The sequence below is a fragment of the Scophthalmus maximus genome, chromosome 7 (genome assembly GCF_022379125.1).
Source record: "Scophthalmus maximus strain ysfricsl-2021 chromosome 7, ASM2237912v1, whole genome shotgun sequence".
Taxonomy (NCBI): domain Eukaryota; kingdom Metazoa; phylum Chordata; class Actinopteri; order Pleuronectiformes; family Scophthalmidae; genus Scophthalmus; species Scophthalmus maximus.
Window position 1 is genome coordinate 4,015,382 of NC_061521.1, and position 288,358 is coordinate 4,303,739.

General features: G+C 41.6%; 4 protein-coding genes, 1 long non-coding RNA gene and 1 pseudogene across 10 annotated transcripts in view; 4 read left to right on the forward strand and 2 right to left on the reverse strand.

Moving 5' to 3' along the window:
• The first annotated feature begins 1,526 nt into the window (after positions 1 to 1,526).
• On the forward strand, positions 1,527 to 9,438 carry LOC118315388 (annotated as a pseudogene).
• A 17,567-nt stretch (positions 9,439 to 27,005) lies between these two features.
• Positions 27,006 to 147,569, forward strand: LOC118315856 (metabotropic glutamate receptor 8). The gene is made up of 11 exons (XM_035643487.2): positions 27,006 to 27,584; positions 31,968 to 32,799; positions 78,955 to 79,171; positions 102,224 to 102,359; positions 103,672 to 103,826; positions 103,922 to 104,059; positions 115,119 to 115,319; positions 127,426 to 127,565; positions 128,278 to 129,213; positions 143,660 to 143,906; positions 146,994 to 147,569. The coding sequence occupies exons 2-11, from the start codon at positions 32,257 to 32,259 to the stop codon at positions 147,041 to 147,043; spliced, it is 2,763 nt and encodes a 920-aa protein (XP_035499380.1). The 5' UTR covers positions 27,006 to 27,584; positions 31,968 to 32,256; the 3' UTR covers positions 147,044 to 147,569.
• Positions 147,570 to 169,799: 22,230 nt separating this feature from the next.
• Positions 169,800 to 173,494, reverse strand: LOC124850138. Its single transcript, XR_007031016.1, has 3 exons — positions 173,357 to 173,494; positions 170,260 to 170,332; positions 169,800 to 169,968 (listed from the first exon to the last, which is right to left on the reverse strand). It is a non-coding gene; the product is annotated as an uncharacterized LOC124850138 (long non-coding RNA).
• A 12,185-nt stretch (positions 173,495 to 185,679) lies between these two features.
• pot1 (protection of telomeres 1 homolog) lies at positions 185,680 to 262,278 on the forward strand. 4 transcript variants are annotated; one of them, XM_035643107.2, is made up of 20 exons: positions 185,680 to 185,757; positions 204,672 to 204,805; positions 208,019 to 208,091; positions 210,441 to 210,541; positions 212,809 to 212,916; positions 214,684 to 214,758; positions 217,816 to 217,942; positions 220,980 to 221,110; positions 221,244 to 221,537; positions 223,890 to 224,045; positions 252,743 to 252,927; positions 253,224 to 253,312; positions 255,803 to 255,829; positions 257,400 to 257,556; positions 257,878 to 258,086; positions 258,534 to 258,669; positions 259,930 to 260,012; positions 260,697 to 260,791; positions 261,113 to 261,218; positions 261,933 to 262,278. In XM_035643107.2, the coding sequence occupies exons 2-20, from the start codon at positions 204,686 to 204,688 to the stop codon at positions 262,076 to 262,078; spliced, it is 2,418 nt and encodes an 805-aa protein (XP_035499000.1). In that variant the 5' UTR covers positions 185,680 to 185,757; positions 204,672 to 204,685; the 3' UTR covers positions 262,079 to 262,278. The 4 variants fall into 4 exon arrangements, with proteins under 4 accessions (XP_035499000.1, XP_035499004.1, XP_035499001.1 ...); XM_035643111.2 differs by lacking the exon at positions 185,680 to 185,757 and adding an exon at positions 186,013 to 186,125; XM_035643108.2 differs by lacking the exon at positions 185,680 to 185,757 and adding an exon at positions 190,647 to 190,858.
• Positions 262,279 to 264,431: 2,153 nt separating this feature from the next.
• gpr37a (G protein-coupled receptor 37a) lies at positions 264,432 to 270,745 on the forward strand. The gene is made up of 2 exons (XM_035643512.2): positions 264,432 to 265,782; positions 268,980 to 270,745. The coding sequence occupies exons 1-2, from the start codon at positions 264,844 to 264,846 to the stop codon at positions 269,805 to 269,807; spliced, it is 1,767 nt and encodes a 588-aa protein (XP_035499405.1). The 5' UTR covers positions 264,432 to 264,843; the 3' UTR covers positions 269,808 to 270,745.
• Positions 270,746 to 283,752: 13,007 nt separating this feature from the next.
• LOC118315859 (hyaluronidase-5) overlaps positions 283,753 to 288,358 on the reverse strand; it is a 7,831-nt gene continuing 3,225 nt past the window's right edge. For all 3 annotated transcript variants that reach the window (XM_035643490.2, XM_035643491.2, XM_035643492.2), the window contains 3 exons: positions 287,650 to 288,358; positions 286,239 to 286,328; positions 283,753 to 286,128 (listed from right to left, as the gene is read on the reverse strand). The exon at positions 287,650 to 288,358 is cut by the window's right edge and continues 252 nt beyond it. In XM_035643490.2, the coding sequence (XP_035499383.2) occupies positions 285,715 to 286,128; positions 286,239 to 286,328; positions 287,650 to 288,358 (1,213 nt within the window). In that variant the 3' untranslated portion in view covers positions 283,753 to 285,714. The remainder of the gene's footprint in view (positions 286,129 to 286,238; positions 286,329 to 287,649) is intronic.

The window sequence follows — 288,358 nt, forward strand, 5'->3', positions numbered from 1 at the left end:
TACATAGTAGCACTAAGCACTTTATTAAACACTCAGTTTAATAATAATTTTCACTTCAGCACTTCAACTACTCACACTACACCAACCTCACCCCTGACATCCACTCACATTGACTTGTTTTACATGAATATATTTTATTTCCCCATTTACTTTTTTTCTTTAAAAGCCACACAGGAGATGCAAAATATTTGGACCTCAAAATTTGCACCACATAAAACAAGGAGACACTCAATAAAAGGAAAAAGTCAACACCCATCACAAAAACAGCTCCATCCCCTCAAACCTGAAAAGCACCAACCAATAGACCACAACAGGACCAAACCAGCATAGGAACAACTACAAAGCAGCCAGCAGAAAACTAGTCAGCCCCAACCACCACCTACATAACCCCCTAAAGACCTACGCCAGCCCTTCCGCGAACAGCTAACCATCCAAAACCGATCCTCCTCGGTGGACAGTTTCATCAAAGAAACCCTCAAGGAACTGGATTCACTACCACCCAGCACACTACCAGAGGGAAGCACCGCACCACCAAAGAACAGTCACAAACCACAAGGGACCAAAGCACAAAGAACAAAAGCCCTGGTCTATCCTCCAAGCCCAAGACTACTTCTACTTCTACTACTGTAGACACTTCTGTCTCCAGACTTCTTGGCAAGTTTATCAGCTGACAGACGACAAACCTGAAGACTACAGCTTTGAGGGTCTAATCTGTGTCTGTTTGTACAGTAATACTCCATACACATGATGTAAGGAACAAGAATTTTGCCTTTATGTGGACTGTAAGTTTCCATTCAGATGTGTGTGGAGAGAGCTCACCTTGTCAAACAACCTGAGGTGTATGAGAAGATGTTAATGATGGTCTTGAAGCTGATTCACTCTCTCTGACTGTTACTCACACTGAAAACAATGATGCTTCACTTATTAACAAGGCTACGAACTTTGATAATTAAAAGTATTGTCCATCAAAAACAGTTTATTCAGCCAAGAGTAATAACTTACTTATTTTGCAAGTAATGTGAAATTTCCAAATCGTGTTTGGAAAAAATTTAATTCTAGGCAGTGTGAGGGGTTCCCACCACAATAAGATGACCCTGAAAATTCAAAAAAAAAATGTAGCATGGTTTCTGACCCTCAAGTTATTAATATTTATTGAGGAAGACTGAAGCTAAATGCCAGGAAGGTCAACATGTCAAGTCAACATAATTACAATTTGCCTCAGAGGGCTCTCTGTCTGTCTGTACAAAAAATAGCATGCAGTCATTGATTGGCAGTTGAAGCAGGATTTTAAAAAGTAACATCATCAATACTGGAAAAAGTCATACAGATCTATTTAACCGTGCATAAATATTCACTGATAACTGGAACCTTTACATTAATTACTTGTCCAATTGCATGCATTCCTGCATACATCTTTTACACCTGCTGTCCAAAGACAATGAGACTATCATGGTTACACTTGCAATTTATTGAATTTAAATTGGAAGTGTAGTACATGGTTATTTTATTGGTCTGCTTAGTTCAGGATGGACGGGAAACAATGTTGCGTGAATCTGACGGTCCAGCCGTCCAGAGGACTAATTGATGAGGAGTTCATAGTCCTGGTCCAGAAGGTCTCACCTGGTTCAAGCTGACTGTCCACATTCTCCACCACTCTGAACAAGTGGGAGGCGTTCAGGCACTACACTGCCAATGCCACCGGGACTGTGAATGGTATATTGTTCAAGATCTACACTCAGATAATTAAGGAAAATAAATTCAGAAATGCTTGAATGATACTGAAACATACCAAAATAAACCGAATCATATAATAACATTTGGGAATTGCATACAAAGAATGAACATTAAATCAAGATCAACACCTTTTAATTGACAGTTTCAGAGGATCTCAGTCTGGGCGGGACATATTCTGGGGTTGAACCGATGGGACTGCTGTGGAGCCTCAGACCAGTTCCAGGCAGCAAACCTGGACTCAGGTACACCAACCAGGCCAGAAGTACTCAGCTGATACAAATTAGTACTGAATCAGTTACAGTGTTTCCCAATAATAATTCAGTTAAAAAGCGCTGTGTGATTCCAACTTTCATGACATTTCATAAAGTTGTGAAGCAGCGATGGCAATAATATGTAAATAGCAGAAACCCAGAAACCCTGAGTTATCAGTATAAAATCTGACTCTGCCATCATCATCTTTCAGGTTGAGTAAGATGAACGTCCAGACTCCAATGGAGGTCACAGTTTCAGTCTACCAGGGTCACAAGACTGACAGTTTTGTGGATCAAGTTCCGCTATTGCATTGGTGGAGTGCTGGTACATGGCGCCTAGCATACAAAGGATCCCGATCACAGAGGGTGGACTCACTGCAACCCTTTTCCTGCCACCAGGTAGGACCAGGAGGAAGTCTGGAGGGAGTTGTTCTGTAGGTGTAGCTCAGACTCACACATCAGGTTCAGGTTTATTGTCAGTTCTACACCTATTTTAGTCCATTAAAGGCCTTTTAGATGATTTTTTTTAGATGATTGAGTTCAAGTAGCAGGGTGCTGACACATAAGTGGCTCTGTAGGCAAGCATTTGTGACTTGAATTTGATTCTAGTGTTCATGGAATAACATGTACCCATAAAGGATTATTGAAGAACAGAAGCGAACCCCTCCAAAAGGGCATTTAAGTAGAAAATGTGAAAGATAACCATAGACTGTACCAAGAGCTGGCTGACTTAGATAAGCCCCTATTCCCAAAGCCGCACAAAGAGAAGGGGTACCTCAGGGTATCCCTGTGAGGAGATTGGATAATAATTTTTATCCCTGCCATGACACATGAAAGAAAAATACAACAATATGATTTCACTAACAAGGACCACACCTGCAAAGTTATGAATATTAAAGTTTATTGCATATAATGCATAATGAGATGATGAGAATATTGGGGAGGGTAGAGGGATGAGGCTTGTAGGATGAGGGATTAAAGGTAAGGGATGGGGGGATCGAAGGGTAAGCGATGAGGGGTCTAGGCCAGCGATGAAAGGTGGATGGGTGTTGTGTCTCTGCAACTACAAAATATTAAATAAACACCCTATACACTAGAAGTAAGGTTAACCCGTGTCTGAACGACTGTTTACTTTTCTTTATAGAGAGCGTCATCCATGTGCACCACAAACTACCAATCAGCATTTGATAAAAAGGGGAGTGACTCCGCTTTAAGTAATAGTTCCATTCAAAACACCACTCCTCCCCCTTTAGATTTATGCCACACATCTGAACATACAGTTAAACATTCAATTTGCAATGCAACTGGTTACATAAACAACATTCAACATTAAATGCTTTCCTATGTAGCAGATATTTTTCGGAACAATAGATTTGAACGGAAGTATAAAACTAAATACTGGAGTCACGACTGCAGAAGTCAAGTCAGTCCATTATAATTCACAAGTCAAATCTTGTGGTTGGTGCCCTCTTGCTTTTGGGATAACGCCTCGGGTGGTTCTGTGTCTCTCTTTCCTATCTCACAACATTTGTTACTGGCTGCTGGTCCACCAGTGCCATTTGGAACACTTTTGCTGGATCCATATGTTGTAGACTCTTCTTCTTCAGTTTTCAAGAGTGGAAGATGTGACAACCCGTCAGCGTTACAAAGTTGCTTGGGAAGTTCTTTAAAGAGTGGGCTCCTAGGAACAGTGCCCAATGCTGTAACAGAGTAGTTGACATCACTGGAATTCCCTTCCTTCTATCACTCAATTAAACTTTTGGCCATAAAGGTAGTGATGGAACTCTTTCATGCCCCACACAAGACTGGGGGCCTCTCGATCAATTTGTGCATAATTGAGTTCTGCGATTGTCAGTGCTCTTGAAGATCCATCAGCCATAACATGTGACAACACTGCACCGATGCCATAGGGGGACGCATCACATGCCAGACGGATGGGCCGTGATGGATCATAATATGTAAGTAGTTCATCTAAGGTAATCAGTCTTTTAGTCTCTTTGAATGCTTTCTCACATTTTTCTGACAACTCAAATTTAGTCCCTGTCTGTAGTAGTGCATTCTGTGCAGTACAGTACAGTAGCGAGATACATTTGCAGGTCTTGGTGCCTGTAGCACTACTTCAATTTTGTCTTGTAATTTGTGTAAGCCATGTTTATCCACAATATGAGATTTCAGTCTTGAAAAACTCAAATTCTTCCTTTTTGCCTGCAGATCATATTCTTTAAGCCTGGTAAACACCTAACTGATGTTCTGAAGATGTTCTTCATCATTCTTGCCTGTGATTAGAATGTTGTCAAGATGGCATTGCGTTCCTGGTATATCCTGAAGAACTTGATCCATTGCTCTTTGCCAGATAGCTGGAACATCTGAACAACAGATGCAAGACGGTTATACTGGTACAGTCCCGTATGTGTGTTGATGGTAAGGAATTTGACTCCTCCACTTCCATTTGTAGATACGCCTGTGATAAGTCAATCTATGAAAACTTTTCTCCACCTGCCAGAGATGAGAAAATGTTTTCTATCCGTTGCAAGGGATACTGCATTGTACACAGCACCAGCGTTATCCATATTATTTTACGGTCTATAATAAATACTTATGCATAAGACAGCTACGGTCTCCGTCTTCCTGATTGTACTGCATACATTTTTCCATTACAGCCTTGTCTGTTTCACTTCCTGCAGACCTTTTCTTTAAACAAACAATTATTTGCATCATGGGAGGATTTATCACGTCAATAACATTTTTGCCATTTCATTTTCCATGCTCTTAGCTGCTGTCTCGAATGAAATGGTAATAGCCAATGCTTTTTTGTAGGTCAGATCTTTTTCTGCCAGTAGCCTTTTCTGAGTGCCTGAAAATTGAATGACACATACAAGTCTGTCCCTTAATGCATCAGAAAATCAATCTTTGAAATCACAATAGTAGTAGTTCTGCCATGTAATCACAAAAGCTCTCATCCATTGACTGATTTCTCTTGTGGAATCTGAATCTTTCAGCTATAAGGGGTTTGGGGTTCAAGTGTTTTTTCAATGTGGTAACAATCAGATTGAATGTTTTCCTAGACGATTTATCAGCACTCACTGGATTGCGTAGAAGATTGTATGTTTTAGCTCCCATTAAACCTAGGAGAACAGAATTTTTTTTAAATATCCCACTTAGTTTGCATCACTCTTTCAATGTACGCTTCCCAGTCTTCATTGGCACTATCAGATTCATACATTTTCCTGACAAAAGCCATTATCACATTACTTCACTTTAGCTTTGTGCCGTCTTTACTGTGTGTTTTGTTTCAAAGACACAATTTGTTGTGTCTTTGCAACTACATATTAAGTTGCTTTTCTGTATATGTAGTGTGCAGTCTTTGGGTTGAACCACTCTTTTCTTAATGTCTGACTGGGTTGGAAAAGGATACTTGTTAAAGATCCTCCTGCGTTTTTTAGACACTCTTTTCAGGGTCTTTCTTTGAAGGTCTTGGGGAGACCAAACTGCATGGAAAGTCATCTCCAGGATACAGGTGATGGTATTGGAGTTGGTCTATGGTTCCCTCTTTGTTATTGTTGTGATTTTACTCCTCTGGCTTGGCCGCGAACCTGGGACTTTGGCTATGGGAGTCCGACGCACTAACCACTTAGCCAAAAATGCGTGTTGCAGCGCCACCCACTAGCACGTCTCTTAGGGTGTTGACGAATGATCTTACAAACTGCAGTCGCATTGTGGTATGGTGCGGTCAGTACTATTTTTGGGGTTTTTCAATTTACAGAGCCAGTGCTGAGCCGAAAACCCTAATGGACTTTGAGTAAATATTTGCAAATTTTTACAAAACGTGTATTGCTTTAGAAGCGCATACTGCCCCTTTTAAGGACCGATTTGAACCACCCCCTCGGTAGCATTAAAAAAGAAGAGAAGAAACACAACCCTTTGATAGTACTTGGACGGCTTCAACTGAATGTTTTTTGAGCAGAGTTGTTTCCTGAGCCTGTTTGAATGCAGTTGTAAATGCCCCCAAAGCCATTGAAGTATTCATCACATGTGATTGCTGGCACAATGGTGGGGGATATCGCTTGGATGAGGTTGGTGGGAAAGGGGTCAAGCACTAATGTAGTAGGTAAGCTATCTTTCAGGAGTTTTCATACCTCGTTCTCCATGAAAGGGGTCAACGAGAGAGATAAACCATTGACCAGGGGGAGACAGAGAGGTTCATGCCTTGGGACTAATACATATGCTTTGTTATAAAGATGGAAATAATTTCAGTGTCTGCTGATCTGGTCATTGTAAAAAGCAGTTTTGGCAACACTGATGCTGGTTTGAAAAGGAGTGTCTGAGTGACCTTATGAACTGCAGGGTCAATTCTTTTTTTCTCTCTGATAATTTCTGGTGCCACTTAGATATGGGGGCAGTACAACCATCCTATATATCGGTGGTCTCGACGAACTAGAGTCAGATCCCAGATCTCATTCTACATTGCATGCTCTGCTTGTATTCAAAGGTTGTTTGTCGTACGATGAATAAATCCAGCCACTAGTGAAGAGTCAAACTTGTTGTTCAAAAGATCAAAGAAGCACAGCCTGTGGTTGAGCCACCATTTTGTAGTTTCTTTGTTTACCGCCATCTTTTTTGTAGTAGTTCTCAGACCTTTGACCTCCACGGCCATCTTGGTCTGTGTACTCTCACTCACACTCTCAGACCTGTATATATTTACATTTGTTAGATTAGATATTGTTGTTTCAACTTGTTATATTTTAAATGAATGTTATTAAATATACAGTCTGGTCTATATAATATTGCCAACCGCTGACCAGTAGAACTCAAAATCCTTCAACCTTAGCTAAGTACAAAGTTAGCCATAACTGATCAACTATATTGCTCAGACAAATGGTGCCAAATGGTAGTATTACCTATGTCAAAGCCAACATTTATGTGTTTTGACTCTTTTGAAGGCCCCGGATGTTTCCCTGGCCTGTTGGACTTGTGGGGGGCTACAGTGAACTTAGTGGAGTACCGTTCAGCGCTGTTTGCCTGAGGCAAACAGCCTGAACGGTACCTGGCTTCGCCTCCCTGGCCCTGGACTACCTGACGCCTAAAATCACTAAGGAAACTGGAAAAGTGGTGGACAAAGAGTACTTTGAGGTAAATCTGATTGTGTCCCAAAAAACGCAAAAAAATTCATGAAACCTGAATGTTTTGGTCACATGATTGCAGCAGAACTCAACAACAAGGTGACACAACCAACTCTGACATATTTACTCTGAAATAATTGTGGCTAACATGATAGCAGACCTACTTAAATCATCCAGCAGACACACACAGCAACGTGATCATCTTATTTGACTTGTGTGCATCCACACAACAACCTTTGCTGGTCCTCTGATAAATCTGTTATTCTGAAGCCCAAGGTAACATGTTCAAATGTCCTGTCTTGTTCAAACGACAGTCCAAACAACGACTACTTGGTTAATTTACTTATCTTTCTTTCAAGGTCATTAATGTTGTCCTTATTATCAACAGTCTCCACCAGTGTGAGAAAGCATAAACATCAAGGTTTCGTTTTAGTTGTCTCCATATGGTAATTGCTTTGCCACGGCCCCATTAGTTACATTTTTGAGGAGGTGCACATCATACAAACTTATTCACAGATAAACTGCAGCCTGCTTACTGGTTACCATTTGCCCTAGGCCAAATTATGACTGGGAGCCCCCCGTGCATGTCCTAGTGCCGCTCCCCCGTTGGACTACGGTCAAAGGAGGAGCGCACACTGGTCTTGCTCTCGCTCGCTGCTGTGCACTTATGAAAAAAAAGGGGGACACGTCGCCTCTGCCAAGAATCGGCCTTGCTGGTTACAATCATTTGTTTTGGGTGTGACATGGATAGAGTCACACACTCTAAGTCACATTGTTGTGTCATACTGCTCACATAAAAATAAAAATGGTGGCAGGCACCAGGATGTTTGTCTGTTTTGTGTCATTAAACCCATTAAAAACTGGTTTGCATTTGCCTTTAAACAGACACTGTTTCAGAGAACAGACTGGTAAACTATAACCCAACTAGTGTATGTCCAGTCTGCTGCCACACAGAAGTAGCATAATAAAACTGTAAAAACCTAAAGACACAATCCACTGATGAACAAAACAAGTAGTACAATACTTAGATCCTGTTGTAACTCCTTTTACCCCTACTGTCTGACAAGGATTCATGTCAAATAATATCTATTCTACTGATGCTCAAGGCATATTTCTGATCAGTAAAAGTGATTCAAACACAGAGCCTATTCAAACGTTATTGCTTGAAATTAATTATTGGCATATAAAACAGACTACTCTGTACTACTGTTGCAAATCACCTTTTAGTGAAAATGATTGTTGGTTGACTCTTTTTCTAAAGCTAAACACTATGTTCCTTCACGTATTAAGAATGATATGAAGTTCTGATCCTGATATCAGACATAAGAGATCAGTGCATCAAACAGTTAATTCAGCCAACAGTAATAAATTACTTATCATGCTAATAATGTAACATTTCAAAAGTATGGTAAAAATAATGATTTAACTCATTTAACCACTATTCTCCTTGCTACAAACACCTCAAGCATGATATCAGCTCACTGGAGAACTGGACGTGAACAAAGTTACTTACTAGTTAGTTTTTGTTTATGCTGCATAAAAAACATGAGTTCAGATTAGAGATACTATGGATAAACCATTATAAAAGGAACAAAATACAGAAGCGCTGTAATAGGAATCTCTTTTTCAGAACTAATATTCTAAAAAATAATCCACAAGTTTTCCAGGAGTCTTTTTTTAAGGTAAGGAACATCGTTGCACAAATTAAGTCCTCTAACATTCAGAGGATAGCTCAGTCAAAGATCACGCCCTGCTTCACACCGATTACCAGCTGCCAGACCACGATGACAGCTGTTTTATGGGAATGTGTCATCAGTTAAAAAAAGGATTTTAGATCACCCATCAGATGTTCTGTGACATCATGTAACACAAACTGTCACAAAACTGCTGCTGCTTTAATGGTGTGTTAAGAGAAAGCTTGCAAATTCCCACTGTGTTTTCCTGCTGCAGACAGCCTACAGAGTCCTGCAGCAGCATCCTCAGGTCCTCGGCAGCAGGATCGCCATGCTGGGACTTTCCTTGGGTTCCAGTGTCACCCTCAAGGTGGCTGTTTACTCTGAAATAATAAAGGTAAGACAATAATTTTTTCAAAGCTAAAAAGTTTTGTTTTACACATTCTGTGTAGTTTTTTTGGACTGTCACTAGCTTTTGTGCAATATGTATTAGTGGGAGTCATCTGCAGCAAGGTGGCGTGTCTTTCGAGCAAATAATGGATTTCTTTAAAATGTAAGTCAATCTATTGTAAGTGATTAGAAGGTTTCCAACTCAGTCATACGGTGAATGTCTTTATTCTGGTCCTGCACCCCAGGGGGAGGACCCAGGGGCGACTCTAGGATCAGATCTTTAGGGGTGTTCAGAGCCTAATGAGAATGTGACATGCATACAGTGCCTCACATTGTTCAACCCTCTGCTTAATGAAAATACTATTATAGTTTTACATTAAGAATATGAAACATGAAATACACTGTTGCAAAATTCTTAAACACTGTTTCACACAATGATACTTTCTGAAGCCACCTAATTAGATTGTTGGTGAAGTCTACTGTAGCTTAAGTAATAATGGTTCAGAATGAACAGTCACAGATTTCAATATAATACAACTCTTTTTGAGAGCAACTTCAATTAGTTAATGAAACCTGAGCCAAAGATTCAAGGTTTTTCCCATCAACTACCTAGATTGTGGCGGCCCACAATTGTCTAATTTGTAGCGCCATAGACTCATAACAAACTGAAAATATTTTTACACTTCTCATAACAACATAAAATATCTCTAATATGTGTGTTTTGCACCATTGCTTCAGCAAAGAAGCAGTCAGTCTGTCATTAAGCCCTACACTGCTCCATCACGTTGTACGCGCTCATGTACACACGCACGAATGACAAACTGAGGGGAGGCTAAGAGCTCCGCTGTGTTTTTATCAACGTTACTAGTGTAGTTCCTGTTCTCAGCATGCATTTTGGAGTGGGCTGTTTGCTTGGCCCATGGTGTTGCTGGTTGCAGATTTCTTTTTGAAATGTCGTCGTTGTCGTGAACGTGCTGTTGTCGTGATTGACAAGTCTCCGGGTATGAATCCTTTAGCCAGTATAGGGACGCCTAGACTCAGGGGTTTTGGCCTTGCAGTTAGCGCATCGGTCTTCCATACCCAATGCTTTGGGTTCGCGGCCCGGTCAGTGCAGTAAAATCATCAACAACAACAACAACAACAAAGGGAGAGACAAGTTTTCTGTAAAATCTCTTAATGTCCCTTTACCTGTTAAATGAACATAAAATAGTGAACTTGATACCCGCAGGAATTGTGAGTAGAAGTAGCAATTTGTTGGAAACTATGAACATATAAATATTTCGGATAAACAGTTGATCAGCGCTCTGGAGCAGCGGCAGCTGGGACTCATCAGCGTCAGAGACGTTAGGCCTGTCAGAGACCGTCAGAATCCACCGGGACAAACCAATGATGTTCTTTATGAAAGATTTATTTATTATCTTTGACAACTTTCAGTTCCAGAGGTCTCTGTTGCCCTCCCTGTGTCCTGCGCCGGACACTTTTCTGTTTTCCATTGGTTGATACTGATCATGTGATCAATGATAATGTCTGATGTGAAGTTTTTTCAGGCTGGATGCGTTAGTCGTGTTCCCTGGACACTTAAATGTTCTCACAACATAAACGCTTTTTATACGATCGCAGGATTTGCAGTATAAAAAAAGCATAGCAGACTTAAACACAGAAGATATATTTTTACAGGATTCCTGATAATGATTTGTGCTGTTGACTATTATGTTGCTATTTGTGCTCTGACTGTTGCTCACATATCACCATTAAAGCCCCTATAGGAGAACATGAGGAGGATTATGAATCTGAAATTTTTTCACAGCATCAATGTTCAGGTATTTGATCATATCCTATTTAAACTGACATGACTTTGATATATTCTATGTATTTAAATATTCAGGACAAATAAACATTAGGTGGTGGATTTTGTTTTGTTAAAATGGAAACTGAATTGTACACAAGACATGTGAACTACATCAAATTATTTTAATTAAAACAGGTCATCAAAACAATTGATATGACATCACCATATTACCACCATGATCAGAACTCATTGACCCTCGACCTCCATTATGAGCCTTCATTTATTATTTGCTCTGACCAACTGATCTGTGAACATGTTGCAGGAGGTTTTCTCCTCCAGTTCAGCTGATTTCAGCTTCTTTGAATACATCAAAAGGTTTTTATAGATGTAGATATACACCACATCTGAACTAATGATGAGAACTAATATAGATTTTCTCAGCTGCTTAAACATTTTTGTCCACATCACATTTTTACAACAGTAAACACACAGGCTGACACAGAAGCACACTGTCCAATATGACTTACAAAATATTAAACACATGCAGCAAAAGCAAATATTTCCCTCAAAAATCACAACTTGTGCTCAAATGAATATATTTTCTTAACAAATCGTTACAGTGATCAATAAAATACAGCCTCAATCTGAACTGTCATTTGTAGCTCACCACAGCTCATCACAGCAGTTTCTTTTCTTCCACATTGATTCTATAAAACTCTGCAGCTCTGGACCTGCACTTTTTACACTCATTTATAATACTCAGATGAAATTCAGTAAAAAAAAGAGACATTTTTTCATTGATTTGATTCTAATCTGGTGGTCTTTATGTGACATGTAAAACCTACAGTAACATCTAACTAGAAATGTGGACGTTCAATGTAGTTCAGACTCTGTGCACTGTATTGTGATGATTTGTTCTTCTACTTTCCTTTAGCTTTTTGATCCATTTTTTCAAGTATCCTAATTGTTTTCATATATTGTAGCTTGCGTGTCCTGACATCTCAATCCTATTAGCTATTAATTAAGATTCTAGATTAAATATGATTAAAAAAACACTTTTCTCGTGAATTTACTCGGATGACAATGTGTTGTTAACAAGCCACTCAGACTCTGCAGCTGCCACGGGTCACATTTCACCATTAAAGCTTATTTACTCCAGGTCAGTCAACGCCGACTTGACAGACGAACATCAGAACCACCTTCATAGTACCGTTTACCTCAAAGTCGGGCAGCCCGATTTTGTCAACCTCGAGGTTTGTTTAACCTTGCTTCGTAGTATAGGCCTGTTGTCAATCACGACAAAATCACGTTCACGACAGCGGCGACGTTACAAAAAGGGGTATTGTGTCATGATTGTGTCCCTTGAACTCTGTCGGTGCTTGAAAGGGCTTTTCTTTGGACTGTTATTCATGATTTAATTTCTTCTTGTGGACTTTGATTTATTCATTCAACATTCCTCGTGTACCTCTGTTAAGTTCCTTTTGTTATTCGTTGTGTTTCTTGTATTTAGTTATCTATTTCCTCTTTTACTTTGTAGCTCCTTTCCTTGTGTTGCTTCCCTTTCTTTTCCTGTCTTGTTTCTGTTCACTTTACTTTTTCCTGTGTCTCCTGCCTCCCAAGCACCCCTCCAAGCACCTGATCCTAATGTGTTCCACCTTGTTCAATTTGCCCTGTCCACCTTGTGCGTATTTAGCAAGGGGCCAACTCCAAGGCTGAGATATGAAGCCAATGCGGAAGTGCAAAAACCTTCAGTTCACTAAAGGGCCGCTTGACGCTGACTGCAAAAGCGAGTCAATCCCCACACCCCTTCATGTTAAAATGCCCAACTTTACAGCAGAATTAAACATGTTTACAGCCTGGTACATAAAATAGTTTGGTCCCAATGGCCAATCCCCCTTTTTTCGTGACAACTGTACGGGGGTGATTTACTTTTCATAACTCGCCCACTAAAATGATATTAAGGTTTAAAACTGTGCATAATTAGGCATGTGGATACATTAGTGACAGATCACCACTGTTTGCTATTCGCTAGGTGGTGGCTGGCCGTGCTAGGTGTCACCTGAGCTAATCCCCTGTCATTGAACGTGATTTGTCGAATGTGTGTCATGAGGCGGCGCCTTGTGGAGACCATTTCAAGCAAACAACTGTATAATATGAATAATATGGCCTGCTCTGTGGTCAGTTGTCCTGACAAAAGAGTCCCAAGAAGCTCCTGTTTTTCAATAAAATAAATGAAAAATAATAGGAGGAAAACAAAAATGAGTGCACTCAGAAAGTCCCACCATCCCTTTTCCCCAATGAATGTCAAATGAGGCAGTCCGAGGAGAGTATCGCAGGATGAAATGGCGATGTGGATGATGATCCCTTGGCAGAAAATGGAAAGCAACCAGGATGAAGATATGGACAGATGACGTTCCACTGAAGAGCTCCACAAAATCAATTAAATAAATATCAATTAACAGCTTCTAAGGAGTCCTACGGTGTTCTACACGACCTCAACAGCCTCTCAGTCGTCTCTTGTTTGTCAATCTTTAATGTCAATTATCAACCCTTTGACTTAGGTTTATCGGGCTCAAAGCTACGGTATTTCACTTACATCCACATGGACCGGGCAGCAGGCGAGGGAAAAAAGAAAGAAAGATGGTATATGCAGTGCGATGACGTCTCGCACCTTTTTTCCCACCTAAACAGAGTGCACTGATGCACCTCTGCTGCCACCTTGTGACCAAATTAGAAATAGGTTATTTCTTTGAAGAAACCACAATTTAACCAAACAAAACATGATGAGTTAAAAGCCTGGAGGATTTCCTACCCGTGTTACACTTGGATGGTAGAATCATCTGTAATAAGTTATTAATAAGTTAATCACTGCACTCAACCTCTGCAGCTCTCCTTCCCTGAGTCCCACTCTGATATGATCTGGTTTTCCAAGCACCACAACATCATGGGTTATCCTTGGCTCACCACACACAATCCCCATATTGATTGGTCAAATCCTCTCCTGGGGAAGAGACGGTCTTCATCATTGCCTTCCTCCAGTTCGGTTCCGGGGCGCACACTACCTGACGTCACCTCGAGTCCTCTGGAGTCCACTCCCATGTTTTCTCTGGATACACCTGCTGCGGACCCTTAGTTTCTGAATCTCCCCCTCTTGTCCCTCTTGCTACCATGATGTCATGGAAGTTTTTACCAAGAACCAAGCTACCTCCTTACCTCCTCATCTGCCCTACGATTGTGCCATCGAACTGCTGCCCCCCCTGAGAAAGTAAGTGACTGGTTGGCCTATCCCTATCACCCGTAAGGAACTGCAAAGGTTTTTAGGGGTTTGCTAATTTTTACCACAAGTTTATTTGAAATTTCAGTACTGTTGCTGCTCCTCTTCATGCCTTAACCCCTCCCAAGTCCACCTTCCAGCGGAACCGCCAGGCTGAGGCCGCCTTCCAACACCTGAGGAGAATTTTCACATCAGCCCCGCTCCTCACTGTCCCTAATCCTTGTCTCCAGTGTGTGGTGGAGGTCGACGCTTGTGATGTGGGGATCAGAATAACAGGTTACACCCTTGTGCCTTTCTCTCTCGTAAATTATCTTCAGCAGAGAGGAACTACGATGTGGGGAACCGGGATCAAGGTGGCTCTGGAGGAGGCCAATCTGCCTTTTCTCGTCTGGACCGACCATAAGAAGTTTGAGTATCTAAGGACGGCAAAGTGGCTCAACTCCGGGCAGGCAAGATTGGCTCCCTTTTTCAACCATTTCAATTTCACAGTGTCTTATTGGCCTAGGTCCAAGAATGTCTAGCCAGATACCCTGTCCCGAATATTCTCACCGGAGATAGAAAAGACTGATCTTGTCACAATTTTGCCCTTCTGCCACATCTGTGCCTCTTTCTTGGGACATTGAGAAACAAGATGAAAATTCCCCCAAACCGGTTGTCCGGCCTGTCTCTCTTCGCTCCAAGGTCATCCACTGGGGGCACACTTCCACTTTCGCCTGCCGTCCGGGTGGGAGAAGAACCATTTTGGTCCTCATTCAATGGTTCTAGTGATCTTCTTTGGAGAAAGAAGTGGCGGGTACATGGCAGCCTGTCCAGTCATCCAGGCTCCTGGTTTGCTCCGTCTTCTTCCTGTGCCTCCTCGACCCTGGTCTGACATCTCAGTTCACCATTCTCATGGTGGTGGATCGTTTTTCTGAGATGGTTCACTTTATTCCCATGTCTAAGTTGCCGTCGGCCAATGCTGCATCATGTTTTCCCCAGAGAAGTGGTGTCTGACAGGAGCCCCCAGTTTGTGGCGCAGTTATGGCGAGCCTTCTGTACTCTCATTGGAGCATCCATCAGCCTGTCATCTGGAAATCATACTCAGTCTAATGGACAGAGTGGCTGATTTAGGAACTGGAGTCAAGTCTTCGTTGTATGGCATCCCAGAGTCCTTCTTCATGGAGCAAACACCAAAGGTGGTCCAGTTTACACATTTCGCCATCGTAATAGTGGGTTCCAGTACCTGGTGGACTGAGAGGGTTATGGCCCAGAGGAGCGCTCCTGGGTGTCAGCCAGTAAAATTGTGGACCCTTCACTCATTAAGGGCTTTCATCAAGATCATCCTGACGATCCTAGGCCATCTGGAGTCGGCCATAGAGGGGGGTTGTACTGTCACGCTCCGTCCTGGTGTTTAAGTTTTGTCTATGTTCCCTAGTGTTTCAAGTCTTGTGTTTCCTGTTTTAGTTTGATACTCAAGTCAACTTTATTGTAAATTCCTGCAATATTGTTCCAGACATACAGAGGAATTGAAAAAGTGTTTTATCTCTGACTCACAGTGCAATAGTACAAAACAAAAAACAAAACAAAAAATAGGATAAGTAATATATACAATAAATGAATTCTAAAAAGTGCAAAAGTGAGAGTAAGAAAAACCACACAGGATAGAAAAGCTAAATGTTGTCCCGTTCCAGGTCTCCCTACTTCCTGCCCTCCTGTGCTCTTCAACTGTGTGATAACCTGACCTGTCTGTGTATTCTCTTCCTCTTGTTGCCTGTTGATCTTGTCCTCTGTGTCCAGAGGACAGGGGTGTTCCAGCAAGCCCCTCGTTTTTGTGAGTGTTAAATAGGTTTTGACCAGTTTTGTATGTTGGCCTTGCCTTTGCCCATCTGTACTTTTGCCAGAGTGGACTAATTTTCCGTGTACCAACCATTACCTGATTAAAAACAGTTTTTACTGATATCTCCTCTGAGTCGTGCCTGCATTCCCTTCCTTCTTAACTGCCTTACCTGGGTTTGTCACAAATTCAGCAAAATATATAATAAAGGTCCAGTAATAATAGTACTAAAAAAAAATGCCTGTTGCCTACAATGACCACACCCCCTGATCACCAAGGCTCACCAAGGTCATCACTTCTGTATCAATTGCTGTATTATTTTTGTTACAACCATCCTTTTCATAAAGGGGATATATCAAAATTATCATTGCGTTTTGTTCTACCTCGGGTAAGGGCATCTGAAAAACTAAACCCCTAGTACTGTAACTGTGCACCCCCACACCTTTAAAATCAAAATTTCGCCCCTGATAACAACCAACGATGAACCCACATTCTCTGTTTGCACATTCAGCTATTTCATTTGCCAAATTTCTAATTTATATTTGCAAATGACATTCACTATCCACCTCCTCCTGGCTTACTAGAGTGGTGGATATGCCTCCACAGCATCATCTATTGTACCAGAATGTATAACATGACTGTTATTCATAGTGATATTCATTAATGACTGTAATCTCTCCTCTACGGCCACCATGAGGAAAAACATTTCAAGGACTGTTTATCTGAAGTAATGCACAGATTTCATACAAAATATATGTGAAATCTGGCAACATTTTTTGGCCACGTCTGAATTTAGTCAAAATTGGGGACGGTTAAGTCTTTTTTTTGTGGAAGGGGGGGGCGACAATCAAAAAAGAGAGCAAGACTCACGTCAACAAGGAGAATCAGGTGATCATTCGAGACATGCTGCTGCCCATCCCCACCGACCCTTCATTCAAAGTGGATGTGAGTACACCAAGTCAGTGTCTGTGTCATACTCCTATACAAGTTATTTGCTGTTTTTGTTCTCAAAAATGACCAAAAAAAAGTTTGTTAAGAAATCATTACTGTCTTGAAAATTATAAATACGATTTTATTTCCATAGTAAGTGTTTCATTGAAATGTATTTTGACTGAGATAATCAGCCTTTTCCCAATATATGTATGAGATGTCATACTTTCAATCCACAACACCGCGTCTATTCGATTCGTAAGCTCATAAAAGTGCTCAGTAAAATGCACATCTTTGTTTGTTTGTTTTCAAAAAACTCAAGCAATTCTCAGAAGTTTTCCTGATAAAAAACAGTTTTTAATGTTTATTAAATGTTTAAGCTAAACAAATAAAATTGAATTGAATGCGTCTCACGGTTGAAGCCCTTGTACTTTCTTGACTGAATCATCAGGACAATGGATGATGAACTGTAAGAAAACGCATTAATCAAGCACTTGTACACCTGCTTTGTCATGCAATTATCCCATCATCCAATCATGTGGCAGCTTAATGAATAAAATCATCCACATAGAGGTCGGAAGTTTCAGTTGATGTTCACATCACATTTCAATGTATTGAAAACACAACACAGGTTGATGTTTTTCACAGCACACTCAGACATTTTCAAGACGGAAAGTGTAGCATGCTCACTGAGGATATGAGCTCCATGTCCTGGTGTCATCCTTCACATGCGTGCGAATGATCATACTGTGCACCATACTAAAGCACACTGATGACACAAGACTGTCGTGAAGGGATTTAAACTGCAATTTTCTCAGTCTCCTATAACAATCTGACAATGTAACAGCTTGGTAGCAGTTTGGCTGTTTTCCAAACTTTTTTTTGACTTGCCAGGTGTCATTAGCAAGAAGGGTTAAAGCTTCATGCATCCACATGTAAGTCGATAGATTGTCAAATGTGTAGACTGTGAAAGACATTATTAATAGATCCCTTTCTTGAATCCATATTTTATCATGCAAATGAAGATAGATTTGAATCAGACCCAACCCAGAATCGTTTCTCTCCAGGGCATCAGAGAACTCCCAATGTAAAAATAACCTTTTTTTTCATATTTGCTGAAACTGTTGCTATATCCTGGTAGTAATATGTGAGACATCTGTGAAAGAATCTAGGTAATTTAGCTCCCCTTACTGCCTTTAATGCCATTTGCAAGAATCCACCACGCCTGAAGAAAAATCACCAATCACAGCCAGGGGGCATCTCTCTCCTCTGTCAATCATCCGGGTACGGTCAAGAACAACCTCATATGACCTCACGTCTTCTCAACGAGGAGCTTGCAGCAGAAGCTGATTTAGTTATAAAACACCGCGGCAGAGAAGCGCCAAGCATGGAAAAAACTGCCCACCTCCTTTGCCAGGAACTGCATATACAACAATTAGTTAGCGGTGTTTATTGCATAGTGGCTGAAAATATGTTTGTGTCCATCCAGTCTAATCGGTTTTGAGAGTTTTCCAGACATGCATGTGCCGTTGCCTGTGCTCTTGCGGCTAAATGCTCCCCCATCGGTGTCTTACTGTTTAGTTAGAATCACTATTTATCACCAAACGCAGCATCCCGTGCTATGCTAAAAAGTATGTGTCGATATTCCCTGCTGTGGCTACAGTCACGTTCATGTAGGCCTACTGAATTTATAAATGTACTCATCACTTACGCATTTATTTATCACTGTAGAGCAGACTGTCAAATTATTTATTTTTATATGTGTAATCTCCTGTGTGTCTGTCAATAACTCGGCAGTATTTCAAGACGAGGTGAAGTTCCTTTGTGTGTTTTTCCGAAGCAAGACTCCATATTGGCCATGGGGAAAAGTAAAATGCACATCTCCCCTGCGTTGAAACCAAGCAGTAAAAGCATGTAATTAAACATTTTGTTTGACACTTATAATCATTACTACAGGTTATGCACTCAACTGATTTATTCCCCTCATAGTATTTCGACTTGTGATGAATTTGTGAGGAGGAAAATTTTTTCCTGTTTCATAGTTTCACATACTCATGTTGCTTTTCTACACAGATGCTGACTTTGATGGGGGCACAGCTGAGGAATATTTAACACACCTACTGTATTTTATTCATGTGCAAAATAAAGCTTGACAATACTACATCATTGTCTACTTTGTTCATTTGTTATTTTTTTCTTATTATTGCATCGGTAGTACTGAACCAGTGCTGATTACCCCAAATGTATATATTATATAAGTAATCTTCACATTGTTGTATATTTATGCAATGGGAAACAAACCACTTTCAAAAATACACTTTATTGCAAGGCAAATACTGAGGTTGCATGAATATTAAAATATAACTGAAATAAATAAATGAAATGAAGAAAAAAAATATTGTACAGCACACTATTTACATCTACCAAAGGCAACTGAAACTAGGGCCAGCTCTAGCCATTTTGATGCCCCAGGCCATATTATGACTGGGTGTGTCAAACTCTGAATAACCAGGTGAACTGCTGTTAGTTAGTGCAGTAGCAGGGCTTCAGAACTCTAAGGACTGAGTCCTGCACAGGGCGCCTCACCCCCGCGGATCCCGCAACGCCTCCTCTCCCGTCCCTCAGTCTGTCGCCCCCCAAAGCTGTTAATTTACAGGCCTACCATGTAGCACTCTGTAGTAGCTAATGTGCTAGCTAATGCTAGGTACGTAAAAAAGCTAATATAAACTGATTAACGGTAGCCTACGTTCAAAAACACTGACAATGTTGTTTTCACAAAAATTCACGTAAGGATGTGAAGCAACGGTAACTAAAACCTCATGGGACCTGCTATGTCAACAGGTTCAACAGGTTCTGAGTATTGTAGGTTGTACCAGTCCTTATTTTTTTCCTGAAGCCTTTCCAGCTCGTCCCATCACTTTAGCTGTATGAGAAACACCAGTGTCTTTGTCCACATAGCTAATTATTTGTCCTGTTTTTAGTGCTATGGAGCCTCCAACTCTTGTGTCAAGTGGCTGTTGATCATCCTGATGAATGTCACCCTTAGTGTCAGCATCACTGTCTACAGCAGGTACATCAGTATTTCCACCAGTGCCATTTTCTGCAAGGTGCTGTGGACCCTCAGCACCAGCTACTTCACTGGAGTCAGCATTAGCCTTCCTTAGCTTTGAGTGGGGAACCAGACATGGGTCCCACCCTGAAATACAAATATCACCATTCCATCTTGTCCATTCACAACTCCAGGGGCTTTCCATTCAACACAGTCTGTCCTCTTTTAAAAGTCTTGACGAGTTCCTGAATCAACGTGATCATTCAATTATCCTTTTCCAGATCGTCAGCTTGTATTTCCACATCAATATCCCTTGTCTACCTTTCAGCGATAAAGCTAAGTCCGTCACCCATGTCCACATTTCCACTTAATTTCTCCAGTTCTCGAAGGACTTCCCTTCGTCAAAACCCAAAGGTAACCTGTAGTTATTCGAGGCAGCCATCCTCTGCTACCATGTTCAAGTCCAATAATTATTCTGTTTTGACTTTTTCAATTTGTTTATTTCTCGCCCTCAACAGCATGACATTTTAGCAGGACAACAACAGCCGCCGCTCTTGGCACACCAAACACTATGTCATAACAGTGCGCACTCGCGAGAACAGATTGACGGCTACCGTAAATACTGGGATACAAATTTAACTTAACAGGCGTACGAAGTTCAAATGAGTCAGTGACTGTGACTCTGGCATCGGTATTGGTGCCAGAATAGCTGGTTTGAGTATTTTTGAAATACTCGAATAAGCTCCTCAGAGCAGGATTCATTACACTCGCTCCCTGCTTGCATCCTGTTCAAGGTCCAGTGTTTGTTTACAAGGCATTAAAGGCTCCTCCCTACCTCCAAGCCACAGTCAAAACCCAAGATCTGGCTCATCCATTGTGCTTCTCCACTTGTCAATTCCTGGACCCTATGGTCTCTCATCTCTGTCTCAATCAGTTTCTCATTCATGACAGCAGATCCAATGTACCTCCTCCTTTGCAGGCTGAAAACTGCCTTGGAACGTTTCTCAAGTCCAGTGATGGCCGTCACCAGGCAATCTGTGGGGACAATCTGTCAGGCCACAAAGTTTCAACTTTTGTATGTAACACTAGAGCACTTGGCTGAAAGAAACATATGTGACAAAAAAGACATGGATATCTACTCTATACCTTATTTGGGTGACCAAGAGGCATCTGCATTGAAATGGCAGAATATCTTCTATTAGAGCATGACATCACTGATACATGTTGAAGCCTGTTGAAAATAAATTTGAAGCACCCTGCACCTTGTGGGAGAAAACACTCAAATTAGGACCTTTGAGTCTAAAGGCAGCTGTTGTAGTCTTGTAAACACTTCTGTCCCCAGGCCTCTTGGCGAATTTATCAGCTGACAGACGACAAACCTGAAGAAAACAGCTTCGAGGTCTGTTCTGTGGCTGCTTGTACAGTAAGTACTGTGACTGTGAGTTTACACTCAGATGTGTGTGGATAGAGCTCATCTTGTCAAAAAGCCTCAGTTGCATGAGAAGATGACAATAGTCCTGAAGCTGATTCACTCTCTCTGGCTGTTTCTCAAACTGAAAACAAAACTTATTAAAAAGGGTCTGAAGCTCTGATAATTAAAAGTATATTCCATCAAACAGATTATTCAGCCAAGAGTAATAACTTAATTATTTTGCAAGTAATGTGAAATCTCTAAATCGTGAAAAATGTAATTCCCACCTCATTAAGATGACATGAAAACTAAAAAATATTTAGCATGGTGATTGACCCTCTAAGTATTAATATATTGATCAGTAAAATCTTTAAAAAACAATTTTAAGAGAATGGCAATCGCAGCAGTTTTACTTAGCTGGAGGAAGGGGAAAACTGAACGCCAAAAAAGTCAACTTGTCAAGGCAACATAATTTACATTTTACACAATGACATTTTTTCTCAGAGGGCTCTCTGTCTGTCTGGACGACATACAGCATACAGTCATTGATTGGCAGATAAAAAATGCATAAAAAAACATACATGTTCACTGATAACTGGAACCTTTAAACTAATTACATGATATTAGATATATATATATATATATATATATATATATATATATATATATATATATATATATATATATCGCGAAAAGATTCAAGAGCTTCCATCGTTGTCTTGTCAAATTAAAAGCTCTCACAGAGTTGTGTAATTGCAACTTTTTCATTTCATAAAATTCTAAAGTAGTCGCGGCAATAATAAAAATGTACAAAGCAGAAGCCCTGAGTTATCAGTAAAAAATCTGACTCTGCTATCATCTTTCAGGATGAGGACAATCAACGTCCAGACTCAAATGGAGGTCACAGTTTTAGTCTACCAGGGTCACAAGACTGAGAGTTTTGTGAATCCAGTGCTGCTGGCTTCTGTATTGGTGAAGCGCTGGTACAGGGCGCCTGGCATACGAAGGATCCCGATCACAGAGGGTGGACTCACTGCAACCCTTTTCCTGCCACCAGGTAGGACCATGATATATCATATATAGCCTAGCACACAAACTGATCAAAACCATAAAAAGACTATACAAAATCACAGATACCATGTACAACCCTGCTTATTATGTGTACAACATTAATACCGTAGTCCCCACGAGCTAGCTAGCGCCCGTGAGCTAGCTATCTAGTTATCGAGCGCTCACGAACCAGCTAATAAAATTTCAAGGAACAAAATTAATCTTGCCATCTTGCTCTCCATGGCCAATCTATCTTGCCAACTTTAAGAGCAGGGGAAAAGCTGTCCAGTTTTTATAAATGTATATATATATATATAATAAACAGTATAAAGGGGGATGCTGTGTTATATTACTCCCATATGTTGATATCTTAGCTTTTACCTCTTACCATTTTTTATGATATGCTGGAGCAAATGGTGCAGTTGCTGTTGCGGGTTGTCTTTTAAAAAAAATACTGTGCTAGAAAGACTGTAGACTACTGTAAGTTTGGGTGAATCCCCAACCCATTGTGCTGGGTCATTATTTTTGGCAAACCAACCTAAACAATGGCCGACCCCATTGAACTCAGCAGTTGGTCCAGGGTACCAAGCTTAAACAGTCATCTGATGTATGTATCATAGTGTTTTTAGCTGAAGCTAATTCACGACACTCGTCCCTAGTAGGTATTTTGTTTAAAGATAAAAATACAGATTAACATTATTAAAAATAAGATAGAGATGAAATAATAATAATAATAATAATGAAATGAAAAAGGAAAGAATGTATACAGAGAGCACAGTGTAACAACTAAATATGAGAGCAGTATTGTTCATGAATTAGCCACAATTTGGTATTTTTTTTGAAGGTGGCTAATGTTGGGATACATTTCAAGTGGTCTGGCAGAGAGTTCCATAATTTTGCCCCTTTTACTGAAAAGGCAGTGTGGGCAAAGGATGTTCTACGTGAAGGGATACTATAATTGCCTTTTAACAATGCTCGGGGGGTGGATCTGGTACCACTTTGCTGTCTTGTTATTGTTCTGCAAAGGGGTAGGGGAGCAGCGTTATTTAGGCATTTGAAGAGCAATTTAATAAAATGCAGGGAGATAAAATTAGCAAAACTTAAAATCTTATGTTTGCTTAGAATTTGGCAGTGATTGTACCTTATTCTCTTCTTGTCCAGGGCTTTCAAGGCTTGGTTATAAAGAGACTCTATGGTCTTAACTGATGACTGGTGAGCTTGGGACCATGTGGTTGAGCCATACGATATGTGTGAGAGAATCATAGAATTTATAAAAAATAAAAGCACAGTCAAGAGTCAGGCAGTTTCTTATCATCATAAAACAGCCCAAGTTGGCCTTAATGGGTTTACAGATTTTCTTGATATGACTTTTAAAATTCAACTGATAGTCTATCATTATTCCCAGATACTTCACTTCAGGTACTTGTTCAATAAGCTCCCCATTGATTTGTACATTCAAGAGTTGTGTTAGAGGTAGTTTTTTGATGGAAAAGCAGACAGAGGTTTTTTTTTGTGTGTTTAAAGTTAAACAACATGAGGCTAGCCAAGATGATATTTTGTCTAAGTTGGCATTTAGTTTGCAGCCACAGGAGTACAGGTTTTACCAGATGCATATACCACTGTGTCATCTGCATACATCTGTACACCTATATCTGGACATACATCTGGCAAATCATTAATGTTGAGGCTGAAGAGTATGGGTCCCAAGACAGTGCCCTGAGGGATCCCTGTTTCAATTTTGAAAAAGGTGGATCTCACATTATTAATTATAACACACTGTTCACGGCCTTTTAAATATGATTCAACCCAGGACAATGACTGTTTGGATAAATTGAACTTAGCTAATTTTGAAATTAAGGTGTTGTGATTTACTGTATCAAATGCCTATTTTAGATCTAGAAATACTTCACCAACTGATTGTTTGATATTTTCGGTTAATAAACAAGTAGCAGATTCTGTGGAATGACTGTGCCTGAATCCAAATTGCAGAGAACTCAGATAATGGTTTGTCTCAAGGTAGCGCATCAGTTGTTCTGAGACAATCTTCTCCAGGACTTTAGACAAAACTGGAAGAAGACTAATAGGTCTATAATTACAAGACATTGTATCATCTCCTGATTTAAAAAGAGGTATTACCAGAGCATTTTCCCACCCATCTGGGAATTGCCCGGATTTAATGGAAATATTAATAAGATTGGTGAGAGGCTGGACCAGAATGCTTCTATATTTTTTAAGAAGAGCTGTGTCTTTTAATTATAAATATCTTTTGAGAAGGTGGTGTTTAGGTCCTGTATAGCTTTCAGAACAGCTGTCTGACCAACCTCCCTGAGCTGAAATGAGTTGTCTTGATCTTCAAGCAGGTATATTGTTGTTAAGCCTATATCGTTCCTGCTTGGAAAGCGTGATGCAAGGTTGTTAACAGATTGTATGAAGAAGTTATTGAATTGGTCTGCAACTTGTGCACTATCAGTGATGATGTTTTCACCCATTTTCATATTTGTTTTGGGTGGCGTTACCCTTTGGATTTAGTAGGCTGTTTAGTTGCCTCCAAATTATTTTGCCATTCCCTTTGGCTTCTGATAGAGCTTGAATGTAATAATTTGATTTGGACATTCTGAGTTCTTCAACGACTTTGTTACGCAAACCTTTAAATAGTTTCAAATCAATGTCCCTTTGAGGCTTGATAAAAGTTTTCAGCGCATGGTCCCTCCTTTTCATTAATTTTCTAATATTATCATTCATCCATGGTAGCTGAAATTTTCTCTGGGATTTTTTTCGCTTTTTAATGTATTTTATCAACAATACTCCCAATAGTGGACATAAGCTTATTATAGCAGTCGTTAACTTGGTCATATTGTTGGCGCTCATCCCAGTTAACATCCTTTTTTAAGAGGGTTTTCAAGTTTAAATGAATTCTGATTTCGATTTATAAACCTAGTCAGTCTTTTCTTTGTCAGTTTTCTTGCAATTAAAATCATTTTATGGTCAGATAGACCAGTGACTAAATTATATGTTTTTATGATTCTGACAGATTTGTTCGCGAAAATTAAATCTATCAGTGTTTGAGTAATCTTGGTGATACGTGTAGGGTCTTCAATCATTTGACTGAAGTCATGTTTGGATGTGAGATTTTTCAGTTTTTTCCTGCAGTGTTTGTCTAACCAATTTGTATTAAAATCTCCAAAGAGAAGCACCTCGCTGTTGTGCTTAAACTTCTTAAACAGCACATTGAGGTTTTCGCATAGCGTTGCAGTGCACGCTGAGGGAGGATTATATACCACTAAAATATAAAATTGGATGTTTGGCGACTATATTACATTAATACAATTGTCAAAGTGAATAATGATGAAGAGAGGACATTTTATTTCCAAAAGGGTCAAAAGCCATCTTCGCTGTCACATCGTAACTTTACGTGAAAACACGTTTCTGGAAGTTCCTCAACTCAGAGTAAAATGGAGATATTGACCCTATTTTCTGTAACAACCACCAGACAGTAAGTCTTGTTATGTACAGTATTCGATTACTGGTTTCCGTGATTCTTACAAAAGAAAGTGTTTAATTGAGGCTCCTTGTCGCAATTAGGTTAAAGTTGAAAACAGGAATCAATATTTGTCTGATGAATTCATTTCTTTCTCCTTTTCCTCTTTTCAATAAATGATGCCATGACCCTCAGATTTTTCTGGTGGCCTTCTGGAGGTGTTTAACTTGGTTGGGAACCAACCAGCTAACCGAATATGGTTAAAACTAGATCCACCTTGAACAGCTAAAACAGTAAAATGCTGCTGATGCATCAATTCCCTGGCATTAACAATTTATGTTCCCATGATAATGTATTGGCCGGCAGAGCAGTGAGCTTTTTTATTTTTTTTTGATGTAATCTTTATTTAATCAGGTAAAACTCATGAGATTAAAAATCTCTTTTTCAAGAGAGGTCTGAGAACAATCAACAAAGGACACCAAAGTGAAATACAGTAGTTGGTGGATCTTGTTCTGTAGTTACTGGATTTAACAGAAATGAGTGATGTAAGATGATCTGGTAGTTTTAACAGTAAAGGTTTATATATAAATAACATGATGTGGATATTTCTTCTCGATTCTAGTGAAGTCCAACCAACAATTTAATCACTTTAATTAATGATACTGTAAGTATGTCCAGCTGATAACACTAAAGTAGGTTTATTTTGGTAGGACATTGTATGTAGAACAGTAACATGTAATTGAGTATTTTTTTTCTATCTACTTATTTGACACTTTCACTTCAGTCAAGCATCTGAGTTCCTCTTCCATCACTGAATGTACAGTACAGTATTCGATGGTGCAGGTGCAGCAGCTTGTAGTTACTATGTTTGTCCGCTAGGTGGCACCAGCCTCCACGTGTAGCATCTCCTCTCAGTCTCCGAGATGAAGCTCATCAACTTCATCTGTTAACTGCGAACGAACCAAGCATACGTCCGTCCTTCCCTGTGCCGATGCAGCCTGGACGCACTGCCCCCCCCCGTCCCCCCCCGCCCCCCCGCCACCAGGACCGGGACCGCATGCGGGCCCCTGCTCAGCCGTCCTCGAAGACCACTTCTGGGGAACTTGATGAGAGCCTCGGAGTCCCATCGCGCTGAACTTGGCTGTTGTGAAGAGCCCGGGAGCCTCTCGTGTTTCCTGTGACGCAGGGCAGCCGCGCCGCACCGCGCGCTTCGCAGCGCAGCGACCCGCTTAAGACAAAACAACAACAACAAAAAACGCGCGTCCGTCACTTCGGTCTTCTGAAACCAACCGACCCTGGCGTTTCTTAACGCGCCCTCGCCGACACACTAACCCGAGCACTGTCTGCGGGAGGAGAGGGACCCGGGCGCCAGAAGATTGGACCGAGCTTGAGAAAGCTGCTGCATAGAGGAATTGACTGATTCTCTTGAACGACCATTCAAAAAAGAAGAAGGGGGATTTCTGCTTTTGATGAATTTATTTAGCAGAGCTGGACCCGGTCACCAGTGAGGAATTTGGTGAACATGCTCTGGTGATGTGACGAACAGCTGGAGGCAGAAAACATCTGTCTGACCTGTGACTCGGAGGGAGTGAACACCTGCTGCAGCGGAACATATTTCACGGGTAGGCAAAACAAATAAATCTATGCATTTTCAATTAAAAGCTTTGTGTCAAGGTTTTAAACCGTTCCAAAAAAGAAATGAAGTCTGTTTTTTGGAACGGAACCATGTTGGGGATACAAGCCCTCACTGTGGCATCACCCAGTTTCTCAACTTGCCAATCAGTTAAATCAATCAATCAATCAATCAATCAATCAGCGTCGATCGCTAACGAGGCTGTTGGATTGGATGTCAGGATGCGTGTTTCAGTTGGTGTACTCAGACTCAGCATTCCCTGACTGAAGCGGATTCCGCTGGAACGCAGAGTCGCGCCGATTCGCGTGTGCGCGTGTGTCCTCCAGGAGTGTGTTTTCCAAACTACAGTAAAGGTCAGCCTGCAGTCTCAGGGTGTCGGTGTGTGCTGTGGGTGCTTCGGCGATTTGGTCCGCGTGGATGAAGTAATTGAGGGAGTAGCAATTTGTGCCCGTGCGTGAATCCAAAGCCTACACACGCGTGCATATGTTATCATTAATATTATTATTAGCATTGCTGTCGAATGTGTCCCTTCGGGTTTTTTTTGCTTTGTAGAACAAATGTGGGTGCTGAAAACGTGCGGTTCGATGGCGGATGCGTGTGCGCAGGCACTGACTCGGTGCGCGATCAGTGAGTGTGCGCAGGGTCGAAACGGAATATCCACGTGCACGCGCATGTAGGGACGACAGAGAGTTTGGATGGGGTTGGCTCGCGCAAAGATGCGTTTTCCTGTGTGAGTGATGTTGACTGACATTCCTTTGGAGCCACAATGTTGCAGTACTTGTGACATCGTTCCCGAGCGAAGTTCACACATTTAATTATAGAAAATCGACGTAACATCCGTCAGTCGCGGTTGCGCAGGGCTGTGCTGGGTGGGTCGGAGGTGGGGGGGGGGGGGGGGGGGGGGGGGGGGGGGGGGGGGGGGGGGGTGATGTAGAATAAAAATAAAAGAAATAAGGGACAAGAAGAGGACAAAAAATGTAATGCTCCCTCCTGCGATGTTCAATAAGAGCCATGTGACTATTGACTTTGTGCCAGCAGATCGTCCTCCAGCCAGAGACCCTGAAGAATCATCAGAATGAAAGAAACTCAGCAAGTCAGTCCTTCGATTCTTGTCAACCGCTCATCCGATCCGCTTCAGCCATGGCGGCTGTATTTCTGAGAAACCTGGGAAGTGCAGTGTTGACTGTTAAGTGTTTTGGATAGGATTTTTTCTCAAAACCCCAAACTTAACCGGAATCCCCCATACACGTTAAACTGCATACTTTCACTGGCTGTGATGTCACCGATGACTAATGACTTTGGTGATGTAGATTCATGACTTGGTGGTGCTAGAGGAAAGGTAAGAGAGGGTCAAGTTGTGAGTCGGATTCACTGGATATTTCACTGGATATCCCTTATCCAGTGACTTTGACCTGCTGGTGGTGCTCGAGGAAATCACCATAGTCATTAGAATTCCTCCTCTGGGGACCGTGGCTGTCTGTACAGAACGAGATGGCAATCTATCTGATATCTTTTTGAGACAGTTTGAATCAAAAGCAGCGAATGGCCGACATTGACACCTACAGCCATGCTGCTTTTGTGGCTTAAAATGTGACGATGTGGACTAAAAATGATACAGTATATGTATGGGAGCATTCCCACCTGATACCAATAAATAAGCAAATTAACAGTATTGGTTTGATGAAAATTATTTTGCAATCACATTACATTGCCACTCATTTGATTTGGCACATCAATGTCGACTATGAAGTTAAGACACATGAGCCCACAGCTCTCTTGAAATACCCCAGCACATCAATATATAGTCAACAACAATTCTGTTTTCTGTCACATATTGTACAAAATATGGAATAAATGCAGCACTACTGAACAATATGTAATCATTAACACAGTCTCATTGAACTTTTATTTTACTGTGTTAAGTCCTTTTTTATGAATCTTTTTATAGGTTTTTCCATAATATTCTCTCCTGATTACTGATTTTGTTTGTTTCTCACATACGACTCCTTTTCATTTTCAACACTGGACAATGTGAAGCAAAATCACCGTCAAATTAAGTTATTTAGTTTAATTCATATCTGCCAAATTAGTGGAAGAATAAAACATCTACCTATAAAATCATGCTGCTGCTCTTGTATATTTACAATGATAATTGCTGCAGTTTATGAAAAAGCATAAAGAGATGTAAGAATCCTTATGGTATTTAAGAGCAGCACAAACTGCTATAACATGTGAGTTATACTTGAACTACAGCAGTGGCATGAGGCCGCTTATGATTTGGCTGCTCCCAATTATTTTTACCAGCAGGTGTCACTAGTGAACACCATGTTAAAGGAGGCTTTAGTCGTCACTCTATAAGCCACACAATACACCTTTTTCACAGCAGCCATTTTGACATGAAATAGTAGGTAAACAAAAGGTGTCATAATCACATTAATTAAGGCTCCGCACCTAAATAGAACAAAACCTTCACTGATGCGATTTGTGCCAGCAGTGTGTGTTCGAGGTGAAAGAAATAATCACTGTGTATAGGAGTGCTGTATGAATGTGTTTCTGAATGTGACTGTAAAGCTCTTTGCGTCGTCACAAAAGACAAGAAAAGCACTTTACAAATACAGTCCATTTACCCTATTGATCCAAGACAATGGACTACATGCACTAGGCTTTGCGACGTACTTCCGTTTCAAAATAATGCTGCTCGTCTGTTTCCAATCGTTTTACCGTTTACTCACTACTTTATTCAGTTTTGTCATGAGTGTACGCAGGAAAATTTCCAAAACGGGAATTTTTTAAAAAACAAATGAAGAAGTATGTGTCCCACTTTTTTCGGCGTCAGCATTTAATGCCATACTAACTTTTCATGGGTTTCCGACCCATCTCGACCTGATTGGACAATGGCTGGTAAACCTACGTCGGGATAATTTTCTCTGTCACCTCACACACAGGTTTGCAGCAGACCCTTTGTTACCGATCAGCTAATGAAACAATGCCGTTGTGGAACCGGACCGGAAACAGTTGAGCAGTGCTATGTAGAACCAGGATATAGTTGTGCAAGTAGCCCATTAGTCTGTTCCACCTCCTGCTGTAGAGTTTAAATTGCCATCATGAATGGTTGTGCGTCCTGTAATTGGTGTAGGAATCAAACATGAGGCCAGAAAACACAAACAGTTGCAACAGTTAATTCCACTTCCAGTTGTGTTTTTAAAATTTTTACACAGACTAAAGAAATGAGATACATAGTGTAACTCAATGAGCATAAAGTGAAGGAATCTTTGAACTTTGCACAGAGTCAGGCTAGCCGTTTCCCCTGGCTTCAAGTCTTTATACTTTAGGCACTGTACTGAAGAGGCTGTCATGAGACTGATATCCATCCGTCAATGGGAAAATAATCAGCAAATGAATCCTTTATGAAAATGATCAAGACAGGTTCTGCTCAACTGTTTCTGGTCCGGTTCATCAATGGCGTTGTTTCATTAGCAAATGATGCAATTACCAAAGACCTGAGTGCTGTTTGGAGGTTATATATCCCAACAATTTTTGTGGTTAAAACTATTTTTAAAATGACTTTTTTCCTCTTTAAATAGAAACTGTTATGATTCTGCCCCATGAACTCTTTTGACAGCCCCGTGAACTCTTAAAAAGACTTTTGTTTTTTCCATGTGAACGTTATCATTTAGTTTGCTTTGATTCACATATTCTTTGTGTCTCTGTTTTAGTTAAATCACTTTTGTTATCCCTCGTGTTTTAATCTGAGTTCTGTATTTCCTATTTTATTTTGGAAATAACTTTCATTGTGTCTCTGTTTTTAGTTAAGTTGCCTTTCTTATCCCCTGTGTTTTATCTTGAATCTGTTATTTCCTGTATTATTCTGCTGTCCATTTCCTCGTGTCTCTGCACTTCCTGTTCTCCTGTGTGTTTTTGGTGTCTTTACTTTTCTTGTGTCTCTTGGTTATTATACCTGTGCCGTATTTCCTAGTGTTCTTTGGTTCCCAGTTTTTTTCCTATCCTGGATTTCTTTTTGTTTTGTTTTTCAGTTTCTTTTTTGTTACCTGAAGGACTGAAAGTCTCTTTTTTGAAGTTTTTTTATTTGCATTGTGCATTTGGGTCCTGCTCCTTTGCCACAACCCCGACAGAAATGAACCAAAGACTTTAAATGCGAAGAGACTTGACATGGACCGCAGTCTAAACAGATACACCATCAGTGGTGACTGACCTGCTTTGCTTTTGGAAAGACCAAGAGAGGTTCTTGGCTCCCTCACCAGTCTTTTTCTGGCAAACGACTGTGGTGACATCGATGAAGTTAATGACGTATTTGCTCTGGTGTTGGGCATCACATTTATTGATTATCTCCTCTTGTCCGGATCTCCAACAGGTTTGTGGAAGAATGTGAATCTGGAGCTGCTGAGACCTTAATGCTGTGCTGCTTTTGACATTTTAGAGAGGTATGTCCGACACAGGAACCTGTACAACAACAAAACCTTCTGGTCAGTGTTCCTAGGGTGGGAGTGCCCCAGCTGTGGTCGACCAGGCCTTTTGGGTGAATCCATGGTCTGGCTCATCCTGTCCTCGTCATACAATCTGCACTGCTGCTACGGCCACCTGACTGTTGACTGTGCGATCATATCACTGCTCCCTTTCCCTGCTTCTCGACTTGCGGCAACATGGCGAAGGGTTCGAGGCCCCCCATTATCTCCGGCCCCTGCTTCCTCTCTCTGCTGATGCTCAAGAGTTGCTGGCTGCTAGGCTCCAACTCCCAGAAGCCTGCTGTATTGGTGGACTCCCAGCAGCCCCTGCAAGAGTACGCCCACTCCATCCGGCTGGATGGTGACATCATCCTGGGTGGTTTGTTCCCTGTGCACGCTCGCGGGGAGAGGGGTGTACCCTGTGGCGAACTGAAGAAAGAAAAGGGAATCCATAGGCTGGAGGCCATGCTGTTTGCCATTGACCTCATCAACAAGGACCCAGAACTGCTGCCCAACGTAACGCTTGGGGCACGAATTCTGGACACATGTTCACGTGACACCTACGCTCTGGAGCAGTCGCTCACTTTTGTCCAGGCGCTCATCGAGAGGGATGGCTCTGACGTGCGCTGTGCTAACGGTGACCCGCCCATCTTTGCCAAACCGGATAAGGTGGTGGGCGTCATTGGGGCGTCGGCCAGCTCTGTGTCAATCATGGTGGCCAACATCCTGCGACTGTTCAAGGTAAGAGGACACTGTCAGGTGACTTGTCTGTTGTCTGTTAGTGTGCTTGTTGCTGTAGTGTGGCTCGTTATGATGTGTCAGCATGTGGTTTGTAGCCATTGCCATGATGAGTGATCATCGTCTCTCTGCGAGCCTATGAATTTTAAACTCTTATTGGAGCAGATGAGTGTGAAGGCTCATGTTTCTCAGCAGCTGGAAAATGTTTGAAAAAAATTGGCTGTTGCACGGAAGAAGTGTTTAAGAAAGTCGAACCTGTTCTGAAGGTAGAGACAGTGTTTGGTGGTATGATGGTGTCATTGATGATGGATTGATGGGTTGGGAACCGTCGCCGCAGTTGAAATTTTCTGCTTGCTTGTGTCTCTAAGGCTATTGCTTCAGCAAGCTGAAAAGGAGGAGATTTTAGTTTAATTAACATACCTCGGGGGTATTTTTCCTGCTCTCTAATCTCGCCTCATCGTCATGACAACTTCGTTCCTTCTCCTGTGGTGAACAGCAGCTTTAATCCAGAACAACCAGACAGTTGTGATCTACAGACGACAGATTAACCTTTTTTTTCCCTGAGGCATGTGTTAGTTTACCACTGGTTGTTGTCACAGTTTAGATAAATGTGTTCAGCAGAAAATCTGCAGGTTGACTTTAGCTGTGTGACAAGAGGTGAGGTTCAGTTAGGTTTGAGAAACTTGTGTAAATTCTGAATGTGCTGCTTAGTCAAACAGAAGAAAGTTTAATTCAAATTTTCAGACATTAACCTGCAATTAACAAAATTGGTTTGGACATTTTGGGGAGTTTACCGTTGACATATGATGAACGCAGCAGGAGCTTGTCCGGAGTCAGACACATTCACAACAGCAGGAAAATCTCCCGAACGTTCTGTGGCATCTGGGTAGAGCAGCAAGAGGCAGGACATGGCTTTATTCCGATGTGGAAAGCAGTATTTTTTGTTTACAGTCATCAACACGCGAGAGATTTTCCTGCTGTAGTATCACATGGACTCACTTGGACATTCCCTAGGGGGAAATTTCTCAAATTTTACTTGGGGGATGGCAGGAAAAGTTCTGGAGAATGTCCGCCGCAACATTGGCAGACATGTCATTCTCAACTACAGCCCCTCCGGAGAATTTCAGGACAATATCCGGACTTCAGTGCTGAAAGCATCAATATTGTTTTTTTAGCTGTAGACTGTTCTTTTAAAGGTCCCTTAAAGGGGCGATTCTAAAGCAACACATGTTTTGTAAAAATAAGCGATTATTTTCTCACTGTCCATTAGCTGTCGCTTCAGTGTGTGCGCCGAACACAGATCTGGGTTTTCCGCGCAGCCCAGACTCTGAATTGAAAACAAAGAAGTGGTGCGGACCGCACCAGACAACACTGCGAGAGCAGTTTGTAAACTCGTCGACACCTTAAGAGCCATGCTGGCGGGTGTTATTAAAGCTAGGCTTGATATTTCAAAATTTGTCAATATGGTACTGTGGCTAAGTCTCTGTGGCTGCCGTAAATCGTATTAACACGTGGACATACAAAGCATGATGCTACATCAGAACTGGTTTGGAAACCAGTCGTGGTCAATATGCGACCTACTCAAAAATCTTGAAAACCTACACGACTTGAAAGTTGGAGTGCACAAGTTGGAGGTCTCCTCTTTCAAGCACTTAAACATCTGAAAGAATTTTAAGAATTTTTAACCAACAAGCTTAATAATGGAAAATCATAGCAGACACAAGTTATTACTTAAAGCACAGTACGTCGGTGTCTTTAAACAAGTCAGTCAAGCCCTCCCCCCGCTCCTCCAAAATATGGTTACTTCTGGTTCCCCCCAAAAAACAAAATGGTGCAGATCAAAATACTGAACTCGAGGCTTCAAAACGGCAGTTCACAAATCAATGGGTGACCTCACGGTGACTCGTGGAAACCCCAAATCAAACCTCATGTGTAATTTGGACCTGCATAGCCTGAGTTGAGTCCTGGGTCGGTGCTCTATTAGCAGAGCCATGAAAATGTTCAGTTCACAATAGTGTGACTGAGCTTCCTTTTTTTTATCGGTGAAGACATGAAATCACATATGCTGTAGTGGGACAACCATTACATTGTACAGAGCCTGGGGGTATAATTGTGTGTGAAGGATGAATTTGATACACAGAGTCAGTTTTCAGAGGGACCTTGTCAGAAGCAGGTGAAGTGCAGTTGGGGGAAGGGGCACGGAGGTTACAGTGGTTACATCTTCTTCAGTCTCTTTATTTCTCTGTCCGTTTTATATATTTGATTATATCACATCAAAAGCTCAGAATTACATTTTTTGACTAATTTTTTTAATTTGCTGATGAGTTATGATAATCTCCACAGCATTAATTCCATCAGTCCAACAAGAGTCATACTCACCTTTCACTGCTCTTTCAAACACGACATATAATTGAAATAGGGCTGTGCAATATAATGAGGGGCTCATGCCTGAGAGAGGGGCTACTGCTGCATAGTTATGGTTTGGGTATGTAAAGTCTGATATGTACCAGAAAACTCTACATTTCAAATAATGCAGCAGAGCGATCCCCACAACAGATTACGCAAGAGGCTCACATATGTCCTATGTCAAAGAATCCTACAGACGGAAGGAGAAAACAGCTGCTGTTACAACTAAACTTCTGTAAAGACATGGGCTGTCACTTTTTCAACAAAAGAAAATCAATTGAATGAATTTGACATAACAAGCAATTCATGGTTTTTACCGAAACCATTTTATCAGCTGTACTTAATGTGAAAATAGACAACTTTTTGGCTTAAACTTGTTTATAGATGTTAAAACCGACTGCGCAGGTTAATCGTGATAGAAAAACGACACCACACGTGCTCATATTGGTCCCCTATAAGCCCCACTTTCACCAAGATTTACGCCGAACTGCGTCACCCGTCGCTAGGCAAAACAAGGAAGAGAATAGCTTTCTCTTGGTATCCATCCCCAGTTGATGGAAATGGCAGACAGGAACTGCCTAATTGACAAAAAACCAACAACAACAACAACTCCGGGACTCGAGAGGCTTCAATAGCGGCTTCCTCTTTAGAAAAAGTCAACTCACAGACAACAGAAGACAATTTCAAAAAAAAATTTAGCAAAAAATTTAGCAAAAACGTTCAACCGACATGCAAGCTGGACGGTCCGACTTAATTTCTTCATTATACTTACCTGTTGAAGAGAACATCTGTTCAGACGGCACGTGATTGTCCGCTCAGGACAGCATTTTGCTTTGATCGTGTGCTCCATTTTCGTAGCAAAACAACATAACATTACAGATAGGTCAAGAGGACACGCAATGGGTCAGGCCGATAGTGTGCGTCCTCTGCTGGATCACGAGGCAAACTGCTAAAGACTGATCTGATGCACTTCTAGATATATTATATTTTGAATTTGAACAGGTCATTACAGGTTGAATATGAACTTTCCCCCCACGTTCGAATGAATGTTGAAATTTCGAATAGAAAAACGTGGCTGCCCTAACATGGACCCAATTTACACTGTCTAGAAAAGGTAATTATTATGTGGATATGAAATTACCTCTGTCTATAGAAATGTTTTTTTGCGGTCAGCACCAAGTACAACCAATCTGTATAAAGTGAAGAAATATAAATTATGTTTTGTCTTTTTCTCTCTTTGACTTGAGGCAGACCTGAACATCAGCCCCCCCCCCCCCCCCCCCCCCCCCACCCAAAAAACGTAAAGAAAGTGTGAAACCGTCACTTAGTTGCTGAGGAAACATTGCCAGTCTTCAGCTGCAACACGGATGACACGATCAGCCGGATGTTGCCTCATCATCTTCGATGTGTGCACAGCGTACAGACAATGTATCTGGAGGCGGCGCGGCGCTGCGCACAGCGGCAACCAAATTCCACTGCCCTAAATTAGTGATGAGCTGTATGATTCATGTGCATGTGTTAGAGCCTGGCCAGCCTAATGAGGACAGAACGGCCCACAACATCACTTAGCTAAAATTAGCCGGAGATGCCTTTCGGGGGGTGGAGGTAAGCAGATTGGGCTGATGCAGAGGTTTCCTCACCCCTGCTCCTCACCACCAGTGTCAAAACCTTCAGCTGCAGTCAGGACTCTGGCAGACAACAGGGTCTGACTGCAGTTAGTTTTGAGTTCGTAACACGGTCTCAGTTAGGTTGAAAGAACACAGACAGCTCACCGAGTGAACGAACCAAACTAGTTAAAGCCAAGACTCTTGTTTTTGTGAACTGGGCACTTCATCAAATTAGAATATTGTGGACGCAGACCTGCAAACTCAACTGGGATGATAAGGATAACCCATCAGTAAAGCAGAGTTCTGCTTCCTGCTCTGGTTGAAAGTTTTCAAGCCAGTTTAATGGCAGATGTGTGGTAAGAAATGGGCCTCTTTGCATCTGAAACCATAGCGATGTCACCCAGTCGTGGATATGGAACGCACACATCACTGCAGCATGATGAGATGTGAAAAAAGTGGGCATCAGCAAAGACAAGACTTTCAGGGGGTTTTACGTTATGCTTTAAGTAACATTTAACAATAAACAATAAAAAACAAATTTTAAGGTACAGATTGTCCTTATCTCATCCCTACTCTTCAGAGTAAAAGCCCGTCTGTTTTCCTGATCCATGATCACTATCACTATCTGCCCCGTCTTGATTCAGAGTTGCCTCCCTAATAAAACACACTTCTGCCTCTTCCGAAGATTCACTGAGGGTGTCAGAGGTGAGCCCCCCATCTGAAACTGTGATATGCTCTCGGTGCATTTGCATATTTGCACATCCATTTCACTCAGTATCACACAGTTGGAGCCCAGCCTGCTCTTCAGCAGGACACATTTTCCCATCTCTGCTTGGGAGAGGGCGGAACCGCTGAGGCTCTCTTCATGAGCTCGCTGCAGCCTCGGACAAAAAAGCGAATAAATATATGAATAAAAGAGGTGAGAAGGTAACAGAAGGAAGAATGAAAACACATTGTTCCATACAATCCGTCGGAGGCAGGGGGAGAGCTGAGCCTGAAGCAGCACGACAGCCTCAATCCATAGAAGAGGAAAAAGGTCCCTTCTGTAGGTGTGACTGTGCAAAAAGCTGAGCAGAGGCATGTTCGAGCTATGGTTCCCATTCTACCATTTTCAATCACAACATACAAAAAGAATACATGGTGGTGGATTTTTCTTTTTCAGTTGGTCTTTGGATATATTTGTCATTAGAATTTCTTTTTATTTTAATTAAGTTTTGGGCATTTGTGGTCCTTTTTTATAGCATTTTGGTCAGGACATGAAATCCCTTGATTTTTCACCCATAATTTTTGATAATTGGCAAATTGATGATTGGATTAAGATGTTGAAACTTAGAGACAAATATATATATAAAAAGTGGTGAAAAAGATAAATAAATCAATTGATGCTTTCTTTTTGTCCTGCTGATTTATTGTGCAGGAGATGGAGACAAGAAGGAAAATAAAAATGAAAGGCTTGTATCGGGGTTTCAAATTCCTCACTTTATTTTGTTCTAGGACCAAAGTTTCCTTCACCGGCTGTCACACATTTGCTCTTTGTCATCAACAATAGTCAATCAGAGGATCTATGTGATAAATAGGACAAGGATTAAGAACTGCAGTGTGAGTGTGAGAGGCTTCAAATGTCTCTGTGGCTCACTTAACTTTCAGGCAACAGAGCCTTGCACAGTCTGCAGACGTGTGAACGCTGAGATTAGTTTTCACCCTTTGTGAAAGTGTTACCTGCCAATATCACACCACTCGGTGCTAACTCCTGACGCAACACGCCAGCAGATGGTCCATATGTGGGAGCAAATGCATCCTCTCTGGGAAAAGAGTTCGAAACAAAACCCGCCAGGATTTGACATCTAGAGACCATGAATATTTGGACAAACATTGCTGACAAGTGCTAGATATACCTCTTAATGTACACATTTGGAAATGGTACTGCAGTTTGCAGATTTGTCAGTTTGTAAGCGTAAAGACCAGGTGTATCTTCATGAGTATTAAAAAATCTTCAGATCCTGCAGTGCTTCTTTTGATGTTTAATCCCGGAGCTGACTATGAGAAGCGCTTAACAGCTGTTTGCATGCAGTGGCTTTTTAAGTCCGGTGAAATTCAACCACTCGTAGAAACATAGAAAATGCTCTTATGTGCATCTGTGTGCTTTAGACCTGATCTCAAAGGAGTTCAGACTTGACTCCAATGAATTGAGATGTAAATTTGACTTGTCTGATTTGTGTGATGACCCAAGACTTTCATGCTGACCGGTCTCGGATTTCTTGAGAATCATCTCAGTGACGAGAGACTTGTTGAAGATTTACCTCAAATTATCTAAAACAAGCGACTAAGTACTCGACTTGGACTTGGCTTCAGAATATGTGCTGCCTATGAATATATAATAATCTAATGCAACTTTTTAGTTGACGAGACTTTCTCAATATACTTGAGACTTGCCTCAAATTAGTTTTTGACTGAATTTGACTAGTTTTTAAATGACTTGAAACTTGTCCCTCATGACTTGAGACATGACGTGGCTCAAACTTGTCTCAAATGCCATGAGACTTGACTGAGACCTGACTCAAATGACCTGAATCTTGAACTGGACTCGCCTCTAATGATTAAGGACTTTTCTCCAGTGACTTGAGACCTGGCTCAGATAATGTCTGAGTTGATATGAAACAAATGACTGTTAGAAAATGCTCCCCTTTGCTTCATCAGTACTTGCATTGGCTTTTATCAGTAGTTGTTGAGACATCTCTCACTGGACAGATATCCCCACCTTAGTCTAAACATAGTCTGGTAACCTGCTAACCTGGTAACCCGGGGCTAGCGTTGTCACTGCAGGTCTGCATTCAGTCTCCCAGAGCCAATCACAGACAGATCATCAGATCTGTTTGTCTCATTGACCTCCACATCTCCATCTGAGCAGCACCGCATCCAATCAGCAGTTTAATACCATATTAATGTGTGAATGAGAGTGAAACCGCTGCACCTTCAATAAGAATTTATGCAAGCTGGAGGCGTCCGCCAGCGGATCTGTCTCGATTACCTGATTACTCTGTTGTTGGGTAACAAATGTAATTTCTCTCTGAGAGTTAAAGAAAAGATGGAGGAGGGGGTGGATAATGGAATTTAATCGAGGGGAATTTGCTCACTGTAGCGACAATTCATTAGCGCGGCTGATAATAACGACCTCGTTAAGCTGTCTGAAGCCATCCTCCTCGTTGCTTTATTGTCAATATTAATAAAGCTTTTTGTGTCTTGTGGCTCATTTTGACAGCCTACATTTGTAATCACCCAGCTTTCAATTACCTATTGTCTTATTGAAAAGTTTCAGACTATAACCAACAGATGTGTGAGAATGCGTGCAGTGCAAAACCCTAAAATAATTCTTAAAAAATGTGAATGTTTTTGCTCACCGTCCTTTCTCTAAATGACCTGAGCCTCCACCCAGAACTGTCTGAAAACTTCAATTCAGTTTTATTTTGCATAGCGCCAAATCACAACATACATTATCTCAAGGATCTTTCCAAACACTAATACTGACACGAACCGCTGTGCCTTGCTTTAAAGCCACACAGAGGCAGTTACTGCTTCAGAATTAGCCTGAGCATGAGGGAGAACAGTTTTATTTTTCACTCTCTATTTGGAATATTCGTTTTATAAACAGCCCTTTTATTTGCTCCCCGATGTCTTGTGAACTTTCAATAATAACGATGTTTTAATTATTTATAAATGATAGACCTCTTTTTTTTACAAGCGCTGCTACTGTTTCTCTAGTGTGGATGCAGACCAATTGAAGCTGGGGGGTGGGGGGCTGGAGGTTTCAGACCTCTGTCCCTCAGGTCTTTTCATTCCCTCTCATCCAGAGAGCAGCACCAGTCACTTGCTCGTGCCCCTGCCCTCAGCAGCTTGTTTTTGGGTGTTGCAATGTTTTTCCACAGATGAAGGTTGCTCGGTCCAGCCGGCTGCAGCGAATCAAAGTGTCAGTGACGGACAAGAGCCTTGCAGGTGCCCACATACACAACAGGATTACTTCTGACCCCTCCTCTTCCTCCTCACTGTTATTTTGGATTTGGAGAACCCCTCCACTGTGAGTAAGAGCAGCCACGAGCCAAAGTGGTTGAACCTTTGACCTTTGACCTGCTGCGTCACATTCAACCTAAAGGGGTTTTGTTACTGCTCTGAGGTGGTTTAACCCTGTTTGACAGAAGAGCACGCCCTCGCAGACTTTGACGCAATAGGTTTGAAAGATGCTATGGAGCCCCCCGGCTGATTGGTTATTGATTGAAATTTACTTTTTGTCTCACCGGTTTTAATCACAATTTACTAAAAGCTTTTCTTTTTTCTATTCTGAGTTTACGTTGGGTTTAGAACAAGTCAAAACAATCCAAATTGAATAGAATATATTTTTGATATATTATGAAATTATTTCTTTTATCCCACACACAAAGCAGAGGGAGTTGCAGATTCAGGTGATCATTACTGAGCAATCCCTTCCCATCGTCATTTTATACAGTATCATAGAAGCAGAGATTATTTCCATTTTGAAAGTGTAACGGGTGGAGATTAAACCCAATAGCAGTACACCACTGGGAGAGAGTTGGACCTTTATTACACAAGACCAGCAGGTTGGCGAAACAGGACAAAGGCAGCTTGTAGAAAAAAACAAGCGGAAGAGCAGGCACCCAGGAGCAGTACAGACGACAGGGGTGTAACAAAGCTTGGAGTCTTTGAGATGAGGGAACCCACCGGCGTAATGGCTGGAAACTTGACTAAAAGTGGAATCACATATGGATTCTTTGGATCTTCATTGGTCCATCAAACACATTCGAAAACCTCAGAAAAGACACAGTATGAAATTATATATGAAAAAAAACTCAAACAAAACGGCTGAATGTAATATGAATACAACAGTGTGACCCCATCACTCAAACTAAGATGCTGACTGAAATAGGATTCCATGGACTTTTTAAAGCCACAATTTGTAAGTCAAATGAACCTAGCAAGTTTACATGATGATTCTAATTAACAATTATCATTATTGATTTTGAAGTTGTGGTACAGAGGCCAAATGGCATTGTCTAAGGATGCCTAGCAAACACTCAACAATGCATCAGTGTTCTGCAGTCCAATTTTGGGGCATCATGTCCAACACAGAGTCACCAATGTATGCACTACTGTGCGCTGTACTCATGACGTCATTAATGATCTCTCTTGAAGACATCATCTAACACACTCTTACAAGCCAGTACATGAATTCAAACAGGAACATTGCTCTCTGCACAGTCCCTGACGTGAAATTAAAAGACGCCTTCCGAAAGGAAACTTAAAAATGACCTTTGGACATCTTTTGTGCTGCATAATGCCGAACTGTGACTTCTCTTTATCCTCCCATTCCACTTCTCCTCGTCTTCCTCCTAGTCCTCCAATTTCACAGGAGCCTATCTCAATGGACCTAACTCCTCTTCCTCCCCTGCAGGAGCAGATTTGTTTCTTATCCTTGTGAATGTCAGTGCTACTTGCAGCTCATTCATCACCACCAACCGATCCATCTCCCACCGTCTCCCTATTGACAGATCTGCTGTGTGTGTATGTTTAACACCTGTGGAGATGTTCCTACATTGGATTGTGTCAGTCCCCGAGTTTCTGTGCTGCACGATAAAGTGATAGTGACAAAGCTGCATTTGTGTTATCGTTTGATTTGTTGAAGGACAGTCCCAAGGTGTTTCTGATCCAGTTCTTTCTCCATCACCCTCATGTCATCTAGTTTACAGCCGTGGCTATGGGATTTGCTCCTCCAGTTTAGTCCCGACTGTAAATACCTCAACAAAGAGAGAGAGATTCATGAAATTCTAGCGCCACCAAGAACTTTACATTTCTGCCTTTCAGTGATATAGTGAAGTTATTGGATGAATGTTGTCACCTTAACCGCGGGGTTATGGGTGACTGGGAAAACAAATTTTAAGTTTTATTTTTTAATTTAAATTAACGTTTAAAAACAAAAATAAGAAACAAAAACATTATTAAAAGACTAAACATTTCCCTTTATTTACAAAAGTGACACATTATCATGTGTGAAGTCTCTGGACTAACCACAACAGGCATATCACGTATAAGGGTTCCAAAGCAACTTGGTGAAAAAAGCGGATACTAACAACTAAATTAATTAATCGTTATTGAACAACAGGCATCGATGTATAAGTACTTTAAAAGAATCAGAAATGAGTCGCCAGAAAACCTGACTGCCTTTGCTTCATCATCAGAGCCGCCCCCCGTCACTAAATCTAACACACCCATTATCAATTTGCTTACATTATACCAATGTCAGCCTTTAAGCTTCTTTGGTTTTCAATCCTAAAAATAGCCAACACACAATAGTGGTCCAGTGATAATTTGCACTTTAATATTCAAAGTGATACAGTGGAATCTAGCTGTCGTTACATTTTCTAAGCTAATGGTTAGCTGCCTAACATTAGCTGAGCATACCTTGACTGAACCGAAGGCCTGTTTGACGGCTATCTAGCCGGTGAATGTTTATGATAAGAAATCAGTCATGCATGTTCTTTTTTTGTGGCATTGCCTTTATCTTTAACTTTATAACTGTCTGACTGACTATGGCTGTATCGTGCCCTCAGTTACATTGGGCATGGGGGCCCTAAGGAGCCCTGGGCCGGCCCTGCTCATCATTATCACAGGCGTCTCCACCACCATTTCATCATGGTAATAGAAGGAAAAAGCAATCGGCCTTGTGGATACAGTGGAGATGACAGCTGAGGCCATCGCCCCAAAAAATAATCCAAGTTGTGGCCCCTTTCGAGTGGGACCCGAACTTTTGCGTTGGGTTTGGATTTGATGGCCCGTCTGTTTTGGCTGGACATAAGGGGGGTGTGCAAGCCATCCTTAGAAGCACTTTTCAAAATGCAATCTACGTGCACTTCCACAGACTGAATCTAGTCCTTGCAGTTATGGAACGGACATCAGCTGATGCGTCCACGTTTGTCAACTCTGTGTGGTGGTCAACGGCATGGCACGCTCGTTTCCTGGACGCAAAAAGAAAAATGTACCCTGATCGCAGGCCGCTGAAATTGGAGCAAGGTTTGTGATGCAAGGTGGAGTTCCGGATCCACAGAGATGAGTGAAGTGTTCACACTCTATGACGTAATCCTTGAAGCACTGTGGGAGAGGGAGGACAGTCTCAAATTGACATTTGCATTAGTTCCGCAGATGTGAAAAATTCATAGTTCTTTTTTTGGTGTTTAAAGAACTGTTCAACAAATCAACCTTTGCAACTAAAGGCCCACAGTCCAACAGTGTATCAGTGACAGAGTGACAGTGAGTGGACTTAATTGAAAATCTTAAATAAATACAGCTCAAACTGTGAATTCCTGAAGATATTGGAAACAACGACTAAGATGGGGGGAAATTGCTATAGACATTTGGGATATATCTCTTTGCCCTCTCACTCACGAAAACTCACAAGTCGGTTCGAGGAAAGGAGAGTTACTGCCTCACTGGGAGAATCCCCCAGAGTTAGGAGTGACGATGACTTGCGAGCGATATTAAATCAACTGATTGACTGCCAGCTTAATGAACTCTGTGCCAGGTTCCACAATGACGCATGTGGCCCGATGAAATCAGCAGCCACTCTACAGGCAACCTCTTGTGACTGCTTGACCAACATGACAAGAAGTCTGAATGATGCAGGGAAGCTTTTCCACATCAGCGTGACAGAGTCTGAGCTTTCGCTCGTTCTCCAGCGCGCCGCAATAAAGAGAGCAAGACGAGAGCGTTTCAAAAGTCTTAATGATGTGATGGACAACAAGGAAGTCTTCCCCCTCATTGCTTCATGAAAATCCCTCTACCCATGACATCGCGTGAAGTTGAGCGTGTGTTCTTCATCTTTAAAAGAATAAAAACTGGCAGGAGGAGCTATTTGCTCACCATATTATTTTCACACGATTTGAGCCATGCATATACCTGAATGTTCCGCTTGTTATTATACAAACCTCACGGCAAAATAATACGCATTTAAATGTTTTAGAATAAAACGGTGTCATAATATAGCTACAGCATCCATGAAGGACAGCATGCAATATTAGTTTCTGTAATTAAAAGGCCAAATTACCATTGCCCACCCAAAATTAAAATCCTGGCGCCATGCCTGTTGTCACCTCAGGATGAATTTCAATAGCTATGGTGACCCCTTTACATTTTAATTCGGGGTCAAGATTTACATTTGTCCACTGCTTTGGTTTATGACCAATAAAAAACATTCCCATCATCAAAGTTGGCTTTTGAGCTAACTAGCAAATGTTGGACTGCTGAAAAAGAGCAAACTAAGATGCTAAACATGGTTGATATTACACATGCGTAACAGTCTCTGAGTTTACCAACTAACACAAAAGGCAAGAACAGCAACAGCAATCTGAATAGATTTGTGTAAGTGTGGAGCATCAGAGACATAACTACTTTAACTGCAGCTTTTCAAGACTAAAATAGCTGAATATGCAGCCTCAGCACTTCCAGTGGAATGGGGCTAAATGAGTACCAGAGGTTTTGGATACAGATATGTTCTTAACCATACTAGTGGCGTGTAACTAAGGATATTGATGTCTGTCACTTCTCTTTGGTTTGAAATGATTCCTGGCTTCGAGTCACACTTTTTAGTTGAGCACGACTCTGTATTTGACCTGAAGAATCTGCTGAGGGTGTTTCTGCAAAACCCCTGTCGGTGCAAAATTCAGACAAGGAAAATAAACATCTTGAAAGAAGGGATTACGGAGAAAGGGTGAATGTTACGTCACCCTGCATTAATCTCTTCCAAGGTTTTGGTCACATTTCATAGTTGGCACAGGTGTTGTATTTCTATCATGGCAGTTTGTCGGTGAGAGGCCTTGCTCAGAGGCTCCTGGGCAGCAGTGTTTGTGGCGGTTTCGTGGGTTGTCGTGTGTCGTTTTTTTTTTCAGGTCAGCCCGAGGCTTTGTCCTCATCCCGCCCATCCTCCCTGACATGTTGTGAAATGCATCGGTGATGTGCGGCACGTTGACTCACAGAGCGAAGCGACGCTGACAAGTGCAGATGGCAACTTGACATTTATTGGGCTACGGAGGAATTTTTTGCCTGAATGAGTCGGTCGGTGGAGGAGCTGTCGTCTCGGGAGGCTCCCTCATAAGCGGAGGAGCCATCTTCTTCTGCTGTCTCTGTGCACACTTCATTCTTCGTTTGTGTTTCCTCCGCACTCCCACTCATCTCTCCCCGTCGTCTGCTCGGTCGTCACGTCTGAGCGCAGGCTGCCGTGGGAGAGGCCTTTCACTCTGTGATCGGTGCCGCCAGTTGTTGCTGCCTGACAAAGCAGGACCTGGATTAGTCAGGGTTGATTATTTCTGTTTAATCGTTATGTCTTTAAAACGTCAGAAAATAGTGCTGATCCTAGTTCTTAGAGTTTGAGGTGACACCTTCAGATATATTTTGTGAATTCTAAAACGCCGTTCACGGTGAAATGGAACAGGATGAAGCAGAAAATCCTCACATTGCAGAATGTTTGATGTCTTTGACTGGTAAATTACTTAACTCCCCGTCAACTCATTTCTGTACTACTATAAAAGCACAGAAGTATCAGCCAAATATACCTAAGCTATAGGGAAAGTATATGTGCTCATTGCACAGATTTCTTATTCACCCACCCCTAATAAAAACAAGCATAATGATGTTTGAGCTTTAGAGTTTCTCCTGACGGGGGGTGTTCGTAAAAAAGTCACAGGGTCATTGAAATCTGAACGAGCAGCAAGGACCTCAGGACATTTCTTAGGACAAGAAGATGATATTTTGCATCCTTCTAAAATTGACCAGCTTGCTTTTCACAAAGCAATTTCGCGGCATTGATAATCTAATTCAGGCAGAGGTTTCTGACTGAACAGACGGTGACTATCAAGTGTTCAAAAGTTGTTTGAAATCATGTCGTCAACTGCTTGAATTGATTTTTCATTTAGGATGCTTCAGGATTTCCTCAACGTTGTCAGGACCAGATCTGACTTTCCAGATTTATCTTAGATAAAGCATTTTGTATACTTAATTTTCAAGGGTAATCTGGACTTTGTTGGGGGAGATTATTTAACTGATTTCAGAGCTATAGCTGTTATTTGAATTTTAATACTCGATTTAATAGGGTTATTCCACATTTTTAATCGTTTTATTTTATTATTCCTTTTTAATTTCCAGGTTTATTCCTACATTTTTACTGTCATAATTGCTCATCTTTCACCTTATTTCGTGGTCATCAGGCTTCTTTCTGACCATTTTTCAAAGGTTTGTTCTGGACATTTCAGGGCTGTTCATGACTCTTTCAGTGATCAGTGTAGAGGGGACCGAGTGCTCTGTCAGGGTTACCTCCAGTGTTGCATGTTTACCTTGGATTCTTCCTCTGTGAGTCTGAGATTCAAATTTGTGAACGTGAATGCGAAAGTCAGCATCCTGTTGTCTGACAGTGAAATCACCCCAGGATCTGTGACTTTAATATACATGAGGCATCCTGTGACGACAAAAAACATTTGTGCGTCACTCCAGAACAAAACAGGCAGACAGACATTGGATTTTTTGTCACCGGGTTTGACTGCGGCATGTTTTATGTCATGTCTCACCTGCAGTTTGAATATTTGGAATTTTGGTTTGTAGATTAGTCCCATCTTTTACAGAATCTGTGTCTGTTTTCAGGCCAACGACTTAAAATCTGATCTGGATTTCTTCAAACCACGTCACTGTGCTACATGTGCGCCCTGGACTGGGCCGGTGCACACACGCAGCCTGACGTTTCCCGCTGCCGGCTGCAGATGGTCCCAGGATGCCGGGTCAAACTGAAAACGTGCCGTGTCGTTTCTCTCTGAGCCTCGGGAAGATGATGTCACAGCATGTCGTTGCCAATGTTGTTCTTCCACATCATCATCAACGGCTCCTCAGATCGTTGTCTTTGCGTCTCTCCGCAGCAGCGAGCGTTGCCATGACGTTTTGGGGTTAAGCTGTGGGTGGGCGGTGCTCCTTGCATGCCGCAGGAAATAATGCTTGCTGGCAGGCGTCTGCAGACACTCAGTCGGTGTTCAGCTCGCTGCTTGTGAAGCGGCCCACCGCTGCCTTCTGCAAAAATCAAAGTCAGACTGGGAGATAACAGGTCTGCAAATTTTTTTTATTCAAACCATAAATCTGCAGAGTTGTAAATACTCTATAACACCTGACAATAACTCAGTAATAATATACAGAACAACTCAGCCCGTAAACCCTTCAGGAGGCAATAAAACAGCTGAATGATTTGTTGCTCAACAGGGGAAAAAAAAATCTGTAATAATTTTGAAACCTGATTAATCCTTGGAAGTCTTTTTTTTTCAAATGCCAACAGTTCTGCAGGTTCCAGCTCCTCAGCTGTGGGGATTTAGAGTCCTTTTTAGACATTTCTTTAGGAGAAAACCACCAATGATTTGATATGTTCTCAGGCAAATTGCAAATGGTAATTTTCAGCCTTTTCTGACATCTTACACACTAATGGGTAATTGATTCATAATTTTAAAAAAAATATTAATGACCTAGGTTGATTTCTCAGTTTTTAGTTTGACAAAACATTTGGCAGGATTAGATTTTAATTTTTCTTTATTTGGCCTCCCCATTGCTCAGACCTGTAGGCTAAAATGTGTCCAACCCAGACACTTTTAAAGTTAACTTTTATAACTCTGCAAGTGAATATATATTCTGTTGAGCTCCGAGTCGTAGTGTCTAAGTATTTCTTTTGTGCAGAAAACTGCACCCATCAATTTGAATGACTGGGACTATGACTGTGTCCCAGTGAAGTAAGGCATGGCCGAGCGGTGCGTCTTCCTCATGGTCCCCGACCACACCAAACTCTGTTCAGAATTTTCTTGCTGAATACCAGAGATAATATTTTTTAATGTCTTTTGAACACATTCACAGTTCTGGATTACTCTTCAACTGGCTGATTCAAGCGGCTTGAGCTTCTGTTTAACACTCACACACTTTCTCATGGCAGATGGTGCCCACCTGGTTACATATAGCGCAAGAACAGGCATTTGTTTTTTTTTCTTTCTCTATCACAAGTCAGTGTCTGTTGTTTCAAGGTAAAAGAGTTCCATAATTTTGCTTTAACTTCTCAGGCAAGGTTTGGATCTAGAGACAGTGAAAATGTTTCAGTAAATTTTATTTATAACTGTCACAGTATAAATTTGTCCCCACTCTTAGAATATAAAGAGAAATGTTTAAGTGGGTCTTAATTATGTGTTTGAGAATAACTAATTATTCAGTGTATTGTCTGTGAGTTTTCTTCTTTTAGCTCAGGAGCCGATCAAATGTTTGATTTGTGCAGTGACGAGGACATTTTTTGCGAAATGTCTCACTGATTACGACTAACTGCTGATAACACGTCATATCTGTTCGCTGTCCCATCATCCTCTGCTGCTCTCCCTCAGCGCTGATGCTCACTGGCCCTGACAGCCTCCCACTGCTGATTGCACTACTAACCCTGACTCCCCTTCTTCCCCCATCCCCCCCTCCCCCTCTTTGGGGCAATTCTCCCGCCTGACTGCAGGTCAGCTGAAAACCTGCTGCCTGTCATCACACTGTCACTGTCACACAGAGAAACTGAACGTACCAACTGCTCACATTCGCATCGGGACAGTGTAACTTATTTCTTAGAATCCAATTAGTAGAATAAAATGAGAGCAAATGTTCATTCAGCAGTAAATCTGTTCATCAATATACGTTGATCATAGTTTAAAGGAGTCAGTTTTTCCCTTTCCTTTAATGTGTTATAAGTAGTGGGATTGTGACGTCACAACGCATTGCATTGTAGTGGATTAGGACACGGAAGTGCCGTAGAGAACGGAGTTGCGTTGTAGCGACTGGTGTGTAGTGGATAGTGCTTGTTTGATTTACGATCACTACTATAAAAAAAAACGGGGAATAGTGAACACTTGCTGTGTTGTTTACTGCCACAATTGGCTATTTCAACTTCTGAACCTCTTTTTTTGTGTCACAGAATATTGATTTGTGCAATGCTGAGGTAAATCTGTGCAAAACAGGGAAATAACCTTTATGTGCTCTAAAATTGAGATAAAAAATAAGTATACAGGTATATAAACGGGTAAGTAAAGTGACGCTGTAACCTCCAAGTCGTCCAGATCAATTAAGTTAATTTCTTTAATCCTCTCTAGGTAGTGCTACTTTGCTTTCTTATTAAGTTTCTCCCAGTAGGGGATCTTGCACTTAATCTTTTCGCGGTCCATGCGTTTTTTTTTCTCTTTTGATTTGTGGTTTGCTTTTCTCCGTCAGCTCTCAGCTCTGACAGCTGCTCAGTTTCTTACACTGGTCGTCGTCGTCGCCGTAGTCTTTTGTTGCTGTTTTGCGTGTCCTAAAGTATGGTGACCACTACCCAGAATGCAACGCGTCATGACGTATACTCCTGAAACCTATAGTTTTTTTGAGTATGTAGAAGGTCTGCAAAATTTAAAAGCGCAAGTCTGCGGCAAAGGGAACCCCTCTCCCCGACAGAAAACACTGAATCTCCTGAAACGCCTCGTCAGTCGTTTGGCCGATACTTCTGTACAGCTGGGCGTACACTGTGCGATTTTAGAAATGCTGTTTTTTAACTCCAGCTCACACTGTCCGAGTAAATCGTCTGCGATGGGAAGCCAAAGTTCAGGGTTTATGTGCTCACACTGCACGGTCCGACCGTCAGCCACGACTTGATGTGATGCCCGTAGGCTCCTGCAGAAGGCTCTTCCGAAGCAGAGAAGTTTGTGTTTACCATAGAAGAAGAATGCCGACAAGACAAAAGAGGTGCTAATCTGTGTGCCGAAATGCTAGGGATACGCTCCAGCACGCTGACTATTTATTATATTTTGTATACCATTTATTTTGTTATACTCTAAGCCAAATTGACCATGTATGCCACTTCAGAAAAAAAGGCACAGAGTTTGAGGATAACTGCTTGCCTTAACTGTGCGAGCTGGCTGAAGTTGGCCGACCAAAATTTCTGACATGTCGCTCCCCCCTGTACACTGCACGGCGAACGAAGAAGCTGAAAATCGTCCGACTCCAAAAAGAGTCGTACAGCTCTGTACGCAAAAACGGTATATAAATCTCACAGTGTATGCCCAGCTGATGACATCTCCATATTACAGCTCGTCTGGCACGCCCCCGGCAAGGCGGTTTGAGCGAGAGAATTTACTACATGCGCTGGAAGCGGTTGACCAATCACAACAGAGTGGGCCAGCTGGCCAATCAGTGGGGGGCGTTAGAGAGACAGGAGCTAAAACCAAGTGTTTTAGACAGAGGCTGGAAAGAGGAGCTGCAGGAATGGACAGTCTGAGGATGAGGTTGACTGAACATGTAAACTTTTTCAAATAACAACCCAAATTGAAATGATGACCCTGAATATGAGCATAAAGGACTTGTGGCGGAAAATAGATGAGAAGCTGGATATCCACCTCACGTCTGTGTGTGAATGTAAGTGCAGTAAGTGCCTAGATTAGCATAAAGACTGAAAGCGGCCTTGTTACCTCAAAATGGAAAAAAAGTTAATACTCCCAGCTTGACTATGATGTTACAATTTATGTCTGGCTGTCTATGTCAGATTCTTGCTTGTAGCCGAAAGTTAAACCTGTAGTGACAGATTCTCTGGCAACATAGGTGTATCTTCAAAATTGTGTTGACATGGTGAACCTTTCAGCAAACATTTACATGCATACAGCGATGCATTATGGGTCATCATGGAGTGGGTCCTCCTGATGTGTCTAAGTTTCCCTTTCCGTTAGATCTGTTTTTAGCATCGACGCCTGTGGGAAATATGTGGCTCAATAAGCTGCTAATTGTTCTGTTGTCCAGCTGCTCTCCAACGGTCTGTGTGTTGTTTGCTGCTGAGCAGGTAGTAGACAGGCTACTGGCTTTTTACAATTATATTTGATACATTTTTATTCTAAAATATTGCTTATAGCTTGCACTGTTGCAGTATTGATTTTATTTTCCTTACTGCACAAGCTGGTAAAGCCATTGATGGCGCTAGGATAACCGGCATACATACATAGCGGTGTACTGCTGTTAATCCAAAGTTTGCTTTCTCAGAACTGTATACTTTATGCTGAATCCTGCTGAGGTGGCCGGTATTTCTCCCAGTGCAGCTGAGAGATTGTGAACGATAATACAACACAAAATTCTACGGCTGAGACCTTTCATGTTGTGTAGAGAAAATTTCTATCAAATGAAACTGTGGCAGGACAAAATATAGTGCATATCAGTAGTGAACCGTGGGGGCTGGCACTCTGGGCCTTCAACTTCGCAAAGTCGGAATGTTTTTTGGGGTATTTTAAAAAAAAATGTGTTCAGCTCTAACATGCTGCACAACAAGCTCTGACACACAGCTCCAACACACACACTTTCATCACACCACAAGGTAAAAAGCTCTGACACAGCGCACAACAGCACTGACACACACACAGGCACAAAAACACCCATTGCCTCAAACTCCACTAAAATCCCAAAATTGTAAAACATGACACGGCGTTACGGTGTGAGTACACACGCGTTAGATAGCACTTCTAAATGATTCACCAGATGCTTTAGCTTCTGAATGTCATAACTACGGTGGCCCTCACGCTTCGTACTCACAGACCCGTCTGGATGTCAGTGGCCTGTTTATTTTTACCGCCCACTACGATAGCAAAATCTAATTGGTGGATTTACCCGTCACTTACTAAAGTAACACACAAGCTCTGGACTAACCAATGAGTGAGCGAGCTGTAACCTCTTCTCTGCCTACAGACAACAACAAAAACTAAATCTGATTGGATGACTCTATTTTCAAGGTTTAAGGTCACTTATACTGTCATTTTTTAAAGCAAACCTAATTTAAAATCAGCCAAAAATCTGGCTTAAAAGAGATAATTATAATAAATTGAAATATGTTAAATATGACATATAAATTGCTGATATGTTGGGCCTTCTCTGAAGTCTTAGAAGTCCCTAAGGGTTCTCCCCTGGTGCATATAGGCTATAGTGCGGGGTGTGCATCGCTCCTCCGATGCTTTTTTCCCTTTTTTCTGTGACGCAGTATAGCTTGACTCTTGACTCTGCGGTGGGTCTGACTCGATGGCAGAACCACAGTATTGCGTTATCGGTGGCAGCCCCAGCAGCTACTTTGCAACTTGTTTCTTAAAACAACACCAGAAACAAGTCACACCTAAGGTCCTCCACCTGAAGCTCTGATCTGATTTAGGGCCTTTCTACCTGTAGCAGTTAATGGCGAAGACAGGAAACATGGAAAAACATAATTTTTTTAAGAAATAAGAATGACAAATACTTCATTGATCTCTGAGTGGACATGGGGTCATGTAACATTTGTTCTGTTCTTTAAATGAGGAAGTACTACAAGATAAAAAATAAGGAATGTTCCATTATCCTGTACATTCCATACATAATGCTTAAATTAGTTAATTAGCTTTTTCTCTCTGTATTATTTCCTCTATTCCCTGTTTTCTAATCTTCTCTGTAATTCACTCCACTGCAGTAACGCACACGCGGACAAACACACACACACAGTGGACTGTGAAGCAAGTGTAAATTAAGTTTTCTCACTTCGGGTCGAGGACTGTAATGATGGTATACAGAATCTCAGATTTAATCTGTTCCGGACTGCTTCCAGTGGCTTTGACATTTTTACACGATAGCCGGAAGAGCGGTGTCCTTTTAATTCACCAAAGTACTTTTGTTTCCTTAACCTCACACATGATTCAGGGTGTGAATCCCAGTATCTGGGTTCGAAATCCCAAACAATTCCCAAACCTTTGACCTCGTATTACTGTGCAGGTCACACTACACGACTTGCCTTCTTATGATCGAGAGCCTTGAAGTCACTGTGAGTTCATGCTACACTACTGACTGCCAACAGGGAGTCACACACTACTCAATTGATCACCATAGCCCCTGATTGACTGTAGTTGACGCAGATTCGTCTAGATAGGCCGGCTGTGGCTCAGGAGATTGAGAGGTCCTCCACAAGCTTTAAGGTCGGTGGTTCGATCCCCGCTTCCCCAAGTCAGCAACTTAAACCTAAGTTGCCTCTGACAGTTCTTTCGGCAGTGTATGTTGCAGCACTGTATTAATGTGTGTGTGAATGGTGAATGTGAGTGGAGGTGGTTGATGAGACTTTAAAAGCTCTATAAATACAGTACATTTACTATTTACCATATTTAGCACAAACCATGAATTTGAAGAATTCATGCATAGCTGTTGGTGCCTGCCAATTGAATGATGATTTTCAAAATGAAAATGTAGTAGAATGGATGTAGCTTGTGATATGGTGCCAGATGACTCCCAGTTGTTATCACCAGATAATCTGCTCAAACTGTTTTGAGTTACCACAGTCCTTCTCTACTGTCTTGTTTGAATAAATGTGTTGATATAATGAACACATTTACTAAAAAGCTGTAAAGTGCTCTGTAGATGTACTGGATGCAGGTATTAGAAGACCATTTGCCAACATCTGCACTGATCTCTGGTTAGACTTGTTTTTTTTGAGTCACTGCAAACCGCTGAAGCTATTTGGCGGCTTCCTCCCTTAAAATGTTCCACTTCAGCTATGTTGTGTTTGTTGTAAATGAGTTGATGAAATAAAGCTTACATTAAAGCTGTAGAGAGAACCTTTTTCCAACTAAACTGCTGACGAACCTGACTGATCCTGAGAAGCAACCGTTCTGCCAGAATGCAAGACACTTCACCAACAGGGAAACACACACGCAACTTTCTTGCAACTCTTTCATTATCAATGATGATAAAATATATACAAATGAATTTAGAGAACATAGATTAGGAAGCCCCAGATGAAACAAACCTGTCAACAACAGGAAGCAGCAAGTGCTGACATCACAGCAGTGTCTCCTCCATAACCTAATGAATTTCGTTTTGACTTCAAAGGCCGAAACTGACACTTCTGTAGAGCGCCATCCCAATGTACGATGAACAGGGCCGACCTGTTTCCCTTCTGAATCCTCTTCTCTTCCAGTCTGTCTACTTCCATCCAGCTGTATCTACTGCAGGGCAGCATCACTTTCTGTTTGGCCTCAAATGCCTCCTTGATAACTGCAACGTGATGGAGACTAGAGATCCCACTTCAAAGAACCCCTGTGGAGAAGAAGCCCAACTTTATAAAACCATCCAGTCTGCAAAAAAATATCAGCAGAAAGTAACCCATACACCTTGTTAAACTGCTTCCCAGGAGGGGAAGAAGACGGAGGCTTGTCTAACACGGTGTGGCTTCAGTGTGTTAAATATGTGAGAGATGCTAAGAATTTAAAGCCTGTTGTGTTTCACCACCATGTCACTCTGACACCTGAAGGCAATACAATCATAATGGTTATTACTTTGTCATCCGCAGTTACCCTCCTCAAAACTGTAGTGAGTCTTAGTGGTAAAATCATTAAGCTCCAACAACTAACTTGCTCAGGAGATTTAAGATATACCCCCCGAAAACAAAGTCTACATCACACCTGATATCAAACGTTATACATCACAAGGAATAACAAGTCCTCCAGAACAACAATATAATAGAATTTAGAGCAGTTCACAGAGAGCTGAGGGGGAAACTAAGAGAGGCACGCCACAAGAACACCATACTTACTGTGTCAGGGAAGCTTTTCTGCTCAAACAACTGCTGGACTCTGTGAACTAAATCTCCACAGACATTAGATAAAATAAACTAACCTGGGCACCAGCAAGAGAGAAATGCACGAACTGAATCAACAGGGAAAAGCACACCAACTCAACAATTTTGATAAACGTAATTTTGAAGGGAGACAATTGTGTTTGTTACACAGTGACATGTGATCCACCACAGGACAGATTAGTAAAAGATCCAGCCAATTGTTTGATAAAACTGCTTACTAAGGCCAGTTGACTGGAGGCTATTTCAACCCCTTTATCTTCTAACATTTCAATAGTGAAAAGGCCAGGTTAAAGAGAAAAAAGGTCATTGGAGGAGGGTGCTGCCAAATGTGCCAAACTCACAGAAATGTTTTCGACAGGACAGACCCCCAGCTGGTATATATATGTAATTATTAGGCTAAAATTTTAGGCTTGAATATTAGCCTATTTGTATCGCCCATAGTAAACACAGAATTTGCTAATATTATGCAAATATTGATTTAAAAAGACAACAACCTCAAGCTTGATCTCTGTATGAAGTAAACTTACCTCTTAATGGTTTTTCTTGTAGCCTCTGAGCAACAGATAAGCCAGTCCCCTGCTGAAAATGAGGAAGAGGAGCCAGAGGCCATGACTGCAGAAGGGACAGGTAGAGAGGATAACAGAGTAAAGATTCTATATGATATCCAGATATTCAGAATGGTGTTAACATTAGGCTATAGATTTAGTGTTACGCTAGACAGAATTCATTGTGCAAGGGTTCCTATCTGCGGTCATGACATCACAGTGTCTATGCCCTTCTGCGTTTTATAGACAGATGCTAGCGTAGACGAGGATACCGATCATTTTGATTATTTTGCTCATCCTCAACCACAGGATTCAGACCGGTTTTCCATTACCATCCTCAGCAACCCACAAAACATCCTCTGCTAGCTAAAGTTTTTCACAGCAAGCATGGCACCAACCGCAAGTGGCTGACATGCAGTGAAAAAACACATTCACTGTATTGTTCTGTGTGTTTGGGATTTGCACCTGCAGCAAGTGATAGTCCTTTCATAAAGGGAGGTATGAAAACATGGAAACATGTTCATCAGCGGATAGAGGAGCAGGTAGATGTAAAAACCTTCTGGCTGGTGAACAAATGTCTCTTCATCATGGGCAGGTGAAAAGAAGCGTCAGGTGATGGAACGCATCATAAATGTGATAAAAGTCATAGGCAGATGTGGAATTAGTTACAGAGGGGGTCAAGCAGTGGCTGCTTATACTATAGAAAATACTGCAGTCAATCATGGCAACTTTCTAGAGTTGGTCATACTTCTGAGCCGGTATGATCTGTGCCTGTAACAGCACATTACTAGTTGTACTGAGCAAAGCAATAAGCTTCATGGCACTGGTGCAAAAGGTAGAGGTTCTCTTGTGACTCTACTTTCAAAGGACATTGTTGTTAAAGTTGTGGATGTTCTCAGCCAGGTGACAAAGTACACGATTGCAGATGTTTTCAGTTCAAATTGATACAACCCAAGATGTCACACCAAAGGACCAGTGAGCTATCATTGTCAGATATGTCATGAATGCCATTCATGAGCGGTTGGTCGCTGTGGTGGACTGTGAAAAATCCACAGGCAAGTATTTCACAGAGCTGCTGAAACACACATTAGACAAACTCAGCATTGACATCGGCACATGTGTGGGCAACTCCACTGATGGTGCAGCAAATATGCAGGGACAGTACACCCAACCGGTCGAGACAGATGACGCCCACAACTGAGTCCGCTTCTGCCAGACATTTCTTCCTGTTAAAAGGGAGTTTTTTCTCTCCACAGTCGCCAAGTGCCTACTCATTGTGGGATTTGTTGGGTTTACCTTGTAATATTTTTATATTGACCTCACTATGTAAAGTGCCTTGAGACAAAGTATGTTGGGATTTGGTGCTATACAAATTAAATTGAATTGAATTGATGACATTTGTTAGAACATATTATAAATAAAAAATACACTGTAGTAAGAGCTGAACTGTTGCTTTCTTGTATACAATTTCCACCACACCATAGAAAAAGTGGGCCGGTCGGGGGTCTGAAACTCCCGGGCGGAGTCCCACTGTTTCAGAGGGGACCACCGAAAAAGCGCCAACTCGTGCCGGTGCAGAGAATCAGCGTATCACTCCCAAAATCAGCTGTTCCAATCGGAGCTAACGTGGCGAGTTGGCGCAGTAATACATGGCCGAAGTACACTTGAAAAAAAGTGCAAAAAGAAACGGCTGTCTGGTGGCAAAGGTAACACATTAACTATTCATAAGTAACTCATAAAACCACTTCAAATCACTGAACTATCCTTCAGACCCTGTTAAACTAGCTGCAACAGATGAACGTGAACACCCACATTATCAGATGGTACTGTGCATTCGTTATAGAAAGAATCAACTTTCTCTGATGCACAGGTTATAAATATTTGAGCTCCTCAAGGCAGCATTTACCCCCCCCCCCAAAAAAAAGCATGACTGTCGCTCTGATCTCTGGTGGTCAGAGTTGGTTTTTATGAGTAACGGAAAACCTGTGCAGCCATTTGGCAGCTTAATCAAATTTCCCACACTTCAGCTTTGCTGCGTTTTTATACAGGAGATGCGAAGCTGTGAGTCGACCTCAAGTTCAACATCTTTAAGAACCAGTCCAGTGTGAGACTGACTCAGTGGGGATGTAGAACTGCTGGAGAAATAGAGCTTTTAGACATCAAATAAAGCTGTAGAAATTAAATCCTCTGCAGATGATGAACATTTCTCCAATTTCTCCTCAAGACGTGAGTCCACAGCACAAATAATTATTTCAAATAAATTTCTCTGAATTTTAGCTGGATGGAGAAAGATCCCTACCCTGTTTTAAGTCGTTGGAACATTTTCTGTCAGACTCAAACATTTGTTTATGTGGAAATAAATGGGTCAACATGATATCATATCAAGGGATATTTCTACCCATGGGAGGGTGCACTTCAAATACTCGATGCAGACTGAAATTTTAAATATATTGGTTTCAAACAAAATGAACTAAAGCTTTTCTGTAAGGCCCCTTTCCTTTAAAATACTAAACAGTTACAATCAACAGCCCCTTGTTTCTCTTTAAAAGTGTTAACTGTCTTCTTCTTCCATGTCTCTAAATCCCCCAGTCCGGTGCTCACCCACACATAACCCAAAAACCAACAATTAATTCTGCCACCGGTTGGAGCCTATTGTTATCTAAAAAAGGGTCCGTAATTAGCCGCAGTGAGCCGACCGCTCAGAGTAACTGTACGTTTCCTCTGGAGAGGGAGGAGTACCTCCGTGCCGAAGGTTTCGAGCTGAAGGTTGAGTGAAGGTGGAGGTAGAGCACAGGTCTGACGTGTCTCAGTATAATGCAGCACAATTCAACAGCACCCCAAACTGCTGCCTCATAAATGATCTGGCAGCTGCAAAAAAATCCACTCGCTCAAGCTGTTTGAGCAAAGAGCGATCATTTGAACCAGGCCGGAAAAGTGAAGGGGTTGTACAAAAGTGAATCTGACAATTCAAATCATCTGGCATGTAGCTGCACACGCCAGATAAATACATGCGAGGCCACATCCTCGGTGAACAAAAGCTAGAGTGGCTGCCACAGTAACTTATTAAACAGTGCAGTGTTTCAGAGACTGATGAGCCTTGTTACTCAAACTTCATTCATAGGAGAGCTTATACTTGATCTATTAGTTGATCTACACAAACGTAATTGGCAGCTACTACTGTCCATATCTTCCTTCTGACCAACCTCAGTTCCAGTATAGCAGGTGCTAAGAGACTAAAACCTTTTTGTGATTTTATTAAAGTTAAACGGCGAGTACTTAGTGAACACGGAGAAACTACAACTTGCATGATTAAACAAGCAAAACAGACCTGGCACTTAGATCCCTGCAAATGTTTGTTAATATCAATATATCTCACCAATGCTCTCTATAATGTTGTTTTTTTTTGACTTTTTAGTCGTCCTCACTGGTATCTGTGTATGGTCCGATTAGTCCTGCTGTTACGACAGACATATCTGTAACCAAGCACGACCTGGCTTTGAGGTCTTTATTAAAACCCACTTCTAACACAAATATTCAATACAAATGTTGAATAATTTTTGTAAATACTATCATATTTAATTCAAACACATGAAGCCGGCCACTCAGCAAACTGTTGAGAAAAAACTCAGAAGTTTCCAGTTTTACTTCAGCTCCAGATCGTAGTCAGTAACATGTGGTGAAATGTTTGATTCGGGGAGGCAGTAACCTCTCACAAGTTCATATTACACTTAGACAGATAAAATATTGCTAATGGACAGTCCAACTTCATCAATGGACAACCTTACAATGTGTTCACACACTGTAGAGTTAAACCACATAATACATTTTTTTTTGTGTCAGAACACGGGAGAGAGACAGGGCAAGAGAGAGAGAGATATTATTGAATCAGGAGCAACTGGACTTGATTGTAGTAGATGTCTTGACGTCTCATCCAAGAGATGGTTCACCTTCATCTCTTGGATGAAGGTGAAACGTCTTTAAGAAACTAACACCAAGTCCAGTTGTTCCTGATTCAACACGCTTGTGGATGACCTGGATGAATGTGAATCTCCACAGACATTAGATAAAATAAGCAAAGCCAATTAAAACTGTTTAAAAAGCAAAATAAATTATAAAAATACAGAACAAAGATGTTCGTGACTTAATTGTAAAAGTCTTCCTTATTGGGTGTATTATCAATGGACGTAAGAGCCAAGGATGAAGACCTATTCTGTTCCATTCTGTTACAGGTGTAGTATTTATGCACGTTAATGCTGAAAAGCTCATCCCACAGATGCTGTGATCAGGGGTGTAGCACCAAATTCTGTGCCCTATACATAAGCAGTCTTTGTCTTTTGTTTACTATAAATGAGACCTCAATTTACAAAAGGATCATCATGCTGTATTGGAGAAGACTTCAAACAAGCGATTGCACCATAAACTCCTCAGGAAAATGTTTACTGACGTTACAAATCAAGTGAGAAGTAGAGTCATTTTGTCATAGACTTCTATAGAAACTGACATCTTTTTGCAAGCAGTGAGTCGCCCTCTGCTGGTGATTCCGGAGAATACAGGCTTCAGGCAATTCTTGGTGCCCATGACCTTAAACTTGCTGCATTCACGAATGGTATTTTTTCCAAGGGGTAAAGGAGCATTGGCCAACATTACTTTTAATTCTGACTAGTTTTAATTGTTTTAGTGTATTTGTAATCCTGAGACAATCCAGTAATTCTGAACATGTTAAATAAAATAGATGAAAATCATAAAATTATATTTTATGAATACTAATAAATGATGAAAACAAATGAAATCTGATGTAATCCCAACATTTCTTTTAAGTTTAGGTGAGGCACAGTCTACCCTACCCAGACCCGGCCCTTGGCATAGGGCCAGGGTATTCGTATTGCGTTATGATTCAGTGCCATATTGAAGTATGCTGGGTGCCTAACTATCAACAACTGACCGTCAAATCAAATAAAGAAAAAAGGCCTGCAATTCAATAACATTCAACAACAATGTTAAATGCCAGTTTTCATATTGAACTGGAGCAATTATAAATGCCAAGTACACTAATAATGTTCCCTTCTCACTTCAAGTAAAATAAGAAACAAAACATACAGCTTCGAAAATGCGCATCTTAACAGTCTCAGAACACAAAACATGGGAGGAGAAAACAGAACACTGAAATAACAATATTCTCTCACACTCATGCAATCATTTTTTTTTCAGTATTTCTTACATGTTTAAAATCTGAAAGATGAAATGACAATGAAATAGATGCAACCGCATTATATCCAGTACCTTTCTACAGCACTGAGTCCAAAAGTTCATCACAACCACGTTAATACTCACCCCTCTGCTGCTGTGAGTTTTTCTGTTCCCTGTCAATAGATTTCAGTCATTCATTAGTTACGATTCCCTCCACTGTGCCGTGTTTTGATCCCATTCAACTGCTCTCAGTGGAAGTCAACACTGCAGACGTTTCACATTAAAGCTCAGAGGTGCAATAATTACTGTTTCAATTGGCTTTTCATTTGAAATATGTGCCCACAGAGGGTTACTGACAGTAGCTTCTGCAACTGCAAAAAAGAAGGGATTAGAATAAATTATTGAGTAAAAACAGGATTAGTGCTAAATAGAGAGTTTTTATAACTCTGCGTATTAAATGACTCTGTTGTTGATCTGATAGATTCAGCACTGTGGAGATTTACATACAGCAAATTTAATCAGGAGCAGAGCATATAAAACAGGCAGGCTGCTTACAAAAATATGATCGCATATACTGAAATAAACAAATTGCAAATAAAGGACCTTACAGAGCTGAAAAAAAGAGTTTATTAATTGAACAATAACAAGCAACTACTAATTATTGACTCAACAATCCCTCTCTAGTTCCTGGCTCTCAATTATATTCATTTGCTGCTTCCTTTTCAATTGCCATCTGAATATTTCAACGTTTGAAGTGTTGGTCTGGGAAACCAAGCAATCAAATCACAACAGCTTGGGTTTAGAAAATTCTGATAACTGAGGGGGCAGTTACAGTCTGACACCATGGTCAATATTTGATTTAGATTTTGTCAAACTGGCACCATTAGATATATGCCAAATCAACTATTAGCAGGACATGTTTGCAGTATCCATGAATGTATAATGTAGACAAATGTCACTGGATTACTTTAATACTGAAGAAACTTAAAAACATGAGGATCTTAGGCAGGTTCTGGAGTTAAAGGGAGTGCCTTTTTTGCTGTGATTTCCTGCTGGATTTGTGACATTTTTGCATTTGTTTTTTTGGGGTGCACATCAGACAATCTCTGGAAGTGAAAGTCACACCGAAACTCCCGTGAGTTGAGACCAGTCAGTGCTACTTTTAAACAACAGAAGAAAAAAACTGGTGTTAAGGGGTTTAAAGTATCTCCCTCCGTTTGCCGTGCGTCCCAGCCTCTGGTACAACTGCCAAATGACAAACTGGAGGGGTCTGCAGACAGGGACACTCTCACCTGAGCTCTCTGCTCGTGACTTGAAAAGCTCTGTTGTTATCATTATCAACAGCGTTATCAAAAAACTTATCAGCAATGGAAATTATCCTTAGTGGTGGCTCTAAACTGCTATATTAGCCTCTTTCAAATAAAAGCCTTCTCAGTTGTTGAGATAAACTATTGGAACCTTTTTGTGACTGAGGAAAAGTCCAGACTTTGTTAAATGATGTCCTGCAGCCCCAGACAGTCATCAAAGCAGAGAAACGATCTGACGTGACAGAGTGAGGTTTCCCTCTGCCGGATGGATGGATTTGAGAGAGAGAGAGAGAGAGAGAGAGAGAGAGAGAGAGAGGGCAGCTGCTTTTCACACTCATAAATTAAAATTGACGCTAACGCTGGAGCTAATGAGTAGAAACAACAAGATAAATGTTGTAACCATTCCCAGCTCCTGTCAAGGCAAACTGATAGAAAAACCAACAGCGTGTCATTTTAGGGTCACTTTCGAGTGGTGTGTGAGTGTGTGTGTGTGCGTGTCTGTGTGATTGTGTGTGTGTGTGTGTGTGTGTGTGTGGGGGGGGGGGGGGGGGGTTAACCTGTGTGTTCATGGCGATCTCACCTGAGCGCTGAGAGATGATCCTCTCAGATGCTAATGTGTATGTTTCCAATTAGACGTGCTGCTTGTTGCATCAGTCTGGCAACAAGATGAGGTCGAACCAGAGAACACGTCCAGACTGTGTGCAGTTCAACATATGAAATTGAGGTCATATTTGAAAGGCGATTCAGGATCCACTATCAACAACTACTTGCAATTGAAAGAGGCTATTTCCTGCTCAAAGTTTATAGAGGATGCTAGATCACGTAATACACTAGTTAGCATATTAATGACATCATGGCATCACATGTATCCGCTTGCTTCTCTCCTTCACTGTGTGCTCTCACATACAGTGTATTAATACAGAAAAAAATTCACAGCTAAATGTTCCCTTTTTCTGTTTCTTTTCTGCTTTGAATTTATTACCACAATGTGGTCTGACTAAAATCACCCTGACTCATAAGGTGAAGTCAGCCGCTTTTTTAAAAAATGATCACTTAATGTTCACGACTGGTTAGAGAGATGGGCCTCACTCTCCCGGAACAGCAGAGACTGTCCTCCACCAAATAGGTAGTTTCTGAAACTGCGTATTGCGACATATGTGGTCGTTTGAAAGAGTGCAGACCGCTTGAGCACACGGCCTCTAGAGGTCAGCAGTGGACCTGGTAAGTCCGTCAAGTTTGTGTATTTAAATGGCCTGCTTATATTTTAGAGAAGTCATCGTGGTAAAGCAAATAAAACACTACGATGCTCTGAGGTGAAAAGTATTTTTGGCATACCTCCTATCACCAGTAGAGGGGCTAATTTAGGAAAGAGTCCATTTGGTCATTTTTACTATATGTTAAAGATTTGTATCAAGGTGCTGTCTTGAAGAAAAATCATTGAATTAAATGTTTTAAAGTTTCTTGACCGCTGTGATAAATTTGGGGCAGTAAGCGATTCGAAAACAATATGTCTTGTAAAATTCAGCGAATATTTCCTCACGGTCCGCTAGCTGTCGGCCTAGTGGATAGTGCGTCGGCCTCATCGCCCAAGGTCGCGGGTTCGCAGTCCGGCCATCCAACCACAACGACAAGAAAGGGTGAAATAAGCTTCATGCCAAAATCGCCGACTGCCCCTATAAGTTGGCATCACTGCCTGTAAACGCTCCCTGCTGAAAACAGCGTGCATGAGTTCTTTTTGATAGAGAATCGGCCACTGGGGGAACTCCACTACAGCAACTCTAGGCCAAGTGACCAGTGGTGTAACTCGATCACACTCGGTCAGGTCATCAGGAACCTGTGGCTTCTCACCTGCGGGACTCTGGGTCTGTGAACTGTCCGCCCCTCAGCCACTCGTCCGCACAGACTGAGAGACGCTCTTCATTCTCTGCAGAACTTCCCTGTTTGTTTCATCACTATGAATCCAGCTCACTTATTTATGCTGCGTCAGCTTCCATGGGGAAATAAACCTTGCAGAGTCAGCATGAGGAATAATCCTTCCTGTCTACAGGGATAGATACTTATAGTATAATTTCATATACATCATCATAAAATTTGCTGATGAAAAGTATTGTTGTGTTTCTCAACCAATAATAATTAGAATATAGGTCATTTTCAGGGATAAGTGTCCCTGATGTGGATGGAAAATTGTCGTTTTGAGTGAGACATATTTCCATGCGGGCCACTGACTTTTCATTGAGCGCCATCATCAGGTCAAAGTTTTGATTTGCACATCAAACCGCATACCTCCAGAACAAATGGTGGCATGTGAACATGCTAACCTCAGATGGTAAACATTGTTTACATGCTAAATGGAGGTTTGCATCGTCGTTGGAGCAGCACAGAGCGTCCTGTGACTGACAGCTCAGCGGTCTGACGCCACAGCAGCAGACAGTCGTTTGTCTGATCAAATCAAAACCTCTGAATCCGTTTTAGGCTTCTCAGCAGCAAGTGGGTCAGTCAGTGTTGGAGGCCCGGATGTGTTTAAGTGGGACAGCCCGAATGAACGTGTAAAGATATATTTACAATGCAGAAAAGGCTACTGAAGCTCCTTTCTGCTGTCAGCTGCTGACGAGAGAGACGCTCTCTGTTGGTTATTCCCTGACGACTCAACCCACTGTGAGAGAAAACGGAATAAAACAGCAAAGCAATCTACACACTTTTAACCATTTAGTTGATTTACTGTCTAGTCTTTAAGTCACATAATTCACACCCAGAGGGTGAAATTATTTCACGCGTTTGAGGAGTTTTATTTTTGGCAGTGCAATGTCTAATGTTTCCTGCCGGTTCTAGTTGCTTAAAGACTTTTTAAGATTAAAAAACACCAGCATGATAAGACAAGAGAATACTAAAACAGCTTTGACAGTGGGAATGTAAAAAAAACTACTTTTAATTTTACTTTTACTACTGTACTTATCACCTTATTCACCTTATTGTGCTCTCAACCCTGGGCGCTGTAATAGATTAATTAATTTTTTCCTCTCTTGCCACTAGCTGATTATCCATCACTTTTTTATCCAAATGTATCAAATAAATGAGATCAGAGATCCTACAAAAGCTTTTTTCAGGTACTTGGCAGGAAGGTTGAGTATCTTGGAGAACTGAGTGTTTTCTGCCTCTTCACATGATCCCACACTGACTCCATGTTGTTGAGACGAGGCCTCTGTGGGGTCGACACCCCCTGTTGCAGGACTTCTTGTCCGTTGTGTCTCTGAAAGTTCTACATGTCTAAAAATAAATTCAGGGGTCTCAAATCTAATATAGATTTAATCTGAATATGATAAACTTTAAAATTATAAGGTTTAATGTATCCACTTTGTGTGTAAAAGACTTTGTTGTTGCTAAACACCAGCTTGTATGGGTGAGTGACCTTGGAATTTACATTTAGCTAGATTCTCTGGCCCCTCCTCACAAAATGCCCAGGACGCTTGAATATTTGTCCTTTTGCTCTCTACTTCGTTCTGGCATACTATCCACTGAACAACCAACAGAGTTCAACACAGACCCTGAATTATAAGGCATGTTTGTGTTGATAACAATAGCTGATTAGGTCTCTTCTTTTCAAAATGACATACATTGGGTTATTTGTGTCAGCCTGGGCTCATTTAAATTTGCTCTACCAGAAAAAGGGTCTGGATCCCCTCCATTGGGAAGGGATTTCCCCCCTGGCAGAAAACTTGCCAGTCCAATCTCAACGGATTATCTCACAATAGGTGGGATTTATACCGCGACGTGGACGGAAAAGACTTTTGACTGCCGCTTATGAACGAGCATTTTCACTGAAAGTACCCGATATTTTTAAATTTCTTCCACAAAAATGGCAACACTGGTTCACAGACATTGTGGAATCATCTCCTCTCTGATCTAGTCTGTTGACATTTTCGCGTCGCTCAACAGACGTCACATGATTCTTCTGCGTCCGTTGGTAAGGCCTCTTGGAAATGGAAAAATGAACCGAGAGTTCCCAGACTAACACGTATTTGAGTATTGTGTGGCTACGCTAGGCTATAGTTTTGTGTCCTGTTTAAATGGGTTTCCTCTGTAGGGTGGTTTGGATTATCTCTACAGGTAAGGGTAAGGAGCGATGATCGGTTACTACCCCGCTTACCCAACTCCAGCAAAGCGGCAGAACATTGTTTGTCCAAAATTTGCACAAACAACTGTTGCCTGAATTTCGTAAGACCCAAATCTTTCTTTTTTCTTTTAAAACCCAGACAAGCTGAAGGTGAGAACCTACGCAACAGCAGCTCGCATGTGAAAATACACTCTAGTCTGTTGAAACAGCACTTCCACATCCCACACTGTCTGAGGGCGAGAAACTCCCGCACAAACACTTCCGTATCTGACTGTTCATCCATAATGCAGCAGCTCATCTCCATAGTCCACTGAACTGATGTGCTGAACACGAGTGGAAAGTGTTTCTGAACTGAAGGGCCGTTCTTCACGCTGAGCACTTTACATCATCCCCCTCAGGGCGGAGATGACATGAACACTGCGTTCTTTAGCGGGATTGAGAATCTGAACGGTGAATTTAAAAGATGTTAAAGATGTCCAGAGGACAGATTGGCATTGGGCCTCACTGCGTTTTGCTTGCTTCCACAGCGGGCAGGCTGGATGCTGACTGGCTGGTTGAGACATTTGCAGCCTCAAAATGTTTGTTTGTTCTTTGCGGCGGCTCCAGCTCCTCGCCGCTGACACCAGGTGAGATCTGGCATCTTCTGGTTTTCTTAAGGCCTACAAGCCCGCTGCCCACGCCAGGCCCAGCTGGCTGTGACACAGAGCCAGCAGCAGGGAGGACACATCATCGTTCTCAGGCCCAGACAGGTCCGAGACAGGAGTGTCAGCCGGAGGACTGTTGAGCTCATCGATTTTTCGGTGGCCGACTGGTTTCTGTTTCTCAGATTAATAACGTGGCCTCAACAGAATTCGAGTGGGAACAAGTCTGGTTTATTTTTAGGAGATCCGAGATGAAAAATAACAACCATTTTAATGAGGGGCAAAGCAGCAGTGAAAAGCAAAACATAAACCATCTTCACAAAAATTCTGATTGCCCAAACGTTGTTCACGCTCACACATCTTTGTTATATATTCTAGTCTCAAGGATGCTGAATTCAAAATCTGTCTCAATTATGCAGCAAACATCTAGAATATTAACATTTCATGGAATGATTCAGCCATAAAAACTCAGAGTCTTATGAATGAATGAATATTTCAGTGAGAGACGTTCATTCTCATAACTGTGATTTACACTCTGATCAGCTGATGTTCTGGGCTTTTCTCCGAGAAACAGCTCTCATACACCAATTTGTCTTTCCAGGTACATTTTGAGGGAAACAAAAATTCTGCCCGTGCTCTGTTCAGAAGCAAAGTTTTATCTCGTGAAAGACGTGCCACGCTTGTGTGTGTGTGATGTAGGGCTAAGATGGGAGGTCAGGGTGGATGTAATGTAACAGTTCAGGACTTTGACGCTGGGGACTTGGGTTCACATCCCAAGTCTGGTGTGTGGTTTGGTTCTGGAGACAAATCAACTGTGGTCCATGGTCGATGTCGGTGTCAGTTCAGTTCAGAGCCAACATGCCTTGACTTCTTCAATAATAATAATAATAACACCTTTTTCCTGAACCTTTTTTTTTCAGGTTGGTCTAGGGGTAAGAGGAGGGTAGAAGTAACAAAAGCTTTGGTGGAATAAAGGCAATCAGCCATTTATGTGTAAAAACACAGCTAAAACGGTTACCCCAACCGATGGAGGCAGATGTTCCGCCCACAACTGAGCCTGGTTCCGTCAGACATTTCTTCCTGTTAACAGGGAGTTTTTTCTCCTCCACAGTCGCCAAGTGCTGCTCATTGTGGGAACTGTTGTTTTTTTTTGCTGTATTATTGTTAGGTCTCGACCTCACCATGTAAAGTGCCTTGAGACAATGTATGTTTTGATTTGGTGTTATACAAGTAAAAATCAATTGAATTAAAAGAGAAGGAGTCATGGGAGGCAATAAAGCAAAAACATCTAATGGGAGCACAATCTGGAATACTCTATGATTTAAAGAAACCAAAACTCGTTTTTCTATCTGGCCTTATCTTTCTTAATATAACGAAAACACAACAGCGCCATCACCCATAACTCCCGTGTGAAATATGCATTCAAAACTACGGATGACGAAAAAACGAGTTAACAACCATCGCCCCTGACAACAAAGTCAGGGGCGATGGTTTGTACAGAAAAATATAAGCCAACAAGAAAAAGAGAAGACGCAGAGAAGTACAAACCATTGCACACACTAGGACACCTTTTCCTAACAGAATGTGGAGATGACGGGAATACATGCTACAACTTCGCATGGAGACTCCGGTGAAGCCTTGAACGACGCGGTTTCGAAACTTACCTGGTCGCTCTGTCCCCTGCGCTGTCCCCGTTCATGCAACCGTGCAAGCGTTTCGAGGCTTCAGCTGAGTCTCCATGCGATGTTGCAGCATGTACTCCCCGACCCATACACACTTTTCTGCTTCCTGTTTTTGTTCTGGAAAGAGCTCACCTATTGATTGTAGACAATGTTCACGTCACTATCTTTGTGAGCGAAGACTAAAAACCTACGATAATATCAAACGCGGTTGATTGTATCGGAACGTCAAGATAAGAAAACCGACTTCAAACAGCTCAGATCACCACCTTACACCAAACAATGGAGATGACGGGAGCGCGACTCAACTCGAGCAAAACTCTCACGATTTTATACCGACAATGGAAATTTGTCTACGTCGGTGAAATCGCTTGAAAGTCGTTGAATGAATTCTTCATTCAAAACATTACCTTAGCGTGGTTCTCTGATTTCTCTGCCATCTGAGCGACTTTTCCGCTGTCACGAATTACCAGTAGATGAGTCAGTGTTTTTTCTCGGAGACAGAGATTGATGTTTTTATATGAACTCCTGATGTAGTTGATTTTCTGCTCTTTCTTGCTGCACATTAGACAGTTTGTGCAAAAGGGGAATATTTCTGAGACGTGAAATTACCCTAATGAGCATGAAGAGCGAACGTGTTTCTGTTCACAATATATATTTATATGCATTTTTATGAATAGCAAATGCACAGACTTCTGTACAGACACAACAAGATGAATGCGTATCTGACACTGGGATCCCCATGGGCACTCACAGTTACATGGATGCATGAAGTAAACAATGTTCGGTAATTGGTGCTGTTCAGTCCAACCAGGGAAAAGGAGGTTTTCATTGTTCCACAACTGTGAAGGCAGCAAATTTAATTGCCAAACATATACTGTGCGACATGTTGTTGATACGTGTACCTCTCTTCTTTGTAAATCACTTGTGTAAAACTTGATCTCAACACATGGTTTTGCTTCTAAAACTGTTTTAAATGTCAATGTGGGACATTTGTTGTAGACTCTTAATCTTCCTCACATTAAATTTAGAAATCTGTTCGGGTCGGTGGTGCGTTTTGGACCAAGCAGGCAGACACGGATTGAGGCGCAAAAAGGAGTAACCGGTTTATTCAATATTGGGCAGAGGCGGGCAGGGGGATGAGGGCTGCTGTGCCGACATCCTGATGGTTCCTCGGACAGGGAGACGGACGTGGTGTGGAGTGAGGCACCACAGGAGGAAAGCCAGCTGATGGGCGGCGGTCTGTGGCATGAGTTGGTGTCGGCAGAATCCAGTCCTGGATCTCTGCGGGCAGGAGAGATAACGTGGGGTTAGTTCGGAGTTTCACAAAGCACTAGGGATGGGAATCTTTGGGTGTCTCACAATTCGATGCGATTCTGATTCTTGGGGCCAGGATTCGATTCAGAATCGATTTACGATTCAAGATTGAATCTCGGTTCATAACGATTTTTGAATTAGTACATCTACTCCAGTCCTCTATGAGCTAATAAAGGCGGTGTGGCAAATGATGGCACGAAAGCGTAAGATTATATACGTAATTCAGTTTTTGAAAAAGTTATCAACTGATTGCAATAATGTAAACACAAAAAGGCAAATCTATGACCAAATGTAATTCATTCATGCTTCACAAAAACAAAAATTGTCTGGATCATAAATCTAAATCCTTCATTCTCGACTATGCTGTAGGCGCGCAGGTCCTTAAAAGGGTTTTCTATAGTAGTGCAGCGTGGGTTGGTCGGCTGCTGGTGTTGGTCCCCGCTGCTTCTCTTTCAACTCCGGGTGAAGGCGTATGATGGGAGCAAGACTTTCACTATACTATGTCATCAAGCGACGGAGGATGTTATTGACGTGCGTCTACTGTGGTGAAGCTACAAATTTCCAAAGAGGGACTACAAAAAACGCAGCGGCTCCATCAGCATGTTTCAGTGTGTATTACCACCATGTGACATCAGATGTAAATGATTCATATGTAACAGTAACTTACATGTTGACGTGCGTCTCTTCTGGGTCATAGTAATACTGTCCTACTTATTCTTCTTCTACTTCGGATTTAATCGTTTACGTTCGTGCATGGCACGTCACGTTAAATATCGTTGCTGCAATGAATTGTGGGAGGTCTATATCTCCTATACTTTCGCATAGGAAGGTCCAGTCTACCCTATGCTAAAGGAGATGGGAAAGGAAGCACTGAAGCTCCTTTTGCGAAGGAAATTGCGAAGTGCGCACGGTGAGAATCGCAATTTTTACATGAATGGATTTGTTTTGCCCACCCCTACAAACCACAAGAGAAAGATACATTTGTTTAAAGTTTAGTGGCTGTCGATCAACACTACTCGTTACGTGTCCCAGCGAGGTCCATGTCTCTATGCTGTTCGGGTCTGATTACGATGAGTTCAACGGGGAGGAACTACACACGCGCACACACACACACACAACCATACATAACCACAAGACATATACACAGAAAAAAACAGACACAGGGAAAGGGGAGGTGGTGCTGGTGACAAAATCCTGACAAAAACCTCAGTTTATAGATACATTTATCAAAATTCTACCAAGCTTTATCTCCCAAGCTCACAGTTGCTGATCTAAACCTCAACAAGAGATCCTGAACCCACTTTTTTAAAACTCGGCCTTAACCCCCCATCTCGTGTGTGTGTATGTATGTGTGTGTGTGTGTGTGGGGGGGGGGGGGGGGGGGGGGGGGGGGGGGGGGGGTTGCTGCAGACACCGCTGAGCAACAGTGTTGTCTGACACAGTTCAGGGACATGCAGGTCCCTCAGTTCAGCGTGAGATACTTCAGAAGAAAAAAACTCAAACAAACACGAGTTTTTTTTTTCTTCTCTGTTGCTGACAGAGGATCAGTTCTTGTTTCGGCTTCTGTCTAATCACACGCTGAACTTCAGTTCACCTTGTTCCCTCCTCTGAGCTTTCAGAAGAAGACACCGTCAGAGACGTGTGACCCAGGTGAACGTCACGGGTGTGCGTTGTTTTTCTCTTGATGAGTTTCCTGTCAGACTGCTTAGGGATCTTTTACAGAGCTTCAGACATTCTTTTTCAAATCAACAGAAAAGGTTGTAGTCTGTTGTCTCAGCCAATCGGGACAGCTGACAGTGTTGGATTTGGAAAAAACCTCATCATGTCCCGGTCACATGAAGCTGAAGATTTTAAAACGTTGCCATTTCATTCGAGCAGCACACTCGTATGTGACTGCAATGTTCCATTACATAAAGGATTAATGGACCTCCGCTTCTCATGCCTTGCATATAATTATATACCATGGAGTTATTTGTTATGAATGGTGCAGGTTTGTTTTCTTTAGGAGCCCACCACCTGCAAATTCACAGCATGTAAATGTGTTTACAGTCGAGTTTATAATTTGTCTTACTTGTGGGAACCGTCTAATCTTTTAATACTCAAATGAAACTGAATCAGAGTGAAAGGAAGTTGGACTCATTAAACCAGGGTCAATAAATCAATGTATTCCTCCTCTGGTTGGGCTAATTATATATTAATTTGGTCATAAATTCACAAACAGTGCTGCTGACTCAGTTGATGTGTGCATGTAATTTGAGTTAGTATTAAAATCACATCATTACATGTGAGCTAATGTCTGGAGTTCATAAGAAACTGTGTATTCCTAAAGTAATAATTATTATCAAATGTTTTAATGTGTATACGTTACACAGGATATGCAAAAATATTTAAATGTGCATACATTTAATATGGATAGTTGGATCATCTGACTTTGTGATCTGTCCAAATAAAGATTATTTAAATTTCTATTTTCATTATATTTTAATCTGCTGATTATTTTCTTGATTAATAGCTTAATCTGTGAAATGTCAGACAAGTACGAAAAATTATCAGTCTGATTTCCATTTGGCTTTCTTGTTCAACTTTGGGTCCCAGTGAACAAAATAGATGTAAACCATAAAAGTCTCCATTGCAGTGGGCAGAATTGGTTATTTCTGTATTGTCATGTTGGCAAATACACTGTAACAGTGGATCAAATTTTGTCCCTGGCAAGTATGAAATAAAAAAATCAAATGTGTATGAATGCCGCTTGTTTTTTATGAAGCGTTAAAAGTGCAATCCAAGTTAAATTTAATATTTCTAATGTGGCGGGTTGTGACAGAATCAACATGAAGCTACATTTTCTGCAAACCCCCCCCCCCCCCTTTTAAGCTTTTTCATTGATATCAATGAACGTTTTTCAACTCCTATTATTGTGGTGACTTAAGGCAAATTCAAAAGGCAGCACCAATATGACTCTCTTCAGGCCAGTTGGAACTGACTTCTTCCTGTGAGGGGATGATGAATAAGAGTCATGTCTTGTTGATTGACTCTGTGTGGAATATTCCATTTTACACGATGCATGAATTATCGACAGGATACATGATGTTTAGAGAGGAATGATGGAGGGGCTTGAGGGCTTCACAACTCTTCAGAGTCTCTAAAGGGGATCAGTACAAAATAAACTCCTTTTTAAGAGAATTGTTGGAAAAGCAAAAGCGTGAATGCCATGTCTCCTTTAGCTTGAGGTATTTAGGCATTTAATTAAAACCCGAAACGGGCAGGTTGTCGAGGTTTCTTTTCAGCAGAGCAGTGAGTCATTCTGACTTCATCCCAAATTCAAGTTGATCACTGCGAGGCAGACACATTAAGGAGAAACGGAGCAGCAACTGCAGGAGTCGTGTAGGAATCCCCCCCCGAGGCCCAAGCCGTTTGTCGTCCAGGAAAAGAGAGCGGTGACAGTAAATAGAGCCTTTACTTTAAAAAAGAAAATGAGAGCGCAGAGTGAAGGATGATGGACGTGTGCTGTCACCTCAGATGGATTTCTTCTTTCATCGCTCAGTCGGGCAGAAAGCTTGAGGCTGTCGTGGGATGACGAGCATCAATCACTTGCCATAGGAAACACCCAGAGACGGCAGCAAACAGCAAGCGTGTCCTCAGACGTAAATGTCCACACACACACACACACACACACACACAGGTCGCCGAGCAACAGAGTTTCCCCACCTCACTTTATGTTTTTGTCTTCATAGAGATAAAACATGATATACAGCCTCTGTTTGAGTATGTATCACTGATCATTCTACTATTTTTTAAGCAACCGATAAAAAACATGTAGTGAAAATAAAATATTTTTGGAACGCTGAACTGGTTCAGTCAATCACTGATCGATCGGAGCAGTCTGTCAGACTTTTTGGCACGGCTCCAAACAGTCAAATAATCAGCAGTGTAAAGAAATAAATCTCTCTTATGTAAAGCTCTTTGAATTGCCTTGCTGTTTAAACGTGCGGGTTTGCGGAGCTGCAAGAGTTAATTGCTTCATTGATTGGTAATCGACAACCAAAAATAATCGCCAACTTTTTTAATTCATAAAGTAGTTTTTACGGGGGAAAAAAAGCTTCAGCTTCTTAAATGGGAATATTTTCTGTTTTCTTTGCTCCTCTATGACAGAAAACTAAATATGTTTTGCGTGTGGACAAAACAAAACATCATCTTGGGGTTTGGGGAAATACGATCGTCATTTTTCACCACTTTATGACATTTTATGGACCAAACAACTAATCGATTGATCGAGAAAATAATCGGCAGATTAATCCATAATGAAAATAATCGTTAGTTACATCCCTTCTAGTTTGCCTTAGTTAAACCTATACAGACTCACAGGTTTTAGCTTTAGTCAGACTTTAGATGGAATTATTTTCAAATACAAAGATGTATCAAAGGGTAAAAGAGAGGCGTAGGTTCACTGTCAGGTGGATTAACAGTGGGTTCTTGTCCTCGACTGTTAAGTCTTGAAGAACAAAAGAGAACAAAACAGGCCTTGATTTGAGAGAAGTTTAGTAGGTGTAGCTTTAAATTCCTTTTGAAGATTATGATTATTCATTCCTGTATAACAGTACAACCAGCGAATGGAAGAAAAGAAAAAGAGAGAATAAAATCACCCGTCACATGCCCTCACTACTACCTCACGGTGTTTCCGTGGTTTGAGATGGTGATTGCACCGCTGTGCCACGAGCTGATCAGCAGGGTTTCCAATTAGGCTCCTAATTAATATTGCAGTCCTCCAGTCGTGACAGCGACTGACTCCTTCGGAAAACCACCGGCAGAGTATCTGCGATTTCTTTAAAAACACATTTGGAACTCTGTGTGACTACAGCAAGCTGCTCATTTCACAAACCACATCACTTATAATTGTGATTATTATCATTACTGCCATAATTTGATTTCAGTTTTCTCACCCATAAAGCTCGCTCCCAAAGCCAAACAGGAGTCTCGATGTTGTTTGGTCGGTTTTGATGCTTCAATGTGCGATACAAACCCAAAAAGATTTTTAAAGGACTGTACTGGTTATTTTTCTGCTCATGTTTTAGCATTTGTAATGGTAACACTTTCACATCCCTGTTGATCACTGTCCAAATCATCCCAGTCAACTAACTGTCAGCCTGAAGAGAAAATGATGAGTTTTATCTGTCAAAGAATCTCCCCCTCACAAAAACCTTGAGATCGTTTTAACTCCTTCACTTCTTTCAGAAGCTCACTCTACAGTGGACCTGAAGTGCAAATCACAACAACAGATAGGAAAACACAGCAACAAATAAAAAAAAATTTAAAACAGGTCTGAAAAAATTAGTTGTGCATGTAACCTTTCAAAATCCCTAAGGGTTCTAGTTTGCTTCAGAACTAAATGGACTTTATAAAAGTCAAACCTCTTTCTTCCACTGTTTCCACCCAAATGTGCAATTTTTAACCAAATATCCAGAAAATCTTCAAAGAAAATATCTGAAAAGGAAAATGTTAGATGGTGGGGTTGTGTGGAGGTTGTCCAGCTGCGTCCACTTGGGCTGGAGCCCCCAGGAAAAGGTCGGACGAGTTGTACGAGAATGAGCATGACCAACATTAAATATGATAAAACATTTAAAAACAGCGGTATGGTCCTTTAAATGCAGAGGCAGAGTGTGTGAACAGGACGAGCTGATGTGTTTTTAATGGAGCAGCAGCTGACTGAGCATCAATATGTGATGCCGCTGTTTATTCAGCCCACAATGCATCATTAATGCTAATGGACGGTCCTTTTCATATTCTCATGCAGCTGTAGTTATTTCAGCCCTAACTGTTTCTGTGTGTGTGTGTGTGTGTGTGTGTGTGTGTGTGTGTCACACTTCCATCACTCTCCATGATTTCGGTTGTGATCACTCTCAATGGTCACATCAAAACCTAATATCTGACAAGGCGCAGGGTTTGGAATCATGGTGTGGGAGACTTATTTTAATCTGTCTCCAAATAAGATGCGTGATTTCTGTTTCTGCCAAATATGTTGATCCAGGTTTATCTGAAGTGATGTTTGTAAGTAAGAACAATCAAACTAACACATATTGTATTTCCTTTTTTGGGAATAAGTATGTCATTATTAGAGTCCAGAAAAAAACATTGAAACTAAAGTTATTTCGCTATTTACCCCTCTAATTTATCCATTTAAAATCTTCCATATTGGCAAAGTTTCCTAGAAATCTAAAGCTAGATGATTGTCTTTGTTGAAAAGATTGTTTTAGTTTGTGTGTGTGTGTGTGTGTGTGTGTGTGTGTGTTGGCCCCCACGCAAAAACAGTATTTCTTCATGTAGGTGCTGAGGTTTGAAGTATGTGATGTCAAGATATTCTGTTAAAATGTTTTCTTTATTGTTTGGAAGTCATCGTATCCTCGAGCTAAAAATTTGATGTTCTTGACACCACTCTTTTTTTTTCAGCTGAGGAAACATTTAAAGTGTCTTAAGTGTAACAAGTCAGTATAGCATCAGAGGCTCAGGTGTGTTGTTTGTGTTCGGCCCTGGGGTAAATAAGCTTCGGCTCCTCCGTGACGTGTTAAACCCGCAGCGCTCTGAGCGTCGGCCCTCAGACAGGTTTGTATTTACAGTACAGGTCCTTTAATTTGCTGCTTGTCACTGAGCGAGCCAGGCCGAGTGACATTTGTATTGCTGTCAGGCCCCCGGCCCATCCGTCTTCCTCCCTCCTCCTCCTCCTCTGTGAATCCTGATGAGGCATCTGGTGGCACGCGGCCCAACACCTCAGGCCCCGACTGAAGTGAAATCAATCAGCCCTTCAATCCTTCTATAAAGGACCATTATCCGTCCCCGCCGGGCCTGTCGGCCCGTCTGCTGCAGGATCTATGCCCTGATTCGCCTCCTTAATTCACACAGCAGAGCTGCCTAACTCCGCTCCAACAAGAAACTGAAAGACAGGAGGCCGGGGAAGGTCAGGATTTAAGGTTCAAACTTTATTGGTCCAAATCTCAACAAATATGCTGTGGGATACAGAGACATATAAAAGTCCAGCAGAAAACACAGTTTATCGTCTTTCTGTCTCAATATAGTAGTTTGCTTTGTAATTCGGCGAGCTTCGGATAAAATAGATCCGGGAAGGACAAATTGGAATTGAAATAATGCCAAAGAATTCTGAAAAGGATCTTTTAAAGGATGGAATTTTTTTTTCTCTCTCTCTCTCTATAGTCTTTCCTTGCAATCTCAGAGAAATTACTTTTAGTAATGCTGGCCCCGCAGCACAGGATTTTGATTAGAGTCTGATTAGAGGCTGGTCTGAACCGATTATCTGCCCAAATGATCCCTAAGTGTGAACGGTTTACAGACATAATCATAAAGTTATGGACCGGTTCCAACTCTCCCTGATTTTAGGCTTGAAACACCAGGAAGAAGAAGGTCTTTCTCGACCAAAGGTTTCACTCTCCCCGCCACCTGTGCACAAATACCAATTCTGTGAGCTTGTAGCAGTAGCTCGCACCAGCTCTGTTTCAGTCCAACAGCAAAACTATATTTCAAACTCAAAACTATTTTTTAATTAACACAAAATGTAAAAAACGACAGTTTGTTTTCTCTTATTTTTAAGTGCAACCAGCTGACGACGACACTCCGCCTCCATGCTTGCTTTGGTCTGAAGTCACATTTGACCGCGCCAGTTTGCGTGAGCTCCCACGTCCCTGGCAACAGCACTCTGAAGTTGTTTAGTGTAAATGGTTAAGTACAGCGCGTTGCCCTGGGTCGCCTGGTTGGTGCATTCTTACGGTCAAACCTTCATTATGTCTGCGGTCCTCCACATTTTTAGAATTGGCTAAGATTTGAGGATCGTGCACCCATTTGCAACAATACGTAGTGTTCATGACACACTTTCAGACCAATACTCCCCACTCAGTCGGTTCAGTCACAGCTCTACCTTGCCAGTTTTTTCTGTTACTCTTATCTGCTGCCAATGTAACTCGACACTTCTTGCACTGATATTTCAAATCTAATCTAAATCTCTAAATCTATAATTTGACTTGTTCTGGGATTTCTTGTTACATGAAGGCTGACAAGTACAATACTGCTGATAAATCTGCAACGAGGTAGTATCTGGAATCACAGCCTGGAAAATTCGTCATAGCTCCGATGTTGCTGTAGTTACCAATTTTATTGAGAATAAATCAGGTTAGGACTTTGCTGAAGTGTGTTTGAGTAACTTTGTGTTACTTCTGCACTGCCAATTGCCCTGAATGAGACTTAACGGCACCACAGGCTGGTTTAACCCTCCAGAGACAAGTGTAGCAACGCTGCACTACTATCTTTTGAATCATTTATGACAGAGACACGCTTTGAATTGTTAATTCTTTGCTTTCCAGGGCAACGTAGAAGGGGCACTACATGACAGGGCAGGTTCACCGTGCGTGCCGACGTGTTACAGGAACAGAAGCTCGCTGGCTCACCGCAGTGGAAATATTCCGGGACTCTGTGTTGGTTTATTGCTGGGCCTTAAGTGGTGGAACTGAACCTCCTGGTGTCATAACCCCAGAGTCTCTAAGCTGTTATTGGCAGAACTTTATCTATGTAGCCTTTTTAGCTATTGTACATACTGCACGACTGCTGTAGCAGTATATCTGGTATTCAATTTGTTTGAGACTAGTTAACCCCTGCCTCTCTCCACAGATTCCTCAGATCAGCTACGCTTCTACGGCTCCAGAGCTCAGCGACAACACCCGCTACGACTTCTTCTCCCGCGTGGTCCCCCCAGACTCCTACCAGGCTCAGGCCATGCTGGACATCGTGACGGCGATGGGCTGGAACTACGTGTCCACGCTCGCCTCGGAGGGGAACTACGGCGAGAGCGGCGTGGAGGCCTTTGTCCAGATCTCCAGGGAGTCAGGTAGGCAACCTTGAGGTGTGCTCGACCCGAAGTTAAAAATGACATCTGAGCGTTGGTTTGGCCTTGGAACTCTGGGTTTATTTAAGCTGCTGGTTGTTGAGTTTTGGGTCGCTCCAGTTCGCTGTGTGCTGTTCAGAGAACAGAACAAGAAGTTGTGTCACTGACTCTTGATGTAATTACTGAAGAAGTTGATGCCATCTTCCCCTCGGCTGGTCACTGTGAGGTAATCACACCAGCTCTCACTGATCGCGCCCAGACATGCTCCAACATTTATTTGATTGTAAGTGGCATGTTGAAACTCATCAGCCATAATATTTGTTGGAGGTCAGTTTGGCTGATGCACTGTGTGTGTGTGTGTGTGTGTGTGTGTGTGTGTGTGTGTTTGCGTGCGTGTGGTAGATGAATCAGAGGCTGTGATTGGCAGCTGCAGACCCTACCATTCTCTCTAATGTTGATGCACGAAGCAATGATCAACCCAAACCCATGAGCCGAGAAGTGCATGTTGTCAGTTCTTTAACAATATCCAGTTTCCCTCCTTCCGCTCACTGACACTTAATTGTACAAAGTCAACAGCCGAGAAAAGTGTCACATGAATTTACGTTTCAAATTTTACAGCACTTGTTGCATTCCCTCTACAACTGTGGTTCATCGGACAGTGAAACCTCAGTTGTATGGTCAGAGCCAGCTGTTGGAAAAGAAACTGCACTGTAGGCATAAGCGAAGGGTGGTGGTGTCGAAAGCTGAGGTAGGGATGTATGCAAACACTTCTTCTGTGTAATCAATAGATTCTTTTTTGTGCCTGACCTCTCAAAAATCCCCCCAAAAAATTTTTAAGTGGGTTTTGTCACTTGTCAAAGTGATAGACCGTATTGAGTGGAGGTGGGGATGAAAAACAAAATTTAAAGGGCTTATTCAAAATGCCCCTAACCCTCAGCAGCAGGCATTTGTATGAGAATAGGCGCTGATTCATGTTATATACCATGCGAGCGCTGAATGTTCGACGCCCACACCCAAAATATAGCATATGCAAAATTCCTAGGCTACACAAATTTATGCAATATGGATTTGAAAAACAGCATACATTACCATCTTAAAATATTGACAGTGATGACCCACACACACACACACACAACCGCATGGCTCTGGAAGTAAGTAAGCCGTGAAGTAACTTCCTCACAGTTACAGTCTGAGCTAACAGCTGTTTCTTTACCCACAGTGCAGACAACTAACCAGCTTCTGCCCAATAACTCAGTCGGTACCTTCCATGACAATAACAAACTGTACAGGAGCCATCCACAGTAAAAGTCACAGCCAAGTGGTTGTGAAAAAAAAAAAGTTCCACTGTAACCTTCCTGCAGCGACTGTAGACAACGTCTTTTTTCTTTTGCTGCTTTAATGAACTGCCCCCGCTGCTGAAAAAAAAGAGGAAACTAGCAGTGACACAAATCGTGTAGAAGAGTGCAGTGATTCACACAAGCGATGACCAATAAGCCTTTGATAAAAGCTCACATGATTCAGTTGCAAAAAATGACAATTTTATCCTTTATTGCAATAATTCTGGCCTAATATATCGTCTGACAAAAAGTTGCTATCCTGACAGCTCAATATTGAGGGGATTTCTGGTTCGTACGAAAATCAAAAGGTGTCAGTGCATGATGTCCCAAAAACCCTCTTGTTCCTGGTCAGCATGCTCTATTTAACTCTCAGAATCATGTCCCCATTACAGATAGAATGGCTCCTTAGAGCAGTAAAAGATAGCTGCCAAAGATAAGATGGCCTCGCACAGTGCACCAAGAGCCATTTCTCACACAGTGTCAGTGTGTGTATGACGCAATCTTTTAAAAGGTATCATCGGTCAATTGATATTAACAAGGAAAAATGTTCCTCCATCCATTTTCTATACTGCTTTATCCTTTAAGGGCTGGAACCATTCACACTCACATTCACACCTATGGTCAATTTAGAGTCTCAAAATTAACCTAACCCCAACCTGCATATCTTTGGGAGTGTGGGAGGAAGCCGGAGAACCTGGATAGAACCCACGCATACACGGGGAGAACATGCAAACTCCACACAGAAAGACCCAGGTTGGTTGGTTGGTTGATTCCAACCAGGATTAGAGCTCAGCTTTCATCAGCTTCTGTGACCACTGGACAGTCTATGAAAGTATTGGCATTGGTTGGGGTGTAAATCCATAAACCAGAGAACAAGCAAACAGCAATGGAACTAGGTAAGAGAGCCAGAAATCCCAACTGGACAGAACAAGTGTTTGCAACTTTCAGTAAGCTGACGAGCGCAAAACCACTGTAAGAGGAAAAATCCGCCCCAGTGTTAAAGCACAGGGCAAGACGCAGGTGTGGGAGAATACTGCGACGGAGGAACGCCTCATTTCCTTCTGCTTGTGCGTAAAGCAGGCTAAAAGTGAGAGGGGAGGCTACAGCAAACAAACAAACAGATTCTTCATGAGGCTTCTTCAGTTCTGCCGAACCAATTGCTCCTGATTCAACATCCTCATGGATTTCTTGAATGACTTAACAGCGTCCTTTTTGTCTGCTTAAACTTTTAAAAGTCCTCCTCCCTCCTCCTGGCACCTTAGGAGCTCTCTTCAGGGCTAAGATTCCTTTGTGATTAACCAGGATCTAGTCTTAATGGTGAGCGGAAATTCTTGGAAAACATCATTATTCTTTTAATTCTCTTAGAGCCGCAGCACTGGTAGCAATGTTTTGTCGTAGGAAGCTTTATGAATACTGTCCCTCGGTGCTATAACACCTACATGTTTAGCTGGGCGTGTGGCACCGCTGTAGTCTGTGTGTAAACGGCAGCAGCACTAATCATGAAGAATGGCTGCGATCGAGGCGTTTGAAAGCTTCAGATTAATATTGAGACGCTGTGCAGGGAGCAGCTGCGACTCCTGCGGAATCAGTGAACTTTCATGTCTGCTGCCGGTGCTGCTCCACACACACACACACACACACACACACACACACAATGGAGCACATGGGAATGACTTCATTAGCAGACTGAATACTGTACGTAGTTATATCAACAGGATCATCTGATGGCATGAAGTCTCTCAGCTGCTGCAAAGAATCACAGTTCACTGAGCAAACATGATACAGGAAGATGCATTGATTAGAGCTGATCACCGATTAGCTTCTTCTTCACGGATTAAATGATTTTACACTTTATCGCAACCCAACAGAGGAGGACTCAATGGCTGACTGTTAAAAGATAGATATATTTAAACTCTCCTCACTGTCTAATGAATTAGTTCCGACAATATTTTCCCGTCACAGCCGTTTAACTGGTTAAAGTCAGCACAGCTCTGGTGAAGGAGAACAGGTTCATGTAGAGAAGGTGAGAGGGTGACGGAGACCAAAGCGGGTGAGGGGAAAGGAGAGGGTGCAGGGGTAAAGGAGTGGAATGTAAAAAAAAGGGCAGGAGAGGACAGAAATGGAAGGGAAGACAGGAAAGGATGGGAAGGAGGGTGAAAGGAGGATTTACCCCCCTGGCCTGATGATCCAGCTGCTGAGATGTGACCAGATGTTACGGAGGTGCGTAGCCTGAGTTTTACAGAGACCTGCGCTAATGGCTGTAGCACAACACCGAATAACTGCAGCTGCCACCCCGTGAACCGTCCCCATGACAACGGCTGCCGCGCTGAACGGCTCCGGGGACAGACGGTTAAAACCGCTGCGATCTCGCTGCTGAGTCGGTCAGTGCGTGCGCAATTGTGTGTGTGCGTAGTGACAGTTTTAAAGAGACATTTCACATCTCAACAGTTTACTGGTCACAGTAAGTACTACTCATCCGCAATGGACGCTTCATTTGCCTTAAATGTCTCATATCTGACCCTCATGAATTAGTCCTTCCCATGGAAAGATGAGATGATAGAGAAAATGGACAGAGACACCCGTCGTCCAATTAATAACTTATGCCAGTGCAGCAGTTTAAGGGCCTGTTCCCGAGTCAGGATGTTCAGAGTCTCTCATTTGACCTAAAACCATGTGTTTTCATGTCTCTGTTCATCGTCTGCCATGTGAAAACAGCAGATTTGCAGACGGTGAGTGAAAGTAAAGGCTTGCGCCTCGATCATAGCTCCGACCTCACCGTGGAGTGTGCCTCCTGCGGGGCTGCTGACAGCGCTGTAAGTATCTGAGAGTATCAGAGCAGCCAATAGAAAACAGTCACGCCGCCCTCTGATTCCATCGGTGTCTACTTCAACCACACTGCAAAACGGCATTAAATCAGAGATGCTCATAGATATTTAAGTCAATTTTTTTTTTTATGTCTCCATCTAAATGCAGTCATTGTCAGAGCATCAGAGCGTTGCTTCCTTTCTGCATTGCCCTGCTGAGTTGCTGTGACACCTGGACCACAAGGAACCTTACTGGCAGCGAGAAGCAGTCACAGAATAAAGGGGCAATTACATAATATCACTGCAAAATGAGTCGTCGTCCCCCCTTGAAATTCCTAGTCTTAACTGCCCCCCCCCCCCCCCCCCCCCCGTTCGAGCTTAACTAACATTATACAGGAAATATTAGAATGTCTTTAAATAATCATTTCCTCAGATGGCTAATCCTATTAATCATAGATTAAATATATTTTCTTGCCCATTTGCCTATGATGTTTGTGAACTCTATCTGCCATCAGCTGCAGGGTCTTTTTTCTCTGAGGCCTCGACCTCCCGCATGCTCATCTGAGTCACCGTCACCGCCTCAGAGACCAATACTCACACAATCATCTGCTATTCAGTGTATTTAGTTGTAGCTGTCTCTGGTCTAGAGACGAGATATAAAATGAGCATGATGATAATTAAATAGCTGTAGGAGATACTGTACTCTTTACAAAGTTTTTTACGAAAATAATTTAAGTTATGTAAAATTATGTATTAATGTTATTTGATGAAAAGGTTGGGTGTAAAAGCCCCGGAAGTACAATCATGTCCAGGTTTATATTTTTCTAGACAAACCAAGAAACAAACACATGAACATACAAATAAGCAAGGTGAAATAAATCATATCAGTATCAATAAATTAAAAATCCAGTAAAGAAATAAATATCTGTAAATAGGATCTAAGGAATCTAAGGAAAGAATCATGAAATTAAATTACAGGTGTAGGTGAACAGGTAGTTCTTTCACTTTTTACTGCACAAAAAAACTTCACCTTCATCGATAAAGTAGCTGGACCTCAATGAGTGTGGAAAGCACTTGTTACACTGTGCACTACGGTTAGCAGGTAAGCTCATACAGTAATGGTCTAATCAAAATCAAAAAACAGAATACTTTTGATCCATGCATGAGGATTTGACTCTGTAAGACTTTTTGAAGCCGATTTATCAGCAGCCTGCACCTTCTCACCTTATCAGTTTTTGAAGTCAGGAAAATAGTGTGGAGAACAGCAGGAGCTGCACCAGAGGAAAATGGATTTGAGGGTGCCGCTGTAAGCTGAGAATCCTGCTTTTACTGTTTTGTTTTGTGTTCTTGTTTTGTGGCTGAATCACGCTGTGCAGACTCAACACACAGGTTTCTGCTTGGGGAAGTGAACAAACGGTATGAAGGAAAAAGAAGTTGACAGCGAGAGGAATGTGATAAATGACTTGTTGATTGGGGATGATTTTATCTGTCTGAAAAATGAGAATTACAGGCCCACTCTTATTATTCTTAATTATCATCCTCATTATTTGGGTTATCACTTTTGCAGGGCTGATGACCCCACAGTCAAAATGTCTCACACTTGTGAGAAATGTTTTCTTCGGTTGTGACGCTTCGAATGGACGGATGAGTGGATGGATGGCTGGATGGGCAACAGATGGATGGATAGATGGATGGATGGGTGGGTGGACAGATGGATATATGGATGGATGGATGAGCGGACAGATTGATGGATAGATGGGTGGGCAGACAGATATGTGTGGGCAGACAGATGGATATATGGGTGGACAGATGGATGGATAGATGGATGGGTGGGTGGGCGGACAGATGGATATATGGATGGATGGATGGATGGGCAGACAAATGGATGGATAGATGGATGGATGCGTCGGCGGACAGATGGATGGATGGGCAGACAGATGGATGGATAGATGGATGGATGGGCGGACAGAGGGATATATGGATGGATGGATGCGTGGGTGACAGATGGATATATATATGGATGGATGGGCAGACAAATGGATATAGTGATGGATGGATGGATGGGCGGACAGATGGATGGATAGATGGATGGGTGGGTGGGCGGACAGATGGATATATGGATGGATGGATGGATGGGCAGACAAATGGATGGATAGATGGATGGATGCGTCGGCGGACAGATGGATGGATGGGCAGACAGATGGATGGATAGATGGATGGATGGGCCGACAGAGGGATATATGGATGGATGGATGGGTGGGTGACAGATGGATATATATATATGGATGGATGGGCAGACAAATGGATGGATAGATGGATGGATGGGTCGGCGGACAGATGGATGGATGGGCAGACAGATGGATGGATAGATGGATGGATGGGCGGACAGAGGGATATATGGATGGATGGATGGATGGGCAGACAAATGGATGGATAGATGGATGGATGGGTCGGCGGACAGATGGATGGATGGGCAGACAGATGGATGGATAGATGGATGGATGGACGGACAGATTGATGGATAGATGGATGGATGGGTGGGTGACAGATGGATATATATATGGATGGATGGGCAGACAGATGAATATATAGGTGGATGGATGGGCAGACAGATGGATGGATAGATGGATGGATGGGCGGACAGAGGGATATATGGATGGACGGTTGTGCGGACAGATGGATGGATAGATGGATGGATGGGCAGACAGATGGATATATGGATGGATGGGTGGACGGATGGATGGGCGGACAGATGGATGGAGTGGGGAACAGATGGATGGATGGGCGATGGATGTAGGGCTGCAACTAACGATTCTTTTCATAAGCGATGAATCTGTTGATTATTTTCTTGATTAATCGATTAGTTGTTTGGTCGATTAAATGTTATAAACTGGTGAAAAATGTCGATCATGTTTCCCAAAAGTTTTGTTTTGTCCACACACCCAAGATATTTAGTTCACTGTCTTAGAGGAGCAAAGAAACCAGAAAATAGTCACATTTAAATTTAAATTTTGACCTTTACACCGATTAATCGATTATCAAAATAGTTGGCGATTAATTAAGTAATCGATTACTTATCGATTGATCGATTAACTGTTGCAGCTCTAGATGGATGGTTGGATTGAAGGACTGACTGACTGACAAATAAACACCAGCAAAAAGGCCTCAGCCAGCCACACTGTTGCACCTGGGTCTAGTTGTTCTGCTTTCTTTTCACTCTGCTGAACGCAGAGCATCCCCGCCCGGGAGAACAAGGATATTCCAGCTCTTGGGGGGGGGGACTTTTTTCCAACAGCAGGCTGACTCCTGTTTGAACTCCTATCTGTCATCGGCCGTCATCTTCAAAGCTAAATTGGCCTCAGCAGCTGTTAAGTACATTCATCTTCAAAACCTGTATGCAGGCGTGGGTTTGAAAAACTGTGGCAGCACGTGTTATTTTTTGGAGCTCGTTTCAGTTTCCAGAGAGCTGCCTTTTGTTTGTTCAACTTTCGAGTGTCATTTGTTGTCGTCTTGAGGCTGAAAGATTCCTAATAATCACAGCAGCGTTTTTGACAGCACTGTAAGCTCTGTAAGACGTTAAGGGCTGGAAACATAAAACCCACTGAACAATGACAGAATTTAAATAAATATGTCATATGGTTGCATAACCTATAAGAAATCAGAAACATTGATTGAATCTGCAAAACTTTATTTCAATTTCATTTTTCACCCTGGGGATTCCATTTATTGCTCAATGAATACACTGTATAAGTTTTATAAACAGTATCAGTATAACATTTCTTATTATCTAGTAGAGAGTAGTCGTGAGTTTAGATAAGTTTGTCTGGAAATAAACTGTAAATAAAATATTGTATTGAAAACTTTGAAATCTTATCAGTGTCTCGTCATTTTTTTAATATGTTGGGTTTCTGTCAGATTTATGTCATTGTAAATGGACATCTGGATCAGACATCCATGATTATATTTAAAAAAGAACCAGGGATGTTGGTTTAAGACAGTTTGAAAGGTGCTAGAGGGATTGCATACAAGGTTGGCAAACATTGATCAAAGTGGTTAGCACTGTCGCCTCACAGCAAGAAGGTTCCGGGTTTGCATCCCGGTTCGAACTAACCAGGGCCTTTCTGTGTGGAGTTTGCAGGTTCTCCCCTTGTATGCATGGGTTCTCTCCGGGTTCTCCGGCTTCCTCCCACAGTCGAAAGACATGCAGGTTGGGGTTATGTTGATTGAAGACTCTAAATTGACCATAGGTGTAAATGTGAGAGTGAATGGATGTTTGTCTCTGTATGTTGCCCTGTGATGGGTTGGCCACCTTTCCAGGGCGTGCCCCGCCTCTCACCCAATGTCAGCTGGGATTGGCTCCAGCTAATGGAAGGATGGCTATATATTTGTGTGTTTTAATTCCTTTTTCCTATGTTGTATTGTGTATTATAACATAAACACTTGTGTATTGTAATTGACAGATATTCCGCCTTTGTTCAAAACAAACTCTATTACCGCTTTGTTCCGTGACCATACTGTAAAAAACACTGATAATAACACTCTGATCACAACATTCTGTTTCAAAAAATAAATTGTCAAATTGAATTTTTCACTGAAATTTTTTCTAGTCATACCGTTATTTGAATTAATCATCAGATCCAAATAAAGTAACTCAGCAGTCAACAGAAAACTGACAGCTTCAGTTCTCTGTCAAGAAAATTCGGCAGCAGATATTCCTCTCACTCCACTCAGAATTTATTTGCTGTGTGTGTTTGCAGCAGATTAAGTGATGGTGAAAATGATGGTGTTGCATTTTCTGTTAGAGCACTCCCTGTGGGAAAAAAACCCTCCCGTCTTTTCACTTCTTGAGAAGTTTTAAAGCCAGCTTGAGGTAATCTGCTTTTCTTTCTCGTCTTTCTCTCCGCTCCGCATTCTTTCCCATCTTTCCTTCTCTACTTCTTTATCCCTTAAACGGTTTTCCTCTTTCTCCCTCTCACACAAAGACGTAAATACATTTTCTCACATCACATTTGTTTTTCCTTTCACCTTTGACTTTTGTCCATTCAAGGAGGGAAGTGTGATTTTCATGATCGAACTTTTTCCATATTTCCGTGTCATCTGTTACGTACTTCTTTTCATATTTCCTGGAGAGCAGCATCGTCCTGCTCTGCACGCTGTCTGAGGAGTAGATGAATATTTTATGGCCAGGGATTCCTTCACCTTTCCTCCCTCGAGAACAAGCTGGCAGAGCAAAACTCATCTGTAGTCAGCAACTCACCTTTCCTCAAACAACTAGGATATACGCGCTTGTCTGTTAGCGGCAGCCAATCATTGTGAGGAGGGGAGCCGGTTAAGACTACACTCGGGGGAGCTCTAAAAGAAACTGCTCCAACAAAAAGACTGACTTTTACTTTCACGAATTATACTGTGAACTATAGAAAAGAAGGCGAGGAAAAAGAATAACAGAAACAGTTGTAGTATAAACTGTTGCATGTTGCCTACATCACTCATCAGAAGGATACAGAAATAAAATATATTTTAAAATCAACATTAGGAAAACAGTTGGAGTTGTCAGAAGCTGTTTTTTTTCTCTTGATGGATTTAGGCTTGTAATTTCCGTATACTTTCAGTCTTTATGCTAACTTTAGCTAAGCTAAACCCATCCTGGCCCTTTCTCTGTACGGGACACACAACTAGATAATGTTGGCTTATAGCAAACATAATCAATCACTCGGTAACAATAGTTTTCAACTGTCAGAAGACATTAGTCCAAAAACATAAGGCAAGTACTGTTCTAACATTGGAATCTCTTATACCTCATAAGTAATGATGCACTCCTAAGGGCAGTACAAATCAATAGTATACAATGTGCATTTAGAACAATTTCAATAGACAGTATGAGATGCCTGATGTTAAGTAAAAAAAAATATATATATAGATATATATATATATCTCAATGTATGAAGATATCAAAATTATGTAACTGAATTTAATTTGTCTTGTAAAAAGTCTTTAATGTTATAACTGTGGTAGATGACTCCTTGTTTCAAGAAATTTAGAATGAAAGGAATCATTGAGCTCTATCCGCAGTCAGTCTGTCCGTGTGTTTCAATAAAATGGGGATAAGTGATTTTCACATAAACACAGTGAACAACCTTGAAGTATTGCACAGGTCCTTTTTTACTCACAGTGATGTTTCGGCGGATTTCATCACCCACTCACACTATGAGAGGACAGACCCGCCCCATGTCCTGTCGCTTCGTCCAGCAGCAGCAGCTGTAGCAGTTTCTGGAGTGAAGACAAAGGGTAACGAGGGAAATACATGTGATGCTTGCAGGCTTCAAACACAAGGAAAAGCCTCTGAAAACGATGAAAGGTGGAAACACATCAGAGTTATGTTAATTTTCATCTCATATTGGTGCAGACTGTGAAGGAAATTACATGACCTAAACCTGACCCTAAACCTGCCATTAAAGGACCATACCAGAGTTTTACTCCACTAAACAAATTATATCTACTCTACATTACTGCTGAGCACTTAAGATATACCATCACATTCTGCTTTGATTTCCTTCCTTCATGCAGTCATTGGTTCATAACATTTCTGATCTTGTATAATCTTGACAGTTGCTGCTTTTTTAAGGTCATAATTTCTACACAATGAACCAAACATTAAAGGTGACATATTATGCTCATGTTCAGGTTCATACTTTTAACTTGGGTGACCACGTGAAAAGGTTTACTTGCTCTAATGTTCTGAAAAGGCATCAGTGGTTTCACACTGCCCATTCCTGCAGTTTCATCCTCTGTCTAAAACGCTTGGATTTCTTTTAGCCCCCCCCTCCGGTAAACCCCAGTCTGTTCTGATTGGCCAGCTGGCCCAGTGTGTTGTGATTGGTAAACCGTTTTCAAAATTTGTAGCAAATGTCACGCCCCTTCACCAGAGAAGTGGAGATTCTCAGATTACCCCCAAAAGAGTCCAACTGTGACATCACAGTGGGAGAGAAATCTGAACCAGTGGTTCAGAGCCAGGCTGTAGGGTTTATCTAGCTCACAAAAAAACAACAGGGTGGTCCTTTTTCACAGTTTGTGGGCCAGCAAGCTCCACAGATCCAAACATTTACGTGCACAAACACTGAAAAAGTGAATATTGTTGAAGTTTCAAAAGGCACTTTTACACATATCTCTGTGAAAGTTTAAGTGATTAAATGATGGACAATCTAACTGGGCTGTGTGGATTTGAGTTCATTTCATTATTTTGGACAGAAATTAGGGCTGTAGCCCACCAAGTAATTATCAGTTGAATAAGATTTAGCTGTTCAATATGAATATTAAATGATTCGTCTGCCGTTCCCATATGACGAATGCAGCAGGAGATTGTGCGACTCAGATAGAGTTCCCAAAAGCAGGATCATTTCTGGATCATTCTGTGGCGTATGGGTAGAGCATGCAGGAGGCGCTGATGACTGCAGACAGCAGTGTTTTGTTTCCAGTCATCAACACACCCACTCGCTTGTTGTGAATTCTCCAGGAGATTCTCCTCCTGTATTCTCACACTGGCTCACTTGGAGGTTATTCTGACATTTTACGATGTGCTGGCTGGAGAATTTTCTGAGAATGTCCGGAGCAACATCTGTGGACATTTGTGGTCTCACATACAGGCCTTCCAGAAAAGTTCAGGACAATGTCCAGACTTCAGTGTATGTCTGTGAGCAGCTTCAGACTCAGTGTGGGTGCGAGTACAGAACACAGCTGTCTGTACCAGTCACATGATTTGAATCTTTGACCTGGATTTTGAATGTCCCTGAAGTGCAGTGACAGACTACTTGCTATGCCAGAATCTAGCTATGTTTCTAATGGGTTTCTTGTTTGGCTCATCTCTTCTGGTTCGTCAGCAGTTGTAGACAGATGTTGAAGCAGGTTGCGAGACAAAATCTAAGTTTTTAGGTGAAACCGAAACTGGAAGGAGAGAAAAAACCTTGCTGTCTGACTATCTGATTAATGTTTTGGACAGATACAAAGTTAGTTGTTCAGATTTACAGTTAAATGTTTTAGAACCTTACATCATCTTAGACTCTCCTGACTCTAATCAGTCACTCTCTCGTATTAACTTTGACTTGGTTTAAAATGTGAGTTCATGTTTTCTGAAATGTATATGATTAATTAATTCTAACTAACTGACTTAGTCTTGGTCAGACCTGAGAGTGGCACAGCGATGTTTATACACAGATATACTGTAGCAGGGACTACCACTTTGGCTGCTATACGTCTGACTGTGAAAATATTCTGTCACTTCGATAGCAAACCGAGCGAGATGCAGTCATGAAACTTTTAACGTGAGTAGTTGAGATCAAAATGAAGGCCAAGTTCAAAGTTGGGTGTGGACTGTGAGTTCACATGTTATAATAATACATGGTTAACGTCTACAGAATGTCAACATTGTGCGGCAGCCTCTATCTCCTGAAAATGACTTGAGGCGACATTCCTGAAGAATGTAAAAGAAGCAAACACTTTGAAGTTTAAGAGAGATATTTGTTTTAAGGTGAACTCAAAGCTTTGTGGACACACAGCGGGGCTTGTTTCATCTGGCTTTCAAGTCAACGCTGTGCATGTGTTACCCGGGAAACCTTTCATGGTCCATAGTTCAGGGCCTCAAAGGTGAGGAATGAAAGAGGCGAGGTGGCACATGCGTTGAGTTTCTATCCGTCACTTTCACTTGGGATTTAGAGGAATAGTGGGTGGGGGGTTTACACAGCGATAAACACCCACTGCCATGCTGAACTGTTAATTAAAGGTCAGTGTGAAGGCGTTGCCAGAGGCTACCTTTAATGAGATCCGTTATTACTGATAATCCCATTAGACAGTGTGCCTTTGAATGGTCCCAGTCATGTTTATTTAGTCCGCCGTTGAGTTCAGTGGCTCCCGCTGTGAGACAGAAGTGAAATTACATTATTCGTTCTCTTTGGTCCCATGTTCCGTCTGATAGGCTTCATTTTATTCAGCAAAATTAATACTATGCTGCATTAGAGCTCGGGTTTGTGTGTGAATTTGAAACGGCTCTGCTTTTCGTGCTCCCATTTAAAGTTGAAACAAATTACTAATATTGGACTTCCTGCCCAGTCGCACTAACGCAGTAAAGAGACGTTTCTATTTGATATAAATCATCATACATTCATCAGGTCCTTACATAGCCTTTATGTTTTTTTGAGACAGACCCAGTTTATGTGATTATATAATGAATTAAGAGCCTTTGTTTTTTCGTCTATTTTCTTGATTTGATACGAATCTTAGACTTTTTATCAATTCAAAACAAAAAAACAGGAACAAGGTATTTGTCTTCATTTAACTGTGCCAAGCATGTTATGTTTCTGTCCTGTTTTGCTTGTTTGTAAACAGTATTCCTCAAAAAGACGATGCCCACATTTGGTGGATGGTTTGATAATGGCAATGGCATGCAACCATATATTTTCAAAGGAATTTTTTTACATTGCAAAGTGTCATACATATTTTCATTATTTTAAGAAAATATAAGCTAATAAAAGAAAAAAGAGAGACCAAAAAATATTAATTAACGTAAAGCATATTCAACAGACCTTTTGGTTCAATTTCAAACATATTGTGAATGACAAAAAGGATTTTCCATTTTCTTCTTGTAAATTAAGTATATCTGCAGTGTGAAGTGAATCAACTCCTTCGGTTCAGTCGGGCAGTCCAAACCTGAGACATTCCCTGTGGAGCTTAAAGTAAATATTCAGCCATTTATAGGCTGCAGGGATTTCATTTTATGTTTCCCAGGCAACGGAAGCATATTCCTACATTATCACATCTTTGTGTGTGTGTGTGTGTGTGTGTGTGTGTGTGACAACATCTCATTCAGAGTCTGTTAACTGATAACTTCGCACTTTGTCACCCAAAGTTAATTCAGTGGATGTGAGCGGAGCAGGAAAAGCTTCGACAGCTGATGGAGCACATTGCTTTTCCTCTATTGGAAAATTCACATCTGAACCTCATTAAAATCATGTGATGTGTGTCCATCTTTATTGTTTTTCACATTTATCTGCTGTCACTCCATGAGGCTCCAGAGCACTCCTCAGTGGTTTTTCACTCGCTCCTTTGCTTCCTTCAGATAAATGCAACCGTCATACAGATAGTAGTTAAGAATATGAGAAAAAAAAAAATAATAATAATGTATTGCGCGGATATATTTTGACAGTGGCTGTGCAGAATTTTTTTTAACATGAAGTGCAATTATTGCTACATGAGAAGAAAAAAAAGCTAGCACTTAAGACTCTTTGCCATTTGAATTGCCTCCATTGGTGGCGACATACAAACCTCACAAATATTGGTGAGTCTCCCACTGCACCTCTTAATGACCATGTTCTTATTTCTGTGGCAAAAGTGTGACCCCAAAGAGGGATCTATGTGCAGGGAACTCTGCAGTTTTTTTGTTTCTAATCTGCATTATATTCAGTACATGTGAAAAGGGGCAAAAGGGAGCTTGATGTTTGGATAAGAAAAGGTGAAGAGAAAATCAGAGAAGTACAACAATTTTGGAAGAGATTTAAGTCTCAGTGCTAGCTGTGTATTCTGCTTAGCGAGAAGCATGTTATTAGAGTGTGAGTGGAAAGTATGCTTTGCTCTGCTGTGCTGAAAGATAAGATCGGCTCAGAGGCTGATTGAATGAAATGGGATTCAGGAGCGTGAAGGTCAGCAGAGCCCCAAGACTGTTCATCAGCACAGATCTGAAAAGATAAAGTTAATGTAAAATGTCTCAAAATTCTTGCAAATCCAATACTGATAAAAACTTTCAGACTTTTATCTGTTCTGCTATCTATTAATTTACTTATTCTCCTGTTGAGTATATTTTTGTTTCTTTTCCAAAATGCAATTTCACATATATACGTATCTATACATATTTTCTGTCTTCAAATTACTAATTTTTGTAAAGTTTGACATTCAAAACAGATATATTTTTTTTCATTGAAATATAATGGTTAAAACGGCATTAAATGAAATTATTATTATCATCACAGTTTGCCAATGAATTTGACTGGTGTTCTGCAACATGATTTATTTTTTTGACAACTTAACGTCAAACCAATCTATTTCAGACCATTCATTACTGTCACCATACAGCTCTCATGAATACACATTTCCTCGCGAACACGTGCTATTCATCAGGCTGAAACTAACTATTTATGACAAACATGTGCGGCTAAAAGGGTTTTTGCAGATCTTACTTGGAACACACACACAAACAAAGACCTTCAAGGTGTTTGGAACGTGGACTCGCTGGCAGGTTAACCAGTAGCTCTCAATGGATTTCAAACAAATCGCAGATAAAAATGCCTTTTACCCTTCAGCTGTCATAAACACACTGACAACTGCAATCTTTCCTTGTGATTAATTTCAACCTGACTGCAGGTGTCAAGAACACTCACTGAGATGTGAGCTGATACTGCTGCTATCGCTCTCTCAGCAGCCTGACCTTCTGTCCATCAAATGTATAATGTCAAACCTTCGCTAAAAGAAAAGGCCTGTTCAAGGAAGATGCTGCAGCTCCGATCCGATGCCCTGATGAAATGCAAGAAGGAGTTTTGTAATGGAATCATTTTTACTCTGAAAGCCTCTGATTGAAGCCGCGTGTTGAAGGAGCAACTGTAGATGGCCTCAGCTCAGGATGTCATGGTGATGATAATGGCAGCAGGGTCTTCAATGTTTTTAGCTGCGTTGTTCATCTTTCAGCCCTGGAGACCACTCTGAACGGACAGCTCCTCTTTCTTTCACAGAGATAAAACACTATAAGATAATACACTCAATGACATTTCTGTGATATTACACACCACTTTTTCACTACACTACTGCTTTAGCAGTGAAGTTTATTATTGCAAACTTTACCGTCCATATTGCTTTCTTGAGCTTCTGTCCTCTTTGTAGCATATACCAGAAATTAACTGCTATTAATCAAATGGACACGTCTCCATTTCCCCTATTATTAGTTGAATCGTTTGTTGAAGGAAACTTCGTCAAATTATTATCACAAGCCAATAAAATAAAGTGTTGGAAAAAGGTATTTTTTCCACGAAAATCGAATTAATTGATTTTTTCTTAAATGAATTCTTAATTTTGTTCTGGTCCGCTTTAACTGTCCATTCTTTCCCACTGATATTTTCAACTATGTCAGTGGTGTGGATTTATGGATAGGAATGTCAGTCTTTCCTTCTATCACTTTAGTGCACACAGAAATATTTACTCAACAACCACCAACTATCCAACTCAAAGTATGGATCTTGGGTGACTTTTTTTCTCTGGCGCCACCATGAAGGGGAAAGTTGCGGTCGGGAGTGAAAAGTCTCAACAGCTATTGGATGGACCGATGTGAACATTTGTCAGAAACATTCGTGTTCCCCTGGGGATGACTTCCAGTATTTTTAATGGTCACCTCACTTTTTATTTCACAGCATTAAAAATCAAAATTTTGATTTGTCTAATACTTGAATATATGTTTAAAAAAATATCAGCAAAACTACTAACATAACCATCAGCCTCGGATGAACTTTGAGTTTAACATGCTCAACTTAGATAGCATGCTCAGTGTTATATCTTCATGTTAGTATTATTATTATGAGCATGGTAACTAGTTACTATTAGCATTTATAATAGACTGCTGCTAGCATGGCTGTAGACTCTCAGAGCTTCATCCTACACCCAGTGCAAAGCAATGCTAATGTGCTAGTTTTTTGACTAACACAGTTTCCATTTTCCTGTCCAGTGCTCCACTTTGCTGAAAAAGCGAATGCGTGTTGGTCTTAAAATGACACATTTGTGGCACATTGCTATCTTGAAGCACAGGAATCAAGATAGAAACACGAGCCTACATAGGCTGATGCACTCTGCTTGCTAAACACACACACACACACACACGGTCTGCTCACGCACTTTCCATTTGCACATGAGCAGATCAGTTTTGCCTGCAGAGAAGCGTTTGCCCAAGCTACCAGACAAATCCATCCACAATAGCAGTCTGCTAAGGTGCAAACGTGTCTGGTGCAGTGAACATTTTTTCTACTGTGGAACTAGGAAGTGTATTTGAACACAACACGCCCCAACATGCTCATGCTCACACTTTATACCATCAGCTCATACCATTAAGATTAGGGGTCGAACCGGCTTTTTCCGGGCTGACACCGATTATTACTAATCTAAGAAAACCGATATTTGAAACTGATATCTGTCTGCAGTAAAAAAGAGTTTAAAAATTTAGAATAACACAGACTTAAAGGGGTCATATTATGCTCCAGGCACCTTTTCAGCCTGCCTCCACGTATATTTTGTTATCTGGGGTGTCTGCCAGCCCACGAAGAATGAAAAGAAAACAATGAGTCGTTGATTCGTGGTTCGGGTTGATCGTGCAGACGGTCTGTAAACGAGCCATTCACAGCCCGGGCGTCAAGTAACGTAAGTTGACTCCTGCTACTGGGGTGACCACGCCCCCAACCTGAGCAGCACCTCCCCCCTTGAAGTGCGGAAAAACAGATCGCGGCTCCCGGCTTGCGGCTGCCGGCGTTCGGTCGCGGCTGCCGGCAGTCGGTCGCGGCTCCCGGCTCCCGGCTTGCGGCTCCCGGCAGTCGCCGGTCGCGGCTCCCGGCGGTCGGTCGCGGCTCCCGGCTTGCGGCTGCCGGCATTCGACTCCTGGCTTGCGGCTGCCGGCATTCGGCTCCCGGCTTGCGGCGGAGGTCGCGGCTGCCGGCAGTCGGTCACGGCTCCTGGCTTGCGGTGGAGGTCGTGGCTGCCGGCGGTCGGTCGCGGCTCCCGGCGGTCGGTCGCGGCTCCCGGCGGTCGGTCGCGGCTCCCGGCTTGCGGCTGCCGGTCGCGGCTTGCGGCGGAGGTCGCGGCTGCCGGTGAGAATGTGTTCGCTGGGCCTCCCGGGTCTCTACGTCATGTTTGTGCCTTGTTACGTGCGACTGTTGTCATGGCAGCAGACCCGGGGAGGAGCGAGGAGGAGCGAGGAGGAGCTTTCCGGAACACGAAGGGAGGGGGGCGAGGAGTGAGCAGGAAAGTACTGGAATCGACCATAGTCTCACAGGGCTGTTTATACAGAAAGAGGAGGGTGCTGTGTGGCTTGATCCTTGAGGTGTTTTGACATGGACTGGCAAAGACATGTAGTTCAAACACCTGAAAACCAATGTAACTTGAGTAAAAGGGGGCATAATATGGGCCCTTTAACACAAAACTTTGTTGAAATGCCTTAAAGCATGTGTTTATTCACAGAACCTTTCAACGAGACCTTAAAGGGGCAGTAATCGATTCTGGAGAAAGCTTGTCTCTCCCTTGTTGTTGTGAATTTACTGCTCTGGCCGGGCCGCAAATCGCGGAGTTCCAGCGGTACCCGCCAACACGTGTTGGCACACAAGGTGTCGACAAGTGATGTTTACAAACTTGGTGTGGCGAAAACCACAATTTTTTTCAGCGCGCACACAAAAGCCATAGCTAATGGACGGTGAGGAAATATTCGCTGATTTCTACAAAACGTGTATTGCTTTAGAATCCCTTACTGCCCCTTTAACACACAAAGTGGAGGGAGCTATGAGCAGCATTATTATTAAGTTGAACAAATGAATAAACAAACAAATAAATACAATTATTTAAGTTTTATGAAGTTAAAATAAATATAATAAGTGATTGAAATGCCTTAAAGTATATGTTTAATTCACAGAACCTTTCAACATGACCTGAACCCAAAAGGTGAAGGGAACTATCAGCAGCATTATTATGAAGTTGAAACAAACAAATAAGGGTGGGATATTGTTAAAGTTCAGAATAGTGACTGTGGCTGGATCAGAGCCAAAGTATCACATTTTAAAATGAAATGATATTATCGGCAAATCGGCTTAAAAAATGGCCAATACCGATAATCATAAAAATGTTGAATATCAGCTCCAATAATCAGTCAACCCCAAGTTAAGATAGATCCCTTGGTCTTGTTATTTTTGTCTTAAGGATAAACTGTCGCACAGGGAGTCTGACATGATGAATGCTAACTACGCCATCTATTATATTATTTTGACCTTGATGCTCAGCAATGATCCAAGCTCCAACAGTGACCATAATATTTCACTTCTAAAAGAAAAAGCTAAGGCTCAGCCAATCATACCCAAGGAGACGAGAGGATGGAGATGTTTGAGCAGCTGTGTTTGAGATTGGATCATAATGTTCTTGGATCTTTATTGTACATAAATAAAAACAGAAATTCTAATAACTTTTAATTGTTACCATGGTGACCTCTGTCTTTGCTGATGACTCAGATCATTCACTCAATAACACGCAACTGCGTAAGGTGGAGAAATGATGACAAACTTGTGCTGCTGCCTTGATCTCATAATTTCATCAGACACAGATGTCTATGGTCAAACGCTCATTTGTGAGAAATAGCTCATAATATTATATCACTTTACTTTAAGTCTCCTTATTTAGAATAATGTACTAAAACTATACACTATAATTTAGCTGATTAAATGGCATAAAAAATTAAATGTCTTTCGGACAAAGGTTCCCCACCCCTAGTATAGATATATCTTCAATATTATCTCTCTACTGCGGTATTATTAAGCCATCTCACCCCTGTTCTGCCTTGTTAAAAAAACCTCTGAGATGTTCTACTGTTTAAACAATCGAGGTCAGACAAACCAGATGTGATTATTTTAAGCACTCTTTCTTTTTCCCCTCAAGAATTCCTGTGACAGTCAGCCAACGAATTGCTCCGTCTTTCTGGCCAAACTTGAAAAAAATAACAAACCTCTCCAGAGCCAATTAAGCTGGAACAGCTTACAGTGTGAGGGTTGTATTTACTGCGCCTCTACTGTACTTGACCTCATCTCATGCTTTCAGAGGCTCGAAGTTCATTTTAGAAACTCCACCGCTGCTCTCCAGAGGCAAGGCTGCAGGAACAATATCACTAACTTTAAGTGTGGTTTCAGCAGCAGTCTTCAGTGAAGACGAAGCAGAGAGTTAAATGATGTGACGAGGCATGAAGGGGACTAAACAACAACTTAAATTACAACTGAAGAGAGAAGGGAATGAACTAGTCAGAACATTTAAGCACATGGACGAAATTGTAATAAAGAAACATACTATGAGACAAAACCAAAATTGTCCTCATAAAACATTCTCTCATTCTATGCAAGCTTTCTCTACATATGGAAAATGAAAGCTGCTTTTTTTTTTTTTAAACCCCAATGACAATTGAGCAAACTATAAAAGATCCCAGTGAGAAAATCACCAGGAGTCAACATTGTGTCACAAACGCCCTGGTCAAAATTTAATCTTCAAGATTAAGTTGAATTAATTAGTTTCCAACTGTTTAGAAAATGAACAGCCCAGCAGCTTTTTCTAATCCTTATGACACGTTTTGACGATTTACATTTTTTGGAATCTCAGGAACTATAATTGTTATTCCAAAAACAGGAATCTGTCACCCACATTCATAAACTATGAATTGTCCCACAGAAATAAAGCCTGTCAGTACCAACTATTTCATTTAGGCAGAGCATGGACTTGTATTTGTCTCTCCCTGCTCATTCCCAGGTAGCTAACAGTAGCTCTCCAGCTGTGTGCTGATGTCAAACAACACAAAGTGGCAGCAGATATGCCGACTCTCAGTTTTCTAGATGGCTGTCTTTGAACTAAATATTAATATTCAGTCTTCTCCAGTGGGAGGAGTCTGTGGACTTCCACTTTCAGGTCTTTCCACAGATGTTCAATGGGGTTTACATCTGGGCTTTGGCCAGGTCACTGAAGGACAGTTGAGTTGTCTTGACCGTGTGCCTCGGGTCATTGTGGTAAAAGGTGATCCTGTCCCGGGACTGGGGCACGTTTTCTTCGAGGACCTCTGTGTATTTGACTGCATTCATCCTTCCTCCAATTTTTAAGGAAGGATGATGCTGCTCCCACCATGCTTCCCTGTAAGGATGGCATTAGCCTGGTCATGAGCAGTGACTTGTAGATATAGTCTTTGGAGTTCTTCCCAAAGAGTTCAATTATTGTCCTAATCAGACCAGAGAATCATTTTCCTCTTGCTCTCAGAGTCTTTTAAAGTCATATGCCTATTACACAAAGCTGCTTCGGCTTGGCTGCTCTACCATAAAGGCCTGACTGAGATGGCTGACCTTCTAGCAAGTTCTTCCATCTATACATAGGACATCTGAAGCTCTGTTAGAGTGTCCATTGTGTTCTTGGTCACATCCTTGTCTAGTTTGTCTGGGTTGAAAAAGTGGTTGCAAACCTCTTCCAATTTCACAATTAAGGCCCCTGTGCTCCTGGGAGCACTCAAGGCTTTAGAAATGTTTTTATACCCTCGCCCTGATCTATGCCTCGCTATAATTTTATTGCGGTGGTCTACAGAGAGTTCACTTCATTCTTCCCGCACTCTCACACTTTCAATCATTTTAATGGCCTTTCACCTCTTCCTTCTCATCTTTCTTGTCATCATCATGCTGCACCTCATTTTTCCTTCCTAACCCTCTTCCTGCATCTTATTATCATCTTCCTCATCATCTGCCTGTACATCTGACAAGACAGAATAAAGCAGATAAAAGACATTTCTTAGGAAAGGGACAAATTTATTTTGTCTTTGTTTCTAAAGGGGGGGAGTAGTCAGACTTAGGTTGTGGTTAAACAGATTCATGCTGCATGAAGGATTCCCACTGGTACACCCCCTTAGTGAGATGTTAGTGATAATCTGACAGTATTTAGTCTCTGGCAGCATTAATAAACCTCCTGACCTTTGTTTCAGAGACTGCAGATTAAAGTTTAATGGTCCCTGTGGTGAAACGTCACAGCAGCAGAGTGGAGATAAAAACTAGATCAACAGCGAAGTTAATTCAAACATTATAGCAGGGACTAAGTGATGCGCGCAAAGAAAACAATACCACAGTCAATAGATTAACAGGCGTGAAGATGGAGCATGCTCATTGAAACATTTACAGATAAAAGCAGATGCGTTAACGGGTTTGCTACATGTTCACACTACTGAACAAACATACACACAGCAGAGATACCCATGAAAGACGACTGAAAGGAAGTTTACAGTTAACTTGTGCAGAGCAGGAAGCTTTCGAATCAAGATTTTTTTTTTTTGCATGAATACATGCGGAAAAGACATTTGAAGGTCCACAACGTTTCATTAAAATCAGTTTCAGACCATCATGGTCCCTAAAGAAACTAATAACTTTCCCAGTTAAGGATCAATAAAGTACATCCATCCATCCATCCATACTATCTATAGAAAGATATTTATCTATCTCTTAAGGAAAAAAATATTTTATTTGTCCCTCTTCCATTTTTGTGAATGTGGTGAGTTGTGATCGTCTTGCTATTGCCTCAGCCGCGCTTACAGATCAATGTAAAATTTCTAAATATACTGTTGTCATAATCATATTTAGTCCAAGCTGACACATGACTGTCTGATCAGCCTTTGTGGGCAGCTGCAGCTCAGGAGGTAGAGCAGGTGGTCCACTAACTGCACAGTTGGTTTCAATCCATGGCTCCTCCTGTCCATATGTCAATGTGTCTTTGAGCAAGAACGTGGGCAAGTTCTCAAAGCTGTTCTCGCATGGCAGCAGTGCTTTTAAATTGGTGAAACTTTGTCTATTTTCAAAGCACTTTTTAGAAAAGTGTTATGATTTGTTTTTGCACTCCATTAACCATTTAAAAGCATTATTACGTTTCTCCCTCTAGACTTCCTGGATCAGATTTGAGGTCTCTCTGTTACGATACACACACCCCCACCAATGCCTCCTAATATGCTTTTGGTCTGAATGCGGATCTACCAGTCACATCTGTGCTGCAGGCTCTGATTGGTTGATGTCCAACTTGTAGTATGTCTCATCATGTCTATATATTGATCATTTTGCTCTATATTTTTGCCCCTTTCTCAGGTGGGGTCTGCATCGCTCAGTCACTGAAGGTTCCTCGGGAGCCGAGACCTGGCGAGTTCGACAAGATCGTCCTTCGTCTGCTGGAGACATCCAACGCCCGTGCTGTCATCATGTTTGCCAATGAAGACGACATCCGGTAAACACACACACACATACACACACACACACACACACACACTCACAAAACGACAAAAAATGTAGCTTCAATGCAATTTGGTGGGTGGAGTGGTAATGGCAGCCTTTTCAATGATGCAGTGAAGAGAGAGCTGATTCGTTTCACACATCAACCCTCGACAAATCATGATTACAATGGATGGAAGATGGATGGAAATTCAGGGTCATTTCATCGATTCATTCTGCTCCTGAAGATTTATCCTGAAATGACTTCTAAACAATTTTCACATTCAGAGGCTCACAATTTCATAATTTTAAACTGATTTCCCCCTGTATTTTAGTGAGTAAGAATCTCCTACTGCTAGAAGAGCACAACTCAGTCCTCAAAAAACAAATTTATATGTTGAACCATAGTCCTTATAAAGTAAGAAACAAGATGTTACTACATTATCTTACTTGTGTTATTTAGAAGTTTTTATTTCAATTTTGTTCACTTACTTTACAATTTGGAAAAAAAACCATATTTTTAGAAAAATAATCAGTTAATCTTATTCTGAAGGACACTGCAGATCTGCTCCCCCCCAGTGCATGTGAAATTAGTCTCCAAATATAACATTGGAAACACACACACACACACTGTCGATCAGTGTTACAGCTGATGTTAATCTGCAGCTCTGAATAACACAGAGACACCCTGAGACGGAGGCAAGCCAAGTCAGATGAGACCTAAAGGATGAGACTGGTTATCTCTCGTGTTTCTAATCAGAATATTCAGTCAGTAAAAAACACAGTGGATGAGATTGGCAGTTGTGGTTTTGAGTGTATTCTTGTCCCCCTCAGGAAAAATTGAATTAACTTTGATTGATATCTAAAAGAATACAAACATAAAAAGTTCTGCTTTAAAAATGTTAAGCTGAAGCAAAAATACAAACCAAAGTAAAGCTGTCATTATGCAGAATAGCACATTTGGAAAAAATGTATTTTGCATTTTTGGATTAAAGATATTGGTACAGCAATGTGCATATCAGTGTAAAGTTGCAGCTGGTAAAAGTCACTTTCATTTTATTACTGCATACTGCTGCTCAGGTGTTTGTGCATGTTCCCCCATGATCAACAAAGTTGTATCTATAGCGACAGTATAATAATGCATTATAATATAGTTGCATTTAGTATAAAGTACAATTAAGTGTAAATAGTAAGTAAAGTAAAGTACAGATACCTTTGTATTAAGTGCAGTTCTTGAGTAAATGTACTTAGTTACTTTGCACCACTGCAGTGTTTTTTATGACCTCTCTCGATACCTCCCTCAACTGTCTCCTCTGGGACCCTGACAGGCGAATTCTGGATGCGGCGAAACGTAACAACCTGACGGGCCACTTCCTGTGGGTGGGCTCTGACAGCTGGGGCTCTAAGATCTCTCCGGTGGTCCAGCAGGAGCGTGTGGCTGAGGGCGCCATTACCATCCTCCCGAAGAGGGCGTCTGTGGACGGTGAGGCAGGAAAAAAAGGGGGTGAAGGATCCCCCGTGTGACAAACCTGACCACAGAACGTGGCTGTAATAACTTTTTTCTCTTTCTGTTGGCAGCGTTCGACCGTTACTTCAAGAGCCGCTCTCTGTCAAACAACCGCAGGAACGTCTGGTTCGCAGAGTTCTGGGAGGAAAACTTCAGCTGTAAGCTGGGGATGCACGGCAAGAGACCAGGCAGCCCCAAGAAATGTACAGGTACGAAACTCATGGAGATTATAATTCCAGAGAAGAAACTCTTTTTCTGTTTCCTCTAGTCCTTTCCTTCTCCTCTCCTTCTTCCTCTACTTCATCTCTACTTATTCTGCTGCTTCTTCCTCTTTCTCCCTCTGCAGCTTTTCCTCCATCTTTCTTCTTTTGCCTCCTTTTTCTCTTCACATCTTTCATCCCTAACTCCTCACTTTCTCTCTCTCCATCCTCCTCTAATTTTTTCACCTTTCTGTCCTTCATTAATGCCTAATTCCCTGCATCTTTCAGTCCGAACTTCTCCTTGCTTCTCTACCTCCCTCCATTTTCTTTTGCCTCCTGTCTTCCTTAATCAGAGATTTTAAATCATTGTCTATATACTCCCTTCCTTCTCTACCCCTTCCTTCATTCCTTACCTCTTCTTTTCCTTCAGTACGACCTCCTCTATTGCCTAATCTTCTCCTCTGGTATTATCACAGGGGTGTCATTTGTCTTGAGTTGTGAGTTGTCTGTTAAATGTGTGTCATGTTTGATGTTAAATGCAATGTGTGTCAAATGTCTGTAAATGTGTGTTAAGATGGATGAGGACTCGTCCACTGCAAACCAAATCTACCTATGGGTACAAATAAAGTAACCTGAACCTGAACGTTCAGTACCTCTTCTACCTCCTTCTTCTGTGCACAGCCTCCTCCTCTCCTTATCTTATCATTCCTGCTGTGGCTCAGCTGTGGGTAAAAAGCGGCAGTCCCAGTTTCTCTGGCATTAAAACCCTTTGATGCTGATTTGTGATTTCAGGCAACAAGATAAACAAATTCAACTCGACTGAGTATGTTAATTATTTACTCCTCAGCAACTCTCTCCTCACACTCACACACACACACACACACACACACACACACACACACACACACACACACCAGTGCATCAACCAAAATCACATCATGGAAATCACGTGTGTTCATCTACTCTCGCCCTGCAGTCAAAAGCCCCAAAACTACAAATCTATGATGAGGTTAAAGTCTTTGTTCCAGACTCAGCTGTTTTGTTTAGGCTCTGGGTGATTTGAGGCAGCAGAAACATGCCGTGTCTCTGCTGCAGATACAGTGTGTGGAGCCTGTGCTACGTCAGTGCATCTGTTGGTTTTAGCTACTGATGCGATACACGCACACCTCAGCAGCAGCGGAACTACTCAGATCCTCTACTTAAATAAAGTAACAATACCCCAGTCAGTTTTCTGAAATCAAATGGAGTAGAAACGTTGTGAGCATAAATTAGAAGCACTGGACTAAAGTTGCTTGAATTGATACTTGTCATACATCTTTTTTTTCACTGTCCTTTGAAAAATGCAAAAATCATATGCATATTGCATTGTCCGAAGAGCGCTGTTCCAACAAAGAGTTCAATTGGAATCTTGGATTGTGTTTTCTTCTGCTCAGATCAGTTAGGATATATATGCACAACATGGAAGATCTCATGCCAGGAGAATAGATAGGAATTTCTCCACTTAACTATCCAAAGTGAACTTATTGGCAGGGGAGTAAGATGAGAACAGACCCACCCAGACTAAACAATAATAGAAAAACATACTAGAGACGGAGACATCACATAACACCAATGCTCGGTGGCAATCTCCGAGAACAAGATCCAGTGACCATCACATCCAAGAAAGAGTGTCATGATCCACACCTACCGGTTGAAGAAAATAACTGCACTCCATGAATGCCTGGCAGCAGACATGAACCTGCTGCTAATAGATGGGACTCGTCCAGAGTGGTTAACCCAAGGCAGGACAGTCCAGATCATGAGGCACCCCCAGAAAGGAGGGTCAATAACCAATAACCTGTTTCCGCACAACATAGAAACTCCTGTCAGGGATCATAGTGTCTAAGATTAGTAGGCATATGGCTCAATACATGAGCTGGAGCCAAGACAGGAATTGGTAATAAAACCAAAATAGCTAAGTACCAGCTACTGGTCGACAGAGCAGTCATAAGGCCAACCCAAAGCCAAATGCACAAGTTACCATCAAGTGCAGCATATATCAAGATGCTCTGTCCCCACTCCTGTTCTGCATAGGCCCGAACCCCCTCAGCCAGATGATCACAAAGATAGGCTATGGATACCAGTTACGAAGTGGAGAAACCATAAGCCACCTCCTCTACATGGATGACATCAAGCTGTATGCAAAAAATCAGCGAGAATTCGACTCACTGATCCACATCACCAGGATATACAGCAACTACATTTGAATATCATTGGGACTAACAAGTTTGGTCGGATGCAATCAAAGAGAGGCAAGATGATCACAACTACATGGGGTAAACTACCAGAAGACAGCATAGCATATTTTCAAGACAGCTACATATACCTTGGGATCCCGCAGGTAGAAGGAAACCATGAGGAGGCCGCAAGGAAGTCAGCCACAGCCAAGTATCTAAACAGAATAAGGCAGATTCTGAAAAGCCAGATGAGCGGGAAGAAAAAAATCAGAGCGATCATACATACATATCAGATTATACCATCATTCTGCTGGTATAATTACTTGGCCAAAGGAGGAGAAAGAAGCCTGAGGCTATACAACCAGCGGAAGGAGGCCGAGTACTAGTGAGTGTCAGAGCCAAAGTCCAGGGTGAAACAACAAAGATCCAGGAGTACATCAGGAAGATGGCTTCTAGTGATGACCTGCTAAGTGAATTCCTCAGGCAGCAGAAAACAGATTAGTTGGAAGAGAAACCATCATGGAAGGACAAGCCCCCTGCACAGCATGTAATATAATTAAATGAATGTAATGTACCACCGACAGATAGAAATGGCTGATAACACTAAATCCTACCAATGGCTGGAAAATGCTTGTCACAAAGACAGCACAGAGGCACTTCTCATTGCAACAAAGGAGCAGGCGCTAAGCACAAGATCAATAGAGGCCGGGGTCTACCACACCAGACAGGACTTAACAGCAGGGTGTAAGATGCAGGCAGGTTTGGTGTACATGAAACGGCATGTACACCGTGGTTGGCATAGTGCGTAGGAACATCTGCACCAAGTATGGCCTGGAAGTCCCAAGGTCAAAGTAGAAGACCTCCAAAGGTGGTTGAGAATGACCGGGCTATGATATTGTGGGACTTCAAGATCCAGACTGATAAAATGGTGATGGCGAGTCAAACAGATATTGCGGTGGTCAACAAACAACAGAAGAAGGCAGAATTAATAGATGTAGCAATCCCAAGCAACAGCAACATAAAGAAGGAACACAAGGAGCTTGGAAAAAATACCAAGGGCTGAAAGATGTGGAAATTGAGGGCAACGGTGGTGCCAGTGCTGTTCGGAGCACTGGGCTGTAGCCCCCAAACTAGCCAGTGGATCCAGCAGATTCCAGGAGCAAGATCTTAGATCTCCACAGATCAGCTAAAAAAAAACCCCTTTACTAATATTTTTGGATTAGAGGTAAACAATCTTTCTGCAGTTTAAAAAATGTATCATAGCATTGGAATGTGGCAGTGTATGTATTCATAACAGCTACATAATAACCCCGTCATGTTAATAATGCTGGAAAGTCACGTCTGGCAAATTATTATCTGACTCACAACCTCTAATGTAAGCTGCTTCAGCCAATGGTCCAGATTCAGAGCGTTTAAGGTTCAAAACAACATGATGTGCCAAAAAGTTTCAATGAAAAAAACTTAAATTCAACAACTCATCTGTTTTTTTGAAAATCTTTGTGATGCAGTCCCCTAGATTGCCTGTGAACGGTAGATGCATTATGGTTGTCTTGATAGCTTCATTTTGAAATTGCCCCACTTCACATACCTCACATTCATTAGTAACAACTGGCTAAACTTTACAGAATGAGACACTTGTCTTTCAGATTTGCATTCTTTTATGAAAGCAATTCACCATTCATTCTTACCACAACAATTCAGGAGCAAGTCTCTGCAGCCAGGTTCCTAAATCTGGTAGGGAGCCTGAAACCAGAATACTATACTGTAGTACTATATTATACTTCACTTTTATCAGACCAAGCCGAATATTTGTGTTACGGGCTATTGTGAAAGCCAATTAGCATTGAGATCCTCCATATGTCACTGTCATCAGACGTCCAAACGTATCAGAAATGGAGGAGAAATCTATTGTCGCTGAAAGTTGTCACCAAAAGCTGCTATTTGTATCCTGACCTGGTGAAGAAGGAGAGGGCTTAGCAGAAAGTGAGTGAGGAAGTTGGACAGTAACTTAAGCCCCAGTGAGCACAACCACTTTGTATGGCTTTCCCATCTGCATTTCTATCTGCCTTTTTAGAGGCAGTTCTCTTTTACAAGTTTTTTCGCGTTATTAATGAAAAGCACGTAGAAACACAAATGATCCTGCGGCCAAACTGCCGCAAAGATTGCGATGCAAAAATGCGCTTCATGTTTTTAGGTGTACCTGAATGTTACATACAGTACATGAAATGGGAGGGTGAGGCGAGAGGATTCAATTGGACTTCACCAATAAATGCCACTTACTAACACACTGAAACTGAAATAGTACAGAGAACGTACAAAAACATTGAAAGCTGAAAGAACATTAGATGAATGATCCAAAATATGTGTCCAACGATGAAAAATGATCAACAATGATCTGTCATATTTTGTCTATTTGTCTTCGTTTGATACTGCTGTGTTTGAATATAACACTTTGTTTGGATACCTTTTTATATGGGTAAAGCAGGGCTTATTAAAAGTGAAGGGTCGGCACCATAAACCTCCATGGTGTGTACATGTTTTCTTACCACTCAGATAGTTTGATGTAATGATTATCCACCTTCCTTGTTACCTCTATTTCCCTTCAATGAAGAGAAGATCAAAAATAGTTTAAAGTGACAGTGAATGTTGCAGTGCGTGGCAGCCTGTTTTACCTAAACACATCAATACTGTGTGAATTTTATAATTATTCCCATGCTGCAGCAGGAGTTTGAATTTTGAACATTAGAAAGGGAGAACAGTATGCGACCTGTCGGCGGCTCTGACAGCGGCTCCTGTTGTTTCTACATTAGTTGCTCCTCTGTTTTCAGGATTCAGATGATAGCAGACGTACAGATGTAAATGACAAGCTTTTAAATCTGAACTGAAGTGAATTCTTCCTCTGCTCTCTGATCACGTCCAGCTGTCATCCACTGAGTCTCCCTGTGCTGACTGCACAGTCCTGGCGCCAGCATGTAATCCTGCCTGATTCAGGAGGACTTTCTCTGTAGAACAGAGGGCCACTGAGGTCCAAATCCTTTACAAACATGTCCGACACGCGAAATGGGATTTGTGCAAGGTGTTGGATGGATGTGGCCGAGCGTCAGCCTCCCGCCGGCGGCAGGCAGACGCGAAACAGCGGAACAACAGTGTCAGCGCTCTGAGAATAGCTGCCATGTCCCAGCTGCTGCTCTGATAACGCTGCAAGTCTTTACCTGAGCTCAGTGTCCGGCTTTGATCAGTCTGCTGCCGTCAGGACGCAACTCTCCAATGAGTGTGTTAAAGGCTACGGATTAAGTTTTCATCACACCATGCGATAAAAACAGCTGAGTCAGCAGGTCGCCCAACCTTCCCAGGCCCCCTGTTTGTACGTGTGTGTCATTATGTGTTTTTTTTCAGAGCTGGTAGGAGCTGTGAGCTCAGAGTGCTGACAGGTTGCAGGTGCGTGTATGAAAGTGTGTCTATATTGTGTGTACGTAAAATCAGTGCTTGGGCTGTAAATTAATCACACTGTAGTGGGAGAGGTTCTGTTAACTTATGTTTTCACTCTACCATAGATAGGTAGCATTCAACAAAACATCTTTAAAAAATGCAGAAATATGTGAACGGACAAACAGATGGTGAAACCTCATCTGCATACTGAAGCTACATAAATGGCAGGAAAATAACTCGAAGGAATAGTTTGAGATTTTGGCAAAGACACGTCTCTGCTATATCTGGTGGAAAGTGAAATGAGAAGATTGATATCACTCTCATTCCTGTCCACCAAGGACGGAGCTAACTTATAGCTCATTATAAAGGCTGAAAACAGTGTGAAACAGCTGCCCTGGCTCTGTCTGGTTCCATCACCACCTATGATAGTTATTGTTGAAAATGGGGGGCCCTGATTCAGGCGCCTGTGATTTGGTGCAGCCAGGGCTCATATGGAATCTGACTCTTTAGATAATCGATTGCCATGTGCTCAGGGTTGGGAGTGGTTCCCGAAAATATGGAATTCATCTCCTCATGTGCGTGGTCTTTCATCGTTGTTCAGAGCATTATTTCTTCATTTCACGTTCGGGTCCTGTAATGCTTCCCCTCAACACCCTCCCACTACGTGTGTTCAATTGACATATGTCATATTGGTTGAAGAAACAAATCGGAAGGGTTAAATAAGGAAATAATTCTCTCAAAATGAGTAAATATACAAAGTATCTTTGAGAAGCACATTTTTCTGTAACTGGGCTGATATCAGGCACTTGATGTGGTTGTGTTGTTCAACTTCGAAGGAAAGGACTGCAACTGCAAATGCAACTAATCAAAGTAATCGGCAGTTTCAGTAAACTGCCACCACCTTCAGCACCTCCTCCCTCCTAAATGCTCGGATGAACAAAAAAAATCGCAATTTTTTTGTGTACATTTCAGAGGCTTTTCCCTTAATTTACATATTTTCTTAGATATAATATATAAGACGAATGAATTCAAATTTAATCGAATGCTTAGGATGATAATTTGGTTTACGTTGGTGCCCTGAGATATTCGGATACTAATAAACAAATAAACAATATTTTGAGGAGTTATTATCCTCATTTAAGAATGTTAGCTCAGATTTAGGGAAAAACTGATATATTAAAATATTTAAAGGTTTTCACCGAAATATTTTAGCATCCCTTAAATTCAGGAGTTCCTCCAAAGTTTCAGGTTAATTAATTGGCAAATCAGAACCAGAATCAGAAATACTTTATTGATCCTCGGAGGAAATTGTGTACTCGGACACAGGAACCGGCGCGGATGCCCGCCGGTGGATGTCCAGGGGCAAGCAATTTTTAAAGCACACAAATCCCTTAAAACTGATATTAGACACAAACTGTGTTTTGAGATTAGTACGGGTAAGATTAATTGATTTTAATACACGATATTTAGAGGTTTTAACTTCTGAAAACTTATCTGACTTGAAAAATTTACCTCTCAGACACTTAAGCGCAGCTATGAAGTTCACTTTGAAGGTAAAGTCACTTCACTCGCTGAAAGAGAAAACACTGGAACTATGTCAAGAGCTTAGAGAAAACCTGACTTCAGCCAAATCCTCTGCATCAGTCTGAAACGTCTGTATCAGGTCCTTTTTGCAGTCGAGCCCCTCGTCCCCTCTGAAGGTCGACATCAGATTCGACCCTGATCTCTGCAGCGATGGATTCCCTGTCAGCCGTTCACTGACTGTGATCTATAACTTGTGTCTTGTTTGTTGGTGTAGGAGGAGCAGCAGCTGACAGAGGCTTGTTTTGGTAATGGAGACACCTTTGTCGTTTGAACCACCACCCTGGTCATTGACAGTGGGCTCAGAAACCCAACTGCTATGATTCAGCCTTCAGTCTATTACATGGTTTCTACAAATGTCGCCTAGTAGGCATTTTAATATTGTCTTCACTTAAAATAAAGCAGAGATCTTTTTTTTTGCAGTGTCAGTCTTCCCTCTACATTTGGTGATGTAATGTTCATAGTTCTGGAGGACAGAGGTTTCTTTTGTTCAGGGGAGACCTTGTTTTGTTTTTTACTCCACATACAGTTTCACCAGAGAACATGAATATTTGATTCTACTTTGTTGAACAATGTGTTTGCTGGATTAAGAGCCTCATGTTTTCTCACCCTTTTACAACACTGTACCCTTCTGCTGCACTGATTTTGTGTTTTATTTTGTGTATGTGTATGTGTATTTTTATTTATTTTTCATGCAGTTTGTTTGGTTAAAAACATCAGCAGATGAAGGATTCATGTCGAAAAGGGGCCGGGCGTCTTTTTTTTGCTTCAGTTTGAACGCAGAGACGCTGCCTCTGTATCAGAGATTAAGCAGCTGTTTAGTGTTCAGCAGCTCTCAGGATTTTTTTTGTTTTTTTGTCAACACTTTTGTCTTTAGAGTGTAAAAAAAGGAGAACATGACAGGTAGCAGCTTTCATTTTGCTTCCCAGGTTTGACAGCAGTGTGATGGGCTCAGATGTGGTGACCAATCCGACAGATAACACATTGATTTGATCTGAACTTTAACCCCTAAAAGAATGCTGCTGTTTAATCATTTTGACTTGTCTTGACGTGTTTGTCTTCAGCAGGGACTTGAAGTGAGAAAGAGAAATGCTTTATTATAAGGAGTAATCTTCATTTCTTCCATGGATGAATTCATGAATATCCGAGCAGCTCTGAGACTTGTCTGTCCCGATTTCATGTTCCAGTGTTTATGTTCTCCTAGTCGGAATCAGAAGAGAAGTCATTTTTAATCCTCTGCTGATGTATGTGACACAAGAGCCAACAAAAATACTCAGATTAATGTAATTATAGTCAGGCGTTTAGGACGCCACAGCTAGGCGGGTTTCCCTGAACTCATCCCATCACAACTAACCTCTGTAATTAGTTATTATTTATCTCATTTCCGAATCTGATTGAAACAGAAGGATGCCTCAGAGAGAGAGGGAGACAGTGGAGCAGAAACATGCCCACCCTGTCGAGAAGGAATTAAATTTGCCCTGCAAGTGATGTATAATTGAAATGCCAGCAGCTGTCATGAAGCTGTGTGTCATGCATGCTGCCTCATCTCAGTCAGTGTTGGATTTTTGTCATCATCATCATCATCAGGCACAAAGTCTCATTAGCAAACAGGGAGGCAAATGACATTGTGGCCAGGTGCTCACTTTTCCTCCAAACCCCTTTCATTCATGAAGTTTACGTGTGGAAAATGCATTTGTTTCAGTTAAAAACATCCCAGAGCGAGAGGGTGTTCAATGACGTAGCAGGTTGACATGGTTTCTGTATTTTGCGCCAAGAAAACTCAGCAGCAGTTTGTTTTTGTTCCAGAGGAAAAGTATTCTATCATCGTCATGACCCCATGACCTCTATTCCAGCACCAACTTCAGAAGCATCAAATTGATAGAGCTGGATTACTATGTGGAGTTGTGTTGCAGTCCACCTGATGAATGCAATTCCAATATTCCCTCTTTAAGCTCCGGTTTTGGTCTCCACCACCTTCCGTGGGAAACATCTGGCTCTGCAGCTGCTAATTGCCCCGCTATGTTCACCAGCTGCTCCCTGACTGTGTATGTGCTCCTTGCTTCTGAGCAGGTTGCACACAGTGGCTTTTTTTAGAGCTTTAATTTGTAAAGCTGCCTGCTTTACACTGAGCTAAATCTCAATATACTGTAATGCTCCGTAAAGCTGAGGGGAGCTGCAGATTCATGTGATACTGTCACATTGTTTTCACATCTTCAGTTAACATACATACATATTTAAGAGCCTTTCATCATCTGCAGCGAAAAGCGATCTTCCACAGCTTGGCTGTACATCTCCTCATCGCCCCTGCTATTTGACATCCACTGCTCTCCGCTTGCCGTTCGAGGCTCATTCATTACCACTCAGTCTTTGCTGCTGGAGCAAATGTCTCCCGTCGGACAGATCCCCCGACGCCCGCCAACTGTTAAAATTAAATTGGATTTCATTTCTAAACCCCTATTAATTCAGATAAGTCTCGTCTGTTCATAGAGGGTCTACTCCAGCAGTTAGTTTCCTCCTCCTCTTTTTCTCTAATCTCTTTGTTTTTTGGCCGGGAGCGTGATCGCAGAGCAACGCAACTCTGATAACAGTATCCTAAAGAGTGTTGAATCAGGAGCCACTGGACTTGGTTGTAGATTCTTGAGGAGTTCTGCTGCTCCTGATTCAGTTCCCTTTTGGATAACTATGACCTGGATGAAAGAGAAACTCCACAGACATCTAGTAACAGTAATTTTTGGAAAGACGTTTAACAGACTTTTCAAATAAATTTGGCTAATACCTTCTCACTTCCACTATTTATGCACAGCTAATGAGATGGAGCGAAGTCTATTTTTCTGATGCTAATGGGTTAGGTATAGGGGTTGAAAAGTAAACACTCAAAATGAGCAGCACTCAGATGGAAACGAGTTTGTTTACATACTCTGCTCTTGTTTCTGCTTTACCATCTAAATGTTTTCATTTTCCTATTAATTAATCTGTGGATCATTTTAATCTGTGAGACTGCGAGGTCTTTTCCTGCTCATTTTAAAATAACAAGATATAGAAAGCCAATTTTCAGGAATAATTACAAGATTCCTATCACAAGAGGAAAAAAAAACAAGAGGATCTTATTATCAAATTTTTATAGATAATCTCATTACAAGGTCTGTGGTTCAACGTAATAGGATGAATTCTTCTCAGATTTAGAGGGAAAAATAATGCTCATATTCAGGTTCATCATTTGTATTTGGGTTATTACTTGAAAAGTTTATGCTCTAATGTTCAGTTAAACATATAAGTTTTCCACATACTGTCCATTCCTTCAGCTCCACTTCCCGCCCTATGTCTGAAACACTTGTTGTTTGAAGCCCAGTCATTGCTGATTGGCCAGCTAACCCACTCTGTTGTGATTGGTCAACCGCTTCCTGCCCATGTAGGAAGTGTTGGTCTCTGCTCTCGCCTTGTTGTAGGGAGTCAAGACTAGCCGCTAGGCATGCCTTATGCATCGTGATATCACGATGTTCCGGAAACATCTGCCGGACTACTGAGGGACAATGACAATATTCACTTTACTGTTGACTTTGGGCTTTTTTAACTTTGCAGAACTTTTATATAAACAAAAACCTGTACAACACATTAGAGTAAAGGGAAAATTGAAAAAGCATAATACGTTTCCTTAAACGACCTCACCTCATAATTTCCTTTGGGATCAACAAAGCAATCTCCCCACAAGGTCAGTTAAGAAGCTGTTCTGGAGATTTTACTTATATCACACAACAGAGTTTGTTTGACTTTAAATCTCATTCCATCTGAGTATTATGTCTTTGATAATGTCAGTGACCTGACAACCTTTGTTTCTGTTCCAGGGTTGGAGAAAGTCAGCCGTGACTCCACTTACGAGCAGGAGGGGAAAGTGCAGTTTGTGATGGACGCTGTGTATGCCATGGCGCACGCGCTGCACCACATGCACCGCGAGCTCTGCACAGGATACCCTGGACTGTGTCCACGCATGGCCAATATCGACGGCAAAGAGCTGCTGGCTCACGTTCGTGCCGTTAACTTCAATGGTAAGAGCTGCTGTGGGGTGACTGTCGCTAAGGGAAGCTATTCCTGTTCAAAAAAGTCAGAATGAGTAGAGAAGATACTGAACCAAAGTTCCAAAGTCACAAGGTAAAAATGTTGGTTTAGAAGTGGGACCTTTTGTGTGACACAAGTAACCCACAATCCCCCAGAACACAAATGTTCGATGTATCACCCAATTACCTTTTCTATGTTACTACAAAGTAACATCTACATGCATGCAGGACCCAAGGTTTCCTAGCAGAATATTGCCCAAAGCATCACACAGCCTCTGCTAGCTTGCTTTCTTCCCATAGTGCATCCTGGTGCCATCTCTCCCCTAGGTAAGTGCATGTGATGTGAAAGAAAACGTGATTCATCATACCAGGCCACTTTCCACTGGTCTGTGTTTTCTTTAATGGACAGAGTCAGCATGGACACTCTGACCAGTCTTCGGCTTCACAGCCCCATGTGCAGCAAGCTGCAATGCAATGCGTTCTGACACCTTTCTATCTGAACCAGCATTAACCCTTTCCGCACTTTGTGCTACAGTAGCTCTTCTGTGCATGGGATCAGACAACACAGGTTATCCTTCACTCCCCACACACATCGTTGAGACTTGGGTGCCCATGACCTTCCTTAGACCACTTGTGGCTGGTACTAACCGCAGAAGACCGAGTACACCCAGCAAGACCTTCAGTTTTAGAGATGTTCCGACCCAGTCCAAGTTGGCCTTTGTCAAAGTCGCTCAGATCCATTTTGTCTGCTTCCAACACATCATCTTTGAGGACTAAGTATTCACTTGCTGCCTAATATAATAACATGGTGCAATATGAATTTACTTTTTTACACAACATAAAAGATCTGTCACTCAGTGGTTTTTTTTTCACTGTTGCTTCATTGTAGAGCTGTGTGCAGCACTGTGTGTGACATAGTCAAACTGCAGACAGGATTCAGTGTAAATTTGATAACTTTCATCGTGCGTGTTCATTCGATAAGCATACAGTTTTTTTCTCCTACTTTTAATTCCTTGTTTTTTTTTGTACTGGCCCATTCAAAATGGTATTTCTGCTGTACTGTGTCTGTAATTGATCAGAGCCTGAAGGTGCTCTCATTTTTATCTCAGAGATTCTACAGAACAAGCATTTCACTGCGCACATGGGTGAAAATAACAGGGTGTGATCATGAAAAATGACTTTCACCAGTTTGAAGGGCAGCAGGTCATATCCGCATTTTATTGAAGTTAACATAACAAATTGATAAATGTGAATTCCATGATAAGATTGACAAAATTGTGTCAAACCTGAGCCTCGACTATAAATGATCTCTGCAGGTGGTTTCTATTCTCGACCGAAGATCTTGTTTGAGCTAAAAGAAGCATCATGCCAACACTGCACAGTTGCAAGTGGTCCGACCTTCTGTAGTCCCAGCAGCACCAATAGAGTGACACATCTCTCAGTTTCCCAGTTCCACTTTAATCCATGTCATTTCAATAATTCAAGCCTATTAACATGAAATATTTGAACTGGATTCATCAGTATTTCCAAGCTTGGAAAAAAGCGAGTGAGGAGCGAAATGAGAGTCAGGTTTAGTAGCTTAAGCTGTTCGTGTTGTGTGTCAGAGCCAAATGTAATCAACATTTAGGTAAATTAGAGTATGGGATCAGACTCGGACTCGGAGCTTCAGAGTCAAACAAAGTTAATTTTTTCAGGACATCCATAATATTAAGAATAATAACAATAATAATAAGACCAGCCCATGTCATAGAAAACTGGAACGCGTGTAGTTGTGGAGTCAATCCAGTGAATCAATGAGTTTCCACTGTGACATGCAGTGAAAGTAACGGTTTGAACAGCCATAACTTCTGTTCAGATATAAATGCATTAATAAACAAAACATTCTGACTTGTCGCCATGACGACACCTACAAGTCAAAACATATAAGAATAATTTATAGTCATCTATGATTTCTTTGGTCTTCCTCCCTCCTCTTTGTGGCATGTCCTCGTGCGTTCAAACTGTTTCTTCCTGGTTGAATCAAGGCCGTCCGTGGGTTTCACAGAAGCTTTGATAAAGCCCACGTTCCTTCTCTCACTTCTGATCGCTGTCATTTATTGCCAAGGCCAATTTCTCTTTCACGGCCCAGTGAGGAAGATTTCTCTCATTTAAATCAGAAAAAAACAGAAGAACACACTCCAACCGGTATTCTTCAGTTTCTCTACTCCAGCTGAAGGCTGGAGCTGACTGTGACTTTTCAAGGTGAACATGTTTTCCCAGGGACCATTTAAATACACATCACAATCGCATAGCATAAGCCCAATTGCCCCATAAATCTCCAAATAAAATTAAGCTCACTGAATAATTCACAACAAGTGCTTTAACGACACTTTAAAACAAATAAAGAAAAATGAAAGGAAATTGTCTCCCGATCAAAGGAAGAGTTTGGAGACAGATCTGCCAGAGATTTATTCCTGTTAAAAGGGAGTTTTTTCCCCCTCCACTGTCGCCAAAGGGCTGCTCATTGTGGGAAATTTGTGGGCGTTTTCCCTGTAATATTGTAATATTGACCTTACTCTGTGAAGTGCCTTGAGACAATGTATGTTGTGATTTGGCGCTATACAAAAGAAATTGAATTGAATTGAATTGAAGTCTCAGTAAACTAACAGTCTGCAGGGATCTAACTCGAGCAAAATCTCTAATTACTCTTTATTATTTTGTTTGGTCATTTGTCTCAATGTGTCTTTTTAGAAAACTGTTCTCCAATGTTATTACTTTAAAGAGGAAAACAGGGTGAAGGTTTCAAGTTGACAAAATATTTGTCTTTTTTTGTTTACTTCCAAATCAAGAGTCACCTAGTACCATTACTTCTAAAATATTTCTTGGGGTCTATAAATATACTGTCAATGAAAGTCAACTTGTCTTGCAGACTTCTCACATTAAAAGCCCATGAGGAACATGAGAGATTAAGCCTTTTTTAGCTGCTGGAAGGCTTTTAATGTGAAACAGAGATGACTGCTGCTGATGTGGAGCGGTCTGTCGAATCTGCCACCCCAACAGTGTCATAGGTATTTTCTCTAAAAGAAAAAACAGTACTGGCCAGTCGGCCAAGGATAGAGTCAGCATCATGTCCCTGTGCTATTCAACACGAACAAAATCTGACCTTATCACTTTCATAAAACACATTTTGCTCACGTTAACATACTGTTTGAGACATATTTCTAGTTGAAACAGCTCCTGCAAGAGAAGCAGACAAAGATCCACTTGCTGGTGCGAAATAATCTCGAGCAGCTCAAATAGGCAGAGGATATGAGGAAAGAGATAATTTATGTAAATAAGCAGGGTGCGATTTGCCGTGGGGGATGCCTGTGATTTCCCCCCTTCTGTTCTTCATATCCCCACCTCTGCTAAATTATTTTTATCCCCCCCCCGCTCAAAGTGATCAATGCTACTTCACCAATAGACCATACCTAAAATAAGCATTTTTAAACTAAATAATGCCCTGTAACTTGGACAATATTTGTCTATAGTGCGATAGAATATTAAAATACGAAATGGATCGCCCACTGTCAGCGCTGGCGTTTGTGAGACAATAGATGATTTACCTAATGATCCTGGTTCCATCATCTTTGATTACTGTACTGATTTTCAGAATGTCAGCAAGCACGCATTTTTGGAAGGGGGATTTAATTCTTGCAGGTTTTGTTTTGTTGTGCACAAGTAACGGTGGCCCAGCCAGTCGAGTGCATGCAGTGCACTGTGTAGACCTCACTCGCGGACACGATAAGAGACGTTCTTGCGACTAGTGCTACATCTTGTGACTTTCAGCTCCCTTGGTAGAGGGCCCATCTCCCATTCGGAGGTTGGGGGTTCAAAACCTCCACGTGACACATGATAAAGCCATCCCCCCCTCTGCTTTTTTTCACAAATCGCACCCTGTAAATAAAGATAAAGCACACATCCTCGAACAACTTGCTGCAGTAAATGAGTGAGTCCAAAAGTCTTACTGTTGGATCCAGAGGCAGAATAAATTGTCTGCTCTTCAGGAGTCTCTCCACACCCCCAAACTCCAAAGCTATAGAGGCTACGGAGGAGGAGACAGCAGAACTGATTAGGAAAATAATAGCATTTGAAAGTAGGATGAAGAAGATACGGAGCGGAAAGAACAAGAAGTCTTTGTGGAGAGGATTCTTCTTGCTCTTAGGAAGATCTGGGGGAACCTGATCTCACTCTGAACTCTCAACCCCTGTCTCTCCCCCTAATCCCGTGTTCTCTCCCCTCTCTGCTTACCCTCCCTAACATCATCCTCCCAACATCATTCCCCTAATGCCCCCTTCCCATCCCGTCCAAGGTAACACTGGTGAAGCCTGCAGCCTCACAGAAAGAAGAAGCTCCTGGTTTAGAAGTGTCTTCTTTCTATGAGGCTGCATGTACTCGTGTTACATGGGTTTACTCCGGGTTGCTCCGATTACACTATGGAAGAAGAGAACCCACGCATACACGGGGCGAAAAAATCCACACAGTTTTGGATGGTTTTTGTCCGAACAGGGAACCTACTTGCTGTAAAGCAAGGATAGAGGTTAGAGGTAGTCACACACACACACACACACACACACTACAACATTGGCCTCATAAAAAAATGGGAACATTTTCTTTAATGGTATAAAATGTATATTTTGCATACATGATGGTGACATACTGACATAAGAACTCTGTATATTTATAAATGTGTGTTATGGTTTGATAAAAATGAATCCTTATGAATCCTAGTGAATTTCAATCCATGAAGAAACATTCCAGGAACAGTACATCACAGGTACAAGATTAATTTGTGTGCCTGTCCTGGCATATGCTGGGAAGGTTATTATGATAGTATGCCTTTTTTTATTTAAATAATTCAAGTGTAACTTCACCCCTTTGTCTGAGTGTGAATTTGAGTAACTCCACTGCCCATTGTTGTTTATACATATCAACAGTAGCCTTCGATGTGATATGTAGTGCCATTTAAAGTAAAGTGAAAAATGTGAATGAATTTAAAATCTAATTCAATGCATTCACTCCAAAAATATATTCATTCACCGGCAACCTGTTGCAGACACAGTATGTGCACACCATGGTCCTCAGACTGCCTGTTGAGGCATACTACTGCAATCTGTTTATTCAAAATGCAATAATATTGAACGTACCACGTGACCAAATCGCTCCAAATTCAACTTCCTCGTACCCTTAACAATACGGACCCTTTAACAATACACATGCCGAGTGTGAAGTCCATGAGATGAAGGGTTCTTGAGATATTCGAGTCATGTAAAGACAGACAGACAGAGATTCCTCACATTATGGTATATAATACGTAGGAATAGAATATAAACACATTTAGGAAAAGTCAGGACATATTCACTGGGCTCATAGAGTGCAGTCAGTTCTCTCTGTTAAATCTGAGTATCACTTTAAATCCATTTTACCTCGACCTCTAAGCCCTCCCTTCCTGCCAGTTACTCTCCACTCTCTTTATCTTACTTGCATTTGACTCGTTAGAAGCATTCCCTCGTTTCCGTTCCGCTCCTCTGGTCTCCTGACTTATCTCCACAGTATCATCACTCTCTGTTCCCTGTGAGTCTCCCCACTCTGACCTATTCATAGCATGGGGCTGTGCCCTCCTGCCCTGGTATCCCACTGACTGTTAGATCTCCCCATTCCAGTAAGTGAGTACCCAGGGGTGGAATTGGGCCAGAGCCCAAATCACACCCTGTTGAGCTGAGCTACTCCTCTCTCAATATATAATTATAATCATATCACATTTGTTTTATGTAATTACCCAATAAACATAATGGTCCTGTTGAGTAATTCTTTGGACCACAAAGAGATGAAGAAGTAATTATTAGACCAGAACCAACATGGAGATTAAAAGGTTACTGGTATCAGTTATCAGTTATTATCAGTTATCAGATATCTTAAATGAATGAGCCATGTACAGTCTATAACTGCACATACAGCACTTTTTGACTCAGTCAAAGTGAGATTTCAGGATTTGGATCCCACCCTATAACCTTTATCTTACTGTATAACCATCATTCAACGGAAAGACACTGCGGCTGCACATGTGCATCAATCCAGGCTCAGCAGCATGTAACTCGTGTGGTTTGTGCCTGATTAAGCTTTTTAAGGCGAGCACACACACAAACACACACACACACACAAATACACACGTGTCAAGCTGTGTTTGGGGCTTTCCTGTGTGAATCTTTGAACAGCATGCTCTGTTGAACCTTCACATACATCAAACGCTGACATAAATCAAACCCGAGCTGCTTCACTGTATTTTATGCCTCACTTCTCTGAGCGCAGGGCATTGGGGTTACCCATAATTCCATGTATGAAATGCAGCAAATCCAGGACGACGAAGTGGCGCTCCGTGTCCGCGGTGGCCAGGGGGGCTAATTGCTAACTCAGCCGTGTGCTCCTTGCCCGTGTGCTTATTTTTAGAGGAGCGTTGGGGGGGCTAATCGAGCTTGTGCTAGTGTTAGCGATCGCTGTGCTAAAGCCATCTGCATGAGGCCTTTTGTTGTAATGTTCCCGTTTGAACATGATCAGCAGAGCAGCGGGGGAAGGGAGGAGGGGGAAGGAAGTCAGGGGGGTTCACCCTGATTCCTTTGGACAGCAGATGCTTAATAAGAGCCGATAAAAGCTTCTTATTTTTTTCATGCAGTTGCAACATGGCTGAGCCTGTGGAGCTGCAGGAAGAGAAATCCGTCACAGATCAGTTGGGCGGGGGGGGGGGGGGAATTGATAGATAGATACTTTATTCCTCCCAAGCTGGGAAATTCCGGTGTAGATGTGAAGAGCTCATCTCCTGTTGTGACATCAATTCAAATATGCAACAAGGATTTTTATGGCCGGTGGTTGCTGCCGAAACTCCAGGCAACCATTGCATCCTTGATGCCCTTTAGATAACTAACAAATATATATAAATGTTTGAAAAGCAGTTTATAGTTTTAGTAGCTGCCTGTTGAAACGTCCTCTCTTCTCAACTATTTCAGTGCAGGAGCAGGAGCTTTACAGTGGGACGGTCATCAGCCAGACAGCAACGTGAACGAGCTGTGATCTGCGTGTTAACAGATCGCAAATTATTAGTTGTTTCCCCTTTTTTTCCCCCCATAAAGATCTATGGCTACATTAAAACACCAGAACAAGCTAAACTCTCTTTAGTTGGTAAATAACAACACTGTGCATCGCAGCCAAAAGCTGGTAGAGTGAGACAGACGGCCTGCTCAGTCTCAGCTGGTAATATCTGTGTTCGTCTGTGATCACAGCTCATAAAAACTGGGCCAACAGTCTTTCCCAAGCTGCTCCAATACAGATAAAGTCATTATTTTATGATTGTGATGTCTGAAAAAACCCAAATGTACGTATATTTAGTTTAATGACTAAAGCGTGGCATCGCCAGAAACCTCTCCATTCATTTTCTATTTCCAAGGGCATTATCAGCTGTTGCAGACCAAAATGCCTTTGGACTCATTTGCATAGACCTTTGACCTATCGGAGCAACTGAAAACATGTGAACATGTGATGTCACACAGTCCAACAGAAACCTCTCTGGAAGCACTTTCCTGCACTTGTTTTTCCTTTTAAAGAAAATACGCCGTCCAGTTAGATTAGTACTGTTCCCTTAACAAATGCAACAGACCTCTACACGTCAGCGCAAGCCATGTTGGTTCGTCAATGAAAAACCCTTCAGTGATGCTCCTCTTTCATCATATCAGACCCACCTCATTGAAGCTAAAAGGTTCTGATTGGCCCGGCCAGTCTCAGGACGATCTGCTGAAATGGAAAGCCTGTCGTAGCCGATCTCAGTGCATAAGCTCCACTGAAACATTCCAGCTGCTCTATCCCCAGCACACAAATCCCACCAGACAGCAGCGATTCCCTGGATATGTGTCGTCTTCAAGCAGGTGCCATGAGGAGCATATACAGTTGGAAAACAAGATTTCTTTCCCTGCCTCTGTAGCAGGTGTGGTGAATGCTAAGTGGAAAGATACAGATATCCTGTTCACAACACACAAACAGCTGGAGATTTGTGTGATTTGAACAGCTGTGAGGGGAGATTGTGCTTCACTAAGTGTGACAAACATCCACAGCACAAACAACCAGTGGTCTTGTGGTCTGGATGGATACATTTGACAAAATCAAAACGTATCTGTCCCCTGAGTCAGGCGCGTGACTTCAAGGAATTCTTCTAAATATTCTCTCTGGGTAGATTTCCCTTCAGAGTTAGTCAAGCTTACATTAATTTCATTTTGTGGATTTTGTTTTTTAATCCTCTAAACTTTTAATTATATCCAGTATGTATATGCACAACATTACACAAGATTATGGAGAGTCTATTAAGTGTGTGATGACATTTTGTGACTTCTAGTGACCTTGGAGAACCCTTTAGCAACTATTCAATGGAAATGGTCAGAAACACTGCTCAATGGTTTCCTTACTGGGCGACTTTATGATAAACGGTGTGTTGGAATGTGCATGTGCATGTGCAACAGTTGCCAGGTGACCCAAATGGGTCCATGTTACCTTCTGTACCTACAGCTGTCAAAGGGCCCATGATGCAGAGACGTGAAAATGAAGTCTGTGTTTAGGGGCATTATCACACGGATGAATGGCTGAGGCTGCCAAGCTGCAGCTCTAACTATCCTCTCCATCCGCCAAGGTCCCCGGAAACAATCGATACCGGAGGCCGGGTTCAATAAAACTTCCTTCCGTGCTGTATGTCAGAGCAACACATGCTTCCTGTCGGGGTAGCGAAGGAGAGCCGCTGCTGTCAGATCCATTCGGGTCAAAAAGGTAGATTAATGGAGTATCACGTCTCTTTCCGCTCTGATTTGCTGACAACAACCTGGAAGTAAAGTCTACAAATAATGTCAGAACATTCGAACACCTTGAATGAGTATTAATAGTTTCATTCTCAAGACATGGGCTCAGTGGAAACAAGTTAGAAGATAATGCATATAGTTCCTGTTTTTTTTGAAGAAGAACCACTGCAAGACCTTCGTCAATCCTCCACCTGGTACAACAGCTAGTACAATTATATCTTTGTGATCCATTGGAGACAGGGCCTCAGAAAAGCGATGTCCATACATCAGACGCACTACGAGAGAAATGTTGGTAAATTTTGCCTTCTTGGAAGCTTCTTCCGCCTGAGAAATCTGTTTTGAAAGCTAGAATATTCAGGTCTGTGCTTGCAGGCTTCAGCTTTTTAGTCTGAACCTTTAGGTTTCTGCAGCAAATATATATATACACAGGTAGATATAAATAAACAAAAGTTGTTTTTGTCTCAGGAGGGTGGGGTTTTGCTGTCTGGAATTGCGGCTAAAATCTTTGGGTTCCAGCTATGGTCAGGAAACCGTGACTCAGAAATGACATTTCGTACTATATAGATTATGTTCCAATGAAAAATATATTCTCTGGCTGCATTATGTTTAGAAGAAGGGGTTTGGAGTGACTGAAGCACTGGAGTTGCATACAGGCTCAGGGTGGATGGTGGCTGCCACACCCTGACTTTCTTTGGTTAAGCAAGAAAAGCCAAATGTGCAATTGCATGTGAGCGAATTTTGTCCTGCATGATCAGATATTTTTTTGCACAAAACAAAAGAAGTACATTGTCCATGAACATTTTAACGTCACATCCAGTTTCAACATTTTTGTGACTCCCAGAATACGTTAAGTTCCAAGAGGTAGCTCGACTTCAATTTACAACATTTGGTCATTATGTCAGAAGAAAACATAATCCCCTCAAACTGAATTCGACAGAACTGCAGGACAAAATCGGAATAAATTGAAAGTTACCAGTGTGAACGCACTGCAGTTATATAAAATGTGTTATTCAAATGTCAATGAGCTTTTCATTCTGCAGAGCAGATTGTTTGTTTGTGGGTCGTCTCATTGTGTTAAATGACAGCACTGCAGCGTGTGTCACCACAGTTTGATCAAAATTCCCACGTTTGGAAATAAAATGCCGTGCCAAGAAGTCCGTACCAACACAGATTCCCTGAAGTGAAAGTGAAGTGAGAGAAGGGGGGGGGGGTCCACTTCCCGAGGCGAACTGTGGTGATTCATCTTCACGCTGATGTGATTTGTGATGCTTGTATTCATGTTGTAGAAGGAAATCGGGGCAGGATGGAATCAAACCGGCGCCCACTCACTTCATTATGAATCAACTCTCTTTTTGTTGTTGTTGTTGTTGTTGTTCAGCTCTTTAGCTCCAATCTGCTGCTCTTCCTCTCAGCTTCAGCCGCTCCAAACTAATCCATTTCAAGTTCAAACCTGTTGTCCTCCTGTATTAAATTTTCCCTGTGGCGAGGAACACAGCACCATTGTTATAATAATACTATACAGTAGCTGAAGATATAAAAAAAAAGAGATGCAGGGTCTGAATGTGGAAACAAAGCCTCAAGTTTACAAGGATTAACTGAGCCTCTGAGTTGTTTTAGAAGACATTCAAAAGAAGATATTTTTGTGGTTTTAAGTTGCAAAAATCATTGCAGTGTACATCTCATCTCTCGTGCTTGTCTCTGGAGCTATAGCAACAACAGCTCCAGCTTCCAAATATATAACTCCTGTCTTCTAATATCCAGACTTTCCCCTGTCTTTCTTAAATTAAAATCCTAATTGTGATTTGCATCTGGACAAAAAATAAGCTGCTTATCAAACAGTGATCATCATGGCTCATTTAAGCTCATTATTTTACCCCTTGACGAAGAAAAAAAGAAAAACAAATATGTTTTAGTTTTGAATGTTAAAAAATCCACACCCAAATATATTTGTTTTGTGAAAGTACAAGTTTCAGCTAAGTTTTAACATCTGTCATTAAATATATATATATATATTTTTTTTTCTTGGAATGATTAAATGCTCACTCTTATTTACCCCTGCATTTTCTGAACTGTTCTTGTCGTTGTTTACTGTAAACTAAGGTCATCACAAAAAAAAATCCACGTACAATTCAGGTCACCAATCTTACAAAGATGGAATAATATATTATAATATACTGTATAATATATTTTACAGTGGCTGAGCGACAAGTATTCATGTGTTGTTCTTGAAAACAAACTTTTTTGTTCAAATCACATGTTGATGTTACCTCTTAATAGGTCCCGTAATTCCTTTCTTCTCCCCCAGTGGAAAATGAAAGTCTTTTAACATCCATGTTTTGATAATGACTCTTTCATTAAGGATTTGTTGAATCTGTTTAGAAACCTACATTTTTAAGTCTTGTTAAAATGTCCAGTAAGAGCTCGGGGAGAAATCAGGCCATTCTTATGATGACTTATAACAGGCAGGTACACAGGCAGGTCCACAGGAGGACCGCAGGAGGACATCGTCTGCAGAGGGAGTTTGAGTTAAAGGCTTGTGTGAAAGACAAAAAGACTCTGTGTCTCTTTCACAGTGCTATCGATCTGCTTGATGGCAATTAGCACTTTGCTTAGCATATTCTGCATTTCCCAATAGCTCATTTACACTCTGGCATATTTGGTAATGAATTTCCACTTGATTTTCTTTGTGATTGCTCTAATTTCCGTTGTTCATGTTTTCTCTCTGTATTCTGTTCTGATAATTGTCTAGATATAGTCACAGTGATTTGTTTATCCAAGAATTGAACTTAAACTAAACTACTTTTCTGGAGAATGAAACCATCAATTGGCCAATGGAGCATCCTGGTAAGCTGATGCTGCTGATGTGTGTTGCCCTTTTCACTGAGAGATGTAAACTTTTCTAGATAAAAAAAAAGAGCAAGAGAACATTGTTCAGTGTGGCGCAAACACAATGATCTGCACAAAAAGAGGCTAAATAAAGTACATTTTAATTATTATTTGAATCTGAAACGCACTAATCCTAGAATAAATCAACAAGATTATGAATATGACTAAACCTATTGTGGCGACTTTTTTTTTTCGGACCAAAAGAATATCTAGGGTTGGAAACAGGCCCCTATTTAGAGACACACGCTTGGTTCTGACAGGTTGATGAAAACCTCTGGCCCCAGAAGATCTCTCCCACCTCTATCCGACAGAGACACCTGAGTTAACAATGGTCAACATTGTCTGAACATTGTCTTTCACAGGAAGTGCAGGCACTCCAGTCATCTTTAACGAGAACGGCGATGCACCTGGACGCTACGACATCTTCCAGTATCAGATCAACAACAGGTCAACGGCGGAGTATAAGGTCATCGGACACTGGACCAATCAGCTGCATCTATATGTGAGGACCACTTACCTCAAACTGTAACAGTTTTCACAATGACATGATTACATTTTCTTTATGTTTTGTTTGATTTGTGGTTAATTCAGGGACTGACAATGAAGATGGTACTAAGGATAATTCCAAGATGGTTCATTAACTTATCATCCTCTTAATCAATAAACCCAAAGGAGTGGGTTGTGAAACAATCCAAGTTTAAAAGTTTAATCTTGACCTTAGAAGCAGCAAAACAATCTCAAGGTCCACTTGCTCGGCTTATTCTGGATGTTTCCGCTGCATCCCATGGTCTTTGATGGCCGCTTAGGAGTTTGAATGAAGTTCTGAGGACTTTTGGGACATGTCCTACTCATTTTTGACTAAAACGTTTCAATCAACTCATTAGCAAACTTAGGAACAACCTTGTTAGTCTCTGCAGCGGTGATTTACCCATTTTTTTAATATTCCACAATGTGCTTGTTTTTTCTCACTCTTGAGAAAAGTGGGAGTGGACTTGTTGAGTGGGCCCTGGAATGATCAAAAGTCAGGTCATAAATGGAAAATAATTCTGAAAATGTATTGTTGTTTGTTAGGTAAGGTAAAGTAAGGTCTGTTGACAATGGCTAGGTTAAGTAAACCGAGCCTGAATGATCATTGGGATGCTGCTGAACTGCTTGTTTCGTTTCTCAGTTCGAGGATGAATGTTAACCAGCCCGATCACCCTCTGTCCCCTCAGATGGAGGCGCTGCAGTGGACCTCTGGAGACTCCTCCCTGCCGGCCTCGGTGTGCAGCCTGCCCTGCCGGACTGGTGAGAGGAAGAAGGTGGTGAAGGGTGTCCCGTGCTGCTGGCACTGCGAGCGCTGTGAGGGATACCACTTTCAGGCCAGCGAGTTCACCTGCGAGCTCTGCCCCTACGAGAAAAGACCAGATCGGAACCGCACCGGCTGCCAGCCCATCCCCATCATCAAGCTGGAGTGGCACTCGCCCTGGGCGCTAGTGCCCATCTTCATCTCCGTCCTGGGCATCATCGCCACCACCTTCGTCATTGTCACCTTTGTCCGCTACAACGACACCCCCATTGTGCGTGCCTCCGGGCGGGAGATGAGCTATGTGCTTCTGACAGGTATCTTCCTGTGCTACATCATCACCTTCCCTATGATCGCTGCACCTGATGTCGCTGTCTGCTCTTTCCGCCGCATCTTCCTGGGCCTCGGCATGTGCTTCAGCAATGCCGCACTGCTCACCAAGACCAACCGCATCCACCGCATCTTCGAGCAGGGCAAGAAGGCCGTGACAGCACCACGCTTCATCTCACCTGCATCCCAGCTGGTCATCACCTTCTCGCTCATCTCTGTGCAGCTGCTGGGTGTCCTCATGTGGTTCATCGTTGACCCACCGCACACCTTTGTGGATTATGGAGAGCAGCGCACACAGGATCCTGAAAACGCACGCGGCGTGCTCAAGTGTGACATATCTGACCTGTCGCTCATCTGCTCACTGGGATACAGCATCCTCTTGATGGTCACTTGCACTGTTTATGCCATCAAGACGCGTGGCGTGCCAGAGACCTTCAACGAGGCAAAACCCATTGGATTTACTATGTACACAACCTGCATCATCTGGCTCGCGTTCATCCCCATCTTCTTTGGCACGGCACAGTCAGCAGAGCGGGTGAGTGGGCTTCACTGATAAATAATGTACTGTCCTTTTTGATGTAATGTTGAGCCCTCCAGCAGAGTTTATATATGGAAACACACTGTAGGCAGCACGTACATTTACTCACATGCATATTGTATGTTGTTTTTTTATTGTATGTTGTATATTTATACCTTTTTTTGAAACAATGGATTTCAGACACAAAAACTGCTTCTAATTTCTCGCCAGCAACCTTCAGTTTTGTCAGTTATTGTCACCAACTGTTCTAGCTCGCAATTTAACTCAGGTGTATTTCAAAATCAGAATCCTGTCGAATGCGGTCTTTAATAAATTTTAAGCCTACGTTGCTTATGTCACGCTAAGAGACAAAGGTCTAAAAGTCAGCATTTTCACAGAAGTAATTACCCTCAGTGTGGAACTGTATAGTAAAGAAATAAGTGGATCCAAAAAAAAACACTAGGATGGAAGCACAGATTTGTAGTTTATTATTAATTTAATCAAAGTTTCAGTTGTAGGACGGGAACTTACTGTTGGTTTTAACTTTATCTCAGATTTGACTGGTGATGCTGCACTGTCAATCTCCCCAAATTCAAATTCAACTAACAGCAGGACAAAGCAGAACGGTGTGTGAAAAATTGTCTTGACACACAAGTGATGTAGTGTGCCGCTTGTATTTTCTTATAAAGCTAGCTCCTAACCACTAGTCAGGTTTAAGTGTTCAGCTTTATATCCATAATATGAAAGAACTTAGTAAACAGTTGGAAAATAGGTTAGAGATGGGGCAAGTGCATGAGACGCCAAAACACTCTTATGTTTGACCACTTGCAAGTCTGCATCATGTCCAGCTTGAAACACCACAAATAATATAGTTTTCCAATGATAATCCAACTCTTCGCCTTGAAATTGGTTAGAAAGATAGAAAGCAGAACAGACACAATCACCATTTTATGCTACTCTCTTGTTGCTGTGGTATTATCTTGGAAATGCAATGAAAAGTGTACACAACCATTTAAACTCCTTGGATGCCGAACACACCATTAGCAGCTTAACAGTAAGCTGCTAATGGTGTGGTGTAAAGTTTAAACAACACTCCATAAATTAATGTTAAAATCCTTTCTTTTTTACAGACATGGCTCTCTTTACAATACACTGCTCTGTGTGACTGATTGATTATTTTCTGATCATGACCGGTTCAGCCCAGGCTCCTCTGCAGCCTCTCGACATAAGTAATTAGAGCAGAATCAAATTAAGTACGTTTACACAACAGTTTTTCGGGTTGGGCTGGCTGTAAGCGAGCTGCCAGATGGAGGAGTTTGCTCATTATCATGTCCGTGGGGAGGTCTGGTGGACCGGTGGAGAGATTCACTGAGACGTCCTCTAAATATAGTTCCTCAGTCTTCTTCTGCTGCTACTGTTCCGATACTAAGGATGTTATGTCTGAGTTGTTTTACTTTGATAGTGGAAGATTTAATTAGCAACACTTTATCTCTGACATGACATCTGATCTTCAAGATTGTGTGAATCTTTGATTCAAGTGTACAAACGTTGTTCACCCCCCAGCCTTTTCCCATAGCGACATTGAATTTTTTTTTTACTTTTACTGAATTGTCTCAACTGCGTAAAGACCAGATGAAGTTTGTTCCATTGAGAGGTAAATGTAGAAGCTCCAACTTCTTCTGAACACCTAAAGGATTTTTTGTTCATAATTGTATTTTACAGTTTCTTCTTGACCTTGGAAAAGGCAGTGAACAAAACAATCTCAAATCCCTTTGAGCAAACTTAGTGTGCTGGAGTGCTGTGTAGGTGTAGGCTATTCACAGAGAAAACAACGTGCACTTTCCCAATTTGCGTCATTCGTGGATATTTGACAACTGGACCGTCCATCTCATGCCAGACTGCATATGTATCACGTACAGCACTGTGCAAAAGACAATAATAAAACTGACATTGATTAAAATCATTAAGAACAACAATAATTAAGTAAATAAGTAATAAATATTGTGATGAATCTGGGTGAAAAGGAAACAAAAATCTGACTGAGTATGCCAGTTTAAAGAGGTGCGTTTTGAGATGGGATTTGAAGGTGGAGAGAGAGTCAATGTTACGGATGTCTGGTTGGAGGGAGTTCCAAAGGTGGGGGGCAGAGCGGTTGAAGGCTCTTGATGGTGGTCAAGCGGGCGGGTGGCAAAGTCAGGTGGATGGAAGAGTGAGACCTAAGAGTTTGGGTGGGTGTGTTGATGTGCAGGAGTTCAGATATATACAGAGGAGCTAGTTTGTGGATGGCCTTAAAGGTGAGGAACAGGTTCTTAAAATGAATGTGGTACTTGACTGGGAGCCAGTGAAACTGCTGAAGGACAGGACAGTCATCTGCATTTTTGGGTCCAAATTGTAGCTCAGCCCTTAACAATTTTAGTTGCAAAAACAGCCAAACTGCGCCCCCTGAACTGTCAGTCACGAGTTGACAACATGATGAACACTGTCTGCTATCATGATGTGATGCAAGTAACCAATGCATGCACATCTGCAATGCAGCAGCCAAGGCTGTCCAGGTCTGGGCTTCCCTTGTGCCTTATTCTCACTCTTTCAATGAGCCCGTTACCAAAGCCTCTAAAACGGAAAACATGATCGCACTCAGCTCTATAGAAGTTCACCATCCTCCTCTAAAACCAGAGGTGACTCCTGAAAATACGTAAAACTGTGGCTAGGGCTGGGCGATATGGCTGAAAACTGTATCACGATATAAGTGTTTCATATCGGTCGATATCAATAATTATTGATCATTTTTATGACCTAAGAAACACAAACGCGAGCCAACGAGATGGCGCAACCAAACGTGATACTGTTACATGATTGGCTATTAGGCGTGTCACTCCACACGTTGCTAGGTACCAGAGGACGAGTGCCGGCGTATCTAGCGGTGTAGCTAGCAGCCGGAGTAGCTAGACTCTTTGCTCCGGTTTCTTCCAATGAGGAAAAAAAAATTATCGAAACGTTCTATCGAACGTATTTTCTATTGATATTGTTTACGTGTATATCCGGATGCATATCGCTATCGCCCAGCCCTAACTGTGGCTAACATTTGTCATATCAAGGACACACAAAACTGAGATAAGTCAGCCCGAGAATTTCCTTCAGGCCCATTTGTCCTCTTTTGGGTGAGGCTACCACTTACCCCCGCACCCCAACCATATCCCAGATCCCACCCCAACCAAATCCAGATCTGTGTGTGCAGTTGGACCAACTGATATCAAGCCTCCATCCAACTCCCAGTAAGAGAGCGAACAAAACAACCCCTCAAAGGTCAAAGTCACTTGGATGAGTCAGTGTAATGTTATCATTGAATTAAAAATTGAAAATGTAATAAAAATTTCTTCACTGCATTACTATGTAATGCTACAACCCAACACTGCTTGTAATAAAACTAACAGAACCTTAACTTGTCAGAGGAAATTGACTACGTGAATAAAGGTGTAAGTAATAAATACCCTGTGTGCCAGCAAATATATAAATAGTGCTCTGGAGCTCTTTCTGCCACCCTCCATGTAAAATTTCCGTAAAATGTCAGAGTGAGCCCAGGTGAGCGTACAGCAGGAAATTCCCCAGAAGGTTTAGATTGAGCGAGTGGGCGTGTTGATGACTGCAAACAACACCTCTGCTTTCCATAGCAGAGTAATGTCGTGTCCTGTCTCCTGCTGCTCTACTCGGGCGCCACAGACTGTTCCGGAAATGTTTCTGTTGGAGTGAACGTCTCTGACTGATGTGAACGTCAAAAGGACATTTCATGTCTGAAAACGGCTCACAAGAAAGGTTTTGGAGTGTCAGCCAGTCTAATACAACAGTCCTGCAATACCTCTTCCTCCGTGAAGGTTTAAATGTTCAGGTGTTTCTGAAACTACTTTAGAGAGGTGTTGATTCCACTGTTTGGTCGTTTAGGAGGTGGTGCTGGCTACAACACTTTTGCTACGAGTGTCGCAGCAATGTCCATGTCCGGGCGAGAGCAGATCGGTAATATCTACTGCAAGTGTCCCAAACCTTTACTGCTTTAAACCTTCTCCCCTCCTCTCTGCCACACTGTATCTGCTGTATCAGCTGTTACAGCCCCAAATGAGTGGCTCGCTAAACGTCCCCATCGAATCACCTTGTTAAACACTGCTCTGAAACAGGACATGAATTGATCTCTGCACGTCCTCATTTGTACTTTTTTTCGGGAGGTTGTGGCTGCGTGACGGTAGTCAATGAAGAAGAGTGCTTCTGTCATCCTCTTCGCTATAATCAACTCACCATGCACTTGTCCGCTGCTTTGTCAGACCCTCACCACGTTATTGATCCACATTTGTGTATATAAGATTCTGTGTGAGTACAGATATTCACTGTGACTGAAATCATCTCTACAGTCAAATCAGTCTTTGATGCAAATGAATCATGGGCTTTATATAAAGATGGATGACAGCTCCCCAGAAGTGAAGCCAAATCATCTGGAGTCCTAAAATAAATGGATTGGACATGCACCAGACCAAAAAGTCAAGTTACACATTAAATAAAAAATTTCTTAAAGACGTTCTGTCATATTAGGTAGCTCTTATTACACTTAAGTATGGAAAGTTGGTTCTAATTTGTTATTTGATGATATAAAAACGGCATGAAACGTCATAATTAACAGCTGTGACGATTGGTTCGAGAAACAAATCTGTGTGAAAACCTGCATGCACGTAAAACCTGATCTGAAGAGAACCCAGGGATACGCAACACCGGCTGCCTGAGGAGGCGTTTGCATTCACAGGCAAGTAGACAGAGTAAAGTGGGGGCTGCTGGGAGAAAGTCACCCTGCCTCCATACATAATGAAACAGGCTTTGATTTCCCAGAGAAGATTAACATGCAGCTTCCACCCACAGCGGCTCCCCTCAGGGGATCCAGCTCCTCTAACCTCAGCTGATGAGCTACTTTATCATATTAATAAGCCAACGGTGATATTATTAGTGTTGTTAACAGAGCCTACAGCCACTTCACACCACCAGAATTTATCTGGGAGTATAAAACTTGCACGAATATAGCATCTGCTCCTCTCAGACACATATTTTTACATTTACGTATATTTTACATCTCCACAACAAACCCCCGATTTTGACAACCACACAAGACACATGTAAAGACCGCAGAGATGTAAATCATGCAGTGTTGGAGTTATCTTTATTTGAGATTAGGAAAGCAGCTTTCCCTTGCTTCCACTCATCTAAGTGTACAGCTAAACGTAGGACTCCTTGAAGATGAATTCCCCGCTAACCTCAGGCCTGTAGTGAATGTATATATGGATCAGAGTGCTCACTCAACATCTTGTCTCTAAACTCAGCTTCTCTTTGAATCCCCTTTTGTCACCCCTGCTCCGTTTGGAGGAAGCAAATGGATTATGTTGATTGACTGAATCATTGTGATTCAGTTTCAGACTGTTTTTGAAAGTGGTGACACCAGATTTTTGTTAAATTTCAGTTTTCATACTGTGGATTGTGCCTGGATTATTTTTTATCTCACAAAGCATGATATTTGTGAATTTAGACAAATATAATGATTAGTCTAATTACTCACATGGGCAGTGGCAGGATTTTTTCACTGCTGTTGCTTAGTAGTTGCTATGTGACAGCATGGTGTTGCTGCTCCACCCCGGCCACGGTGACGGTTTTAAGGGTTCTGATGCTAGCTGCTGCGGGTGGTCGTCATATGATGCGGGGCCTGCTGGGACCCTGTTCTTCGTCCCAATCCGGCTTGCAGCGATTCTGATCCTCACTGTTTTGCTCCGTCACCTCCGTGTTGTCCACCACAGGGAGAGCAGCCGGGTTGTCCGTCTTGGTTGGACTACTTGGTGGTCGTTTGCGCTGATTTATTAGGAGAAATGTATAAGTTAGTACCCCTGACCCCTGTTGTGCGACTACAGTCAGACTACTATCGGCTTTATGCTAAAAGTCAATGAAATTATTATTTTCCGAAACCATCATTAAATTATCAAAATTAATGATTGACATAGCTGAACGGTGGTGTCAAGTGGTTAGCAATTTCGCCTCACAGCAAGAAGGTCCTGGGTTCGAAACCCGGTTCAAACCAACCAGGGCCTTTCTGTGTGGAGTTTGCATGTTCTCCCCGTGCATGCGTGGGTTCTCTCCGGGTTCTCCGGCTTCCTCCCACAGTCCAAAGACATGCAGAATGGGGTTAGGTTCATTGAAGACTCTAAATTGACGGTAGGTGTGAATGTGAGAGTGAATGGTTGTTTGTCTCTGTCTGTGGCCCTGTGATAGGCTGGTGACCTGTCCAGGGTGTACCCCACCTCTCGCCCAATGTCAGCTGGGATTGGATCCAGCCCCCCTGCGACCCTTAAATGGGAAAAAAGGTAGGCGATGGATGGATGGATGGAATGATTGAAATATGTTTTTTATTTAAAAAAAAATCTGGAGCAGAACCAGACTCAGTTGTGGGCGAAACATCCACCTCGACCGGTTGCGAAGAGAGAGAGAAATGGGGGTGAGAAGAAGTGGTTGGAAAGAGGAGAGAGACCAGTAATGTAAGCGTTGTTTTAAGCATAGACTGGTTCTTGAAACACAAGACCACCCACATGGGGTGAGTGTTTTTTAATTTTTTAAAGTATGTATATATATACTGTACAAAAACAAAAAGTCCAAAAAGGGAGAACAAGGACATTATTCTTTTTGTGACGTGTTGCACTACTCATTTATGTCCAGATCTAATAATTTCATTGTGACAGTCGATTTTTATGTAATTTGTTTGTCCAATCTTCAAACTAATCTCACAGAGTCCACCTTGACACCCGACAAGATTTCTATTTTGTAACATATTTTTATGAATAACATAATACCATGCCTTTCACTGCTGTCAATTTATTTTGTCTCTCTTAAAGAGAAATCAGCAGGAATCAGCTCTGCTCTGCTGCTTATCTTATTTTTGAGCCTGAGAATTGTTGAGAAAAAGTCAATTCCAGCCCCTGTGTTACTGCCTGCCATCCATAGCTGTCATATTAGCGTTATATATTTATTTTTTATTAGGCAAAATGTCACTACAGGCCAAAGGAAAAAAAATATTACCCTTTACAGCAGAAATAGACAAGTCAGAATGAGATGAATCCTATTGTCTAATCGTCTGAAATCTGACTGGATATATGTATCAAACGGCATCATCCGACAATAAGATCTCACCACCGCCATATTATTAGGAAATCATTCTTTTATCAAGTTCATTAAAATTTTAAAGGCAAATCTTCATACTATAAATGCTGTCATATGTGGCCTACTAATTGGAAAAATACATTTTTAATAAATCTTGTATTTAAAAATAATTTCTACTGTGGCTAATTTACAGTTATATTTTGTCATTACCATGTATGCAAATACATTGCGGACCGTGTGGACATTGACTTGACTCATGAACATGGGTGGCCGTGGCCGATGCTTTGAGCCGTCTTCGTCGATATTCTTTTGTATGAAATCAATCGCCCCCTCAGTGGACACTGGGCTCCACTGGGGCTGTCCCTTGTCATTGATTCTATGTAATTCTGTTAGTGACGTTCATGGACAGGAACCTCGAGAGGCAGCAGAGGGCTAGAGGGTGTCCCGTATTTTACCCTCAGGATTGTGTCGCTGCTTTGTGTGGGTGATTGAGGCAGTACAGGATAGTTTGCAGCTAAGTTGTGGACTAACTCTCAGCAGCGCGAGGTCTAGTCTGTGAGAACATATAAGAGAGCGGAGGCTGAAGGCAGAGTTCTCATTTTAGCTGACAATCACATACACAAGCAGCGGATAGTTTCATCGCGGCTGTACGGGCAACAGTTTGCGTCTTGAAGCGAGTCATCACAGGTCGATGTGGGTCAAATCAATAGGATGTTGATGCTTGCTTCTCTCGAGAAAAGTAGCACAGACTGGCAAATTTGTTTCGCTAGTGAAGACTTAATATCTTCTGTTTGATCATTATACACAGTATTGGTCCCAAATGTCCTGAGACTGTTTGACTCCGATATCCCAAAGAAGCTTGGAGGATGTGGTTTGGCTTCTTATCAGGATCTTCCTTGATGACCTAACACACACACACACACACACACACACACCTATTATAGCTCATCAGGCCTTACCCAGACTAAAACCTAACTGCAACCAAAGTGCAACCAGACAGATAAATTCACAATTTTTCTCATAGCGCCCCCAAAATTGCCCGACTCTTTAACTCAACACAGAAAATGGTTGAGTCTAAAAAATATCGTCAGTTAGAGCCGTGTGGACATTTACGGATTTGTGGGAGCTGCTGCCTGATGTTGCCCAAGTATCTTGAGGGAGCGTTTCTTTACTTGATGAAAACACAGCTGGTGTCCTTAGAAATGAACACAGCTTGCCACGTTTGTGGGTTTGAATCCATTAAAGGATCACACAGAAAAATACCCCCAAACAAACAGAAAACTGCATCTGCACCAAGTGACTTTTGTAAATTTAGATATACTAAGAATATGGTGATAGTTGTCTCCACAGATACTTCTTTAAAAAAAAAATAAGTATAAGAACACAAATTTATTTACGGCACTTCACTTCAGGCTTCACTCCAACAAGTAACAGACGAGGGACATTGAATGCAGGAACCCTGCCAGATTCTTTGCCTTATAATTGGACTTGCCTGCACCGGAGCTTGAGTACAGCGCGTGCAAATTTAAAATATGAAAATGGCGAAAAGTTGTGTCTGCTTGAGGTAAAGTGTGTACTTTTGTGGAAGAGAACGGGCCAAATGTAAGAGAGTGGACAAACTGTGGAGCCGCGGTGCAAGTGGTGAGTCATGAGGCCTGATCACAGCTGCAGATGAGAGCAGCAGATGGAGAACCTGTGGGCTACAGTGCCCAACATTTGTGATTCTCCAAAAACCCCCGAGCCATTATCAGTTTAAATCAGCGGGCTGCAGTCAGGCTTCCGTGATACTATTGGTTTATCAGTTGAGATAAATGAGATAATTATACAGAATATTCTCGTGTTTTATGATCCGATCTGATTCATCCACCAGGGTGTCTTCGCTCTTGCGGCCTGCTGCTGACATTTATATATTAAATATCTGCTGCTCCACTTCCTCTCAGGCCTCAGCTGCACTGAGAACAGACTTTTACAGTCCTGCGCTTTAAACCAGTCGGGCTTTGATCAGACAGTGGGTGGCATCCAGGTCACAGAGACGGAGAGCTGCACAGTCACAGGATTCATCCGCCATTAACCTCCTCAACCTCCCGCCTCACGTTAACTTCCCAGTTAAGGAGATTTAAAGTTGGGTGACTCTTACACGGAGTGAAACCTAAGACCTTTTTTTTTATGCCAGCACCATTTGAGTGCATCATTATAGATACATATCTCCTAAATATAACCTATTACCTACCTCTCTGCTGTCCCTGTATGCTCTTTTTTTCCCAAACAATCTTTCTGAATTAGAAGTGGTTCGAAATAGTTTTTGAGATATTTAAGTCAAACCCTCACTCTGCTATGTAAGTAGGCTGAGGAAGATAGTATGAAAGGATTAAAAAAAGCAGGGACAGTGGCCACTGATATTCACTGTGATTACTCCACACCCCCTGCTGAGCTTGGTAGACTTATAAAGCGACCAGCTACACTACAGGGGCTCAACCTCATTGAAATATTCAGGTCTGTACCAAACAGCATTTATGGCGCTTCAAAGCTTCAGTGAGAACTACCAGGGAACAGAGAGCCGAGGACAAAAACTGTACATCACTGTCAGTCTTTGTTACGCTGCAGTTGGCATCGACATCAGTGAAGGCTAAGCTGTTAGTGACAACTTGTTGTAGAATTTGAATATACTACTTGAGTTTCGGGGATCATCTTCACAAATTGTCATGGCGTTCCAAGTTGTACCGGATGCTTGACTTTTTTTGACATCTTACAACTCATCGTCCAACTCATGCTACAAACTATGTCGTATGTGGTAAAAATGACCGTATCAACCGTTTCCTAAAACAGCGCCTATACTGGTGACAGGAGGTACACCACAAATACTTTTTTCACCCCAAGAGCATCGTGGACTTTACCAACGCAGGATTAATGAGTTTGTAAAGGTAAGGGTGATGGTTAGGGGTTAGGGTGACATGGCAGAGAATCAGCATGATTGATTTACAGAATATAAGGACATCAATTTAATTACACAAACTTAACAGACTTACCAGGTCCACAGCTGACCTCACAACTTCATAATATGCTGCTTCAAAAACGGCCTATCTGGATGTTTTTTTGGTGGAGGATAGTCTCTGCTACAGGTAGTATCATTGTAACTTTTACTACTGTGACACATGGTCATGAATGGAACTGAGTAAAACGCATCGATAGACAGACAGACAGATGGTAAGAAGTTCAATCAAGCTGTACCAAATTGCACACACTCCTTGATATCGGTCCCCTACAGATTTTTTTTTCCATTTAAACTTAGACCTGGCGGTTGTCCCTGAGTCGACCTTCCAACACCCCCTCACCTTTCACCTATACGTGCGTCGTCACACTCGCTCACTTTCATGCCGCTCACACTTTGTAATAACAGCTTGTGTCTGAGAGGCCACATGAATCACTTTTTCCCTAAGGCCCACAAATGACTTATGCTTCACTGTCTGTCATACATTTTCATAATGATTCCTTGGTGTGTCGCTGGAATCACCGCCGTCGTTGTTTTGGGCTCCTGGGCTGGGGGGGGGGGGTGCTCGCCATCTGTGAGCACATCTCTTTCCTTCCTCTGGATCCGGGTGGCGGTGTCTTGCTGAGGATTCCCCGCTGTCATTCGGAGGGCCATTAACCCCATGCTTCAATTTGCATGAGGCGGTTGCCATAGCGACACAGGTGATCTCCGAGCTGTGGGGGTGGCGGTAGGCGGTGCTGTGTGTTGGGAGCGTGTGCACAGGTGTGTTATGACAGATGCTGCAGGGCAGGGAGAGGAAAAGAGAGGTTTGTGTCACCTGGTCGAGCGCCGCATGGTGCGTGAGTGTGTGGTTGAGCGAGCTCGAATCAGACTGTGCTCTCTTTCTCCCTCTCTGATAAATGAGCTGAGTCAAAGTTCCTTTTCCTGCAGCAGGTCGGTTTTCACCCCAAAACAAGTTTTGTCAGCATCTGCGGTGGCGACTAGAGAGAGACGATTCCAACAACATTTAATGATTCCTGTAACAACTGAACGCACACAAATATACTTACCCACTTTCCACTGGATGCGGCCGCCTCTGGTGTCTGCAGCTGCTGGAGAAGATACACTGCTTCCGTCTGGTGATGGCGGACGTTCACCTCCTCTGAGCAGCAGCTCTCTCCTCTGCTCCACTACCTTCACTCCCTCGGGCGACATTTGCTGCAACAGCTCACGTCTCTGATTGGCCCGGGAATGCATAGATAAATGATACAAATTGATATTTAGCATATTTAAAGTCTTTTTTTCTCGCTTGTTTTTGTCACTTCCTTAGAGTGTGTAAAGCAGCAGAGGGAAAGCTGCAGATGGTGTGATGTGTTCTATTGTTAAAACAAAATGAGTTACCACATCGAACAGAAATGAGCTGCAAACGTGTGTTCAGTGTGCTGGGAAATATGCAAAATGCATGTGAACAATTTATGATGAGGGTTTAAGTTGATTCACAAGACATGTCGTGTCAGATTTTGTCAGAGATAGAAATGAGACCTAGATTTACTTCCGTCGCGCTCCCTGGTGTTTTTACAGTCCAAGTCCTGGAAGAAATCACGGTGGGACAACAGGCTGCTCTGGACATTAGGTTTCCAACGGTTCTTTCTACAATGGATTTCTTTAAACTGCCATCCGCTCCAGAGCACAGCTCGTTCTTCCCAAACTGTCTACTTGAGTAATGTACCAGGCATTTAATGTACTGCAGCACACAAACAACCCACCGTTCAGGTTTGGCTACAGCAGAATAACATTTCTTCAGCAACACAAGCCGTTGTATTTCCTGACGGCAGACGCTTTCCACTTGACCCGGGATATTGTAGCTCATTTCCTACACATATTACTGTAACACATATTAACAGAGGCTTGTATACAATTCTTTTTTTTATCTACGTGTGTTTTGACTGAAAGAGTAAATTCACCTCTATGTTCCACAAAAAGCAGGTAGTGAGCATTATGTTTACACCCTGCCTTAATCTTTGTTCCTGCCGATGTATGGAGTTATTTTACTATCTTTATTCAAGAGCGTGGTCTTTCAGTTTTAGCGCATTATTTAATGATTCCACGTCCAGCTTTTTCATTCTTTCCTTCAAAATCTGCACTCAAATATTTGCTTCTCGAGCTCAAATAGTTTCTTCTTGCATTCACATTTATTCTGCTTCTGCTCAAACTGTATGCTTGTGCGCAAATATATTGCTGCTCGCACTTAGATATGTTGTGGCTAGCACAGATTTCCTGCTCCCGGCTTCAGCTCTTCTCCTCACACTCATACTGCTTCTGTGCGCTCTCGAGTTGTCTGCTTGCGCATTTCTTGCTGCGCGCTTGGATTTTTTTATGTGACAGCCCTATCAAAAATCCTCAACAATAGGATTCCAGGTGTAGTGTTGACCAATGAAATGATCGCTGTCTCCTTGCGGGTGCGTTTTCTCACTTCTAAGAACGGTGCAACGGACTCCCGCTCCTAAGTCAAGAAGGCGATGTCGGGGGGGGGGTTTAACCGGGTTAAAGTGTAATTGCTCGTACGGGATGCTCTAACTCGAATTCACCCTGGGGGAGGCAGCGATCATTTCATTGGTCGACACTAAATCTGTGCGAGCAACAATATATTTGCGCCCAGGCAAACAGTTTGAGCAGAAGCAGAATAAAGTGTGAATGCAAGAAGAAACTATTTGAACACAAGAAGGAGCTATTTGAGTGCGAGGGCAGAGTTTGAAGGAAAGACTGACAAATCTGAACGTGAAATCAGAAAATGAGGACTGAAAGACCACGCTCTTGAATAAAGATAGTAAAATAACTGCGTACCGATGTTCCTTCTGTCCATTTTCATGTTCTGGATCAGATTCAGGCTCAAACATGTTATGAGGGATTTCAGAAGTTGCCATTTCCAGTTGGTCACAGTATGTTCTGTTACTACTTACTAAGTTTTACAGTTTGATTTTCAAACCTGTAAGAGGATGACATTTTTGATTTCACTTTTTGATTTCCAGTTCATGTTTTAAGTTTTTATATTCTGACTTACCTCAGGTGCAAAAAGAGCAAGTCCTTTAGAAGAGACTTGAATTATCCTTTATTTTGTCTTAAATCAAATGTAACGTACAGAGAAGCATCATATGCACCACTTGAGTTGGCATTCATTAGCAATATAGACATATAGTGATTTGTTTCTATTCAAACCATATGTTTATGTACAGTATGTCAAAAAACTTATTTTATGAAGACGCATTTTATATTGCAAATGTATTTTTAATCACACATTATCTGTACATTCAACAGCCTCCACCCATGAGTCTCCACAGGGAGGCGTAACAGTAGCAAAACAATAATATAACACTTATATCTGCACAACTTCATTATGGTCTGTTCAAAAAACATGTTCATTGTTTGTTTACTGCTCGTAGAAGCTAAGAAGGAGAAGTTAAGAAAACTCATTTGACTAGTGCCAATGAACCTCAACACTTCCTTGTAGAAATGTTTGATTTCACTTGAGCTGGAAGACTTTTAATCTGAACATCTGCTGGTCTTTAAAAACTGATCCAAGCATGTGTGACACGCCGCAACAACACAGGAAACAAAATTCACCACTATGACTTTTCCAGCAGTCAGAGCTGCTGGCAGTGCTTCCTCACCAATATACTGTAGATGAGACAACACAGTGAAGAGACACTATGTCAGGAGATGTTTGGTATTTGGAAATTGTCAGGTATTTCCTTTTTGTTTGTTACATCAAGCGTTAATGTGTGATCTTGATTCACCACCAAGATACTGCAGTAGGAGCAACCAGACTTCCTGGTATCGAGGTGCATACAATTACTGACCTTATTGATTTGGCTGCTGTCAGTTAGCAGCAAATACACAGCCCCACTGTTCAGCCTAATATATTTCTAAACAAACAGGGACAGTTTAAAATCCATGCATAGTCTAGTCTTACTGAAATACTTGAATTTGATTTTGATCTTTGTGGATAAACACGTGTGTTTAACAATGTTGTGTAGTTTCCCTTAAAATGTGTTAACGTGTTACAATGTCTGACCAGAAACTCTCGACTCATATTCAAATTGCAAACAGTGTTCAACAATTGGAAAGTATTATTTTATGATTTACTCATGGCCATAAATTAATAATTCCTGTGTACCATTCGTTTTTCTCCCCAGTGACCCTGCTGGGCTCTGCATGCATGCATGCACCCACACACAAACACACACACAAAATGTTGTCTTTCTGAACCTCATCAGCCTCTGTGATTGGCCATCCCCCCAACCCCTCCCCCCTCTGTTTACCCCTCAGATGTACATCCAGACAGCCACGCTGACCGTCTCCCTCAGCCTCAGCGCCTGCGTGTCTCTGGGCATGCTCTACATGCCAAAGGTCTACATCATCATCCTCCACCCCGAGCAGAACGTCCCCAAACGCAAACGCAGCTTCAAGGCCATTGTCACCGTCGCCACCATGACCAGCAAACTGTCGCAGCTGGCGGCTGAACGGCCCAACGGCGAGGTGAAGACGGAACTGTGTGAGGGTGTGGAGGCCAGCGGTGAGTGGGGGAGGGGTGTATTATGATGTTTTCAGAATAGACTGCATATAAAAATGGACGTATAGACTTCAGGACGGGAAAGTGAAGCCAATGAAAAAAAACCTTAGACCTGGGTTCTCCTGAAGGACCAGCAGAGGGCGACTTCACTGGTTACATAAGAAGTCTTTGAGAAAAGGACTCTACTTCTCTCTTGATTTATAATGTCAGTAAACATTTTACTGAGGAGTTTATTTTTCAATCTCTAGTTTCAAGTCATCTTCAACACAGCATGGTGTCCATTTAGTAAATGATGGTTCCATTCAGAGTCAAATTGACGATAAAACACACAGTTAGTCTTGGTACATGGATACTGTATGACTGACAGCTAGTACCGTCCAATCGGTGCAGGTCGCAGGTGGGGGTGGGCGTGCAGTTTCCCTAAGCTCTCAGTCAGACCAAACCCTTGCTTCTCACCAGCTCCAACCTCTTGTCCAAATATGGTAACTTCTGGTTCCAAAAAACCAAGATGGCGCCTGACTGCCAAACTCAAAACAAGGCTTCAAACGGCAGCTGACAAACCAGTGGGTGATGTCACGGTGGGTTGCCACTTGGTTGTCAGGTCTGAAATCTCACACTCTGTTCTTTTAGATGTTGTTGTCAGATGCTGGCATGGATGGTAGTTTGCCTGAGAATATGTAAATCAAACACCAGGAACATGCTTAATTATTTCAGAAAGATGGATGAAAGAAATGCTGATTGAGAGATTGCATTGCTTTACAGACACTACTCATGTCTGTGGCTCTCTATAGGAATGCCTGATGAAACTGGACTAATACAAATAAGTAACCACACACCTTTGGCCATATATAACCTTTTATTTAACTTTAGAGTAGACCAGGAACAAAAAGGATTTTCCTAATGTGGTACTGCTCCAAGATTACGGTAGAAGCATTGACAGTCAATCAAAAGACTTGCGGTAGATGCTGTAAATGACTCTCCGAACACAGGTACTTTAAGACGAAAAGCAAAGTTCCTCTGTAAAGTCTTTCGATATCTCCTGGAGCTGAAGAGGGAAGTCTCTCTACATTAATGAGGATTTAACAGGAAGTCTACATTTAGACGTCACCTGAGACCAGATCTGATGAAGCCAAACTGTTTACCGTTCCACTTCAAAGCTACTTCTCTGTCCGTCAGCAGAAAAGTGTGAGATGCTGGTTTGTTTACTTGTCAGAGATGTGCTGACTGAAGTGATCTGTTTATCTAACAAGCAGCAGCTCTCACATCACTGATACTTTCTCAGCCCTACACAGGGCTGAACTTCCTCTTTTGTCTCGCACGGAGTTTGCTGTAAGGGGAAGAGGTCACAAAGTCAGTCATGAGAAAGTCCATGTGGTGAAAATGTATGTGAGGCTTATTTGATCCAGAATATCTTGTATATATTATACATTAATACATGGGCAGTTCGGAAGCAAAAAAAAATGGTGGTTCAAACAAGATGGTAGCTGGATTTGTGTAGTAGAGCATGTGTATCTGTGGCTTTGAAATAGACCTCAGTCAGCAATCGTCTATGTGGGGTGCTTGTTTGTTCAAATTACACTGGTGTCTAGAATGTGTACCTGTTGTGGGTCCAATGTGTGTTCGACCCGGATGGAAAAGTGGTGACTGTTAAGGGTGTCTATAAAGTCCTGGAAAACTGTGATGTCATGAGGCCATACTCCTATCATATCGTCTAGAAAGCAGAGGTTGATGTGTACATTTGGCCAGAGCCTCTCGCTCCCACGCACTCATGTAGATGGTGGCGTAGGATGGTGCGAACCTTCCTGCTGTTGAAGGAAAAATCATTGTTGGTTAGACATATGTGGAGTAATTGGAGGATTTCCTTGTGTGGTCTATTGTCCTCTGGGTATTTGTTGAGGGTGGATTGTATCACTTTAAGTATGCCTTCTGTATTAATGTTGGTGTAGAGGCTGTCAATGTCTAGTGTTAGTATAATGTTCTTGTAGAATTGTCATGTTAGTCTTCATCCACTGTGTTGTGTTATGCTGTACCCTTTTTCATGTCTGTTCATTGGGCGTGAAGGGTTTAATGAAGTCCATGAGTCTGTTAACCTGTTTAATCATATCAGCTATGAATGATTGTGTCATGGTGGATTTGTCTATGATCTGTTTGTGATGTTTGGCTTGGATCAGTTTGAAATATTGTTTGCTAATGTGTTTTGTTTTTGAGTCCGATGATTGGTTGAGTGTATGTGCGGATTGTGTGTGTATGTTTGGTGTCCTAATTTGTCTGTGGCGGCCATTTTGGGCGGTTTGACTGCCATTTTGTGTGTGTTGCTGCGATCCATTTTGTTATGGTTAGGGTTGTGGTTATGGTTATGGTTAGGATTAGGGTAAGGGTAAGGGTTGGGGTTCGTTGTTGTACACACTCTGAAAGTACCACCAAGTGAATAGACAGATGCGCTGAATTAGAGATGGTAAAAGTGGGTCCAATATTGTATTTATATATTTTTCCCAGAGGAAAACCCCAGATCTCTTTTACATTACACTAAAACTAACCAACATTTTGGCTATACAACTGCTCAAGCTTTAAGAATGACTGTAATAACACTGCGCCTTCGAGGGCACACCAGTAGAACTTCAGCTGGTTAGTGGATGACCTGGTCGACCTCCTTGAACCACAGCTACTTACATGATCTGTCTGGGCATCAGTGAAGGCAGCAGGCTCAAAAGCAGGCAGGGTAACAACTCGGCATCCAGTGGGGTATCTGTGGGGACGGCCAGCACGGGGTCCAACCCACCTAGTCTCTGGGGCGTCAGTTGTGTCACTGGGGCAAGGGGCTTCGACCCCTGATACCTGTGGCACAAGCAAAGCTATTACCCAGGAAAGGTGACAAACAGTAACCTCGGTAAACAGGGGTTGTATTGATTGGGAACAGTTGAGCTTTACAGGAATCCTGACTTATTGTAGTTTGATAAGTTGATCTGCTGCTTTGTTTTTTCTTACCTACAAACGGTCTTATTTGTCTTTTGGTATATCAACTGACATTTGAAGATCTGTTCAACTGGCAGGGGAGTGTAACCAACCTGCTGTTTGCTCTTCTCTCGTCAGTGCCACCAACAAAAACCACCTACGTCAGCTACACCAACCACGCCATGTGAAGAAATGGCTTCTTCCACTCGAAGACGTCCTGAACAAGGAGATTTCTGTCAGACACAGAGGAGATGTCACCAGAGCTCAAGATAGGGATGCTCTGAACAATGTGGAGGAGCAGAAGGAGAAGGAACATATCTGTGGTGTCTTTGTGTTTACAGATTCGAGCCTGAACGGCGCCAAAAACCTAAAGGATCCCAACTCAAACCTATCTGAGAAACTGCGAGGAAGCAGAAGGATGGTGAAAAAAAAATAAAATAATAATCTTTAAAAGAAAACAAAAAAAGAAATTATGGAGACCAACCATATTTGTTGTTATTCTAATTGTACGTTTAAAAAAATGTGGTTGTGAAAATTTCTGATTCTTGTCTCATGTCGTCCGTCCGTCGACCTGCATTATGAGATGAGTCCGTTGCTGTTCTCGGGTAACTGAGCTGTAGCTTTTGGTTGTGAACTGTCAAAATGCCATTGTTGAACTGAAGCATGCTAGTTTTTATACAAATGATTTATTTATAATAAAGGAATGTTTCACAAGTTGGTGCCATGTCTGGTTCTGTTTGAATGTAAGAACAAGAAATGAAGACAATGCACCTCATCATTATTTTTGTGTGTTGAGGTTTGGTGTCTATTTCTTTTTTTGTCAGTCTGACTGCAGTGTGTTTGGGCTCCAGAGAAATTATATCATTATATCCATAAACTATGGCAAGCTAACATAAATAACTGCATTGTTCACAGAAGCTTCATACTGTTGTTTTATAATTACATTTCAAATACATTTTAATCTTTACAGTAAGTGGCTATGAAATGCTACATTTTTGCTGCTACTGTAAGTAGATGATAGACGTGATGTAATAATAGATATGACCTATTTATTCAAGAGAGGAGAAGTAACAATACCAGACACTTTATGTCCTAATATGCCAAAATATGCAGAGCAGGAAATGATCAGAAACTCCATCTGCACTATTTGACCTTTAACATCATGCAAACCTGACTGTGGCAGGAAACTCAGCACAGTATTGCCCCATTGCAGTCGGTGTGATCAATAAGGCCAGTGGAACAGGAGAGGCTGGATCAATATGAGCAGCCAGAGAGAACTCCTCATGCATGTAATGAATATTTCTGCATCTCCTGGAAGAGAAGAAGAGGAGGACAGGTAGAGTCTGTGATGAAGCTTGCGGCCGTCCTGCCTTTATTTCCCCAGACACTGCTCTCATTTCTTGCGTTTGCAGCGAGCTGAAAGCAAAGAAGCTTCGTGTCCAGGCTGAAATGAATACTGAAGATGACACAGCTCGTCTGAATTTCTACACAGGGTTTGATTTTCGGTTCTGTCTAATCGGGTGTAAGCTGTCCTCAGGCCCAGCTGTTTAGAAAGTTTGGTTTGTCTTGCTCTGGGACGTCTGAACTCATGGTGTAGTCCAAGAGGTACTCCAACTGTGTCTGCTGGTTACTTTAAATGTTCATCTACCATTCTTACAACTAGTTTTGTGCACAACGATGTGTCATCTGATAAGATATGGAATATGAATATATGAAAGTAAAACATGATTTCATTCACTGCTCAGAAAGCCCAACTTTAGGTAGAATCATATGGAAATATTTACTTTATTTGATTATTTTAGTTAAATGGAATATATTCGTTATTAAAACAGAATAATAATTAAAAAAATATGATTGATTACATGTTCAAGGTACAATTCTCAAACTAACCTGCTGCAATTAAATTAGCCATTTTCACCTAAAAATGCATCAATGACTTTTATCCCAAAACACAAACATATTTTACTGAAAATTATTCACCCGGATTAATTGTTACTTTTTCTTTCATTATAATTTGTTGCTGACAAACAAGGACGCGTGGTCACCCAACTCCTGTTGTAAGGACGCTGAGAGAAGACAGAAGACTCTGCTCGAATGACTGTGTTGATCTGATTATTTCTGTTCTTATCTCAGACGAAGTAGCAGCTGATGAATATTCACTTAGTCATCCAGAAGTGAACCAGCAAATGCAGCACAACGTCTGTCCTACTTCTGTCTGGTGACCTGGTGGGACAGCTGCTGGTTTCAGACTGTGCAGCCTCCCGACGACTCTTCTTCAACATTCACTCTTCCTCTGTTTAATCAATACGTCATTCTGTTTTTACTCTATTTTACATTTTACTATCTAGTGTTCAATACAGTTGCCCCTGGTAACTGTACAGCATCAGTAGCTTTACTGTCTTCTACTATATGTTGTTGTATGTTGGCAGCTGCTGCTGTGTGAGGACGTTCGTCATTGGAAACACAAAACGAGGGGCTTGGACGTTATCCGCTGCTCAATATGATTTACACAAAAAAGGTGCAGATGTTGTTTAGTGAAATGGAACTAATGTGCTGGCGACCTCTGACCCCCACAGCTCGGAAACACGGGGCAATTAGGACTCAACATGAAAATCACAGATGGAAAGGTGATAGGAGATGAAATGCAGGCATCAACAACATGCTGCTTTAATGGTCCTTGAGTCCTTGAAACTGCTAAGCATGAAAAACTGACCGAAAGACTTCAGACAGATCTCAGTCCTTCACTGCCGTCAGCCTGTGGATGACTCTGACTTGTGTGTAGAAAAAGAACATGCGTTCACTCTGCAGCATTCAATTATTAGTCTGTTTGAGTCTGGGTCTCAACTTTGTTGAAACCAAATTCAAAAGCGTGAAAGAGCCTGTGAAAAGAGTCAGACTCAACGGCCTCCACAAGAGAAGTCCATTCAAACAGCCCTCTTCAGTGGAACCTTTCAGTTTGCGTAACATTTAATGATGTTTAAAATATCTGAGCACATTGGCGTAACTTATTTTTTTCTCCATCCTTTATATTCTTGTCTCCCCAGCTGTTTTCCCTGCACACCAGTAAAATGCAAATTTGCTAACATTTTAAAAGAAATCCTTCTTACCCGAGGACTTAAATCACTTATTATGACAAGCTTCAAAATTATTTTGATGGTACGCTGACTGGTAGCAGTTGGAAAGGTGACTCTTTCATTTTCAGTCCACTCCCGAACGCCCGCTCCTACACTATGTAACTTTGGCGAGCAGTTACCATCTCCTGCAAGAAGTGTCTGCGTGATAATCAGTTGCTTTCACTGTTGGAATCAGGCCCAGCAAGTTGAAGAGTGATGCCGAACTGTAGATTGGTTACAAAACACTTCAGAAATCATTAAAATCCGGCGTTCGTGTCTGACATTCAGCGAGGAAACCGAGTTTGGTTTGTTTGATACAGCGACAGCACTTCTGGTTCTCATCATCAGGGAATATACATAGTTCAGATGTGTGTCACTTCAGTAAGGGTGAGTGGGCAGGTTTGGTTTGACAGAATTACTGACCACTTGTGGCTGAAGAAGTAGCTGCTGCTCAGCAAACTTTACTTAAGTTTAATTTTTTTTTAAATATCTGAGCTTATGAATGTTACTTATTGGTTGTTAGTCACTTCTGTCCTTGTCTGCCCTGCTCTTTTTCACAGCATGGACATGTGTCATGTGTTTGAGCTCCCATATCCAAAATAAAACTTTACAAGTTCTATTCAATTAACCACTTTCTCCACTTTCACAAACAATGGAAATGTTTGCATCAGACACGAGTATTTGCTGTTGCACACATATCATTGTCAGGCATAGAAGATTTAACTGTTAGTGTTTAATCTCCAATAAAATTCACATACTCAAAGTTTTTCATTCTGTCCATCTGTCCACAACTTAAAGAAAACCCCTCCAGTCACGTTTACAAGTATATAAAAATAATCTGCTATGCCTAACATCAGCGAGATTCAGCCAAAAAACTTTCACAAACTGTCTGCTGACACACCTGCCGTCCTCTCATGGATTCGCTGCCTCTGCTGCACTGGAAGTTTCCGTTTTCTTTGCCTATTTGCATATTCGACAGCGGTTGGTTTTCTGTATTTGTGACGCACCAAATCTAGCTTGCCAGGATTAGTTTGAATTTCAAATTGCAGAGAAGTGCAACAGAAGTCCCCTGCACCAGGAGAGGAATGTGAAAACACCTCTATAGTGACAACATTTGCTCAGATACAAGTCCCTATAGTCAATGTCAGACATTTTAGAGGACAGAAACCCCCCTCCACACCTTTTTGTGTGGAGGGGGACTTTAAATTTCCTAAAAAACGATATCGACTGCCGTGAAATTAAGTCCACACATTCATGGTGCCAGGAGGATGAATCCTATTGAGGAGCACCTTGAGATTCACGTTTATGGTTAAGATTAAAATGTCTCAACAACTGTTAAATGCAACGTCATGAAAATTTCAGCAACAGCATTGGAGACCTAAACGCCACCATCAGGTCAACATTTGTTGGCCAAATACCTGCAGAACTAATGACATTCCCATCAGCCTCAGCTCCACTTTGTGTCCCGCCCTGATTAGCAAATATAAACATGGTGGGTGTGGCTCATCTATTTAATATCAACATTGTCATTGTGAGTATGTTAGGATGCTGACTTTGGTATTTTGCTCAATGCACCACCATCACTGTAAGTGCAGCCTCACAGAGCTGCTTGGCTCTAGACTAAACTAATCAAACTGGAGCGGGTGCTGTCACCACAAAGAAAGAAATCAAATACCCACACGTGATGTGCTCTCTTCTGCAGGAGGCAAATTCTGACCAAATCATACACAAAGAGTATGACCTGTTTATGACCCTAACCCTATACAAAGTGTGAAGAATGAGCAGTGAGCTTCATTGAGAACCAGGGAATGATCAAAGCCGGTCTGCCAGAATATGATCATTCTGTGGCCAGTGTGTCAGAAAGTCTCAATTCCGTCCAATAACAATAATCAGAACTAATCAGCAATAACGCTGTGAGCGAGTGTTGGGCTCAGTCTGAGGGAGAGGCGCAGAACTGCGACAGACCAGTCTGAGTCTGTTCCCACAGAGGAGAAATCAGCTGAGCAGGTTTGGCAGAGTACGCCGGTTTGAATTTATGAAGCCACTGCCAGGCGGTAATCAGCTCCAGGATGGACACTGCCAAAATAATCAACAAAAGGAAAATTTAATTTAGCCGGCTGCAGTGTCCAACTTAGGAATTTACATTACAGCACTGAAGAGAAAGAGAACAGGACATTCTGCTATTCTAATTCAGTCAGACAAGTCAGGATTGAAATGTTTATTACAGCAGCAGAACACAGTTAGAGGTTGGCGTTCAGGCCCCGACCTCATCACTCCCATCAGATGTGATTACGTAGAGACGTTTGAGAGTGATGAGCACATACTGTATCTTAAACCCCCTGGAGCCTGCAAATGGATGCTGGGGTGGTGAGGCAGCAATACTGACACCGGGCAGCAGAGGCATTGACAGGCAGAGATGGGAAATATCTGCAGCTTAAATAGTTCGCCAAATTGGGAGCATGGCATCATGGAGAGTGAGGCGTACCACATGAATAGAGCAGAGCAGCTCCAGTTGACTGCTGGTGAGCATCGCTCCGTTTCAGTCAGACAACTCACGTCAGAAATGTTTACCACAGAAGCAGAACACAGTTAAAGTCTGTTGTCCCGGCGCAAAGCTCATCACTCCCCTCAGATGTGTTGACATAGAGATAATTGGACATGATGAGCACATCGCTTTAATGCTGAGGATTAAAGGAGAGAGGGATCAGGGTGTATATTTACCACATCTGAGAAACCCATAGAATGCGATTAACAGACCTGCTTCCAACACATTATTTTTTTCAAAGAAATGAAAGAAAAACAACGTTCTCTTAGAGGTGACACCAACTTGTGCACCAGTGAAATAGTGAGTGGCAGTCTTCTGTCCACTGCCTGGAGGATGCACCTTCTTTAAGGCCATTGAGCAGCAGCTGAGTGGAGGGATTGCAGAGAAGCCTCTGGGATTGCTGGACCTTGGCATCGCATGTCAAACCGAATCCCTGCTTGCACGGCTCAGAGAGGTTGCATTTGAAGATGGCGAGATTCAAATGGTAACTATTGCTGCACAGATGTACATTCCTTACACAGTATTTATATTCCTTATAATTGTATATGTTTTGTGGTTCTTATATCGTCATTCTTGTAGTTCTTATATTATGTATGATTTGTTGTGTGCCTTGCTGCTTTCCCAGTTGTGCATCAATAAAGTACATACATTTATCTATCTGTAGATAAATGTATGTACTGGGTTAATATAATTGTTGAAATGAAATTTAACCATAACACAGTTGTGTGTGTATATATATATATATATATATATATATATCTCAGGATAATATATGTCAGAGGTGTAAAAAAATAAAGCAAACCACTGATACATGTAAGTTATACCTGTACAGTAAAGGCACTGCCTTAGTTTATAGTAACATTCCTTACTTAAAGTAAGGAGTCTTTTTAAAATGAATCCAATGCATGCAAACAATTAAACTTAAACCGGCTTAACAATATTAAAATTTACCAAAAATTATTTTTTCCCACCATCTCTTTCCTTTCTCGTTCTCTGACCGTACCAATGGTTTTTAAGTGTTTGTGTTTGTGTCCATTACAATTATGAATTAAAAAAGACATCATGAGCCAATGATGCATGTGCATCCTCCAAAACTCAAACTATGACATACTACACACACTCACCTTACAGAGTAGTTACAGTGGGTATCTCCGCTGAGATGTTCAGCTTCTTCCCCTTTGCGTCTCATCGCCACTAAAGCAGTCTGACACCGGCAGGAAATCCTGCACCATCAGCTTAATTGGCTCTTTGACAGACACACTGTAGGTTTTCCTCTTTACTGAGCACTTTCATCCAGCTGCTGTAGGTGGCCCCCGGGGCCAATTACGCTCTTAAGCGTCAACATTGTCTAAAGGAATCTGCATGTCGTAGCAGAGACCAGGAGGATGTGAGGGACAGCACATGAGTCCAATCTGGCCTCAGCTGTTCTAAAACACCTGCATATTAGTTTAACACTGAAGTGATGGAAAAAATGTTAAACAGTTACTTTTAATGTAAGACCCGGTTCCTGTGGGCTGAGGTGTCAGTTACAGTTTTACAATGGAGAGAAACGTACATTCACATCCATATTTCATAACGTCTACGCTCACTGGATGGAGGCACTGATGCCCAGGGGAGCTACTGTTTATTTAACTGGGCAGATGAAAATTGTCTCAGGTAGGTTGTGGTTTTATGGTTTTCCATAAAAAAAAGTTAGACTATATTCGAACTAGAATGTCAGTCCATACCTCCACCATGGCTTAACAATCAGGAAGTAGTCATAAAACTTTCCTGGATCCACCCCTTCATCCACAGCCACTCCAGCCACTTCAAAGGTGGGGACAGCTCGTCTCTGCTGATGAGAATATGGGAATATAAGATTAGAAAATCAAAATCAAAAAGAAACAATGGCATTCTCCTTTATATTCACTTTGCACGTCTACCACAGCAGTGAAGCAGCAGCTGAAAACAGAGATCCTCAAATCAACACGCCCAGTCTACTGATAAGAGCATGGAAACATCCTTCACCTTCATCCCCAATGTTCACTGATCGTCAAGTGCGACTGCTGATGACCTCAGCCGTTTTTTTTCATGTAGGAACATTCCCGTCATCTCTTCAGATTGATTTGTTAATTTATCAGCTCAGATGGATTCCGACGCACGAAGGAAGTTTATTTTTTACCCGCTCGGGCATCAATTCACAGCACATGCTTACGTGTGCGCGTGAGTGTGTGTGTGTGTGTGTGTGTGTGTGTGTGCGTGTGTTGGCAGAGGTCACAGCTTCTCTCTCACTCTCTGAGTTTTTAATTGGCTGCAGCTCAGTCCCAGGTGGTCTGTGAGCTGCACTGACACATTCAGTGTTCCTGCTCCTGAGGTCTGCCGGCACACAGTTCACTGCTCAGCCCGAAACCCCTCGCTCTGACACCACATGTGTTCACTGTGCTTTGGAGATATCACACACAATATAGGTAACCCCTATTTATACAACGTCTGTGCATAGTGTCAGAGGAAGTGTGTAATGCACACCTGCTAGCTGGGTGTGGACCGCTCAAGCCCCGCCCCATAACTGATCGGAGACTGCAGGCTTTTACAGACATCTAATTCTTCGAATATCATTCTAGCAAAATGTGTTTGTTTCATTGATAAACAAACTAATGGACAAGAAGACATTTCAAGAATTCAAGGACAAGATCAAAGTGGCTTGGGGAACTTTGCTTCCTGCCCAGTCCCAGGAAGTCTGACTTGACCTGGATCAGGGCCTCCTCAGCCTCACCCTCTGTTTTTTGCAACATGTGGAGCTGTGATGCTGTCTGAAGTTAATTAATTATCCAGGTAAGTTATTGATATTTGTTTACTTGAGTATTGCCTACATTTGTCTTTAAGCCATTAAAATCATCCATAACAGACTAAGTGGAAATAAAAACAAGCTGTTAAATCTTCCTCCTCTGGTGCTCGTGCTATAACTGGTGTGCCAGTGCAGAAGCTCCTAGAATAATGCAGCTAAAACATAGGTAATTTTCTGCAAAGGCTGTTTGATGATATAAAGAGGAACCTTCCAAAAAAGTCTCTGAGCTCCTTAAAAGACACACAAATCAAACATTATTCTTTTCCCTTAGAACACCCGCTAACATCATCCTGTCATCCTAAAAATGTCAGCTTCACAATTACTTCCATTTTCAGTCATCATGCTCTGAACAAAGCCTCCAATTTCTGTCTCGGGTTAGAGGCAAAATATAATGTCTTGAAACAATTACTACTCTCCTGTCAGAGATCATGGGAAAAAATTTTTTTTAACACAAATTTGGCTGCACAAATCCAGACATTGCACTGACGGTAAGAGAAGATTAGTTATCATTGTACATCAGAGCCAATATTTACAGCAAATAATAATTGAATTTGCCTTTGTTAGACCATGTTTTTAAGTTTCCAGGGGTAACATTGTTTTTATTAGGCTTGTACTGAGAATTTTTGAGTTATGGAGCTGAGTAACTGGAATCCCAAAGAGATTAAAATACTGAGTTTTGCATTTCATACCTACACCCATCTGTGATGAAACTGCAGGAGTATTATATCGGTGAGGGACCCAGCTCTGCTCTTTAAACCGTCCGGAATCTAACAATCCTCTCCAAGTTATAAAAATAAAACAATACTCCTGCCTGAAGTGACAGCCTGTCTCTTTATGCCGCACCATCAGCGCTCCAAACAAAACTGTTATCACGCTCGACAATTTATTTTCTATTTTTGAAAGCCCTTATGCCTGACATTTTCTCAGCATAATGCCTCCGCACATGTCGGAGGGGGGCGTGTGCTCGCTAAGCGCTTTCTGCCCGTTTCATTTTCGCAGATTGAACATATTCATATTCAGATGAGGCTGGCCACAGATCATTCATTGTGATTCTTCTGCGTTATTAACATGTAAATCAGATGGATCATTAGCATGTGAAATCTGCTGTTTGTATCTCAACAGGCGTCTGTGTTGACAATGAAAAGGCAGTTTCAACATATTGACCTTTGCTAGAAAGTAAACTCATACATATGTATTAACCCAGAAGTGCAGCAGCTTATTTCGCTACTGTTTGCCAACAGAAACTAATCAGACTATTCCCTGGAGAGTCCAGTGGATTCCTCGACTGCCGTTATGTCAAGTGTAACTGGTAGTAACTGACTTTTACTGTCTTAAACCTGCATTAACTGAGGGTTTATTTTGTTTTGTTAATGGGGGTATATGGTGAAATTGGCCAACAACAAACTGCCATGACTGTTAGGGCTTGTGGTCAGTGTTGGACTAGACAAGGCAGATACAGGTTGTGGGATGAAAGAAAAAACATGTTTATTGTAATGGTGCGATATACTGAGCAGAGGCAGGCAGGTAGAGGATGGCTCAAGGTGGTCGCTGCGCAGACTCTCAGCGAGCTCGGGCTCTTAGGGTGAGCGAGGCGGCCGACAAGTGCTGGCCTGAAGAGTGAGAACGTGTAGGTTCTGGCTGGATCCAATCAAGGTGTCTCCGTGCAGGGAAGAGGTGAGATCATAAGGTGAGATTCTCAAACAATAGGTCCCAAGAAAAAAACTAAGTCAGGAACTTAGATTAGTGGCCGATGATATCTGTACCGTGAAAACAGGTACAATAAAATTGCGACGTGAGCTGCTTATTAAAAGGACACACAAGTGCCCACACACACTCATACACATCCACAGAACACATACACCACAGAACACACATACACAGGAAAGAGGCGGGGTCGCTGGAACCCACCAGCATCACAGCCCAGCCGTGACATGACATTCGTGTGATGGGTTGATTTCTGAAAGTGCACCCATAGTAAATGAATAAATAAAAAAAATTCTCATAAATAATAATAAATAAATTCAATAAATGTATGATGTAATATTTAATTGATTAAATGTATTAAATGTAATAAATAAAGAAAATGTAAGAACTCAAGGACGCAAAAAAAAGAAGTTCCATAGAGCTGCAGAGTTGGAAGGAATTCTACAAGAAGCACCTAAGTGAGTATAATTAGTAAGCCATTTGATGTATGATATAAAATGTTGATCAGGGCTCCATTCTGGTGCATTGTAATTGGTGGTGTAACAGTGATAACTGGGGCAGATTTAATCCACTTTGGGTGGCAAGTTTATTGGGGGTCGTGTCAAGATCTGCCCTATTGATTTTTTTTTCTTCTATTTAGTTTTTCCAATCTGTCGATGTCGAAGTCACAACGTGGGATCAAAGTTTCACCCTGATGCAAATACAACGGGAATAAATTGAGAGCACATATTCATACATATGAAACAGAAATGCGGAGGATTTCAATGATAAATATATACACATATTCTTCTACCGCATTGATATTAATAGCTACACTATGGTGGCATAATCAATGTATTCTTATTTTTGCTGCCCTGCATTAAGCTTAGAATTGTCATGTTGTAATGATGACATCATTTCGTCAATAACATTCAGTTCTGCGTGAAAGTTACCTAAACTTTTTAATAAACTACTACATACTGAATATAAAAGAAAGCATGCAGCACAGGTCCAGCATCTCCCTGTGTGCATCTCTGCTACATATATTTTATTATATTTTTTGTTTTACTGATGGAATAACACATAAGCGCCTCCATGTATTACAAACACTGGTCAAACCTATAATCAAGTGTAAATCCTTTTTTTTATTTGCAAATTCAGGTTTCTCTACTAACACATTTCCGGAACTTTCATCATAGTGAAGATACTAAGTTCATGAAAACAGTCTGAGGCTGAAAACCTGTGATTTAATTTAATCATGTGAGTGGCACAGCGTCATAGAAAGCTTAAAAGCAACGTCAGTCAACTGCTGCACAATTTTTGCAACTGAAATATCTCAGCAGCTCTTGGATGCATTATTGTGAAATTCGGGTGCAGAAATTCATGGTCTCCAGAGGATGATTGCTAGCAACCATGTGGTTCATCACCGTGAAATATCTGATGATTGTCGAAGCTCCAAATCCATAAATATGTCATGGTGAACATGGTCAATTAACTCGACCTTAGCAATAATCATGCTGATTATTGCTAATATTGATTTAGTTTGTGACGCAAAGCAGGTGATTTACAGTAAAACTAACATTTCAATAGAGTGTAACTAAAAATATACACAGGTGCTGAATACGCGAGACACACATGCACAGCCACGATCAGCCCAGCATATATGAATACACACACACACACACTTTTTCTCCTGCAGCCTCCTCTTCATCATCTCACTCCTGGGCAGAGGCTATAATTAGCAATGGGCCCCTGGGCCCCCTGTAGGCGCAGATAGCCCATCTTCAACACTCTGAAATTAATGATCCACATACTTTGCTGTTACACACACACGCCACAGCATTTACTGTTAACTTTGGCTGTGAAGGAAAGGCTACATTTTTCTTCACTAAAAGCGTCACTCCGAGGCAGCATGTTGTCTTATTGTTTGAAGACATTTGCAGCACAAATACACTCCGAGGATTGGGGGAGATAGGAACCATCTCAAGAACCCAGGACGGCGTCAGTGCTAATAGCTGTGGGTTGAGTCTCGTTTCCTTCCTTGCCACCCTGCCATCTAGCAACAGATGTCATTATATGCTGCAAACACTGCACAGTCTGAGCTGCAGAATGAGATGGTGTTAAGTGGATCTCAGTAGCAAATGCTCAAATCAGGAGCTAGTAAAAAAAATAAACAAAAACAACAAAAAACTGACAAAGTGACTTTACTTGAAAAAGGGAGTTGGGAGACGATGAAAGAACAAGCCAGCGAGAGCAAGGCAAAGAGCGCTTACAGTTGTTGAAATCTGTTGTACGCAAAAGTTGGAGACCTTGTGTTTTTTATGAGTGCGTAGAAAAAAATGTTTGCATCATCATGAAACTGGTGGGACAAATGGGAAACACTGTATTGCCTGCAAAACTAATGACATTCCCTTCAGCGGTAGGCCACTTTGTGTTTAATTAGCGTGTTAGCATGCCAAGATGGCGAACAAATACCATTGGCAGCAGCTCGAAGTTTCAGGGAAGGACAATCAGAATCCATCCCAAGTTCTGTCTGTGTGAGGTTTCAGGTCATGTGCTCTCCTACACACACTTGTTCCACATCACTATTCAAACACTCACTTGTTGGCATTACTGAAGCACCAGCTCTTCCGCCCAGTCCTCCCCAGATTGTACATAGTGGTAATGCTACAACTAATGCCGGCCTTACACCTAACGACTTTTCTACTGTCGTACACAAATTTCCATTGTCGGTATAAAATCATGAGAGATTTGCTCGAGGTTGAGGCGCGCTCCCGTCATCTCCATCGTTTGGTGTACGGTGGTGATCTGAGCAGTTTTTTAGTCTGTCTTTTTCTCGCCTTGACGTTTTGATAAAATCCACCGTGTTTGATATTATCGTAAGTTTTTGAAGTCTCCGCTCACGCAGACGTTGGCGTGAACATTGTCCACAACCATTAGGTGAGCTCTTTCCGGAACCAAACAGGAAGCGTGTAGGGGGTCGGGGAGTACATGCTGCAACATCCCATGGACACTCCGGTGAAGCAGCGAACGCCGCGGTTTCGAAACGGGGACAGCGCAGAGGACAGAGCAACCAGGTAGTTTCGAAAACCGCGGTGTTCGAGGCTTCACCGGAGTCTCCATGCGATGTTGCAGCCTGTATTCCCGTTGTCTCCACATTCTTCTCTCTCTCTCTTGTTGGCTTATTTTTTTCTGTACAAACCATTGCACACACCTAGTGGCTAAAAGCTGCTGGTTCTTCTCCAATGTTCAACAATATCTCCTCCTGTAAACTTCCTCCAGGAGCATGGTTGGAAATAATCTAAAAAGGAATCTAGTTGCAGTCTTCTAAATAGTGACCCTGCAAGGTGTCTTTAGATCTGAAAGGGCGTCAGACTGAAGTCTTTTAAAAGTATTTTCAGTGTCCTGCAGTGATAGAATGAGAAAGTAAAACACTGTCAGAATCTATCTGTAATTAAAATAATCTTTATTGAATTCAAATGAAGATCTAATATAAATCACCCTATGTATGTATTTAGTATAACAAATTCTCCCTCTGTTTTAAAATCTTAAAAGTTTTAAAAGGGTGGACACGACATGAAAAGTCTGGAACAGCAACATACTGTAGTTCTACTCATCTTTAAATATCTGTTGCGCTCTATCATTTGTCACGTTACTCTAAACGCTTTTGTCCCAGTCAGCATCGTGTAGAATGATGACTGTGGTTTTCCTGTGATCTGATTGGTCAGTAGTTGGGCTGATGACAGGTTTTGATCACTTATCTAGAACTTAACCTCTGTCCGGAGCAGGTTAGCCGTTCAGCATAAGTTACCATGGTGATTTACCCCCGTTTAAGAAGAGAACCAGCTTCGTAGGACCGAAACCCAGAGTTACCTCGATAACTACAATCCTCGCTTCATAGTACAGGCCTCAATCTCATTCCAAAATAACCATGATGAGGCTGCTGTTGTGTGCAACTTTTTTAATTGCTTAGCACTCCTCTGCAATGACCTTGTGTGTTTAGATTTTTTTACAAGAGAAAGATAATAGTTGTGATCAACTGGCCTTCCAGCATATTAATTTGAGTAGCTAAATATACTCCGTCTCAAGGCCTTTTTCTGAAAAGTAAGTATAGACGGAAATGTCCTAAAATGCAAATTCAGAGCTGCAAGCAGGAGGACAGATGTTCCTTAGAAAAACATTTAGAGGATGACAAACAACCAGAAACCAGAATCAAATTGGCACAGTGCTTAAGAAAGCCTGACAAAAACAGGACAATATGTAAATGCGCAGTGTGACATCTACATTATGTAGACTGGAAGACCAAAGACCAAGCAGTGAGCAGTGAATGTTGTCGCTCCCTCTGTGTTTCTATCTGAGCTTCTCTGTTCTTTGTTTTGGAATCTCCTCAGTCCTCTGGCCCATACATTGTATATAAAAATGGTCATAGTCACTGGGTCCGGAAAATGAAGCCCATTCGGAAGTGCCTTAAGCCTGGAATCACCTGCAGGCTGCGACTCACTTGTTACAAAAAATAAGCCGGTTTCTATAGATGTCTATGAGAAAATGACTCTATTTCAAACTTGATTTATAACATCAGTAAACATTTTTCCTGAGGAGTTTATGTTCAATCTCTAGTTTCAAATCTTTTTCAGTACATCATGATGTTCATTCTGTAAATGTACATTTAGAATAAAATAGGCGATAAAGCATCTTAGCCTTTATACAGCGTGATTGACAGCTGGTCCGTCCAACTGTCGTATGCTTGAAGGTGCACTCAGTCAGACCCACCTCCCCAATCCTAAATCTGGTTTAAAAACACAACAACTTGGTGTTTGTTGTTGTTGTTGTTGTTGACCGGTCTCGGGCTGATGCAGATTGCAATGCGCTGCAATGATGCTGTCCTGAATCTGTCAGCGCAGATGAGCCATGGAGTTGCACGGGAGCCTTAAGCTCAGCTGTTACTCACCAGTTGTCTACCGCTGTCATCCAACATGTTGTTTTCCAACATCAATTCATGCTGAGACGGCGCGGTAGAACCCCATCATCTTGTCCTGGTACATAAAAATCACAAGCACCTCTTTGTAAATACCATTGTGTCACATGCAGCGGTAAGCAGGAATAAATCCTCCTCTTCAAGATCTCAGCCTTTATCCCATCTTATTTATTAGCCCTGACAACCATCACAGACTGTAACAGAACCCAATATCACAACTCTACACTTTCACTGGAGGGGGTTACACAACTGTTGAGGATTTACACCTTTAAAGTTGAGATTTACAGCTGGAATAACTTCTGTGGCTGCCTTCAGGCCTACAGCTCATCCATCTATACATTCAGAAATGCATGCATGTCTGCATGTAAGCATACAGTGAAGGCTTCATGATAAAGAGATCATTCTGTCAGATGACATGCAGGTGGGATGTAAACTTCTGACCACAGTGGTTTTAAAAATACTAGTGGGGATAATGTTAATTAGACAAAAGGAAAGTGTCAAAAGAAACAAAAAAAACAACTAATAGTAGTGAGTATCAGCTCAGAAACACAAACTCTGGAGAAACAAACTATGCAGCCTCCAAACAATGCCACCCAACTGCAGCCCCATTCCAGTGGGGCTATTCATTGACCAATCATTCACTGTGTTTATGTTTGCTGATTCAATTACCACATTGTCCCGATAGGCATACAGCAACACTTAGGCCAGCAACATGATTCTGTTAGTTCTTTGATCTGAAATTCATCTGTAAGACTCTACAACAACCAACAAGCAAAACCGAAAGATTGACTACCCGTCAAGTGACCAGCCAAACTACTGGCTAAATAACAAACCAAGCATCCAACTGGCTATCCAATCATCCAACAAAGATTATAATCATACAATCAACCAACTTACCATCCTACCAACCACATAATCATTCACTCAACCATCTAACCATCCAGCAAACCAAATGTGCAACCAACCATCTAATCATCCAACCAACCATTTCATCATCCAACCCACCATCTAATCATCCAACCCACCATCTCATCATCCAACCAACCAACTCATCATCCAACCAACCATATAATCATCCAGCCAACAAACAAATCAGCAAGCCAACCAAGATGTGAGCCAGCAAATCAACCAGACAACATACAGATGTTCATATAATTAATATAATGATCAATTAAGTGTTTTGTCTGAGGTTTTTTTTAATCCTTGACTTTGATTGGCTGAGACAGAAGTGAAATGTAAGCATTTTTTTACGACGTTTGGAGCCAGAGTCTGATAAAAATAAAAATAAAAATGTGTCAAGCAGAGTTTATGACCTGTTCTGCAGTCAGTCACTAGTGGAAAATAAAGATGTACAGTCTATGGTTTTGAAAAAAAAATTGATAAAACGGAATGATGTTTCTCAGTTGAAAAAATTATAAAAGCATGTGAATAATGAAGCTCGGTGTTAAAAATGGTTAACTGTGCAAAATTTGTGCAGAGATGTGTTTAATTTGAGTCGGATTTAAAATGTGGTTGATAAAACAGTAAGTGTGTGGTGGAGCATTTGTTCTGTTTCTGTGACTTTCATGTGACACTTGCATTCTGCCACAACAAAACAGAGAAATCTAAATATTTATCAGCTGGAATAATGGAAAAATAAATGGGCAGTGGTGACGCTGAGAGTGACACTTCAATAAGTCTTGTGATGGAGAAAAACCCGGAGCCCGGCGAAAGTTGGAAATTCAATCAGGAGTGTCAAAATAATTACGCCGTGCACAACTGACGTGACGGAAATTGTTCTGTTTCATAGAGAAGTGAGAGGACAGGGAAAGGTCCTGTAACTCCTCAAGGACACTGAACCTTTGATTGGACAAACACATAAATCAGTTTGAATAGATTTTTCTATTGATTTCTGTGGGGGAATCTTGTTTTACCTTCCTGCATTTAACAAATCAAATGCAGTCCAAATTTTGAACCAGAATTTTTTTTTAAAAAAGGATGCCAGTAGCATTGCCATTTTCCTCAAGTGGTTGCTGTTTTCTTCCATACATGTGTGACCTCTGAACCCTCCTCCTCATTGATCTGACTTTGCGGATCAACAGTGTGCAGGTTTTTCTTTCTCTCGTTCAAGCTGCTCATTTGACAATGCTTCTTTAACCGACAATCTATCTGAACCCCCTGCAGAGTGTTGTAGTATGGACGGGCGAAAACAGACGTTTAGAAACAATGACACATTAGCTTCCTAATCCTTTCTTATCAGTCCCGACTCGACTACCAGCGTTGTAAGCACTTACTCTCAGTAACAGTTCCACCTCGTTTTCAGTCCCAAAAAGGGATATGCAGCTTTATTTTTCACCCAAGTGTGTGTGAATAGCCGTCTTCGTTTACAGGTATGTTAATGTGGATGGAGATGACTTCTAATATGGAGCTAAAACACTCGTCCGGACAGATATTGCTTTAGTTTTAAAACAAAATGTATAAGTACGGATGTAGTCTGTGTCTAGTGACCTCTTGAAAGGTGGCTCTTCAATTGTATCCTTTGGCCGATTTCAGAGGATGGGAAACTGACGCTATTGTGCTTTCAAAAGCCTTATTCAGGTAAGGAAAGGGATGAAAAACACAGCAAATTCCAAAACCAAGCAAGATAATAAAATAAATAGAACAAAATTTAAAGCATTTGATAGAATGAAACTCATATTCTCTCTTATCTGAATCGAGGGTGGAAGTGTGCTCTACAGACTTAATTCAGTTAGGATATTGGGCTATATGAATGAAATAGACATGACCACTATCGTCAAAATTAATTCATTTTAAGTTCTGGGGACCTCCGCTCCTTTCCACTTGCATACGTGGTAAGCCTGAGGTAGGGAGAGCACACCTCCCTACTCTTCCATGAGCCTTCATGAAATGTGAGGCAGGGAGAGCAGCAGCGACAGACCCCAGAACGGAACGGCGCAGGCATCGGTGACAACACATGACATAGATTAAGTCAGATACAGTACGAAAAGGAGGTGCTGGGGTGGAGGCGGGCTGCGAAGCGGCGTGCAGCAAAGCAAGAAGAGTGGGCAGGTTAAAGCAGCTTAAATATTGCGCACAACTGAGCTTTGACAATTGAATGCGTAGAAGAGGATCAGCTGAGCAGTCAGCTGATGTGGGCTGCCATAGAGATCTCTACTGTCAGCTGATGTGCTGCATAGTGGCTGAGCTTGCCTGAACTGACGCTATTCTCAATTAAACTTTACACTGCAACAAATTAAATTAGTAAATTAAATTAAGTACAGGACAGAAATAAAAGTCCAGTGTGTAGGATTTTTAGTTGAGGGATTTATCTACAGAAATGTAGTATAACATTCTTCATGATGTTCTCATCACTTCAATATACCTTAAACTAAGAATCATTGAAGCTTAGGCTGTTTACTATTCTGCCATCTTGTGCCAGCATGTCCCTACAGCAGCCCAGAATACCCTGCTTCCGGCTAAGCCAGAGTTCAGGGTATAAGCCCCTCAGAGGTCTTATGTGTATGTCACGCTCCAGCGTCAAATAAAATATTTCATTCATTGCGGTGCTGTGGTTAGTCAGAGTTGCCTCACAGCAAGACGATTTTGGGTTCTGTGATGAGTTTGCATGTTCTCCCTGTGCCTGTGTGGGTTTTTGCTGCGGGTACTGTTTGCTTCCTGTAGGTGTGAATGTGAGTGTGACAGACTGGTTACCCACCCGCCACTCTTTAAAGGATAAGCGGTATCACTAATGGATGGATGGATGCTTTCCAGGACAGAGTAACACTCTCAGCGGGCCTTGTGAAATTCAAGATGATTTTTCAGACCACTCTGGCTTTTATGATTTGCAATTCACCAAATCAGTGGAGACTCAGCCAGACAATAGTTTGAGTCAAAGGTAATAGTTGACAACAGAGCAAAAAGTCGACAACTTTGGAACGTCTGAAAAATCCATTCATCCATCTTTGTCTGACTACCCAGAGCCTATTTTTCAGGATATATATTTAAATCAGTATTGTTACAAGCAATAGTCCTTTTGTTGCTACTCTTACAGGTATTTCACGGCAGAAAGCCATTTTCAGTCCCAGGTGGCAGGATTCGCTGCCGAAAGCTGTGAAACCCTGTTTGTCCCTGGAGTGATGAAAGCACTTTAGGAGTTTGTGTCTCAGTTCAGAGCCTGTTGAATTTCCCTAAAGCATTTCACATTTTCTACCCCACTGGAGGGAAAACAGCAGCTTCCCGGCAACACGTTAAAACCTGGGCTGGGAAGAGTTCTGGGAAATTGTAATCTGTAAGTAGGCAAAGAACTGTTACTCAAAAAAATGTACTCAAATATAATCAAATTTGCTTCTGTAAAAATGTTATCCGATATGAGTACAAAGTAAGTCATTAAAAATACTGAGACTAAACGTTTTTGTTACATTTTTAAGAGGTGGAAGGGGAGGGGAAAACATGTTGTATGCTGATATTATTGATTCATGATAAAACTATTAAGTTAAAGAACATCTTTAGAACAGGCTTATGTGTTTTTGTATTTCAGTGCATATTCACAGGTGAGACTAAAATGACAGCAACACTTTGCAGCCTGTGCATACAAATCTTGATTACAAATATACAGCTGTCAGTTTATTAGGTACACCTAGCTAAAGCTAATGCAGTCTAACACAAAATTACCCTGTAGACCTGGGTTTTTTAAATGCGGCTCAAAATCGGCAATTGGCCACTTTCACATTGCAAGCAGGCCAAGCAATCGCCTGCAGACGTGGTGCGTCATGTTTTCCAAGTCGTTGCGTTGAGTTCTGCGCCGCCGAAATGATTGGTCGTCTATACTCGCTGCATTTACATATGAGCTAGTTGGCCGTTGGATTTAGTTTACAATTGTCCTGACACGTCTAGTCGTATGCCACGAGAGCAGACACAGCAGGCGGTCTTTGTTGTTGTGAGTTGTTGTGACGTCCTGTTGGTGTGTCCCCTACCTTAAGGCTGGTGTTATATTTTGTTGTCAACTCATACCAATTTAAAAAAAGAACAAAAACATCCATGAATTAGTCCACCAGTTAATACTTTCTGATTGGCCTATACCCTGTCTGTCCATTATTCCCTACTGAAGACATAAATCCTAGTAATTTCCTTAAATAGCTGGACACTGTAGTTTTTATAAAACAAAGGAGAGGAAACAGTGCATCTAATCCACATGTGGTTGGTGCTCTATAGTGAGTATTTGGTACAGCAGGAGGGTGTGTGTGGAAGACTGAGTCAAGATAAACTACTGTGTTTGTGCGTCTGTCTGTGTGTGTGTGGGGGTGTGGGGTGGGGGGGGGGGGTGCAACTGTGTGGCTCACTGATGTGGAGCTCTGGGGCCCAGGGGAATAAGATATATTGGGCTTTGGATGTACAAACAATATTTGATATTAGGATCAATTCATTGTTGGTTTGGTGTGTGCACATGGGACAAGATCAAAACATTCTGCACAGCGATGTTTTATAGTTGATATGCAGGTTACTGAAATCAGTCTGCTTTATCAACAGTCAGACACATTACACTTGAACAAAGAATTAGCATGATACTCTCTCTCTCTCTCTCTCTCTCTCTCTCTCTCTCTCTCTCTCTCTTTTGGCAGATGCTCTTCAGGCCTGATGGGAAATGTAGATCAGTGGGTGAGCGGATGTAAATTTCCTCCAGAGGAGAAGCTGCTGCAGCTCTGCAGTGCATCAGGTTCCAACAGCATCAATTATTCAACGTGTTGGAATTAAAGATTGGCACGCCACACACCCATTTAAAGTTTTTAGGCTGCGTGAAATATTAATGCAGACGAGACTGGGTCACTGCAGAGGCAAAGACTGCGAGTTTACTGCACAGAGAAGAGGCGGAGAGGAAAATGTGGTCTAGTATGGAAAAGGCATCAAATCAAACATGAACACATTTGCTGATAAATTGCTTCCTGAAGGTTACCTGCCTGTTACAGAGGCGTTTTCTCTGCAGTACTGTTAAGTTATTTAATATCTCTCTTTACGCACAAAAAAATATCTCCCCTTTTTTTCACAACAGCTCATATGAAACTGCAGTTTGATTTAATGCTGCAATGAGGTAAAGGAGGCAACGGACAGTTTAAAGTATTTTACTCTGCTCATTCTCCAGGATCAAAGGAATTTCTGTTCAACTGTTATTTTTAAAGTTATGGACAAAATATTTAGGTTTCATAAAGATTTGCATCTATGTATGTACGTATGTATGCATCCTGTGGTCTGCATCAGGACATCATGAAGGGAATGGCCAACCCTACTTGTTTTGTGTGAGGGTCCATCAACTCTCTACTGTTAGTCCAGTGTGTGCACTGTAAGCCCGGATAAGTTGAATTTACTTTAAAAAATTGAGGAAACCGGTAGCCCTAAAAAAGATCAGGTAATGTGTAATGAAAACTTGAGTGCATTTAATTGCCTTGTCACATGAACTCCACTTATTATTTTAAGTTAAAGTGACTAAACCTTTGTATTCATGGAATGTGCTAAACTAGAACATTTAAATAAGACAAATACGCAATGCAACACAAGTCATTATTTTACTGTTTTATTTGAAAACAGCTTGAAGTTACAGGTTGGAGCCCCCTGCTTTAACAACCTTGAATCATAAGCCTGAAACTGTGGCAAAATGTGTGTCATTCATGTCCTGAACATTGCATAAAACATTAAGTCTAGCACCATCATGCCTCTATTCTAACAAAAACACTTATCGTGCTCAAGCATGTGTACATCATTATCACAACAAATCACATTAAAACTGTATTATAGCTTACACTCCTGTTAGGGAAAATTTTATTTAGTTGAACATTTCCATTTACATGAACTAAACATGACTAAAATATCTACTCTATATATCTTGAAAATCCAAAATGCACCAAGACATCTGCCTTTTTAGTTGATAATGTAACTAAAATACCCAACTCATTTGAAATTAAATGTAATCAAAGCCTGTGTAATGGAATCTTGCACAAAAATCAGTACAAATACCATAGGACACATGTACCCCAAACCGTACACAACAGTAAACATGTTTTCCTAAAAGTCCAAAATTACAAACTGGGGCAAACAAATCTGGAGCAGTAGGAGAGCCATTTTTCGAACCCTGTTTTATGCTTCCAGCTGATTTTTCAAAGTTGAATTTAGGGTACCAGCTCACTTCTACCCAGTTTGAGCATTACTTGCTGAATAAAGTGTTTTTCATGCACTTGGGGTAGTCCAGGTGCAGGGCATAGATCAGTCCGAAAAGGACACAGAAGGCCTGAGGCAGGTTGGCCAGTTCATCCATTACCACAGACCCTTCCAAGATGATCCCTACTCTGCATGGGTTGAGCTGGGTATTTTCTTGACCAAGTCAGAGAATTCCCACTGGAGTTTGACTGTACGAGTCCTTGTCGGTTACATCCTAACAGTAAAAGAAACATATTGACAAGGACAGGACATAAAAATGCCCGTTAGACAATGGTGTTTTGTCCACCAAAAAGAACCTGTGACTATTTATAATGAAAAGCATTGTACAATATAAACTGCACTGAATGTATATTAAAGGACGATACAAGTCTTGAATTTTTATCAAATGCCATATTCGGATCTGTACAGTATAGGTTGCAACACTTTGCCCCAAATACGGAGTTTACCCACTTTCAGTCACAGTCGTGCTGAAAAAAAATTTTGGTGAATCATATGACTCTCAGTACCTTTCAACTTAATTGCTTTTTTTTAACTTTACTGTCACCAGTTGAAAGTAACATTAATAAGTTAGTTGATGACTGGAGCAACCAGAATCTAACAAGCGCACTCAGAACTCCTATTTGAGTTAAAGACCCAAAAACATTCTAAAAATGAGACAAATGAGCATGCACCTGCAACATTTACAAAAAAAATTATTAACTTGTCTTGAAGAAGGCAGAAGAATCATCCTCCAAGGTGACAGGCAGTCCCCTAAGACATAAACAACTGATGTCTGTTGGCTCAGTGGTCTGCAAGATGGTGGACACAAGAGTTAAAACATATCTTGCTAAGGATACTCACATATATTTAACAAATAAATTCCAGAAATTCCCCACAATGTTTATGTACAAGAGGACAAAAGGAGAGGAAAACGGAGAGGACAGAAAAGAAAATTACGAAATGAAGAGAGGAAAGGAGAAGATTAAGGAAGGGAAATGAGATGGGAAGAAAGAAAAGGATAGAGAGCAGAGAAGAAAGAAAAGACAAAAGAGATGAACAGAGAAAGGAAAAAGGTAGTAGACTAAGGTAGTCAAACCCACCTTTGTCTGACGTAAAAGCTCAGCCAAAAGCTGGCCGGTCAGGCCTTTCTTCTTCCTAAAGAGGTCCATCAGCCTTGGAGAGAAACGGTCAAGTTCATCAAAGAAATTCTCTTGCAGACTTTTCTCAACCACTCTGGTGAACTCGTAACAAACCTGAAACAAAACATGTATTGCATAAGAAGGTAAAAACAAGAATCTTTGGAAAATTGCATTCAACATTACATTAACACATACGTCCTTTTTGTAAACACTCAACAGTAATACATACCTGGCTTTCTGTGAAAAGAGCTGGCCATCGATGTAACATCTGGCTGATGGCAGGCTTGTTTTTGACAACTTATTTTCTCTGAAGAGCAAACGTCAGATCTATTTCTTTCTTAACAAGGAACCCATTTGGCTTTGTCTTCATCATTTCATTGACCAAAACCTGACGAGCTTCTTCCAGGTTGTGGTCATCCCTGCCCTCTGGATATTCAGGTAGGAAATTTATTTCCCCTTTCCTTGGCTTCTTTATGCCTTTGTGAGGAGGGTCACCATTTGCAGTCTACCTTCCACGTTTACCACCATTGACAGTGACATCAACTCGTCCAAGCTGGCGCATTTTGGTTCATAATTACCCATCTTGAACTTCAGACTGTTCTTCCATCCATTCCAGCCGGAGGATGACCCTGATTCTTTGAGACACGGGTGGGTTTGTACTAAGGCTTTGCAACGGCTTCAAAATCTTCCTTTGCTGGGTATGCTTTAAATGCATACATGGTCTCGGCCAGTTTCTCAAGGATATCATGTTTCAACTCTTTTGTCACCTTAAGATAGGTTCCATCCCTGAGATCCATCCCTGAGATGTTACCTTGACGAAGTCTGCACTCAACATCAACCGAAAATTTGGGAATGTCAATTACCTCTAGCCACTGAAAACTTCTATCCAGAGAGGAGCTGGACAGGATCTCTGTGTCTGCCTGGCTGCTCGTGTCCCTTTATAATTCAGTGTCTGCTGAGTTTGGTACAAGCTCAATCATAGGGATGATTTTGATTATTGGCTTCTCTGGGAGCTCAGAGAGATTGGTGAGGTTACACAGTTCACTGTTAAATTCAGGATCTTGGTACTGTAATGTGAAACTGTAGTTCGCTTGGAGAGTGCCTTTGAGCCAGCCAATCAAATCGTCAAGTGTGTCAGGTCGTTTTGTCTTCATCTTTCAAATATCTCCCTCGGAGACAATAACCCTCATGGTTATATTCTGTTGTTCAGCCATCTGCGAAAAAATTATGAAAGACATGTATTTAGCATATAACATATCGTCTCAGTGTTACCATAAGTTCTCCCTGTACCTTATATGCTGATAATGGGAAGGCATCATTCAAATCTGACATCTGAACCACAACCAAAGAGGGGACCTCACTACAGACAAGTTGGTAAGATCTCAAATGCTCACAGTACCATGCTGTCATTTTGTGGCAAACAAACAGAATTTCTGTGTTAGCTGCCACAATCGTTGAATCTGGGCAAATTCAGGGAGACCTGAGCATGAGCCAGTAGAGAGTATCATGCCTGGATGATATTTGATTCCATCTACACAGACAGATGACGCATTAAGAACCAACCCAGGCTTTGTAATGTTTTGCGCAATTACTCTCTGAACATTCAAACGGAAAGAGGCAAGCAAAACTTGGGTAACCATTGTCATCTCAACTGAAAAAAGAGCTACAGTCAAGGTGGTATCTGGCTGCTTTCTGATGTTTGGAAGCAAGTGTCATGGCCTCATTTATGAAGTTTTGCGCATTGCGAATTGTTCTTTTTAAAGAACTTGTGCTTCCCGCAAAGCGCATTGTCCAAGCATCAGACAGGGGACCAAATTTCCTTACAAGCTGAGGGTAATGTTCCACAAAGTGATGCTTTGGCCTTAAATTAAAATCTGGAAATGTTGACAGCAGCAGCTGTCTGTGCTCTGCTATCTTACAGTCCAGGAAATGCAGTGTCTCCTCAGTATGCCTTGGTGCGACAGCTAGCTCAACCACATCTTTGAGAAGCATGACAATTTCCCAAGTGTTGTCACCCTCAGGGACACAGTGACCAATAAGAAATGGAAGGAGCCTTATAAGACACCAATTCTCATGGGCATTTCCACCAATGGTCATTTTGGCGGAAAATCCCTTTCCAATAATCTGAGGTCGGTCTGTTTTGTCAGTAAATCTGTAGTTAAAGTACCTGATGGCCTGATTTGACATTTGTAGTGTGAAATACCCCTTGTCTATCAGGTCTGTAAGACACAGGGACAACTCAGTTGGAACAATGGCTTCCAAGATATCATGCAAGATGTCAGGAGGGTAACCAGTGATCGCATGAAAGTGCTCAAGATTCTCAGTTATGCTGGGTCCTCTCTCACCTCCTGCACCTGCTTATCATGGGAGTCTTTGGCTGTGTCCGAAATCACCCCCTAACTACTATATAGTGCACTATATAGTGCCTTTGCCATTTTGTAGTGGTGTCCGAAATCACCCCCTAGATTTCATATACACTATATAGTGCACTGAATGTATCCCAGAATGCATCGTGAAAAGTAGTGGACATCCGATGGTCACTAACCGAGCAATATATACCATGATGCATTGCGCCCAGCAGCAACACGTCTCAGCCTTCTCTCTCTTCTTGCTCTATTTCGCCTAATTTTTGTCAAAAAACATTGAATAATGGTGAAAATAGACATGGACATAAATATAAAATATTTTAAATATAATAGGATTGTCCGCCGGCCGGCGTCGTTGTAGTTACATCATAATCCTACAACAAAAACGTAATTACCATCGCGACTCAAGTAGTGTCCGAAATCGTAGCTGGTGAGTGCACTATATAGCCCACTACCACGAAGTCCCTTTATAGTGAGTAGGGGGTAGTGAATGAGTGGGTGATTTTCGGACACAGCCTTTGTCTCTGAGTTTGAAGAAACCAGAACATAACTCTCGGTGTTGAGTGTCAGTACTGCTTGCCGAACAGAATCTGCAGAACTTGTCAACAGTGGAGCTCTCCAGGAATCCTGCAAGGGAGTGGGCACCAAGATTATCAGCAGCAACATATAAGACTGTGCCTTCACACTCTCACATAGTTGTTCCAAGTAAACACCATTTTGCTCCAATGACTTTAGATCATAGATAAGAGGTTGCAGAACTTTAGCGTAACCACACTCTTGGACTTTTGAGGTATTGCATAGTAGTGCAAGCTGGATTGAGTTAAGGGTTGACCTATATTTTGCAGGTATGTTGGCAATGACCCAGTATATGGCACACATTTTATGTTTCAGCTTTGATGTTCCTAGAGGATTGGCTACTTCAAGTCATCAATGTAAAGTCCAAGAAAAATTGTGAGCTTGTCCCTTGCAAGAAGAGAGTTTTCATTAAAGCACTGCCCATCTACATATGATCTATATTCCTGTGGGACATGGACTTTTTCTGACATGGCCTTATCTAATGTCAGTTTTGTTCAGCAACTTTTGGAGCATGGGAACAATAGGGACATATGCAAGTGTTTTTTTGCCTTTTTCCACACAATATTCGATGGGGTTCACCAGTGGAAACTCTCTGCGTACATAGGCCGCTCCCCTTTTAGCAGTTCCTAGGGATCCATCTTTGGCACAAAATGCAATTATGTTACTTGACACTGGTAACCTCTCTCACAACTATTTTATTTATGTCAACATAATATTTCTTTAGTACGGCCCTCACTCTGTTATGCAGAAATGGCTGTGACAGCTTATTGATTTCACAAAGATGTTGTATTACGTCTTGCACAGCACTCTCTGGTATGTGCAGGACAGTTTGCATCTTTAACAGAAGAGATGCTAAGTTGTGCTCAAGCTGTTTTTTTAAATCACGAAGATCATTCTCACTGGCTTCTTCACTGACATCTTCTAACTCCTCCATATCATCAGCATGTGACATTTGGTCTTGTGCAGCATCACTGTCATCGCTTACATTATCCAAACCAATGATTTCTGACTTAAACCTTTTCCAGTTCTGTTCCTGGTGTACTTTACTCTTGTGTGCTTTGAAAGTGGAGTAGACACTGGTTTCAAAGTTACAGTCTTTATACGGGCACCTGACTTTATGGTTTACTTTTAAGTGTGCAGTACGTAGTACGTATGAGTAAAGTAGTCAGTCTCAGAACAAGACTCTGCAAACCCACATGACAGACAGCAAAATTTAACCGATACATCTACACGTGGTTGCTGCTGATCAGGAGTTTTGGTGTGAGTGAGTGATTTAAATGTACATGGACATTCCTGATGTAAACAAGGAAAGGGCTCTGTTCTTGCATAACTTCAACATTTTAGCCTATAATGTTTTAATAGCTTTGCTCTCTTTTCACAGTTAAGAGGGCAATACTTACCCCTCCAACGCATATTTTCAGAGATTGGTATAGCTATACAGTTTGTTTCTAATTTCAGGATCTTGGTTTCAAAAGGATCTCTTCCCATGACCTGCTACACAATGAAACAAAGACAATAAGAGACAGGGAACTTATATAAACTACAGTGGTCTATCACAACAATGTACCTGTATTTTCAAATAAGCTAACATTAAAGCCATAATGTCATTATTAATGAGATCAGTTTGCATAATCCGGTTGCAATTCACTTTCTTTTAAGTGCTTGAAGGTACAATAATCACTTACTGGACTGTCTGGTGCGCGGGGGCAAAGTGACATCTTCTCAGCAAAAAGCGGACGATGGCAAAGGGCTTTCACGTTCCCATCGTGCATTGCATGAAAGAGCGGAGCGTCGTCACGGTGGCTCATGAGTACTGTGGTAGTAGTTGGTGTTTTTAGACATACGGAAACAACAGAAATTGTTATTTCTCAGAAACTAAATTGAAATATATGGAAGAAACGGCCCTAACATAACCATAATATTAGTAATATAATTTATTTATGCACAAAACTCCTGTGAGTTTGTGAATTAATAAAAATAGCCTATTATACATAGCCCTAGTAGCCTCATTTTGCTGTTATGTAAAACTCTAAATGGAAAAAGTGTACTGCTCATGTATCCTGACCCATACTGAAATAAAACTACCTGCTCTCCAACAGAATGACATCTGCACCCTGGAAATCAGCTCTGCCCCTGCACCAATTGGACGTTTGGATCATTCATCATTCTAGAACCAAAGTCTTTACTGACCAGTTTGAACATTGAACTATTCATATTCCATACAATAAATCTTTGTCAGTCTCTGTGAGTTCTGCCATGAAGTCCGTTCTGAAATATAAAGTTGTTTCATTTCAGTTTGCTTTGGTTCAGTTTGTTTAGTCTGCACTGTGACAGTGACATGATTAGACTTCTATGGGTCAAAAATGTGTTGCTCGACCCAAATTGATACAGAGCTTTTTTATAAGTGGTGTTTGATCAGTTTGTGCCCTAAGGCAGAAGGAGAGTCATACAGTTCTCATTACATGCATGTACAGTTCAACTCTTTGAGTGTTTATACAGAAGGTTGAAGTTACTAACTTTTGTTGTATGTCTGTTTTGGGTAATAAAAAGTAAGTGAAATTCAACACTGTCCAAAATATGGACAACGTTGCCCTCTGTGCAGTAATCCGCTGCCTCAATCCCAAAGACTTATCACCCATATTGGTCCACAAAGACATGGTGGAAAAACAAGGTGATCAAACCCCTTCTTGCACCATGATGAAGCTGTGGGCTGCTGTAGTCAAACATGGGAGAGACAACCTGGAAGATGACCCCCATCATGTGAAGAGTGAGACCAATGGAAAGATCTGTGTTACGGTGGGTGTATGTTCTGGACCAGATATGCAGACACAGGTTTTTGTGGGATAAAAGAAGAACAGGTTTACTGTCAAAAATGTGAAGATCGAAGAGGCAGGCAGTTCAGGTGATAATACAGGATCCATTTAATTGTTCTTTACGCGACATGTCCAAAGGAATCTGTAGTGTGGGCTTTGAGGGCTCCTGGAGGTTTGGATGTTGTTGAACTCCCAATGAACACCATTCTTTGTGTTCCATCCACATCCACATTTGACGTGTTTCATCAGCAGCACTTCCACCCTTTCAAAGAACAGTGTGTTGCATTAGTCCTCGATGAATTTATTGCCTTGTCACCTTTTCAGCTGCCCGAATATTATGTTAGTTGCGCTGCACCCTCTTGTCTGTTTTCCCTGTGTTTTGACTTTCAGTCAAAATTCTTTGGATTTTGGATTTACAGTATGCCTGCTCACCTCTGGATTTGTTGGCTGTTTGGACTGCCCTCCCTGGTCCAAACGAAACACTCTGTAAATTAATATTAAATTTCTCCCACTGAAATAAGCTCTGCCTGGACGTCTGCATTTGGCTCCTTCCCTTGTGTTTATGCTTGCACTGGTAGTAACATTTCCTACCATTTGAATGGAATACACATTTAATGTTAATTTCCTGAGGGCAACATGCACACACACACACACACACACACACACATATGAGGTATGAAGCATGTTAAGGACCTTGAGTGCACCCATTATATTTCATGTTTTGAAAGTTCACGTCTTTAGTGTGTCATTCACTGTCAGCCTACACCACCGTTCTAGCGTAAACACGTCAACTTTAAATGCAGCAATTTTCTTGCATTCTCTTTCACCAGATTACTGTACCTTAACTGGCTCATCTGGTGTGTGCAACAGCTTTAAACTGACACCAGGCTGTGTGTGACATGGTTGCACTTCACACACTTCAAAAACTCAGCTTTAAAAAACAAGAATTAAAAAAGTTAAATGACAAATATATTACTTAAAATAAGCAAAATGATCTACCAACAGAAAAGTTAATAGCAATATGTTCAGAGCTGAAGAGGTGTGAGGTGTGACTTTCACATGAGCTTCACAGGCTTCAGAACATAAAACGTCTCCACCATCTCTACTTTCAGCTAAATGAAATCTGATGGGATTCCTCTGGATTCAGCACATTCAGAGTCATTATGCAAAATGCCAAACACAACTAATTTCCTTTGTGTGCAGCAGCAATGGTGAAATTGCAAAATATTTCAAGTTGAAGAATTGTTGAATTTTATCAAACCCCTCCCGGGGGAACATTTTTTCCCCCATAGTTATTTAAATGTTTTGACTGACAAACGAGCTCATGGGTTTTTCACATCTAACTATAAATTGAAGTTATCGGGCTGCAGGGTTAGGGGTTGGGAGAGAATGCAAAGTGTCTTTAATCAAATGTTTACACCAGAACAATTCCAGTAATGAGCCATTTTTCTCTCGTAGCACAGCTCTGCTGTTGAAGTATGAGATTTGAGAATCCTGTATGAGCTGAAGGGCTTTCATCTTTCACGTGAAGCGCAATAAGTGTGATTGGACAAATAACATATCTCATCAAGTCTCATCAGACTGAGGGGAGCGTCCCTGTCACACGCACAACTTTAATTGAACAACTAAACAAACACTGCAGCCTCTGTAATGGTGTTGATGATGGAGCTGCCCAATCAAACTCAACGGTTCCCACAGTGTAGTGAGCACACATTCTCTATCATTGCTTCCCACTGAAAGATGGGGTTTGTAAATACATTTCGCAGACGCCCTGGACCCACCAAGTGATCTTCTGAGGCTGCATCCACACTTATATCTTTAAGTTTTAAAGATCCCATATTGTCACCTTTCTGGTGTTTTCTTTGAAGTTTTGATATCCTTAAGAAGGTATATTTGTTTTTTTAGTACCAAAAAACATCTCAATATGGTTTTATAGCTCTTTTTAAGGAGCTCTGTAAAGAAACACATCCATTTGGGCCTGTCTGCTTAAAATGTTATAAGCCTCTCTTCTTATTGGCCGTCTGTTTTCTGTCTGAGGCACGGCCAGGCCAACCACCTCTGTTTACTGTGCTCAGAGCCGGCTCTGACCGTGCTGTCCCGGGGCGAGGCAGCTTCTGCCCTGGAGAAACTATCTCCCTGCAGGAGCGGGCGGAGCGCCGGAGCTGTGTGACTGCGGACAGTCACAGCGGTTGATCTGCCCTCTCTTTCAACGTCCAGAACAGCCGGTGTCTTTGCCCTAGCAGCAGGTCCACGGCTGACATCGGTTACCGATGTATTTTGCAAAGTTTAAATAATTCAGTTAGTTCTGGTCTCTTGTATTAATATCCTTAGGAATCCTGTGCAATGATGTAGCTTCCTAATTTGTCTTGTGTTGTTGATCGCTCAGCAACGGAATGACGGGCGAGCGCTGGGGGCAAGGATGAAGGCAGTCACTGCGTCACTATGACATCACAATTATGCGGAGGTCCATCGTAAAAAAAATTTGCTGCTGAATGCACGCTGTGTATTTGTCTGTTTATTGACCGTTTTGACACTTTTATGGTACTTACAGAGCCCCTAGACCTTATTTACTATGAAAAAAGCCAGGAAATCTCAATTTTGACAATATGGGCCCTTTAAAAGTCAGATCCCTTTTAACACCGCCATGGGGTTCACTAGCCTGGCGTAGCCACACTCATACTCAAATGCGTATTAGTCTGGAACCTCTCGGTTCCTTTTTCGATTGTGAGTCATAAAGTGTCTGTTGAGCGATGCGAAAAATGTCAACAGACTAGAGCAGAGAGGAGATGTCTGTGATGATGATTTCACACTATCTGTGAACCAGTGTTGCCTATTTTGTGGGAGAAATTTGAAAATATTGGGTACTCTAAGTGAAATGCTCGTTCATCAGCGGCAGCCTTGGTTGTTTACAAAAGTCGCTTCCCTCTGCATCATTAGATAAACCCTTCCCATTATCAGATAATTGCTTGTGATTGGACTTCCCAATGGAGGGGATCCAGACCATATTCTGGCAGAGCAAATTCAAATGAGCTCCAACAATTTGTCTGGATTCCAGGCTAGGGGTTCACACTTTTGGTTTTGAATGAAATGTTTTCAAAAACTACCAGACTGATTGCTATGAAATTCGGTTCAGACATTAACGTGCCTCTTAAAAAGAATTGAAAAACAATATTTTGTCACACGCATGTTTCCATGCTAAAATTAGCATTTAGCTCAATGCACAACTGTTCTAAATGCCCCATTTACATACTGTTTAAACTGTTGTTTTAATCTACTTGGTGGGAATTTTTTTTACTATCCAACATCTAATTCTGACTCAGAAAATATCAACTGTTACATAGGAGTATGTGTTTTTGCTGTGTGTGTGTGGGTCTCCTCCCTCCCCCTCTGAGGATAAAGGACCTGCAGGAAATCCTGGGTGCTCTCTCTCGTCTCGGTCTGCGTGGTGTGCTGGCAGGCCACGGACTGGTGTTTATTGTGACCTATGTGACCGGATCGGCCTCTGCCTTTGTGTGGCAAGCCCGCCCTTAGTTAATGTTTTTTGGCAGAACTGTCATCTGCATTATTGCTTTGATTATTATTAATAAATTGTACTTATACTTTTGGCTAAACCGTGTCTCCCATCCCTCCTTCCGTCAACTTAACATCCACAGTTACTCCCTTTTTAAGATCGGGACGTAACACATCTATGGAGTCTTATTCGTCCACCTGATATAGATAAAGGGTAAACAATTGAGTGGATCATTCAGCAGCATGACACCTGCACAACTGAATGTGAAGATTCTGTGGCTTGAGTATCAGCACCTCGGCACCATCTGACTGGTCGACACTCCGGAGACTTGAAAGACATTTAACTAACTGTCTATGGCTTTCCAGAAACCTCGACACAACACTCCACTGTCAAACAGGCTGTCACACACCCACTCACACTTCACACACTCGTGCACCGGCTCCATAACAATCTCACCTCCCCTGTGGTGTTCTAGCTGCACCTCTGGTCCTGGTCAGAATAATGACTCTCAGAGGAAAATGTGTGGACAGTGCAGGAAGCCACAGGAGACCAGGTGAGAGAGATAATGGTCACCACTTTGCTATGAAGTTCAGCGGTAGGTCGACTGGGCTCGACGTCTGTCTTTAATCAGCCACTGATTGTACGTGGGTTACCTCTAACCATTGCAGCTCCTAGAAGGAAGCGTGGCCTCAGAGACATGACCACAAAGGGAAAAAACTCTCTGTACAGGAAGTGAGAGAAATATAATTTATTCTTTGCCTCCTCTGACTCCAGTATAACTGTCTTCATTTTATTTGGGTCAATACAGGACAGTGGAAGTACTGTACTTCTTGTTCTGCTTTTAATATTTTTTTCCCCCTTTGCTTCCTTTTTTGTTTCAACAGAAACACCTGGAGCTTGTAAATCCTCACTGAGGCCTTCACAAATTAAACCTCAGTTCAGGACAAATTGCAGCAGTTCAGCATAACGGAAGCATTTCACCTGCTCTTGACTAAGAATTTGTTTTTTTTGGAGACAACAGAGCATCACGACATGACTGGATAAAGCTGTGTCCTCACAGCTGTGTCCTCACAGCTTTATCACGTAATACCCATCCATCAAAGACATCCAGATGATTGGGGGCGGCTGTTGCTCAGGAAATAGAGCTGGTGTTCCAATAACCAGAAGGTCGAGGATTTGATCCCCTCCCAAGTGTCCTTAGGCAAGACAAGGAAGCCCCAAAATTGCCCCCTACGGCTTTGTATGAATGGCTCTGTATGGATGTGAATTGTACCATAAAGAACTTTCAGTGGTCAATAAGACCAAAAAAGCAGCAAATAAATGAGTCTATTTACCATTTACCCTATGAAATGTCAATATCTGAACGGACACTTTGAATTAAATGTAATGTATATATCATGTAGAAGGCCATTAAAAGTGATAATGTGGTTTAAAGATCAGTTATTTCACTCACTTCAAATTAGCTAATTATTAAATAACACTACAGTATAATGAGGCTTTTTATGCTCGTGTCTTCCACATGAATTATTATCCACAAGGATGCTGACCTTACCTGGGTTCTGATACCTATACACTCAGTCTGTTAGCATTATATTATATTGGCTGGTATTGGCTGGAAAATGTATATCATTTTAAAGAATTATCGTTTTGTTTTTTTATTGTCAGCTGGAAACCTTAAAAAAAAACTTGAAGCAGTCCGAGCTATTGATACAGGATGCTTTGTTTTCTGCACATGAAAACCACTTGAACTCGGAGCCCAACAGAATTACTAAAACACACATAGTGTTGCTTTAATGAACAGTCCCTTTTCACTGGTGTTCCTCCCTCTTAGGACACTGATTGGTCGTGTTTTGTCCAACACCAAATGGCTTAGAGTCTGCCTAGATTGCTTTTCAGTTGTGAGAAATCTAAATGCCTCGCAAGGTTAAATTAGCAATGTAATCAGAGTTCCTCGGAGAAATGACTGCGAGAAGCTACTGTCGTCTGCACAGCAAAATGCCTCATTATTTTCCTCTCACCACACTCACCACAACTGAGTGAATTAATTTTGTATCATGGTAAATCACTGCCCAGTTTAATAGGCAATAAAAAAGCTCTGATTTTGTATGGTATTTGTCTAATGAATATATTTGTCAGAGCAAGTCTTTTAAGCTTCATTTGCTGCACATTACATGAATAATAAGGCAGGTTAGTGGTGGTTGCAGTCACACTTTGCAGAGTGACTTTCCCTCTGTTGGAGTTTCTGTCTGCTTGATTTGATTTGAGATCTCCTCTGACTCTTAACGTCCATGATTATCCAGACCTTCATCTTTCATTCTTGTGCTGTTATAAGGCTCCAAACATGCTCCTTCACATTATCGTTGATCAAGGAAATGATCCAGCACTGAAGTCTCTCTCCCTCAAAGTCTGACCACCGCATGCAATTAACTCCATAAAAATGCTATTTGCAATTTCACTGTTAACTCATGTAATAATTCTGCAATCAATTACCTCTACTTCAGCTTTTCCAGACTCATTTCACTGATGGATGTCAGGAAACTTTTCAAGCGGAGTTTCTTAACCAGGCTCATCAGAGTTTATGTGTAGTTTGTATGTCTTTGGGCTGCAGGTTTGCGGCCCGGTCAATGCAGTAAAAATCAAAAACAACAGCAAAGGGAGAGACAAGCTTTCTCCAAAATCGCTTACTGCCCCTCAATGGTCTCTCTGTTTGACAAATGAAGTTCATATCTTCCAGAGTTTTTGGTTAATATCTGTCCACTGTAACTCAAAAAAACACTGTCTCAGAAAAAACTAAAACTGAAATTTGGACGAAACCCTTTATTAACTACAGATTTAATATTTGAAATATAATATTTCATGGAGCAAAAAATATGGATCAAATCCCCCTAATCACATACAGTGAAGACGCTGAAATGATCTCCTCATAGCCATGATTGGCAACATAAATGATTCCAACAATAGAAACAAATCCCTATGTGCACCTATTGTTTTAAGACAAATTGTGATCCTGTCCTTTCACATAAGAATAATTCACGACAGTCTATATAGGTTTATCCTAACCCAGCTAAATAAAATTTAAAGAAACAAAAATATTATTTGGTTATTTGATTACGAATTTCATGCATTTGCTAATATAGGACTTAAATAAGAAATAAGAAAAGGAAACCCAGCACTCATCCAGTGTCAGGTTTGACTGAGGTGCTGGAGCTTAAAGAAATCAAACTGAATGAGGGAAAAAAGATCCAATCTGTACGAACATCTTTTTAATTCGCAAGCTTTCAGTCAGATACTTTCTTTAAGGTATGAATTACAGGACTTAGAAATAGCCCTGACTGTCTCCTACTCAGCCTTTATTCATTTCTTTAAAATAATACTTAATCGCATTACATGCTGGACTTTGCACCTCTGATATTTTCCGTTTATATAAAAAGGGGAAAAGGGAGAAATCCAGAAGAAAAACTTGTTGACATGAGCCTGTTGTACTTTGCTTCTTTTAACACTAGACTGCTGTCAATTTAATGGTTAGCTGTGACCACAGCAGAGGGCTCAGTTTGTGTTATATTCTGGATGATTGTCTGCCACGTCCACCACTCTCTCTCTGTGTCTGTACCAACATCATATAACACCAACACTCCTCAGGGCCCTGCCCAAAACTCAGATGTGATGGAGCTCATCTGTGGAGTGGACAGGAGGACTAAATCACCTCTTCCGCCTCATCCTTCTCTTCCTCCTTCTAACCCTCTTGCTGGCCCCTCTGCCTGAGGATACTGGCTGGTGGGCGTCGGGCTAGATGACCATATTTTATTTGGTCTGTGTTGATGCTAGGCAAACCTGACAGCCACTCTGCCCAACTCCGATCCTTCTGGTTATTTTAACTGGGTTATTTTGGAGTGTGGGCCGTAGATCATCTGTTTGCTGTATCTTTCTGTTTTGTCTGTGCAATTTCGTCAGATTGCTGCACGGTGGTGTAGTGGTTAGCACCTTCGCCTCACAGCAAGAAGGTTCTGGGTTCGAATCCCGGTTCAACCAGGGCCTTTCTGTGTGGAGTTTGCATGTTCTCCCTGTGTATGCGTTGGTTCTCTCCGGGTTCTCCGGCTTCCTCCCACAGTCCAAAGACATGCAGAATGGGGTCAGGTTCATTGGAGACTCTAAATTGACCATAGGTGTGAATGTGAGAGTGAATGGTTGTCCGTCTCTGTATGTGGCCCTGTGATAGGCTGGCAACCTGTCCAGAGTGTGCCCAGCGACCCTTAAATGGATAAAGAGGTAGACGATGAATGAATGAATTTCGTCAGATTAGATTGATGAGAGAAAATGATAGATTGGATGATTAGGTTGGAAAAGACTGATTTGAGCCAAGGTTTTCAAAGTGCGATGCAGGGCCTCCCCAGGGTGCTCCGAGCTGTTTCAGAGGAGGCTCAGGGAATGGAAGTGAAAAAAATATGACGTTAGTTATTAAAAGAGATGACTTGTCTAGGACTTTTGTATCTCAGGAAGATTCCATAAGCAGCGATACAAGGTGCCGTTTTTCTGATATCAGGAATTTTTTGATTAATTTTATATGTGGACTAACAAAAATCATGATAATCTAACAATATTTTTCTCCACAGGGGATCAATATAGGTATTTTATCATATCTTATCTCTATATTGAATCAGTTTGAGATGAGAATTTATTGTTAGGAGTTGAGATCTTGAAAATATCTCCAGACAGATTTTTGTAAAATATATTTTGGTGTAGCCAAACAGCAATAATACGCTATCTTTGCACATTATTTGAGTGTCTATGGGATCAAATAACAAAATCATGATCACATAGGCCTCCAAAAATCTAAGCTAGCATATTCAGGCGAGGTGAGTGGGCTTTGTCTGAGGGAGGCTCACAGTTTCTAATAAAATAAACGCTGTGGCTCCTCCAGAACCAAGTTGAGATCCCAGGTTTAGTTTACTGACAGCTGGGCATCATGACAGGGGGGCTAAAGCCAAATTTATAGCCACAACTTAGCTGTGAAGCAGTTTCCGCAGTGTTTCTCAACTAATCTGGAGGCTGAGGCTGTTTCAGACGCTCAAGTCTAATGAATGTCGAAACCACAGTGGAGATGCAACGCAGCCTCATCCAGTGGACAGTCTGGGAATTCCAATTTCCTAAACAGAGGCAGCAGCAGCATAATCCCGAGGTCAGTGTGATCAGAATCCATCAGGGCCAGCTAATGTCCCCCTCCCCACCCTCGGGCAGCAACAGGGCCACGTTGAACAATATGGAAGTTGTTGTTTTCCATCAGGAAGACAGCTTCATGTATGCAGTTTATTGGTCAAATTCCTCACAGCGGAGGACGGTTGATTAGAAACATAAAGCAGGAGCAGAAGCTTGGGCCTGCATGCTGCTGTGATGTGTCTCTGCAGCAGAAACCCATTAGTGCTGAGTAATGAGCTTCCTGCTAATACAGCTGCGGAATCATGCTCTCCATCACAGGCTCTGTGAGAGTTTGGCATTTTTCAGTTTAATTAAACAGTCACTAATCTGGTTGTGGGAGTTTCTGAGGCCCTCGTCGATAACACAGCGTGAATATGACACCGGCGAAGATTCAGAGCAGAGCTGCTGTTTGGAGCATTGTGGTTTTCAGCCCCGAAAATAAATTATGCAGATTGATCCAGATTGATCTGAAGAAAGATATCTCAATAATTTCTTAACGACACACTGACACAACATTTTCAACCAAAGGGATGACTCCTAATTATTCTATTGAACTTCTGATCTTTCCTCTAGTGACTCCAGTTTAGGCATTCACTGCCTAAGGCACTCTTACACAAGCCAGGGCACCAGTGCAGACACAACAAGCCTTTCAGTACACTAGGTACACTCACTTCAAACCTGCATTCTCAGGAGTTCAAACTTTGAAAGCTGCACTTGGGAGTCGGTGCTCTGGTTACATTTCATCACACCTGTTGTCCTGCTGACATGATACACCACAGTGCCTATGTTTGTTTTCCACTTATGATTAATTTAAGTGAGTTTATACAATGAATATTAATTCTGAATTATTATATGATTAGCTGTTCCTGTTCTTTGTCGCTAATATATCAACTAGTGGTCACAGTCAGTGCTACCTCTGGCGTTCGTTACACGCATGCGCAGTGCAGCAGTTTGTCAATTCGAAACCAAGCGAGGGAAAACAAACCCAACTCCTGCTGCTGTAAGTTTGCCACGTTTATTTCCACCATTTAACGCTGTGTTTCCTTCCGCATCCTTTCATGTATGTCGTCCCTTACTCTGTCCGATCCGTGACATGTTGAGACAACGCTACTCAAACCTCCGTTGTGTTTTTGGAGGAGAGTGTGTCGCCAGACCCCATACAAAGATCCTAATGTTTTGGGTTCCATTTCTTATCGGCCCGCCCCTACACGACAGACGTTTTGCAAAGCTTAACAATCCACTCTATATTTCAGCCAACACCAAGTGAAAAAAAGGGCAGAAAAATATGAATCTTAGTTATTTTGTTTTTCAGTTCCCGCACGTTCCTTCCCCTGAAATCGTGCTCATTTCATCAGGCGGTGGTCCGAGGTAAAAGATGCAAAATTATTCAAACAACGTGCGCTATTATGTATTCATGCTTGCCGAACGAACCAAGGGAGTCTATATATTCATAAAGTCATGTATATCATCTTGCGTTTCTGTGCATGGTTGCGGACAATGTATGCAACCTTAAAACCGAAGGCTTTTCAAACGGAGTCTGGCACTTGATCTGTTGCACAGCAGCGCAGAATATTATCTCTCGCTCGCTGTGTGTATTTTAATAGTATTTATTGTTCACTAGCTTTCGTCAACATTGTGTAGCGTTAGTTTAAAGGATATTCTTGTCGTGAGTGCTGCTGTAAGACGCGTATGTGTTACACCGCGGGATAGCTTAGCTACTCTCCCTGGTATTCAAGTGCTATCTTTAAGTTGGCTAGCAGGCTAACTAGCTAACAGTTAGCTTGCAGTGGAGAAACCCAGACTGCTGAAGTAACTGTAAAAGTAACATATCTGTAACTATATATGAAAATACCAAGACTTAGATGTGTGCGTTGTCACTGCTCACGATAGTTGTCTGCACGACTTGAACGGTGAGTGATGGACCTGCTGAGGCTGATGACCCATGTTCTAAGGAGAACTGAGGCAAGTGCTCAAAGACTCTGTTCAGACCAGGTATTAACATCTGTCCTGAGTGATCCGATCACTAGTGGACACCGGACTAAGTACAGATGTGGACGCACCCAAGATGTATTGAGGACTTCAGGTCTGATCAGTCAGGCAACATTCATACTGCAGGTGGTCTGGGATGCATGTGGCCACAGTGTTTGAGGTGTATGAACATGAATGTGTCCGGGCTACATTGAAGGACGGCCTGATCAGCTGACGTCCTCTATCCTGCTACAGTTTCATAATGAACCCTATAGTATTTTTACACTTTTCAGTCATTTTCAAAGTCATTTTCAAAGTAATTTTCAAATGCGTAAAAACTTATATCATTGTAAAGCTGTTGCTGCACATTGATTCACTCAGCCCCTCTGGCTATGCTCTCGAACTGACACGCACACACGCACACTCTATATCATTTCTTATTTGTGAACAGAAATGTTGATGCATTTTTTTTCACTGGAGACGCTCTCAGGACATTCTAATGCCAGAGCCGGATCTCTCAGTATGATTGTTAATACCAGGTCTGAGTAGGGGCCAAGAGGCTGGAACAACCCACCTGCTAAGTACAACATATGAATAAATTATTCTCATAGCATTTTTTTTGATAGCATCCTCCCTTTACTTGTAGTCTGCACATAGTACTGTATAGCATCCATCACATGAGTGGCAGCCGCCTACAATGAGTGGTTCTTCCACTGTAATGTTCGGTTATAAGCTTTACATGATACGCTGCCTGTGAAAAGTGGTATCTGTATCTATCGAGGGACATTTGATTCCCACTGTGAGCTGTGGCCTGTGTCGGGAAGAATCTTCAAATGCCAGCAGGAGTTGTGCTGTATCTGCCAGTGAAACTCCAATGATGGTATTTTTTTTCTAAATGACAGAGGAACAGCCTATATACCTATAGTTAAAGTGACATATATGATATGTTCACTTTTTAGATTTTGCCATCACATTCAGAAATACTCGCGGGAAAAGGGGACAGACTACCCAGGGTCCAAATGGGTGGGGGGCCCTGGAAAACCTGGAATTCAAAGTTTTTTTTGTTTCTAATTAGTGTTTTCAAAGTAATTAGTGTCATAACATAAATAAAATATTGGCTGAATACATTAGTTGAGAGACTGAACTATGAATTAAAAAATTGGGACAGAGTCATTGTGTCACAGAGGACACATTTTTTCCCCATTATGTTTAGAGATGTTCCGTTACCGATTGCGATACCTGGACTTTGTGAATTGGCCAATACCGAGTACCGGTTCAGTCCCATGTGGTGCTGTTTTGAGTAGAAATGCTTGTGAGTGTGTTTTGTGCTCACGGTGTTGATCTGCTCTATTGTATTATACGCACGCCTGTGGTTTGTATGTCCGCAAATTTTGAAACTAAATACTGTCCTTGTATTCCTTCAGAAAATTTACTTTTCTTATAATGATTGAAAATCCGTCCTCTTTTTCAGACATCTTGTGTCGTTGTTGACCTCATGTGAGCTAGGGAACGTAAATGCGTCATATACGTTGCTATTTTATTGATATCGCAATATGACACTTTTATCACGTAAAAATGTATTCCACTATTATCGTGGACGGTATAATATGGCTCAGCCCCCACCAGAGGAACTTTTCTCAGGAACTAGGAACCTTTGCAAGAACACTGTTATCCCTTTTCCACCAACAGGTAACGTGTGCCTGAACCCATTTTGTTCAGGGTTATTTGAACGTAAGTGCCGTCTTGCGATTTGGCCTGCATTTCCACGAGTTTGAACGAAACCATTGTAATCATGGATGGGTCATCAAAAGGGAGCACAACGGAAGGATGTAAATCAAAAGTAATCAGTAATAGCAAGATGGCGAGGCTCATTGATTACCAGCAAGCACTTTTTCTGTGATTGAAGATCCACTTCTCACAAGTCATATAAGACTATTGCATGCACGAATGGTATGACATAAAAAAGCCTGGCATCAACATTGACATGGCTACCAATGTTGTCACTGCCCGAACCAACTTATCAGGTTCTGAACAAATTTTTATTTGGTCGAAATGGTCAGAACAGTCCAAAGTGAAGCAGAATGGAGCCCGTTCCTCGTTGATGGAAAAGTGGTATGTGTTTCCACCACAGGGACAGGTCCAAAAATTCTGGTGAAATAAGGGACTTGTTTGGGGTTAGTACTTTACAAACATGCAAGAACCTTTGAGGTAGGGCTTGCAATCCCGAAGATGCCTGATTGGATGCCTGGTACTCCAGGCCTTTATTTCAGCTGGTCCATCTCCACAATAACTCATAAAATTAAACTTTCTTTAAGTGTAGGATTTAGTTTATTTTGAATACGCTTTGTTGTTTTTGTTGTGTTGCTCTATTTACAGTATATAGTCATTGTTATATTGTCTTCTGTATATCGCCACCTGGTGGACTGGAGTGGAACAGTTTCATACGTCAGCAGGCTAATTTGCCTAATCTCCCCTGGTCTTGAGACCGCAGTGGAAACACTGGGCAAACAGTGGCCTGCAGAAACCTTTTAGTTCCTGGCACTTAGGGTTCCAGGCACGTTTGGTAGAATTATTGCTTAAATATGTAAGTTTAATCTATTTTATGATATGAATAAAGTTAATTGTGTTAGTGTGCCATCTCCAAAAGTCTGACACTGACACTGACAGTGACATGAAGCACAGCGCTAAGACTTCTCACGGTGTTAGACTTGTTGAAACTGCAGGAACACTCAGTTCATTTGTTGTCGTACGTTGGTGTTACAGGATGGCACTTCTTCTCTTACAAGCTTTGACAAGTGCTGACAGCCGAGTGGAGAGAGCACACAAGACTGACAACAAGTTTAATTTAGGCCTGTCATCAAGTGAAAAAGCTGCAGCTGAATGTTTTCCACTCGGCATTGCTAATGCAAATTATGTTTACTAATGATTATTAGTGTCACAGCTTGGTTAACTTGCACCCCGCCCCGCCCCCATGTCATTGTCCATTGCAATGTTTCTCACATCATCATATTCCAATTCAGTACACTTAGCCCAATAGGGGTGTGAATCACTGGTCTCAGGATTCAAATCGATTACGACTGTCAACAATTTAATCAGTGCACATCATGGCTACGTTTTCATCATTGAATCAAAGCAGTCGGATAAATATATATATGACTCCCTTTTTTATTTTATTATTTTAACTGCTCTAAAAAAGGACACTTATCAAACAGCAACGTAGCAAACATCACAGACAAAAGTTTAGTCTGAACCTGTGACATGCGACAAGATCTGCCAGTCCTCGCTACTGTAATGTGCCCTTACTGTTATATAAGACTCCGTTGTGACTGAAGTCCAGGAATCAAATGTTATTACTACTCGACTAGCTTGGCTCATTGACGCCACGACCTGGGCTTTGGTTTCGAGGTAGAGTGCAGGTATCACGGCTTTGCGTCAATTCTTGGCTGAGCTTGGTCCGCTATTACTTTGGCAGTCGTTACTACTACCGGGAATAAATTTTGAACTCTAAAACTTTATTGTCCAGCTGTGGTCGGAATCAACAAGTTACGGCAGTAGGCTATAATCGATTATGGTCAGTCACCTCATCGATGCAGCATCGTCCACGTCCGCATTGCGATGCATCATAGAAACGATTAATTTCAACACGCCTATTGCCCAACCATAATTTTCCCTGCCGTTCATTGCAGTCTCCAAGGAGTGAGGGGATTGTTTTAACTGTCATCTAGTAACTGATATTAGTAGTAGCATGTATAATCTCAGTTTTGTGGGCATCTGACCACTGAGGTTGTTCATTGCACAGCAACCTACTCCTGCAACTAAGCACTGATTGGACGGTTCCAGCTGTCAATCACACTGTAAGTTTAACTACCTGCTCTTGCTTCAAACATGAAGACATAGGCACTCGAGCTCCTGGAGTCGTCTGTGAAAGTTCTCAACTGGTTAGTCTGTACAAGCGGAGTGTTTCATTTCTAAATGGCGTTTCATTTTTGATGGCTTGATGCTTTAATCTGCCAGCACAGTTTTCGAGTACCTTAAATGGAAAATCCTGATGCTGGTCTTATCGTCAGGCCTCGACAACCAGCAGTGAAGGCAAAGTGTTAACACTGTCAGTAACAGTTTCACCTCATCGTATGGTGAGTAAATACCAGTATTTTCTATATCTAAGTAACCATCCTGTTTTTTCACCAGCTTGCACATGCCTAGTATACGTGAATGGTCATGTGATATGCGTTTTCTGATTGGAGCTAAAATGCTTGCGTGGACGGAGGTCATTTTATTTTTTAAAACACCATTTTTAAACAAAAATGTATTGGTATGGATGCAGCCTCACAGCTGAGTACCCCTCTCCACTGCTCCTCCTGTGTGGAGCTGTAGACGAAAACGTATGGGCTCTGAGAAGTTTACTCGTCCTGTCTCCTGCTGCATGTGACAGTTAAAAGTCGACGACTCCCTCTTGCCTTTGAAGTGGTGGCTACACGCTGTGGGATATATTACACAAAGCGTGACCCCAGCGACCTCCTGCTGAAAATCAGTATGAGGGTGTGGGGGCACTGGACTTTCATCGGCCTGTGGCACTGTTATATTTCTCCTCTTTGTAGGAGAAAATATCGGTGGCTGCTTTATAACACAGATCATCTGACACTTTTTTTTTTTACCGTTGTGCATCTAAAAGTTGCTGCTTGGGTTGAGAAAAGAGAACACAGGCTGAAAGAGCAACTCGATACTCCATACTGACCATAAATATTTGTCTGTTAAACTAATTATTAATAATAATGTACACATGCAAATTAATATTATAATATAATCTAGAGATGCACATAATCGTCACCGAAATTGTTCGGCAGAACTTATTCTGAACAATGTTTTTGTATTTTTATTTTTATATTTTATTTTGTTCTAATTCATTTATTTTAAGTTCTATTGTGCTTTTCTGGTATAATGGCTGCTGGAATGTAAAAAAAAAAAAGTGTTTCATTTTGTTGGGTTTCGTTGTCAGCCAACCGTTTTCCTCTCAGTGCATCCCTAATATTGTCCTCACATTATTTGGCCCAAGATAAAGTGGTGATATCCAAAAGAGGCCGGTGATCCATAATAATAAGAGAGCAGCTGACAGGTGAGCATAATAAGTGTATGTGTTGCAGGTGTAGCAGTGTGAGCCTGTGCAGCAGTAGACTCAGTTGCTGATTCTACAGCCCACTGCAGTAGAGAAACACTCAGTCCTCTCTCTCCACATCTATTCTGGGAGTTGGGCTTTATTTTTTCTTTTGGTCCTGCCCCTGTTGAGCTGCTCTCTCTCCCCCTCTCATCTCCACAATAAGAGATAACGATGATGCAAATAGGGTTTGTGTCTTCACAAACGCTCTGGCCTCGTCCGAACAAGCTTGTGATTTTGACACACAGTCCCAGTTTGTCAGAATGAAAAAACAAACGCACCCAAAAGACAAACCTATGAGCCAGTATCTTAACGTGGCCTTCACTCTGTTTGACATGTTCGTTTTTCCCTCCGACTCACTTCGTCCCGATTGGCTTAGCTTTGGCTGGATGGATTAATTCACATCTTCCGCTGTCTCACTTGACATTGAATCATAATGGCAAGGCACGTTTATTTATTTATATTATTCATTCAGACACAAGGCAATTCAAAGTGCTTTACAGAGTCGTGGAAATACATTAGGAAGGCATTCAAATTACATTTAAAAAAGAAATTACATAACATTTAAAATAACAACACAAGAAGAAAATTAAAAATGCATGTACTGTATGTATTTTGTATGAAAAATGAAGAAACCACTACAGAACAACACAAAACAAAAATGCATCTTTTGGAGTGGCTCAGTCAGAGCACTGACCTTTAACCAGCAGTATGTCCTGAGCGTTGCACAAGTTTGATCCACAGCTACTGCAACAGCTTGTTCGAGGTTCAACCAGTTATTGAATCCAAATCCATTCCCGGTGAGTCCCGGTCGGAGCGAGACACTTCAGCCCTGGATAAAGTGAAAGCACATTTCCCCTGGAGGAAAAGACTGCAAACTCAGATACTCAAGTCATGCGAGTTAAGCGACGTGAAAATATGCGCCAAACATGAACTACGTCTTAGTTTTAATGCTTTGTCATGATAAGTTGTGTTTTGATCCATAAATCCGCTCCAGTTAGCATAAAGGCTACCTGTCACTACCCTACCGGCAGCTCTGACGTCATCGCAAGACTACAAAGAGTGTCGGTAGAGAGAGATAAACACCCGTCTTTGTTATAAACCAGCTGCATTTAGTTGGAATAAATACTTAAAATAAGTGAAATTAAATGAGTTTTGAGTGAGAAACCTCAAATGGAACAGCTGACCATGTCAAGCCTGTAATTTTGCTCTGCTAAGTTTTTGCTTCATCTGCATTATTACATAGAGAATAATGTTTTCTTTATTAGGAAAAAATGAAATCTTTTATTTATGTTGTGTTCCATCCTAATTTACTCTGACAAATATATTTGATTCATAAATTATTTATTGGTAAGTTAACCAAAGAATTAATCATTAATGATCATTAGATTAACTGAAAAAATAATCGTTAGATTAATAGACTAATTGAAAAAATAAAGCTACGTAGAAGATAACCCTCCACACTAGGGATTTTTACACAACATTTTTGAGCTACTTGGCCTTAATTTAATTTAAATTAGGGGTTGACCAATATGGCTTTTTCATGGCATATACCGACACTGATTTTATACTTCTAACAAACCAATAATCATAAAAATTTTAAATATCGGCACCAATATTCCCCCTAATTTGAATACTGTATTTTATTTAAATGGAGTGCCAGAATCACTCGTCATGTATGTTAAGATGATTTATGTCAGTGTTTCTCTACTTCCTTACCATGAATACAGGACAGAGCCGGCCCTGACGATGTTGGCGCCCTAGGCAAGATTTTTGATCGGCACCCCCCCTGGATGACAGCTCCCTTAGCATTCGCCTATACAGCCTATGCCAAGGGCCGGCTCTGCATTTGAATGTCCCCAAAATCACAACACTCCTTTCTTATTACCTTACATTGCTGTAAGGTATTTTCTACGAAAAGCATCTGTTCATTTCAATATTATTACGTTGTCCTCTTCTCTGAAACATCAATTACAGGCCTGCTGGTGCTGTCTTTCTATCTGACAGCTTTGACTCTCAGCCAAAAAAGGGAGATTCATTTTTTCCATTTTTTTCACTAAAACTTCGAACCGTCTCCATTAAAACAATAAAACCGGTCGCTGTGGGGCCTCCAGGCAGCAACTCCCAACTGCTTCAATTTTGAGGAAACTCATCCTAAAAAGCTCTGCTTTTATAAGAACAGAAAGATACATCAATTCTTTTGTAACACTTTGTCCTAAAGAAAAGGTTCCAGGGATGAAAGTTCTCTGTTGCAACAAAGGATTTCCATGATTAAGGTTCCAGAGAGGCTGTGAACAGTGTAGATAGAGATATGATTTGTCGGGATTTGTTGAGTTGGTGAGTATGGTGCTGTTCTGGCTCATAAAGGAAATCACTGCTGAAAAGACACAGCTCTTTACAGCTTCTTCCATGTTAGTAACAAAATAAAACCTTTCTGAAACACAATAACATTTGATGGTAAAGGAAAAAGTAACTAAGTCAGCTGTTTAATGGGGCTGTCATCTATTACTATTGTGAAGGTTTGCAGTGTTTTTTTAATTCTAATTCAATGAAGAACGATCTGTTTAAATTGCTTTAGTCAAGGCTAATTGGGTCTGTTGAAGTGTTTCATTTATATAAGTTACATTCCCCCAACTGTCAACAAGGAGCTTTTGAATAAGCTGTTGTTTTCTTTCATTGTGTTCAGTACAAAGACTCTAACCACGTTTTTCAGTGTCTCACCTCAGCTGGTGCTCGTATATTTGTGCTGAAAGTCTGGTCAAAACAGTGAACACTGAGTATAGACTTGGGAAATGTTTGCAGAATGAGCAGAGCATGGGTCATGGTGAGTGAACTTGCAATTGCAGATAAACAATGCAATGTTTGAAAGTGTGTATAGCACTTGTAGCAGTTGTACAATGTTTTTGTGTTTTACTTTGTAAAGGCCAACTGGCACTTGCTTCATTCTGCCTTCATCTTTTGGCAGCGGGTCAGCGACCATTGAGGTCAAACTACACAATATCCAGATTATAGCAGTCCTGGTAGACCGTGCGCTGTCCCCCGCTGCCAAAAGATGAAGGCAGAATGAAGCAAGTGCCAGTTGGCCTTTACAAAGTAAAATCTCAACCGTTAGAGTTTTATTAATTTATCGCTTGCTTAAATGAGCTGAAACTTATTTCTCCAAAATAAAACATAACACTGAAGGAAACACTGACATTCCCAAGGATCTTTAACTTGGTGAAAAGGAAAATCAATACAAGGTTTCCCTCGGGGTATTACACCTGAGGTGAGTCGCCTCTGGTAATGTCAGAAGAAATTATTACACCAAACACGTGAAAAATCTTGCTCAGTGTCGTCTAAAACGCTGGTGTTATCAGTGACTATGTTTTTGTCAGCCTTATACCATCATCAGGTGTAGGGCTGCACCAAGGACTGTTTGTAAAGATGCACAACGTGTCTTCCCTTACCAGTGCTTTAGTAATCGAGTCCAGTCTCATTGGCAGCCTGGTATATGCCTGGCTGCATCGTATGCCTCAGCGTCAGCGTGTGGAAGCATCTGTGCAGGGGCAACAATCATTTTCATTTTGGCAAAATACTATACCATACAGAATCTGTCCACAGTGCACTGAAGAGGAGGAAACACAAGGCCACCTGCAAATTTTGACACACACACACACACACACACACACACACACACACACACACACACACACACACACACACAGTAACAGTCGCAAGCGACTCTCGTGTGGTACTGTGTTTGCAAGACGGGGCGTCACTACTTCCACTGACTTGTTGGCCGTAAAGTCGTCATGTAGCTGCTGTGGCGCTTTTTCAAGTGCTGATACAGGTTGGTGGTGTTGCCTCGGGCAACTGTCGGTTCAAACCCGGAATACTCCTGTGTCACTGAAGTGCAGCTTTTCTTCGGAACTAAATTGTCAAATGTTGCTCCGCGGAGGCCACTCCGCTATTGCAATGTTTTTCTTTGGTTTCACCCGTGTGTTGGTGAGCGTATACTAGAGACTTGTACTAGTATGTGCGCAGCAGGGCATTTCTTATTGGTGGGCATGGACAGCAAAGCATAAATCCTGGGTCAGTTGCGCTGCATTATAATGTATTCTAAATTGCAAGCCTTTGCGATTTGCAAATCATGATTTCGATTTGAAAAAGATTACACATTCAGCCCTATTGCAATCTCTTAGCTGGTTGTGGCCCAAGAACACGGCCTCAACCATAGCTTGTGAAGACAAAGTGTAGCTGTAATAAACCGCACACTGCGGTCCTGTTCCTTTATATACAGCTGTGCTATCTGTAATAATTGGGCCTTTGTCAGCTTTGTCTTATCAGCTGCTGCTGGTGAAATAAGGTTCATCGTCCTCTGCCCTCTGGGAGGATTTGTGTGATTCCCACTGCAGAGGAAACTCCTCCAGTCTGCATGGAAATAAACCTTTCAGATCTGTGTTTTCAACCCGCGGGTCAGGAGATAAGACGTGGATAATAAAACATATCTCCCCTGCACAGACGTGCGTATCATTGTACCTCCTCCAGTACTTCTGAAATACTGAATATTTTAAGCCTCTTTTGATGATGAATTGGATGAAACAACATCTTAAATGAAAAAAAAAATTGCATCTAGCCTAAGTGTTATATTCTGGTTTACATTTATTGTTGCTTCAACTAAGCACAAAGTCAAGCAAATACAGTATCACCTAAGAACATTGTCCAGGGAGATCAAAACGTAAACCTGCACATAATGCAGGGGTATCGGTACTGTATGTCTGCCAGTCTGTGCGTCTACAATCATCAAGATTCTGGAGCAGAACTCAAAATCCATTTGGAATGTTGTCATGAAACTTCACACTTATGTTAATCGGGTCTTTTGATATTTTGGGTTTGCTGAATTCATCTCATGTTGGCTTTTTTTTTATTAGCATGTTTACAACATTACATCCCATTTGAGCCGTGAGAACTTTATCTGTCTTTTTAGCTGCCTGATATTTCACTTTCTTCACCAGCTGCTCTTACTGTGTCTATCTGCTGGTTGGTGTCTATCAGAGCATGTTTCGTTGTAAACAACTGTCTGCTGCTGGAAACATGTGAGGCTCTATTTTAACAATATACGCTCATTGTCTAAAGCCTCCCTTCTCAAATGGTGTCTGCGTTAGTCCAATTTTTCATTGCTGCGCTTTCACTTTGAAAGACTTATACTTTCCCATGAGGCAGCGCACGTGCTGTGGCCATTTGCAGCCTTTGCAAACATGGTAAAACTGACAAAAACCACAGTGTGTCATAACGCTATTCCGGAATGAAACACTTTGCTGTTTCGGACAAACCTGTTGAATACTTTCACAGAAAACTCCAGGAGCTGGGGGGGCCTAATGTCTTCATGTTCCAAGTAAGAGCAGACAGTTTTCAGCTTTTAGTTTTAAAAGCATATATACACATAAATCAAGTCTCAAATTTTATTTATTTTGGTTTTTAGCCCCGCTTGCACTTTATATTACAGATTGAACCACTGCACATGGAGCAAGTGCTTTTAGGACATGTCCAAATCCACCATTGTTTATTTATTGGTAGAAAAAGTTTGCTGCACCAGACACATATAGTTCAGAAGTGTTGTACATCATCTCAGTCAGTTCTGACTGAACTGTTTCAATTTGCACACAAGCAGATCATATGTGTGTGTAACAGAGTGTACGCTTGTTGTGCATCAATGTAGATTTATTTTACTATCTTGATAAGGTGCCTTAAAATAACTGTGCCTCTGACTTCAGATCAGGTTTTTGTCGCTCAGTCCCTTTCCACTGAATCAAGACAGCAATGCACCAACAATGCACCAGACCACACCTCATTTTAAAACCAATACTCCCAAGGGCACTCAGAAGGGCTCAAGTGCATTTGTTATTTAAACCTTGGCACTGGATGGGCGTCAGTTTAAGACCAACAAAGACACTTGTGTGGCGCTTGGTGCTGCTGTGTGCCTGGTGTTAGAGCCCCGAGTCTGAGCCAAGAGGATCTAAAAAGGTGCTGAAAATCTGCTAAGAGTTGAGGAGCTTCTCACTTAGTTTAACCAGCATCTTTGACACAATGCGGAGCAATTTATTGTATTGTTAATATAAAGATATTGATTAGAGCAAGTTCAAACTGCAGTCAGTGATTCAGTGGTGTTAACTTTTGCTCACGTTTAAGCGACAAGTTGCCTTAAAACCAAATACACCTTTTTTTGTGTAGTGTTGTGAGTATGGTAGACAAATTAAACACAAGTGTCTGCGTCCAGGGTCCGTCCATGTGTCTCTCTGTTCAGTCTGTCCGTCTTTTCTCTTTGCTCTCGTCCACAGAGAATCTGTGAGTCAGTGCTGAAGTGTAGTTTTTAAATGGTTTTTAATAAATGGGGTTCTCTGAGCGCTGCAGAGCTGCTCTCCCTTGACACGCTCCCTCCGCTCGGCACTCACAAGCTGCTCTTGACCTGATAAAAACCCTGAAATCACCTGCTGAGCTCTGTGACTGTTTTTTTCTTCTTCCCCTCAGCAGGTGAAACTGCTGGAGCGTATGCCTCTGGCAGCTGAAGGTTTGATGTAGTGAATTCAGGCTTGCAGCCAAACTCGAGCTGTGTGTGTTGCAGTTCACCTCTGTCCATTTGTAATGAGTGTACTTTGGGAATTTGGAGACAAACAAAAGTTAAACATGTGAGCTTAGTTTTTTTTCTCAGTGGACAGTGTGCTGTTTAGTAATTGGCTACAAAATTAATTGGCAACTATTTTGATAATTTATGAATCGATTCAAGTAGTTTTTATTAAAAAAACAGGCACAATTCAGCTTCTTAAATATGAATATTTTCTTGTTTCTTTGCTCCTCTATGACAGTAAACTAAACATATCTGGTTTGTGGACCACACATTTTATGGACCAAACAACTTTTCGATTAATCGAGAAAATAATCGACAAATTCATCTGTAATGAAAATAATCGTTGGATGCAGCTTAAATAAATGGAACCTACATAATATTTCCATCATGTTCTCCACTCAGTTTTCCATCATTTGTCATTCACTGACGTATTTTCTTGTCTGCCTCTGATAGGATGTTTTATCTTGATGTGTACGAATCCTAATGACGTAGAAGTAAAAGACGGAAAATATTTCTCTTGCCAGTTCAATGCTAATTTGTGCCACATTTGGCTGGAATCTTTGCTGGTGGCACAGTAGTAACCATACCGCCAAAATATGTTTAATGACGAGAAGAACAAATACGAAAGTTGAAGAAAATGGAAAAAGTCGTCTAATGTTAGCCTTTCCTGTTTTTGTCGATGTTCGTAATTTGTCCACTGAGTGCAGAACGTTGGCAGCTCCAGTCAGCCCCTGATTGTTGTGGAGAGTGAGCTGTGTGTGAACTCTGTCACAGGGACCTTGCTAAGAGCTTAATGTTCAGCCCCTTTGTAGAGATAACATTGTTCTGCCGATTCACAGTGCGTCTGCTGCTTCAGAACTAACGGCTCAGGTGCCAGATCCACTCTGCAAAGCAATTTAACACTGCACCAAGCATGTTTAGAAATAATAGTTAGACCTAATGACTAAATTGCTTTTTTCCCCCCATTTGGATTCTGTCCAGTCTTGTAAAGTAAGGCTGAAAAAAATCTTATTTGTGACTTAGTGGCAGTCAAAGAGGCAGTAAGCAATTCTAAAGCAATACATGTTTTGTAAGAAGCAGGAAAATCTCAACAACATATATAGAGACAAGCTCTCTCCAAAATCGCTTACTGCCCCTTCAAATAGTATAAAGACAGCAAACGGCCTTAAAAAACAGTCGTAGCGTTTTACGTGTTCCATCGTCTTTATGCTCAATTTCCTTTGATTGGAAAAACAGAAGTGGAGGAGCTATAAACAGAGGTTGACATTTTTTTTCTTGATATATTAATAAAACAATTGAAGTTATTTTGGATTCATTTGCATTCAATTTAGAAACCATTTTCAGCTTTAAATACACGTCTGAATGAATTTTGAAGCCATAGATAGATCCTGTATCATGCTGGCAGAGATGCTGAATTGGACTCACTGATCCCTCAGATGGCCGTCTTCTGAGGGGACCGGGGATCAGTAATATTTCAGTGTGTGAGACCATCGAGTGTCCTCCCACGTCCCACCCCAGCAGTCATGTTTCATCTGCAGTCCTAACTGCTGTACTGAGCTCATGCTGCAGCAGTGGGCTGCTGTCTGGAGATATATCCTCCGTCCCTCTCAGCCTCTCTGTTCCTCATGACTGATGTTGTTGGGACATGAGTTGCCTTCTGGGTTAATGAGCGTCCCACAGCAGCTGAGCGGAGGGTTTAGTGACGATCAGAGGAGCAGGAAGTCCACCGTCTGTTTGAGGAAAAAAAAAGGGGGCGGGGGGTCCGACATTTGGCAGGGATCAGCTGCTTTCCAACACCACGGGGATCTGCAGTTTACAACCGACTGGTGGTCTCTAGACCATGAGTTAAACACACTGATATTGTGTCAAGACTGACGTATTTCGCTGAGAAAATGCTAGTTTTGACACAGTATGTCAAAAACTATGATACTGACTCTTTGACTGCAGTCTGCACCATCCATTTACCAAAACTAACAAACAAAGCAGCTGGCGCCTGCTGCAGGGGAAAGAAGTTTTGTCAGGGTTTTTATTATGGAGGTGGGTTTCCGTCATGGTACCATTAGAACGTAACAGAGTGAGGACGTTTTCATTAGAGAGGCAGAGTTGTACAAAACTGTAAATCTGCATTTCAGGAGACTCTTTATTTTATAGTACTACAGGTTATTGGTACTGTATGCCACAGTGAGAGCCTGGGCAGTTACTATTTGCTTGGAAAAGTGTCCAAGGCTTTATTTATTTTGCTTTAACTTTTTGATACAATCCATGAAGAAACACAATGAATTTGTGGTGATACTTGGTATAAACTTATCATGTTTTATTATATATATATACTGTATATATTCAAGTTAGTGAAAATAATCATGATATATGTCAGATAAATTACAAATAGATCACAAAATCAGTGATAGTCATAGGTCATTTAAAAGATCGGATAACACATTGGGATGTTGTCATCAGTTTTTATTGATGTTCTTAGGGTAACACTTTTATTTTTCTGACTTGAAATATTTCTGTATTTGCAGCTTGTTTCTTAAAGGTGGGGTAGGCATTTTTTTGCGAGAAGCACTTTCTATCATATTACTTAAAACTCTCATAACATACCGATAGCGATGAATACACTGAATGATCCGACACTGAAACGAAAACAATCCCTCATCTGTGTCCGCGGCAGGTGTGTAAAAAACCATGACCAATCAGAAAGTTCGGTCCGAAGAAAGTGATTGGATGAACCGGCTTTCTCCTGCCTTTGCGCAGTCTGCTCGTTCACCACACACCGGGGCTCATGACCAGTCTCCTGCACGGCGTTGGCAAACTACCGGAGCAGAAGCTGCAGCGCTACAGCGACGGGGTTAAAGCTACGGAACTCCGCAGCTAAAGCTACGGAGCTAGAGCTACAGTTAGCAAAAGAGTTGCTGCACTGAACTAAAGAAGAAAAGAGTTGCAGAACGGCGGAGAAAGTGCCTACAACAGCTCCGGTCGTAACAGACAGAGCAGTAGAGACGGCTACGGACTAAAAGAGGCCGGATACTACCAGGAGGAGTGAACAGAGTAAACATCGGTGTTGCTCTTCAACGCTGGCGTCAACTTCGGGAGGAGAAGAGGGTGAAAGGTAATTTTCTGCTTCGTTTTGGGTGAAAGCGGTTAATGTTCTGCAACTGTGCAACCAACAGAACTTTTAGAAATCTTGTGTGTGTATCAGCCAGCGCCAAGTTAGCTTCGCTGGAGGACACTAGGTAAGTTAGCTAACGCTTAGTTAGCTTGTGTGTATCTACAGCTAAAGCTGACTGTGTGTTCGCCGGGTGTCTTCAATGAAGCTGTGAGCAAACGTCGTTTGATTGTTTATCTATATCCGCTCTCAACAGGTTGAGCGTTACGTGCGTGCGTGCATGCGTATGCCCGGTGTGCTTGTCTAGAGGCTTGTAATAGCAGTTGATGTGCATGTTGCAGTCTGTGTGCAATAAGAAATGCCGCAACGCCTCAAGCTCCATCAAGAAGTCTCTGTGTGTTTTATTCACGCTGCCGGGCATGAGGGGGAGGTCACGAGGGGCAGGTCCCGGAGCAATGCTTTTTTTTTTTAACAGATTCTAAACCTCAGAACTACTTGTTATGATCGGCAATATTTATCTAAACAAAGTCATAACACATCCATATGAAAGAGTGGCTGGCCCACCAACAAATCACTAAATCAATTATAATTGACCCGCACAGAAAACTGTCTTTGCCACTGCATATAATGCTGGTGAAGTGTTGTCAGTCTTTTACAGTAATGTTGATCTATTATTGGGATATTCTTTCTACAGGACCACTGCCTAAAGAGTCGACGACAGACCTGCTTTGACACTAAAGAGCTAGGAAACCCTATGCAGACAGTTTCTTCATTTTTGGACATATGTTGTTAATGCTAATATTATAATATATATTTGGTATATTGTATAATGTTCCTGAAAAATAAAAAGGTGTCATGACACATTGTGTTCTCATTATTTGTGCAGCTTGTAAAGAGGTAAATGTAATTGTTTGATTGTTTTTGCTGAGTATAAGGAAAAGGCCTTGAACATTTAAAAGATTTTTATTCCATAAATATAGAGCAGGTTACGCAGAACATAAATAAACATTGGTATAGCACAAAATACTGTATGTGCAAAATGTAAACCTCCATATGTGGCAGCCTGGACACGGGAGTCATGAAGTTGCCCACAGCACTTTCTTTCAATGTCTGTGGGCAGTTCCGGCAGACACAAGTAGGTTGACCTGCAACGGGACGGCCCGGTGGAGGAGCATCTGCTGATGTGAGGTGTGGAAAGTGAAGCAGGCTCGTGTCACGTCACTGCTCCAGCCTCAGTCCTCGAGTTCTGACCTGTAAAGTAACACATGATTAGATTAGATACATGATAAATGATTAGATGTATGATTAGATACATTGAACAGAGTCTGCAGTAAACTCAGTCTGAGCTAACAACACTCATTGTGGAAGCTCTGACGTGCTAAACATGTTCTGAGTCCTGTACAAAATTCAGCTTCATTGTGTCACAGATAGTAGCAGACCAAAAGGGCAGAAAGCTACGAAGGTGCAGCAGCTGTCTCATCGTCACAACATGGCTGAAATGCGCTGAAGTTTAGAAATATAAACTCAAAACAAACGTTGTCTGTGTAGTATTGCTAACCGTGTTTATGTTTTAGCTTAGCCTGCAACAGCCTGTTGCTAACTAGCCAGCAACAAGTTACTGCATCAGAACTCTATTTTCAATGATATTTCCCAACACTAACATGTCAACTTGACAAATGTGCCCACCAACAATAGCCATGTTCATTGTTTACGTTTATATTATAATAATGTCCGGTGTTTTTCTTACTTGAGAATGAGCCACGAGCAGTCAGTTAGCATGTTGTGCTCCGCTCGTGTCTTCCTCCTCCGATGCGGTCAGACTCAGGCAGCGCTGTGTTGATGTGTTGTGGGGGCAGGGGCCCTGGACAGAGGTCTGAAGGAAGCGAGTGGGACTTTGCGGGCAATTTTCGAAATCACCCACCCCACCTTTAACAATAAATGTGCGTGTAAATTTTAATTGGTAAATGCATTTCTGAATGTCTTTTTTAACGCAGTGCAGGTTGTGAAAAGGACGTAGACCAGATATTTCTTTTCATTGCATTTTGTCTTTTTCTGTTTTAAATTGTGGTGCATTTAACTCTGAGCTGTAATAGCGTGTCTACAATGGACAAAATTTGACTAACTTAACAAATGCAAACACATAAATGACACTGACCTGTGGTATGACATTTGAAATCACATGTCGTTACTCAGCAATTATTGTTTCACTCATGTGCACAGACACTGAGTAAATGTGCTGTTTTTGTCTGTTCTAATTGTTGTGCATCATGAATCTGTGACAGCGGTTTAAATCCATGTGAGCTGCAGCTACAGTGTCCTGGGTGTTGACCCTGCAGGTGAAGCTGTAGCTCTGTGGTCTGGGTGACAACCTGCAGGTGTAGGTGCAGCCTGTGTGGCCACAGACAGAGTGAGGTGTAGCAGCTGCACAGTACAGTAGGTCAGCTCCAGAAATGATCTGGTACCTTCACACGGAGCTGCTCTGAACTCATGATGAACCACTCACCCTGTTCTCATGTAGGCCTCCGGCAGTTTTTTCTTTCTCTTTTTTTTTTTTTTCCCTTTCTCCTGGCTGGCTTTTCTGCCTGACCGAGCAGCTGACTCCGCGGCAGAGGGAACAGCTCGTCTGCCTCGCAGGCTGTTCCTGCTCTGCCTTCCTCGGTCAACGAGGTACCACCGAGGGACTCGTGCAGTCAAATCTGCCTGAAATCAAACTAACACGCTCTGACAGGAAGCAACGTTCTACCTGCTGGGAACATAGCCAACACTTTTCTGTATTTTTCTCTGAAACGCCTCAAAGACTTAAAACCCTTGTGCCGCGCTGTCGACATGGATCTGGTGTTTCCTGTCGGAGGTTTTTATCCTTGTAATGAGTCGTCTGTTAGACTGGACTTTAAACCAAAGATCACTGGTCGGATCAGTGTCTGTCAGCAGCCGTTTCCTGAGAGAGACGGCAGATTAAAGCTTTGAAAACCACTGACACCACAGATGTTTTAGCGGTGAACTCATTATTTGCAAACCAAAACTGGATTCCAACTCAAACTCCTTGCTGGTATAGAGCTTAATCTTATTTTTTCACATCTCTAGGTCACCTTGATGTCATGCCTGTCTATGTGCTGTCGGAGGGGGCGGGGCCCGGTGCCCAGGTACCGACAGACCTGACCAGGATTCCCATCCCACTCATCGACATCAGCGCAGACCACTCCAACAAATTAGTGAAGGTTTGTTTAAGGCAGGCTTTTAATCACAAAGACTTTTCATTATTATGACTCTGAATTGACGATATTTGTAAATGGAGGAATTATGGTTTTGGCTTGTCCGTCCGTCCCACTCAAGGATGACCTCATCAGATTTTGGTGACCGATTTTAACTCAAGACATCCGAAGCATATAATGAGAAAATACGTAAAAAAAAAAAGAAAAAAAGAAAATGTCTATATATATATATATATATATATATGTATATACTACAACTTGACTGGTTGGCTGAGATGCAACCATGAGGCAGTAATTCTAGTCTTACAATGATGAATTTAATTTCTTTCAAAGACAGAATATGTATCTATACATTAAAATTCTCAGGAAAGAAATCCGAGTTACTGTTTCCGTACTCCTATTTAACTTTCAATCCATGTATATTGAATATACCTAGATCAATATTTAAAAAAGATTGCCAAGGTCAGAGCTTTTTTTCTTTTCTCACAGAGAAGCGTGTGCATAAAAAAAACGGTTTTCATTATGCCTCTGCAACAGCGACAGCTGTCGCCATAATGTGCTCATTATGTCCATTTTTGTCAGACAAATGTCCAATGAGATACTTTAACATGACATGATGATTTTCTGCAAAAACACTTTTCTGGTTATTATTCAACACCATAACTCGGGAACAGAAGGAGACATTGTGGCCATATTTCCTGAAGTATGAATGGCTGTCGGGGGCAAACAACTGCAAGTTACATGTATATTTGGTATTTTACCAAATATTTCAACTTGAGCGAAATATTCGCGTGACGCGACGTTAGCCAATTAGCGTTAGCAACGTTAGCCAATTAGCGTTGAGATCCTCCCTCTATCACTGTCGTCAGAAGGCCTGTCATCGTATCAGGAATGGAGGATCACTACTGTCGCTGTGTGCAGCCCGACCGGGTTGCTATTTGCATTTTGAACGGTTGAAGAAGGTGATGGCTTGGCAGAAAAGCAAAGGAAGTTGGAGTTGTTAAAACATTATGCCCTTACTCCAGGTTTTGGTTTATTTTTCTTTAAGTCACAAACTTAAAGGCAAGTCATGAAGAACAACAGTGTTCTGGCAGTTTGCCTTCATCGGGCGCTAAAGCACTTCATTGCATTGATTGTTGAATTGATTTCTCTGAGCTTCATGTTAACAGTGTTGTTAATAATTTGTGCAAATTTACATAATGGATGAGGATGCTTAATTAAATCATCTCTGTAATTGAACGGTTTGGATCACCGTGTTTGGATCACAGTGTGTGATAAACATGAGCCTTTCACAGACATATCTGTATCGGCTTTAATATTTGCCTATATGCATATGAACATTTTTAATTTTACAGAATAAACAATGCTGGAATTTTTTGATTTGTATCTTTAAAAATTAACAGAATTTTTATTTTATTTTTAAAAGAAAAAAATATGTTTATAAATTGTAATTTGTTATTGATTTCCTTGAAAATCCAGACAAAAAATTAAAAAGCAAAATTAGGCTATTCAATTTATGCAATGGTAAAAAAAAAGAAAAAAGGCAAAATAAATGAAAAACTGTAGAAAAAAAAAAGTGTTCGTTATTCGGCCTTCGGCCAAGTGTTTTTAATTATTTTCTGTGCATCCTTAATATATGTTTATAAATATATATTAGCGATGCACCGATAAAGCCTGGAATTAAACGTTTTTTTCCTTTTTTTTGGTTTGTAATTAGTGTTTTCTAAGTAATTAGTGTCAACAAAAAATTGTCTGAAAAAGATTGAGAGACTGAACTGTGTATTTCAAAAAAATTGTGGAGGTTCTGAGGGCCCTCACATTCAATGCAAAAGGGTCGACAGTGACAGCTTATGTATGGGACCCAGAATTTGGTGCTACACCCCTGTATGTAAATATATAAATAAATAAATATATATATAGAAGAGAAACCTTCGCCCCAGTCTGAGGTCCAGAGTGCTCTGGAGCAGGTTTTCATCAAGGATGTCTCTGTAAATTGCTGCATTCATCTTTCCCTCAATCCTGACTAGTCTCCCAGGTCCTGTCGCTGAAAAACATCCCCACAGCATGATGCTGCCACTACCATGCGTCACTCTAGGGATGGTATTGGCCAGGTGATGCGCGGTGCCTGGTTTCCTCCAGACATGGCGCTTGGCATTCAGGCCAAAGAGTTGAATCTTTCTTTCATCAGACCAGAAGAGTCCTTCAGGGGCCTTTTGGCAAACTCCAGACGGGCTGTCACGTGCCTTTTACTGAGGAGTGGCTTCCGTCTGGCTACTCTACCATACAGGCCTGATTGGTGGAGTGCTGCAGAGATGGTTGTTCTTCTGGAGGGTTCTCCTCTCTCCACAGAGAAACGCTGGAGCTCCGTCAGAGTGACAATCGGGTTCTTGGTCACCTCCCTGACTAAGGACATTCTCCCCCGATTGTCAGTTTGGCCTGGGCGGCCAGCTCTAGGAAGAGTCCTGGTGGTTCCAAACTTCTTCCATCTATGGATGATGGCGGCCACTGTGCTCATTGGGACTTTCAATGCTGCAGAAATCTGTCTGTACCCTGTGGAAAAAGTGTAGCGCTTTGAATACTTTCCAGATGCACTGTATATATCTGCCGACATATCAATATCGGAAATTTTCACTCTCTAATATCTGCATCCAACCCCAAAAACCAGTCAGGCTTTAGCATCATTTCAGTGAGCAGGCACCTTTCTTTTGAAATTGGTTTTGGCTATTTGCCTGAATATCTGATATCATGTGCATAAACTACTTCATAAACCACCATCCCGTTATAGAAAAAAATAGATAAAAGATGTCTTGCAAAGCCCACCAAGGATATATTTTCCGTAGAGTTCAATAGTTCCTGTATTTTCCATTTATCTTGGTATTTTCCTGCACTGATGTCCATGTATTTCTCTCTTTATTCCCTTTTCGTTCATCTATCACCAGTCACCATCTGTTTACATCTACCTCAGTTTTTTTCCCCCCATTACGTGAGGCTTTTTTCCTGTGCTTGTTTAGTACGCTGCAGAAATATATTTATTAAAACCAAAGCAGCAGAATAATCCACCTTCTATCTTGCAGCTCATTTCCCTCAGGCAGTCATCAGCGCGGCTCACTTTTCTGATGTAGCTTTGATCTGTTGACAGGTTCTCAGTGAAATTCTTCAGAGCTTCAGTCCCAGCTAAATGCTCCTCATTTTGCCTCAAAGTTTATTGTTTTTTTTCAGGGAAAAGTGATTTGTAAAGGCCCGCTGATGTCGTTAGCAGCTGACGACTTCGTCTTGAAGACTGTCATCCAAGGTAAAACTCAATTGTGTATAACATATGTCCATTTGTACCTGAGTATGGTCCAAGCAGCCGCCTGTTGGGTTCTTAAGTTTCTTAAAAAATTAACTGAATAGCTAAATCACACTGGTCACACTGTTCAGCTTCTTATGTGTGTGTGCCTACAAGGTACTCTCTTTTGTTCCAGACTGTCTTTTCTGCCTCCTCAGGAAGAGTCTTCTGAAATATTTGTAAATATTCATCTGGTTTGAGGGAGCAAACATTCAGTGTCCGAGTTAAAGAATTAACATTAACATTATCCACCTGCATGAGTGGTCCACATTGACTCGCGGCTGCAGCTGTGGTCTTCTCTGTGGGGAAGAGCCAACAACAATCCCTGCTCCTGTGCATGATCATGTTTTCATTCAGAGTGTCCTTGGGCAAGACACGGCTGTGTTTGAAAACGTGTGATAGAAATTGCACTCTGTGAATAGGAGAATGTAACTGTAAAGCCATTTGGGTGGTGGAAGACTAGAAAAACGCTACATGGATACAGTCCAATTACCATTTCCTTCACTAATACTATCTCTGCTGGATTAGCATGCACTGGTACCACAGCAGCCTTAAATCCAACCTTGCCGAGTGGCTTGGTTGAAATTTTGGCAATAAATGTGAACAGTTTATTTTGGACAAAAATTCGTAATATGGACTAACAGTGCCTCACAGCCTTTTCCTTGGTTTATACTTATACCGGAGCAGGGTCATTCGATGGTGAGATGTGTCTTATTGTTTTGGTATTTGGACCCAACGAAGCCAGCTCTATAAAGATGTTTTGTTAGTCAATGTTGAGAATTTGTGTGCAAAAGTTCACAGATGATTGATTATGTTATTTGGGTTTACCAGAGCTTGATTGCTGAAAAGAACTGGCTGTTTCTGCTGGAGACACTGATATCAATCATTCAGTCATACAGTAAACGTGCCGTGAAACCAAGACTGGGAGCCATAAGAGAGTACTCTATACAGTATTACAGCAGAGTTTATGCTGTGTGCGTGTGTGCGTGTGTGCGTGTGTGCGTGTGTGCGTGTGTGTGTGTGTGTGTGTGTGTGTGTGTGTGTGTGTGTGTGTGTGTGTGTGTGTGTGTGTGTTCAGCTGTTAAGTTGGTCAGGATTGTTGAAGCAGACGGTGGCCAGTGTGTCTTATTGTTGTCTTGTCTGTGCCTTTCTTATCTCTGAGCTGCCTGATTAAAGAGCCACAGAGAACCATGGCTCTTATTATGGCGTCGACATCCTTCCTTGTATTAATTTCCTTAATTTGGCTGGTGCTGGTATGTTGAGAATACACCTGATACTGTGTTTTATCTGTGGTCACAACAGCAATGAGTTGCGACTTTTATTTTATATTTTTCATGTGACAGCTCAGGTGTCGCATGGAACTCCTGTCCATCAGTGTAATACAGTATATTAGTGTGCAAAATTGGCAAAGTGACATTAATTACTGGAGAGATTGCAGGGAGAATTTATCACTTGTCACTTGGTGACATAACCAAGAAAATTGAAGCGACACTCTCACATATTTGAGCCTCTAAAATTTTTAGATATTGATTAGCAGAGGACCAAGGATTGGGACTTCAGGAACTCCACACATCACGCTGCTCCACTCGGATACACGGTTGGCAAGTGAGACAAAGATGTATCTTTTTCGTGACCACTTTTAGGTCTGTTTCTTCAACCTAGATTCCGTCCTGCCCATTAGGACGGTATGGTCATCAGAGCTAAATCATGTCAAAATATGAACATTAAAAACATAATGTAACAGAAGATGGAGGTGTGCAGAGTTGATGTAATGTAATGACTGTTGTAGATGGATGTAGAATCCAAAAACTGTTTCCTCAACTTCCACTGCCTCACATGTTGTAGCCAGAGAAAATATCTCTTCAACAAACACAAACCAAAAGCCCAGATTAGTGCGCAACATATTTTTTCAGTTTATCAATAGTTGATCTGCAACGACATAGGATCCTACCATCTTGAGTTACAAAGGTTCTGCAAACTGTGGTGGGTGACAGCTTTAATCTTTTGGACTATCCCATGATGGACTTCCAACAGCTTTACTTGACAGTCATTCCAACTGTCCAACAAGATATTCAATTCATTATTACCATTAGCAAAGAAAATCATCAAATTCCCACAATGAGAAGCAGCCACATATCAAACAACTTTCCAATCCTTATTTCTGTCTTTGTGACTGATGTTTACAAATTCATGGTTGCAAATATTTATTTTTATACCTGGCAAAGATCAGCATCTTAATGCCTCCTCATCCTGATCTGAATCTCCACCTTGACTCATTCTTTGTTCACAACATGTTGTACGTGTGTTTTTCAGAAGAGGACTCCCAGCCAGACGCCTCGTCTCAGAACCAGTCCATCAATGTTGTTCTGTTTGGAGCAATGGCCAAGCACTTCAATCAAGCTGGCAGTCAGGGGGTAGGTTCACTCGATCACTGGATATATGATGAGACTGCCTGTCTATTTAACAGTTACAGCACGTACTGTGTTATTTACATCTGATAAAAGTGATACATACTTTATATTAAAAATATAATTTGAATACACACCACAGTATAAAGCACTGATGAAAACTTGATGTGTTTCTTATACTGTCCTGGATGAACTACAGGAATGCAGTTCATTTTCCTGAACTGCATCTGTAGAAGACATTCAGACCAGATATATGAATCATATGTGCAGATGTTCTGTTGTGATAAACTGGATGCAGATGGTAATGTTTGAGTACACACTCATGGTGTTTGCCTACTGACTCTAATTTACAGGTTAAGTTGTTTTCGAGTGTCAACAAATCTCTGGTTGTGTGTTTGTTCCCTGCCAAAGTTCACACACTCTTCACCCTCTTAGACAGCAGTGCGTGCGTGCGTGCGTGCGTGTTCCTGGTACTGTACATTTTTTTACAGAGAGACCCAGTCAAGGGTATTTGACTACTGTTTTATGAAGTAGCCTACCTGTTGTCTAAGCAGTTTCCATTTTGATTTCTGTTTTTGATCCAAGGTGAACCTTACTACCACAGCAGTCATTCCAACAGTGCAACAATAGTCTACCACATTCCCTGAAAATGCTTTCTCTTCTCTCACGCTGATATAATAATCAAGGGAATTGGGAGAGTAGTTGTCAAGCCAAAAAGCACAAAGTGCACTCCAAAGGTGAGAAAATCCAAAACATAATCAACATGAAGGGAAAGAAAGCAAAACCCTCACTGAAAGAAAAAGAGATAAAAGACAGTGTTTTCCAAAGGCAAGAACATTCAAAAAATCATCATAAAATAAAATCTCTGAATAAAAGAAAGTAGCTCAAGGCCACAGAAGTGAAGCCTATCAGCTATTATGAAAAAAAAAGAAGCAAATTTAAAGAAGTGTTTTAAAAGAATTATAATGGAGTCAGTCTGGCTCTGAGCCATTGCCCAAAGACCCAGATTAGCAGACCTGAGGGGCCTGTTTGGACGGTCGCCTGTAAATGTATATACTCTGGCATCAGGTTATTCAGAACCGTGAATGAGATGAAAACCACTTTAAGCTGGATTCTAAATGAAACCAGGAGCTGGTACAGTGAAGCCAAGAACAGAGGGATGTGTCACTTTACGTTTTGTTCTTTATTTTGATTACTTTTAAACTACTGACACTGGAATTAATACTTACTTCCCTCAAAGATGTTTCACATTGCTCACAAGTTCATACTCCTGACCTTTTTAACTTTTAATGTTAAATATATGAAGGAAGTGTGGATGTCGCTCAATCTCTCTTTCTCTCTCGCTCTTAACTCACAATCAAAAAAGTTCTTTGGACTGAAAGTTCCAGGTAAATTTTTGCCTTCAAGATGTGGCAGAAACCAAAAACCGACAGAGGGAATACTGGACTTACATTCACCGGGTGGACACGAACACCCAGAATAAATGGAACTGTTGGTTTCGTAAATGCTGTATGTGTGATTAAGCAGCTGTTGGAAAACAAGTTAACACTTAAAAAGGTGAAGGTATGTAAGTGGTGTGGTGACACCTTGTTTCCACTGTTCTCAGATGGCTGGAAACACAGTTGCAGTTCAAAGGAATACAAGATCCTGAACAACCTGGTCCTTCCTGCATTGGGACTGTTGTTTGACACAGAATGACTCTGCTCGCTCTCAGGGCTTAGATTCAGTCCCCTCTGATACTGTCACAGCTGTACACAGCAGCACCTACGATGCTGTTTAGAGCCATAAATTTGTCTGTGATCTCTATGGGGACAGTGAACACATCAGGGATAATCCTCCTCTCAGCAGCATCTCACGCTGTTTTTGGTTTCCCTACAGTGCCGTCTTGAAGGAACCCAAAGCCCCATAAAACTTGGTGAGGGCAAGAAGTCATCAGAGTCTGAGCCGCCGTGCTCTGCTGTAGATCGCAGAGGTCTTGTCAGGCTGTGTTTCTGTAACATGGTTATTCAGACTATCTGCTGTCTCTTTGTCAGCCCCTTGCTGAGGCTTTAAAGCCGCCTTGGGGGCAGCTGGCAAGCCACACAAAAGACAATCTCCACTCTTCACGCCAGCGGCGGCTTGTTGTGACTTCTTATTTAACGTGTCCCCAGACGCAACATCTGCCGCTTCAATCTGTCCTCCCTCTGGGGAGGAGAATGTATATTTCTCTGTGTTTGTTCTCACACTTTGTTTCTCTGCTTGTTGTTGCTGTTTTATCTTGTGTCCTCCTCCAGGATGTGGTGGTGGCCTCTGGCTTCACGGTGGCCAAATCTTCCACCGTTGACGAGGACAAGCTGCACCCCTGTAACCTGCTGCTGTCGGGAGATGACGCCTGTCTTTATGTGAGCACTTGTATAAATCTAAGTCTTGTGTACTGTATGTAAGTACATACATAAACTGTGTGAATAGTCTCTTTCCCTGTATATTCTACTAAAGTACCACAGAATGAAGTCTAATAACTAGGTTCGGCGACCCTTCGACCTATAGGTGGGCGATATGGCCAAAAGATCATATGACGATCTTTTGGGATAGAATCACGATCTGAATCAAAAATTTTTTGTATTGCTCTCTCAAGGCTACCCAAAAATAAAACAAGTGAGCCAAAAAACAACAAGAAAACAAGCGAGTGTGTTTGAGACGAATAAAAAAATAAAAAGTATTTAAATAATAACAGATCTGGGCTTTAACTTGGACCGGCAGAAGTAGAGTGTACTTTCACTTTCAGTAAATGTTTAAGTAGAGTGTACTTTCACTTTCACTAATGTGAAATGTGTAACTATGTTTCGACAGATTGCTCGTGTTAACGCCTTTACTTGCAAAACATTTGTTGTCAATTTTGGTGAAGTACAACCAGACTTTCAACTGGTTCACTGCCATCAGAGCAGGTCTGTGTGTCTTTCTATGTGCTGCGTGTGTCAGGCGGGGAGATCTGGCCACACCCCCTGAACATGACAGGCTCCGAGACACGGACACTTGCTCCTCGGGAAAGACGAATGCGTTAATATCTTCAATGCCGTTAGCAGCACTGAATATGATAATATATAATAAAAAAAGAATATCTGTTGGTTGTAATAAATACACGCGCAGTTTTCTGTCTTCTATTAGAGTCATCACAGTATCCACGTTCTACAGAGCGTTGCAGAAACCTCCCCGCGATCTGTACGATTCCTCTGCAAAGCAGATCATATGCCAAATTAAGATAGTCCCAATGTAAGACTGTAAAATCGCCCACCCCTACTTCGATCCCTAATCCCTTCATCGCTAGACCATAATCTCTCATCTCTCCCCATTATCGTCATCATCTCAATATGCATTATATGCAATAAACTTTAATATTCATAAATTTGCAGGTGTGGTCCTTGTTTGTGAAAGTGCAAATTTAAGTCATTAGTGTTTAACTTAAATAAATGTCACTTCATATTTCTACTCTACAGGCTTTTCTTTTTTACCCGGCTACATTTGCCTGACAGCTGTCATTGCTAGTTTCAGATTAAGATTTGACTTTTTTCAGATGGAAAATTTATGATGAGTTCATAACATCACACAGATTCAAACCAAACAACAGTATTAGAGAAGTTAAAAATCAACGCAACCTCGACAAGCACTTTGATATTATGAGTAGGTGATGTTGTCTCACACGTTGGTAGTATGTGTTTACCTGCTACATGAATTTCAACCCTCCTAATGTTTTTGCCGCAGACTCAGCCATCAATAAATCAACAATACCATTAGATTCATCACACTGACAAGATTTGCCCCCAAAATTAAGTCCAAAAGTAGGGTTTGCTTAGATTGGCAAATTCAAACTGAAATTTAGATCTTAGAATGCAAGATGTGAAATTGACACCAGGGATAAGAAATCAAGCCTGAATGCTTCGTTTGTCCCTCGGCATAACAGATTAGAGTTCACTCAGATTTGCAATTATTTTGTCTTATTATATAGTTGTTAGACAGGGATGCGTTATAGATATTATTTATCTAGTTCTCTTTTTTTGGGGATATTTTTCTGCTTTTCCTCCAGCAGCATCTGTGGTGTGTATGCTGTGGTGACTGTTCACTACAAATACATCATTGAGACGTTTGTTCACATCTCTGTCTTCGTCCCTCAGGTGTCCCGCCTGACGCCTCTTCCCGACCCCATTTCCCCATTGGCCAACAAGAGGAACGCCACGCTCTCCACTGAGGTCAGAGTCGGAGGCCTGGTTAACTGCAGTGGCTGCTGGGAGTGTTGCTGTCTGTGGAGGTCTTGTATCTGTCAGGACACATTACGTCAGCAGCCGTCTGTCCCGGAGTAACCTCGACTGGTCGAGGGTCTCACGTGACAGTGTTTGATACTCGTGTCTGTAAACCTCTGAGAGTATAGCAGTTTTTTTTAGAAGGATTTGTCACATTTAAACGTTTATAAATCTGCGAATAGAACCGGCCATATGTGCATGACATGCAGAGGCTAAACAGAAAAAAATTTGATTATTACATTATGAGAAAAAAGTCATAGTGCTACAAGAACAAAGAACAAAATATGGTATTTGATATATATATATATAGATTGGTATATGATACAATTAGATTCCAAAAACATATTTTAGCATTTGCTGATTGTCCATATGAACGGTACGGTTACTAGTTTACTCAATGTCACTGTCCTCTGACCAGAATTCTTCTCTTTGAATTTGCAACTTTTTTGAAGAATTGTCTTTTTGTCATAACATTACGATATTGTCAGTCCGACTTTTAGCCACAAACTAGGATGTCATAAGATAAGAACATTTTGTCATCAACTTGAATCTGTTGTTTTAACTTTTTCTTGACAGCAGACCCAAGTCTGTCACAATTATTTCTCATGGTTTTGAGTTGTGCGTAAAATCAGGTCGCAAAAAAATAAAATAATTCATAATTATAATGAATTAATAATTTGATTGTTTGACAAAACCAGAATTTGAACTAAAAACCAAAGTGCAAAATGTGAACGTTCAGTCCTGCGGAGCTTAGAATAACATGACATAGAATTAGACCTGATTTTCTATTTATATCAGATAACTATGGTGGCCCTGAAGTGCAAACCACGACAGCACTTCACCACAGCACGACAGCAACTTATACAACACGACAGCAATTCACACAACGCGACAGCAATTCACACAACACAACAGCAAATCACACAACACAACAGCATTGGTGAGACTGAAACGGAAAGGGTAGGTACGTATCCGACACTGATCCTCTTCCTGATTGGTTGCACTGTCTGTCATTTACAATGCTTTAAGCTACAATATGTATTGCCCTCACTGCGTTATTACTCCGTTATGTTCGTGATAGTCACGCCATAACTAGAAGAAGTAAGTTTCAAGTTGGATTTAAAACTAGCTTCACCGTGGGGACGTTAGTAGCCTCTGGTGAATATTGCATCCACACTGTAACTTCATTTCTGGAGATCTATGTTTTTACCAGCTTATATTTTGGGTAATTTTGGCTCGATAGAAGCAGAACTCACCCTTACACCGGCCCGTGGTACTTTTCTGCGGTGAAGTTATTTTGTATCCAACTTGAAACTAGCTTCACCGTGGTCGGGAAACTACCTTGATAGATTTCCCGGGCCAGTGTTATGGCGTTACTATCACGAACATTATGCAGTGATAACGCAGTGAGGGTAATACATATTGAAGCTCCTATTTTTATATGTTTCTCTTCACACAGTACCTTTCACTAACGATGGGGAAACTGCGAACGTTAACTTAAGCATTGTAAATGACTGACCGTGCAACCAATCAGGAAGAGGATCAGTGTCCAATACGTAACTACCCTTTCCATATCAGTCTCACCAATGCTGTTGTGTTGTGGCGATTTGCTGTTGTGTTGTGGCGATTTGCTAACAACACTTTAAACAGTTGGTGGCAAACAAACATCAAACATAATTAGGGCCAAGCATTTGGTAAAAATAAATGCTATTATCCCACCGTCTCTCTTCTGAAATCCCCTGAGGGGCCAGCATACTGTATCAGAGGTGTTTTTTCTTCCGTGAGTTTTTGGCACAGATGATAATTTTGCGTTATCACTTTCAAAGGCCACACAGACAATTTTACCAGCTGATGTTGTTGTTAGCTGTTGTTTGGTCTCATCTGTGATTTGAGCGCTCGCGGTGCTGCTCCTGAACCCTGCTGTTACAAATCACAGGTAACATGCATTGTTGCTGAGTTTTTATGGCCCTCTCTTTGCTTGTCAGTTTTGACAGTCTGGTAATTTTGCTGGAACACGGCAACACCCTCGGGAAAAACAATTGATGCTCGCTGGTTCTTCTGCTTTTTAAATGGGGTTAGTGATTGTGCGAGAACAGCTGATGGGTTGGAATAACTTTAAAACATTGAGAGGGAATATGCTAAAGTTAGCTCTTTGAGCTAAATACAAACTCTGAATGTTGCAAAGGGACAGACAGATGTTAAGGGATAGGTATAATCAAATGCAAACATTAGCCTCCTCATTGAATCTTAAGCAACACTGTGAAAATGACATCAGACTTTTATGACTCAACCTGCAGCAAACATGGTCGTCACCTCTGAACTCTGGCTGAAGACACTGCGGACGTTATCTACTGGCACTGTTAAAAATTATGTAATATATTAAAACTTGCATACAAACTGCTTTACAACCATATGAAATAGAATATCAAGCTAATGACGGCTGAATAAAACAGGCCACCAGTGAGGTGGAGCTGTGATTTAACTTTTTCAAACAGAATAACAGACACTGTTTAAATAAGAGATTCAAGGTTTTCAGAAGCCTGCAATCAAAGTTTCAAGCCTTAATTTAAGTTTCTGTACTGTAGAACAGATACGGTGAAAAATGCATGAGTTGACAGGCTTCTTCTCTCCAGTTTTCCACTGTGTGAGCATTTGTTTAAATTTTTCAGATCTACATTTTTCTCTTGTAAAAATCATTTCAGCAGTGGAAATGGGGAAAGAAATGGAGGAGGTTTAATGAAAGACCACTTTCTTTATTCAGCAGTTTCCTAAGTTTTAAGAGATGACATTAATTAAAATGCCAAGATAAAAGAAAAAAACATTAGTTAATGAAAACATTCGATCTGCCCTCAGTTTGCCTTCATCACTGCCCCATGCTGCTTATTCACCTCACTGTGAACACACATGCTAACATGCTTACAATAGTGTATCAACATTGTCACGTAGCATAGCATACTAACCGAGGCTGTTGGTGCTTCTTGTTCATTCAGTTTTGTTTCCCCTCAGGTTTCCCGGAGGACCAAGGTGCCTAAATACACATATGTGCCACTTGGTGACCTGAAGGCTGGATCGGTCGTCAACGTGTACGGAGTGGTGGTCTTTTTCAAACAGCCGTTCAAGAGCCGCGGAACAGGTCAGTCTGAGCCGCAGACAAGTTGATGGACAAGGACTGTTCACCATCAATGTCCACTGTCCAGCGAATCCGTCAGGCTGTACTTTTGGATAAAATCAGCATGCTCACATGCGCAATGCTGGAATTTAGATATTTAGAAGGGATATTGTTAATCATGTTCACCATTTTAGCACAGTATGTTCGCATGCTTACATTTGCTAATTAACACTAAAGCTGCACAAGAACTGATATTAACAAAGATATATTATAAAGTAATGTTAGCTTTAAATGACCCAATATGATAATTTATCAAAATTCATGTATAAAATGAATTATGCTCAAAAACTGAAGTCATAATTTCAACTAAGATGTTTTGCAACATAATTTTAAAAAACAAAGTCGTACTAATGACACGTAGTGCTGTGTTAGCAGGCTGATTTTTAATCAAAATTAAACCAGACATACATTAAAAATAAAGATACAATAAAATAATAACAAATTAAAAACTCATTGCTTTATGTCACCAGGGTTGAAAATCCGCAAACGAGTTATGATAATATTATCCGAATAAAATCACATTAAAACATTTTAATAAAGTCGTAACTTTTTACAATATTAATATTTTTGAATAAAGCAATTCACAATTCACAAGTTTGTCAGTAGGTAAAAGTACTGTATCGTCCTATGGAGCTAAAAGGCGGTTTTCAGCACCACGGACAGAGACATTCAGATGCTCAGCAGCAGTGTTTGAGATTATTTTGGGCACATATTTAAAAAGATATGAATGATTTATAGTTATTGGTTACTGGCAGTATAGAAGAGAGAATCGTTTATCAAGTTAAAAAATTAGTGCTAGGTGAGTGCACACAAACACACCCTGCAGCAGATGAAAATGTCTCTGATTACGTCTACTTTTTTTCTTCATAATGTGTATGAGGGGGTATTAAAAATCATCCACCTCTGCTGTGTGTTTGTACACCAAACCACTGTACCTGGATCCCCAAGATAACCAAGTGATAGTCATTTGCTTCATTTCCGTATAAACTAGGGATGGGCACATGTAGTAAATGGATTGTATTTATATAGCGCTTTTTTAGTCATATAGACCACTCAAAGCGCTTTACAGGAAGGTCACATTCACCCATACACACATTCATACAGCGCTGCTATTTGCTTGCGCATTTTTCTGTCACATTCATTAACATTCATACACTGTCGGAAGAGCTGTCAGAAGCAATTTAGGGTTAAGTGTCTTGCCCAAGGACACAACGGCATGTGGACTAGCGGAAGTTGGGATGGAACCAACCGAAGGTTGGTGGAAGAATAACTCTACCTCCTGAGCCACAACCGCCCTTCCAAGATCGATGGATCGCAACAATTCCTCTAGGACCAATCGAGTACTCGTTTTTCTCAATGTATTTTTAGAACGCAACGCATCTTTCTGCAGGAATAACGATGCACAGCAATACAGCCTTCCCACGTAATGCTTATTTTCAATCAAAACAGTCACAGTTATACTAAGGATTTTTTTTCACAAGTTCGTTACAAACTTTACTTGACTTAACGTCGAACTAACGCTGTAGGCCTGTAATGGTAAAAAAAAATTTGGAAACAGTTTTTCTGAAAACCTAAAATGAATAAAATTCTTGCTTAGGAAAACGACCATGTCAACGTGTTTGGGAGGAAACGCATTCTGTTTATGATCAGTCCGCTGCGGAGAAGACGCGCTCTGCTGGCACAGAGGCGGCTGATACCTGAAGGCTCAGTTTTCTGTACTGGTGCCTGTTGGACTTCCACCACTCCAGTGGTTTTGCTGAGGACGAATGCATGGCTCACTGAAATAAGCGTCACTTCTCCCCCTGGGTCACTTCTCTCCCCGGGTCTCTCTCCCCGCCCGGTCGTGCGCATTCTCGTGCCGCTCCCCCGTTGTACTCCGGTCTACCAGCCCTGCCTTCCATGTCGTCTGGGCCTTGCCTGGTGAGGCGAAGTTCTGGTTCCGAAAACCTAAGGTGTTTGGTCTCGGGTCAAGCACAGAAGCAAGGAGTGCACACACACTCGCGCACAAAAACAACTAACTTGAGTGCCATTGTTCACCAATCGAGTTCGTTTGAGGAGGACAAAATTAACGAGGAGTACTTGAGGAATCGATCACTCAAGCCCATCCCTAGTATAAACACACTGTTTATGTACACTGATACCTGAGGTCAGCAGTTGGGATGTGTGTGTGTGTGTGTGTGTGTGTGTGTGTGTGTGTGTGTGTGTGTGTGTGTGTGTGTGTGTGTGTGTGTGTGTGTGTGTGTGTGTGTGTGTGTGTGTGTGTGTGTGTGTGTGTGTGTGTGTGTGTGTGTGTGTGTGTGTGTGTGTGTGCGCGCGCGCGCGCGCTTTAAGATAAAGCAGCTCTCCAACTGGCGTAATCATGATCTTTACTGACCCTCAGGCGTATTTTAAAGTAAACAGAGATATTTGAAAAATCCATCTGATCAGACATTAGAGAAACACACACACACTTCATCATCTTGTCCATCCACACAAACATACGTTCTTTTTTTTTCTTTTTCTGAGGACTACAGACTAATCACTGACAGAATTTTTATGTTACTATTGGTACATTAAAGTTGAAATTATATATAATCTGTCAGTATTGATTTTTAAAGCAAACCGATATATTGATTGAATGATTGTTGAAATTGGATCATTTAAAATAAATACATGAATATATGTTATCAGTTTAATAATAAACTTTGAAATAGAGAGGCCTTTTTAAAAGAACCAAACGGATCTTTGACATTTTTCTAAAGGCATTGTTCTGTTAGGTTGTCCATGCTGATAACTGGTAGGTCTTTTGCACACGCGATATTTATTGACTGAAAATCAAGAATTTGCCTGTAAAAATATTTTACATCAGTGCTCCTCATCATATTCTCAAAAATGTTTCTTACTTCATCACTGTTAACAAAATGTGTGATAAGTTCATGGAGAGCTGCTGGGCTCTTTTCAGTCCTATTGTTTCTCTCTTGGACTGTGGATTTGTCTTTCAGAGACGTATTCCTCTTCACAGACTTCTGCTCCAGCCTGAAGATCACCGATCAGTCCAACCAGAAGATCGGTTGCACCATCTTCTGTGAGAAACTGGAGGACCATCCCAAAATCTATCAGATTGGAGACATTGTCCGTATGCACAGAGTCAAGGTCCAGCCTGGTTCTTTTAGTAACCATATCCTGTGTTGCCAAATTAAATAGTTTTATGTTTCTTTGAAATGTTCTAATAGCAGCAATGTAGGAACTAGGAACTGAATAAATGATTCTTCGTCTCTCTACACAGACTCAGTTCTTCAACAACTCCATCACGCTGGTCAACACCTTCGGCTTCGCTGTGGTGGCGTTTGACGGGGCAGTGGGCGGAGCTGTGGAGCCACGGACCTCCAGCCGCTCCTTCCACTTTGACCAAGAGGACCGTCGCACCGTGGAGGAGCTGCGGTCTTGGGCAGCCAGCCAGACTCTCCTTCCCCCGGTCTGCACAATCCCACTGTCTGCTGTTCAGCCCAAGGCTTACTTCGACTTGACCTGCCAGCTGCTGGCCAAAGCCCCCGTCGACACAACCTGCACACTGCTTAGGGTAACATACATATACTAACAGGTTTATTTTCTGATGTAATGTGGTGTTTTGTCAGGAGCCAACATTCCAGCTAGTTGACTGTAAAACTCTACAGTTGTCCTTGAAAATAACCAACAGACAAAATAACAACTGAGGCCACATCCACACCACTGAGTGTTTGTTTTAAAACTCATCACTACTACTACGTTTTTAACGCCTAAAAATCTAAACCAGTTGTTCAGAGCCAGGCTGTAGTATTCAGCCAGCTCACAAAGAAACCACACGGTGGTCTTTTTTCACAGTTTGTGGTAGGGCTGAACGATTAAGCGTCTTCAAATCGAAAGCTCGATTTGCAAACCGCAAAAGGCTGCGATTTAGAATACGTTATGCAGCGCATCTGACCGAGGATTTATACTTTGCCATGCCCACCAATCAGAAATGCCGTGCTACGCACATACTAGTCATTCTCACCGATCAGAAGTTGCTCAGGGTGACTGCGTATACGGCCACCAAAACACGGGTAAAAACTAAGAGATTCACAGATACACACATTTATGTGCACAAACACTGAAAAAGTGATTTTTGCATTATTTGTCACCTTTAACACCCAGCCGGGGTAAAGTAGTGTGGCACAGAGGTGGACGAATGAGGTGGAGTAGAATATAGTTAAGAGAGGATCACAACTTTGTTAATAGTTTGATCAAACTGGATCAGTGTCAATATAGCTCAGGACATCTCTTATACTTGTATATGTCATGTGATGGAAATTTTTTATCCACTGATTAAGACCATGAGAATGGGAAGGTCTGGAAAAAGCTGATGAGTGGACCTTTCCCCAGTCTAATGGGAAGTGTAATCGCTGAGCCCACCCTGTGGCATCTGTGAGGTCGTATCCTCATAATGTGACAGCGGTGCACTAGGACAGAGTGTCGCTGCTCAGATTATAAACATCACCTGTGACTGATTATGCTGAAAGCCCCGACATACACACACAACCAGACAAAGGGGAGCTATCCTCCCAGAAGCCTCCCTGGAGACTGTTCACTGTCAGTCTATATTCATTTGTTCTTCCTGTCTTCTCTTTATTAAGCCCGACTCGCCTGTCTTTCTTCTCTGTTAATGTAACTTGTTGTCTTGTTAGGAAGCTGCCTTATTGTCTTGTTCCTCAAACTTAGCTTCCTTTTAAAACAACTTTCAACCCTACTTTGATTTGGAAACGAAAGAAGTTGTTTTTTTCCCTCCCCATTGGAATAATGGATCCGTTCGCCTTCAGTCTTCATCCACCTTGTGGTAAATCTACTTTGCAGTATGGTGGCCTCAAGGGATTTGGACTCATTTATTTTATCTTGGTCCTGAGGTTTTCTCTTTACCTTCCACCTCTGTGTTGAGAACAGAAACGAGGCAGTAAGTGACTGCTGGTTTCCTGCCAGCGAGGCTGATAGAGGAGATACATTTGAACAGGATTTGGCAGTGAAGCCTGGTCTGCTGCCAGTCTGCCATCACTCAATCATAAGGATGCGCTCAGCTGTAACAGCCTTCTGCTACACAACCATACATATAACCAGGAGAGGACATTGTCCAAATCTTAACAAGATTTCACATGAAGAGAAGGTTTTTATATCTCTTCTGCAGCACCTGAGATCATCATCAACCTAGAGTTTGTCAAACCTTCCCTCGTCTCAACTGCTTTATCAGCCAAATTTAACTTCAATTATGTGACTGCTGTTACATACTGATACTGTAACATGCTTACAGTACTGAGGCTTAGACATTTGAAGTTTTTCACTGAAAACCTGCAGCAAATTTCAGATTTATATCACTGTAAAATGAATTTCTTTGGGTTCATTTGAAGATGTCACTTTGGATTTCTTATCTTAACTCTTCACTATTTTGTGTAATAAAATAATGCGTCAAGAAAATAAATCTCACATTAACCAGTGATGAAAATAATCGTTCATTTCTGTAATGTTTTTGATTTAAAAATTATTCATTACAGTAAAGAAATACAAATCATATTTAAGATAACTTTGTTTTTTATCAGCCTAGGCCTTGTGTCCCTTATGCCACAATATGAGAACCTGTTTTTTATATTGTGTTTGATTTGTCTCTTTTGGCCTCGGAGCCAATACTGCAAACTGTTGCATAACCAAACAGTTACAGTCAGTGATGATGTTAATGTGTACAGCAGCAGTCTGATTCAGTGCAAGGGACACTTACTTCATGATGCTTCACAGCAGTTTGCTTTTGACCTGGACCTAACAGTTGGACAAATGATGATTTGACCGCCATCGCCGTCAATGTTTGAAAATCTCCCATCCCGGTCAAACAGATTGTCACCAATCCTCTATGTGCTGGTTTTGTGTTTTTTTTCAGGTATGGGATGGGACCAGGTGTCCTCGCACTCTGCTGAACGTGATGGTTGAGCGAGATGTCACAGAGGGACCGTCCTCCTTCTCCAAGGCGAAAGAGAAGCTCATCGCCAACGTCCTCGTCTACGACAACCACATGGAGTTTGCTGGGCAGCTGAAGGTAAGACCTCACACAGAAAAACTAAATCCTAAAAAAAGATGTCACTATTTTCAATCATAAGGTGGAATCAGAGTGCAAACCCATCGTGACGCCGCTCGTTGGTTTGTGAACTGCCGTTTGGGATCCTCGAGTTTTGCATTATGACCAGTGAAATTTGAAAAAAGTGGTGGTGCACCCACCTACATTTGCAACCATGCACCTATTGGACGGACCAGCTGTCAATCAAGCTGTATCCATCCTTCGGTGCTGTCTACTTTAATTTAAATGAATGAACATCATGCTGTGTAGGGGAAGACTTGAAACTTGAGATTGTACCTTAAACTCTTTAGGAAAATATTTACTAATAAATCAAGGGAGAAGTAATTTTCTTTTTGCAAACTATAGAGTCGCCCTCTTCTGGTCATTCCAGAGAATACAGACTTCAGGCACTTCCACATTGGCTTAATTTTCTGGACCCGGTAACTACGTCTATTTTCATATACAGTCTATGATCTAAACCCACAGACATCTGACGCATACCTACTCCTTTCAGCCATAGTGGTGCACACAGTGGGTCACTGAGGAAGAAGTTTAATAACCCAGCAAACATTTAGTTTTTCATCAGATTAATGTGCACCTCTACAAATAGCAATAGGCCTTCTTATAACATAACTCCCCACACTACTACAATAACAAACAGTATAAAAAGTACCATACAACATTTATCTCCTACACAGCACAGAGTAGAAGTGATGCACGGCTCTAACCGCAAACCGTCACTAAACAGAAATTACTAACTGGGTCAAGTGACAAAACAGCGACATTGGATCCAGCTGCAGGATCAGCACCTTTGACATTTGCGTCGGGCAGAGCGGAATGGCTCTCTCGGCTGGGTGAAAAAACAATAACTCTGCGTATCATTAAATAATAGTCTGGGCTTATTTGTAAAAATATACTCAGACTTGCCACATAACCATAAAAATATATTAAATATAACTATACATTACACGCCAACAACATAGTCATAACACGGTACCTTCAATATAGTGACCACCTGTTAGCTGCTTAATGGGCGAGACAGCATGGCCTGGCCTTGAATGCTTCAATTATGTCATCTGGGTCCAATGTCTGCGTGAGTTCTCGTTCAAACATCAGCAACAAGAAAAAAATTTTTTATTAAGACAGTAAAAAATTATTCTGCATCTGATTTTTAAGTGACTACGCCATTTTATCAGGATATAAATTCATACTTTAAACTCAGTTATACTTGGTTAAAAAAATTGGTTCAGTTGTTTTGGGATTTGGGTGCAACCTCCACGTCATTTCCACCCAAGTCAATGGTTGTGCCTTAGACCTGCCATCAATCCTTGGGTTGATAAAATGTTGGCTGGGAAATTATTTTTTTCCAGTTATGAATAAATGTTCCTTATAGCTAAGATTTTTCTTTATAATCACCATGTTTAAATGTTTGTTCTTTTGTAATCCGCTTATTTTTGTCTTGAAACAATAACTGATTACAGCTGACGCAGTATGACCTTTCAATATGCAGATTTATGTATTTAACTTAAAAATAAAAGCTTGATGTACTTTCTTTTAACCAACACAGACAACACACAATGGGGAAAATTGGGTGTTACAGCAGCAAAGCGGAAAGCAGAATATTTATAAAGAAAAACCAACATGTACAAAATATTAAATATAAATACTATATACAGAGCAGTAACTGTAATTGCACATAGAGAGTATGTATTGCACAGTTAGTAATTGCACTCATTTCAAATAAGTGTTCCAGTGAATTATTATGTGTGTGTGTTTTTGTTTTACTGAGTATGGTATATATATTATGGGTAGAGATGGGAATCGTTACCATTTTATTTGATCCCAATGCCATAATCAATTCTGCTTATCAGTCCAATTCTTTATCCAGATCCATTTTCTATGGGGGAGTGACCATCCTCCCACCTCTAAATCTGTCTGCTCCATCTATTGACGTCTGACAATAAGAAGAATGTGTTACAAACAAGCAATATTTATTGAATTTTAATATTTCTTATGAAATCTTATGTGAGCATGAAAATAAAGATTAATACGAAATTGGAGAACATAAAAAGCAGAAAATACTAGAATATAACTCTGAGCTTTTGCTTTGCAGCCTGGCAATGAGACCAGTCCTCCCAATAGTATCCAATGAGCTTTGACTGTACAAAGTCAGCATACTCCTCAAGCCTGTAGCTGCAACTTGTTATTAACTTCCAATAAAAAAAACAGTTTATGCTGAGGCTTTGCTAAACATTGTTTCCATGTTAGCCATCATTTTTAGATTCAATATCTAATCAATATTCTATGTTGATCTATTGTTTTGCATCTCTCATTAGTCCAGTCTCATTAGTGAGTTGTCACTTTAACCTTGACTCAGAGTTTAAAGTTCTGGGGCCTATTCCAGGAAGCAATTTTTGCTAAAACAAAGTATTTGATCCCTGAAAAGAGGGAAACTATGGGTTTTCCATTCCAGAAGCGAGTGAACTTAAACTGTAGGTCAGTTACCATGGTAACTGATGCTGTGAACCTAACCTGCTTGAGAATCTAAACGCTGAGTTCCTCGTTATCTCCTCCCTTTTCCTGAACCTGATCTGTCAAAAAATGACGCGTCCTTTCCTCGTCAACTCGATCGATATAGAAGAATTAATTCAGTAGCCTCGCGTCAAAGACGATGTTCAGACCTCATATGGATGTTTTAATGCCCCGACAACTACTTAGTAGAACTTTACTGTTTATCTCACAATATACCACATATCTAACAATTAATCTTCGGCCTTATTTCAGCATTTTATCGTGCGGACATGATCCGACCAGATCAAAGTCTTTGCCCTTATATTTTTTTCGAACGGGAGTTTTCTGTACAACAAGATGAAATAGCCACTGATGTTTTCTTTGTTTAACATATGGAATCTGATTAAAACTATATCCCTTACTTATCTGCACTATATTCTTATAATTGATTTTCAGCTGCAGCCACGTTATTGTTGTGCCTGTGGGATTGAAACTTAATTTAAAAATAATTCAATAAAAGTGCACGTTTTTCAGAAAGTGAGCAACAAGAATCAAACCCCTACCGCCCTCGCACTGGACAGCGTCACTAACCCTTGCACCATCATATTATCCAAGAAATTGGCCGAGAAAATTTCAGGGTGTTATAAATCAATTGATTGTTTTATTCAGTCTTACATGTTGACTCGGGCAGTAACTGTCTCCCGCACCAACTGTCTCTCCTCATCAGCTGTAGCTGTGATGCGCCACTCTCTCAGAATGTGCTCATTTTCTCCATAAACACAAAAGTTGTATTTCCAACTCTAACGGCGTGACGTTGGAGGACCTTGTTTTCGCTTCGGTTGCCATGGTGACTCGTATCAGAGCTCCATTGATGATGGCTTTTTATATTCAGCGGGCACACGCGTAACCTGAGTTTCCCATCTGAGAGTAGATCAAGTCAGAGTTCAGGTTTAAGTTCAAAGTTTTTTAAACCTGCTTCCTGGAATAGGCCCCATCATGGCCATGTTTCGTCTGGACAGGTCAACACAGAGGTGACTGCTGGGAAGTGCGAGTGTCATTTGGCACACACGCATGTACAACGCAGCACAGCGGCTGCACTGTTGTTGGCGTTTTTCAAATGGAATTAAATGGTTGTATTTCACTCTTGCTTTAGTCAGACACAAAGTCACAGAGCAGCCGTGGAAGTGGCTGGAAAGCAAAGCACAGACTGTCCTGAGAGGTCAGCGGGACGGACAGACTAGAGAAAGATGCACATTAAACTTGCAAGAGGGGAGAACACGAGTTCACCTGATTGTTGTTCCTACAATTGACTCTTTCGGTTTGTGATCAAAAGGATGGTTAGTTGAGCTTCATCCTCTCGTAAAGGTTGTGAATATTGTTACCTGCTTTAACACGAGGAAAAGGCAGCGTAGTGTAGTGAGCGTATAGAGTCACACTACTCTGAAAAGTATGCCAGCAATGATAAATGATGAACATGTGAGCATAGTGATCTGATGGTTCGGACGTGTAACGGGTCGGAAGGGAACCCAAATGCAGCACACTTAGGCAGGCGCAGGAGAGCAGGCAGGAATTGAGAAGGAGGGGGAGGTGCACTGAGAGGGGAGATCACGACAGGACGGTTAAGAACTGGTTCTCGATTCCCGTCCCTAATTAGTGTGCAGATCAGAGTTGAATAGTCCCAAAACAATGACTGAATGTTTTCAAACCATTTACATGTAACGAGGGCATTCATTTACATATAACGAGGGCATTCAAGGAGATAGTCAGTGGTGAGATGGCAGCAACAGAAACAGTTTGTGTTTCGTGTGTTCGTGAAGAGTTTCAACAGTTCAACTGATTTTTCACGCCTCGGAGACATGTATGTTCATGTTGACATCACAAAAAGCCTGACATGACTGTTTAACAAAACCCAAATCCTCTTCATCTCAACAACAGGATTGAAAACCATCTGTTAAAATGATCTTCACTGTTTGTACATGTTTTAAAATCACTCCAGCCCAGTCCAAGAAAAAACTGTTCACTTCCTCTCATTCCTTTTTTTTCATTTTCAGCAATAGTGTGAGCTCCAGCACTGATGATGATGATAGGTACCGTGGCGAGGTTTAAGCGACTGGCAATGTGCTTGAAGTTCGATCATTAGGTATTTAACTCCCTCTGGACTTCTTGTTCCTGTCATTTACGTTCATCCAGAATCTTTTGCAGTTGCGATGACCTCAGCCTGTGCTGACAGCCCTGATTGTTCAGGAAATAGTCCATGGAGGGCAGCTTTATTTGTAAAGCACATTTCAGCAACAAGGCAGTTCAAAGTGCTTTACAATCAATAACATTGCTGCAAAGTGCAAAAGAGCATTATTAGTGTAAAATACAAGAGTGAAAGTTAAAGTGGAGTTTAAGGTTATTATTTTATTTAATAAAAGGCAGCAGCAAATAGGAAAGTTTTAAAGCCCCAGAGTGTAATTTTTGTACTTTTCTGGCAGTATCTGGTGGTAAAGTTACAAACCGCAACCAATTGAGCACCCGACAGGGGGACACTTTATGGTGGCCCACCGCTAATTCAGGTTTCCCGCAGCGCAGGAAACTCAATGCTAATGCGCGTATTCTAGACCGTTTTCTGCAACCATATTTAATGCCTCGGAACTACAACCCGAAGGTGATTCTTTTCCGACCTCCCGAGTCGTATTGGGAACGGAATGCAGCACAACACGACGTAGCAAACATAGCGACTTACACGGAGGTCGGATCCCCCTTAATTTAGTTATATTTAACTCATTCAAAGTTGACGAAAAAAAATTGGTTCTTTGATGCAGGTGATTATTCATATATGAACACACAATTATGGACAATATATTCAAATTCTGTAAATACGTTCTTCTGAATATTACACACTGTAGCTTTAAGCTATGACAACTAAGAGTTGGTGCAGTCCTGCAGCTTTCTGAAAGCTTGTTCCAAATATTTGGTGCATAAAACTGAATGCTGCTTCTGCAAGTTTAGTTCTGACTCTGGGCACACTAAGCAGATATGATCCAGACGACCTGAGAGGTCCGGATTGTTCATAGCATAGCAGAAGATCAGAAATGTGTTTTGGAGTATTTTGAAATCAATTCTCTGAGATACAAGAAGCCATTGTAGAGACCTCAGAACTGGACTGATATGATCCCCTTTTTTGGAGCGTTCTGAATCAGCTGCAGCCGTCTGATCGATTTTTTTAGGAAGACCAGTGAAGAAACTGTTACAGTAAAGATGAATGCACGGACTAGTTTTTCCAAATCCTGCCGAAACAATCAGACCTTTAATTCTTGCTATTTCCTTCAGATGATAGTCAGCTGTTTTTGTAATTGTCTTAAAGGGGCAGTAAGCAATTTTGGGGAGAGCTCGTCTCTCTCTTCGTTGAATGATGTGATTTTCCTGCTGAGGCTGGGCCGCAAAACCGTGCCCTCAGGTGTGGGATACTGACACGCAAACCACAAGGCCAAACCGCAGCGTTGCAGCGCTACCTGCGTTCCCGCCGGGCGTGATGCGAATTTTCACATTGCTTTGCTCGCACGAGTTTGGTCGCAAGCAAACATTTGTGCTTATTTGCATCATTCTCGCTATTATTTGCCCGTTCTTCCTTCCACTTTCTCCGACAAACCTCATCTGAACCGTCCACCCGTCCACACGCCACACTTCAACTTGACAGAATCTCGCACTGGTCTGGTTTTTGCATTGCCTTTGTATGTAGGTGTACACGAGTGATCTTTACAAACGGCTCTCGCAGTGTTGTTGGTGCAGCCTGCACCATTTGTTTTGTTTTCGATTTACAGAGCCAGGGCTGAGCCAAAATCCTAGATTTTTTTTTCGGCACGCACACAGAACCTACAGCTAGCGGTCCATAAAGAAATATTTGCTGATTTTTACAAAATGCCTTTTGCTTTAGAATCGCTTACTGCCCCTTCAGTATGGCTGTGAACGAGTTCTCGCCCTCGACGTCCTCAATCTCATCAGTCAGACACAGATTCCATTGGTCAAATGCTCATTTTGGATGAAGGGAACTCAAAAAGACTTTGTCCTTGTGTTAGCTTTGATTTGCTATAGCTTGATTTTGTGTTTATATCCTGTGCATAAATAGGTCTTTTATTTTTTGAAAATAATAATACTGTTTGCGGCATTTTGTAAAAAGAAATGGATGCACGTTAGTATTCGGGGAAAGAAAAGCGCTCAGCATTTCTTGAGTCAATCAAGGATAAAAACAGCTTCCTCAGATCACAGAGTGAGACGGAGGGATTGTTCCTGATGTAAAACTTGCTGACAGAATCATTTCTGATAGGAATCAGTCAGGAATACAACAACAGTCAGTTTTTCTGCTGGATGTTGGTTTGAACCTGCAGCAGTGATGGATGGTGCCTCTCCGAGTCAATTGCATTAACACTCAAAGGTTTGTTTCCATGCTGCATTTAATATGGATGCGTATTCGATTAGAGTCAGGCTCAGAGTTGTGTTGTGACTGCAGATAAAAAAGACCCTTTATGGAGAGATGGGATCCGACTGCACATAAGATTGAATGTGTTCCTTTTTGTCTTTATGTATGTCTTTATCTCACTCTGTAATGTGTACCATCTCATAAATGAAGGGATGTCAGCTGTCAGATATCAACAGAAAAGCATATATTATAGACTTTTTAAATACATTTGTCATTTATTTAACCGGGACACTGCACATTGATAAATATAGCTCTTAATGTTTTGTTGACTCAAGCGATAAATTATTTGCAATATCTTTTCCAAAACCTAAGAACATTTTTAAGAGCTTGGGAACATACGCTTTGTTTCCACTAGATAAACTACAGCCGTGGACTACAATAATTCCCTCCTCTGGGGTTAAATCAGTTCAATTACATTTAATTTGTTTCGCACCAAATCAAAACAGACATTATTTTAAGTTTCACTTTATTACAAAGGAACCCAACAGTTCCCAAAATTAGCAGCACTTGGTGGCCGTGGAGAAAAAAAAACAACGATATTTTCTAGCATAACCGGACTCAGAACATCTGCCTCGTCCGGTTGGGGTGGGAGGAGAGAAATGGGGGTTACCATTTTGCCTGTGATGGGACTTTTAGAGTTCCCATTCAGCTGCTTGTGTTAAATGTTACACTGACAATCTTTTGTTCAATGCAAATGGGTTTCTTTGCCAAAACATGTTCCTCAAAGAAATGTAAAAAAAAAAAAGGATACTGGCATGATAACCAAAACATGAACTGTAAACAACACAGTGTTTGAGATTAAAGTAACATTAATCTGTAGCAGCAAATTTTTTCCATTTAACTAAATACAGAGAGACACTGCATTCAAAAATTTAAAAATATAACTTAGAAAACGAGTCAACAATACTTATATTTAAGTCCTTAGATCAAACTTTGTGGCCATGGAGAGTCCTGCACCACAAGAGAGAAATCTGTATCCAGTGTCTCCCGACCCTGTGCTTCTTTACTGTGCAGTGAGGCGTCGATCTCCTTCCCTCTGTTTTCATGTTCAACCTTTACTTCACTGTCTGTTGTACAAAACAAACCAGTTTGTTTTCTGTAGGGGAAGTGAACCTGCAGCTCCTCAGTTGTTCTTATCAGTGCTGCGGACATATGGACATACATGGACTCATTAACATACAGCTGTGGAGCTGACACTCGTATGACCTGTTTTATTTCTTCGTAACTTCCTGTTTCTAAACAAGGAGTTTTACTTAACTTTTCCGTTTTATATTAATGACGTTTAGCACCTGTTGTGGCTTCAGTGCAGTGGTTGAGGTTTGCAGTTTCCCAACATTCACAAGCTGAATCTCACATGATAATTCCAATCTACTTCAACTTGACTTTACTTTTTGTAGATTTGTCATTACTTTTTACACATCAAACTCACCAACTTATTCTCTGAGATCCGGGAAAACCGTCACTTCCCTAAAACCTTTGTCAAACCTGTAATTTTTGCTCGGGTCCAAATCAGTGGATGAGTTGGTGAATCTTTGTTGCTCGTTTTTGGAGGTATGTCTGCGACCTAGAACACGGTTCCAAGAACCAGATAAGAATGCTCGTTCATTGGTTCACTGCTTGCGCATGTGTGCTCCCACGTCTCCAGGAATTCAAAAGATTGCGTGCAACGACGTAACATCTCACATATTTTCTTTGATTTTACACTTATTAAGTATTTGAATGCAGTGATTAATTTGGTAACGGTTTCGGGTTCGTTGTCGTCGTACACTACATTTAATATCAAACTATAACTTCTTTCGAACCTATCAAAACAAACAATGTATTGGTTTTAAAAACAAATAATCACTACAATAAAAATTCACTACATCTCACTCTTCTTTCGCTTTTCTGCCACATTTTAATATCTGCCACAGTCAGAGGAAAGGGAAAACTCTGGAGAAGAAGTTGCCACTAATGCGCCTGTTAACGCTGGTTGCAATCCGCCATTCTAGCAAACCAAAATACATCACTAAAGCTGTCGCGGTTGCTAAAACTGCCTGCGACCACCAACGTCGTTTTTCTATGGGTGTAGCAAATCCCCCAGTGAAAGTGTACACATAACCCGAAAGCAGGGGAGGGGCCTAGATGTTTTTACAGTGTTTGTGTCTCTGAAAGACGTCACAGCGCAGAAAAGGGGGCGAAACTTGGCCTGTCCACCCAGGTGTCAAGTTTACATCATCGCCACACACTTTCAGAGGGATTGAAGACTGGCTACCAAAACCTAGAACAGGGAAGCTGGGATCACAACACACACATAGGCAGTGGGACTTCATTCTTAGCTCCAGACGCTAGAGAGGTTCTTGGAGAATGAGAACAGATCGATGAAATGATTCTCTCACTTGCTTTAGTTCGTAGAATGACCATCTTTATGAAAATCCCCTCAATGCAAAAGCTCTTTTCCTGCAAATGATGGAGTATTATGTCTAAACATTCTCCCACTCACAGCAATAAATGCCTTTTCTTTCCTCTTTATAATAATAATAATACATTTCATTTATAGAGCACTTTTCATTGCTAAAGGACACATTAATGTGATTGCTTAAGTATCTTTATGTTACCCTTTGTTGTCTGAGCACCCTGAGGTCTGTGTCCTTTTCTGTTTTTGATGTTGGTAGTCACTTACGGAGTGGCATGTGGAGCTGAATCGACGGAGGAGAGCAGGCAGAAAAGCTGGAGCTCATTTGTCCGTTTTCAGTGTTTCCCTACGAGGACGTCCACCCAGTAATGATCACAAATATCCATGCTGTAACTGGGGAAATGACTAAATAACATCTATTGAGACCATATTCTCTGACTTCCTGCTGCAGATCGAATCCCATGCAGCCGCACTCATCACTGAATACGTTTAAAGGGCTCCCATATTTTTTGTTAGGATAACCTTAAAAAGATATATTTGTGGTTTTAAGTACCAAAAACCATCTTCATATAGTTTTATAGCTCCTCTTTCCTCTCAGGTCTGCTAACAACAGGGCGATTTTGGCCTGTCTAATTAATATTCATGAGCTTTTCTGATTGGCCGAGTGTATTCTGAGTGACGCACAGGCCAGGCCAACCCCAGGTAACATGTTGTTGACGACGGGAGACAACCAACCAGCTCCTCAACCACGTGTTGCATGAGTGGCGTAACTCCTGTCATGAATGGGGCAGAGTGGGTGCGTAGTGGTGTATGACTGTGTGTAGTACAAGAGAGAAAGAGAAGATCTGCTCCAGTTCGCCCGCTCCTTCACCGTACTGTGCGCAGCATCAATGCTAATCAAAACGGTCTGTAAATTAACTGGAACTGCAACTGGATGCTGGACGAGCCGCCCTGCGGCAGCTCCTGCCTCGGGAAGCTGCTGCTGGGGCAGAGACGCAGGCTGTGACTGCGGCGGCGTGTCTCCCTCTCGGCCGCTTCCTGGGCAAAAGCCACTAGTCTCTTATATTAATATCCTTAGCCTGTGCAAAGATTAAATAATAATAAATAATAATGAAGCCTATGCAATGATGTAGCTTCCTAATATCCAAGACTCAAGAGCGTTTTCTCAACATTTTCTTGTGTTGTTGATACCTCAGCAACGGAATCACGGGTGGGCCGTGCTGGGGTAACGGCTGAAGGTGGTGACTACTGTATGTAGCTGTGACATCACATTCCCACGGAAGTCCTGACACCTGTTAAAAAAAAATCAGCTTCTGAATGCAGGCTGTGGATTTTTCTGTGGATTGACCGTTTTGACACTTTACGGTATTTGCAGAGCCCCTAGACCTGATTTATTATGAAAAATGTTGACAATATGGGACATTGAAAGGGATAGGTCAGTGATTTTGAAGTTGGTTGTATGAGGTACTCACTAGGGATGGGCACGAGTAGTAAATTCCAAGATCGAGGGATCCCATCAATTTCTCGAGGGGCCAATCACCTACTTGTTTTTCTAAAACTATTTTTAGAACTCATCGCATCTTTCTGCAGGAAAAACGATGCACAGCAATACAACAGGTAATGCTTATTCTCAATCAAAACAGTCACAGTTATCCTTTACGGTTTTATTTTTCACAACTTTAAAAAAATTTTCCTTACAAAAACATAATTCAATACGTGGGTCATACTTTACTTGACTCAATGTCGAACAAACGCTGTAGGCCTGTAATGGCAAAAAAAAACCCACCAAAAAAACAGAAAATACAATTTGGAAACACTGTTCTGAAAACCTAGAATTAATTAAATTTTTACTCAGTAAAACGAGCATGTCAACGTGTTTGGGAGAAAGGCGACAACCCATTCTGTTCATGATCAGTCCCGCTGCGGACAGAAGTGGCTGATCCCTGAACACTCAGTTTTTTGTACCGGTGCCTGTTGGACTTCCAGCACTGCAGTGATTTTTTCTGAGGACGAATGCATGGCTCACTGAAATAAGCGTCACTTCACCCCCCGGGTCTCTCTCCCCGCCTGGTTGTGCGGGTCTTTGTGCCGCTCCCCCGTTGTGCTCCGGCCAACGGGGAAGGAATTCACTGTGGACATAAGAGGATACCTTTATGAGCTGCTGATTTGCAGAGTTATACGCTGATTCCCTGCACCGGTGCGAGTTGGTGTAGTAATGTATGGCCGAAGTACGCTTTAAAAAAATGTGCAAAACTAAACGGTTCTCTGGCGGCAAAATATATATATTTTTTTTATGTAAGCATTTCAAAATGTTGCTAAATAGACGTTTTTCGGTGGTCCCCTCTGCAACAGTAGGACTCCGACTTTCGCTACATCCACTTTTCCTCCAAACTCTGTAAAATGACAGCGCTGATCACCATCTCCATAAGGTAACATATTAACTATGCATAAGTAACTCATACAACCCCACATCAAAATCACCGAAACTATCCCTTTAAGATACATTAGTTTGCATGGACCTCTGAGTAATGTCAGTGACCATCTGTTTTGCCAGTGTCGACAGGACGGCAACAATGCTCCTCCCAGATTTTTACTTAGATATGTCTTTTCTTTTTCTGCTTGTATAGGAACTTGAATTGTAACATTGATTTTAGCATCGCTGAACGTTTAAAACAGCCTCAGCTCTTGAAAGCCTCAAGGCCTCGGATGTTTCTGAGCTGTAGGTATGGTGTATTTGGCTTCAGCCCAGCTCTTAGCCCTCAGCACAAGATCTCAGTTGATGTCTCCAGGTGTTCCAACAGTCCACATCCAAAGATATTTACCATATGAAAGAGAAAATCACCATATGAAAACCAGATGATAGATATATTTTTTTACAAGTCTACTTGATTATTTATCAACTTGGCAATTACACAATGACTTAATTTTATTTTTTAACAAAAATATGATGGTTCTGTTAAATCGTACTGTCCACTAACAGCAAAAACACACAGCAGAGTTCTTAAAGTCATCTAAACACAAGCCATGCCATTGTTCTGTATCAAAATCAGCATATAGTGAATAGTAAATCTACATCCCTTCTCTCTGAGGAAACAGATTGACTTCATACATGAACAGACCATCTGTGTGTGTGTGTGTAACGAGTGAAATTCTGAGCCACTCACTTCAGACCAGGTAATGGTTCATCAAAATCACAATTGCTGCCTCAAGATAGCAATGCACCAACAATAAATTTGAATTTATTTAAGGAACCTGACCACAGGCAACCTGAGGACACCTGACTTAAAGACCACTATGCTCATGGGTGCTCAGACTGGTGCAGGATCAGCACATCCCGGCTTACCTCCTTGACTGAAGCTGATGTATCTCATAACAAAAACCGTAGTTCTGTTCTGTTCTGTGTGTGTGTGTGTGTGTGTGTGTGTGTGTGTGTGTGTGTGTGTGTGTGTGTGTGTGTGTGTGTGTGTGTGTGTGTGTGTGTGTGTGTGTGTGTGTGTGTGTGTGTGTGTGTGTGTGTGTGTGTGTGTGTGTGTGTGTGTGTGTGTGTGTGTGTGTGTGTGTGTGTGCGCGCGTTCACAGCCTATCTCATAAATCCACAAAACCAAAGAGAAATATACTGGAGAAAATAATGTTTTTTCTTTTAAATATATTAATAGCTCAGCTAAATGTTTTGAAAGACAAGAGTGAGCTTCTTCCTGTGGAAGAATAAATCAGTGAAATAAATCAGTGTAGTTAATGCTGATAGAAAATGACTTTTATTCTTTAGTATCTGCTTCATTTAACAAACATTTGCCTGAGTGAAGTTATTCTCTTCTCATTAATTGTCTAATTATTGTTGTCTGTCGGTTGTTGTTACAGAGTTTGTTGAACATTGAGTCTGTGAGGCCTTGGTCTTTTTTTTAAATTGAGAACAGCTCCCCACCCTGTCCTCTTGACGCACATCTGCCGTCAATGCTGAAGGTGTTAAAGAGCGCTACATAATTAGACGGAGCTGCTTCATTACACAAAGCACCTTTAACCATGCCTAAATGCTGCAAATACACTTCATCAACACATGATTTGACTTTAAACAAGAGTGAAGGTAGTGGGATTTAAGTTAAAAGTTGAATGAGTATCATCTGGACGACAGTGGTTTAAATACAGCGCAGTGAAATGTTATAAGCAGAGCAAAAAAATAGCTTGACCTCAACTTGAAGCCTCTGAGCTGGAGAGATTTGTATTGTACTGTGGTAAACAAGTAAGGCTCACTTTAATATTGCAGTTTGGAAAAGGCGAAAAGTGCCTTCCTACATTCCAGAAAATGGTAAAACCTCACACCCTTAGCCCGTCCACTATGCTCAGCTACTGCCGAACAGCTTGCTCTGCTCTCACTGTGAGGGGTGGGCAGCCACCGCTCATCTAAATCCCGTCTGTTTTCTGTCCTGGTTCCTCAATAGCGGAATGAGCTCGCAATTTACATCAGGACAGCATAATCCCTTCAATGCTTGGATCACAGACTGAAATCTTACCTGTTCAGACTGCACCAAAATTAAAAAAAATGTAAAAATCTAAATGAGCACTTGAAGCTGTTTTTGCCTATTTGATAAATGGTTAAGTACTTTATCGATTCTTGCATGTGCCAGATTAATGTAATGTAATGTTTCACCACTGTCCTTGTATACGTGTTATCCAGTGAATGATCTGAGGTCACTATAACAACTGGCAGGTGAATGTGAATGTCAAGAACAGGAAAGTTTCTTCTTGTCACATACAACAAAAAATACATTTCTCCTACCACGGGGGTGATCCTTTTTATGAGCATCCAGGGTAGAGGCAGGGTTTTCGAAATATTCTGATTAAATCAAGTTTTTTGAGTGTCCCAGGGTGGACTACCTTTTTTTAGATGATGTATTGGGCCCAGGTAGTTGGCCATGTATTGTAATGCATCTTGATCTATTCAACATCTGGTTTCTCTGAATGTGAGTGCTACTTGACTCTGCGGCGCCTTTAAGAAAATCACAGTTTTCTGATTTTGTAATCCTCAGAGACAAAGTCAGTTCGAGTTCAAGGACATTTTGACTTGACATGACATTAGCAGTCATAGCAGGCAGCTGTTCCTTTTCAGACCTCATAATCAGGTCTTGATGATCCTTGTGACAGGGTGTTGTGGTGAAAACATCTAAGGGGGCTGTCTACATTAAGTATGTGTCCTCATCCATCTTCAAATGGGTTGTATCCCAGGTGGTTGTAAGTGTGTTTCGACTTGTGATCACACCTCTGTATTTATAGCCATTTAACATATGTCCTGATGAGCTTGGTGTGAAGTAAGACATTGATAATTAAAGAGAAACCCTGGAAAAAGGAAATACTGGCATGATGCAACTGAGATGCAAGTAGGAGGTTGTTGGTGTTTTTTTCATATAAGGAGACTGTCAGGTTAGTGAAAACTGTCAGCTGAGGTGTAAAGGTCAAATTAAAATCAGATTCAATTTACTGTTTCTGTTGCTCTGTAAGAAAGTGGTGTTTGGTAAGGAAAACTCCACTATGTCTGCTAGTGTTGCATGTACTATGATTTTTAATTTGGTGACACAAATTAATGTTTTTGTACCTACAGTACCACAGTAAACAGCGACCCTGGTTTCCACTTTCTTTCATGTAAAGGATGATACATTTCCACGTGCCTACACAGAAACAGAAAAGGTTGGCACCCACTGCTTTGTACCAAAAGACACAGTGCATACTGTAATATTTCCTGTAGGATTCACAATCTATTAGTGTCATACTAAAGGTTCAGAGTAAAAAAATTCTTATACTGTTTCAGCATACTTAATGGCATGTTGGTAGGGAAGTTTGGAGGCAGCCAGTGGCTGAGCATTAATTGAAATTGGTAAAAATCTTAAGCTAACATCAACTAGGACAGTGCTAAAAGCCCCTTGGTCTCCAACAACTACTCAATCTAACTATCTAATTAATTACCTGAAGATGTTGTTGACGCCTCATTCAATGTATTATCATCCATGCGGGGATTGGCTAGCTGTAGATATGCAAATGTTAGCCTGTGGCTACTAGGTTTCCTTAGGTAACACGTGCTGCTCTGGTCAGCTTTGCATTTCACCTCACAAAAACTGCAGTGAGCATTGTTTGCGTTGTCTTTCAAAAGTTCAAACATACTTGTGACCACTTTCGATTCGTCAGTTCCCTGACTCGTGTATAGTCTCAGTAGCGTCTTCTTCTTCATCAACTTTCAGGGGCATTACCTCCAGTGATCTGGACTGTGGACCCATGTTAGTCTCCCCCTATCTCTTTCTCTCTGTGCTCTATACTCTCTCACGGCAGTTGCACGCTCAGTTACCCAAATTTTGCACAGTTTAACATAACTAAGTACTCCATAGAACCAAATAATGGCTATTGGTACCGTTAAAAGACTGTTTTTATTAGTGTTAGTGTGCCACCCAGTGATTCCCTGAATCTGAAAAAGGAACACACTGTAACATAGGCTGTTAAATGTTAACATTTTTGCTGTGTTATTCAAAGAGCTAACATGGTAAATCTTATGTTAAAAGCGTTAGTATGCAAACTGCTAAATGTTAACATGGTAGATTCCAGCATTTCAAGATATCATCATGGTCACTAGATAAGATCATATAAGATACTCAATTATTCCTGCCACAATGGGGGAAATGTGTTTTTTTTTTTCAGCAGCAAAGTGGGAAGCAGATAATAGAGATGCAAAAAAATACAACAAAAAAGCAACTAGATATATATACAAAGCAATTTAAGATATATACAAAGCAATTAACAATTTTTATATGTAAAAGGAAAAAATTATTGGCATAGTAATATATGAACGTTAGACCTCTATTCTAATGAAAACAACAGAGCCTGAATGATAGAGTGGTAGATAAGGTAGATAACACTTCTGTCATCATTTGTCTTATTTGCGCTTTGAAAATCATTTCACTTTAAGTTAGTAACAAAGTTCATTTTTCACAGGGCTTCTGATCTGTTATCAGAGTGTTGTCATTAGGGATGCACCGAAAGGAAAATTGTTGGCTGAAACCGAAAATAATGAAACACTTGGCTGAAGGTCGAATACCGAACACGTTGGGGTTTTTTTTGCAGTATATAATTTATTCCGTCATTCTCGTGTATGTAGCCATGTTTGCTAAACCGGAAATGGAATCAGCGGTGCGCCACCATAAAGTGTCCCTCTCGGTTGCTCAGTTGGTTGTGGTTTGGGACTTTACCACCAGATGCCTCCAGAAAATTACAAAAATTACACACTGGGGCTTTAAAATAAATAAATTAGAACAAAATAAAATACTTTTATTTGCACCCCCCCTCCGGACACTCCCATCGCCAGCGGCTTTCCTAAATCCAACTCAGCCTGGCTCATTTGTCGTGCTTCAGCCTCTTTGGTTAGAAGACACGTTAGTGGTTTACGTTTATCTCCCTTGTTAACTGCTCAAATGGGGCGAGTAGAAATTGACGTTTCTCGATAAACACCCGCTGGTTTGCGTTGAATGTTGCGGGCAGATCATAAGCTAATTTTGCGTCATTCTCTGACATTTTCAATTCTTCCACACTGCCGACATGTTGTTGCGGGCACCGCATTCCACGCTGGTGATGCTTTCTGATCGCATCATTAAAAACATTCTTCGGTAAAAAATATTCCGCGTTTTCACTCATTTGGCCGAACAATTTTTCAGTGGGCAAACATCCTGTGCATCCCTAGTTGTGATCGCATTTGGCTGACAGGACAGTCCACAGGGTAACACAGATACTAATCTGAATTCTAAAGGATGAGGAGTGAAAAAATAATCCATTCAAAACACTTACAGCTCAGGACGATGCATCATGGGTGTAGTGTCACTTTGATTGGATGTTTTTATTTTTTGACAAGCATCTGTCAATTCACCTCACACTCACATGGTGTGAAACACATGCAAGCCTTTCCACTAAAGAAGTGTCTGAAGAGGAATACTTCCCCCAATTACTGGGCTCCTCTGGTGACGCATCGGCGATATTGTGTGTAATCGACTGAGGCGTTTCGGTGAGAAGTAGACCATTAGGAGAGAAAGGAGCCCATTATGATGAAAAGAGAGGCTGAGAACAAGAGAGCGAGGCGGAGGAGAAGGAGGGCTGCTGTCAGTGTGTGTTGCTTTCTCCATCATTGATTCCTTCAGTGAACACTTAACACACATGATAAAACATTTATGTGAATGGTACTTGTTTAAGAAAGGAAGAAAAACTTCTGCGGACTTAATCAAAGCAACAAAATGTCACATTCAGCTGTCAGTCTGTCATTCCTACACCAGCCTCATCAGGAGAAACACACATCTGTGGGTAGGAGATGAAAGCCATGTAGATTAGACTGTACTGTGTGCTGGTGGGCTCTATATGTACATGACACATTTTGTGCCTCATAGTCACAGAAATACTCACCTGCAACATCAAAATCTACAACTTCTTTTAATATTGTGGCAGATCCAACTTTTTCCATCGGCACCAACTTTGGTTTGGATGGGTAGACTACATTCTTACTGTCTCAAGGCATGTCACTGTCATGCAACACGCACGTACACACACTCCAACTCATGACGGACGATGACGAGTGTGCTGTTATACGACCAAATTGACAGTTTCCTTAATTAGCGCCTCTAATGGTGACAGGAAGTACACCACAAATACTAACTTCAGAGCAGACGTGGCCCGTCAAATAAAGTAATTTGCCCCAAAACATAGTTCCTCCTTATAAAATATTTTCCCACATTAATACATCATACATTGATTATATCACCTATCCTATTTTATTTACTTCTGTATATGCTCATGCACTTGATATGTTTCACCAAAACGTCACATTTATTTTATTTTCTGTGTTGTTCAGCCGTGTTATAAACACGGCTGTGGGTGGCTTTTTTCAAGCACACTGGTTATAGTCTTTTAACCTTGAATTGTATTGACTACTGCGGCATCATGTTCGCTGTTGGCTGGTATGTTTATGTACTGTCTGTTAATAAGTATGTGTAAAATTATATGAACGATATGAAAAGTGGGCGTGGCTAGTGATTGACTGCATGGAGCCAGTGTCTGCCCCACTAGAATTTATGACCACAGTCCTCTACTGCCTCAGAGCTTTGTGGGGTTTTATTTTTGCTTTACTAACACATGGTGATGGGCTTGTAAAGGTAAAGGTTAGGGTGATGGTTAGGGTGACATGGCAGAGAATCAGCACGATTACTTTACAGAATATAAGCAAATCCATTGAAATACACAAACTTGACAGACTTACCAGGTCCAGCGCTGACCTCTAGGGGTTGTGTAGATAACAAGAGGTGTTTGAACTTTATAACTTATTTATAATTTTCAACAGTTACACCTCATGTCCACGTCTTCTCCATGGTCAGATATTATTTTTGAATCCCTTCAATTATTAGTGTAAATCAAGTGATAATGAATTCATCATTGAAATCCTAATCTCACACCATCCACCTCTGCAGTTTCAGCTCCACTACTGGTAAGGCCCTGAAGGTTCAGAATACTTTCGCACTGTCTAACCTAATTGGGCTTTTAATGTCAGGCCCTAGAGCTTCATTCTGGTGGTTTTCAGATTACGACCAGACCTTTAGCTGAAAGGTGAATCCAGAAATAGCGGATGATCCCTGAAGGTCTTTCTGGTCCAGAGCTGAAATCTGACTTTCGCAACATTGACCCCCTAAACTAATCTCTAATGGACTGATAATCTTGCTCACCTGTTTCAAGAGTCTCTTGACATTATTCGATACCATACTGTCTCTTTAATTCATCTCTCAGCAGACTGTCTGCACACAAATGTTTACCTACTTATCTTTGGACTGGCAAAAATTCCATGTTTATTTTTTCATATTGATCGATATCAGTCATTATAAATATATACACTGAATACCATTAATGAGGAAGGAAACACATGCAGCACTTTTATTTGACATATATAAATATAAAAAGTCATGGTTACGGTTGTTACGAGTCTTTTATTTTCTAAATAAATAACTTGATACCCTTGCATATTACTGTCACAATATAGATTTTTTCCCCTTACCTCACAAATTGGTAAATTGTTACTGCTGCGGTAACCACTATGAAATATGAATGCATAAACCTCCGGTGCTATAAAATAATTTTTAAAAGTTTGTATAGCTCGTAAGGATCAATTCACAGCATCTAATGTCTGTGTTTCATGCTGAACTTTGTCTTTGTATTCTCTTCCTAGATAACTAGTCACGAGATGAATAAATTAACGTTTTTTTTGCGACATATTCACTGAATTTAAATGCGGAACTTATCGTAGTCATGCAGACTAAATGTTTCATTGAAAACTATCCTGCAGTTTTTGCCCAATCCTGCTGAAATGGGTGAAAACATGTCCTCCCTAGCAGGGGTAATGAAGCAGAACAACCAGTTGTAACGACCAGCTCGCAGGCCCAAACAAATGAGGGAGATATGTACAAAGATGTAAATAAATCAAACCTATTTATTTGAAGTAAACAATAGTTATGAGGTGTGGTAGTTTGAGTCGGTAGTGTGTGCAGGTGAGTGAGTGCTGTGATCAATGTGTGGTGCATGTAGTGGAACATAAATACAACAGCAGACCTCCCCCCACCATAAAGTCAGGGAACCCTGGCATCTAATCTGCCCATTTAAATTACACATTTTGAGTGTCAGCCTACATACCTAGCATCTACAGAATCTCTGTATAAAACATTCCAACTTCAAATGAAGAATAATGCAAGATGAGAAAAAAACAAAACACCTCACAACTGCTGTCCCTTGGACCCTTGACTCCCCCTCTATCCCAAGCAACTGAATTCTTGAAGCATTTAGGATTTAGAGTGAGGCCTTGAGAGTTGACAGAGCAGATAGTTTGTAAATACTGTATAACCGCCATTCACTGACAAGGTGTACGAGACAATGCATCTGCCACTACATTCTCCCGCCCCTTGATACAAGGCCCAACGCACCAACCTCTGGTAAGTACACTGCAGGGAACTGAGAAAAGGTTAGTGGATTGTGATCAGTAAAGACCACCACAGGAGCTGAGCTCACATATACCTGCAGCTCCAACTCACCACCTGAGTCCTCTGCCACCGGCTCAGCAACTGGCACAGCACACATGGCCGCCACCCCGCACACAGGGATGCCAACCACAAACAATGAGAAAAACATCTTAGAACCTTTCTCATCAACTCTCGGAAGAAGAGTTGCTTTCCCGGCAGTGTATGTATGTGACAGAAAAAGTGCTGTAGACAGCAGCCCTGTATGTATGGGTGAATGTGACTTTTGCGTGGTCAATAAGACTACAAAAGTGCTATATAAATATAGTCAATTTACCATTTAACTTAATGTTATTGCTAAGGCTTTGAAATTTGAAATAATTTCTTCTACCTTCACATAGGATACTGTCACCCCGGTTGCAAATGCCAACTGGGATTACTCCAAACATCTCTGCTTCCACTGTCAGAGTAAAGGAATTCAATCTACTCTACCACCACAATAATGGCGGTTTTGCCTGGAAAGCACAACTTGTATATCAGACACCAACTTTATTCTGTGTTCTGCAGAGTTAGACAGAAAAAAATGGTCTTCATCCAAATTAGAAAGAAAATGTGACCTCGTGCAATGTGAATATTATAAAATAGTGGTACGTTTTACATCGCCAGTATTTTTCTCTTATGCTTTGTTGCTCCAATATAATGTTATGCATAAATAACCAATGTCAATAATTGACATATAATATAACATGACTTGATGTTATTCTGAATTGTCTGTGGGCAAGACACTGAACCCCAAGTTGCCCCTGATGACCGTTCCAGCAGTGTGTGAATGATGTGTGGTAGAACAGCGCTATACGAATGTGAAGTATTTTGAGTGGCCGTTAAGACTACAAAAATGTTATATAAACACAATCTATTCCATAATGATTGAATTCTGTGAAAGCTTTGTCTACATGTCCAGAGGGGAGGTTTGGATTTAACTGTTATAATTCACTACAGACTTTTTTTTCTCTTTAATGGCTGCAGCCTGAAACATAGTGGAGAAAGTTTGAACCATTATTATTATGCTCATATTGTCCTTGTGTTCGTCTCTGACAGCTTCCGCTCATTATCTCATTTTTAGCACTTGCAGTCGACCAAATGCACATTTTCATGTCATTGAATGTTTTTTTGGGGGTGGGGGCGGGGGGTTCAGCTCTAATGCAGCGTGTGCTTTACTCCCACAATGTTTCCTGTTTAGTGAACACAGCTATGAGGAAAATGAGTCTTCATAACACCCCGCAGGCTCCAAATCCCCCTACCCGCCCAACGAAAATCACAGCCAGCAACAGAAACGCTGCTTCTCTTGGCACAGAAGGCAGCAGAGCATCACTCAAACAAGCGAGAGTTCAGATCCACATTCATACTGACGCTTCATTACACAGCTCTCGTCTGTCTTCATCTTATGTACAGATCATTTATTTAGATGATACAGCTTTGGACAGATTTATCTCTGTGGGAGTAGGAGTGGGGGTCTAATGTCGAATCTGAGGAGCAGAGTTTAAAAGAAAGCTTTTATATCCCTGCACTTTCCTGTGTCAGATAGTGTGACGGTCTGTTCTTTTGGCTCTTTATGAACGTTACGCTCACGTAGAATAAAATGGTCAAAGTAACTTCACCAGTTTGAATAATAAACCCTGCTGCTCAAGGGCCTGGATTTCTCTGGCAGCCATCAGACTCAACGGTAGCCTGGAGGACCACTTAAACCTTTTTCCTCTATTATTCATGAAGAGAGATAAGGAGCAAGAAAACTGCACAACACAAAACTTCTTTGAACACTCTTCCAGAGAATATCGTAAAATAAACTAGTGGTTAAGCTATGTTAAAGGGTCAGTAAGTGGTTTTGGAGATAGCTTGTTTCTCTCTATGCTGTTGTTGATGATTTTACAGCTCTTGCCAGGTATGGGAGACCGACACAACCACTAGGCCAAAACCCCAGAGTTCAAGTGCCACGCGCTAACACGTCACTTACTGTGTCGATACTTACCGAGTGGTCAATAAGACTAGAAAACGATATATAAATACAGTCCATTTACCATTTACATGGTTATCTTAACCAGTAAAATATCTTAGGTTGATTTCCTTATTAACTAATGAAATGGATACCTGAAGGTGACTGATATTTATGGGACATCAGGACGTCACAAGCAACATCATTCTACTCCATTATTCTATACAGTATAATATATATTTAACTATGATTACATTTGCTGTATTTCCACTTAGCATGGCAGAAATGTGTACTGTAAGTTTTTCATCACCTTCCCAAAACTGTACTGAAGCCTTTTAAAAGCTCAACTTTTGAACGAGACATATGTTCATATTCAGGTTCATCATTTTAATTTGGATTTTTACTTGAAAAGGTTTACATTCTCTAATGTTCAGTAAACACATCAATTTACTCAGACTGTCCATTCCTGCAGCTCCTCTTTTCATCCACTCTCTGAAACACTTGATTTTAGTTCTTGTCTCTTTTAGACCCCACTCTCAATGAGAGTCTGCTCTGATTGGCCAGCTGGCCCACTCTATTGTGATTGGTCTACCACCTCCGGAGCGTGTAGTAAGTTCTCTTACTCTCGTAATATGGGGATGTCAAAATTTTATGGAAGTATCGGCCGACTACTCACAAGGTGTTTCAGTTTCTGTACATTTCTTTGTAGCATAAGAAAAACACATGTAAGGCATCAAATAAAAAAAAAGTAGTGTTATAAAAGTATACATCGTAAAATAATCGAACATATTCCTTGTTTGTGGTAAATTTTTGAGGTAGTGTAACAAAACCAAATAAAGATGATGCTCCTGCTCTGATTCACAATGTTTGGAAAGTACAAAAATGTGCTGTTGATATATTGGTTGATATTATTGTTTAACATAAAAGCATTTGCATATGATACTTGTTTTTTAATAGGTACTCATACATTTTATACATGTTTTACTGTAAATTTTACAGTCAAAACTAGTTGTTGGTAATAATCTTGGTAATACAGAGTATCATGCAGAGATTTATAGTGGAGGCACACCACATTACCTGTGATAAACAAAAGAGACTGCTACATTTATTTTAATATAACATTAAGTTTAATGATCTCCAGAGAAATCGAGCAATGAATTAATCCACACAGCAAAGGAAACATGTTTAATGTGGTAGATGATAGTTTAAGGATACTGGTGTATCTGCGATAACATGGAATAAGCATTTGAAATATAAGTGATGGATGAATTGAAAAATTATTGTCTGATTAATCAGTAATGAAAAAAATCTATGCTTCTTGTCCTTTATTGGTCTACTTAATGTCTGAGAGTGCAGTCTAGATATTTAATGTAAAATGTAATCTATTTATTTTTGGTCACATCCCGTCTTTACAAACGAGAAGGAAGAAAGAATAAGGCCGTATCTGTCTGTCTTTTAAAGCCCATTTCCTGCTGCTCCTTAAAGACTTCAGTGTGAAATGAATTTTTCTTCTTCTCAGCGAGGGCACAAGTTTTTTGGGATGCTTTATTGCGCCTCAGCTCGAGAAGAGAGAGGTCGTGAAAGCCCTTAGCAATCTTCAGAATTTTAAGGAATCTCTTTTTACTGAGCAGCCGAGCAGGACTAATACCATGAGACAACGGCGTCTTGGCTGTCGGGCGGTGGGTGGACGGTGGAGTGTTTAGTTTTCATACAGATCAAGTACTTACAGAAGCCGCCACAGGCCACTCCACTCTATTCCCCCAATCTCTTTAAAAGGAAAATGGGTTTTTATTTTTTAGGGGAAGCTGCAGGGAGCCATTTTCTGTCATACAGGCTGATTGCTCCCTGAGTTGTGGACTAGCATGTCCTACGGCCCCTGAACGCCACCTGTACACATGATAATAGTGATAATGTGGCCATTATACCAGATATAGTTGCAGTTGATTGAACTGATTGGTCAGAGAGTCACAAAGCTGTAACAATATCACAGCTTCTCCTACTGCTGGTTGCTGTGCCAACTCTTTTCTTCTGAGCTTTTATTTCCTTTAAAAAGGATATTTTGTCAGGTGATCATGGCCTAAAAAAATACTTTAAATTCTTGTAACACAGCAAATGGAAAATTCAGATAATGGCATCTGATAATGCAAACACCATGTGCAACTGTAGATTAATTTTCTTTTTTAATTTTGAATGTGTAACATTTGTAGCATTTATGTTAAATAAGGCTAAATTGAGGCTTCCAGCTCTCTGGGTCCAATCACCCGCTGTTCACATACCAGTATGACACCTATGTTTAGTTATTAATGTCAAATAAATATTATTGGTGATATTTTACTTAAAGACAAATTTCGTTGAAGAGGAAGAGGCACATTCGAAAACAAGAAATATTGACAACAGTGCTTTAAAGAGATTAAATTATGGGAATCTTTTTTATGGAGCTGGTGAATATATAAAAGCAGATATCTGGACAAATTCCTGACACAACTACATTAAAAAGACAGGCAAGACAAGAATACCAATGAAGTGGTCAGGCAAGTGTTTTAAAAACAAATATTAGAATCTTCAAACCAACTCTGTACTTGACTGATAACCACTGTTACAGGGAAGATGTTGTCTCTCTTCTTGTTACCAGTGTGGAGAGCTGCTGCCGCATTTTGAACCAGCTGCAGGCGAGATAAGCCTGACTGACTGAATAACACATTCACCAGCCACCCGCTGAATTATCTGAGGACTCTCTGACATCTGAGATTTTAAGAGTTTGTTTGGGAAAATTGTGTCCAACAGTGAAAAGTATACATATTGTGTAGTCCACGAGAATATGAAAAAAAGAAAACGAATAGACGTCCAGAGTCATTTTCCTCTGAATCAGAAACAGTGTTCACCTGCTCTAGTTCAGGTACACGCATAATGACTCAAAGCTAAGCCACTTTTACTAATGTTTCTTTAACATCAACATTTTTCAACATCATAACCAGAGCAAGGTGTTGATACTGGAACGGATACTAATGGTTCAAAGGAAGGTATAGTAAACCTGAGAACAGGGTCCCTTCGCTAACACTTGATAATGTATTAAATGTTAATACATTTTTTAATTTTTTGGGGTATTAGTCCTGATGTAATACCTGAGATTATATACCTATAGACTATACCTTTCTTTGATAAATGCTTTTCTACCACAGTCTTCTTTAAACTAAACATTAAAGGGGCAGTAAGTGATTCAACTACTTCATCTACAATAATCATCACCTCAGAAAACTACTGTACTCTTGGGTGTTCTGGGATCTCGGTCCCCTTGTCAGATGAGTCATGTTCTGGTCTAAACTTAGTGCTGCCTCTCACGACTGAATGTCTGTTCGCTACAATCGCGCCTGGCCAGGGCCAACGCCACATGGCACCACCTTTGATTGTCCTGCTGTCTGTCCACCGGTGTTTTCTCCCAGTCTTTAGGTATTAGTCACTCTCTCAGTTCTCCGTACACCTGTGTACCCAAACACAAGCTGTGGTAGATTCAGTCCCTGTAGCTCTGAGAAAATACAGTCATACTATTGAATACTTACAGTTTATTTCTTCTGTGTCATTCTGCTAAACATCCAGGTCTCTGGAGACAAAATAAATCCGGGCAAAGTTTGGGATTCTGCAAACAAAAATACTTTCCGTTTGTTCTTGTAGTGAACTTCCTGCCTCTGCGAGATTTACAGATATAATGTTTCATATTCAAATGGCATTATTTTCCATGTACTTAGAAAGTGCTGCTGAAGCGGGAACTTCTTTTTAGTATATTTTTTATTTCAGGGAACTAAAATAATAATATACACCCAAAGGAAAAAGTTTGTTAGCTACCAGTTACTTGCAACCCTAACATTTATTTGGAGTTGAAGAGCTATCATTCAAATCTAGACATGTTCATGTATAAATAATCTGGCAATCTGCTATATTTCCTTTCTTGAAGTCATTTTTTGGGGGGTTTTGTATCCTGTTTTCAGATCATGATGCAGTTAAACAGCTAAAGCAATAGAATTTCTCATTTTTTTAATACAGTTTTTTTTAACTCACTTAACCGGCAGAGCCTCTCCTCTATATCAGTTTCAAAGTAACATCCGGTTATGTGGAAATAACTCTTGATAAAAGGATAGTTCCATATAACAAAAAGCTTCCAGTGGAGAACTGGCTGCTCTCCTGTTCCCCCAGTTCATCCCTCTGCGCTTCATGTGGACCTTAAGACGAGCAGAGACTTCAGAAGCTCAGCTGTTAATCCATCCTGACACTCACTCGAATCAAACTCAGTAAACAGAGAAAATGGATTTAAAAGAAGCCACAGCTTTTCGAAGATTCCTTTTTCTGAGACATTCTTCTGCTCTCCAGCTACAATGGAATTAAAGGTCACATCTACGTATATGTGGGTCTCATATTGACTAAACCCTGCCATGTAAAAACAGTATAAAAGCCTCAGTGAACAGAGTGAGTCCCTCTGACACTTGTTCAGTGAAGCATTTGCTGATGATGAGAGTGAGAACAGATTTCTGTCGACTGCAGGCTCGTCGTGACGAAGAGCTGACAGAGAGAAAAAACAAAAATGCAAAAACCCCTCCGAACCAAGTCGTTCGAGTGGCCTCTGAATCACTGTACGTTTGGTGCAACATCGCCCCCTGCTGCTTGATAAATACCTGATGACTTCCACACTGGCTAGGCGGAAAAGTAGGAACACCCGTGCAGGTTTAAAAGTGTGATGTTGCTCTGGAATGAGTTGCTTTCACTGAGTCCCTGCTGGATTTGATCAAATATGTGTTAGCACCCATTTGTTAAAATTTAAGTTTTTCAAAAACTGACGGGGTTTGTTTCCTCTTACTTGATGTTCTGTGAGGATCACGGAAGTTAGGGGAAGTTAGTTGTGAGGAAATGTGCCAGGCAAATAATTCAACTCTTTTATTCAATGCACACCACATTTAAAAATGATTATATACTATTTTAAAATGTTTTTAATCAAAGTGACACTTTCATTATTTGATTCTATACACATGTATGTCCAAATATTAGGAAACTACTGTAATCCTTATTGTTACATTGACAGTGGATGAGAGGAGAGTGTAATGTAAAAGATGTCACACAGGGGTAAATCCCCTGAAATGTCTGAGTCGACAGCTAGCGGACCGTGATGAAATTATCGCAGATTTTTTTTTATTCTTTTTTTTTTTTTTTCTGAAACAAATAAACTACTAAAGAATTTCTATAACTTATCATCATAAACGAGATAACTACATACTGGATTTACACTTTGCAGACACAGTTTATCAAAATCAATACAGCGTTGTTGGCTCATGTGCTTTCAATGCTTTTCAAACTGTGGTTTAAAATATCTGTTCTCAATATATGCACAAATACAGCTTTAATGAATGTGCAGTTGCTTGTCTTACTCTTCATTTCATTTACTTTCACTTCTGTCTTTGGATGAAATCCCTACACTGCTTCGATGGCAGTAAGAACTATTCATATGTTATTTTTCAGATGACACATCACGTTACCTGTATTATCTGTAATTATAAGCTAAAAGGCACAACAAGCTCTTGACACCTGCAGGCTGACAGCTGGTCTGGCTTGGCATCGTAACCAGACACCGATGTTCCCTTAGTCGCAGGAAAGGTCATCTAATGTTCTCTCACCTCCTCTTATCTTCCTCTACCTTGCGTTGTGGTAAGGATGAGGATAAGATGCAAGTAAGAGAAAATGTGTTCTTTTTACAGCTTCGAATGTCAAAAAAATGTATGTCTCAGACGTCGTCCAACTAAAAGCGTGATAAAAAAATCATTTTTCATTACTTTTGCAAAAGCCCCCTCACTCACTGGAAACACTGAGGGCCAGACATCAAATTCATCTGTTGTGTCTCATTGTGGCGGCAGCAGTGGCTGATGAGGAAGAGCAGGTGTTACATTAGTCGCAGGGTTGGAGGGTCGACCTGCGGTTAATGAGGGACGCGTCGGGATCAGTGAGCCAGACACTTCGCGCGCAAACTGTTGCTGAGGCTACAGGCACTTTGCATGGCAGGGCAGCTGAGTTTAGAGACAATTTGTATGGGCTTGCCTTTGTCTTACTAGAGCTGAAGTGTTCTTTGTTAGAACACTCCTATCACGTCACCCATACTAGAAATAAACTTTGACATGATGTTTTTGCCACCAAGATTTTACTTTTTTAACAACAAATGTTGTTAAAAATAGATTTTCCTCTGTTTCTAATATTTTAAGAATGATTTCTTACCTCCTGATTCTTACCTTTTCGTACCCAATGTGTTTTTAATTGTCTGGTTTGTCCCAACAGCCTGGAGATTTCCTGAGGATATACAACCTGCGAGCCATCCCGGGATCCAGTAAGGTACCTGGCCTCACCAGCAGCCAATCAGAGGAGGTGGATCACCTGGCTTTTCACCTGCACGGTGGGACGGCGTACGGCAGGGGGATCCGGGTTCTTCCAGAAAACAGCTCCGAGGTGCAGGAGCTGAAGAGGTACACGACAAGGGACATAAAGTAATAAGTCATGGTAGAAAACTACGTCATACTGCACAATATACTGCACTGACTGGCTCTGCTGCATGATAGGACAGAAAAAATCTGGAGCAAAGTTAGTGTAGACAAGGTGTCTACACTTGTCTACACTAACAGGCCGGGCAGGGCGTGTGCGTGCGCACGTTCGTGTGCGCGGGCGGGCGGGCGTGTGTGTGTGCGTGCGCGTGTTCGTGTGCGCGCGTGTTCGTGGGCGCGCGTGCGCTGAATTCATCTTCTTCTCCTTCATCCATCTGTAGAGCTCTTGAGGCCTTTCCAGACAATGACGAGGATGCGCTGAGCGACTCAGAGTTGTTGGAAATCTGGAGCACGCCGCCAGAGTCTCTGGGTAAGTGAGATATTGATCCTATGCTAAAAATACACTCGTGAAAATATTATGTAAAAAAATTTACTAGAACACAGTTGTTATTAGTAGATTTAATATAATAATAAGTAGAATTATTAGTGGTATTCTCCCTCTCTCTTTCTCTCTCTCCCTCTCTCTCTCTCTCTGTCATTGACTGTCCATTCTCTTTGAATTCGGGCTGAAAGTTCCATTTACCACCATAAAAAATGCAAATCTAGCAGAAACTGATATGTCTGATCTTCTCTGCCCCATTTGTTACAGTGGTATATCTACACACACACACAGCGTATTGTGAATGTGTGTGCGTGCACGTGCGCGTGTGTCTCTCCGCCCGCATCATGTTGCAAGTGTCTGTTATATGTGGGAGATGCAGACATGAAACTATAGAGGAGCAAATGAAATTTGATATTAATATGATATTGCTACTATATATAAATTGCTAATGATAATAATCATCTGACCATCTTCGATCTCTGAGGTCTTCGTCAATCTGAACAACCCATCCATCCATTCGATATCTTTACCGCTTATCCTTTTAGGGTCGCAGGGGGGCTGGAGCTGATCCCAGTTCACATTTAGCGAGAGGCTCACCCTGGACAGGTCGTCAGCGTATAGTATTGGTTTGTGAACTGCCATTTTGAAGCCTCGAGTTTAGCATTTTGACCAGCGCCATTTAGGTTGAACCCGACTTAGGATCGTGGGCTCAGTCTGACTAAGAGCTTGTCCACTGCACGCCCACCTACAACTGTAACCGTGCACTGATTGCACGGACCAGCTGTCATTCATGCTGTATCCCTCCTCAAATACAAACTGTGCTTTATCGTCTATTTTACTCTAAATGACAACACAATTATTGAAGTATTGAAGAAGACCTGATACTAGCAGTTGAGACCATAAACTTAATTTTCTCATAGACTTCTGTAGAAACTGACTTCTTTTTCCAACCAGTGAGTCGCCCTCTGCTGGTGATTCCAGCGAATCCAGGCTTCAGGCCCCCACAACCAGACAAGAGATCGCAATGTGATTGGTTGTACACTCTGCATTAATCAGCACCTTCTGCTCTGGAGTTTTCCCTTTCCTCTGAAAGTGGCAGATATTAAAATGTGTCTTAATAATGACCAATAGAAGAAATCTCAATCGATTTTAAATAAATATTTGAAATAATAATAATAATAATAATAATAAAAAGAAGAAAGAATGATGGGAGTGCATTTCTGGCGACCTTCAAATCTTTGGTGAAATGAAAAACATATTTGCCAGCAGCAGAAATAAGAACATCCTGACTACAGATATATCAGTCAGTCTCTTCGCTGACGGAAGGAGGGATGGAGAGATGGGAGGAATAAAGGATGGGTGTACTGAATCGGCAGGGAGCTGCCTCCATTAGCCTGGCCTGCTAAAAGCCTACGCTTCACTGAGGATAAAGGAAAGTCCAAAGTTTGACTCTGACCTGAAGGTTTCTATGCAGAAAAACATACCGCAGCATCTGTAAAAACTCCTCCACATTAAGAACAAGCTCCTTGTTCAGACCTGAAGGCCTGATGTCTTAAGTTGTGTAACTCAGAGTGGACAAGACATTTGGGAACATTTCTTTGATAAGAAAGAGCACAAAGGTTCTTTACCAGACTCAGCAGGTGAATCAAAGACGAAAAGGAAAAAAAAAATGATTATAATACAGATCATAAGATGCTTCCAGGCATGAGATCCAGACATTGTCCTGAACTTCTCTGGAGGGGCTGTGTTTTTTGTGAGAACGTTAAAGTCGGCAGATGTTGTTCAGGACATTCTCCCGAGTTTCTCCTGCCATATGAGAACACAGCAGGAGAATCTCTGGACAATCAGAGACAGCCAGGGAGTGGCCGTGCTGATGACTCAGTTATCTGAGCCTCCTGCATGCTCTGCCCAGATGCCACAGAACGATCCGCAGATTATCCTGCTGTTGTGAACGCAGCTGACTCAGAAAAATTTCCTGCAATGTTCGTCATATGTGAACAGCAAACTCTTGAGAATTTGCAGATGCAATTCTGCCACTGCACGGTGGTGTAGTGGTTAGCACCTTCGCCTCACAGCAAGAAGGTTCTGGGTTCGAATCCCGGTTCAACCACGGCCTTTCTGTGTGGAGTTTGCATGTTCTATGCGTTTTTAAAACGCATATGACGTTTTAAAAACATTTTAACAAGGAAATAGCCTTATTTAATTTCACTTTTTACACTTTCGAAAATTCTTAAGAAACTGCCTCCCTGTTGCAGGAAGATGTTTCCAGTGATCATGATGACTTTACACAAACAGTGAAGGATAAGGGAGCTGAGGCATGCATGCAGCAGAGCCTGTTTGTGTTAAACCTTCTAGTATGAAGCTTTTTCAGATTAGAGGATTATATTCTTTCTGCAGCAGGAGCAGCTCAGAGGGACACAGTCTGTTCATTTCAGTGTCTTGTTCCCTCCTTGACGGTTCCTCCATTTGTGTTTTCAGATGGCGACACAGTGGAGTGCAGCTCAGGTATGAAACACAAACTGCAGCAGCTCAACAGGTCACTCTCAGTCTCACCAAGGGAAGAACATATGTGAGGGATTAGTGGTCTGTCTTAATGTTGGGGAAAAGTTGGGGAGTTTGATAATGTTTGAGAAAGTCAGAAATATTCATGGAATGAAAACATGGTAAATTGCATCCAATAACAGGGCATCAACAGATGTGTGCATGTGAGGAAATAAGCCAAAGGGCTTTATACCACTTATCCCAATACAAATCAGTTTGATCAGAGATCATCTTAAACATCATCAAATGCATAAGGGGGAATAATCAAAAATGCTGTAAATTTAGTGTTTTTCTTTTCATTTGAAGACGTATAATGAAGTCGATTTTTTATTTGATTTCAAACTGTTCCGCCGAGGGAAAACTCTATAGTTCATTTTACATCCATATAAAAAAGTACAACTCTTAGGTGAATGGAAATCCTTTGAAGGGCTGGTAGAATATGAATGACGAGCTGAGAACTGATTAAAAATATCAGAAATATTTGTCTGTGAAGGTTTAACAGTCGTCCCGGTCATGGCATCTCGCACGTTGGAGACTGGACTTGATTGAGTTTCTCCTCTCATCTGAGAGGCTTCTTCGGTTGTGACTGACAGTGGGACGGTTCAGGTATTTAACATCTCACCTAACTTGTGAGTGGTTGTGTTGAACATGCAGGTTGTTGACCCCTGACAATGTGTGTGAATGGCGGGTGATGCCCTAAGCGAGGGTCAGGGATATTATGGCAGTAAGTAGGTGGATGATAGTTGGTGCTGTAGACCACCTTCTCTGTTGGCCAGAGAAGACAGATGTTTTGAAAGAAGTAAAAAGTCATCTTTGTCAACCTGGAAAGACCATTGCTATCAGTTCTCTCCTCGGCCAGCTCAACACCCGTCCATATCCCAACTAATGTGACCTCAGTGACTCACAAGGTATTAACAGATACAAGATGGCTGCATGTTTAACACAACCACTCTCAAGGTAGGTGAGGACACACGATGGGTTAAATACCTGGACCTTCCCACGAGTCAGTCAAAACTGAAGATGAGAAGATTAACGTCTTCAAGAAACTTAAGCAAGTCCAGTTGCCTACATACGGCTGTGTACAACTCCTGCATATCACGCACTATACTTATACTTACAGTACATACATGTTTTCAACATATTTATGCCAACATATAGGGCATCCATTGTAAATGTTGTTGTTTTATATCGGCAACAGAACAAAATCCGAATCATTTCCACTTATGTTGGACTGTTATATGGTCAATTTCTCATCCCACTTACAGATAATTAGTTGTTTTAGTTGTGAGATTTGAAAGACAGAGACAAAATTGAAGACTGGTTGAAAAAAATGTGTTTTAAAATATGAAAATAACATATAGCTTTTGTCATCCAGGTCTTGCTCATATTTCTTTCAGTAGTTTAAAAGGTACTGTCAGGCTGTTTTCCGTCTTCTACACAGCACATGAAAGAACATGAAAGCCAGTCCACTCATGTCTATCAAACTATATCTTGTATGTGCTCTCTTTGTTGCCGTTGTTGTTCTTGTGGTCAGAGAGAAGCTGCAGTCACGACATGCGACCTGTGTCGCTGTCCGAGGTGAAGCGATCTGATCCAGGTGGAATTCACCACATCAGAGTCCAGCTGAGATCCTACAAGCCCCACAGACTCCACCAGGCTCTGAAACTCTACTGCAGCAAGTGCACATCTATGTAGGCTCTCACTCTCTCTCTTACACACACACACACACACAATCACAGCATCACTTTTATTGTTGTCCTACACACATACAGCTGTCGTGATAGTTTTTTTATACTCTTATATCATTTTTTTACAGTCATTTACCGATCCCAGCTCGGCTCAGTTAGACCAAATATTCAGTCTCTCTAATCTTCCTCAAATCTTTCTACCTCTTATACCTCTCTCTTCATCTGTAAATATTTTCCTGTGGAGGGAGCAGTAAAATGTCGCTTGAGTCAGTGAGGATCGTTAGATTTGTAAAATATCTGTATTCCCCCCGAATCTACACTCAGGCTGGACATCCCAGACGATGAACAGGTAGCAGCTCTGTTTTCTGAGGCGTCCAGGGACTCTGGACCCTGCAGTCCCCCACCGTGGTTGCTCTCCGGGTGGGTTGACATCCCTGGAGACTCTCCAGGATCCCAGAACCGAGCTCTGAGTGTTCACCTGTCCGCCCAGCTCCTGTCTGAGGGCAAAACCAAAGAGCTCATCTTCCTCATGGGTAAACATTTTTATCAGTAATTATTTTTATTTGCCTTCATTTTGTCTTTTGTCAAATAGCAGCTCCAAATGTAAAACATTTGAGTGGAAATGATCAATAATCAATTTGATGAAAGGTGGTTTGTTGTATAATTTTTCACTTATTATGGACCAAAACACTGTGTGTGTGTGTGTGCGTGTGTGTGCGTGTGTGTGCGTGTGTGTGTGTGTGTGTGTGTGTGTGTGTGTGTGTGTGTGTGTGTGTGTGTGTGTGTGTGTGTGTGTGTGTGTGTGTGTGTGTGTGTGTGTGTGTGTGTGTGTGTGTGTGTGTGTGTGTGTGTGTGTGTGTGTGTGTGAGTGTGTGTGAAGACTTTGCAATAAAGCATGATTCTGATTCTGTTTTTTTCTGCCACCAACAAACTGCAAAAATACAGAAGACAGGTTTTTATTAAGTTGTGGTGTTGTGCAGGTTCGACTCTGGAGGAAACGAGTCGACTGGCTGCTGGCTACCATAACATCGTCCCTGTGAAGTCGTCGGACGGTCACCTGGCTCTGCTCGACCTGTCAGCACCTTTCCTGTTCAGGGGCAGGAAGAGATTCTACGGGTCAGAGATGAGCTTCATTAAAAAAATGTTTTATACAGTTTCCCCTAGTAAACACATTATCAACAAGGAGCTATGTCAGGACGACTGACGGTGGATTTTTTTTTTTTTAACCCAATATTTATAAATGCATAGTATTAAGATTTTATATAGTTAACATCAACTTAGACACATATTTTTGAAATTGGATCCCTTTGAATTGGATTGTTAAAGAAATGTGCATGTACAGAAATGAGCAGGACAGTGTCAGTGCTCTCTGCTGGACCACCTATGTTCAAGTGACCGTGAATATTTCTGACGCTTGTCTGACATTCACTGATCAGCTCACACAAACACACACACACACTGCTACTGATATATGCATGATTAGCTTGTATTTGGATTTAGCAGATTGGCAGATATGTGTTCTACAAAGTGAGGGAATGTCAGTGCATCAGCCAACCCAACAGACATGAACAACTGAGGCAGGATCTGGAAACATGAGATGTGAAGTACACACCATTACAGTAAGAGCTACCGCTCACGCTTTCAGAAGAAACGGTTATCAGCTGGGCACAGGCATTTTAATAGTCTACACCTCCGCTGACTCAACATTAGTCGCTGCATCCTATTAAAAACTCCTTCTGTAACTGCTCGCTCCAGCTCTCACTTTTTAAATGATGTGGTATCTCAGATGTTGTCAGGCAAGTTTTATAAAGAGCTGCCGTTACAGTTACTCTAAAAAGAAACCAGATTTGGTTAATATCATGAATATTAAACCATCATGATGGTAATACAACTGGATTGTGCACATGTATGTCTCATTACATTAGCCAAACACAGTTATGAACCTCTGTGACTACTGTCACTCTGGAACTAGCAAAGACATCAGGTGCCGGGTGTAAGAAAGGGCCCTTGAACTGGAGAGTTCATTCTTGATCATTCTCTACAGAGGCTGCCAATAACAGTCTCACCACAAGTCACTTTTAGTAGTTGATCAACAGCTTTCAGGGAATCAAATGATCTCCAGCAGCTGATGGTGTCTTCCCAGTCCTCATGAATTTTTCTTGTCCATGTTGGTTCCAAAGTAGAGAATTAAAGTTTGTTCTTGACCTTCGTCTCATCATCAAAGAGTGCTGACAAGATAAAGTTTGTTATATTTCAAAATAAAAGTACTGCAGTGAACTAGTGATGGTGTGAAGACTACTGCAGAGAGCCCTTAAATAATGCCTGTTCTTTCTTTAACGGTCTTTCCCTCTGTTTGATTTCCTGTCTGTGTTTCAGGTGTAAGCGGTGCTCAGAGGCCGCAGTGAGGGAGCCGTCTGCTGAAGGAGTCCAGGTGATCGATGAGAAGATCGTTGCAGAAGGTGAGACACAGTCTGGTTAGAATCTCTGGGCTCCTCAGAGGAAACTGTGGAGATGGAGAACACACTAATATGTAAAGAGTTGTGTTTTCAGCTTGTTGTCTCTTCCCGAAAAGGCCCGAAATAATCCAATTAGTGCAACTTCAACTGAAGAAAATGTCAATCAATCGATCTAATCAGCAACACTTCTATTTGTCAAATGAAATCAAGTATAACATCATAGTGACCGTTTTCTTTGATTTAATGATTTGCAGCTTTTCTCTGTTTCCTATAATTGTAAACTGAATATATGTGGGTTTGGGGCTGTTGGCCAATAAAACAAAACATTTCAAAATGTTACCTTAAGACTCACAGGAAATTGTGTTGGGCCTTTTGGGCATTCTGTCATTAATAATTAATGTTTGTTTAAAACAAATATATGCTGTTAAAATGATTGTTAAGACAGTATAGTTCTGAAGCTGAGGGATTGGATAATACAAAGTCACTGCGCATATCTGCAGGATCCAAGACACAAATGTGTGTGTTTGTGTGACCCTTTTTCACCCTCTGAGTTTCTTTTTCTGCTGATTCAGCAGGTTGTTGAAGTTCCCAGACTAATCCTGGCTGATCTCATGTCTGTTCGAAGCTGCAGCTTTTCCTCTGAAATAAATCACACAGTGTTATTGTCTCTGTTCCTCTGCTCTGCAGCTCTTGGCGTCCAGCTGCTGCAGTTCGTCCTGCTGATGAAGCTCGAGCTGCAGGACGCCACCGACACGCTCAACGTCTTCCTGTGGAGAGACGCCGTGAGTTCTACTCGAAACTTTTCCTCAAATGTGTAATATAAGCATTTTTTTGTCAATCCTCAGTCCCTCTGGGGATAAATGAAGTTATTGAGACGAAAACTGTGGGTTTTGATGATTAAAGTCTGTCCATTTTCACAGGGAATTAATTCATTAGATTAAATAGGACACTTAGTGACAACAGTACTGATAAATACAAACATCTTTCTGTGATTTTCAAGGTAAAAGGTTAACAAGTGACGACGTTCGTTCAACGTCTATAAACTCAGAGTCCGACTCAGATTCACTTTTTGTTTGTTGTCCATGTTTTGTGTCTTTATTCAGGAGCTGTTCCTCAACGTGTCGGCGGAGGATGCAGCAGCCAATCAGGAGGCGCAGAAAAGCATCCATCAAACTATGGATGCTCTCTGTCCACCAGGGGACAGCAAGGGTACATCTGTCAATTACATCTGTTTGGATTTAAGCGTTAAAGGGGCAGTAATCAATTTTGGAGAAAACTTGTCTCTCTCTTTGTTGTTGTTGTGATTCTACTGCACTGACCGGTATGGGTAGACTGACGCGCTAACCATGAGGCCAGAACACCTATATTGTAACATCATTCGCTAGAACGTCTCTTAAGGCGTCGGGGAGTGATCTTAACAAACTGCACACACAGTGTTGTGAGGTGCGGTCAACACCATTTCAAAAAATAAATCTTTACAGAGCCAAGGCTTTGATGAAATACCGGTTTATTTTTCGTAACACACAGAACCTACATACAGCGGACCGTGAGGAAATATTTGCTGATTTTTACAAAAAAAAGTGTATGGGATTAAAATCTCTTGCTGCTCCTTTAAAAGTGCAAAACTTCAGTCTAGCAGCAGCATGATGACAGTAATCATTCGGTCATTTGTTACTCATGATTTCTGTGGGCTGAGATAAGAAATATTCCGTCAACATCCTTATAGGTAGAAGGAAGATGGACTCCAACCAGTATGAGCAGCAGCTACGACTAAATGAATCTGAATATGTACCGGTTAAAAAACAGTGTCTGGCTGTAGAGTGTTTTTCGGTGTTTCTTTACAGATTAGTTTTCCTGTTGGTGTGAAGTGCTGTAGGTGAGTTGAATTATGTGTCAGGTTGGTCTATGTGTTTGTGTCCTTAGGTGGGCGTCCGTGGCTAAATTTGTGTCTGTCAGCGTACCAAGCAGAGGACGACGAGGGGCGGAGCCAAACCTGCTACCAGATTTGCCAAACCACCGTCACCAGACCCAGACCCTCCTCCACGCGGTCCGAAGCTGACCCTGCCTGAAACACCTGCAGGTCACCGCTGAAACAGTGTCCTGCAAGAGGAACTGCTTCTTCCTCTTTTGTGCAGTTTTTTTATATTTATTATGTAAGACTAAATAAATGTACATAAAATGTTGCTGCAAAAGTTTATAATTCTGCTTACTGACATGTGGCTGTCAGTAGATTTTTAATGAGTTTTTCAAAATAAAAGACTAAATAAGGGCTTTCAATGTTGCTGAAGTTTTTGCAGCTGTATATGGAAGGAAACAGCCAGTGAATGTTTTCTGATACTCTCGCTAGCGGTGCTAACTAGTTGTTTTGCGTCTACTTCTATCACCTCTTTACTTCTACTTCTACTGAAGTTAGCATGCTAGCCTCGGCCTCGGGCTCTCAATTTCTGATAGCGAGTCACTGTAGCGTGCTGCACGTGGTGTAGTGGTAAGCACTTTCGCCTCACATCAAGAAGGTTCTGGGTTCGAATCCCGGTTCAAACCAACCAGGGCCTTTCTGTGTGGAGTTTGCATGTTCTCCCCGTGAACGGGTTCTCGTAGGTGTGAATGTGAGAGTGAATGGTTGTCCGTCTCTGTATGTGGCCCTGCGATAGGCTGGCGACCTGTCCAGGGTGAACCCCGCCTCTCGCCCCAGTGACCCTTAAATGGATAAAGTGGTAGACGATGGATGGAGTTACTGTAGCTTCCTGCCTGTCTGAAGGAAGAAGAAGAGCTGTGTGTTAAGACAAAGCAGAGTGCGTCTTGGTGTGTTGCTTCGGGTACAATTGATGTAAAATGAACATCTTTTGGCCAAACAGTGCCACATTCATCTATTAATTTCTAGTTTAATTTCGTTGGCCTGTCCTCCCAGGAGAACCGGCAGGACACAAGATACAGAACATAAATACAGCAGTTGAAGCCTCTGAAAGTCCAGCGTTCAGGTGTTGATTTTTATTTCAACAGTATATGTCTTTAAATTTTTGTATGACAAAATATTCCATAGTAATTCATTGCGCTCCGGATGGATGGACAGACGAAGTCTATATGATGTGACTTCCTCACAGTCCTCATTGCACTGTATAGAAGGACGTATTCAGTCCTGCTGGATCAGAACATTTCTGCACTCACAAGACTTTAAAACCCTGTGTACAACTTGTTTTAAGGTCAGCACTAACTGTCACTGTTCATCTCCAGAGAACTTTTCACAATTAATAGTTGGTGCTGCTCCGCCATCTACTGGTCAACTGACAGCACGACTGTACAGTCTTGTCTGGGTCAAAAAATACTGAAATACAAATGGGAGAAACCAACAAAAAAAGAGAATGATGTAATAATTCTTTCTTTGTTCACTTCTTTTTAATGAACTAATGAAATTTCCTCATATATGTCTGTCAAAGCAGGAAGCTATTATTGTCCAGGGGGAGATAGAAGACAGGCTGACTGACAAACGGGTGAATTTGTAGACTCAGCCTGACCAGACATTTCAGACCTCTCTCATTATCTGCAGTCACAGACCAGAGAAAAGTAAACTGGAAAACTTAAACTACCTAAACCGGTACTGAAGGCCACAAACACACAGGCAGCAGCAGCGCAGGTGTGATACCCATTCTGTGCACTAGATGGCAGACCAGACATTTGAATATGTGTTCTAGAATAATAATGCAGTGAACTTTACTTTAGTTCAAGGAAAACACACATTTCCTGACTGTAACTCCTTCCTCAGCCTTTCACCACACTGCACTGTAGAGGTTCACCAACTGAGAACTCAAGTGGTTTAAAAATAAATCTTCGAATGGATAATATACAAATAATACAAGTACTGGGACTTCATGCAGAAATATTTGTTTCTGCCAAACTGTATATTTTTTTATATATATATAGATATAAATATATATAAAAACTATCAACAATACGGTTGAAGAGTTTGTTTTTTTGTGAGATAAAAATAGATATTTAGTGTAGGCCGTCCACAGTGCTCTTTAAAACACGGCTGCAATTCCACGTGAAGTCAAAACAATAATGTAATACACATGAAAGAAAAGGAAATTAAGTTATCCATAACTATTTAAAGGTTATACACAAGGAAAACATGAAGTTTTTAAAGGAGTCGGTGTATTTCGTGAAACTTACAATAGGCCTACATTAAGTTTCTATATGAGGAAGAATCTTCATTTTTCAAGTTTAATAAATATGACAAGAAATGGTGCGTTTCACTTGATCAAAACTTGACTTGACTTCATTGAAATCAGTTTTTGCTGCATCCTGTTGTTCAGCATAATTTGTACAGTTTATTATCGGATCCGAATAAGCCTGACGGATGACTGGCCACTTGCTCTACCCCCCCCCCCCCCCCCCCCAGATCCTCTCCTGTCTCTCAGACGGAGCTCCGCGTCTCGTCCGGTCGCATCTCTCTCACACCCCGGCCTCCGTGCGTTCACCAGCGGCCTGGCGTGAAGGAACTTCCCTTAAGGGGGGGGGGACCTGCCTCGCCTTCGACCCAGCACCTCCCATCTCCACCTTTTTGCTACGGAAGATCTGAACAGTTTGGTGACAGTAACTGCTTGCAGCCCATTTGAGGACACCATTGCGCGCTGGGTTGCGGTCTCTTCGGTGATGCCTCCAGACTGGAGCCGCTCCGGGACGCACGCGCACCTGAACCCGACAGGTTCACCGCTTTTACGCAACCGACAAAATAAAGGTCAACTGAACTTTCTGGGGCAGAATTAGTCGGGAGGTCAGATGGACGGATCGTTTGCGTTCACACGGTTTCATCTCACCGGTTAGACGGAACCACACGATGCCGCCTGCGCCCCTGAGGTTACTGTGTCTGTGGCTGTGCAGCGAGGCCGTCGTGAGTCAACTCCACTGGCAGAAATCAAAGGCCACCTTCAGTCCTCATTACGAATCCGCCGCCGCCGATGGGAATGCGCAGAGCCGGGGATGGCGCACAGTACGCGCGGCGGACAACGAGGGGACGCGAGGTCGGAGTTCGCGGGCCTCGTGGCCTGATACTGTAAACCGGCCGTCCCAGGAGCTGCTGCCGACAGAGGTGCACCGGCGAGCTGTGCGTAAAAGTGACGCGCAAAATGGACACGGACAGGAGGCTTTACACACGGGTGGAGACGAAACCGGCGAGCCGCGGAGAGGCGGGTGCGTTCAAGGAGAAATACTCCAACACACCCGACACGGATCCACCTGCGTCCCCGCGAGCACCGGACACAGCCGGCGACAGAGGTGGAGCGCAAAGCCCGGCAGGATGAACCACAGCGGGCCGCTGCGGGACGGAGCCGCGGCCGCTTGGGAGGCTCTGCCCGCGGCCATGGCACAGGAGCAAGAGGCCGGGCCGCCCGACGGACTCAACACAAGTGACTACGAGGAGGAGTACTCTCTGCCGGACTTCCCCGAGCCCTCGCCGCTCGCGCCGGTGAACACGCGCACCAGACGCAGGCAGGTGAGGAACCCGTTCTTCCCGGTCACTGCGGAGACCTGGGGGGCATACGTGGTCACGATCCTCGCCGTCGTCATCTTCAGCCTGGGGATCCTCGGCAACGTGTCCGTCATGTGCATCGTGTGCCACAACTACTACATGCGGAGCATCTCCAACTCGCTGCTGGCCAACCTCGCGCTCTGGGATTTCGTCATCGTCTTCTTCTGCCTGCCGCTCGTCGTGTTCCACGAGCTCACCAAGAACTGGCTGCTGGGAGAGTTCTCGTGCAGGATCATCCCATACCTGGAGGTGAGGGGGTGGGGGGGGGGGCCCGGGGTCAATGTCTGAATGCGCGTGAGGTGTGTCGAACAGGTCTGATGAGGATCATGTCATTAAAATGCAATGCCCCCAACAGGTTCATAGAGTTTCTGCGCTTGGTTACAGAACAAGATCAAATAAACTCAACTGGTCTCAGAGGGAATCATGTGTCACACAGGGCAGCAGAAGTTAGGATGCTTAAAACAGTTCAATGCATTGTGATCTATTTTTCTATACAACAAGCTTAACTATGAATGGTGTGACTCAAAAGTCGATGAACACGAAGCTGCAATGAAAAGTTAAAAACAAAAAATTGGACTTGGATGTTGAAGGTGCTGCGTCTTGTGTCTGCAGGAGGCAGCCGGAGTGACATGTAGTGAAAAGTGTGTTGAGTTTGTGTCTCATCGTTCAAACAAAGTTTACAAGTGTACTGTGACATTACTGGTGCATGCAACAGGATGAAATGTGATCCAGGTGCACCTGACGGACGGGTGCAAAGGTCACGTGACATCAGAGTGGATTTACTGTACGGTGGCTCCAGACTGTAGTCGGGGTTTACGTGGGGTTTAATGTCGCCTAATGTGAAGGTTGTGTAATCTGATCAGTGTCACATCAGGCTGCAGAAAACAAGACAGACAAACAAGACAGCACGTGCTGACCAGAGTGGGATTAACAGCATGGAAACGTGCACAACCTGCAGCAGCTCGACGTGTTCGCAGCCGGTTGTGAGGATGGAAAAGCTTCTGAAAACAAAAGGTCGTGTTTCCTGATGTTTAAGCTTCTTAGCGAGAGCAGCTTTGTTTGAGACAATGACCTACATAACGTCAGTGATATTTACTGACGTTATCCGCCAGCGTCTTTTAATTCATGACTTTTTATTCCTTTCCCTTTTTTCCTTTTCCTTTTTTGTTTAATTCTACTTACAAATACTATTACAAATGAATAATGGAAAAGACATACATCTATTTTAATGCTAAAGTTGCATACATTTGCACATTTATTGTATCAAGAACAATCTCATAATAAAGGAATGAGAAATAAACATAGTGGTTTAAATGGACCAGTTTCTTTAATGGAAATCTTCTGGAAGTCAATGATAGACTCTAAAGCTAACTGAACAAACTAACGTAACAACTTTGCTGTAAAATGTCATATAATGTAATGTACTACACTACATTTACTCTTAATTACTACCAAACTACATGGGTCTTTCCAGGAAACCTTCAACAAATGACTAGGAAGTAGCAGACCTGTAACATAAAATGCACACAAGTATTGAAAGTAAATGAGATGAATATAAAGAATGTAAAGTTGATTATTCAAAGTTAAAGTTGAACACAAACTGTACAGCCTGAGTTCAGAGACGTGGCACGGATCTGAGACCAGTTTCCTCATTGAACTGTTTAATGGGGCGTAATCACACAAAACAGCAAAAGGATTAAATCTGCTGTTATGGTCCCACCGCCAACACACGCACAAACACACACACACACACACCGAAGATATCTAAGACGTAACATTAGTAATTGGTCCCACCGCCAACACACACACAAACACACACACACACACACACACACCGAAGATATCTAAGACGTAACATTAGTAATGTGACAGCCTCCATCTGTCTACACATTAAAGATTAGACTGTTATTGTGAGTATTTCTGTTTTTACCTGCCTTTAATGAACATCATTTCCCTCGAGCCATCGGACAGTTGCAGGGTAAACAGCTTGACAGACAGTTGCCGAGTTCATGTCATCATCCATGTCATAATTATGGTGAGAAAACTCGGATGTTTCTGCAAGTCAGAGCTGGATAATACAGACGTGTTTCAAAGTCTGTTAGTAATCGGTGGAGACCTGTTTGGACAGCAGAGAAGTTGGAAAGAGTTTTGAAGAGAGTGTGGGATGATATCATGGATAAGAGGGAAACTGACGCCCTCACGTATAAAACGCACACTGCTGCAGTGGGAAAATATGATGGCCACTGTCTCTCTTGTTAAGGACAATATGTGAATGATGTGACGTTGGTTTTTGATCATTCCAGCAAACTTAACCTGCAGAAGTTGAAAGATATTGAGTGAGATAAAAACTCACAGAATAATACATTTTTTAGATTAAAAGTCTGACAGGACATTGGCTGCCAACATTCAGTTTTCAGTCACACTTTTATAGTATAGAAAAAGTCTTCATGAACCATCTCTAGACCTAAAGTGTTCAGTTCACAGTTCGAGCGACTGTGGAGGCTGATATGGTATACTGGGGATATTTGATGAAATATTTTGAGGAAAAAAAAGTCAGAGCATTCAAGGTTGGAATACAAACCTTACAGTATCTAATCTACCACCATTATAACGAATGACTTAATGTTCATCTTTAACTATTGACTCTAATATTGTGAATTTTCCCCATAAAATAGTTTTATTATTGCATATTAGTTATATTACTTTTAGTTGCATATATTTTAACTTTCTCTCTCGCTGTTCCTTGACTGCACTCTCTCTTAAATCTCTCTTTTTTTAATGTTGTCAAAGTTGTAATAAACTACGTTTCAGGATTAAATTGTCATACTCAACAGATTGACTACAAGCACGGCAGTGATTCTGTTTGAAGCTGTTTACACAGTCTCACTAAGCAAAGTTCCCATGACATAGATCATTACATTTCAAGGTGAATGCGTTTTAAGATTAGGGAGGGGTTTGGTTTAGGTAAGGGTTCAGGAAATGAAGGAGACAATGGGAAATTGTGGTCCGGGATATACCTAAACACCTAGCTACCTACCTAGTAATATATTTTAAAAGCTTTTAATACAAGTTGGCTATTCAGCAAGTTGCCCTGAAGAAGGCCTCTGTGGCTGAAACGCGTTGGCATGTTTAAATTGTAACAGGGACTAGATAGTCAAGTTGTATTAAATGTTTTTATTTCCCTCTTCAGAGCCCCAGATTCTTCAAACTTTTCTCTACTGAGACCTAACAAGCCATAATGTTCTACTGACCACTGAGTGCTCATTGGTAGTAACATCAACATGTTGACGTGCGTCCTGGCTGGTGTGATCCATCACAAGATGGTGTCTGGTTGATTGCGTTAACACAGAGATTTGGTGCACTTTGCTCACCTGGGTTCTTTTCTTCAGAACTTGTGAGAGAGTTATTCTTAATAGTTTACTGTGTGAATTTTCTTCTGTTCACAGGTGGCATCTCTCGGGGTCACGACCTTCACACTGTGCGCTTTGTGCATCGATCGCTTCCGGGCCGCCAACAATGTGCAGATGTACTACGAGATGATCGAGAACTGGGCGTCCACCGCTGCCAAGCTCGCCGTCATATGGGTGGGCGCTCTGCTGCTGGCACTACCTGAGCTGCTGATACGACAGCTGGTCACCGAGGACGGCGACCCGCCCGACGTGGCACCGTGTGAGCGCTGCGTGGTCCGGATCTCCACGGAGCTCCCGGACACGCTGTACGTCCTGGGACTCACCTATGATGGCGCGAGACTCTGGTGGTACTTCGGCTGCTACTTCTGCCTGCCTACGCTGTTCACCATCTGCAGCTCTCTGCTCACCGCTCGCAAGATCCGCCAAGCCGAGAGGGCCTGCGTGCGCGGCAGCAAGAAGCAGATCCAGCTCGAAAGCCAGATGAACTGTGCAGTGGTGGCGCTGGCCATCCTCTACGGCTTCTGCATCATCCCGGAGAACATCTGCAACATCATCAGCGTGTACATGGCCGCCAGCATCCCCAGGAGAGCCCTGGACATCCTGCATCTCGTCAGCCAGCTGCTGCTCTTCTGTAAGTCTGCCGTGACGCCGGTGCTGCTGTTCTGCCTGTGCCAGCCTTTCACCAAAGCCTTCCTGGACTGCTGCTGCTGCTGCTGTGAAGAGTGCGGCTCACCCGGAGCCACCACCGCCGGCGACACCGACAACGAGTGCGCCACCACCGAGCTGGAGATGTCGCCGTTCAGCACCATCCGCGGGGAGGCGTCCACCTCTTCCACCTACGCAGCTGTGGGGACACACTGCTGAGGTCAAAGGTCAAAGGTCAGCAGCATTAAGCAGACCTGGCTCTGGGTCCGCCGTCTGATGTAATTGGGAATTTGATTGGTGGACATGTTGACATATCAGACTACAGACCACTGAAGAGAAAAGGACCCAAACTGTTGAACACTTAACTGACTGGCTGAAGACGTCAGCGTCCGTCCACTCACTGTTTACAGAGTTTATATATGAAAGAACACACAGTTAGTGTTGATTAATACCATTTTTTTATTTCGATTATGTTTTTTTATTAACTCACAGGTATTTTTACTGAATCTGCACCCAGTCTTACTGTTGCTGATTAATTTTTTCTGCCCCTTATTTTTTTAATTTATTTATGGATTTGTCCTTTCTCAGCATTTTCCTTGGAAAATGGAAGTTATCTTAGTTAGTTTAGTTAGTTGTGTTGAAATTATAAGCAGCTGCTGCTCCATTTAAATCCAAGAAAATATTCATTTATTATTCATTGTTTGTTGGAAACTTAATTTGCCCTATGTGTTGAATTATTCATATAGAGCTGTCCTGTGCTATCCTGGCATTTAATTGTAATTATTAATGAATTGTTTTTTGTACCGATTAAAAATTCAGATTATTCCGAGGAAAGTTTCTGGGGAATAACAGAGATCACACAATAAAATGTTGCCTTTAATTGTTGTGTTCTGAGAAACAGCCTGCTCTAGTCTGTAGTTTTGTTCTTTTGACTGTTTATTTTCTGTTCTGTCGATGTGTGGGTGAGTTAAATGGGAACGTACAGTAATATATTGGAAATGGCTGTAGATGTTGTACGTATACGTGTAAGTATTTTGTTCTTCATCCTGTGTTTGATCGCAGAAAACGACACTGCACTCAATCTGTAATGTGATCAGTTGGGGAATTTTTTTGCCACATGAAAGTGTCACTTTGATTAAAAACAATTTAAAATAGTATATAATCATTTTTAAATGTGGTGTTCATTTAAAGAGTTGAATTATTTGCCTGGCACATTTCCTCACAGCTAACTTCTCCTAACTTCCGTGATCACCACAGAACATCAAGTAAGAGGAAACAAACCATGTCAGTTTTTGAAAAACTAAAATTTGAACAAATGGGTGCTAACACATATTTTGTTAAGATGAATTTGAATGTAACTCACGTCACCTAATCGTAGACTATGCAGTAGAAGTGACGTCTCGCGTCTTTGGAGAAAAAATCCCTCTCATTCTGTAGTTGCTTCAGGTTATGGGTTTGCTCATAGTTAAAGCAAAAAACTTCTACTGCTATAGCAAACCATTACAAAAGTGCTGGTGCCTCATTCAAGTCATAGGATTCAGAGCATATTATGAGCAGCCGAGTGGGGACAACTGTTCACATCAGCCACAAAAACCTGGTAGAAAAATTGCTGAAGTCTTCATCACAGGTCGTCACATCTTAAGTCAAATGTATGTAATATCTTAAGTCTTAATTAGTATTTAATAATATTCTCAATGTTGTTTCACATTAGAATCTCCTTGATAATGTAGCAGTCATGTTATGGACACTAGTTTCAATTACTTCAACTTTGTTTTTGGGGAAATCCTGTTTCCCGTCATTTTGGTATGGCAGATGGCTTACAATACCCATAAGCGTTTGCTGCCCTTCACATGGCCAAAAAGTTTGTCAGAATGAACCAAGAATTTGAGCGAGAGATGAAACTTTAGTTTCGGCTGTTACAGATTTTAAAATTGATGACTTGGTGTTTCTTGCCAAACAGTGGCAAGAGTACCTCAGCGTAGTAATACTCTCAAAAGTCCTGTTTGTTGACATTATTCAATGATAACAGTTTCATGGTGTTCCAAACATTTCAAACCATAAAAGGAATCACATAAAATCGTCTATGGGGAAATGAAATAGGAAATGCCTGAAATGGCTTATTTTGCTATCGTCTTAAGTCAGACATTAAAATCCCAGAGGGAGCAGCGTTCTTTAAAGATTCTAAAGCGATACACGTTTTGTAAAAAAGACCGTGCGCGTCGAAAAAGAATCTTGGTTTTTCAGCACAGCCACCACACAACACAGCAAATACAGTTTTTAAACATCACTCGTCGAGCAGTAAAATCAGAACAACAACAACGAGAGAAACAAGCTTTCTCCAAAATAACGGTTTGTCCCCAAATATGACAAAGCATTTTCTTTTGGTAAAATCACATTTGCTTGTTGAAGAAGAACAGAAGGAAACGTGTGAAGCCAGAAGAAAAAAAGCAGAGTAAGACTCAATGTTGCCGAGGACACAGCCGCCATTGTTTGTACAGTTCAGACTCAACAACACATTACAGTCCATGTACAGTCCAACACACAACTGAGTCTCCCGCCGGCACGGAACAGGATGTCAGTGCTAGAAAAACATTTAGATTCTAAAGTTTTCATTCGATCAAATCACAGAAAATATTAGAACAAACCACGACTTTTTCTATTCTGATAACAGCAGAAAACGGTATATTTGCTGTGTCACGCCCAGCACAACTCTCAGCTGTTTTGTCTCTCGCCATCGTTTCGTCATCACCGTCGGCGCCCGGCCGCAGAGAACACAACACGCCATTGTTCTCGCCTCCCGTTGTCACGACGACAGAGGGGAGTCTTCCTCTCAGCTGGCTGCCTCAGTGAACAGTGCTACAGTACCAAAGACACACAGCACATGGGGGCTTGTTTTATTCAGAGAGAAGTTGCCACTGATGGTTTCTGGTCTGAGACGGTGTAGTAAACAGCTCCTCCTGGTTCCTGCTGGTTTCTGAACACGTAGATACATGTTTCTGGTGGAGCTGCTTTTTGCGCTGAACATTCTTCCTGTCAGTGGTTTGAAGTACCAGTGTGGACATGCACACTGAGCATGAAAACATCACTCTATGTTTAAGTGTGTTCAATAGTATCAACATCGTCTACGTCATCTTCTTCTTCTTCTTCTTCTTCTTTAAGGTAGCTTGCATCCTACTGCACACTCCCGGCGCAGACATGGACATAGCGCTTTTCCATTGAACAGGTTGTGATAACGTAAGTGGGGAAACGTGTGAAATCTTGAAGTGGAAAATTGAGAGAATTTAGACCACAGGAGGAAAACGGGAGATGGTAGTGATAATTGGGAGTCTCCCAGGAAAATTGGGAGGGTTGGCAAATATGCATATAGGATGTTATCGTAATAATACATTTGTTGAAATCATAGACATAAAGATGGACGACATGACAGCTCCCAAAAGTGTTGCCAAATCATCTGGATTGCCCTCTGGTGGCTGGCTACAGTATAGGTCATAATCTCTGCCTCCTCCAGGTTAGGAGACGGGACATGGACCAAACTAAATGGTCAAACTACATGTCAAATACAATTTTTCCAAAGATGTTCTCTGTCATTGTAGGGCAGTTCTTATCTCACTGATTTTTCTGCTAAGTTTGTTTTTAATTAGTTATGTGATGCTATAAAAAACGGCTGAAATGTCATGATTGATCAATTGGTGGAATGTGAGTATCAGTGGGACCTTGATACCGATGTTCCACACCACAGTCATTACCGCGCAGACTCTGGCTCCAAATCACGTCACCAGCGCAAGATGGATGCGCCCGTATGAGATACTCATTTTCATACTGCTGCAAGATAAGTTGGATGCTGTGTCTCACCTGAACACATGAACGCCTGAAAAACTCGTGGTCTGGATGAATTCCCATGGAGTCTTCAATCCACAAATATCTTAATTTAACTATAACCAATAGATGCATCTGACAAATAAGATTTCAACTCTAGATTGATTAGCAAAACAGGTTTTAAATTCGCTATTCCCCATCATTTAAGACAATGTGCCTAAAAAATGAATATGTATTTATGGCACTCGAGTTCTTGCATAATGACATAACATTCTTGTTTAATTGTTTTCACCCAGAGGATTCTTTGTTTGTAAACCACATTCTTCTCTAATCACCCGGTTTGGCTTTGATTTGCTCTCTGGCACCAAACTTGCGTGTTCAAGTCTTTTGTGAACGAGGCTGGCGGCCCGGTCCCGGCTCCAGTAATTAGACAGCCCCATTCATTCAGAAACAATGGGGCGACGGGTACACTGAGGCTCTGCTGCTGAACAAGCTGCTCACTGACCTTTCCAAACTGCTCCCCGAGTTGTTTTCTGGGATGAGATGTACATCCTGGGAAGGCCAAAATCGCTGGCCCCTGATTGGTGGCCGATAGCCAGTTAACCCTGGTAGTCAAGCCACTGGTCCTGGATGGTGCAGAATCAGGTAACTTATTTCTGCTGTGGTATCTAAACATTAAACAGGCATAAAAAAAAGTTGTCAAATAAAATGTTTTGAGCATCATTACAACAGGACTTATTTGTATTTCTGTTACAGGTCACCAAAGCTAAATGTGGAACATACACCAGATGATTGCCCCTTTCCTAATTATATTTTCAATCATGTTCCAGTTTATTAGGTACACCTAGCTAAAATATTATGCTGCCTGAAAACAGTCTTACAATAAATCCTCTCTTAATTAATTTTATAATATTTCAATGAATCAACCTTGTCTTCCCTAGAAATTACATTTATATATTAATCACTTACTAACTACAAACTTCATTTTGAAAGAAATGTAATTGCTGACCTGATTACATTTTCTATTGACAGTGTTGTTTATTAATTCATCTCGTAAGTCACAGAAAGGCTGATGCTGAATGTATCAGTAAAATATTCACAAAAAGCCAAATCTAAGGAAGATGAAATGTCCTAAATCGAGGCAAAACAGGATTTGTTTGTTTAATGAGATTTTTCTCCTAACCAAAGAAGTTTTTATGTTCGAGTCTCTTTTGGTTCAAGCTTATTTTCAATACAAATCTTGGCAGTGAAATCTTCCTTTTCTGTTTCCTGATAAGTTTGTTTATTTTAAGTCATATTTTCCAATTTTATTTCATTTTAGAGATGTGAGTTTTTGCAGTGGCCATAATCATGTTGACAGACAATTCATGCCCCTGCCCACAGACTTTGGTTTTAGAGCAGTCATCCATGTTATCCAGTTATTTCTCTCCTAGCGTCTTAAAATACACACTTCAAATGGTCACCATGGTCGCGTGGAGCAGAGAGAGTGCAGGTGCAGAGCGGTTGTTTAGTTCCATATGTGAGTCTTTAAGTCTAGTCTGCCTGACTCCTTGAGGAGGTGCACATGGTATAGTGTAGGTGCTCCCATCAGTCTATCCCTCATGTTATAAAATAACAAATCTCCTCCTGCCATAATGAATAGAATCCCAACAGCACACATCCCCGAAATGCCCTAAAAAATCAACAACAAAAAAATCAACCATCACCACATGCCAGAGGTGGTTCCCATCTGCAGCCCTCACCATCAGAAATATACATGGATGCATCTGGCCCCCTTCTCATTCTCCAATCAGTGATGTCTGTACCATGAATTGTCAAGAGAGAGCAAAAACACCACAGCAGATTAATCTTCAGGCAGAAATGTCCCCCTTTCACTCAGGAGGGGAAACACCTCACGGCTGCTGAGCCAATCATTATGATTTGGGCGTGATGACTGATGGAAGCAAGTAGTCTCTTCCCTGCGGTAAACACCAACTGAGGAAAAATCACAGTGAGATGTATAAAGATTCTAATCTGAAGACTTCAGATCCAGTCATTGCCAGATATTTGCAACTGACGACGACGGCATAAGTTGTGCTGATGGAGATGCACTTCTACATAATCAGCTGTACCTTGTTGTACAAAGTTCACTTGCCTCCAACTCCCTCTGCAGGCTCCACAGTCCTTCATGCAGCTCCATCCAGGATCTCGGACCAACATTTTTTTTGGCATGTATTTCTTTTCCCACTCTTTGGGCTTTTTCAGCAAAAATGTCTCCATGAATATACAATGTGTGCTCCCTCCTGACTAAAGTGTGTCAGGAGGCTAAAGTGTGGCCTGTGCAATCTTTGTTGGTCTGGGCCAAAGTGAACTCTTCATCTTGACATTACGTTTTAATCATCCAATTTTCTTGGTAAAGATGTATTTTTTTGACATTCATATTTCATTTTTTAAAATCTCAGAATAAACTTACAGTTTTAAATCCTCATGAGATAATGTGTGATATCACCAGATTAAGCTCCACAGTAGCTCAATTTATCTGAGGATACTGAGTTCAATCTAACTTAATATAAGGACCTTTTTTTTAACCTGACGGGTTAAGGCACCAACCATGACCCAAAACGACCGGTTTGAATCCAGCCAGAGCAGGATTCAAACTGTGATTCCTCATCTTTTATTTCCTGTCAGCTCTTTGAGAGCAACACCCTCAGTGTGGTCCTTGTTTTTCAAACCCAGTAGCACATTAAGACAAAAAATCAATCCAATAAAACGCAGTCAATAGCTGCATCCCAATTCAGGGGCTGTAGACTGATTTTGTCCCAGTAGTGTGGCTGTCTCAATGCGAAGGCTATCTGTGCGGTCAAGAACTGCATTTTTCTCCATTTCTCAGCGACAAGGTTCCAATGTGTGGATTTTTCTCAGGCCAACCCTTTCCTAGGTTTCATTACATGTCAGAGATGAAACACTTTTCAAAAAGGAAAGGAAAGTGCCGACCTGTATATTGGAGAAACTAAACAACCACTTACCAAATACAGTCCATTTAAACAAACACATGGTTTAACACAGAAGAGCCAGCTGCTCAGGGCAGGACTCAGCTTTCTATCACAATTGATAAAATGCCCCCTAAACAATACATTCAACAGATTATAGATCAGAACCACCATCCCCATAATTCCTTAATAAAACGTTCCATTTATGGCAGTGGGGCTGCATCGGCAATGCCAGTGGCTTGCTCGTCCGCCTTTTGGTCCAAACTGAAATATCTAAAGTAACTAATGGATGGATTGGCAGATGTTCATTTTTTGGCAGACTTTTGTGATCTTTTGACTTTTCCTGTAGCACCACTTTGAGTTCAATATTTTTGGTTGACAGTGAGATGCCTTGAGAAGTGTGAGTTAAAGTTGGTCAAATTTTAACGTAGCTTTGGTTTATGACCAAATACCTGCAAACCTGACATTCCCATCAGTCTCAAGGGTACATTGTGTTTGGTGCTAATTAGTAAATGTTTGCATGCTAATACACTTAAGAGGGATGGTGAACCAGCTAATCATCATCCTAGCATTGTTATTGTGAGGATGTTAGAATCCTTACATTAGCATTTAGCTACAAAGCCACTATATAGCCACTATATCACACTGTTTCATGTTGTTGTAAAAAATTGGTAAATGTTATCTCTCAAAAATAGGTTGTCGTATGTACTCATGCTGCAGTTTGCCTGTAAAAAGACAAAAATCCATACAATAATAAATTAAAGACATCATTGAGCTAAAAAGCCTAAAATGATTATCATTCTACAAAAAGACTACACACATTTTTCATTTGGATAGATATTCAGACTCTGGTTTACTGTAATGAAAATTTTCTTGACTAAAGCAACACGGCAGTTAGCTGAGGCTTCCGATAGCAGCATCCAAACCCCAGGCAAGAACATTAATGTGTGCTTAACCCTTCTGACAGAGATCACGGCGAAAGGTTAAAGACAATTATGAGGAGAAATGTGAATGGGGAAAGAATCCGAAGGCCCGTCCACCCAATTATCCCCATGAAAGAGCCTTTTGACAAACCGTTGGAGTCGGCATCCATAATGTATCTGCTCAGACAGAAAACAGAAGCTGGAATCATTTGTTAGATCGCAGCCCGGCTGTTGTTGCCCGGAGCCGATTTTCTAATTGCATTCCCCCTGACAGTACTGAGTGAAATACGGGGAGGGGAGGGGTGTGGGACACGAGTGAGGGGGTGAATTCCCTTAGTGAAGCATCGGTTTGCGCAGCAGGGCATTCAGACACAGCCGGTGACCTAGAAATGTAACAATCCCAGACAAAGGAAAAGAATCGTGACAATAAAACTCTTATCCCCCTCCTCTGACAGAGCAGATAATGCAGGCAGGATGAGGACCAGACCGAGCTGAGCTGGGCCGGGTCGAACCAGGCCGCCACAGCACAGAGAGTGAAGGCTCCACCTGAGGAGGCTGTGGTTGAGTAAGCAATCGACTGTTGGGGAGTGTTCTTACTTAAGAGTCCACATCCTGTGGGTCTTCATCAGCCCATAAACCGCTCAGTGGTCGTTTGCTGTCAGCATTCACGATGAATCATAGTGTATTTGCCGACACCCTGACCTTTCCTGTAAAGCCACCATTAGACCAAAATGTTTACACACAATTACATTCTTAGTCTTCTGGGGCCTGACGTATGAGGATGCAAACACAAAAACCACGCATCCTTCTGGTATTTGTAACTTTTCTGTGGTGGTTGTCGAATGCACGTTGAGAGGTGTAATCACAAAGTTTTATTTGGGCTGTATGCCGATTTCACTGATTCTGTTATTGTTTTCGCTTTTCTTTTTACACAATAGTAAAGGTTTAGTCAAAGCAACATTGAATTATTATTGAATAGAATTATCTTTATTTTCCTTAATTACGAATTATGAAGCACTTGGCAAAGTCGGTTTCAACATGAGTACTGAGCACTAAGTCATCCCTCTGATGTGCAATGATAATTAATGAGAGATCATTGCCTTCTCTTGTTTACATGTGATGAATTTGTGCCGCTACTGGAATTTCAATTAGCCAGAGCGGAGCACTGACAGCTGTTCTGCTGTTGGAAAAACCTCGGCGAAAAGGAACACGGTCAGTAAACCTGTACTTCTTCTTTTCCTCTGCAGGTACAATCATCGACAAAGCAGGTATAAATATCAACATGCAAACATATGTTTGAGGGCACATCTGCATCTATTAATGGTGTGGTTGTGGTGGGTGCACATGTGCCCAACCCCACAAAGGCTGAGATTTATGAAACACGACAATTCATACTTGCATCTTTATATATAAAAAAGAATATAAACGTATTTATGTCTGTGCATGAACATAGTTGTAGTCTCATGAGCTTAATGCATCTAGGCCTGGATGGTGTTACAAAAGGTATTTGTCAATCCATCTCTAAGTTTACATGTCATAGTAACTGCTAGCTGGTTACTAACCTGAAAAATGTCACAGCTAGAAAAGACTGCAGTGATGTGTAAGTGATATGCCAGGAAGCATCTGTAGGACAATCCAATAAAACGCAGTCAATAGCTGCGTCCCATTTCAGGGGCTGTAGACTGATTTTGTCCCAGTAGTGTGGCTGTCTCAATGCGAAGGCTATATGTGCGGTGAAGAACTGCATTTTTCTCCATTTCTCAGCGACAAGGTTCCAATGTGTGGATTTTTCTCAGGCCAACCCTTTCCTAGGTTTCATTGCATGTCAGAGATGAAACACTTTTCAAAAATGATGTATGGTGGCAAACTCGACCATACATAACATTTTTTGTTATAAGTATGAACTCAGTCAAATAGGTAACGGCACAAGGTGCCATCTGAGCTAGGCGATCGCGCTGCAGTAGCTTACAATGTAAAAGTAAGAGCGGGACAAGCTGGTAACGCAAATGGAAAATCCTCCGAAGACCAGATTGACTATGGAAAGTTTGACATATGTAGTGGTCCGTGACTGCACTTCTTGCACCAGAGAGCAGAACACATGACTGAGTTGGTAGTCATTAGATGTGATGTCTTTATATAAACAATAATTCTGCAGTTATTTCGTTCTTAAATTGCTTAAATATAGCTTTTCAGCAGCCCTCAGGGACATTAGTAAAGATTTTTCAAACCCGCAGGTCACAGCAGAAACCAGAAACAGATCCAACACATGAAATATTCATACAACCCTAACAGTCAGCCTGTTCATCCGAGGCCGCTCCATCACTCAGAGACCGGATTCTTCTGAAAGACCAGCTGATGCTGACCAGGCCTGAATATGGATGAGAGGGACGTGAGACGAAGGCAAACATGTATCCCGACATTACATCTCACTGTGCACTGGAATGTATTCATTCACACAACTCACAATGAATGTTTTATTACTGAGCACTGTACATTCCAGACGTGTAAAATGAGTTTTATGTTACAATGAACACTCTATTGAGTGGTAAGACATTTTAAGATTTTCTTTTTGATAAAGACAGATCCAGACTAGCTCCTTCCAGTCTCGCTGGCTCATTACTTATGTCCCATAGTTCAGGTCACACCCTCACCTAAACTGCTGTAATGCTGAGTTTACATGAGAGAGAAACATGAGCAGCGAAAGATTGTTTCACTGTTGTAGAAGTGGTGCCCACTCAGAGTAAATGTAATGGTAACACATGAATGATCATGTGATATGTATAAACTGTTGTTATTTCGAATGTTTGTTTAGTTGTATTGTAATGTGCAAGTGTGTTTGTGTGGCAATACATTCATGATGCAGTTGGTTATGACCAAATCTACAGTACAGTGGCCCTGAGAGCTCAGCACGCTGCAACATAAAAAAACAATAAAAACAAATAAAAACAAATTAGGAAAACATCCACACCGACTGACAACACATGCACAGCAGCCAAATACAGAAACACGCTGCAAATACACACAACTTCACCAAATAGACAAACACACTGCAAGAAACAAAGGCTAAAAACACCGTTTTTTCAGGAGACACAAAAAAGTGATGAACGTTGCTGGGATATATATACATGTTATCTTATTTTCTTCAGTAACTTTAACCAAACTTCGGTAAGTCAAAAACATGTCTCCAAACTCTTTGACCTCCATGGAAAGTGTCACGGCATCAAGGAAAGATGTGAAGGAGAATTCAGGAGGAAAAGATGACCACAGTGATGAGAGAATCCTTCTTTTTGTTAAAACAACTTTATTTACACCGCATGGGAGCTCAGTACAGTAACAAACTGTGTTGTGAGGCCTCCAAGTCAAGTAAGGTCACACCTCTTAGGATAGGTTGTTTTCAGTGGGTACCTCTTCCTATGAGTAATTGGAGGTTAAATGTAGCCTATTGAAAACATGAAATCTCCTTCACATCTCTCAATGGAAGAAGTCACGAGGTTGTGGAAAAGGGAATAGGGGAGGAGATTCGCTTGAGATTTGTATGCACCTCGAGGGGAAGTTGTGCCAATTACACCAATTACAGTGGACCGGTCTGTTTTTGTGTAGGAAGTAATGACTCGAGAATGTGAATGAAGCTTCAGTAGTAGCTGCTGAGACTGAAGGCAAAAAAGTGAACACAGATAACCAACAATCTGCAGCACCGGCCGCCCCTCTCTGTGGACCAAAGTCCTGATGTCACGTCCAGGCTAGCCGCCCCTCAAACTGTAAACATGTTCCTAGTGTTTACTTTCATATTGTAAGACAATGAGCATTTTTACCCCAAAATTTATAGCTGTACAAAAATTCTATTGCTATCCTCATCGTAACATATGAAGAGAGCCATATTAAATACCAAGGCTAGATTTTTAGCCAATTGTGTTATTGATAATGTCAGAGAGATAGTTAATGAGGTTTTCCTTATGGACATGATGCTTACATTCTGGTTTTTCGTTCTTAGTTCACACACTTCACTTCACTCAGGGATGTGTGTGTGTGTGTGTGTGTTTCTAAATAGTATTATTGTCTGTGTTACTGTAAAGGAGGAGCCACACTCGCTGTATTTTGCGTGTGTTGAATACTCTTGCGTGATTCACAGCCTATTCATGTTTTCATTTGGGTATTCTTTTTGTTGCTGAGCAGTGAGGCAGTATGGGGGCGTGTGGGGACATCCCCTGTTTGAAAGTGATGTGCCGCACCTGCTCTGGCCACAGACAATGTTTTTAGCTGCGGCAGCATGTGTTTATTTATTATATTTATTCTTTTATTTTATTAAAAAATTTTGTTGCTGATTTTGCTGAGATTGTCTCTTGCACTTCTTTTCTGCGTCTGCTCCCCTTACTCTGTACTCTGGCAGGAAAGGCCAGTTTCGTGTTGTGGTTTATGTCCGGTGGTAGAAATATAAAGACAATCAAATCAATTTGATCATAATTGGGAACACTTTTTTGGTTGTTGGTTTCACAGTGTCAGAATGCCAACCTCAAAGGTTTACCTCAGGAGAAAATCCATGAGTATGTGGGAGGATTTGTTATTTAGTGTGTGAAGTGTCTGCGGGACACAGCTTCCACCCAGCCAGGAAGGCTGGTGTGTGTGAAAGAAATAGAGCTCTGGCTCCCCCTGCAGGACAACAACACGCAACGCAACACAACGCTGACAAGGGCGTCAAACCAGTAAGAGAAAAATAATACAAATGATTTATTTGGTTTGTTTGATAGTGAACTTTTCAAGAGGAATTGTTGTAATTCCTCCAAGGAATATTAAGGATCAATGTTATGGAATAAAGCTAACAATAATTTGATCATGTTTTGATCACAGTTCTGTTTTTTAAAACCCTTTTGCGTTTATTCTGAGAAATCCCTGTAAGCTCTGACATGTAAAGAGAAAAAAATCTGTGGAAATGCAGGTGAAGCTGTGAAGTGATGAACTCGCAGTATGATTCTGCTCCTGATGAGTGTTCTCTAATTTGCGGACCCTCGCTGGTAAATGTGGCAACTTGGCAACTTTATTTATGTCTTCATAAATACAAAAAATTCATGACGACATAACACACACAAAAATCTGAACCTGTGGATTAATCCAGTATTTTCATATTTCAGTGTGATGGGGGGAAAAAGACAGATTCATCATACAGACAACATGTGAGTGATTCACACATGATGTTTGACTACATGAAGACAGTGAACAGTAACAAGTCAGTAACTAGTAATTATCATGGGTTACGTTATGGAATTTAACACGAATTAATCGTTGAACAGTAACTTGGTCCCATTGATTATATGATAACCGTGAAAAGAAACTGATCACTGAACAGTAACTGGTCAGTTTTCCTGACTACATGATGCTGCTCACCTATAACTAGTCAGAGTCACTGATCACACAGTGTGACAGTTGTGTGTTCAATTAAATTAAATTCAATTGCATTTGTATAGCGCCAAATCATTACAATCTTTACATAGTGAGGTCTCGACCTCACTATGTAAAGATTGTAAGAGAGAGAGCAGGAACAGCATATGTACATGTGGTTACATGACTCAACAATAACTAGACAGACTAGACTGGTGCAATGTGTTTAAAAAATAATGAACTGAGGTTGTTTTTCCTTGGCATGTAAGGTGTTTATCTCTCTCTTTTTATTTTGTCACATAGTTCCCCTTTCCCTCCTGACACATACCTGAGGATTATCCACAGTCTTCCTGGACCACTGTATGAATATTTTAGTTTTAATGCTGTGATGAAGGTACAAGACTGAAACATGTGAACTGATCTCACATCTTTTTCCTACAACATTGTTTGCTCTTATTGCACCAACCCTCTCTGTATATGCCTCTGGTTTGAGAGCCTGATTCTGCAGATATTTCTGGTCTCAACTGCAGAACCCTCTGGACTACTTCTGCCGCATATGTCTCATGTCTAATGGGCAAACTGTCTGTAAATGATTCTTGTCTAAAGCACTAACTCTGTCTGTACAACACTCTGGTCTGGCTCTGATCTGATATTTTTTGGAAAAATTAGACTGGACTAACTGGATTTCTAGACTAACGCTGGTCGGTGTTTTCTTGTCAGTTTGTTCTGTGATCCTGGAGTTACCCATACTTCCTGTGATTACAGGATGTGATGTTACTTTGCACTGTAAAACTAGGGTTTTCTCGCAATGTAGGTGCAATGAAGCACCTCTGGAACAGGTGCTTCATTGAAACTGGACTTAATGGAGAGTTTGCCGTCAACGATGTAAGACAGTCTCATGAAGGTTTCTGCTGTTTTTCCCCTCCAGTATCAAGGAAGAGCCTTCGTCTGTTGATATTATAAGTTATTTTAATAAATATATAATTAGTATATTCATAATATCTTATAATGTTTTGATAAATGTAATACAATTAAGGAGTTTATCTTTCTGTCAGTATCATATGGTGAGGAATTAGCCAGAAATACTTTTTTGAGGGTCCATCTTTAATACAAAAATTGTTTGTCAAAGTCAATAACAAATTTAATGCATCATTCAATTTTGATTCAAATTCAGTGCAGTTTAGTTGTGTTTCCTCGCTGAGCGGCAATGGATGAAAAGTAAGACAGAGACGAAATTTCATACGAAAAAGAAAGGCTCCTGTGAAGGCCCCTCGTTTTTTCTCCTGATCCTCCTCCCTCTCAGTGCCTCGCTAGCCTGCCATCTAGTGGTTGTCTCTTAATACTGCATCTCCAGTGTACCGCAACAGGAGGACACACACGGTGCATTAAGTTCTACTTTACAGGAGGAGCTGACATAAACAGGATGATTATGATCTACATCAGCGACTTATATTTGATTTAAAACTTTAAACTTAGATTTGTCGGCAGGTTTTTTTTTTTACCTTTGTGAATCCAGGTTTTCTTATCCAGCTGTTTTTGGATTGTGGGAAACTTCTCTTTAGGACAAACTTTGGAGAAAAGAAAGACAGTCCATATTTTAAATTAACTGGACCAGTTAACTGGGCTTTTGGCCATCTTCCATTTGATTAATAGTGGGGAAGAAAACATCCAGTGGCGACATTTAATGACACCACATTCACCCCAGAGAAAAACATTTACATGTCATAACTCTCTATTTCTTAACTAAAAAGAACCCATCTCCAAGAGGATGAACCCCTGTGTTGAATGTAGTCAGGCCACCAACACTGAACTGAAAAGGGGGTGTGTGTGTCGGGGTGTGTGTGTGTGTGTGTGTGTGTGTGTGTGTGTGTGTGTGTGTGTGTGTGTAAAGCAGCCTTGCTTGATAGCCTTCCATTAAAGATTCTGGATGGGCAAATTTTCAGTGTCACTTTGTTTCTGGTGCATCAGTTCCCCACAGCTCATGACAAGTTCAGATCTGAACTTTTCAAAATCGCAATTTTTGGTCACTGCAACAGCGAGGGCAAGCATACAAATCGCCTTCTGTGACTGACTGATTGACTACACTATTGGTCGTCTGGATGAGTGTTGGACTTTGCACATTGGCTGTTGCTCTTTCAAAAGGGTTTGAAGCAAACAGTCATTATCACAGTGCGTTTACAGGCAGTGTTACCAACTTGGTGCCTTTATCAACTTGCCACACCTGTTCAACAAACCTGAAGTTAGGAGACATATCTATTTTAGATCCTTCGCCATGAAAATTCAAAGTATTGGAACTAGACTACACACAATCAGATTTTTACTAATTTTCACAAGAGTACTGGCCTGAAGTTTTGCATAAATGCCATGTATGCCAAGTAGAATCCATGTGCACCACTTCCATGTGCATGATCTATTCACACATCACAACAGTCTGATACTTAGTCTAAAACCCAATCATGTCGCTCCACGGTAACAGCAAAGCATCTGCACTGTCCCCTGACGTGCACAAAGGTGTAAGGGCCCTTCAGTGCTGCTTGCAGCTCTCATCATCACTCCTGTACGATTCTGTTCCATTGCCAAGTGTTTATTTTATCTAATGCTGCAGGATCTCTGAATGGTGTTTTAAATTGATTTTGTACAGAAAATGGCTTATGAAAAGATTATGCATTTTCTTTTCTTGTTAAAATAACTCAACTTGTTGTGTTTTTACAGTGTGTTTACTTGCCTTGCCTGACATGAACATCTGCTGCACTCTTACCCCCCTTGAGTGGACAACAATGGGAATACAGTAGGATTTCAGTTTTATTGTGTTATCGTTTCTATTCTGAACAGTCTCTTTGTAATGGACAACTGCATGGCTGTAATATTAAGATTCATTTGACGACAGCAGACGATGATCTATCTTGTGTCAACAGGCCCACACAGGATAGGTGTGATATCCACCATCTTAGCTTAGCATGTTTATATGCTAACATTTGCTGATAAGCGCTTAACATAACACAAAAACTCAAATGACAGTGTAAAAATATTATCATCGTGACCTAGTCACATCGCAACATACTTCAGACAGAGAAGTATCATGACCAGCAGGAGGGGCCTAGGCTTGTCAGCGCCTCGATTTCTCCCAGTGCTGAAGGCCTCATTGATGACGTTGAGCGTCAGAACCGATCTGCATGACTCTTCGCTGAAGCACATGCAGTCAAAGCTCCGGTCGAACGAGCTGATGTCGTCCTGTGAGAGGCCGCCGCTCACAGTGAGCGGGCCGCCACGACGCTGTCGCTGGATCCGGTATCGACGCGGATCAAGGTGCAGGAAGACATCGTCGTCCGAGCGCTTCCTCACACAGCGACCACGGCCCTGGCAGAGCGCCATGCTGCAGAGTTGCGTTGCCGTGGAGACATTGAGGATGTATGGGTTCATTACCTGCTCCAAGTGGCGTCGAGCATCAAAACAGGAGTCCTACAGCAGTGTGGGATGTTGTGTCATTTAGTTGTTATTAGGTAAAGTTGCAAACAGAGGCACAAGGTTTCAACCTGCCAGAAAACTACAGAAAAGACGCCATGTTCTACCTCTGTTTCTGTGACGTTCATGTCTCCCCAGGAAATGACACCTGCGGCGCCGAGAGCAGCAGCTTCTCCGATGGTGTTGACCAGATCAAACTGCAAAAAAAGATAATCAGCCCGGAAGTCAACCTTGGGTTTCAATACTTCATACTAAAATGAAAAGCATCAGTTGGGTGATCGATACCATGCCTGTGCGTTGTATATAAGCAACTACAGTTGACCCACCAGTTTTATAATGACACAAAACTAAATTTGCACAACATTAAAGCTGACAGGGAGACCTCGGCTCAACACCAGCCCTGCTCTTGAAGAGTTTACTGTGTGAACCCCACTCTCCTTAAATCACCTCCTACCCACTCAGTGCCTCCTTTTAGTGAGTGGGAGATGAATAAATTATGATGCTTTTTGTGAAACAAAAAATAAATAAATAAATAAAGCAGGTGGTTTGTTTTTCTGGTGCAGGACGATGCTGATCTGCACAGTTTATAGTAAATGAGGCCCTCCAATGGCCTTGCACTGAAAATGGTTTTAAATTAACATGTTCACCTAAAACACAAATAGATACTGGGTCCTGGGGTCCTCATACACTAACATGATTTTAGTTTGCTGCTGTAAAACAATTGTAAACCCACTAAAATTACTTTTTGGAAAAAAAAAATTTGGTTAAATGACATGATAATGCTAGCCTGGGACGCAGACGAAAGCTGGGAGCTTACTTATATGTCCCCTGCTAGAATAAGGTCTGGATCCCTGCCATCGGGAAGTGGTGTCTCTCCAGCAGTAAACGTGTTTGTCCAATCACAAGCGATTATCTAATTATTGGCGGGGTTTATACCGTGACGAGGACTGAAGGGACTTTTGTAAACAACCAAGGCTGCCGCTAATGAACAAGCACTTGACTATATCAATTTCACAGACATTGTGGAATCATTTTCACAGACATCTCTTTGCATGCTCTAGTCTGTTTAAAATGTTTGTGTCGCTCAACAGACGTCACATGAGAGGTTCCAGACTAATACTCATTTGAGTGATGATAATACTTGACGTTAAACAAAAATAGACAGTGGGGAGGTAAATAACACAATGTGATGTGTGAAGAGATTCCTCAGGCACCACACAGTGAATAATCAGGCTTATACCATGGACAAAAGGAACTAAGGTCAGCAAAGTCTAAATTCTCTTCTGTGTTGTAGTCAGTTTCACTTGAGGTTAGATAAGCACATCAGTCTAACCTTGCCAAAGAAAAAAATGCTACAGCTACGTGCTAATGTACCTTAAGCTGTAGATAAGGATGCAAGACACTGGCCAGCCAATCAGAAATATGAAAGTATGTTCTGTGGTATTTAAAGACATAACAAACATTGTGCCTCAAGGTGACATCAACTTGTCTTTTTGAGAAAGTAAAGGTGTGTCTAACCTCTGACATGTAGTCATCAGTGCTGTCCTTGTACACAGGGCGGATGTAGGCATAGACTGGGATAGAGTAGGTGCTTTTGGGGAGTGTTGACACCCTGATGGCCTCCTGGATTCGATGGCGGACGAACAGCCGGGCTTCTTGGGAGTCTCTGAGCACCAGCTCCAAATAAATGGACGGAAAGAGTGCTGTGGACTCACTCCAGAGCCACACCAGATCATTGTTCCTGTCCTTCTCAATGGCGGGGCAGTCTCCAGTGAAGCCTGCCATGTCATTGTTGTAGTTGTAGTTGTAGCAGTCAGGGTACAAGTAGTAACCCCAGAGTCTTTTGGGCCTTAGCCTCTTCCCAATGCGGATGGAGCGGAGGAAGTACCTCTTAGCTGCGCGTTCGAACACAAACTTTGCCCGATCCTCCGCCTCGTCGTCAGACAATGACCCGTTTTTCTTCTTGACAGTTTCAATGGAGATCTGTCGATAGATATCTTTGCTGCCCCAGTTTCGAACCCACTGTGGCCTCCACTCCTCAAAGTCAAGCACAGCAAGGCCTGGCTGGTGAGCGGGAATATAGTGCTCAATGTCATCCTCGGCCAGCTCGTGGTGCTCCTGCAGGTCTATCAACTGTGGCAGACCGTCATCGTGCACCTCACCAGTGTCTTCATCCACATAGGGAAAGAGGCCAAAACGGTCGATGTAGAATATGGAGATGCTCTGG

Bases quoted from the DNA above. Each gene is read 5' to 3' on its own strand.
- LOC118315856 (XM_035643487.2), top strand. From the start codon at position 32,257: ATGGCGAAGGGTTCGAGGCCCCCCATTATCTCCGGCCCCTGCTTCCTC. The intron at 32,800-78,954 runs GTAAGAGGACAC...CTCTCTCCACAG, and splicing joins ACATCCTGCGACTGTTCAAG to ATTCCTCAGATCAGCTACGC. The intron at 115,320-127,425 runs GTAAGAGCTGCT...TGTCTTTCACAG, and splicing joins TCGTGCCGTTAACTTCAATG to GAAGTGCAGGCACTCCAGTC.
- pot1 (XM_035643107.2), top strand. From the start codon at position 204,686: ATGCCTGTCTATGTGCTGTCGGAGGGGGCGGGGCCCGGTGCCCAGGTA. The intron at 208,092-210,440 runs GTAAAACTCAAT...TGTGTTTTTCAG, and splicing joins CTTGAAGACTGTCATCCAAG to AAGAGGACTCCCAGCCAGAC. The intron at 255,830-257,399 runs GTATGAAACACA...TCTTGTGGTCAG, and splicing joins CACAGTGGAGTGCAGCTCAG to AGAGAAGCTGCAGTCACGAC.
- gpr37a (XM_035643512.2), top strand. From the start codon at position 264,844: ATGCCGCCTGCGCCCCTGAGGTTACTGTGTCTGTGGCTGTGCAGCGAG. The intron at 265,783-268,979 runs GTGAGGGGGTGG...TTCTGTTCACAG, and splicing joins GGATCATCCCATACCTGGAG to GTGGCATCTCTCGGGGTCAC.